This window comes from Lemur catta, chromosome 3 (assembly GCF_020740605.2).
Source record: "Lemur catta isolate mLemCat1 chromosome 3, mLemCat1.pri, whole genome shotgun sequence".
Lineage (NCBI taxonomy): Eukaryota > Metazoa > Chordata > Mammalia > Primates > Lemuridae > Lemur > Lemur catta.
In genome coordinates this window covers 113,514,083-113,797,854 of record NC_059130.1, presented here as the reverse complement: position 1 = coordinate 113,797,854, position 283,772 = coordinate 113,514,083, and the positions used below count along the sequence as shown (strand labels likewise).

The window sequence follows — 283,772 nt, the reverse complement described above, 5'->3', positions numbered from 1 at the left end:
GGGCGCAGGAGAGTAGGATCAGAGAGCCCTGTTCCCATGCCGTCCCTGTCCCTCCAGCTGTGAGACATTGGCAGATTCCTAGGCCTCTCTGAGCAGCAGCTTCTCCACCTCTGAAAGGGGTGGGTCATAGTCTGACCTCCCCGGGTGTTTGGGAGCAGCACCAGGGTGCGTGGAAGTGGCCGGGGCCTCCACAGTCTCGGGGCTGGGAACCAAACTCAGCCCAGGACTGTCTGGGGGGCTGCTGGGCCAGGGCAGGCAGTACAGGGCACGGATTCGCATGAGCTGCTCGCAGGCTTTGGGGTTGCTTGGAAGAAGAGGAAGGAAAATGGGATTGGGCAGTGGGTACCGGTGCGTGTGCCCTGGGAGGAGGTGGCTCCTGGAAGACCCGGGCAGGGGACAGGCAGTGCTGCCCAGAGAGGAACCTTTGCCCAAATCTGCAGAGAGCACAGCTCCACGGGCCCAGGGAGGCACCGGAGCTGCGGAAAACAGCCTCTTGGTATGAATCTCCGATTTCCTACAGAGGACTCTGGCCACTGCAGCCAGGCCCCCTCGGTGACTTCAAGGGCAAACGATGTAGAAGGCGAGCGGATGGCACAAAGAAAGGACGCAAAGGCAGGGGCGGGTGGGGTGTGTAGCTGGGGTTGTGAGCACCGGGGACTCAGGAGACACACTCAACTCCTAGACCTAACCGGGTAAGGTTTTGCAGGGGCCACACGTCCGGAGGAGCAACTGGCAGCCAGACCCACTGAAACCTGGGTGGGTGCTAGTCCACAGGCACAGGCTGGGTGGCTGGGGACACAGGGGCTGTGCAGCAGAGGAAACACACTCAAGGAGGCGGGGTGGGCGGGGGGGGGGGCGCTCCCGGATGCAGGACGGCTGGCAGAGCTTCCTGCAGGGCTGCGAGCCCCACAGCCTGTGTTCACCCACTCACCCTCTCCCAGACCCGACACGGGGCAACAGCCACGCCCAGGGAACCCCCAGTAACGTCCTTATAAAGTGAAAACTTCTCGGTGAGTCAGCCCGAGCCAGGCCTGCCCAGCTCATTCATTGCGAAGGTATTTTCTTTTCAGCTCTTTTCTGCGAAGCCTTTCACTGCCGGGGAGGTGAAGTCATCATCCCCTGGTCAACACCAGGCCTTGCGGTAAACTTCCTTTGAACTACAGCTTCTGTTTAACCCGCCAAACCCCGTGGGGTGCTGGCAGCCCGGAGTGGGGCAAAGGTCACTGGGCTGGAGGCCTCGGTTCTAGCTGTGGGGCCTCGACTGATGCAAGGCACATCTCCGGGCCTCGGCTTCCCCGTTTGATACACAAAGTCAATACTACCAAAAGGATTCTAAAGAAATGCACAGCGCCACACACTCATTCAATCAGCAAATGGTTGTTGAGTGTTTAGTGTGCACCATGCGCAGAAATTGTGGGGAGGAAACACACAAACACACACACGCATACACACATACATGTGCATATACACATACATAACATACACGCATGCACATGATTCCCACTCCTTGCCCTTGGCACACTCACGTTCTAGTGGGGAAGGCGGACGTGAATCAAATGATCTCGTAAGTGCATATTAAAACACAGCCTCGATTAGTGTTGACGCTCTGGTGCCATGAGAGCCTGCAGTGGGGGTTTGGGCAGGTCTGGGTGTGCAGAGCTGGGACAGGAAGACTTCTGGGAGGAGTGGCCACTGAGTGGGAGATGGGAAAGACGGCCAGGCACAGAGACGCAGTGAGCACAGTCCCTGCGGAACCGTGGCTTGTCCTAGGCCCCGGAGAAGGTCAGCCTGCCCCGTGGGGCACAGCAGTAAGGGGTGCAGGGGAGGGTGGTCGCAACAAGACTGCCCAGGCCGGAGGGTGGGAATGGGCACTGAGCTAGCAGCCCCGAGGGCAGTCTCTGGCTCCGACAGTCCAGGCCAGCAGTTCCCCAGTGTGATCAAGTGGCTTTGCAGGGCATATTATGAAATATCAATGGATTAAACTTAATTTGGGGCCAACTCAGACACTGTCATATACTCAGTTACGGTGTGGACGAAAGGCAGTAGGTACCGGAAAACTGTTAACTGAAAACATTCTGTCCGTTAGTTTTATTTTGCTGTGATTTGGAAAACACTGTCACAGTTTGGTGACGGAAAACTTCAGCCCAACGCACAGAGCCGCAGATTTCCGTGGGCGGCCAGGCTGAGTCCAGCTACACTCAGCATGTGCCCTCCCAGGACACGGCATCCGTGGGGCCACCAGGTACAGGGGGGAGGAGGAAGCTGCCAAAGACTGAATCACACAGTGGTAGTGGCTCCCACTCTTTATTCTGGAAGCAGAAGAAAATGCAGTTCCAGGATCTTAGAAAGAACATGCTGAATAATAACCTATTGGGCAGTCCCTAACTAGTGGTCCTCTGTCATCCTGACCAAGTGGTGGGCACCAAGAAAGCCACGGCTGTCTCCCAAGCCCGTTGTATGCCCAGCCTGGTGTTTGGCACAGGGAGGCCACTTGGAAGATACGTAAGGAAAGAAAAAAGAAGGGAGGGCAGGGAATGCTGCTTGCTACATGGAAGACGTGGTGTATCATGTTGCAGCTTAAATTGCTACATCAACTTTTATGAACATTAAATATTGAGCTACCTAGAATTTTTATTGTTTTTTTGTTTTTTTTTTTTTTGAGACAGAGTCTCGCTCTGTTGCCTGGGCTAGAGTGAGTGCCGTGGTGTCAGCAACCTCAAACTCCTGGGCTTAAGCGATCCTCCTGCCTCAGCCTCCCGAGTAGCTGGGACTACAGGCATGCGCCACCATGCCCAGCTAATTTTTTCTATATATATTTTTAGTTGGCCAGATCATTTCTTTCTATTTTTAGTAGAGACGGGGTCTCACTCTTGCTCAGGCTGGTCTCGAACTCCTGACCTCGAGCTATCCTCCCGCCTCAGCCTCCCAGAGTGCTAGGGTTACAGGCGTGAGCCACCGCGCCCGGCCTTATTGCTTTTTTAAAAGATCGTAGTGAGTTTAGGGGATGGGTGATTTAGATAATTCAGGTCTCTCTCTAGAAAAGATTGAGCTACGAGGGTGCAAATGAAGATGCTTCCCTTCCTCAGTAGATTTTCTTGCAAATTGTAGTCGTTCAAGATTATTCCTTCTGGGGACAGAGGGATGGAGAAAGAAAGGAAAAGGAAAGAAAAGGAAAAGCAAAAGGGAAGTCCTCAAGCATCTCTGGCACCTGCTCTGTGCCACCTCTGTGCCTGGGCTACTCAGAGAGCCGCGAGTGGGGCCTGCAAGGTATTAGGAAACAATTAAACAAGACAAGCACTGGGGCACGTCCAAGGGCTCCAAATGAGAAAAGATTCGGGCCCAAACACATGAGCCACAGATGAGCCCTGGGGACTGACACAGGACAGTCAATCAGCCTGTGTAGACAGGTGACCTGACTTCCAACCCCGGCTCTGTTTCGTTCTCATTTGGGCAAATTCCCTCTCTGCTCAGAGCCTCAGTCTTCTTGGCTGTGAAATGGGGCGACCAGATATTGGCAGGGCCATGCAGGTATTGAGTAAGATGAGGTATATAAAGAACACAGTGCTGAGTGTGGCTCTCAGCCACGGGGACATTAATTTGGGCTGGGGGCATCCAGGAGGGTTTCTCGGGTGGGACTGTGCAAAGCAAGGACAGGACTGAACAGGTGGAGGCGCGGGGCAGGGGACACTCGCCAAACGCCCACAGGGCGTGCTCTACACACAGGTAAGGCTGGTTTGCCTGGGCGATGGTGGTGGAGGTGGCTACTCCCTTCACCCGAAAAGTAGTTTGTTTTTACATGAGGACTGACCACAGACGAGCCACGCCACGCTCGGTTACAGCCCGCCTCAGTTTATTCAAACCGTCAGCCAAGCTTCGGGTTCAATAAAGGCCACCAGGAAATGACTGCCTCACACTTCAATGGAAACCCATAAAACAATTCACGCACCATTAGGGACAGGTGAGAGGAAGCCCAGGAAATCTGGCCTTCACTGAACAGTAACCACTGCCCCGGGACTGCCCTCTGACCGGGGAAGAAAGGGAGCTTGGGTCTCCATGCTAATGTGCTCGCAGCAGGATGCAGCGAAGCAAAGACCAGCAGCCAACACACTCTCAGCCTCTCGCGCGGAGACCCCGTGCTCTGTGCCTGGGGCTTAGATTCTGTGAGATCTACTGAAAGGAGCACAGATGTTGCCATCTGGAAGCTTTCACCAGCAACCTTTCTGTTCCAAGATGGAAAGAAATTTGATGACAGCTCTCCAGAGACTTACGAGTTCGTGCCCTTTGGCCCAGTCATCTCCCCATCTTAGGCCTCTTTCCTAAAGAAGTCATCTGTGGGTCTCACAAATTAGTTTAGATGCAAGGATCTTCAGAGGAGAGTTATTTATAACAATTTACAACAAGTGGAAGAAATGAATTGTCCAACAACAGAATGGGCAAATGAAATTCCGCGTAGACCTGCCCAGTGTTTCTGGCTTGGGAGGTCTTCTAATAATGACATGGTGAAACGGTGGTGATTAAAATACTCAGTAGGGCGAATATACAAAAATTACATATTTATAATATGACTCCAAATGTGTGCCTTTGACCACATCTGTGCAAGGAGCTTATTTCATTTTGCCTTGGGGTGTAATTAATGGGTTGCCGGTCTCGTCTCACTCCAAACTGGAAGTTCTCAAAGGACCACAAGAATGAACTTGAAGAAAGACTAGATGGGTGAGTGGATTATTGAAGAATCTGAGGAGTGCACTTAAAAATAATAGCAACAGCTTACATTAGCAAGTACTTAGTATATGCCAAGTTCTATGCTGAGTTCTTCACACACCTGTCACTTACTCCTTACAAATCTATGCTGTTAAGGTGATGAGGGTTCGTTAGGGTGGTATTCCCAAAGTGTGTTCCCTGGAACCAGCAGCATCAGCATCACCTGGGAATTTGCCAGAAATGCAACTTCTAAGGTTCCACCGCAGACCGACTGAATGAGAAACCCAGGGAAGTAGAGCCCAGCAATCTGTGCTTGCCCAGGCTCTCCAGGGGCTTCTGATGCAAACTCAAGTTTGAGAAGCCCTGGACTAGGGGTGACATGCCGCTCAGGTTGGTTGAGGGCAGCCCTGAATTTGAGGCTTAAAAGTCCTGTTGGCCCAACAAACCTAAGACCCCCAAGAACAAGCCTGGAGCCCGACAGAGTCAGATTTGTGGACTTGCTGCAGTGAGGGAGACAACACACCAGAGAACCACACCAAGGAAAAGGTAGTGTTATCCTAGAATTTTGGAAAAGGATGGAATTCAGGTTAAATTTCAAAGAAGTTTTAATAAGCTCAGAGCAAAGCCGAGCTACGTGTAAGGGGATCAATGTCAAGTCTGTCCTGCAAAGTGGGCCCAGAGCCCCATTTCCATGGGAACTACCGAGGTAAGATAGGTGTGGGGTGCTGTGTACAGAAAGCCTTATCTAACCCTCTGCACTTGGGTCGGAAGTCAGGCCTGTCTCTCCTTCAAAGCCACTGAGATCCTCAGCTCAAGGGCAGGATGTTTCATCCTCACATTCCATCTCTCTCCGAAATTCCCCCTGACAGCATTTCAAGCTGCAACGTTTCTGGTCATCTGATTTTAGAGAACGAAGTTTCTTAGTGAGAAAGAAAGCAGTCGTCACTCAAAGAAGTGAGTTATGACATTTTATAGCTGCAGCACGTCCGCGGGAGAAATAGCATTTCCTGGTGACGTTGCCTCTGGCCTTATCCCCGCCGCTCATTCCAGCCTGACCAGTGGCTGGCCAGACTTGGACCTGCTCAGTCCAAGCTAATTTCTCACTTTCTCAGCTAGAAGGTGTCAAGTGGGCTAACATTCGTAAAGTGCTTAGGACAGGGCATGGCAAATAATTAATAGAAATTATAATTTTACGTTATAGAAAATATAAATTAATACAATATATAGTATGATGTAATTCATAGAGATATTAATTAAAGGGGATTTTGTTTCTTTCCCTTTAAGCAAGACTGTGGAATTAGAAAGTGTCTCATGCTTCCGTTTGCAGTAATAGAAACGCTAGATTAAGAAAGACCCTGGGTTCTAGTTTTAGGCATGCTAAGGAGGAGAGGGAGAGGTATTTGCTGAGTGCCTATTTTGTGCTGAGCTCTGAGCTACCTCAATAGCTGCATAAGTTGAGTATTGTGACCCCCATTACTTCATGAAGGTAGGTTAAGGCAGTTGTCTAAATTAATCTAGCTGATTAGTGGCAGAGCCCGAATTCAAACCCAGCCACAGCTAGAGGCATAAGCTGCAACTATGACATTCTTAGAAGAAAACACAGGACAAAAGCTTTATGACATTGGATTTGGCAATGGGTTTTTGGATGTGACACCAAAAGCATAGGCAACAAAAGAAAAAATAGGTAAACTGGACTTTACCAAAATAAGAAAACTTGTGCATCAAAGGACACTAGGAACAGGGTGAAAAGGCAGTGCATGGAATGGGAGAAAATATTTGCAAATCATATATGTGAAAAGGGATTAATATCCAGAATATACAAAGAACTAGAACTCAGCAATGAAAAACAAAGTAATTGATTAAGTAATGGGCAAAGGGCTCAAATAGACATTTCTCCAAAGAAGATATTCAAATGGCCAATAAACACATGGAAAGATGCTCAATATCACTAATCACACAAATCAAAACCACAGTGAGATACTTCTTCACACCTATCCGGATGACTATCATCAAAAATAAAAAATCACAAATGTTGGTGAGGATGCTGAGAAATTGGAATCCTTGTGCCTTGCTGGTGCAGCTGCTGCGGAAAACGATACGATGATTCTTTAAAACATCAAACACAGAATTACCATGTAATCCAGCAGTCCCACTGCTGGGTGTATGCTCAGAGGAATTGAAACAGATATTTGTTCGTTCATGCTCATAGCAGCATTATTCATAATCGCAAAAAGGTGGAAACAATCCAAGTGTGAAACAGCCCGAGATGAATGAATAAACAAAACGTGGCACGATCTGTACAATGGAATATTATTCAGGCTTAAAAGGGAGAGAAATTCTGAAACATGTTGCAACATGGATGAACCTTGAGGACATTATGCTAAGTGAAACAAGTCAGCCACAAAATACTTCGTGATTTCACGTACATGAAATACCCAGGGTAGTCAGATTGATAGAGGCAAAAAGTGGAATGGTGGCTGCCAGGGCCTGGGGGAGGGCAACGGGGTCTTGGCGTTTAGCGGGTACAGAGTTTCAGTTGAAAAAGTGCTGAAAATGGTGGTGGTGGTTGGACAACAACAAGAATGTACTTAACGCCACAGAACTGTAAACTTAGAATGGCTAAAATGGTAAATTTTATGTTCTCTATATTTTGCCTCAATTTAAAAAAAGTGTATACCAAATGGTTTCATTTTTGTATTTCTTAAATGTATACATTTAAGAAGATGTGAAAGGATATATTTACAATGCTCACGGTAATTATCTCCAGGCATTAGATTACAAGTGATTTGAGAAAACTGTCTTATTTTCTAAATGTTTATGATGAACATGTTTTCATTATATAATGAAATAAAATCCTAACAAAAGTACAAAGGGCAGGATTTCCTTTCATGTCAGTGTTAGGCGATTCTCCTCCACAGAGAAAAAGTTTCACCCTTTTGTCCGAGTATAAAACTGGACAAAATTGTTTTGAAAATGACTATTTCAGAGCACTGGAAAATGACCAAAGACAGGGAACAATGCGATCAGCCTTTACTCGGGAAAAACGGCTACCAGGTGGGAACAGGAAACTTTTGGCCTTTAAACCTGGAGGTGCTCCTATTTCTCCCAGTAAGGACAGTAAAAACCGACAGCTCCCTGGCACAGGGACTCTGTTCAAAGGTGGCATATTTAACAGGGAGATGCTGAAGGTGAGAGCCACAGAAGGGCTTAGACAATACACTCCTCACACATCTTCAGCTGACTGCTAAATGAAGCATAAATGTGGGAGACCCCAGAGAAAATTGAAAGACAAGAGACACTTGAAAACTTCCTCCCTCTCCTTCTTATCTTGCCTGAAACTAAAGCTTTGAATGAGTTCCTCAACCCACCTGGAGTTCAGGGGGCAAAGGGTCTAATCCTTTATTGGCTTGAGTTGTCTGAGCATACCCTCTGCCCAATTGCTGGCTGGCCCCGAGTGATTCAGACACAGGGGAGACCCCCAGAGAGCTAAGCTAAAATAGAAAAAATAAAAATGACCAGAGACATCAGCAGCTTCCCACTGTAGAAGACACGGAGTTGGCCGTCTGAATTCAGGCAACTTAATTGCCTACTACACCAAAACACCAAAACCTCAGAAAAACGAAACAATCCAGCATTGAGACAATGTGCAATGTCCAGTTTTCAAGCAAAAACTGCTATACATACAAAGAGACAGGAAAGTGTGACCCACACCAGGAAAAAAAAAAAAAGCAGTCAATAAAAACTGACTCCCATCAAAGGATAGAGATACTTCAGACTGGATTAGAAAGCAAGACTCACCTTTATTCTGTCTATAAAAAAGTAAAAGGATATACCATGAGAATAGAAGCATGAGACAGCTAGATTGGCCATAGTAACAACAAACAAAATATTAATAGAGTTTACGACAAGGAATATATCTATAGACAAAGAGGAACATTTCATAATGATAAAAGGGTCAACGTGGCATAAAGATATAGCAATTATAAATGTGCATGTGTGTGTGTGTATATATGATAACAATGCCCCCAAATACATGAAGATTTCAGTAACATCTCTTAGTAATTGATAGAAAAAGTAGTCAGAAAATCAGGAAGGATCCAAAACACTTGAACAATACTCTCAAGAAATTTGATCTAATTGACATTTATAAAAATCAGATAAAGGGGAGAAATCGTATAATCCTCTCAGTAGATGCAGAAAAGGCATTCAACAAAATTCAACATCCATTCACAATAAAAACTCTCAGCAAGCTAGGGATAGAAGGGAACTTCCCCAACCTGAAAAAGAACATCTGTGAAGAGCCTACAGCTACCATCTTATTTAATGGTGAAAGAATAAATGCTTCCTACCTAACACCAGGAACGAGGCAAGGACGTCTGCAGTCCCTGTTCCTGTCCCACATTGCGCCACTACACACCCCTTAGAATGGCTAAGATGAGCGAACGAGACAAAACTCCTGACTCTACCAAGTGTTGCTGAGGAGGTAGGCACACTAGCACCCTCTACGTTGCTGCTGGCGGGCTGCAGCATGGCCCAGCCACGCGGAAAAACACCTTGACAGGTTTCTAAAAAGCACTTTATCTCGTGATCGAGTAATTCTAGTCCTAAACATCTTCCTAAGTGAATTGAAAACATATGTCCACACAAAGATCTGTATACCAATAATCATAGCAGCGTGACCCCTAATATCCAAAAAAATTGATACAACCCAGCAGTCCTTCCGCAGGAGAATGTTGAACGAAGTGTGATACACGCGGACAGCGAAGCGCTACTCAGTAACGAAAAGGAACAAACTACTGATACGTGCTGCAGTGTGGATGAACCTCAGGAACATTATTAATACTAAGTGAAAGAAACCAGATAGCAAAACCACATATGCTCTGACTTCGTTTATATGAAAGTCTAGGAAAAGCAAAGCCATAGGACAGAAATCGGGTCAGTATTTCTCCAGGGCTAGAGATAGACTGCAAAGGGATAGGAGAGAACTTTTGAGGTGCCGGAAGTATGCTAAAACCTCATCGCGAGTGTGGCTGCATAACTGCACACATTTACTAAAATTCATGGAACGGTGTGCTTAAAATGGGTGACTTTTATGGAATATGAATAATACCACACACAGTAAAGTGGGCAAAAAAGAAAAAAAAAGGACAAAAAGGTTGCTGTGGAGAAAGAACTGTGGGAACAAGGGTGGATGCTCTGACCTGTATTCACGTGTAGTTTGACATCTGTGTGCTACAAACCGCCAACCTTCTGGGCAAGGTTGGCCAGGAAGATGCGCTGCCATGGAGACGGAGCCCGGTCCGATGGGGCAGAAAGGCATGTGACCGACCCAGTCATTGCAAAGCAATGTGACGAGGCTTCACTCGAGTTCCAAGTTTGTAGGCACACCACGGTCGGGGGGAGCTATCAGCCCCTTCTGGGAGAGGGGAGGCCTCCCAAGAAATGAGGTGCCCGCGAGGGCGAGTCTCCTGGGAGCCCGGGCGGTGGGGACACTGGACCGCTGGCTTCGCCCCCTAGCATCCTCTCCCTCCTCTTCTACCCATCACAGTGCCAGGTGGCTGCCATTTCTTTTTCAATTAAAGTGAATCAAATTCAACCTTGCCTAGGGAGTTTCCTGATAACTGTTGGAATAGAGTCTCTCTGGGGTGTTGCAAAAACTGGGTTGGGTCTCTCTACCCAAAACTCAGAGAGCAGCTGCAGGGCCCCCACTCCCAGGCGCTGATTTGATCTCAGTGGGGTGGGGGTGGGGGTTGGTAGCAAGGACAGTGCTCCAGGTGGACAGAACCACCCGTGCGAAGGCCCTGCAGTGGGACCCGGCATGTTCAGGGAACTGTCCAGAAGGCCTGTGTGGTTACCTCGGGGAGCCACAGATGTTTGGGGTGTGAACTGCTGTTTCCAAGGGCAGGGCGAAGTCTTGCAGTGTTATTCAGCTCATGAGCGTGTCCAATGGTCTCAAGGGTGTTGCTTTGTCCCAGCTCCATCGGCAACCCCTGGCGGGCAGAGCCTGGCTTCGCATGGCTTCCTCATGTGCTGGAAAGGAGGGAACGAGTGTTCATTGCAACCCTGCTGTGTACTTTGTGAGCACCGTGTATGCCTTCAGTCCTTATGCATATATGGAGACTAACTCCATGATCCCTGCTTTAGGAGAAGGAAACTGAGGTTCAGAGAGATGTGACTCGCCCCAGGTCTGACCACGGTCTGCTTTGCCAAAGCCCCAGCCTGGAAATCCCGGGAGAGTAACCCCACTGCTGAGACTGGCCTGCTTCCCTGAAATCCCGGCACCCAGGACAGGGCAGCGGGCGGGCAGCCTGGGGTCAGTGGCTTCCTGCCTGGTTGGCTGCCTGCCTCAGTTGTCCGGGGTGCTAGCAAAGTCACGACAGTCTCAGGCATGACTAAGCCTTGAAAGATGTGCTGAAAGTTAGATCCAGTGACTAAGAGGAAGAAAGGGGTGTCCCTCGGCTTCCCACCCCTGCCCCACAGTCGTTTCCCAATTCCCCCTACTGGTTTGACTGAGGGAACCAGTCCAGTTGATGGGAGGGAGGTGTGGGCCTGCGGGACACGGCTGCAGGAGGCTGGCCGGGCAGGAGCCGGGCACGATTGCAACAGCCTCCCTGCCTCCTGCCTGGCCCCATCCCACTGGCCCACGTGAGGCTGCCTGTGCATCTGTCATCGCTACTCAGACCCCTAGGGCCCCCCATCGGCCTGGCACTCCAGGATCACCCCCACAAATCCCCACTACACACACCATTTGTTCCCTGAAATGTCTTTCCCAGCCGCGTCTCATTTGGCCTTTGGCCACACTGGTCTCCCGCCAGCCTGACAGTCCACTCCTGTTTTCCACGTGTTGCCATTTGACTCAAAGTCCTCAAACAACCACCTATGTGGTCACCAAACCATCCCCCGGTCACCTGAGTTGGGGGCACTGCAAGCACTGTTCACTGGGGCCCAGCCTAGGTAGCCTGATGTTTTGAATCACCTTTCCAAAGGCCTGAGCTGGCTCCCGGGTAACTGTGGGAGACCTCAAGCTAAGTCCTCCCTGGAGCACCCTTCACCAACTCCCAAAACCAGTGCTCCCACCCCAGTGACCCATCCCCCTTGAACAGGTACACTGTGGCACTTTGGACGATGGGTCACAGTGACTTGTTCCTGGTCTGTCTCCCCACCAGACTGTAAGCCCTCCGGCACATAGAAGGTGCTCAGGAAAAATTTGGAGACAGAAAGGAAGGAAGGAGGGAAGGGGGGAAGCGATGGAGGAAGGGAGGGAGGAAGGAAAGGAGGGAGGGAGGAAGATGTGAGTCTAGCATAGTGCCCAACCCCTAGGGGTGTTGATGGGTAGAAAGAAAGGATTCTGGGTACCTCTGCTTGCTAATTTATTACCTTCCAAAAAGGAAAAGTCCTGCTGTTTTTTATTATTGTAGCCAATGCTAATACATGCCAATGCTAATTAGTTTTTCCTAGACCAAGTGTTGGCAAATTTTTTCTGTAAAGGGCTTAAATAATTTAGGTTTTGTGGGTTCCGTGCTCACTATAAGCATGTTCTTCTGGTTTTTGTTTGTTTGTTTTTATAATGCTTTAAAAATGTAAAAACCATCCTTGGCTCATGGGCTATACAAAAACAGGCCACAGGCTGCATTTGGCCCATGGGCCATAGTTTGCCAACCCCTATTCTAGACAGTCCGGAAAGATGTAAATGAGAAAGTAAAGGGCCGGGTGAGGCAGCTCACCCCTGTAATCCTAGTACTCTGGGAGGCCGAGAAGGGAGGATTGCTTGAGGCCAGGAGTTTGAGACCAGCCTGGGTAACACAGCAAGGTTCTGTCTCTACAAAAAAATTTAAAAATTAGCCAGGTGTGGTGGCATACCTGTAGTCCCAGCTACACAGGAGGCTGAAGCAGGAGGATTGCTTGAGCCCAGGAGTTTAAGGTTACAGTGAGCTGTGATCGCACCACTGCACACCAGCCTGGGCAGCAGATTGAGAACCTGTCTCAAAAGAAAGAAAAAGAAAAGAAAGAAGGAAAGAAAGAAAGAAAAAGAAAGAAAGGAAGGAAGGAAGGAAGGAAGGAAGGAAGGAAGGAAGGAAGGAAGGAAGGAAAGAAAGAAAGAAAGAAAGAAAGAAAGAAAGAAAGAAAGAAAGAAAGAAAGAAAGAAAGAAAGAAAGAGAAAAACTAGAAAGTAAAGATCACCTGTAAACCCTCCATCCAGAAATAACTACTCTCACCATGTTGGTGGGTTTCTCTGTAGACTCCCTCTGGGCATGTATATTTATGTATATTTTACGTAGAGTTATACTCTCATACTGTTTAGCAACTGGCTTTTTCTATTCAACAGTATAATGTGGACCCAGCTCCATGCTACTGAATATGTATCTGGGACATCGCTCTTACAGACGGGTAGCACTGCATTTTAAGAGCCTAACGATTTCCTAGGCATCTCTCTCGAGGGTGGAAGAGTGACAGATTCCAAGTCCTTGCTCAGCCTATTTGGAGACCAAAAAGACAAATGAATGGTGGGGCTTAGTGACCTGGGTACACAGCAGTGCTCCTACGGTAGACACAGAAATGCTTCTTGTTGATGATTTTATTACGTATTTATTGCACATCGTCACCCACTGCTTTCCAGCGCGGGCAGGAAGTAGCAGATGCGGTGGAGAAGCAGAGGCACAGCCCCCACCTGCTGTGACCCCCGCAGGCCGGGCAGGGGAGCAGGGCGGTCAGATTCAATAGGTGCCCCGTGGTGGGGGTGCTGCAGCGACGTGGGAGAGCCCCGGGCCGGGCGGGTGGGGCCTGCTCTAGAGCCCACCCCGCCCTCCAGAGGCAGGAGAGCCTGGGGACTCACTCGGCCCCTGTGAGCTGAGCCCCCATCCAGGCAGTGGGCGCATCACGCCTCCCTGCTCAACCCCAGGGGGGCAGGTGGAGACGCACACCAGAGGGTAGACAGGAACGTGCTTTGGGGTGTGTGCTGTAATAAGCAGTGACTGCTGGGTCAGCCAACCTACAGGGGGACATCACGGAGAAGTGGCATTGAGGCCAGAGACAGGACAAGGGCACCGTCAGCTGAGGAAGCACCTTTCCTCTTGCAGCCAGGGGCCTGAGCTCGCTAAACCCTCCTCTCTGCCCCTGCCCTGTCCCGGTCCAGAGCCTCTCCCTGCCTCCCCTGGACTGTTGTGACATCTTCCACTGGGCTTCCTGCCACCTGTCTCCACCCTCCATCCGCCCTCCCCGCCCTGCAGCCAGCATCACTGCCCTAAAAACTGAACCTGACCATGTCACTCGACAGCTTCAAACCCATCTGTGGCCTCCAGTGTCCGGCCTGAGCTCTGTGCTGTGGCACGGAGTCCTCCACTGGCCAGCCAGGCCCCCCTCCACTCATCTCTTCCTGCTCTTGCTCCCTGAATGTGTCTCTGGGCCTTTGCACATGCTGTTCCCTCTGATCGACGTACCCCTTCCCCTTTCCTGGTGGCTTTTAGTACATCCTTCAATACTCATTGCAAGCATCACCTTCCCAGGAAGCCCCCCCAGACCCCCGGGCAGCCAGGCACTCCCTCCTTGGAGACCCACACGGCTTCGCACCAGTAGTCCAGGGATCGTAAATCTCTGTGTGTGCCTTTCCCCTGGCCCAGCAGGGACGGGGAAGACCCTCATCTTTGTACCCACACTGGAGCCTGGCCCAGAGTCAGCCTTCAGCCCGCAGAGGTCGAGTTAAGCACCAGATGAAAGCCAAGGGCAGCCAGATGGGCCTGGGGCCGGCTGCACTCACCAACCACCTGTCCAGGGTCCCAGCCCACGTGCCAGCCCGGGTGGAGCTGGGGTGCTAGTGGGAACCCAGCAGGACAAGCAAGAAGGTGCTTGTCTGAGGACCAAGCCAAGGGTGACTTCAGCGCTGAGTCAGCCTCCCAAGCACGAAGGGTGGGGGGTGGGGGTCCGCCCGCCGAGGAGGGGTGGTGCCTGGGACAGTTTTAACAGGCAAGGTGCATGCTTGGGGGCCAAAAAGCGAGGCGGGTGAGTCAGGGAAGGGGAGACGCCTTGCCCTTAAAAGGGGAACAGCCTCCCAACACCTGTCCCCGCCGAGCACATCACTCTCGTAAAAAGAAGAGAAGCAAAGCACTGGGAGGGAAAAGGCCCAAATCCCGTAGTTGGCACTTTTTCTTGGAGGTAATTAATGCTCACCCGGAAAGAATGGATGACACCATTCCCGGTTTGGGCCCAAACACGAGAGCCCCAGGAGAACGCCAGGAGGGCCCCGCCCTCGCGTCCCACCCCACCCCCACCAGTCGCCCCCAGACAGCCCTGGGAGGGGCGTTTGAGAGGCTCGACACCCCCAAGGCCGATTCGGATCACGATTTGGATCACGTTGCCACCTCTTCCCGAGCCTCGCAGAGTCCCAGGCTCTGCTGGGTGTTTATGAAACACGTGGCTTCGTGGTCCCAGCAGAACCCCGAGGTGGCTCTAGTAACCCGGTGCTACAGAGGCAGAGACGGGGGCTGGGAGGACGGGAAGGGGATGTTTGAGCTGCCCCACTTGTGGGTGGAAGAGCCAGGAGACAAAGGACTTGTGACACGGCCCCCTCGGTATTGTCCTTTCAGAGAAAGGGACACCATCAGTTGTCATCCCCAGGCAGTGGCTGCACCCCAGGGCCCACGACAGGGACCACCTGAGGATGTGGAGGGCAGCACTGTCGGCCAGCGGATGACGGCGGGGTTACGTACGACCTAGCGGGGAGGTCAGCAGGTCTGTACCCTCCCAGAGTCACAGTGGGGACCACAGTCCTCTAAGGCAGGGCAGAGGCTGCCAGCCCACCCCCCCAGTCCTGAGAGTCCACCCTTCTCCTGCTGGAGGGTCCGGTGGAGCAGGAGGTTCCCCCAGGGCAGGTTCACCTGGCTCAGGAGGGAGCCGGGCACAGAACAGGCGTCTGTTACTGTCCACCGAGCTGAACAGAACCAAAGGGGGCCTTTTTGTCGGGCCACTGTCATAGGTTGAATTGTGTCTCCCCCCATTTCAAAAAAATGAAGTCCTAACCCCCAGAACCTCGGAATGTGATTTGATTAGGAAACAGTCTTTACAGAGGTAATCAAGTTAAAATGAGGTCATCAGAGTGGCCCCTGATCCAGTATGACAAGTGTCTTTTTAAAAGGGGAGCTCTGGACACAGAGACGAACAAGCTCAGAGCGAAGACCGTGTGAGGACACCCGGGAGAAGCCAGAGGTGGGTGCGATGTCTCTGCAAGCCCAGGAATGCCAGGAAGTGCCAGCAAACCTCCAGGGGCTGCAACGGGGTCTCCCTCGGAGCCCTCCGAAGGACCCAGCCCTGCTGACACCTTGATCCCAGACCTCTGGCCTGCAGAACAGTGAGACAGTGATTTCTGCTGCTTGAGGCCACCCAATTTGTGGCACTTGGTTACTGCGGCCCCGGCAAACTAACACAGCTGGCTTCGTGGGCGTGTGAGCCGTGCAGTCCCACGGGGCTCGGAAGGGCCCACATTGGTGTAATGCTCTGCATTCACCACCCCGAAGCTCTTAGTAACTTTTGCACAAAGGGCTGACATTTTCATTTTGCACTAAGGCAATGGAGCCAGTCAGGTTGTCGGGCCTCCTCGGAAGCGCCCCCCCCACCCCCACCCCGCCCGCAGCCGGGGCCTGGCTCAGCTCTGGGCTGTGAACAAAGCATGGTGGGGATCCCAGGGGAGGGTCTGACTTGGCCTTTGCCACCTCGGTTCCCCAGGGACCTGCTCAGGATGGGATACCCCCAACATGGCCCTTAACTCAGGACTCCTGGGTGGCCTCACCAACCCCAAATCCTCCCACCTGTGAGCCCCAACCAAGCTAAAGGTGCGATTTTTGCAAAGTGGACACCAGGAGCAGAGACGTGGCCATGTGTCCCCCGCACCCTCCCTAAAGTGCCACAATCTTTTCTCCACTTTGTGCTAATCCAGGTCACATCAGCCAGGGTTTCTAGACTCCTCCCCAGAGCTCAGAATCACAACTGTGCTCAGAATACTCAGCCTTCTAGGAGCTCGCTGTAGGGTGTGAGAATCAGTTTCTATTTGTTTCTTCTCTAGAAAACAAACAAACGGTCCTGGGAGGCGGGTCAGCTTACTGGGAAGGAGTTCTGTCGGCAGCCTCTGGAGAGCTGCCCCTGTGGGCTGAGCTGGGTCCGCTGCCCTCCCCTGGTGCCCTGGGGAACCCGGCAGGGAGAAGGGGCGGGAGAAGGGAGAGGGGCCTGTGTCTCTGGGCTGCCAGCTCCTGCCAAAAGCTATGTGTGGATAATCACGGTAACTCCCTGCAACAAAGCCAGGGCGAGATAGAGAGATAAAATAAAGCCAGGATAATTGAGGCCCAGAGATAATCCCAAATCCGACTTTAGCTCTGAGCTTCATGGAGCGGCAACCTTTCACTCACGGTGGCCGGTGGCTGGGGAGAAGTCCCCTTCTCACCCTGCCCCCACCTGGTGACCCGGTTTAATGGTTAAGGGAGAAGGAAAAGGGCAGGGTGGAGGGGAAGATGACCCTGCTGGTGGTAGCCCACGAACCAGCCCCCCAGCCCTGAGCATGGTGGCTGTACCTCCTCGGACAGCGACAATTATGACGTCCCCCAGCCCAGCCGATCTCTTCCCTCCCTCCACCCAGCTGACCCCTCCTGGCACCCTGGAAGACTCCAACAGGCGTTGCCTCCTCTGACATCATGAGTCGCCCACCCCCAGCCTGTCTGCTCTCCTGCTCTGTTCCTTTAAGATGCTTTAAACATTTCACCCGGATTTTCTGCTTACCCGTCTTTCTTTTCAACCAGATGATACATTCCTTCAAGTCGGAGCCTTTTCAATTTAATGTTTGGCTTCTGTTCCTTGCATGGGACCTGGTGCAGACGAGGTGTGCACCAAATCTTTCTGGGAGTGGAGCACTTTAAGGAGGCAATAGAGGAAACTGGAAAACCAGGTGGATCTAGTGAGCATGGTTAAACATTAGATAAATGGATAAATAAAGGATTGAATGGATTAATAAAGTAGAGGAGGATCTTGGGGCCCATTGGAGACACAAGCCCAAACCCACTTTGGTGGTGGTGAGAAAATTACAAAGGTAGAGGGCAGTGACTCTTGCCCTCTTCTGACCCAGGATCTCAGCAACCTGGAACACATGTTTCCACCTTGGGAGCAAAGTCAGATAGTGACATTTATCGGGTAACCCCTGTGGCTCTTTTGAGCCAATTCCTAGCATGGACCCCGCACCAACAACCAGGGGAAAGAGCAGACACTCCCCTGCTCACACCTGTAGCCCTTCAGAAGCGCTCGGGCCAACCAGGAAACAAGGCAGCCGTGGGCAGCCCACGGGCAGTGTCTGGAGAATGTTCCAGTGAATCTAAGAAACTAAACTAACCAAGGGGATGGGCTGAGATGTGGGCACAGCCAGGGGAGGTTTTGCACAATGGAAGTGTTCAGGTGTGCTTCGTTATCAAGGTCGAGCCTGGGAATTTTGGAAACAACAGGGAAGTAGTAACATATCACCTCTCCCCCCTTTCCCAAGACAATGGCTGTTTTGTGTGGGTGCGTTTCCTTCTAGCTCTTTTTAGGTGTGGTTTTCTGCACATGGAAGAGAAGAGGGCAGGGGCCCCCGATGGAGGCAGAGGCTGCCCCACCACCCCATTCTTGGGCCGCACACGACCCGCTGAGCAGTGCACAGCATCCCTGTTGGCGGGGTTGGACCCTTCCCTTGTGGTCTCAGGGCTCCACCTGGTCTCTGTTTTACAAGACCAGTGGAACAGTCCACACCTGCACAGGTGTGTGTGATCTTCATGGGGTTCTCAGGGACTCTGAGGAGAAGGGCAAGAAGGCTTCAGGGTTTTCCAGGGCAAATGGGCAGGGAGTGCTGCCTCTGCATGCAACCCCTCACTTCCCCATTCATTCATGTATTTACTTAGTAGGTCCATCAGTCAGTCAGCAAACCTGGGGATCCAGGGAAGAGTAAGACAGAGTCCTGCCCTGTAGGAGTTCTTGTGTTAGAGAAGGAGACAAACAACCAAAGACACAATTGCAACTGAGCATGCTAAAAGCACGGTGGAGCTGCCAACTCCTGCAGTAGTCCAGGGGGTTCCCAGGGAACAGGGACCTCACCTCCCTGTCCCCTGCCCAGACACTGGAAGGAGGGAACCGTGGAAGGCGTCAGACCAAGGGCTCCCTAAGGACACTCAGTCACTGTGTCTCTTCCATCTGCCCTGAAGTATCGGGAAGAGGAATTCCACAAAAAGTCCCCCAAGGGTGGGAAGATCAACTGTCCAGGTTAGTTCCCTTAGAGCTGGGACCATGTCCCCAGCTCGTTAGATAAACCACTTAATGAGGATTATGGATACAAAAACACTTTGTAAACTAGAAAGCAATGGATGAAGTTGGGAGCTTGTGAGCAGAGACGGTCGTGCTAGACTGGAGCCTCCCGAAGGCAAGGGCTGTGCTTCCCCCATCTGACCGGGAACCCCATGAGTCAGGGGCTGTGCCTCCCCCCATAACACTGGAGGCTCCTATTTTAATTCTGTAGTCGCAGGAGGTTTTACATCCAGTGTGTGCTTAGTGAACCCTCTTACTCACTTACGCAGTTGCCAGTGGACCCTTCTCCTTCGGTATTATGGCTGGACTGACTCAACTAAACCCTTCCTGCCTCTTACAAAGAAAATCCTAGTGTCCTCTGACATCTGAGATCACATTTTTTAACCATTGATTAAACCCCTTACTATATATATCATATAGTATATGAAGTAACCTTGACCTAAATTTATACTAAAGTGTAAAGGACTTTACAAGATCTTCAAAAACTTCTTAAATTGATAAATAAAAATTGTATATATTTGTGGTATATAACATGATGTTTTGACATATGCATACATTGAGGAATGGCTAAATCAAGCTAATTTCCATATGCATTACCCCGCATACTTGTTATTTTTGTGTGTGTGGTGAGAACATATAAAATCTACTCTCTTAGCAATTCTCAAGGATACACTACATTGTTATTTACTGTAGTCCCGTGTTGTACTGTAACAAGATCTGATAATCTTGGCGTTGAAAGGAAACTTGGTGCTCTGGTTCTCAAACTTGGCAGCACAGGCATCACCTGGAAAGCTTTTAAAAATACCAGTGCCCAACTACGCTGGGCACAGTGGCTCATGCCTAGCACCCTGGGAGGCCGAGGAGGGAGGATCATTGCAGGTCAGGAGTTTGAGACCAGCCTGAAAAAGAGCGAGACCCCATCTCTATAAAAAAATAGAAGAATTAGCCGGGTGTGGTCGTGTGCGCCTGTAGTCCCAGCTACTTGGGAGGCTGAGGCAGGAGGATCGCTTGAGCCCAGAAGCTGGAGGTTGCAGTGAGCTACGATGATGCCACTGCACTCCAGCCTGGGCAACACAGTGAGACCCTGTCTGGGCATTATTGTTCTAAGCCTTTTATGTGTGTTAACTTCTTGTTCAGGAGTCTATCATTCAGTGTCTCAATTTATAGGAGGGAGAATTGAGGCACAGAGAGGTTAAATAACTTGCCCAAAGTCCCACAGTTAGTGTGTGGCAGAGCTGGGATTCAAACCCAGGCTGCCTGGCTCCAGAGTCCTTGCGCTTAACTCCAAGGCCACACTGCTGGCCTGGGGTGTCTGTGAGGATTCGGTGAAGGACTGCCCTGCAAGCGTTTGGGACAGTGTCTGGCATGGAAGAAATTGTTGCTGCTGCCATCAACTAGGGAAAGAGAGGGCGTGGGAAGAGCCCCTGGGTGACCTCCAAACACCTGGGGCACAGCTGGGTCATGACCGGCTGGGATGCAGCCCCTCCTGAGCTCTCCTTGTGCCACCAGAGGCCGGGAGGGGAATTTGGCTGAGAAGGCGTCTTCCTCATAGCTCAGGTGCGGAGGCCTCTGGAGGTGGATGATTCAGGCTCTGAAGCGCCGACGGCTTGTGGCTCTGCGGATGGTGGGTGGTTCTGAGAGGGGCGGCCCTGGGGAGAAAGGCTGCCCCACCAGTTCCAAGGGCCCAGCCGGGCCAGGAGCCGGGTGCCGGCTCATCATCTGGGTCCCACCACCAGCATCTTTAGAGGGCAGGGGATGGGGTTAAAGGACCATGAGACTGGAAGCATCTGGTGGTGGTGGCAGTAGCCCAGGCCGGGCAGCAGTGACCTGTGTTAGCAGGAGGATGAGTCCAGCCACAATGACCTAAAAATCTGATTCAGACTGGCCAGAGGCGTGTGGCACCCACTGACTGGCTGAGTTTGGAGCATGTGCTCCACCTAGATTTCCACCTTCACGCGGGCACCTGGGCGGGCAGTGAGCAGGTGTCTGCCCCGTGAGCTCTGGTTCCATGTCTGCCACTGCCTGGCCGTGTGGCCTGGGCAATCCTGTCCCCATCGTCGAGGCTCAGTGGACTACAGCAAACGTTTTCAAACCCTATGTTCGTTAAAGAACCCTCATGGGGAACGCCAGTGTAGAAATCCGATCCAAGGGGAGATGCCGTGGCTGAAGGGGGGTGTGGATCTGGACCCCCTTCCCGCCCTGCGGGGGACCAGGAGTCTCTGCCGTTCCCCCCATCTCCGGCACGGATGAGTCCCTGAGGCGACATGGACCCAGCGCAGTTGCCGGCACCTAATCACGGCTGGCTGAACCGACTAGGCCATGTCCAGGGAAACCCGACATTAAGGTGGTAGCTGAGGGTCTTGTCACCAAGGGGTGAGAGGGGATCTGTGAACCTTACTCCCACCATCACCCCAGCCCCTCAGCACCCTCGGCCCTTTCCGAAAGCCCCTGCTGCTGACCACAGCCTCCCACCTGACGGGGAAGAGCTGGCAGTGGGGTGGTACCGTCCGAGCCATCACCCCTGTGGGCAACTCGGCCAGCAGCCAGGCTGGGGCAGAGAGGGTGACAGCTGTGAACACGGCTGCCTTTGACTCCAGGGGACAGTGCCCTCCCAGTGTCCCCTGAAGGCTGGCCCTCACCCCCTTAGTCACCGCCTGGTCCCTGGAGCAGGTTAGGCCAATGCTGAGTTATTTCAAAACAAAAATAGACTAGGGACAGCAATGCGCACTCTGGCAAGTCACGGTTTGTTAAGCGTTCCTGCCCGTATTTCATTTGATTATCACAGCAACCGTGAGAGGCAGCCGCCCAGGGGCTACGGCTCCGCTGTATGGACTAATATTTATTGAGCTCTGCCTGTGTTAAAGGTGTGCATGTATTAACTCATTTCACCCTCACCACAGCGAGATGAGGTGGGTGCTGTTGTTCTCCCTGTCCTCCCATGAGGACACTGAGGCTCAGAAAGGCAAAAGCACCTGCCCAAGCCACTTAGCTAAAAGTGGCAGAATGTGGACTTGAACCCAGGTCAGCCCATCTGAGGAGCAGTTGACACAACTGGAGCTGTTATTTTTATTTATTTATTTATTTATTTATTTATTTATTTATTTATTTATTTATTTATTTTGAGACAGAGTCTCGCTCTGTTGCCCTGGCTAGAGTGCAGTGGTGTCATCATAGCTCACAGCAACCTCAAACTTCTGGGCTCAAGTGACCCTCCTGCCTCAGCCTCCCGAGTATCTGGGACTATAGGTGTGTGCCACCACACCTGGCTAATTTTTTCTATTTAAATTTTTCAATTTTTTGTAGAGACAGAGTTTCACTATGTTGCTAAGGATGGTCTCAAACTCCTGGCCTCAAGCGATCCTCCTGCCTCAGACTCCCAAAGTGCTGGGATTACAGGTGTGAGCCACTGGGCCCAGCCTGGAGCCATTAATTTTGCAGAAGAGTACACTATTTGGTCACCATCATTAAATCCTCAGTGGGTGAAACAGGAGAGGAAAAGTCCATGGGAACTCAGAGGACAGAACGATGTCTAACACGGGTATGCGTCTGGGAAGCAGATTTCAGCTGGACCCAAGGAGGAACTCTGTGACACTCAGAGCCGTGGGACAGAAGCCAGGGCAGCCTAGTGGTGTGGGATGAGCATCCTGTCACTGGAAGTGTCCAGGCAGGGGCTGAAGGTCATTTGGCACAGTGTGGCGGGGATTCCCACACTGCTGGTAGGTGGACAAATGCCCTTGCAGCTCTCTTCCGGTTCTGAGGTGCTGGGATTTCAAAGTTGGTTTATCTGATGGCCCCCCATGTGCAGTCTCAGCCCCTCCAATCCACTCTCCACACTGCAGACCGTAGTCGTCCAAAACACCCCTCCGGCCACGTTGCTCCCTGCTGACGTCCTCGGGCAGCTCACCGGTTCCGGTTACTATTGCTCGCTGGCAAACCACTCGAAACTTAGCGGCTTGAAACAACCCCTTTATGCTCAGTCTATGGGTCCGGAATTCAGACAGGTCACGCTGGGGTGGCTTGACTTTGCTCCCTGATGTCCAGAGCCTCAGCTGGGAAGACTCGATGGGCAGGAGCTGGAATCATCTGGAAGTGTCCTCGTCACGTGTCTGGCTGTTGATGCTGGCTGCCGGCGGTACGTGAGCACGGCTACCGGCTGGAGCACCTAGATGTGGTCTCACTACGTGGTCTCCCTGCGTGGACCAGACTGGCTTCCTCACAGCGTGGAGGCCAGGTTCAAAGAGTGACTGTCCCAAGAGAACGAGACATCGAGGCATTTTTATGACCTAAGGTTTGAGGTCACAGAGCATCACGCACAAAGCATCCACCATACACAAGGTTCCACCCAGGCTCAAGACAAGGGAACGCAGACCCCAGTACTGGTTGGAGGAGTGTCAAGGCCACGTTGCAAGAACAGCAAGTGGAGTGGGAGACAGTGTGGCAGCCACCTCTGGAAAATACAATCAGCTCACTCTTCAGATGGGGATCAAGCCCCCCACATGGCTGAGGAGGCCCTGGTCACACTGCAGCCTCGCTGGTCTCCCCACGTGCTGCTCCTTCCAACCAGAAACGGCTCCACACATCCCACCTCCACCCCTTCACCTGGCCCACTGCTACTCACCCTCCGGGGCTCAGTAGGGATATTGTCTCCTCCTAGGGAGCCTGCCCCGACTCCCACCCCATCCAGATGACTGGGGCCCCTCTGGTCCACTAGCATACTGGTTTCTATGGGTGCAGTGGCTTCTGTACTTATTGGTCACCCACAGTCTGCAAGCCCCATGAGGGCATGCATGGTGTCCACCCTGTCTACCATAATATCCCCCGCACCCGGCCAAATTGCAGCCCCTTTCTGGGTCCTGCCAGCAGCCCCCTCCCCCAGGAAGTCTTCTGGATTGCACCAGACAGCATTAGGTGTCTCCTGCTCCCGCAGTGCCCCACCCCCACCACAAGCAGGTGTTGGGAATGCCGGAGGAAAGGAACGAGCTCCTCTCCCTGTTCCCAAACCAGAGCTTGTTACTGCAGGGAAAGAAGCAACAAATTACCAGCCAGGCTTGGAGGGCCGTGGTTAAAACAAGGGCATTGTTCTTGGGGCTGCTAATTACATATTTAAGGCGTGAGGTCTGCTCAGCCTACAGCGCCTTAAGCAGGAACCTCTGCACAAAGAGCCAAGCCCAGCCTGGGAGGGAGCTCAGGGGGGCAGCAGGGATGACTGCATCCGCTTCACCTGGAGACCTACTGAAAATACAGATTCCCAGGCCCCACCCCGGACCCACTAAATCTGTGTGTGCGGGGCTGAGTGCCAAGGCACATGCATTCTCGAGACGCTCCCAAGGTGATTCCGAAGCCCAGCCCAGGCCTGGGTTTCTAGCCCCTGCCCCCACCCCAAAGCCAGACATAGCCCCCCCACACCGGGCCCAGGACACCTCGAGAGTATGGCAGGATCAGAAAGTGGACCCGACTTAGGGGAGAGGGAAGCTTCACCCAGGAAACGGGGTCAGATCTTCCTCGTGAGCTGAGGGCCCCAGGTCCGGTGATTACACCTCTGAACTCGGTGGATTCACCAGGGAGCTGCCGGAGCTTAAACTTCAAGACCTCTCCAAGGCCCTGGGTGGGACCTAGCAGTGGGCTCACTGGCTCGGGAGTTTTGTGCAATTCGTGACAGTGAGACATCTCTGTATTCTTTTCCTTAAAGACCCCCCTACCACCACCAAATGGTGTAAGTTTCAGGCCCCCCTAAAAAGTAAGAATAACGTGGACCTCACAGTTACTGTGAGCGCAACTGAGCCAACGGAAATGAGGCTGCCGCCGGCACAGCACCCGAACACTCGCCACAGAGGAAGCACCGCGGGCCAGGGGCTCGGGCTTTCTGTGCCCCTGTTTGCTCCTCTGCAAAATGTAGGTGCAGCCGGAGCTGCCTCAATGCGGTGAGAGCATGAATGAGCGAACACGGGAAAGCACCTAGCAGAGCCCGGCCCAGGAGCAGGGTGGGCAGCTCTGGTCAGCGAATAACTGCACGAGTGAGGAAGTGCGCAAGTGCAAGGGCGTGAGCGAGGGACAGTGCAGACTGATGCCCAGGCAGCCCAGCCGGTGAGGACCGCGTGGTAATGCGTCGTGTGCTTTTGAAATCATGTTTCCTGGAAATGCAGGAAAAAGGCAAGACCCTCTTTTGCTGAGCCAGGGTAAGAACAGCCCTGCCAAGAGGCAGGGGAATGGACCCAATGAACCAGATTCTCTGCATTATCTGGGACGGGAGTGATGGGAATGGACTTGATCTTGGGCGGTGATTTCTGAGAAGGCACCTGCTCCCAGGAAGGAAGTAGACACCCAGATGAGAGGATGCTGGAAGGTTAGGGCAGGAGGAGAGCTTGGGGACGGGGACGGGAGTGTCATCTGGTCCAACCCCCTCCTTTGCTTCCCATGCTACGAGCAACTGTGAATGCAAACGAAGCTGGAAGTCAGGACCCAGAAGATGCTGGGTGACCAGAGTCACCAATACACATGACATTTTCACAGGGAACTTCCTGGAGGAGGTCACTTTTGAGCAGGGAGGGAAGTGACAGGGATCAGCAGAAAGAGAAAACGAGGCCAGCAGACGCAGGAAGCTTGACAGTCATCAGCATAATTATGGACATTAGGTGAGCACATACCACGTCAGGACTTGCCTAAGTGCTGTGCTCAGATGCTCTCGTTTTTAGAATTCTTTTGTTGTTATTTGTTTTTATTAATATACTAATACTTTTTTAAGCTTGGAAACAGTTGCAAACTTACAGAAAATTTGCATATATGATACTAATAATTTTTTTTTCTGGAACCATTAAAGAATAAGTTGCTGACCTATTTTCAACCAACAAGGACATTTTCCTACGCAACCGCAGTAAAACCATCAAATCTGGAAATCGGTGCTGATACGGTTACAATCTTCCACTCCACAGGCCTCATGCCAGTTTTGCCAACTGTCCCGACAATGCCCTTGGTAGCAGAAGGCTTCAGGTCAGTCTCCCGACTTGCATGAAGTTGTCAGGCCTCCTGCAGTCTGGACGGGTTACGCAGGACTTCCTTTCCTGGCCTTGACGCTTCAGGAGATCACGGACCACTTACTGTGTAGAATGTGGGTTTAGGCTACGTTTCCGCGTGGCTGGATTCAGGTTATGCGTTTGTGGCAGGACCATCCCAGGGGCACCTACTGGGTGCTTTGGATCCGTTTCATTACTGATGATGTTAAATTTGGTCCCTTGATTAAAGTGGCGTCTGCCAAGTTTCTCCACTGTACAGTTACTTTTCTCCTTCTGTAATAAATATTTCGTGAGGAGATACTTTAGACTATGTAAATATGCCATTCCCCACCCAACTTTCGATTTATTCACATTCACTTATAGCAGCATAGACTTGTGGTTTCGTCTGGTATTCAACTGGTTATGATCCATGTCTATCACTATTTATTTTAATGCTCAAATTGCCCCAGATTTGGCCAGTGGTTGCACTTTCACATAGCTCCTGGGGCATTTTAACATATCTCTTTTTTTTTTTTCTTTTTTTTACCATTTCCTGACTTTTTGGTATGAAAAGATATTCCAGGCTCATTCTGTCCTTTCCCTGCCCCGACCCTAGAATCAGCCGTGGCTCCAAGGAGCCTGGTTCCTTTGGTGGAGAGTGGTCCACAGATGCCAACATCTGGATGACAGGTGTGCCCACCACCACTGGGTAGGTGCTGCCCCCAAGTCCGCTCAGCAGACGGGGGTGTGGGGAATGGGAGATGCAGGGCAGGAAGTGTATGCAGTTGGCCCTTGAATGGGGGGGATTAGGAAGTGTATGCAGTTGGCCCTTGAACAACTCAGGTTTGAACTGCGTGGGTCCACTTATCCATGGATTTTCTTCTGCCTCTGCAAGACCATCCCCTCCTCTTCCTGCTCCCCCTCAGCCTGCTCAGTGTGCAGACAGGAGAAGACCTGTGTGATGATCCACTTCCACTCAACGAATTGTAGAAATATTTTCCCTTCCTTAAGATTTTCTTAATAACATTTCTTTTCTCTAACTTACTTTATTGTAAGAACACAGTGTATAATACCTATAACGTACAAAATATGTGTTAATTGACTATGTTATCAGTAAGGCTTCTGGGTAGTGGTAGGCTACGAGGAGTTATGTTTTGGGGGAGTCAAAAGTTATGTGCAAATTTGGGGCCACTCAAGGGATTGGCACCCTTAACCCCTGCGTTGTTCAAGGGCCAACTATACACACACAAACACACACACATGTGTATATAGTAAGTATATAATATACATGTTTACATCTATATTTCTCTCTTATATTGAAAACCATGAGTTCACATTGGTACCTTAAATTCCAATCTAACACCACAAGGTTCATTTTCATTTTCTCCCTCTTCATATCTGTAACTCCCTTCTTTGATGTGAAATTCTGGGCTTCCTTTATCCTTAACATATTTACCAATCTGATCAATATCCACCCGCTCCACACACACAGGGACACCCTCCTGCCCCACCCGGGCCCAGGCCCCCACACCAGGCCGCCCCTCCACCTGCTCCCCTGCATCCGGTGCTGGGGCTCTGACACCCTCTATAGGCCACTCCGCCACCCGCGTGGACACCCTTCTCACCCCTCCATGGGTGGCCTGCTCCCCTAGCTCAGGCTCTGACCCCCTCTGGGACACTTCCCTCCCCACCCCGTGGACACCCTCCCCACCAGAGCTAGCAGTGGCACAGCCGAGATGCAAATTCAGTGTGTCTGAGCCAGACCCTAAGCCTGATCGCTGCTTTCCCTGGAAGAACAAAGAACAAGCACATTTTGTCTGCCGAGTGATTTTTCCCTGCAAGGGAGTTGAGGGAGCTCTCAGCCGGGACTGGTCCTCCTGGGGTGAAGGCGGGCACCCCTACCTCTAGCCCTTCTTCAGGGCTGCAGCTTGGCCCCTCTGCTCCTGCTGGCTGTGACTTCAGCAGGGCCCGTGCACCTCCCCGGGGGAGAACTCAGGAACTGGCAGCGGTAAAACAGCTTGCCATTTCACGGCACTTTCCATTTTGCAAAGCCCTTGGCAAACCTGCTGCATCCTTACCCTGTCACTCTGTAGTCAGTGAAACAGGCTCTGGCTGGGGAAGAGACCTGGTCCAAGTGCGCATCCTCCAGCCAGTGGGCGTCAGGGCCATGGATCACACTCGGGACTGGAGACCCAGGCCCGATCCTTTGCACACCCCCTCCCACCTCCTCCCACCCCCCCACCACTCTGCTTCCCTCTTGGGCGCTGGCTTGGCTCAGAAGGGCTCACATCAGCCCATCCTGAGGGCCCCCAGGTGTGTGGCTCCAGATCATACCTGGTGGGACCATCCTTGCCCTTCAGAGCTGATAGTCCGGGGCAGACACCCCGGGTGGCAGTTTGGACCCCACACCCTCTCCTCCTGGAAGCCTCCCACCCCACCTTAACTGGGACCAGCAAACTAAGGGGTGAGTTGTGCGCTGTACGGGGTTAACCCTCACTTGCCCCACTGTCCCTCAGCAAATCCCATCAGCACCAGGACAGGTGTCCTCTCTCACACAGGTGGAGGAACAAAGCCAGGGCACAGGACACAGCCCCCGAAGTCAGCAGGAGCCAGCACCAGGCCTGCCGCGAGTGAGGGCTGCTCCCCTAGCCCAGAGCTTGTGGCTCCGCTCAGGCTGCTTGCAGGGGCTGGCCAGGCAGGCGGCACACTTGTCAGCCCTGCATGTGTACAGGGCCCTGAGCCACCAGCGCTGCCTCGCGGGAGCCCCAGGGAAGCTGGGCTCCCGAAGCTGGGGCGACTCCACGGGGCCCTGGGAGGGGCACCTGCGGTGAGTCAGCCCAGGCCGAGGCCAGCACAGAACGCCTTACCTGGCCCCGCCAGGAGATGCCACTCCCTGCAGTGGGAACCGCGTTCGTTCCCCCCAAATTGCACAGAAGGGGAACTGCGTCTCGGCACTCAGGGAGCCCAGGTATGGGCTGCCCCCCGAGGCAAGGAGATGAACCCCACGGGGTGGGACCACTGGGTGTTTCCAAGGCCTCTGCCCACCCCAGAAAATCGCAGTGGCCCCTCACCCTCCGCAGAGCATTCTGAGTGCCCAGCCCCTCCCCCTGGGATGGAGGACAAGGTCATGGCCAGCGAGGGGCCACTAGGGGCAGGACCTTGGCCCTAGTAAAGGACGGGCCACACACTAAATGCCTTCGCTGGAGAGTGGGACACATATTAGCCAAGGGATGGTGAGGCCACCCAGAGGTGAAAGGGGCTTGTGGAGTGTCCCTGGGGTCTCTGGCCAGCTCGCCCCCAGCTCACAGAGCTGCCCTCATCTGTCCTGTGTCAGGGCCTCAGTGTTCCCATCTGCAAAATGAGATTGTCGTCTCTGATCTGTGGTTTCTACACTGTTCTCCAGGGAGCCCTGGGATTCTGCAAAGGCATCTCTGTGACCCCCGTGAGGGAAGGGGTGCGACAGCGACTCCCCCCAGCACTGGACCTCGGGCAGGGGTGGGGTTGGGAAGGGCTTCTGTTTAAAGTTGGGCTGGAAAATAACAAGATATGAAAGCTCAGAGGAGCCCGGGAGCCCCTCGGTACTGCCGTTCCCGGCTTCCTTCCCTCTCTCTTTCCTTTAATCTCTTCCAGCACCCGGACAGCCCCAGTCAGACCTGACAAACATGCGGTCCCTGCCCCTAGGACGGTCAGGAAGGTACCTGTGAGCAGGTAGGGATAAGCTCGAGTCCAGCAGATGGGCTGGAGACAGAAATGAGTTGAGAGCTGCCTCAGTTTCCCTAAGGTGCTTGTCCTTGAAAAGCCAAAGATAAAACTAACTGAAGCTGCAGATAGAAATGTCCACAAGGTTCCCTGCTTCAACGCCAGGGGTATAATGAGAACAGGGTTGCATTCCTGCCCTGGGGGGTTGCGGGGTACCAGAGGGATCTGCTGCGTAAAGACATAATTACTCCTCAAAAGATGAAAGCTAGAACTGCCGTATAATCCCGCAATCCCACTGTAGATTGTGGGTGGGTGTAGACCCAGAGGCTACAAATCAGTACGGGGAAGAGATACCTGCACCCCGTGTTCACCGCAGCGCTGTGCACAACACCCAAGAGTGGAATCAACCTGCGTGTGCACAGATGGGAGGGTGGACAAAGAAAATGTGGTTTATGTACACAATGGAACACCATCCGGCCACAAAAAAGGAAATCCTGTCATTTGCAACATGACTGAACCTGGAGGACATTATGTGAAGCAAAATAAGCCAGGCATGGAAAGACAAATACTGCCGGACCTCGCTTATACATGGAACCGGAAATAGTCGCGCTCGTGGAAGCAGAGAGCGGAGCGGTGGTTGCCAGGGTTTGGGGAGATGCTGGTCTAAGGGTAGGAAATTTCAGTTAGACGGGAGGAATAGGTTCAGGAGAGCTATTGTACCCCCTGGTGACTATAGTTAATAACAGTGTGTTGCGAAGAGTAGATTAAGTGTTCTTGCCAAGAAAAAATGGTGGCTGTGGGGTAATGCACATGGCGATTAGCTTGCTGTAGCCATTCCACGACGTACACATACATCAAAACATCGTGTTATACACCATAAATATATACAGTTTTTGTTTGTCAGTTGAAGAGGGAGAGAGATCGTCACCACGAAGCCAGACAGGGCTGTGGCCACTCGCTGACAGCAGGGAGGCCAGGTGTTGACATGTGAACAAGCAGATAAACACGGTCACTGCAGAGTGTGACGCGGGCACTGGGACACAGCGAAGAGGGACGATATTGGGGGGATGCCTGGGAAAGGCCCCTTGGATGAGGTGACATGAACTGAGACCCGAGCGGCCTGAGGAGGCTGTGACAAGCCGCAGGAGGCGGCATCCCAGGCAGAGGGGACCCCAGAGCAAAGGCCTGAGGTGGGAGTGGGCTTGGCTGGTGCGGGTGGGGTTGTCTCGTTTCCCTTTGGGGGCACCTGCCCAGTCCCCCAGCCCCACCCGGCACTTAGGAACACACATGGTGAGTTCCCTGCTTCCTCCACCTCCTAAAACTCAGGTGACCTTGACTCTAAACTTTGAGATGAGAAGAATTCCTGCCTCCTGGAGGACCATGACCCACCCCAGGGCAGGCCGGGAGAGTCCCCAAGAGACAGGAACTCGCGCCCTGGCTGTGCAGCTGCCTCCCTGTCCCCCCATGCCAGTCTGCTGGGCTCAGGTGCCCAGACACGTGCCAGGCTCTACCCCAGGGGCCCCACCCTGGCAGAGGGAGCTTGCCCAAGAGGAGATGATGCCATGGCCTCCTGGCCTGAGGACCCGCTCTGCCACGGGTGATGCAGCAGCGTGTCACAGTGGCAGGGCAGGGAGAACAGGCTGTCCCCAACTCCAGAAGACGGTGACAGGGGATGTGTCAGATGCTCATGGCACGGACCTCAGCTCACCCGCCCTCCCCAGGCCTGTCTGGGGACCTGAGGGGCCATTTCAGTGCCTAAGTCAGTGTCTGCCACCGGCCAGAGAGGCTTTCCTGAGGACAGGGCTGGGGAGGGGCTGCGCTGGCGGAGGAGGGGCGGGAGGAGGGGGAGAGGTGACCAGGAGCACCTCTCCGAGCAGGCTTTGCTCCTCCGCCCGCTTGGCAGGGGCTGCGGATGCAGATGGTGGTGGGCGGGCGGAGGGAGGCAGCAGGGGGCCCAGCCACGGTGGGCAGCCCGGCTCAGCAGGCCTCACGGCCACCGCGGGAAGGGACGGCTGTCGTGTCTGGTGGACCCTCGGCAGACACCAAGGTCTCGGGTCCCTGCCCCTGCCTTTGGGCCACACTTGCCTCCACAGGGGCAAATCCCACGCTCCATCTCACACTTGCCACCCCCCCAGTGACCCCGTGCTGCTCTGGCCTCACACCATCCCTGGGGCTGTCCTCCCGGGATGTCCCCCCACCCCAGCCCCAACACCCACCTCCGCCGGCCTGAGTCTTGTCCAGCTACTACTGGCTGTTCAGGACTCAGCCCCAGGCCCGCCTGACCCCTGCCTCTCTCTGCGGCTCAGCCCTGTCCCGTCCATCCTCCAACACAGGCGACAGCTCCTGTCCGCCCCTCATGGGGGCTGTGTTCCTTCGGGGCAGGCACTGCCAGGGACACCCTAACTCACATCCATGCCTGGCACACAGAAGGTGCTCGGAAGGCGTCAGACACACGAAGGAACGAAGAATTCAAGGAGCCACCCGTCAACCGGGTGGTCCCTTCCTCAACCAAGTGATCAAACTCAGCGTCACCTATAGCAGGCAGCCGGATGGGACTGTGCCAAACACGCCGCACAGTGTCACCTGTGTGTGCCGACGTCTTAATGCAACCCTGATGAAGCCTCAGGACCTCAGGACCTGGCTTCCAGCTTACAGAAAACTCTCCAGTTCACGGCTCTGGGGAAAAGGTGGGAGCGGGGTGGAGAGCTTCTAGAATAAAAGAGAATAAAAAGACTACTAAATGCCAGATGTGAAGGAAAAAGGGACCCCAGGCTTTGGAAACCACTCACTGAGCCCTGCCCTGCAAACTCCGTCCATCACCTCCACCCGGCCTCAGTTTGCCCGTCTGTAATACGGGGGAACAGGCCACATGAGGCCATGGAAGAGCAGGCAGAGTGGGTGGGGAGATGGAGGGTTCTGGAAGGAGGGAGCTGGAGCCCAGTGTGGGGTGGGGGCGAGGAGGAGGAAGGTGGGCCTTCTAGGTGGAGAGACAGGGATGGGGACAGGGACAGGGCTCACTCGGATGGAGCAGAATGCCCTCCGGGTGGGGCCGGGATGAGTTCGGGCCAGGCCTTGACGGCGCTGCGGTGTGCAGGGGGCAGGCACCCTGCGGGGTGGCAGTCACAGCGCCAACCAGGAAGGACTCTGACACTCATCAGGGTCTTGGCAGCAGCTCCCCTGATGCACTAAGGAGCTGGGGACAGCGGGCGGGGGAGGGGCATGCCTTGCCTCCCCGCGGAACCGCTGGAGCCAGGACTTCGCCCCAAAGCTGCAGCCCACGCACCTCCATGTCACAGCAACTTGCACCTCCCAAGGAGGAGCTTCGCCCGGGCTGTGGGGTCAGCCCTGCTGAAGGTGGGTGGCCTGTCACGGCTCACCCGAGTGGCCTGCGTGTACTTACTGAGCAGATCACTAGGGTTGGGGGTGGAAGGTTTTAACATCTGGGTTCTGTCTCTTCCATCACACTGGGGCTCCCTCCACCGTCTGGGAGGACAGGACGGGGCCTCCTGCCCGCTTGCTCCTAACGAGATCCGAATGGGGCTCATTTTGGGGCTGATGACATCTGACCAGAGTGTGGCCATGTTTCTGTGCCACTGACATTTGTCGAAGCCTTTGGCTCCATGGCTGGCCTTCAACACTAACCCCAAACAAAGTCCTACCTGCACAGCCTCATGGCTGAGCTGGGCGGGGCGGGGCGCTCAGCCCCTTTGGGGGATGATGGGGCCGGCAGAGGCTGGGGGGCTTTGGCTCAGCACAGGGCAGGGGTCCAGGCTTAGAGCCGGGCTTCTGGGCTCCGTCCATGTTCTGGAATGAGCCATTCAAAAAGGGGCCCAAGACCTTAGGCTCTGAAGTCAGACAGACCTGGCTTTGTATTCCTGCCCTACCACTTCCCTGCCAGGACCTGGGGAAATACCTTCCCTGAGTCTCGGCTCCCTCCTCGGCGAATCGGGATGATGCTAACGTCCACTTTGAGGAGTTACATGACACAATGCAGGTAATGCCGGTGAGTGGGCCCGGCACAGAGAAAGTGCTCCATAAACGATAAACACCTCTCGTCATCATCATCGTCATCAGAAAAGCAGGACAGAGCTCCCTGAGGAGAGAAACTGGTCTCACTCAGAACAGGGATCAGGTGACCGGGGCCCCCTCAGCCTTGTCACGGGGAGAGGTGGTCCCTTGTCCATCTCTGGGCCTCAGGGCTTGACACCAGAGGGTGCTCAGTGTGTGTTGAGTTGGTTCCAGCCACAGTGTGAACAGAAGGGGCTGAGGACCACCAGGGCTGTGGGGCAGTTCTCGGGGCACAGGGCTGGGGCAGGCCAGCACTCTGCATCACTGTCTGGCCCCCCAAGTGGCTCTCTGGGGCGCTCTTGGAGAAGGAGGGGGAGGTCTCCAGGGGCATCTGGGGGCACCAGGAGAAGGGCTGGCCTCTTCCATTCTTGTGTTAGACACTGACAGGCGGCTTGCCCTGGGTCACACAGGGAGGCAGGACAGCTGTCCACTGCAGCGAGGCCATCTCCTCAGCCCACCTCATTCTGCCATCCCCCTCCTCACGCCCGTACCCCCTGCCTGCCTTCCAGCCTCCCCCAGCTGCTCCCTGCGCCTGCAGACCCTCCCAGCTCCCACCACCCCAACACCTGGCACCAGGCCTCCCTCAAGCAATTCCCCGGGCAGTGCCTACACTAGCTGCAAGGCACACCTAGGCCCTCAGGTGCTGGCCTCCCCTCCATCACGGCTGTCCCCAACCCCTCTGAGATTCTGCCCTCTCCTCCTGGGAACCCCTGTCTTGAATACCACCTCCTACAGGAAGTCCTCCCCAATGCCTGCATACCACCCTCCAACCAGGTGTTGTTTCTCCCTCCTCTAACATCCCAGGCTGTCCTCACTTTGGTCCATTGGTATCAGTCGTACAGCCTCTCTCTGTGGGTTTCCCTCTTGTCTCCTCCGGACACCTGACCCTGAGTCTTGTGAGCCCCGTGTTGCAGGACTGGGAACAGGCCAGTGGATGTCTGCTGGGCCCACCCTGTGCCAGGTGCTGCAGGCAGCTCATGGTAGCAGTCACGTGGTGGTTAATGATGGGTCATGCTGGCTTGTCCAGTCACTGTGCTAAGTTCTCTGATAGGTATTGTTATCCCCTCTTGATGGATGAGGTAACAGAGGCCCAGAGAGGCTAAGTAATTTGCCCGGGGTGCACAGCATAGTGGTGGCAGAGCCACCAAAGCTTACCTGTGAAATACCATCTCTGTCCTTCACACTTGCCCCTGGGTAAGCCAGGCGTCTGTCTGGTGGACGGTGTCCTTATTTTTGGCCTGACTACCCAGCATCCGAGCCCACCCATCTGGGACCGTCTCACTGTGTCTTGGTGGAGGCCACGCCCACACTCTCCTCGCAAGTCTTTCCCAGCCTCCCTTGCAGCCGGGACGCGGCTATGTGACCTGTGCTCAGCCAATCGGATGCACCGTCCTGATTCGAACCCAGAGCTAGTGATGCAAAGAAACGGGATCCACGGAGGACCTAGGTGGGGGCAGGTGGGGTGGCAGTGGCCGTGGGGCACAACTGTGTCCAGTGTCTGGAGTGCGGTGGCCTGTGGTGACCAGCTCTGTTAGCAAGGAGGAAGGGAGGGAGGGGTGCTGGGTGGCCCAAGGGATGCACGGTGGCTGCCCGTCTACAGACATCCCCACCCCCGCCCTGCCCGGCAAGCCCCAGGGGGGACGCGGTGGGAGGGAAGCCAACGGGGGTCCCGGGGAGAGGTTTCCTGAGAAGCAGAGGTGAGAATCAGCAAGGCCTGTGTCCCCCCAGACACACTCCGCCGGGGGCCGCAGCCATGCGGGACTTTGAGGGAAGCAGCCTGGGGACAGAGCCAACAGACGCCCAACGAAGACGCCCGTCCCTGCTGGCCTGGCTGGGCCGCTGGGTCAGACTCCTGGGGCCTCCCTGCCTCGGGACCTGCTGTGGCCATGACCGTAAGTCCCTTAACTGCCAGGGCCGCTTCTTAGAACCCACAACTCTTTGGCACCTGCTCAGAGCCGGGCGCTGGTCACATTTATCCAGTGAGGCAGGGCTGCCGACAGCATTGTACAGGGGGCAAACCTGGGGGTCCCAGGGAGGAAGCAGCTTGTCCAGGTCTACACAGCTAGAATTAGAACCCAGGACTGTCTGACACCAAAGCCCTTGAACTTTCCACCTGCTTACCTGCTTAGAGTTGGAAATGACCTTTGACATCATCACCTCCCATGTGGCATGTCTGGGGCACGGCCTATAGACTGGTCTTTGCTTGGATACCTCCAATGACTGGGGACTCACTACCTCCAAACAGCTCTTGTTCCTGGGGGGCCCTGCTGTCGGCTGAGTTTTCTTTAGAGGGGAGCCCAGCCATAGGGGTAGGTCATTCATAACCCAAATGACACATTTCCAGAGCCACCTCCGTACCAGGCACGGTGCAGGGGCTCTCTCAAATGGACATAATGATACCGGTATGTCCATTTTACACATGAAGAAACTGAGGCCCGGAGAGGTGAAGGGCTTGGTCCCAGGCTACACAGCCAGCCCTGAGCCCAAATCTGACCCCAACCACTTTGCCACCCGGCCCTGGCCTCAGGGCCCCACGCAGAGCTGAGCGGCTGTGAGGTGGGACGCCAGAGAGAGGGGGTGGGGAGCGGCTGGGGAGCCTCCTGGAGCCGCCCCCGGGGTCTTGGCGCCGTCCTGGGAAGGGGAGGCCACCACAGAAGCGCCAGGGCTAAGGCTTCCGGAACCTGCCTCCCCCGCTCACAGCCCCTCAGCGCCCCCGTGGCCCTCCCCTGAGCCTCCTCACCAGCCCTCGACGCTCCAGGGCTCCAGGCTGGGGCACCTGCCGCTCCCTCGGCCTCCGAGAGCTGTCCGGGGCTTTCTCTCACCAAGGCGGGGGCGGGCTTCCTCTAGGTCAGGAGCTGGCTCAGACCGGTGTGTTCAATGCGCGTCTGCGCTAGGGTGCCACATCCAGCAGACACACATACGTGCCGCCCAGCTAAATTGGAATTTCAGAGACATGACAAGTACTTTTTAAAGTATAAGTCTGTCCCAAATATTGCATAGGACATATTTACACTGAAAATAGTCCCATGTACTATTTGGGAGATGCTTACACTAAAAAACTTATTTGACAACCCTGACCCGAGCCTGTCCCTGGGGGAGGCGTCCCCGTCCTCGCACACGACTCCCTCATTTCGGCAGAACCAGCAGCCGCCTCAGAGGCGGGAGCGCAGGCACTGAACGTGGCCCTGCGCCCGCAGGCCCCGTGTGGGGCCACCGAGGCAGACACCAGAGGAGGGAGGCGCGGAGGGCAGCAGACCCACCCCCCGTGGCCTGGGACAGCCTGTGAATTCACTTTGAGGTGGCCGAAGCCCTTGTGGCCGACCAGAGAGGAGGGAGGTAGGACCGGCCCCAGCCACGCTGTGCCGTGGGAAGACTCAGTCCTCCAGCCACCACTTCGGAGATGGGAGAGGAAACAGAGTGGCATTGTCTCGCTGGCTGCTGTCACACTCCGTGTGTGACCCCGTCCCCATGAATGGGCAGATTCCCACCACATGACAGGGTTGGGCAGAAGCGGCTTGCAGCTCCAAGCCCGGCACTTGGGCCCCACCAAACAAAGGCCACCTCTTAATTGCCCTGTGTGCCCTGCCATTAGGGCCGATGGGGCCCACGTAGCTGCCCTGTCGTCGCAGCCCGTACCAGGTTCCCAGGGCCTTGCACCTCGACTGCCCCAGCCCCAAGCATGGCTCCCCATGTGCGGCCGGTTAACCTTGGGCTGTGGCCACCCTGCCCGCCTGCCAGGCCCCTGGCCCTCCCGCCGGGAGCCGGGATGACCTGACTGAGTCCGAGCCCAGGGCGGATGGGGAGCAGGACCAGGAGAACGAGCAGGGCTCGGGCCGGCCGGGCAGGCAGGGGCTGCATCCCACTCGCGGCTGTGCAGCCTTGGGCAAGTGACTTTGCGTCTCTGAGCCTCCAGTTCCTCATCCGTCCCCTCCCAGGCTGGGGTCCGTGCTTCGGAGGGTGACAGCTCTGCCTCTGCACACGCCTTGCGCAGGATCCCCAGGCGCCAAGGAGGCCAGAAGGGTGAGCTGGCAACACCGGGAGACGGGGCCGGCCTCCGAGACCGGGTGACAGACAAGCGCGGTGGGAAAGGGAGTAGCCCCCCAGGCGACAGCACAAAGCAGAGACAGAAATAGACCACGGAAGGCAGAGACATCATCCAGGCAACTGGACTTGTGTGTGACGGTGGAAGGCGTGTGCGTATGCACACGTGTGTCTGCGTGTCAGGTGGGACATCTGTCCTGACACCACGAGGAGACACGGGTGTGATTCCTGAGTGCCCTTTTCCCCAGACATTCTGTGACTCCTTCACACCTGGCTACATTGACACCAACGGTCATTGCCAAGGCCGCCGTGCCTGGCCGTGCCAGGTTCTAGGACCTCGTCCTGCCTTCGTTCCTGGAGTTCTCTCACACACAGACAGGCGGGGACACTTGCCCAGGTCCCACGGCAGAGCTGGGCCCCCTCCAGAGCCACCGCTCCTGCCACTACACCAAGTGGTGCAGGGCCCCATGGCCGCCTCCCCTGGCCTCGGGGACAGGAGGGAGCAAGCTGGTCGCACTCCCAAAGTCACCTCATCCCTCTCCCTCCTCCAGCCCCCGGCTGACCCTGGCTCCACCCTCCTCGGCCTCTCTGCTCTGCACCTGAGCTTACTTGTGTGGAAAGGGGGTGCCACCTGCCACTCGGGACGGGGGCAAGGCTGGAATGAGGTGCTGCGGGTGGAGGTCCTCATCCCCTTTCCTGCTCCTCGGCCTCCGGGGCAGGCAGAAAGAAGGCCAGGTGGCCAAGAGGAGGCAGGGGATTCAGCCCTGGCCGTGCCCGGGGCAACCATCGCCAGCTCCGCGGAGCTCAGCAGGGGGCCTTGCCTTGTCCCCATCTGCTGTCCTATTGGTGCTGCCGGAACAGCCCCGGCTTGAGAAAGACTTGCGGTGGCCTGAGAGAGCCAGCTCTGGACAAAGAAATGGCCCTGCCCTTGGGGTGATTTGTGACCGAAGGAAAAGGGATGCAGCCCGGAGCAGGAGCCCCAGCCGGACCTCTCACGTGGACACTCCAACTGGGTCTGAGCCCGCGGTGCCTCCAGCACCTTCTGGGGCCTCAGCCCGGCCTTGCCGCAGGATCAGTGAAGGGGAGGGATGGGGTGGAAGGGCCTCATGGGCCCACCTGCCCCAGCCTGTCACCACCATCAGGTTTGGATGCGCTGCCCACCAGCCCAGGATTTTCATAAGGTTGTGGAGGTAGCTGCGCCAGACTGTTCCCTGAGGAGGTCTTGGCACAGATCCATCATTCAGTCAACAAACGTTGCCTGAGTATCCACCATGGACCAAGCACTGTTCTAGGCACTGCAGACGCAGCAGGAAGTAAGAGAAAGTCACCAGCAGTACGGAGCTGGGGGCTGAAGCGGGGTAACCGAGCACATGAACGAGTGAAAGGGAAGGACTCGAACAGGACAGGCAGGCTCGGAGGGGGCTGGCTCAGTGGGTGCTGCTCTCCCAGGTGGGGCTCAGGGGGTCTCTGAGACCTGGGTGGAAGGAGGGAATGAGCCGCGCAAACATCTGCGCATGACAGGACAGAAAGCGCAGATCCTGTGGGTGGATCTGCCCAGCGAGAAGGGACGCAGGAGGGCAGGAGAGGAGGCAGGAGGCCGGGAGGGCCTGGGAGCCTGGGAAGGAGTTTGACCCCCTTCTAAATGCGAAGGAGAGAACTCAGAGTTTGAGTAGGGGCAGCAGCCTGCACTGTGTTTAAATGCCTGCCCTGGCATGAGAATCTGGCAGTGGGCAGGTTAGCGCTAGGGACGGACTGACCCGGCCACTGCATCACAAACCAGAGTGCCAGACACAGCCCGTCCCCACGCTGACCTGTCTGCAGCCCACGCTGCCATCTTGTAGCCCAGACTGCCTCGGTTCCCTGTCCTCACGGGACGCTAAGCTCCACGAGGACAGAGACTGATGCCCAGCTGTGCCCTCAGCATCTGGTACAGCGGCTGGTACCAGGCAGACACTGAATCCTGGAACAAATGAAGTTGCATGATGCAGAGTAGCCTTTGGTGTCCTGACACCTCAGCAGAGGAGTCACCCCCGCATCTGTGGGGGGCACACAACCACCTAAGCTGTAACGCTGATGCAAGAAGGAAATGCAAAGAACCTAGCACGGCCTGAGTCTCCAAGAATACGCCTGGGGAGGGGAGGAGCAGGCAGCGGGTTTCGCTTTTAACCTCCAACAGAGTATATGAACTTGGAAAGCTGGCGCCAGGGCAGACGCGGACTGAGTGAGGAACAGCAGCAGCTTTAGCAGTTCTAGAAGGTGCTGACATCACCTTTCCAGCTCTACTGCTGAACGCAGACTTTAGGTGCTTAAAAATTGCAGCCATCTCTAGGTGTAGCTGGTCCAGAATCTACTTAATTCCCCATCTGGGGCTGCCAGTTGAGAAAGACAAGGACCCAAGAAGCAACAGGTCCTGACAGTGGCTCAGAACAAGAGAAGGCTGAGTGGCTTTCTGCTCAGCGCCCTTCGATGCTCTGTCGTGAGACCCAGGCCTGGGGAGGTGCAGCTCTCTCCCCAGAGCAGTCTCTACTCCTGCCCGAGCACGCCTGGAGCCCGCTGCACACCTGCACGGCGCTGCGTCAGCAGCTTGTCTGGGACGGTGGCAGAGCCACCGGGAAGCACCCTGTGTGCACACCAGGAAAAGCTCTGGAGTGAAAACAAGGTATGTTTGGGCTGGGGCCAAAATTCTCTATGGCCTTTGCAAGAAATAAAAAAACAAAGGGCAGAGAAAAGTAAGTGAACACCTTGTAATGAGCTTTGGCGACTCCAGTTCTGCAGGCCAAAGAGAAGCAGGCCTTGGCTAAGCTCCTGAAGGTGCCAAGTCAACACGGAGTGCCCCGAGGTGTGACAACGAGCACGGCTGAGCCTACCGTGGAGCCACATGAAGCAGCAGGCCCAGCCTCTGGTGGACACCTGCCCACATGCCCCCTTGCTCTGCTGTCCCAGATGAAGCTGCTCCAATTTACTCTCACCGGATGTTACATAACCACGATGCCATCTGCGATGACACACCTGCAACAGTCTCTCAGAAAGTGGGAGGTGGCAGACACGCGGGGGGACAAACTCTCCGCAGTCCCAGGGTGAGACCTAAGTGTGCCAAGACCAAGGTCTTTGTCCTCACTGATCACACCTGGACCTCACCTGAGATGTGGAGCTTCGTTAAAGAAAAGGCAAAATTGAATAGACTGAAATGAATTCACTAATAGCAAGAGAAGCTCCGGGTTACTTACTCCCTGCCAGGCAGATTATCTCGGGTAAAACTCACCACTCTCCTACCGTGCAGGTGCCAACATTCCCTTTGCAGGTGAGGAGACTGCAGACACGGCAGGCGGAGGAGCGGGGACTGGAACAAAGGAGTACGCGCATGACCATGTTTCCACCATGCTGTCCCCCTCCCTGGAGCCACGCCAGTCCCTCAGAAACCCTGAGTCCTCCAACACGAGCATCCAGTGCACTCATGCACGCAAGCACACGCACGCTGTGGTCTGCCAGGGCCTCCGGCTGGGGTCCTGCCACCAACGCCTTTGTCTCCAAGTCCAAGCACCACACTCATGCCGGCCTGGCTGCCTGGTCAGGGGCTCTGGGGAAGGGACGTGAAGTCCTGGCTTCCATAAAGTCTTCTGCAGGAGCCCAGAGGCACCCCACTCCCAGATGATCTGGCTTGAGGAGTAAGCCACATACACTGGACATCCAGACAGGGCAGCTGATGTCACACAGGGCCTGTGGCTGAGCGGCCCACAGGGAGCGAAACGAGACAGGTATTATTAGCAAGCTCTCCCTCCCGAGACCTTGGCCGGGTCAGCCTTTTCCTAAAGTCTGTCAGAGGCTCTCAGGAGTCTGGCCACCTCACTACAGAGGGCTGCTGCCCCGCAAATGTCGGGGAGCAGGTCTCAGAGGCCCCCGAAGGCAGCAGCAGCAGTGGCAGTGGTTCAGAGCATTGCTTCAGAGGCACACAGCTCCTGGCCAGGTGACCCTGGGCAAGTGGCGTTAGTTCATGGGCCTCTCTCACAGGCTCGTTAGATTAGAAATAAGACTATATTGGGTGCCTAGCAGTATAAAGGGCAGCCACTGTCACCCCTCTGACCCTAAGTCTGCCTCAGGCCCTCTCAACACCACAACCCCGAAGAGAAGTCACCAAAGGATGCCCCATGCACAGCTAGTATGAGTGTCAAACGCTCCCAAGGCCTTTGTTGCCAGAACGCTAGCGCCCTGCTCCCCTGAGCTGAGGACTAGAAAATCATCAGTTCCACATGTCTTTGGGTTCCAGCTCTTAAGGCCACAGGCTTTGTTTTGGGAAAAATCCTTGCCATCAAATGCAGCGCCCCAACTTGCTGGCCGAGAACAGACAGGCTCCATTCAGTGCTGACGCGAGGCCCAGAGACAGTGACTCTGATACATTGTCTTCCGTGCTGACACTGAAAGGCTGTGCACCATTCGGCCAGTGTCACCAGAGATGGGCTTAAGCAGCAGTCAACACCTTCTTTTTCAATGTGTATTAAGTCATTCGTTTATTTCTCAAGATGTGCACACTCAAGTATTAAGTTGGCCAGGACAATTCATGGCTCCTAGGTATGTACAGGTCCTTCGATGGCTTGGGTTACAGACAACTTCATAGCTAGTGCATCACACACACAAGATAAAACAGGAAGCCTAAAAACCCCAAGCCACGCCAAGAAAAGATGGGGGGTGATGATGCAGCATCCCGTGGGGGAGTCAATGCACAGGGAGGGAAGAACAGAGGGAGGAAGGCGAGCTAGCTTCAGTCTTCGTCAACTGCGGTGTCCCAGTGGGTGGTCAGGGGATTGAGTTCAACAGGTCCTTTAGGAAGCTCTCTGGATCGGTGATTTCTGATAAAAGACCTGCAAAACACGACAGGCAGAGGCTGGTTAGGAGTGGGTGTGCACAGCCCCCAGCCCCCTGAGTCACGGCTGCTGCATCCAGCAGAGCACACGCTGTGCCCTGACAAGCTCCGGCCCGGCTGCTCCCTGCGTATCGGCATGACTGGGGGGACAGTCACTGAGCAAACACCCTGCTTCCGGAGGCAGGTGCTGCTGCTGAGGGTGAAGTGGTGCAGGCCAACCTCAGAGCTCCCTGGAGCAGAGGCTGAAAACCTGGCACAGGGAACACGGCAGGGGTGTGCAAACCCACTGAACCCAAGTGCAGAACGGAAGCGGGTGTCCTGAAGGAGAGTGCCCACAGCTGTCATCGTCTGCTCAAAGGGACATGGGACCAAAGGAAAGTTAATGCCTCGCCCTCAATGGCTGGGAGGGGCAGAGCAGGGTAGAAGGCCCTGGGTTCTTCTGAGCTTTGCTCCAACCACTGAGCGAGTTGAGCTCCATTTCCTCAACTGTTGAACACAGACAGACGCCCTCACCGTGCTGCCTCACTGTGGGGACTAAGCGGGGGCCCTGCTTGTGCAAGTGCCCCGTGCACAGCTGATGCTTGATCTGTACCAAGTCCCCCGTGACCACCCCTCCCTCACGTGGCAGGCACAGGAGACACTGGTGTCTGTTAACAGGCGTGGAACTGTCAACCCTGAAGGCCTGGCAACATCCAAACTGAAGTCATCACCCAGGCGCCTGCACTAATGGATGGGAGAGCAGCACAGAACATCTCTTGTTGGCTTTGGAAGGTGTTTTTGTTCTCACATTTGAATAGGGTGTGTCCGATGTGATGAAACTATCTAGCAGCTTAAACAAAGTAATAAAGTCGTGCTCTGAAAGCCTGACCTAGAAGTGGAGGCCATGGAGGCTCCAGGCCTGATAGGGGCTCTGGCTCTCCCTGCTAGGGCCAGGGGCACTGCCACCAGTTCAGGGTTGCAGCAAAGCCTGAACCACGATGAGCCCTTCCTTCCCCAGCCCACCTCTTCCTCCTCTCACGAACTCTGACCTGCAGTCACACTGACACAGTCTCGCACAGCAGGCGCAAGGCTCAGCACTGAGAACACAATCTTTGACACAAGCTACCTGCTCTCAGTCAGGACTAACTTTCTGGGAAGAAAGCAAGTCATGTGCTAAGGTATGATGGTGGTTAAATGTCTATGCTAAAAAATCGCTGGTGGCCAGAGAACCTATAAGAGGCCACCCTAACAGGGATAGGACCGTCGCCCCTACTCAGCAGGAAGCAGCCACATGAATCGATGCCCCTACCCAATGACTTGGGCCTCTAGAATAGAGAGTGAGGAAATGTTAGGTAGAGAGCGAGGGATTCTGGGTCTCCTAGGGACGAAAGTGGCACTTTGCCTTAGTGCAACTGACCCACCTGTGAAGAAGGACAAGGGTGGGCCCCAGGCCCCCTCTTCATCCTGCTCCACTTTGATCCTGCCCTGAGCTACTGCCCTACCTGGGGGAGGGGAGGGATTACCCTACGAATCTGTCAACCAGAACTTAGTGCGCCGGCTGCAAAAGCATGCAGAGGACTCTGTAGCCCACGGGCCAAACGGCATAAGTACCATAGAGTCCGGAAGTTGATCTAGAACAACCCATGTGTAGTTAAGACTCAGGTCATGCAACTCCCAACTGTCCAATCAAAATGGTTCCACGGTGCTGTCCAAGCCACAGGGAGGTCCCAGTCCGAGCACTATAGAACAAGACGCAGACCACAGCCAGGCCCTTTTCTGCCCTTCCTTTTGCTCTCCCTGTGCTGCAGCAATGGATGCAGTCATCACCTGTGGTGCGTGTATCGCACGCTCCTGCCCCACAAGCCTATCTTTCTCTCCTTCATAAACCTCATTTTTGTGCTTGCCTTAAAAAAAAATGCTGGTGGGAGCAGTAAAGGGTTGGTGGAGTTACACACACAGGGGGAGAAGTGTTGGCACCTGACTGTGCAGACGAGGGAGGTAAGCACCAGCTGACAAAGGCCCATCCCAGCACAGCCGCTACCGAGGCCAAAGAACAGCCACGTGGAAACCCCAGGGCTTTTTGGAAAAAGCACTCAGTTGGCGCTGAACTGGGAAGAAAGAATAATTCACACTGAATGTCACTCCAGATCTTTAGCAGGTCTCATTCCCACAGGATAAAAAGACAGAAGAAACGTTAACGGAGGTGTTCTCTTGATAGTGGGATATGGGGGGAATTTTTTCCCTGCTTCTTTACACTGTACAAAATTCCCACAATGAACATTGTAAAAAAGTGACACAGTGAAACAAACTAATGAAAAGAGCTTGGCGGGTCTGGTTACCTGTTGGCTCTGGGTGGCTCCCTTTGTGAGGACGGTGCTGGGGGGGGCCGTGACGCCACAGCATCCCAGCCTGAGAGGGCTCTGCATTTTAACCCTGAGTCCATTCTCCCAGACGTGGACCCGACTCACCTCCCCCTGCTGTCACCTGATGCTTGGTTATGAAATCCAAGCAAATTCCAATGTGTGTGTTTGCAATTAGGATGACAAATTTGTTACACAGAGAATGTCAGTTTTACTAGCTGTGGATGGTCATAATAAGCACAGTTCAAAATGTGGCCCACCCTACTGTGCTCTGTCGTGATACCTACCATCTACTTAAGAATCAGAGTAGGAAGCTTCCATGTCTCCCTGGGGGCAGCTGTGACATAAGGGTCTCAGTTCCCCAAAGGCAGGAGGAAGACATGTGCACTCTCATTTGCACCTTAATTTTCTGAACTGTCATAAAAACCCAGAATCAAAAAGGGACTCTACCACTTTCTAGTTATGTTCTCTTGGCCACTTATTTAATCTTCAAAGCCTCAGTTACCCCATCTATAAAGTGGGGATAGGTTGGGCATGGTGGCTCCTGCCTATAATCTCAGCACTTTGGGAGGCCCTAGAGCAAGAATCACTTGAGCCCAGAAGTTCAAGACCAGCCTGGACAACATAGTGAGACTCAATCTCTATTGAAAAAAAAAAAAAAAAATCAGCTAGGCGTGGTGGCACGTGCCTGTAGTCCCAGCTACTTGGGAGGCTGAGGCAGGAGAATGGCTTGAGACCAGGAGTTTGAGGCTGCAGTGAGCTATGATCTCACCACTGCACTCCAGCCTGGGCAACAGAGTAAGACCCTGTATGAAGTAATACAAAATTAAATTAAAATAAAAAAATAAAATGAAATGCGGACAACCATAGCTCCTGCCTCATACAGGGCTGCCTTGAAGACTGAGATCGTGTACAACAGGCAGCAAGAGGGCCTGGCAGGTGGTGAGTGCTCCGTACAGATTAGAGCTGCTGTTCTTGTTACTAATGACTTGGTCTTTATGCATCTTTCCAGGCTTTCAGTAGGAGCTGACAGGCTGGTTCCAACCTGTGTTTCTTCCGACAGGTGAAGATAAAGCTATGGCCAACCCCACTAAGGCAGACACGGGGCCTTGCTGCAGAGATCTTGAAAAGATAAAACCTTGACACTGACCAGCCACGTCGAGGAACTCTGAGAAGGTCTCCACTGGCATGAACTCCTCCTGGAAGGTTTTTAGGGCTTTGTCGGCAGCTTCGTAGATGGGCATGTCGTTGTGGCGGATATATTCAGCCAGAGAGCAGGACCAGCCTCCCTCCGTGTTACTGGTAGGCACCTTCTACAAGAAACAGCGGGAGACAGGGCCGGGGAGTGGGTTACTTAATGCCTCAAGTCAGTCAGGCCACTGCAATCCTGTGAAAAGAGAGCCCTCCCCAGGTACACCACAGCTTTCCCCGGAGGGTGTGCTTTATCTCCTGGGACAACAAAACCTTATTCCTCACAGAGCACCCTTATTAGGCACTGTGTCACTTGAACCCACAAGCTCCAACAAGCGACTGCATTCTTTCCTCCCTACGCTTCCCATCTGCATTCCTCAAAGCAAACGGAATTGCCAACACATTTCGACCGAGCTGTTTCACTAAGATAACAAGAGGAACCACTCCAAAACACTCTTGGGTCTCTCAAGGCAGAGAGGGTCCTATCACAAGCTGGGCTACAGGAAGTCAGCCTCACACAGGGCAGCAGAGTTTATGCAAATGCAGGTGCCAGAGCAACACAGGGTGACCCAGGAGGGAAGGTCTTCCTGTAGCAGTGGGCTTGGATCAGGCTTGAGAGCGGGTAACAGGAGTGGTCTCTGCTACAAATGTACCTCAGAGACGCATCGATCCCGTCCCACAGGAGGGACATTTGTTTCTCAGGAGCAAAGCACCCCCAGGCCAGTGGAGGAGCAGCCACCTGGATACTGAGGCAGGGTCAGAGCCTGGAGCACGGACATTTTACACCCCTGCCAAAACACGCTGGGCCTCTGACAGCTTCCTTACCTTAAACATGTTGTAAATAAGATCGACGAGGGCCCAAAAGAGAAGGGATGAACGATAAGCAGAATAGTCCTTCACTGCCTTGTCTGTCAGCCTGGAAAAGAAAGTCAGATTCCATCCCATGAAACCCCCAGGACACTCACAAGGACAGAGCAAGGCATTTTGAGCACAAGGGAAGGGCCATAGCAATCTGTGCATCACACAGTTCCAGCTACTTGAGAATCTGCTTGGAAAAATGCAGCTGTGGGCAAGAAATTCTGGAGCCCTGGGACCCAGAAGTTTATTGATTACACCAATGCCCCGGAAATTCACCTGACTCTCTTAGTACTCATCTTCCAGATCAAGGTAAAATGGAAGAGGGGGACAAAGTTGCAACATGGCAATTAAAAGGCTACCGACTTAAAGAAAGGCCAAGGATTCCTATGTTTCCCTTGTGTTCAGCCACCACACAAGCTCTTGGACTTGGCAGTACCTAACAGATGAAGCAGGAAACAAGGTTCTACTTCAGTCTTTACGTTCCACCGGGAGAAATTTTATAAACAGTCAGCAGACCTAAAGCAGCCAAACACAGCAACCTGTCAGACATGCTGTGCTGAACAACAGCAAGCTGGTGGAAAATTGGTGTTGAGTAATATAGTAATGTCTAGGATGGAGCACGCAACCACCTCGACACCTCCTAAATCCTGGGATAATCTGAGCTGTTCACCACACCCCTTTGTTTCTAACCAGTATCATCTCTACTTAATCCAATGATTCAGTTCAGGATTAAAGACTGGCCAGTCCCTTGGGATACTGGGAGCTATCGCTGACACGTCCACTGCCTGCTCAGCACACTCTTGGTTTAAGGAATGATTTCACCAGGTAAAGCCACTGTGAAATACAGAAAGACCAGACTTCCCTCAGCACAGGCAGTGAAATATCAGCGTCAGGGTTCACTTTCTACCACCGGGCTCTACAGAGGTTGTGTCTGTGCACAGCCATCACATCTGTAACAACCGAGTAAAGGCGAGATGAACCCTTGTCATGGAGTATTCTACACCTTGGAGCACACTGGAACAAACACCATGACTAAAGGGACAGGTACTAGACATTTAGTTTAGTATTAAAATGCAAGGGTATATGTAAGACTCACAAAAATAAGAGAAGACAAGCACAGATGTTATTTACTACAGAAGCTAAAACTATATTTATGGGCCTCAAGTGAAGGGACTGCCAACCGTGAGACAGACCATCCACACCTACATTCAGTAAATGCTTAACTAACTCACAAAAAGCAAAGCAAAATAATAATAAAATGAGACAATACCCTGTTTGCTAAAACATGCTTCCTATAGCCTCCTTCCACCCCAATATCTTCCCCAACCCCCACTTTCTCTCCTGCACACCACGCATGGGGAGGCTGCAGCCTAGAACACTGTGAGGTGGGCCCATGGACGAGAACAACATCCAATCCTCCGCAACTCTGCATCCTGGCAGATAACAGAGAAAGTTCTGATGGATGCCCGAGAACGTCGCAGGCTTCCATACTTGCAAGTTCCTGGCAGAGAAACCTCTTCTTAAATGTAAACCGCGCAGAAGCAGCCAGCTTCTCTTGAGCTACATTTCTGTGTATCTGCTACTGCCCTCATCCCATGATGTACAAGACTTAGGACAAAGGCTGCTACCAGTGACACTGTTCCCAACACCAAGACGACAACTCTGAATGCCCTCCCAGCCATGAGCTCTCCTCCACAGGGCCTGACACCCAGCAAACCCTCAGCACTTCTAGTCTGTTTTGTGAGCACCAGGCTCACAGCCCCAGACCATGGCCAGGTTTGGTTCTTCTCTGTGGCTGTTCTGCTTTGCTAAGCAGAAATCTTGAGTGACCCTGCCCAAGTTAATTATTTAAGGTCAATTAGTAAAGGTGACTAAATTGCTACAGAGAAAATGGCAACTCATGAATGTAGCTCACACTGGATTTCCTAATTAAGCTATGGCCAAATCAGCTTTTCCTTAACTGCCCAGGACAGTAATGAATTCTAGTCTCCTAATTGAAAGCAAAACAGCTCCTGTGAGCTCAGATTTCACACCTGCCATGGAGAGCCTTGTACCCAATAAATGGTCACTCTATTTGTTATGGACATGGGCTAAGCTTGATTTAGCAACAGCTTAAGCAGCCTCAAGGAATCTAACTTTTGATTTCTAGCACTTAGTTAGCTGTAGGCTCTTGGGAAACACTGGGAAGTGATATGTTTGGGATGGGGCAGGGGTTACATAGCAATCCAACAAGACTCACCCCCTCCCACTCCACACAAACAAGCTGGTACAGCCTGATCAACATTATAGCTCCAACCTGGTCTCTCTGGGGGTATGAGGTGCCTACAGACCAGCCACTGGATAAATCAGAGCTGATGGAGGTAAAGACACCAGGAGTGCCAATTCAGGCACATGTGGTTTCCCTTGGCTTGTCATTACCATGGCCCTGAAAGTTTCCCCTCTGCTCCTGTGCTGGCCCACAGATGTGGAAGTGATCCCTTGGATCCTGGGCTAAAGTGGAATCACAGGGACAGATCTTCTAGAAATGAAGCAGGGGCGCATTCACTCAGGGGGCAGAATCAAGCTGCTAAACCCAGAGCCTACTGTGCAGCTCCCAGGACAGGCAGACTGTTCGGGGCCACTGTCAGCCTGAGTGGTGCCCATGGAGTCCCCTCTGTGCACAGCAATTGATGTGGGCATCCCGGAGATCTGGGGTGGTGGTTTGCAGTTGTTTCTCTCACAATACCTCCCATCTCACCCACACTGCAGCATGAGGTCAGAAAACAAAGACCACTCCTTCCTGACATGCTGCTCAGAGGTGTCCACATGAACAGAGGAGTCTAGGAGGAGAGAGGCTCATGGAACATGGGGCAGACCGGATAGGAATATAACCAAAAAGCAAGAATGACGAGCTTTTAATTATTAGAAAATACCCAGTGACAGCCATGCCGAAACTTTCCCAGTTTATGCCCAAACCAGTAAGATTTGGAAAAGCTGGTTATGGGTCTCACCCCCGCTGGCCCTCATCTTCTCACTGGTTGTGCCACCCTGTGCCTGGCTGCCTTCCTCTCTGAATTTTCTATAGCAGGTAAGCCTGGCTCCACCCTTCTAATGGCTGAACACAAGACCCAGAGGTGATCGGGCAAGTGCCAGCCTTCGGCCTAGACTTTTGGTCTGACACACTGAGAAGGGCTGGTGTCCACTGCAGAGTCCACCGAGCACACTGGGAATACATAACACAATGGGAATACACAAACCGGGCCACAGCTTCCTGAAGCAGGTACTGACCTGGTGGCTCCCCCTGGAGCCACTGCCCGGGCCTGCGAGGTCACCAGCAGCCTGCGCAAGATTTCCACACGTGTGGCTCTCCACTGCTCAGGGGGCAGGATGTGGAGGGCCAGGACTGTGAAATAGTGGGGCCCGTCCACTTCAAAGGCACTCTCCACCCACTTCTCCTTGGGCTGCTCCAGAAAGCCTTGGAGGTTCTTCTCTTCTCGGGAAGTTGCTCGGGTTCTGGAAGGAAGGGGCACGATGAGAGCAGGCAAAAGCAGGGCACAGCAGCTGGGGGAGAGGGTTTGCTCAACCTGCCATCCTCTACTGCGCTTGTTGAACCCCTGGATTACTAACACTCCCCCACCTCATCCTTGACTGCTCCTCTCACCCCCTCTTTGGCAGCCCAAGCCTGTCTTCCCCTTCCAGGTCCTTCTTTGTGGCATCTTCCTTGACCCCCTGCCCCCTGCCCTCCGCCCCAGCTCTGACACAATTCCAAACAACTACTGGCCCCTGAGCACCCTGCTGTCAGTGACATTCACAAACATCCCAATATGGAATTGTCCTACAACTCTGGAAGCCCAGAGAAGTGAAGTGACTTGTCCAAAGTCACCAAGCTAGTAAGAGACGGTGTCAAAACATGAATCTAGAGTCCTGACTTGGGTCCATGGCCTGAATTCTCCCTTGCTCTACTAGTCTTATCATATTTAAGTGATTTGCCCTAAATCTGCATCTGGTTCCTTTCCCAGGCTCCCTAGTTTGTTTTCTTATGATCTGTGTCCTCCCTCCTTCATCTGAACACAGGTTCTTCCAGACAAGTGCTTCTTGTTCTCATTCTTGCCTAAGGTGCAACAGTAGTGATGGTCACAGCACATACGAGTGCCAGGCACCATTTTAAGTCCTTTACGTGGATTATCTTAATCCTCATGAGAACTTTACAGGACATAGACTACCTCTATCCCCATTCTATAGAAAAGGAAAACTACGGTACAGAGGAGGTGAGTGTTTTTTGCCCAAAGTCACACAGGGCCAAGAACTGGGCTTCGAGCCCAGGAAGTGTGGTTCCAGAGCCTGTCCATCAACTCCATCCTCCTCGAAGAGATCACTGAAGTAGCACTGAGAAACCACTCAAGTCCTCCCTGACGATACACTTCCGGCTACACACTCTCCTTGTAACCTGGATGGTGCTCTTGTGCCATGAATGCTTGATGCCCTATCCTAATTCTGTTGGGGGACAATGAACACAACACACCACCCGCCACCACTGGAATCCAAGTTACCAGGTCTGTAGGTGGCACCACCATAGACGCTGACTCTGGGAACATAGCAGGGAGTGTGCAAGGATACCCTGCGTCCTTCCACTCCCTGGAAAGTGCGCATGATAAACTGGGTGGAGACACTCGGCTTGATCTTCCAGCCCCCACTCAGGCTCCACTTGGGCTCATGGTGGCCCTAGTGTGACACACTTGCCTTTACACACAAATGTTCCACCAAAGGCACCCAGCCTCCCTGTGACCAAGCTCCCACCAATGTCAAGTGGCCAAGCAGGGAAATAGTCTGCAGCTGAGAAACCAACTCTCCATGGGGCTCTGGGTCAGCCTGGGACTGGCCAAAGAAACCGTGACAAAGCCAACTCCTTCTCCAACTAAGGGGCTTGAGCATGAGTTACAAATATCTGGCATTTGAGAAACATGGGTCACCTAAAGTCACCAGCTCTATTCCAGCTGGGTAAATCATGGAATGTTTTTCCCCCACTGGATCTATTTTCTCCCGGGAGACGGGAGCAGTCCACGCCACCTCACGGCTGCCAAAAGACATGTCTCTGCAAACACCAAGGCTCTGTCAAGGGCCCCAAGAACACTGGAAGTCAGCAGCACGCGGGCCTGAAGCAGAGTGTGGATAGAGGGAAGGTCCGTGCCATCAGTGTGCCAGGCACTGCTTCTGCCCGTCTAAGTGGTTTAGCAGATGATGTAATGCGCTCTGACAGACCTGCCCCTGCATTTTTTAACAATGAAGCCTGTGGCCTCAAGGTCAGCCTTTTATCTCACAAGGAAATGGGAGGGAAGGAAAAAAGAACCTTGCTGAAGAGAGAGGACCAGAGAAGAGAAGAGACAGATTGTCCTGGTGCCTCAACTGCACGCAGCTGCCTCAGGTGAACTATACACAGCCTTTCAACAGGCTGCCGGGTCCTGCCAGCAGCACTGCAAGGCTCGCTGGGAGGTGAGGCCTACGAGAATGAAAACACCGAACTAAACTGAAGAGCAAAGGGAGAGTAAACCTCTTAATTTGCCTTTAAAATCTGGAGTGGAATGAAAAAGGAATATTCTCTACCTCCTCTAAGTGCTTCTTTAAAATTACATTTTTAAGTATCAACCTAACTGTTCCATAATGTGCATATGGATAAAAATACAAACCTCCTTTTTTCCTGGGTGCCTTTTTTCTCAGTTTACTTTGCCAAATAATCCTCAACCCTCCCTCCCTTTCACCTCACAATTGCCAGAAGCATTGTTCACTGGAGAGAAAACAGGGATAACAAGTCCAGTTTTCCATCTATGAAATGGGTCCTCAGCTCTGCTGCATCCCCTTCGTGGGAAGCCTTCTCCCGTACCGACCCGTGTGCCCTTGACTAATGACTGTCGTGCGGCTCTGCCCTATGCCCTCTTCCCCTTAGAGAATAGCCTGCAAGGTAGAAGTAGTGGCTACATCGAAATAGAGGCTTCGATGGCCTGGCTTCTCCCATTTCCTGCTCCCCCACGAGCTGAAAGTCAGTCCCAGGATGCGGCCCTTGGCTACCCATGGCGGGAGATAGGGCAGTTTTGGAAAGGAAGTAACCCTGATAGCTTCATTTTATGTGACACCAAAAAGCCAAAGATGAACATCCCCACCTCAGTAAAAAGGCTGCCTTGGCTCAGATGTTTGCTTTGGAAGTAACCAGGGAGCATATGGAAAAGCTGGGGGATCTTATTGGGCAGAGGGACACAGCGTGGGTCAGCCCAGACGCCGTCCTGATACTGACGTGTTCAGGACGTAAAGCACAGTGTGAATGATGTACGGGATCAGGTGGATGTTGCTCTCCCGGCCGCCCCCGCCGGTGTCCGCGCTGAATGACTGCTCCATGGCGAAGCGCAGGAAGAGCAGCTTGATGTCGTGGATGTTGAGCTGGTACGTGGGCTCCCGCTGGCCCGTGCATTCCTGGAGGTAAGTGTTGTGCCTAGGGGGACGCAGAACAAACACTGAATTAGAAGTGCGTTTCCTACAAAAACGCAGTTTGGAAGAGAGAAGCCCACCCCACCTTTATTCTACGGTGGCTGCAAAGGTTAACAAACGGAGAGAATGAAAGGGAAAAGTGAGGACAAAAGCTGGGGCCAGCAGGAAGATCAGACCATGGGACATTTTCATTTATGCTGTAACAGTGTGACGCTCTCCAAGTTTTGATGAGAACCCACCACTTTTGGGGCCCCATTTCTTGACAGACAAATGTCATAGGACATATCATGGCCACATCTGGAAGCAATTTTATCCATGCTGACTGACAAGGTGATCTAGCCATAATAATGAGCTCTTCAACCTCTAAATAAAAGGTGTTTTTCCTATATCAGTATACATTCCCATCTATCTGGGCTCTGCCTCTTAACTGGGTGACCTTGAGTAAGTTGCTTAACCTCCTGTATCTCAATTTCTTCACCCGTACAATGTGCACAAGACACGGGAAGCACTTCGATATGCTGCCCATTATTGCTGCCAGGTGCCTGTTTTGTGGCAGGTGCCTTTTTATCCCTGAGCTTCAAAGTAGGACTTGGCTGGGGCCCACTCCACAAGGATAAGACACAAGGACCTCAAAGAAGCTTTTGCTATTCTAGTCTGGATTTTTAGGACCGTGGAGGTCTTAAAAGGAGCCTGATATCCCCTCTGCCACTAAGCCACTTTCCTTATTTAAATCTCACAGTGACACACCATAGAAGCGAACTCTGGGAAATTCTGGCCTCAAGGGCCAAGTCAGGGGTCCTGCATCTGTCATAAGATCAACAATGGAAGAAAGGCAGCAAATAATTAGAAATTTTCCAGGGTGCCCCAGAAGCTGAGGGTGTTGGCTTCTCTCACTCTGTGGGTGCACGTGTCAGGCCATCCCTTTGGTAAACCCCCTTCCCCGTACCCCTGTTTGCCTGGACAGCTCCCTAGTCAACAAGCAGAGACATGTGGATTCCCAATGAAGGTGACGGGAAATGGTGTCACCAGGGGCTGGGCTGATAGCTGATCTTCCCTCATCTCCTAGGAATCCCTGTTTTCTACCACGGAAAATGCTCAACACTCACCTGGCCAAGCAAGTGGCAAAAGCTGATTCAGGGACATGCGGCCCCCAGACGGGAAGGAGCCCGTTACACTTGGTGTTGGCATTCTGAAGGGCGGCACTTTCCCACTCTTCCCGGCCTCGAGCCAACCTGGATGGGGAGGACAGCATGGACAAGTGGCTGCTGGAATTAATTTGGCAACCAGGCATCTGGGCAAGTCGGGTAGGGGAGGGTATGCTAACCTGAAGAAATAAGTTAGCCCATGCTCCTGACCCTGTGGAGAGAATTAGCCATGTGTGACCTTGACACACTAAGTGCTAGCTTCACTAATTCAGGTAAGCAAGATTGCTTTCACCAGCCTTGGGCCAAAGCCAAAGCATATTTTCCTAATATGCCAGGAATGGCTGTGAATCTATATGGTTTAAGATATAACACCCTATTCCCCAGAGACTAAGGAGCAAGGCTGGCAGTCCCACCCCCTCCAAGCCCAGAGCCCTGGGGAAGTGGCGCGCTCCCCTGCAGAAACGCAGGCCCAGAGCTGAAGCACACATGGGGAGAGGGAAGGCCCCTGAGCAGACCTCCTGAAGGACCCACTCTGCAAGAGCCAGGGCTCACCTGACAGCAGCCAGGTGGCAGTCGTAGTGCACAATGTTGAAGTGGGACACGGTGCTATAGCCCTGCTGTTTCCGGGGCTTATTCTCCATCTCCTCCAAGGCCACCCTCTTAGTGAACGTATAAATGCCCAGGACCTTCGTGGGCTGCAAAGAAAACAACATAAAAAGGAGAGGTGAGGAGAGATCCCAAGTTAGGCTTTGGAAGGAGGTGAAGCAGAACAGAGGGGAATTGTCTCCCTTCCTGGGCAATGCCTTGAGATTCAGGTGCTCCAACATGCCGAGAAGTATTCTGGAGACAGGGCAATGGTCAGTGCCTTGGTCTACTGGTTAAGCAACTGGCTGGATGCAGCCCTTGTGAAATTATCCAATGTACATAAAGCTCTGAGCATGAGGCCTAACATACAGAGAGAATGCTACCAGTGGTATCTGTTGATGATGATGATGAAGAAGATAACAAAAACTAATGTTCAGATAAGTTTGCCTTCCTGCGTTTAAAGAGCATGGCTGGTCCTTTTGTTAGTTTCCTAAATGCAAGCCTTGACCCCGGCCTACTAGAACAAAATGGACTGCAGGAGAGGGACGCCCCTTAGACCAGTGGCCAGGCTGTGCACAGAAGCCCACACCCTCAGGAGCGACTGCAGGCCCTGCAGCGGTACCTGGAACTTGTACCCCTCCCTGCAGATGCAGCACGTGAGGCCCGGCTCCTCGATCAGCTCTTCCATCTGCTTCAGGAGCGCTGTCTTGGTCACAACCTGGCCCTTTTCGTTTGTCTGTAGGGGAACCCAAGTGGCATGTCAGGGAGGGATTTCCACACCCCCCCCAACCTAATTGGGGATGCTCAGGGACAGGGCTAACCTCCATGTACACTAAAAGGACTGATGCATAGACAGAAAAGCCCTTTAGTTATCTTCTAATGAGGGTAAAGACCAGACTCTTCTGCTATTCTCCTCTTCCTACAGGAACCACTGAGGCAGAGGAAATCACCCAGCTGGAACCCTGGCAAGTTGCCACCTGCCATCAGAAAAGCCCCCTTTCTTTGTGTCAGCAACGCCAAGTCTCAGCTGCCAAGGGCTGTTGCATTATGATTCATTCACTGTTCCCATGTGAGTTTTAAAACTGCTGACACTCAAGTTTGTTGGTTTGGAGAAGGATTGTGTAGAACTACTGCTTCCTCCATGGTGGGACAGCGAAAAGAGCACAGAGCCCCTTGTGTCAAACAGACCTGGGTTCAAAATCCTGTCAAGCACTTATTAGATATGTGCCTTGGCCTATTTACTTTACCTCTCAAGTTTTAGTTACTTCATCTGGAAAATGAGTATAATAATATCAACCCCATAGAGCCACTTGAGGGCTTAAATAAAATCTTGTAAGGTACTTAGTGCCTGGCATACAGTAAATCCTTGATAAACAATAGCTATTATCACCATTTTTACTGTTTTTGTGAACTTGCTACTAAGTCACTTATGCCCAGAGTCTCATCTGTATAGCAGAACAATAACAGTCCCACCTCCCAGGGTGCCCAGCACACCTAATTCCTTCCTCCTCCTCTGCCCAAACTTCACCTTCACAATCTCAACCCCTGGTCTGCCCTGAAGCATAAGGCTGTTCCACGGCCAACTCCTCAACAGTCAGGGCAGTGGCTTTACCGTCATGCCCAGGGTGCCCAGAGCCTTCTGCCTCATGGCCATGGCCATGCGCTTCTTCTCAGCCCGGGTCTCCCTGCGGGCTGCATCAATCTTCTTGTTTACATCCGGGTGCTCCCGCAGTGCCTCCAGCAGGTTCTCTGCCAGGGTCCCAATGCCCTCATCGCTGGACACCTGCTCCAGCTTGTGCAAGTTTGTGATGGAGTCAGTTCCAATCAGAACCTGCCAACAAGAGATGAGAGATGCATGCTTCCAGTTATGTAGACAGGCCTTCTTCTCAGGAGCTTGTTTAGAAAATCAATAAATGTGCACCATCTCACGGCATCTGCTCAGCTGCAATCACATTCTTTGACTCTATACTTTGAGAGAGACACACAAATGGAAGAGGGTTTGGCTTTGCCACTGACCTTTGACCAGTTACTATGCTCTTCAGCTTCAGTATTCCCACCTATAAAATGGGAATAATGCCAGGGCTGCCATGATGATTAAAAACTAGGTAACATGTAAAGCATCCAACACAGTGGAAGTGAAAAGAAGCCAGAAGATTCCCCTATCCTAAGCAGCAGCACCTGACGAGGCCTGAGTGGTAAACTCACCAGCCAGAGCAGGCCCTGCACATATACAAGGGATTGCCCTAAGCTCTCCATCTGGGGCCCTCTGGGACCACCAAACTGGGGAACACAGTTTTCTCAACCTAGGGAACTTAAAGGTGCAACTACTACAAGTGGGTGTGGAGATAAGAAAAACTTTTTAAAAACCAGATATTAGTAAGAAACACCCGTGCTGAAAAAGGTTGGCAGTCCCTGCACATCCCCTGCTATGAACGGGATGGGAGAGCAGCAGAACGCTGAAGGCAGGAGTAGCTGGAGAAGGCGCTCCAGGCGAGCTCACTAAGAAATACCACCGATCACTAAAATCCTCACAAGCGACTTGATGGCAATTACCATGTATTTAATAATAAATTGAAAACAACAAAGCTAACTTGCAAAACGAAAGCTCAGTGTGCAACTTATATCACTCACTAGCTCATAAATCTATTCTCATAGCAAGTACGCTTCCAATTTGTACTTCAGCACAATTACATGTTATCCCACGTCTCATGCTCCTAAATGCTGAGACCAAACTTCCACTCCCACTGAACTTTTCCACAGGTACCCAAACTCAATACTCTAAAACATATGTTTCAGGTGCTGGGGGAACAAAAACTCTTCCCTTATTAAGCTTACATTCTGGTTAGGAGGACCGACCCCATACTCACAGTACAATCTGTTGAACCCTCCTCCACCTAACTCTCTTTTCTCTTTCTTTATTTTTTTTTAAATTTTTTAATTTTTTTATACTTGTCCAGGTAATTTCTTTCTATTTTTTTAGTAGAGACAGGGTCTTGCTCTTGCTCAGGCTGGCCTCAAACTCCTGAGCTCAAACGATCCGCCCGCCTCGGCCTCCCAGACTGCTAGGATTATAGGCGTGAGCCACCACGCCCGGCCCCCACCTAACTCTCAGGCCTCCTCACTCCTCCATCTCCTTCCATGGCCATCTCCTTCCATGGCACAGCCACCCACCTCGTCACTCAACCCAGAAACTGAGCAAAGTTCTTGATCTGTCCACTTTCTTCCCCCCGTCACATGCAGTCAATCTCCAAATCCCATTTAGTCCACCCCCCAGCTCTCTGTTCAATCTCTCCACCAGCTAGTTCAGGCTGCCCCTCCTCTCACCTAGATTATGACAAAAGCCTACAACTGTTCTTCCTATCTCCAATCTCCTCTTTCTCCAGTTAATGCTCTAGAATACTTTAAGCTGTCTTTTGCCTCTGAGCTTCTGCAGGTGCCATGCTCTCTTCTTGAAAGTCCTCTTTCCTTTGACTCCATCCACATTGCACCTATCCCACTGTTATTACTGTGTATTTGGCTTTATCTTCACCAAACAGTAGCTCCCAGCAGGCACAGACTCCCCAGCCTACCACAGGACCAGGTACACAATAGGTGCTCAATAAATGTGTTGACAAAGGAATGGGCAGAAGTGTGGATGCCAAGTAGCTAACTAGATAAAGCCTCATTCTAAAGAAAGTAATTTGATTTAGTAACTAAGAACAAGCCCGGAAATCAGCTGACTTGAGTTCTAAGCTCATCATGTTGCCACTGGCCAAATCACAGTCTGCCCCTTGGTTTATCCATATATAAAATACAGATGTTACAAGAACATGGAAAACAATATATGTGAAGACTCTTGTGTAGAAAGAATTATCAAAAGATACACCAATTATAACTATGCCCCATGAGTTGAACAAAAGTTTAGAACAATAGAGATTTCAGTGACACATACGAAAAAATCTTTACTATAATCAAGTCACCACATTCTTGGAATAAGTCATCAGGACAGATGACCAAATGAGAAGGCAGAACTATAATCAATGTAGAACATTATGAACAGGAAAAAATCCAACCTGAAGATTCTGAAAACTCAACATTAGAAAAGCAAACAATCCAATTAGAAAACGGGCAAAAGACATGAACAGACATTTCACTGAAGATACACAGATGAAGCACGTGAAAAGATGTTCAACACTGCTAACCCTTAGGAAAACACAAATTAAAACCACAATGAGAAATCACTTGAGACAAGTCATGTCTCAAGGTGAAGTAAGGTGGTTACATTCATTCAGCCGGTAGAGTACACGGTTCCCTCCCACTACGTGTCCTGTCTGCAGAATAAGGTCCACATGCACGCTGGCTACCCACCTGGGTGGCAGGGTGCTGCATGGCCAGCCCCCGAAGAAGCCTCAGGATAAATGGCAGGGCTGGGCGAGACAAAAACTTTTTCCAGATGTCGGCATCCAAACTGCAAAGCAAAGGAAGGCTTATTAGCAGGCCAGGGAAGCAAGGGCTGCCTAGAAAACCAGTTGTTGATTCTGTCTTGTTCAAAGTCCCAGCGCTGGTTTAAAGGTGTCCCTGGCAAGAGTGTCATAAAGGATCACAAACTACCACCCAGCTCAGTGAAGACACCAGATAGAAGTGAGTACTCGAAACAGAAACCAAAGAGCTGCCATCCTTTTCCCGTAGCCCCAAAGGACTCTGCGGTGGTTGAGTGGTCAGTGATAGTTTCCAGAAGGGGAGGGAGGCCCTAGGGAGGGCAAAGGGCACACATGAAGCTTTATACCAAGACGATGGAACAGGAACAGGGAAGGGGAAGAGGGCAGTCTCTCTAAAGAGGGGCTCCTTACTTCTTGGCGCTGGGGATGTGCTTCTTCATGTAGTCAAGCGCACTCTGGGTGATCCCCTTCTGGAGAATCAGATCCTTCAACTGATGCCCGTTGCTGTTGTTCTTGATACCGGCTGCTATTTTACAGAAGCAGTCCAGGAAGACTTTATCATCGCCACTGTGATCCTCATCATATCTAGGACAGAGCAAAGAGTCTGAGGGTGTGAAAGGTAGAACAGAAGCCAGTCATGCTATCCTCTTGGTCACCAATCTTTAACAGTCTATGGGACATCAGGTCTAAACTCCCTAAGGTGACAGAAAGACCCTGTCTTGGCTCCTGCCATTCTCCTCTTACCTGCCACGTCCCCAAACTCTCAGCCTTCCCTTGCAGTCTCAAATGTTTGCACACGTGACTCCCTCCATCTCATTACACCCCCAGCCCATCTTGCCAACCACTTGACCTTCTCTGCCTGGCCAACCGCTACTTTAATATATTTGTAATACAATATATTTAAACTGTTGACTCTGGAACTAGACTGAGCACCTTAAAACCCAGACTAGGTAAACAAAAATCTAGTATTAATAGAAATTCAGGTGATTCTTTCTTATCTCACAGTACTAGTTTACTTAGCTATACGAAACACAAGCAACGTACTTGTCAAAGCTGCAGTAGGGTTTGAATCGCTCTACCAAGATCTGCATTTTCTCCACCTCTCCGAAGGAAAGGTAAGGGATGATGCGAAGCAGGCCCTGGAGCACACTAGGGTTGGAGCGAACGAAGGTGCTATTGATCTGGTCCAAAAGCATCACAAGCTGATCCTTGTCACCTGTCAGGAGGAGGTTGCCCTGCACAGAAAAGGGGGTCGAAAGCCGATCAATGCGCTAAGGACTGTGGCTGCAGCCAACATCTGACGCCCAAAGGTCGGCCACTTCCATCAGATCCGTCAGGAGTAGCCCTAGGAGAACGGTCTCAGCACTTCCTGGGAAATAATGAACTGTATGAGTTTCACTTGAGAAATTCATTTCTAAGTTTCTGTGATGGTTCTATTAATAGTCTCAGATGGTCAAAATATACCAAAACAATCTCCCCCTCCCCCAAGAGAATGTAGGCTGTTGGATAGTCATTTGGTCATAGCCCTAGCCAAATCATTAGATTAGCACCAATAAGAATGCAAGTAGTTACAGGTATATTTAGTGAAGGAAAACTGAACTGGGAGCTGGAGGCCTGAGGTCTAGGCCTGATTCTGCTAGTAACCAACCACATAACAATGAACAGCTCGCTTCATTTCTCCAGACTTGGCGTTTTCTCAACTGTGAAATGAAAGGTGGACTAAGGCCCCTGCCTATCAGCTGGGACATGCAAGGATTCCATCAATGAGCAGCTTTTGAATGAAAAGAATATCCTTAGCAGCTTTGCCTCCTCAGGATCTAAAGACTTCAGGTTTCAACACAATGATGTCACTGTTAGCTGAGTCTTGACATTGCAATGACTGGAGCAGGTTCAGCTGCTATCAGATGAGCTCAGCTAGACACAAGCCTGTTGCTGGCAATGAGACAGTGTAAGCTCCCAATGTCTGCAGATGGAGGGGCGGGGCCCCACTCACCTTGTCCTCACTCAGGGGTTCGGCGTTGGACTCATCTAGAATGATCTCCATGATGCTAAGCACCTGCTCAGCCACAGCTGCACCTCCACTGTCCTTGCTTTCTTGCTCAGCTACCAGGGCCTGCAGCACAAGGAGACCCAGTCTCAAAATAAAACCACAGCCACTCACTGCTGATGGCATGCTCATGGCCTTAACTCCCAGAGACTGTGTATGTATGTGCATGTTCTGAGAGGGAGACAAGTGTGTGGACTTTTGAGGATGGTGAAAACATGATGTTCCAGATGTCTTTCTTGGCTACCCCGAGAAGAGGGGCACTATTTCCCCACTGTGTGCAGTCTGGACTATTTAAGGAACTGCCTCCCTCTGTCTCTGATCTGAACTCAGGAAACGAACAAGGATGCTCTTGTGTCCCATGGCAGCAGCACAGTGGGTGAGCCGGCTAAATGACCCAAGCCTCTACCAGTCAGCCGGACTGATGAAGGGCTTGAAGAGGCCATAAGTCCATTTCATCTAAGCCCAGAACTGAGATGTCTTCCCCCCATCCCAGACTTCCCAGGCTCACACTTCATCATTTGCAGACCACACTTTACCAAGTTCAGAGTCCCCAGCATGACGTTCAGAGTGTTCATTTCCAGTTTGACCAGCTGCTGCCGGTTGACTTTCACCTTCACGCAGTAACTGAACAATTTCAGCAGCACCTGACAAAAAAAGCCAGTCAAAAGCCATGAGACCACCTGAGAGTGTAAGATGTGGGGACCAGCAGGATAGAAATGTCTAAGAGGAGGCCAAGTGAGGTGGCTCACGCCTGTAATCCTAGCACTTTGGGAGGCCGAGGCAGGTGGATTGTTTGAGCTCAGGAGTTCGAGACCAGCCTGAGCAAGAGCGAGACCCCGTCTCTACTAAAAATAGAAAGAAATGATCTAGACAACTAAAAATATATATAGAAAAAATTAGCCGGGCATGGTGGCGCATGCCTGTAGTCCCAGCTACTTGGGAGGCTGAGGCAGGAGGATCACTTGAGCCCCGGAGTTTGAGGATGCTGTGAGCTAGGCTGATGCCATGGCACTCACTCTAGCCCGGGCAACAGAGGGAGACTCTGTCTCAAAAAAAAAAAAAAAGAAAGAAAGAAAGAAATGTCTAAGAGCAGTCATGTACAATCAGCAGGTACTCTTCTTGAAATGCAGAGGACAGGAGGGAGAAGTAGATCCTTAAAGGGACATGGTAAGATGGCTGGGCTCTCATATCAGGTTTTGAGACAGGGTCTTGTTCTGTCACCCAGGCTGGAGTTCAGTGGTATGACCATAGCTCACTGCAACCCTGAACTCCTGAGCTCAAGTGACCTTCCTGCCTCAGCCTCCCTGGTAGCTGGGACTGTAGGTATGTACCACCATGCCAGCTAAATTTTTTAATAGAGATGGGTTTCACTATGTTCCCCAGACTGGTCTTGAACTCCTGGCCTAAAGCAATCCTCCCATCTCAGCCATCAAAGTGCTAGGTTGGTATTTTAAATAGCAATGGTCTCCAGAGGAAGCTTCCATGGGCTGGGTATATCTCTACCATCAATTCTGAACAGAACAGGTGATGCTCTGTTGCCTCAGGGCAATCCCAGCACTAACTCAGACTGTGAACTAATAGTAAACAGAATGATCCCAAAGCTCATGGGCCTGTGGAAACAGAGAACCAGGCAGGTCACTGAAAACAAAGACAGTAATATTTGTTCTCATAGACCCTGGAGGTGAAAATAATAGTGTAATATTTGTGATCCCTCTAGAATCCTCTAATCCTTACCAATGAGATTAGTTGGATGAATACCCAAACAAAATCCTATAATAGAGAAATGACTTATAAAATCCATTTAAAAAGCAATAATGAAATAATAATGATGAACACAAGTACAGTTATTTGGGGAAAGACAGGCATTGACTCCACAGATGACTAAAGAGTTAACAGAAAAGGCTGCCCCCACCTTGGGTTTTTGGGGGGGAGTAGGGCTACCTAAGATGCAGAGGGCTTAGGGAAGCTGCCAGGTCCTTCATTGGCTTACACTGGTCCATGGCACCATGCTGCCCTCTAGGGTTAAATGGCACAATAGCTATAGCCCTCTTTCCATAGGGGCCTCTCCCAATGCAAAAAAGCTAATCTCCACTTCTTGCTGCCCCCAACTCACAGTTAGAAGGTGGCGTCCCTGCTTGAAATCTTTGATTCCTGCCAGTCTATTCAGCATGCATTCCAGACCCCCACACTGGGCCATCACACCAGCCATCTTATACACTTCTTCTTCATCCTCTTCTTCATCTAGGAGAGAGGGGAAGCCAAGCAGAAACACAGGGGAAGGTGAAAATGGGAATAAAACAGGCCCCTTCCAGGCTGATAGCCCTTTTCCATACCTCCAATAAATAAAGACACAGCCAAGAAAAGGGGTGAACACTGGACACCAAACTGTACCATCTCACCCCTAGTAGGAGCTTTTTTTTAAAGACTCAAGTCAATTAGAATTATTTACACAAATGTGAAAATACAAGCACCATTACTATCAATGTGGGCGGGAGGGGGGTTAAGTTAAAACTGAATCTGAACTCAAGTTTGTTGTTTTTGTTTGCTTTTTACTTTTTTCTTTTTTTTATTTCGGAATATTATGGCATTATACATGTTTTGGTTACACAATTTGCTTTTGTACAGTTTGACGTAAAGTTATAAGTGTGCCCTTCACCCAGTTAGTGTGCACTGCGGCCATTAGGTGTGACTTTACCCATCCCCTCCTCCTCACTCCCAAATTTATTAATTATACTTTTTCCCTAATAGTCTGATTTTTTCCTGACCACCAGAAGTGTCTGAATCAGGCCACAGATGCCTATTTTTTCTCAGTTGGAGAAGTCCTCTCTCCACAATTCTGAGGCAGAAGTACAAGAGAGTATTTGCTGAGAATACCGCTAAGTCCTGGGACATGACCTGCCCATGAGTCCCCAACCTCAAACCTAACGTGCAGTACTATCTGTGATCTACCTGTGGTGGAGTCCAGGGACTCGATGAACTCCTCAGTGGCATCACCCAGCAGCCCCCGCATACGATAAACAATCCTCATGGGCTCTCCCTGAAGCAGATAAAGTTGAGAAAGGTACTTATAAATAGGACTAAGAAAAAAATGCAAAGAACCTGACACTTGGTCTTGCTCGATGCCTCAGCAAAGTGGACAATCTCTATTTTTCTACAAGGTCTTAACCACACACAACATCTCCTAGAATCCAGGTGCATGGCAATTCACTTAGGGGAAAGGAAGCTAATCTCATTTAGTGTCTACTACAGGCTAGGCATTGTGTCAAGCATTTTACAGACAGTATCTCATTTAATTTCATTAAAATACTACGTAATAACATAACAACTCTTTATTGAGTGTTTTATTCTGTGCTAGGTACTATGCTAATTAAGCACTTTATATTATCTTTTTATACAAGATTAAAAAGCTTGTTCAGCTGCCCAGGTCTAATTCCAAGCCTGTCCTTCCTCAAGAGTAGAAACTCTCTAACCAATAGGGACTACTCCCCAGGACAAACAAGGTTGTTCAGATCAAAGAGCTTTGACTCAAATCTCAGGAATCAAAAGCAAGAGAGAGTGCATCAATCTTTGCCTATAGAGATTCTGAGGTCTTTATATAACCATATATGGAGAGGGTTCATCCAGATTTCGTCAAGCTAAAACCCACAACCTGATTGGAATGATAAAAAACAAGTCTTTTGTAAATTAGAAAATTATAGCAACTTTACTAAATTGGAGGAGCAAGAGAGTTCACTATATGCCAGCTACTAAGCTAGGCACTCTAGCATATATATTATTACTCTCATTTTGCAGATGAGAAACAGGAGCTCAAAGTCACACTGTATGAAATTCGGGGGGAGGGGGTGTAGCTCACTAATTCAAGCCATCTGCCTCCAAGTCCACGATCACCTTTAGGAGAGGAAACCCTAGGGGGAGAGAACCTGCCAGACGGGCCAGTTCCAAAAGTGCTTCCAGCTATGGAAGCCCAATGAGAACTCCCCAGAGAGAGAATAACCCCAGTCAATGCATAGATTCTGTCTCTACAACAGAACAGGTTCCAGTCAGTGGCTAAAGAGATAGGCTGTTTATTAGGGAAATGGAGGACAAAGGAGAGAAAGGAAGTTGAAGGTGCAGACGAATAGCTGCCACAAACTCTAGACTTTGCCAGAACTCCTCACTGGATTAAGCACACCAATGTGAGGGGCTGATGACTCTCAACTTCTACCTTGCCTCATGGTCCAAGGGAGATGCCCTTATGTGTTCTCTGGGTTCACTACCACCATTTATAAGAGTGCCCACAGAGCTTGGCCTTTGTTTTTTATGTGCATCAGGGATTAAATCTATATAGTCTGTTTAGATGCTAAAATGTCAGTGACGAGATATATTGGCTGGGACAGTCTTCTGTCTGTCCGTCTGCCAACAGTGCTACATCTACCCAACTGGCAGTAGACCAAACGTAAACAGTGACCAGGATTCTCAGCCCAGTGGGACAACAGAAAGGAGAGAGGCAAAAATGTATAACAAATTAAAGGCCAAAATGTATGATAGTATACTAGCAATTTAGTTCCTTAAACTCTACAGAAATATTTGAATAGGAAAGTTTGCTGTGCTTCACTGGTATGCCAGTTTACTGTAATTAAGTTACTTATTTGATTCATTTACTAAAGGCCCCCCCACTCCCCCCAACAGAGACAAGAGAAGGCAAAGACTTGCAGGGAGAGAGAGAAATGGAGAAGAAAAGGAAACAGGAAGAGAGGAAAGGAAGGAACAGAGACAGACAAAGAAAAGAGAAAGGAAAGGTGAAATGGAGAGTCTAAGACAACCAAAAGTGAACAAATAGTACTGAGGTGGCCAAAAGGACCAGTGCACCTACTTCCTCATTTCCTTTTCCCCTCCTCAAGAACAACTGCCTGCTTGAGTCTCAATTCCCCAACTAGTAAAACACAAACAATGAGCCTTGACACAGCTACTGGGAAATGTTCTGGTAAGTGTGGAGGCCCATAAAAGCCGAGAATTAATCTCCACTGAGAGGTCCCCGTGTAAAAAGAGTACAAGACAGCAAGCATTTCCCACCGCAGTGTGTCCTCTGACACTGCCTGGCCTCGAATCTCTGGGGTCCGAGAACTTGCAGGGCCCAGACTGTGCTGTGTACAGATGGAAAATGCTCAACCTTCATTATTAGTCAGATGCCTCCAGAGGAGGGCAAGATGATTGGTTTTCTCCACACAACCACAAACAGGGGAAGTAAAGCTCCTAAGTGCTCCTACAAGCTGGGTATGTGATGATTAACAATGGCTCCTGCTGGTACAAGTCTGCCTAAGTCAGAAAAGTAAAACCACACCGGTGAGCAAGAAAACAAGCACATACCTCATTCGTGGTACACCAGACCTTCTTGTAAACCTCAGCCACAGGAAGGTCCAAACTAATGATTTTATTGTTCACCAGAAGCTGAACAGAAAGTAGATGAGGCTGTTATTCCAAATAATTATAAGGCAAGTAAATTTCAAGATCAAAGGGCACTTTATGGCAGTGGTTCATAATTCATAATTTTTGCGTGTCATGGACCTATTAACTCTCTCACTCTAAAAAAACACACGTGCACAACACACAGAATGTTGTACACAATTTCAGGGGTTACAAACACCCTTAAGCCAACCATAGATTCCAGCATAGAAACGCCTGTTGAGGACCTTCTGTCCTGAGTCCATTTCAGGTTCAGCACCAGAAAAAGCAGTTTTCTCTATTTCACCCAGCATGCTTTTCACCATATGTGATAACGCCAGACCCTAGAGGTCGTCTGCCATAAGGTATCAGATATGTGGCCATAAACGGCACTGGGGCTACGATGCCAACATTTAGGGAGCTCAATTAACTGGAAATCACTGGGAAGCCTCTGTCAGAAACAATGACAATAAAAACCTCCTACCACTATAACCAATAGCCACTAACCCGGCACTGGGCAGAGCCCTTTACAGGGAATTAACCATAGTACCAGGTAAGAAGGGTAGAAAGGTGGGAATTGCTAACCCCAATTGATAGATGAGGAAGCTGAAGCAAGCTACCTGCCCAAGGTTAATCAGCTACTGAGGGGAAGCACGTGGATCTGCCCTCGGCCCATGCTCCTAATTACAGGTAGCACTGTCCTGTGCGCTTTACCTCCATCCCACTGTCATCCTCCAGGAGAGCCACCAAGTCACAGTCCTGGCAAATCTTGTTCTTTATATCCCTCATAAGTGGCCCGATGCCTGGCTCATTGCTGCTATATGGGTTCCCAGGCATCCTGCCCTGTAAGAAGTCTTCTTGTTGGGGATCCTTCTCCAGGGTCACAAAGAATTCAGTGACTTCATTCTCCTCCTAAGGACAGAGAGGAGGACACATCAGAAAGAATGGCAGAGGCAGAGTTTACATCATACTCCCTTGTTCTATGGACACTCTGAAGGAAACATTCCAAACCATCAAGTTCCTTACATACTTAAAGATATAAAAGATACGAAGCTCAGAGGTAATTAAAAAAAATTCAAATATAACTAAGTATCCTTAAATACCAAGTATCTCCTCTGAAACACAAGGGTGGATTAGGAGGCAGAGCCTAACAAAACAAGCAGGAGAGGAGTGACATATGAAGCTCTATTAATAAAATGGGGAGGGGAGTAGAGAGGGACTTTCCTTCCTCTTCCTGTTAGTCTCATGCGATGCTAACCAATCTGGGGCCAGATGACTTTGTCACTGATGGCCCTGAAGTCAACAAGAGGGCTTCTCTATATAACATTCAGGTATACCCACCCCCCAATGGTCTCTCACTGTTAACTGAAGATACGGGTGTTTTTCATTCTTCCTCAATAGCAGGAAGGGGTCTTTGGATCATACCGCACTTCTGTACGGTTCAGGCTAAGGAAAAAAACACACATGCTGCATGTGTGCAAAAAACAAGGGATGGAAAAAGGAAGAAAATGAAAATATCTTTATATTCTAGCTTCATACTGCTTCTTCCACAATATGTTGGATTGATAAGCAATGGGATTTTGAAAATGAAGGTTTTAAAAAAACCAACTAATCTTGACCTTGAATCTAGGAAATAAGACCAAGGAAAGTCATTAGATTTCCCATCATTAGGAATAGGAAAATTATCAGGCTGCTTCTGTTTTATGTCAGTGGGTCTTCCTGAAGTGTTGACTAAGTGGCCCACAGCTGGTAAGACTCCCCATGACTATAATGAATCGCCAAGCGGTTTCATGGCAAAGTGGCTCATGCTGACACTTGAGAGCCACAGGAAGCGCCACACTGCTTACAGGATAAATGATGCTGCAGAGCCTCTCAAAGATGAAGACAGGAGTCCGGTAGTCATCCAGATTGTAGCGCTTGGCTGTCTCAATGCACACAGCCATAAAGGCCTTGGTTTCTGATTCTGTACCTGCCAGAAATCAAAGTAGCCAAGACAGTTAGGAAGGAGCCTCACCCACAGAAACTAAGATGAGACTTTAAATGAAGTACCATCACTGCCAGATTCTTTCTGTCCGGTAAATGTTTAAATGCCCTACAGGGCAATATCAATAGTTCAACTGGAAATTTGATGCTGACTGATTTTATACTCAGGCCACATTTAAATCAAAACCCTTGACACTCAAATCAACATTTTGCGTCATGGTTAGCTGTGTACAAGGTCTTGTTCTCATTTAGAATATAATCTCCTTAAGGAGCAGGACTGTGCCTTGTTCAACTTTGTATCCCCTTGTCCAAAATAGGCACTCAAAAAATGTGAAATAATCCTAACTGTATTCCATTCAAATCAAAAGGAAGTTATAGATTTAAGCTTCATTCTAAAAGATTAGGTAGATTATCCTCTGTGAGCCAAAAAGACAACTTCAAGTCACACGAAGGGAAGAAAACATGGTCTTTAATAAGGATCCCACTGAAAAGGTCACAAACCAGCTCAGCATGGCATGATGAAAATGGCACCAAAAGGACTTCCATTTTGGGCAATACGTCAAACGAGGTCCCCTGACCTACTCTCTACTTCCCACCACTTAAAAACAATGTAATCATGACCAGCCTGGGCAACATAGCAAGACCTCATCTCTATAAAATATAAAAATATTAGCAAGGTGTGGTGGTGTACACCAATAATCCCACCTACTCAGGAGGCTGAGGCAGGAGGATGGCTTGAGCCCAGGAGTTCAAGGTTGCAGTGAGCTGTGATTATGCCACACTGCACTCCAGCCTGGACAACAGAGCAAGACCCTGTCTCTTAAAAAAAATTTTTTTTTTCATTTCCCTGCCTCTTGTACCAGATTCTGCTTGCCTACAAGAGAAAGATTTGCATTTATTGTAAAATGCTCATGAGGTGCTAGTCTAATCATTTAACTTGCACCACCTCTAATTCTCACCTCAAAAGAGAAAAATATAGCAATTTAAGATATTGAATCAAAATGTATCAGTGAACTGCCACACTAGCAAAGAAGAATCAAAAGCCTAAAAGTTGGTAACCCAATGAGATAAGCAAATCACTGGTCAGTTTCTGCCTTAAGCTTTGGTGTCCATGACCTATCCAGACTTGCAAGCTGGATAAAGCCCTGAATCCACCCAGGTGGAGAGTCTAACAAGAACCATCTCCACCCGCAACACACACAAACCTGGTACCCCAAAAGAGCTATACCCTTGGTATTGGGATAAATAGAAATAACTCTCCCTTTCCCCCAACCAAATAACCAAATCGTTTTTCCTTAAACTTCAGCACTGAGGGGTAAGAGTGGGGGAATCTCCTCTGAGAACTCATAACAAGCTGTCCCCTCATAAGGGTTTGTGGCGCAAACCTCTCACTATGTAGGAGGTCTGAAATCCAGAAGCTCAGAACTGCCCTGAGATGCCTCACAGAAGCAGCTATAAACCTTCTGGAGAAACCCATCTGTGACCCAGTCCTAAAGAATCTCCACAGATAATGCTCAAAAATATGAGGTCACAGTCAAAAAATCACAAAATACAACAAGACTTAAGGCACCATGAGCAAAAGCAAGAATAACAAACAGAAGAATGAGACCCATAAATATTTCAAACTTTTGAATTATCAGACATAAATATGTTTAACATTCTTAAAGATGATAAAAGGGGTGGAAAATGTGAATAAAAAACAAGAGACTATAAAATCTAGAACTATAAGAACTCAATGGGTAAACATTATAAACAGTGAAAAAAATTAATGAATTAAGAAATTATCCAAAATGCAGCATAAATATACAGTGAGATGAACATATGAAAGAGAGATGGAGAGACATGGATGACAGAGTGAGAATGGAGTTTCACAAGGGAAGAAGAGAGAATGGAGCAGAGGCAACTAAAGAGATAATGGCTGAGAATTTTCCAGACTGATCAAAAACACCAGTCTGAGAACATCTGACCTCTTCCTGCTCTATGAGCTCAACATGAAAAGTCCAAATTGACTGAGCCCAGCTCTAGAATTTAAACTCCAAGAGCAACACTAGAGAGATGGGTCTCTCTCCTTGAATGTAGGGAGATGTGTGCCATCCTCCCATGGCTCTGAGGAACTGGGGGAAATCAGACCAACGCGCCTGGCCAGTCCCAGAAGGAACAGGTGAGTGTTGGCTCCAGGCCGCTAGGCAGTGCTACCTGTGGTCATGTCCTCCAGCATCTCCAGCAGCATGTCCTGCGTCTCATCGATCAGCTTGGTCCTCTGCACCACCAGCTTCCGCAAGCACAGATACCCATTCAGCACAGTACCGACCAAGCGACTTTTAAAATGTCTTTTGATGGATTCCACCTCAACAAAGGAGGAGAGAAGGCCTGTGGGGACAGGAAAAGTTGCTGCAAGAGTTCTGCATGAGAATATAAGCAAGGAAGGGCTGTCTGTGCCTTCAAACAATTATGAGCAACTCAAAAAGCAGGGAAAATCTATGTGCAGGGCACAGGGGAGATGCTTAATGAGCTGAACAGTTCAAAACATAAACCCATCAATGAGGAAAAAAATGCAGAGCTTAACTCTGTGCCATGGGCAATGAGAGGGAAGAGAATCAACCACAGCACTCAAGGAACAAAGGGTGAGTCCTTAAAACATACCCAGGATGCCGTAAAGGAAGGGCCAGGTGGCTCTCTCTACCTGTGAGACTTTTAAGGGCGTAGCCCTGCTGCAGATCCGTGCTCAGGGTGGCCTCCTCCAGGGCCAGCAAACGGGCTATTTCCTAAACAGGATGACAAGTAGTCAGTGTGACAGCGTTGCCACTGATACCAGTTACCTCCACCGCTGTCCCAGGAGCTTGCAGCACCAACTAGACATTCATGACTCACATTCTCTTAGTCTAAGCCCTGCAGAACTCCTGTCCAGGAAGCCACGGACAGTTGCAGTGCTGTTTGGGGATTACTTAAAAATTGGAAACAGCCTACATACCCCAAACAGATTGCTATAGCCATATGATAGATACAATAAAGTCACAAGGCTGGGCGTGGTGGCTCACGCCTGTAATCCTAGCACTCTGGAAGGCCGAGGCGGGTGGATCGCTTGAGGTCAGGAGTTCAAGACCAGCCTTTGCAAGAGCGAGACCCCATTTCTGCTAAAAATAGAAAGAAATTATCTGGCCAACTAAAATATATATAGAAAAAATTAGCTGGGCATCGTGGCGCATGCCTGTAGTCCCAGCTACTGGGGAGGCTGAGGCAGTAGGATCGCTTAAGCCCAGGATTTTGAGGTTGCTGTGAGCTAGGCTCACGCTATGGCACTCACTCTAGCCAGGGCAACAAAGTGACACTCTGTCTCAAAAAAATAAATAAATAAAGTCACAAAAATAATGTTTTCAACAAATATTGCTTCTCAGCTTCATGGCAAAGTTTATATCAGAGTACAATGAAAGGAGAATTGGGGGAAGGGGGCTCTCCTGGACAGTGGGGAAGGATACCTTGGTGATGAGGTTGCCCACGTAGGGCAGGACTCCCCGAGCCGCCAGGTAGACTTTCCAGTGCGCGGAAGTGATGAGCTTCTGGTAGAGAGCCAAGTACTCAGCTGCACACTCCCCAGCTACGCTCAGCTCATCCAGGTAACTGCCAGCAAGAGGGACAGGGCACTCACTCACTGTTCGAGAACGCTAACAGTCCTGACGGCTCCAAGAGCTCCCCTTTCTCCTTCCATCTTTCCTATCTTCTGCTGTCTGCCTCTCCCTCTTTCTTCTAGAGGGCAGAGGGGAGGGCATCGAAGAAAACCCCAAACTTTCCACTTGAGAATTTCCCATACCTGGGAAGAATTCAGAGCACACTACAGGAAATGAATGCCACAGACTCTAAGCATTCATATTTTGGTGCTTATTGTTATGAGGATTAAAAAAATACATGCTCAGTACTTATGTGCCCCTAAGATCTCAATAAATATTAATTGCCACCGCTGTTACTACTATCACCAAAACTCAGCTTTTTAACACTTTGTTGTTTCTATGGTCTTCTACATGGAATGAGATGGTTATGGACCACACAGGTGTGCTTCTCATCACCCTGATACGGATTCCCCCAGGAAAGAGAGGAAGGTTCCAGATGAAGTCTAACCACACTCCCCAGCCCACCACCAAATGGTACCTGGTGAGGAGGTCGAGGACCTGCTGCTTGCGGCTAGGAATGGTGGCAAGAGCTTCCACGATGGTGCAGGCTGCCTGCCGTGCAGCCTGCGTTGCTGGAGTAAAGAGTACCTGCAGCACAGGGGAGAGGAGAGGCCCTGGGCTCAGATGACACACTGTCTCTCCAGGGCCCCCAGCAGGGCAGTCAGCTGCCACCCATCCAGGAGAAGTCCTCTGGGAACCTCTCTAGGAAAAGGTTAAAGGTAAAAATTACCAGCTAACACAAGATCCAACTGTTGTAGACTGGGCAAGAGGCTGCTAAGGAGGCTTTCTTCTTCATGGAGATTTCTCCATCAAGTAATTTAGGGAAAAAAACAAGCAAGGATTTTCCTTGATAATTAGCAAAGACTGATAGTTCTTTCGGATAGACACATACTGAATACTTTCATTTAATGTAAACCATGTATTTCATATTTTATGTATCAATAGACAAATAGATTCTCTAACATATAATTACTTCAGTCCTTTAAAACATTAGCTAGAAAGACGGAGGGAGGGAAGGACAGCAGAACATACAAAAGATGGGAGGAGAAAAGGGAACGGACGTGGGCAGGGAGGAGAGCAGAAAGCACAATGAGCTTGACAAGTCAGGCGAAGGAAGTTCTGTTTTGGCCAGTCTACCATGCCAGCTGCTGGAACCAAGAACTTCTACCCATTTCCCATTTGAAAGGAACCAAGAGTAGCAAAGAGAAAGAAGAGAAGGCAGAGCAGACATGAGGCCAGAGGCCCAGGAGATGGCCACTCACTTGCCGCAGCCAATTGTTATGTCCCAGTTTGAGATCCAAGGGGGAGGTCCTCTTCCCTCGACGACTCAGGAACTGTTTCCACCTCCACACGTACTTCTCAGTCAAATAGAGATGGCGGAGCTCCGATTTGCTGGGAGATTTTCCATTGCCATCTAGCCCTACAAGGCCAAGGATTGCAGGGATAGGTAAGTAAAAGAGAATTACAGAAAGTGCGGCTGTCAGGACAGAGGCAGGAGTGACTGGTTCCCCACATCTTCAAGAGTCAGACACACCTCTGATAGGCAAACACTTCTTCCAGGCTTCATAGGATGCCTTGGGATCTCTCTTGAGCCACAGCTGAGCCTGGGCGTGGATCTCATTGCAGTACGGCTTCACTGTGGTGAGGGCTTCAACAGGGACATCCTGGGGGAGGCGAGCAGAAAGACAGTCCAAGAGCACACCTGAGCCACAGCTCCATAGAATGGCACTGGCCACCCCAGGGGCAATGTGCAAAGGCAAGATCAGGAAGACGGACGTCCATATCTCTTATGCACAAAAATGTGTTCCTATTAAACCATTTTGATGCGATTTAGTAGTAAGCATCTCCACACTGAACTTAAGATGACTGATTGTTATTAACCAGGAGAAGCTGTAGCTGGCTTCCTACAGACAAACCCTGCAGCCACATACACTAATTCCTAAGGCTGATCTGCAGTTTTCCAAAGCATAAATCTTCAAGGGGTCACTGAGCAGTCTTCAGAATGTAAGCAGCCTAAAGTAGAACAGGCCTACACAGCAAAGAGCCCCAGACAGCACCCCAAGCCAGCAGTTCTCAAAATTTTTGGCCTCAGAACCCTGTTATACTCATCAAAAAATTATTGAGGACTTCAAAGAACTTTGTTTGTGTGGTTATATCTATCAATATCTACGTTAAAAATTAAAACTTGAGAAATTATTAAGATATTTATTATTAATTCATTTAAAAATAAGGAAAAAATACATTACTTGTCAACCTAAATAACATATTTTATATTTTCCAAAACAAAAATAATCTAGAGAAAGGAGTAGCCTTGTTTTATATTTTGGACAATCGTTTCATGACTGCCTGAAGAAGACAGCTGGATTCTTACACCTGCTCCCAAGTTCAAACTGCTGTGACACATTGCTGTGGCTGAAGTAGAGAAAAAACATCGGGCTTCACACCGATATACAATTGGAAAAGGGAAGAATATTTTAGTAGCTTTTTCAACTAATTGTGAGGTTTTTCTTTGATACTATATCAAAATTCAATAAATTATAGGTTCTTAAAGATTAGCTGTAATGTGGACTCTGAAATCACATCAGTAAACTTTTCACAGACTGTTACACTAAACCTCACTTTTACCAGTGTGATGCTGTAACATGTATTGGTTATTTAGAAAATACTGGTTCCTAGAGCATGTCAATTCTTTTTGAAGTGACAGGCTCACTGCATTCATTTTTGAGGAAAATGTCTGCCAAATACCCAAGCTGAATAACCACAATTTGCCCGTCAGCCGTTCTTTCAAGCACTAACTGGGTCCACGAGAAAAGCAGCTGGCTCAGCTTGCATCGCTCATAAGCACACGAGCGCTTTTCCTCGGGACAACCGTTGTACCTGGGGTACAGCAGAGGCACTTCTTGTGTACTTCTCATTTTGTCACACTCACCATTAAAAAGATTACACCCAAGAGTGGAGATTTAATAAAATTAATTTGTACTGCTTCATCAAGGATGTCCTTCAGTGAAACCACAGGGCAGTGTAGAACCACCTCATCACACTAGGGCACCGGTAGCCTCACCAGCACTAAAGGGTTTGCACCATCAGCACAAACATCAATAAAGTAAAAAGTGCAAATAGTATCTTAGGATAATTATGAAAACAGCTTTGTCTTCACAGATTCCCTGAAAGTCTTGGGAACACCCAGGGGTCTGGGAGGCAAATTTCAAGAACAGCTGCTCTCTCTAGGTTAAACCCGAGCAAAATGTGAACATCAACAGTGGGCCTCAGTGCTTATAGGGCAAGTAATTCTGTGAAAATCTCCTTTTGCCTCACACTGTGGAAAAAATGACAGTTACATAGGGGTGAGTCCCCTCTTTTCAATCAAGGGCCAATTGCATTTGCTAGGAATCAGCTCTGAGGTAAAATAATCCTTCATCAAAAGGAAAGAAGGAGGATGCCTTTCTGAGGACTGTCTGGCAGACCAGCACAAGGGGACAGTGAATTGTTCAACACTCAGCTTCCTCTCTGACCACAACCCCTAGCACTTGGTGCTCAGAGCGCAATTCTCCTGCCATGAGGACGCTGCTCCCCACTAAGGCACAGCCCATCAGATGGAGCAGGAATCAGAATGGCCCCTGGCCCAGCCCAGGTCAGCTTGGAGGCAGACAGCCTCAGGCACGGCCGAGAGGAAGAACTATGGCCAGCATATTCCACAAGCTAGGATGAGCGAGTCAATCTATAGTTCTGCTACAGTTATTTTAGGATAAAAACTTGGCTTTATTTATTCACTTAATAATTTACCAAGCAGTGATTATATGTTAGATAACATGCTATACACTGGACTTACAAAATATGACCACAGAGGTCTATAGGTAAAAAAGTATATATGTGTATATGTATGTATATATACACACACACACACACACATATATATATACACACATTAGTATGACAGTCCCTGGATTCAAGGAGCTCACAGCTAGTCTAGTAGAGGAGTGGATATTCTAAGGAGGAGCTGACAAAGTGAAAGGGAACATTCTAGGCAGAGAAAACAGCCCACAGCCACAGCTAATATTTAGAGAACTAACTTATGCAGACACTGTCCTGAGCACTTGATCTGCATTAAGTCATTTATTTTTCACAACGCTACAATTGGAGACTGCACTCACATTGTATAGATAGGAAAAGTGGGAACACAGGTCACTTGCCCACGGTCACAATGCTAGCAAATGGAAGAACTGGGATTTGAACTCAGTCTGCTTTAGAGCCTAGGATTTCCACCACTGCACCACACTGCATGTGCAAAGGCACAAGGGTAAGAAAGAACACAACACTTTCTGGAAGCTGCAAGTCATCTGATGTGACCGGAGAAAGAGGTAGTAGTCCTTCACAGTTAACCACTTTGCTCTACGCTTTGTATTTTCACGTTTATATCACTCTAAACTTCCTTCTCAAAAATCCCAACCCATCTCTGCTGAACTAAGGCAAAGGCCGCACTGGTGCCCATCCTGGTCAGGTGAGTTCAAGGTAGGGCAGAGGCCTTGAGGAGGCAGGGCACAGTGCTGGCCAGGGAATGAGGAGGGCCCTGCCCTTCTGTCTTAGACTTCCCTGCTCGGCCCAGTACCTTGTTCTTCTTGCTGGTCGGAGCAGGTGGTTTAATCAGCTTCTGCAGGATCCGCAGGCACATGAGGGTAATGTTCTCAACAACCACGGGAGTCTTAATGTTCACAGCCATGAGGAAAAGGCTGAGGGCTAGGGACGGTCAGGAAAGGCAGAGTCACAAACATAAACATACCACACCTGCTCTGGCAGAGGCTGCCCAAGAGTGGGTTTCCCTCCACCTCTCCCCCTCTGGTACCAGGACTGCACCTTGGGACCCCTTTCCTTTCTCTGAAATGCCCCTAACTTACCACAGCGTAACCGGAGCTCCCAGCAGCTGTCCTCCTTGGAGATAGAATCTGTCAGCAACAGCATTTCATACTGAAGGCTGCTTGCCTAGAAGGCCAACAGGAAGAGCCATGAGTACAGAAGTGTCCGAAGGGTCAGTCCAAGGACTGGGGTTAGGCCCAAGCTCTGATTCAAGGACTCGTAACTAAAATGTATGGTCCCAGGTGGCTCCACCAGAGAGACAAGGGAGAGACAGGGAGCCCCTTGTGCCCCAGTCTCTCTCCTGGGAAAGCCACCCTGGGACGTAAGCTCTGCCGTGTGCTGTACCTTCTCTCCCCAGTCACCACCACACGAGGCCAGGCGGAAAGCAGGCGCGGGGGACACCAAGGGACACACAAGGAACATGAGGGAGGAGTCAGAGAGGACGGCTGGGCCAGCTCACCAGATCGGGATTGGCCCAGTGGCCCTTCAGGGCTGTGGAGACTTTGCCAATAATCAGGTCGTTCATTTGCTGGGTGGCTTCTGGATTGTCTCTAGGGAGGCAAAGAAATGGAGTCCTGTTATTCATAATTGGTATTACCCTCCTTCTGCCTGAAGGAGCCCAGAGAAAATGAAACCAATGCCTAGGGTTACCTGGCCCCAAATATTCTATTCCCTTCCCCAGGGCAAGACTATAGCTTTAGCCTCACAAAATCCTGGTCTGTAATAAAAAGGGGCATGTCACAGCCACCTTGCCTGGGAAGAGACACTAACTGAGGGAAGAGCAACACCAACTTACAGGGTCCACGTCCCAGCCTGCAGAGCCACCAGGTGCTCCATGGTGTGTCACAGTCTCCCAAACCTGGGAGGTCACTCTCAGTCTTGGTCACAACTCTTTCCTCATCTTCTCCTGCTTTCACATCATTTCCTACAAGTCCCCCACTTTTCAGTCTATGCCCCTAACATTATTATTAACAAAAAACCAAGCTGTATCATGTCACTCTTTTGCTTCCCAACACATTTTGAATAGGACTCAAAGTCCTTACAATGGCCTAGACCCTACGGGACCTGGCCGCTAGCAACTTCTGACCTAACCTTCCTCCCCTTTGCTCCCCCACTGTATGCTCGTCTCCAGCTGCGTGGGCCCCCTCCTTGCTCCCAGCATTCCTGGCATGTGCCTGCCTCTCAGCTCTCCCCCTGCTGCTTCCGGGGCATGCAGCCCACTGCCAGAGATATTGGCGTGGCTTGTTTCCTTCTTTCAAGCAGGTCTTTGCTCAAGTGTCACCCCCTCATAAGTCCTCTTTGACCACCTTATCCAAAACAGCAAGTCCTCCTGCAATCAGGGTTGCCACTCCTGCTTTATTTTTCATCACAATCTTATTTCCTGACATTATAGTGTGTAATTATGTGTTTATTGCAGTTATCCCCAGCTAGAATGTAAGCCACGTGAGGGTAGGAACTTTATTTCATTTACCACTGAGTCAGAGTCTAGAACAGTGCCTGGCATTCAGCAGATACTAAATATCTGTTAAATGAATGAATAAATAATATAGCAAGTAACATTTATCAAGCACCTAACATGCTCTGGAATTTATGCCACATACTCAGTAAAAATACACATAAAGCTCTGGGTGCAGGATCTGGTACATACTAAGTACTCAAAAAAATGAGTTATTATTTACTGAATTATTTCATCCATCCTCACCACAAACCTTTAAGGTATTTACTATTATCAGTATTTTTCAGATGAGGAAAATATAAGCTCAGAGAAATTAAGTAATTTGTCCAAGGCATGTAGTACAAGGTATCAGAGACTAAACCCGGCCCTTTCTTATCCAGAGTCTAAGCTCTCTCTCCCTAGGTCCCACTGCTCCACCGCACTGGCTTCTTTTATGTGAGTCTTTTTCTTTCTTTTTTTCGGGGGGCGGGGGGGGGGGACAGAGTCTTGCTCTGTCACCCTGGGTACAATGCAGTGGCGTCATTATGGCTCACTGTAACCTCAAACTCCTGGGCTCAAGTGATCCTCCTGCTTCAGCCTCCCAGAGTGCTAGGGTTACAGGCGTGAGCCACTGCACCCGGCCCATGTGAGTCTCTCTTAAGTCCAAGTGCCCAGGCCCTCCTTTCTCCTCCCTCACCAGGACTCAGAGGTAGTTTCTTTGGGACACCACACTGGCACCAACAAAGTACAGGCCAAATATACCATTTACAAAGAAACCTAGGTTCCAACGCTCTTCCCAACTTTGCTAACCAAACCCTGGATATCTTGCCATTTCTCCTGTTATAAGCTACCTAACCTGTTGGGTAGTCAGAAGCACAATTTGGTGCACCCTCTAGCGCTCCCAGCATCACTGCTGCCACCAACCCCAGCGTCAGTAGGAATTACTAGGCCCGTAACTACAGTGCAGGCTCTGACCGAGTTAAGAGGCACATGAGCTGGCGGACCTCCTCCCGCATGGCTGCAGCCCCTCGGCGAAGATTGTAATCAAAGAGCTCCCGGATAAGGCCCTGGGAGACAAGGATGTGCCTCAGGGCTGGGTTGGTGGCCAGGGCCCGGAGTAGAGTGATACAATGCTCTGTGACAGCCGAGGCGCAGCCATAGCACTTGGTGGAGGAGGTGTGGCCACAGCCTAGGACAGAGAGGGCGCGGTACTGGCTGGCAGTGAATGTGGGCTGCACAGAGGTCCGGGATGATTTGGTGGCCGCCTCCCTTTGCTGCAGGTCATATTCCAACAACTCTTTGCGTGAAGCAAAAACTTTCTAAGAAGAAAAGACAAAAATAAAAGAAATTAGCTATTAAAAAGAGGAGAAAGAGGATGTTAATTGGAAAATTAGCAGCTTTGCTTTGAAAAAACTGTACATACATTATATAATTTAATCTTCTCAGTAACTTAACCCCCATTTTAAAGTGAAGGAAGCTGAACCTTAGAGGGGTTGGCTTGATGAAGGGAAGTGGCAGAGTCGAAACTCAGTCTCAGATGGCAGGCTCATGCTCTTAACTCCCACGTAACAAAGACAAAGGTCAGAAACTTATACATGTGTAGCAAAGATGGCATAATTTCAGGGAGCTGGCAAGGTAAACTGGTGGATCCCCTTGTAGGAGGCTCCCCTGTCTGTGGCCAGCCTCCCATCCATGGAGATTAGGTCTCTGTGACATTCCAACTGACATATGGCCCAGCCTGGTTGACTGCACTGGGTGTGTCCTTACCCCTTGCAGCCTGTAAAGAGGTCATATCAGAAAAGAGGGAACAGAATCTTGGCAACCAATTGTGTGGTTTTTTTTTTTTTTTTTTAAGACAGAGTTTTGCTCTGTCACACAGGCTAGAGTGCAGAGGCATCACCATAGCTCACTGTAACTTCAAACTCTTGGGCTCAGGCGACCCTCCTGCCTCAGCCCCCCAGAGTGCTAGGATTATAGGCGTGAGCCACTGCAGCTGGCCTTGGCACCCAATTTTTTAAAACCAGTAACCCATCTACTAAAAGATGGGTTGTTAATGGTCAAGAAAAACAGATCTACGCAGTCTTCCACCTCCATTATTCTCAGTTTTCTAGCATGAACTCAGCTCTCTGACCAGTGCCCAAAACCACAGTGGGAGAGATGCTGTTGGTGCAGCCACCTGCCTGCCTTTCCAGCTGGAGTGGGCAAGCGCTACACCAACAATTGAACTGCTGGCTGATGAAACAGCACTGCTTTGAAGACGACGTTGATAACCTGGACAAGACACATTCAAAAGCTGCTCCCAAGTCTCTACCTGGATGATTTTGGAGAGCTCATCAAAAGAGTTCTTGCAGTCTCCACAGTACTCCTGAGCCAACTGCAGGATGTAGCGATTCACACTGGCCGAGGTGGAGCTGATCCCCCCTGCTGTTCCGGAGTCATCCTGCAACCCCAAGAGGTAAGTTGTCAGACTTCCGCCCGAAGATGATCTCGCCCAGGGGCAGACTTCCAATCACGACCCAAGGCCCGCTCTCAATCTAAATGCCCTCCTGGCTTGGGATTGATTACCTGTGGCTTTTCTGGAGCTGCCTCATTAACTTTGCAGAGCAGGTTCTCCAGCTGTGGCCGGTGTCCCATCAGCTGATGATACACTCGATCAGCTTTGTCCAGAAGAGTGTTGATGTTGGATACAGCCTAGACAGGAAAAGAGTCCTGAGTGAAGGCTTTTCAGCATAATGACTTCCCCTGGGTAGTCCTAATTGCCAACCATTTACTGAAACATTTCCTATACGTCAGGCACTGTGTTTCACACATCTCTGTTCTTCACAATAATCCCAGGAGGTGGGTATGTTATATATATGATATATAATGATATACAATGCTGAGAGAAGTAGTTTATGCCAGGTCACACAAGTATTAAAAAGCACAGCTGGAATTAGGACTTTTGTCCTTCTGACTTCACAGCTAAATGTCCTTCCATTATCCCAGTAGTCCCCTCCGTTTGCAATGCCTTTTAATATCCAGACCCCCCAGGTAATGCCAGCTGGTGGGGAACTAGCCCCTGGACAAGCTATACTGAGGGAAGACCAACAGCCTCAATATGTAGCAGTCTGTGGAACAACACAGGGCAAGTCATCCACCTTCTTTCTGCCTTTCCAAATCCAAAGTTATTTGCCCCTTGAGATACTCTAGTTTCATTACCAACTAACACCTCTCTGAAATCCTGAAACCACGTGTTCCAGTATATTTTATGCCATTCTTTGCTCCTACCCAAAAGCTAGGCCCTGAAACTGCTGCTGAGTTGAGGAAGGCTTGAGCTAGAAGGAAAAGTGCACTGCACCATACAGCTTTGTCCAAAGTTCAGATCAAGGCCACTGCCCTAAGTCTAAGCCAGACCCAGCCTCACCTTCTTCCGGTCTTCCTCATTCTCAATGGGATCCACTGCACAGCAAGGCTTGGCATAGAGCATGAAGTCAAAGCGAGCATATTTACAGAAGCCACAGGCGTTGCAGAGAAAAGGATCCTTTTCGTCATAGTTGATGGATCTGAAGAACCAAAATGTTGGGGTCAGTGTAGCAGCAGAGGGTGGGTGGGGTGGAGATGACTCTGAGGAGATGGATTGTACCACATCTATGTTCTGGAAACTTTGCAGGGACTACTGAAGGGACATTAACTAATCAGTGACTTAAGTAACCAAATAAAAAGAAAGGAAGACCCAGAACTAAACATGAGGACCTCCCTCCCAGCCCTATACCCACCCCTGCCACAAGATGGGAAAACACACACACACACACACACACACACACACACACACACACACACACACACTCTTCCTCCTCCCTCTCTACCCTTGAACCCACTCTACATACCCATAATTCTCTAAATACCATAAGGGCACCAGTCACTAAAATTATCCACACTGAGACTGTCAGAAAAATACAAGGAACATGCACAGCCCTGGTCTGGGGAACGACCATTGGCTTACCTGCATTTGTGACATTGATACACATTCTCCCCACAGTTGCCACAGACCCCTGGGTTGGCAGGAACTGAGGCACTACAGCGTGGGCACTGCAAGGTCTCTGTGGAGGCTTGGTAGTTTTCATAGAAGTCTGCGAACTCAATCATCAGGTTGGAGGCTACGATGGGCAATGGCAGGTCAATCTTCACCTCTGTCTGCCCAGGGGTCAGCTGAACCTTCTTGGCTTTGTGCCAGCGAGCCGGCCTAGGAGAGACAGTGTCAGAGGGAGAGACAGAGGGCCTGAGATCCTCTCATTTAACCCTCAGTGATGACAGTCTGATGAGACGAAGAGAAAGACTGTCCTATGTATTTTTCTAAGGCAATTAAGGGGGAAAAAAATCTATCAAATAATAGCAAGCTAATTAAAAAAAAATTTCCCCTGTCTCTATAAAAAAGAAAGAACATACAAGTGCTTTAAGTTGTTACAGATGATACCTTTTGACATTCCAAAAAAACAACAGAAATGCATATCAAGGGAAAACATTACTCTAAAAGCATGCCACAATGAAGCCTATAATCCCAACAGATACAGCGATGACTGCCACTGAGGTCCCATCGTGACCCAACCTTGGATAAAGCTAGGCTGGCTTTAGAGAGGCAGAGGGACATAACCAGAGTCTGGACAAAGTGTTAAGTAAAGGTCTAAGGTTAAAGTCATATAATAATTTAGAGGTGATTTTATTAATACAATTAGAGCCAATATTTACTGAGTACTTAGTATGTGCTAAGCTCTGTTCTTAGCACTTTACATATACTAACTCATTTAATCCCTAAAATAACACCCTGAGTGTTATTTTACAGTTACAGAAATTGAGGTTAAGTAACCTTTCCAAGATCACAGAGCTCAGAAGTAGAGCTGGGATCTGAACCCACATGGTCTACCAGCAACCGTGCTGACTCAACACAATAGAAAATCACATCACCTCCTCTAGAGGGGAATGGGTTATCCTAATGGGCAGCTTCTACTTTCAGGTCACCAATGTTAAACTCTGTTTTTCAAAGGAAGAAGAGGAAACATCCTTTAGGCAGACTCCTGGCCATCTGTTGATGTGGAACACTAGCCTTACTCTGTCTCTTGGAATAATAGCAATACTTCTGTGTGCAGAATAGCACTGCAAGTTTTAATACTCAAGTAGTATCTACCTATATTCTCTGTCCAACAGCAATGTCTGAAACTTCAATAAAAAGAGATTTGTCTCTGTGAAGGCCAACATGACAACCCATGCTAGTGCCTCTTTTGGCCCATATAAGACACGCCCTGATTCGGACACTGGGTACACAGGCTAGGAAGATCCAACATCAGCAGACAGAGGGAAGGCACCATGCAGAAATGGAAGGAATGTGTACTAGAGAAGTTTCCTGAGTAACACTTCCTGCTCTATGAGCAAGAGCATAGCTGTCTTAATCCAAGTAATGACAACTATTTCCCAATATAGAAGGTTTTGTATAAGAATAGAACTGCTCTAGTTAAAATGGGAATGAGAAGCCTGGCAGTTTCCTCGCTCTGCTTCCCCTCCCTAGGTGGGCTATTATGGAGCTTCCATAGACCCCTGGGGCTCCACTGGACTAATTTAAAACTAATCTTTGTCAACATCCTTAGGAACTGGGGTTTCACTTTCATCCCTCAGCCCACAAACGAAGTAGCTAAAAGGACATACTAGGCCTCTAGGGATATGCTGCTTTACCCTGTTCCCAGAACCAAAATCAACGGCTGGTGTTGAGCTTTACAAACCTGCTGCCCCTCACCCCCTGAGCCTAAAAAAGCCCATACTTGTTTTTCAACTCCACGATGGCCTGCACAGTTCGGTTGTTGTAATATAGGTTGATGGTCCGCACCATCTTGGTCCGTTTCAGATCTCCAATTTTCACTGTCACTTTGCTGATGGTATGACTGCCAATGAGCTTCACAACCTGCTGGGTGGTGGTGTATCGCGTGTCCACTTTAATAGAAGACAGCTTGATATACTAAATACAAGAGTACCCAAAACACAGTATTAGTTCAAGATTCATCCTGCCTTCTTAGAAATTCATCAGTGTAGCCCACTGTTTATTCACAGATAAAGTTTCTATTTAAGGTAATAAATGTGGCAGATAAGGATTCCTACTATTGGTGACCAACCATTAGGAGAGGAACATCTATGTGAATAACAACCCACCTCTAGAAACAAGAAACTCACTGGACTATAAATCTCAGAACTGCTCGTGTTAAAGATGTTACTCACACAAAACGGCACTTCTGGATTATTACACACCAGGCAGGGATCGCTCTCCAGGTAATAGCCATCAAATTCCACTAAGCCAGACAAAGTGCTAAGGAAGAAACCAGTTTTAGCATAAGGAAATTGTTGTCTTAGGAAGCACTAAGCTTCATAAAGGAGCCATGACAAAGGAATGGCTCAACATCCCCCAAAACGAGCCCCACTTTGTGAGAACACAAGGAAATAGGAGAAATCCCAATAGGGTTTAGAAGTCACAGGAAGGAAATTTCAACCAATTGACCTTAGATGTTTCCTATCTTAAAGCTATCCTTCACGAAAATCCTAAAATGCATTAAAATTTGAATCAAACGTACAATTAAATTTACTCAAAATCATTGAACTACACATTTAAAATAGGCAAATTTTGTAGTATATAAATTATACCTCAATAAGGTTTTTTTTTTTAAGAATAGTCACTACTAAACTAGGGAAATAATAAACTCAATTTAACCAATGCTCTCTTTAAAAAAAAAATTTTTTTTAAGGAAGACATTTGTTGTAAACTTGTTTTATCTTATTTCAACTTAAACCCTTGAAACTAGAGACTTTTTTTTTTTTGAGACAAGTCTCACTTTGTTGCCCGGGCTAGAGTGAGTGCTGTGGCGTCAGCCTAGCTCACAGCAACCTCAAACTCCTGGGCTTAAGCGATCCTACTGCCTCAGCCTCCCGAGTAGCTGGGACTACAGACATGCACCACCATGCCCAGCTAATTTTTTCTATATATTTTTAGTTGTCCAGATAATTTCTTTCTATTTTTTAGTAGAGACGGGGTCTCGCTCAGGCTGGTCTCGAACTCCTGTCCTTGAGCGATCCACCCGCCTCAGCCTCCCAGAGGGCTAGGATTACAGGTGTGAGCCACTGTGCCCAGCCGAGACATTTTTAATATTAGGTTATTAAGTATGAAATGTCCAATTTCCTTAAGTACTAAGTTTGACAGCTGGTATCTCTGACATTTCACTTTGACACTTCTTGCTTTATTTATATTGAGAAGGCACATCCTCAGTCTTACAAACACAGGTTTTGGCTTGTGATTATCTTTCACATTTTTTTAAAGCAATTTTTGTGAAACCATGGGTAAGTCAAAAATATGTGTTATTTTCGAGTATGAGTTCCATCATGGAACCAATGCAGCACGGACAGCTAGAAATGTGAATGAAGTATTTGTGAAGGATGTGGCTAATGAATGCATAGTATGTCAATGGTTTGACAAGTTCTGGTCTGGCTATTTCAGTCTTGAAAATGAGCCACGTGGGCGACCTGAGACCATGGTGGATAATAATGAATGGAAAGCAGTAGTGGAAGCGAATCTATCTCAGCGTTTTACAAATTCATCAAACACCTTTCACAATTTCATCGCCTCTCACTCTCCAGGTTTCTTCACTGCTGGCATAAATAGCCACCCTTAAGACGGCAAAACTGTGTCAATAGTTTAGACGCATACTTTGATTAATTGTACTGCTTCTTATTTGAGATATAATAAACTACACTTTTGATTTGAAATTGGATATTTCATATTTAATGACCTAATATTACTGCTACCAAACTTTGAATTCAGCAATTATATGTTTTGAGTACCTTCTATACACAAGGCCCTGGGCTACACGGGAGGGATTCAAAGATCAACTAGACAAGTTCACTGTTCTCCCAGGAGCTTATCAATTCATATGTAAAAGCCTATCAATGTGCAAATAGCTACTCAGAATGTGGACTAAGCTTCCAATAAGTAGAAAGCAAAATAAAGCTCACTTATAAATGTTAGAGTTGGGGTGGTTGGTAAGAATGTGGTTTTGAGTCCGCAGAATCTCCACAGCCTTCTGTGAATACTCCTTCAACTGAAACAGAATTCAGTAAAGAAATATAGTTAAAGCCATGGGAAAGTCTTATGGAAAAGACTTTTGTCTTCTGCTTTCTAGCTGAAGATTGCCCTAGAAGTACCAGACTTTCTCAGTCCCCATGCAGAATTACACAAAGCTGGGCCTAATTGCTAATCATTTAACAGATTCTATCTCCTTTAGAATTTTTCACAATCTTAGTGATAGGTACCCTTTTCAGACCTTATGGAGGAAAACCATTTTTATTTTTATGGAGAAGCCATGAAATGGTTATCTAATTGCAAAATATTTTCTTCTTTTTGTCAGAGACAGGGTCTCACTCTGTTGCCCAAGCCGGAGTACAGTGGCACAATCATAGCTCACTGTAGCCTTGAACTCCTGTGCTCAAACAATCCTCCCACCTCAGCCTTCCAAGTAGGTAGGACTATAGGTGTGTGCCATCAAACCTGGCTAAATTTTTGATCCATTTTTTCAAGATGGGGTCTTGCTATATTGCCCGGGCTGGTCTTCAACTCCTAGCCTCAAGTGATTCTCCCGCCTCAGCCTCCCAAGTAGTTGGGATTATAGGTGTGAACCATCAATAATTGCCGAAACATTTTCTGGTATATAATCAGGGCTACAAGTAAAACCAGAAGCACTTTCTTTTCCAAGGGACCTCAATGAGTTGCATCTTCTTTCCCTGTTTTGACCTACATTTGTTATCTACATATATCTAGATAATAAATACTAGCAAAGATGTACAATTCAGATTGTACCTGTGCTTACCAAGAAATGCAAAACTAGATATATTTAAAAGAGATTTCATATATGGACCAGTATCTAGGTTGGTCATAATGCTCTTAACTCATGAGAAAAAAGGTTAAATATGACAAGTCAGCTTCTCTGACCATAAATCAATTGTTACCTTCTTCTCCGTTTGTGGAGTTTTCAAGGAGAAATATCCTAGTAGATCCACAAACTGGGCAGCCTTACGACCATAGGCCGGGAGTTCTGGCCATATGGACCACATCAGATCTAGTAGGAGCTCCTGTTGAGATTTGCTGGAGTTTCTATAGATAAACGACAGCTCAAATTACCAAGCAGCAGAGATCCCTGAAGCTCCTTTATTTATCAAGACCTAGATATTGCTTCTGTAGATGTATCTATTTCCCTACAACTATGGGTTAAGTTTGAATGGTTTTGTTGCTCTTTTGACAATCAATCCCAATAGGCGTAGTATACTCATTTGCTATCTTTAGGAGGTAGTCTGTTCCCATCACATGTTATCCCAGAGCAGAAACTGAGCTTTTTGAGCCTAAAGAGTCAAGCCTGGTCATTTTCAAAACTCCTAAACATAGCCTTCTGAGTGGAAGACATATCATCTCTTGCCTATGACATCAGTTTAATGGCTAAACAGCAGGTAGAGCAATGAAGAAACCTCTAATACTCAAGAGGATTCAGGCTGGTGTAAACATCGACACTGTGACCATGAGTATGTAACATAAAACCAAAAGAGAACTACGCCGTGCACCCTGGTCCCAGACCCATGCAGATCGGCCAAACCAAGCCCTGGCCCTACCTGTAGATGTGCAGCGTCAGGCAGTGAGCCTGCCAGCGCACTGAGGATGAATTGGACTCTAACAGGAAGCACCGCAGAAATTGGATCAGGGTTTCCTTATCAGCAAATTTGTTGAGCTGGTTCACCAGAGCTGTGCACAGCTGGTCCTCCTGGCTGCCTGAGCTCTCACCTGCAAGATCAGGGTAGGTCTGAGGGCTGAGGAGTAGGAAGAAGTCCTCCAGTGTCCTAAGGCCTAGGCTACCAGATGGAGAGGGAGGGAATTCTATCCATTTCTGAAAGTTTCTCCTTAAATGGTTACATTTTGCAAAACAATTTTCAGTTGTTTACTGGGGGACAAATAGGTCAGCCCTAAACAAGACGTAGATGCAGCATTGATAGTACAGCGGTGAGCACAGCTGCCTTCCAAATGAGACATACAATAATGTCACCCAAAAAAGCACAGGATAAAGTGCTTACATAAGCCTGGCACTGAACAAACAGAGTTACACTGGAGGAGGAATTTCCTTTCAAAAGTTTCCTATCTCCAACTGTAAACACTACTACAGGCCTACACAGAGACATCAGAGCATTCACTGGAGGAATGTGAACTGCCACCATTGCTCTCACCCTGGTCACCCGTCTCAGGTCTCCAAGGGACATAGAAAGCAATGAAGCTGATGGTGGGGTCAGCTAAGAGAGCTAACATTTGTAGAGCATTTACCTGTTTACTTAACTCTGACAAGCACTCCACAGAGTAGGTGTTATTATTTCACAGAATAAGAAACATGGCCTACTAACAATGTTCAGTGCACTTTAACCTTTCCTATTACTGTCACTTGGCATGAGAAATCACATTGTTTAAGGTGTCATTTCAATATAACTGAAAATGAGACAAAAAGTAGACACTAGAGAGCATCTGGGTTTTAGGTCCCTTGTAAATCAAGATAAAAACCTTTCAGAAGAACAGAATAAACCATGTGCTCCAAGAGAACTTTAAACACATCACCATGGTTACCAAGACAAGAGAGTGACCCTCACCATCTTTCTCCTTTTCCTTTTCCTCTTTCTTGCTCTTTTTAGTGGAAGACTTGGACTGTGCTGTGGCTTGTCCGGAACTGGCAGCCACAGGGGCGGAGGAAGCAGCACTGGAGGACCCTGCAGAAGCCGCCAGCGCAGCGAGCACCTTGCTGCCGCACAGAGCGCAGGACAGCAGCTGCAGCAGTACCGGAGACACGCCCTCGTCCACGAGGAAACTGACTTGGAGGAGGAAGTACAGGACGGCTGTAAGCAGAGGAGACGCAGCTCAGCTCTGAGATGACACCAACGAGACTTACACACAAGACCAGGAGCAACTTCTCCATACAGCCGAGACCGCCCTATTCCCACCAGCTTTCTTATCCAAGTTCTCTCTGCTGGATGTTGCAGAGAAGTTATAGCCTCTGTGGAAATCTCTGAAAAGCACTGTAACAACTACAAACAGACTGGATCCAGCTCCCGCTCCTTTGAATAAGGGAGTCTCTAGATGCCACCTATTCCTCTTGAGCTTTACTGCTACAACCTAGAAGTCACATGTTCCTCTACTTTGTGCTCCTATGGCACCCCAAATTTTAACTATCAGCCCTCATCACTCTTCAAAATTTTTACTTATCTTCTTTGCTAGCTGGAGTAGGGAAACCTCTGGCCTTGGGGCCACATGTGGCCTTCTAGATCCTTGAATGTGGCCTTTTGACTGAATCCAAATCTTACAGAACAAATACTTTTAGTAAAGGATTGGATTTGATCAAGGGGCTGCACTTGGGGATCTGGAGGGCCACATGTAGCCTTGAGGCCACAGGTTCCCCAGCCCCAGGATCCAGTTCAGTGCTTAGCACATAATATGCCTCAGTAGATAGTTCCTGAAGGAATGAATGAATAGATGACAGCAACCAAAAGGAGCAGCATTGCTTACAGTCATCTTTGATGCAGAACTTCTGCCAGTTGATGGTTCGCTGGGCAGCAATCTCTGCGCAGGCTTTCAGATGCTCCATCTGAAATGGGAACAATCGTAGGAATGAGTAATTCCACCAGGGAGCCCAACAAGCACCACACCTGCTGCCAGGAATGGTCATGGTTTGCAAACTGAACATGACATTCTGTGCAAGGCAGGTGCTCACTGGGATGTCTGGTGAACCTGGGACCAAGGTACACACACTACTGCAGCTCTTACTGAGCCTGCCTTTGTTCTATGCTCCCAGTGCAAGGCCCTTTGTTTTCAGGGAACCTTCAGTCTACTCAATAAGGTGGCAGGCAAAGGTAGACCATGACTTGAGAAACTACAATCCAGTTTACTTTTCTTGCTACAAACACAATAGCAGGGACACTACATGAGCAAGCTAGGTGTCATTAATATTAAAGACATTCTTTCTAGATTGCTCACATGCGAAATATTCAATTTATTCCCCTAAGTCCAAACAATTTCTTTTTGGGCAGCAATACATTTTTATACTCCAACCTTCACCATTTAGTATTCAGGGGCAAAACCCCGAAGGTCCTCTCTGTGATATGAGCAAATGGCACTGGTAAGAAGCTCAAGCCACCCCACCTGCCAGGCGGGGTGGGAGTGCTGAGGGGAAATCCCACACTCTGAAGCCAACTACATCTGGTACAGCGCTCCGTCAGGGGTTATGGATCTACCCTGATCTCACCCCTACCACAACGTTCTCTAAATAGTTACAAGCCCCGTGCTGTTCTAGCCCATTAGCCACTTGGATGAGCCTCACCACATGCCCTCGCCCTGCCCTACCAGCTCCTAGCCCTCGTACCAGGCTGATGAGTGTGTCGTACTGCAAGGCGGAGCCTGAGCTGGCTGTAACCACGCTCGCCCGGAGGAATATCCCCTGCTCTTCTAGCAGCTTCTTGATCCCACGCACATGGGAGTCCAGTGTGTGCAAATCCCGGAGCTGGCGGTATTTCTCCTTTGACCCACAGATGAAGAGCAGAAGTTTACGGACTTGGCGGCGCACAAATGGAGTCTGCTGGATCATCAGGTACTTGAGGGACAAACAACACGAAGAGTAAACAACTCTGGGATTGTATCTGCATCAACAGTGGCTCTTATACCTTGGGTTTTAATCAGCCGTTATTAAAAAAATGGTGAGAAACACAAACCAAGCTATTTCCTCTTGGCCAAGCCAGCCTCTGCTGAACTTAAGTATTCTTTAAAGGAGCCAGGAGAAAGAAAGGTAGAAAAAGAAAGAAAGAGGAAAATAGCAATATTCACACTCCTCTTCCTTAAGTTCTTAGGGACCTACAGGGATCCACAGGGAAGCTGGCCACCCCAGTCCCCCAAAGGGAAGTTATAAAGAAAAAACTATTCCAAATCTCTTTGTCAAGTAAAAGAGCTAAGAAAGAGGTTGGGTTGCTACAACTATATAACTTCAAATAGTCATTGGAGGTTTGCTAACAGATTATTTGTCCCTGACTTAATCTACCTCTTGCTTGCTGTGCTGGTTATTAAGCTATTGTCTCTCAGCCTCCACCCCCCGCCCCCATACTCTGCTCCATGGTACCCAGTCCAGAATTATGTGAACTGCACTGCCTGACAGTTGGCTCCCTCTCGTGTTCTGCCAGCAGGGAGGGTAACTGGAGGCAGGAGGAGAAAGAAGGGGTTGCTCCTGTCCGTCTGCCTGCAGTCCCAGCAACAGCCTGCAACCTGGCAGCTGCAGTCGGCTCTAATCACCAGCTTCTTTCGGTACTCCCAGAATCAACCACATCACATCCCTCAGAGCATGGCCTCCTCAGAGAGCTATGTCTCAAGTCTGCTGACCTCTCCTCTTCACACGTGGGGCAGCTGATAGCTACTTCTTGTAGTTACTAACCCGTGTTACCTCAATGTTTCCTTTTTGTCTTTTTGGTTCCAAAAGCTGTTTAAACAATTTCCCATACTGAAATCCCTGTTAAGGTAACTAGTATACTTTCTGCTTCCTGATGGAACCTAAATTATTAAGCTTGCCCATTATCACACAAGTGGGGAAAGTTAAATATACAGAATCAGAAACTAAAGCAGATGGCTTGCTTTGATTCACATCTTCCACAGTTCCAGCATACAGTATATTCCAGAAGGGCAAGACCATGACCTAGAAGGGTGAGAGAGGAACTGTGCAGGCACAGATACCGAATGAGTAGGAAGAAAGGGCCCACAAAGGCAACTGCAGGTGTGTCCCCCCCTTGACTGGCACACCACCTGGGACCTTCACTTACCTCTGAGAGAAAGTAAAACCATGAATGATCAAAGACAGGAGGTGGGATTCGAGAATTGGTGTCAGCGATCTTTTTGATTTGGTATGGAAGCCGCAGGACCATCTCTGTTAGAAGTTGAGTATAGGCTTCAAACACATCAGCAGCGTGACCCTGAGAGAAGAATATTTGCTTGAGAACTTATGACTGCCAACTTCCCATGACAATTAAGAAAAAAGCACTCACTGCTCACTAGGCACACTACATGTTGGAGTTGGGAATGGGTGCCTTCAAAGCTGGAGCCACTACTGACGGACAGTTTAACTTATAAACCCACAAGGCCCCAGGCTCCTGGGGGCAACTTAATTACATGCAAAGGTTACAGTGAAGACGGATCTCCCTGCTCCTAAAAGTTCTAACATTCAATCTGTGGTTTTTGATGTTAACTTGATTGTACTCTGGTTACCAAAAAATCTGTGCTAGAATTGAAAAACTGGTAGTGGGTAAGGATTTCTGACTTCTATGAAATATATTCCATTCCCCACAACCAAAATTTCCCACGCTAACAGGAAATATTTAAATAAACCAAGGGGGCCAAGATCACAAAATTCAGTCAAGATTCCTGGGTTCACACCACACAAAGAGGCAGAGGTACTGAGAGGTTCAAGGATAGAGGAAACAACAGCTATCCTGCAAGCTATGTGTTCCCACAAGAAGAATCTATGAGTTTGAGGGTACAATGTATCTCCTATATTCTATCCCCAGTTATTCACCGGCTCTGTGCCAAGTACTGAAAGTGTCAGTATCGCTAACATATGGCTTTTGCGGATAGTTTGGAGGGGAAGACAGACAAGCAAACGTGTGCAGAGTGCTCTGGAAACCCAGGGAAAGGCTCTCTCGATCAGACTTGGTATCAGGGCAGTGTGTGTTAGGGAAGGTTTTCTTGAAGAAGGTCTAGGAATTACCTAGATAGGGGAAGAAAGGGATGCAGAGGGAGAGGAATGAATTCCAGGAGGGACAGCATGTACAAAGGCATCATGCCACATCTGGGGAAATGCACAGACTAATTCTGATTCGGTGTGGAAGCCTCAATATCATCTCTGGTAGAAGCTGAGTAGGGTGTTGCAGGTGAAAAAACTAGAGAGTCAAGTGGGTGGCTGCATCCTCAAAGAAGTTTTTGCCCTAAAAGTTATGGAAAACCACCAAAGATTTATCAAAAAAAAAAAAAAAAGGAGCAGGACATAATGAGAGTCACATTTTATGCCTATCGTATTGCTACCATATCCAAAGCCATTCTGAGTGGGCTGTAAGAAGCACAGCTGGTCCAACCCATCTGGCACTACATGGTCTCAAGATGAAAGGAGGGGTGATAATAACTAACATTTACTGAGCATTGGTACATGCTAGGCACCGTGCCATGTCCTTTACAAACAACCTCATTCAATGCTCCCAACAGCCCTATAAAGCAAACACCATTCGCATCCTCATTTTCTAGGTGTAGAAACGGAGGCTTACTGGGGTTAGACAGAACTTCTCCATGCTTCAAGGCTGCTAAGGAAGAACACTAGATGGGACTTGTTCCCAAACTCATCCAACCAAAAAGTGCATCTTCTTAACAGGCCTGTTCAAGGGCCTTTTCGTGGAGGGAGCATGGGGAAATACCTGACACACACGAGGGCATGACCCACCACCAATGACGTTACCTTATACATTCTCATCTGTTTCTACAAAGCTTAATGTGAAAATGAGATGACTGCCTGATTTCTGTCAATTCTTCGGGTTTACAAAGTGGCAGGAACCAGAATCCCACAGCGGGCTGGGAGATGTGATCATCTAACACATCATCCTGAGATTAAACCCCCAAGGCACGCTGGCTCCTTCCTGAGGCTCCTCACCCTTAGCTCCTTCAGCTTTATGCAGAGTCAAGAGAAGATGCTTTGGAGGAGGGACAGGAGTGTTTCTTTGACCAGGGAAAGACCTCACCTTCACATACTGACGGAGAAAGAATGGGCTCATGTCGGGTGGGGATGAAGTAGTGTGTGGTTTCAGCAACTGGCTAGTCACCACAGGCTCCTCATCATTCTGTTGGCTCTTCCAATATTCCAGCAGAGACTTGAGCACATGCAGGCAGTAGTCCACAGCCCCAGAACTCAGCAGGGCTGCTGCTGTGGCACTGGAGATGAGGGAAGATGACTAAGAGGGAGAAAAAAACACACAAATAATAAAAATGACTTGTAAAGACGGTGTGAAATTCACATTTACAATAGTCTTAGCCATTATGGGAATGAGTGAATCAGTCTCTTGCATTGAAAGTTTCCCAACTAATTCAAACATTTGTGAAGTTGTTCAAAAAGTTGTTCAAAACTTTTTTGAACAACCACATGGTAAAAGAAACAAATACTTTTTCTCAACTCTAACCTCGTTACGCACATGTGCCAGAAGCCAGACAGGCAAGGATTAGATAACATTTCCCCTAGGAAGGGATGGGCTTTCTTTTTCCTTGGGCAACTAGAAAAGCAGCCCATTTTAAGAAGGGAAGAGAGAACTTTCCACTATAGGCACTTCTTAACAACCCCACCCCCCGTAGGAGCTCTTCCATAAAACCAGCTTCCAAAGGACATGGGGGTGAATGATCACATGCATAAAAAAGTAGGAGAAAAGCTAGTGTAAATAAGACCATTAGGAGAGGCTTGCAAATTCCAGCAAACCCCACAGCTCCTAAGCTCATTAAGATTGGATGCAGTTCAGCCTCAATTTCTACCTTCTCTGCTTTGTGCTAATCTCCTTTCAGCACACACACATCGCTTTCTTTCTGCTTTATTACCATACCTTATAGCAACATACACTAGGGGAATCCTCTTAGCCACTCTGTGCCTTGCAGAACAGGCTACTGCTTTTCAATAACGGAACTTCCAAACCCTTTAACCCCTCCATTGGAGGGATTGTTAGCAAATACCAGGGCTTGGAAAGGATTCTGAAAAAGGTGGAAGTTCTTCTGCTCTTGAAGAGGTGACAGCTTAGAATCTTACTCCCCTCAGGCAACAATGGCTTTATTCTAACAGACAACTATCACCTCTGCCCCGACCCTAGCAACAACCAGACAATCCTCTTACCTTTCCCCAAACCCATAAGCTCAAAGCAAAAATACCTCACATATGGAAGACTTGGATCCAGATTTGGTGCGGGACATGAAGACACTCAGGAGTCTCATTACTACCAGATGGACTTCATTCAGGGCACTGCGCTCATTCTTCTTGGAGACATCCTGTGGCAAAAGCAGAAGCCCAGAAGCCTACACTTACTTTAAGTTTGAGGCATGCTCTGAACAAGATTCCCTCAAGCCCATCAGCCCTAAATGTTTCTCAGATTGAATCAGAGACAAAACAAGCTCCAATGTATCTATGGGACTATACCTGGGGTACCTAGAGTCCGATACGCTTAGGAGGCCATATTAAGATACAAACAACCGATTTAATGTTTTCACCTCATCGAGCTATAAAAGTCTATGAGGGTAGGAACTTCATCTTGTTCCTCATTTATGCCCAGAACCCAAAAATATACCTGGGCCAAAGCAGGCCCTGAATACATTTTTGTTGATCAGTAGAACTGGAACCCTCAATGGATGGTTACCCCTTGAAACTAGGTGAAGTTCCTCTGAGAGAGGAATGGAAACCTGAGACATGATCTTAGCCAATCCTGCTTCTCACACAGTTGATTCTCAAATGTTACCTTCTTATCCATGCCCAGCTCAGCAATAAGCTGGGAGAGTAGGTTGTCCAGGGCCCCCTTGTCTTTCTCGTCTTCTCCATCCAGATCTGTAGTGAGCATCAGAATGACCTAGAAGTCAAAGACAGAGAAAACAAAAAAGCCAATTTCCTAAAGAACAACAACTCTAAACACAACGTTTCAGAAGAAATCCCAATCTTCCCGACTTCCTGTCAGCCATAACTGTAATCCACTGGAGTGTTCTAAATTCCAGGTAGCTAAAGCTTAAGTGTCCAGAGTCAGAAGAGTCAAATTTTGATATATGCCATGCTTGATATCACAGAAAATTTTGTAAGAAGTTTGTAAAATTCATTGACTAACCTATATTACATCCAACCAAAATAGCTGAGATAGGGCAGTGTACTGAGCAAAGAACTGAAGAACAATTTTGTCCTCTGAGGAAGGCAGCTAGTAAGCGGAACAACAGCTATTGGAAGACACTCTAATACTCACCTATATTTAGACAGAGACACTAGAAACTAAGATTCACAGGAGCAGGCTTCTGCTCCTGGTTCATCAGTAACTAGCTGGATGAATTTAGGCATTTTTAAAAAAATTTCTGACCCTTAGACTTCTCATCTATAAAATGAAGGGCTGTGACTTACAGCTCAAAATCGTACTCCATAATTCTGTGACCCAAACAAAGCCTTCCAGGTCCTCTGGAAGAGAGATGTGAACGTGCTTAAGGATGGTCCAACTACAGTGTGACAGACCCAGGTGAACTAAAGGATACCTGCATGTATGGGATGGCCCGGACACCTCCAACATTTCGTAACTGAGGCAAGGTCTGCAGTAATCTCTCCAACAGCATCAGACGGACCATGTGCAGCCTAAAAGGCCAAGGAAAATATATGAAACATGAGCTGGTACACAAACAGGAGCCAGCTGAATAGTTCTTTCCCCATGCCACCACGGTAAACAAGGGGCTTAACGCTTACGGACAATCCTAGCATTTAAAAAATGTTAAGAAATGCCTATTTGGTATATCAGCAACATAAAAGGAAAGATCTCAATCTGTTAAAAGGCACCAACACTATTCTAAAATACAACTGATGGCACTGAAAGAAAACCTACTACAGGAAAGTTCAAAATATTTCCCAAGCAATCAGGACCTAGTCATTCTCAGTATCAAAACCAAACCTCCAATTACCAAGATTTATGGCTTTTTCCAGCACGTGGCCCTACTCTGCCTCCAGGCATTATTTTCTGGAATTTTTCTATATACACAGTGGCACAATGATCCAACCCTTTCTTTGTCAAGTTTCCCAGGTCCTTAGGAAGGCCAGTCACTTATTTCCTCTCTCCTCTCTTGTCTATCATTTTCCTTGTGTAAAAATTCAATCTCAATACCACCCTTTCCTACCGGAACCATGAGTTTTCTTGCATATTCAATTGGCCCCTACCTAGCCTTGTTCATCTGCAAACATACAGCAGACTTTCTATACTGAGTGCATGCCTCTGGATCTCTAGCTAACACAATGATTCAAGAGGACCAATAGGAAAATTAATTAAGGTCCCACTGATAAATTGGTTGGAAGTCTCACCTAACACACAATCTCAAGCAGATTAAGAGTACCGTTGGGGAATGAATTAATGGATTCACTTTCATAATTAGTAAGCTGTTCTCACCTCATTTTACCTTAGGGACTATTTGTAAGAAACCATATACCCATATATATTTTTTAAATATATATTCACATATTACATATCTTAGTATATTAAATATTATTATTTTAGTATTAATTAATAGTATATTAAATAATATTCACGTATTACATATCTTAGTAGGTATTCAAAATATTTTCAAAATAATAAAAGTGTGAAACAAGTGTGAAACAAAGTACAGTGTCTTACTTGAATAATAAATGATTATCATTCCAAAAAGAACTCAAAGGAATGAGTTCATTGTTCTTCAGAATACAGTAACACATAAAAGTCCAGGCATGCACCCATTAGTAATTAGGCAAGCTACATGGGGACTATAAATGAATAAGAATTGCTCAGGAGTGGATGAGGGAAGAATTTGCTTTGAGATGGATTGATGTCTTCAGATTTGGAGAACATACATGTGAATATATATAAAAAGAAAAAAAATAAAATGAGCTGAATCTGGACCCGGATCAAGATTATTTTCAAACTCTTAGATGGTACTCTTAAAACTTAACAAAAAAATAAACACTGTACCAAAAATCACAATTTCCTTTTCTTTAGTGACTTAAAGTAAAATTCAGTTTTATTATTTAAAATAATTCACTGACCAATTATTTAATTAACTTATTCAAGAATAAAATTTAACTTAAAATCACTACAGAGACTTCCACTGCCAATATGGCTAGGTTACCTAACTTGACCCTCCTCCCTACAACTGAGAATCCGAGAAAGATATATCATTTTAGAAGCAATGATGTATCTCAAGACATTTCAAAGCAATGAAATCACATCGTATGTCCCCCCACCACAGTAAAATTAAAACATAAATCAAAAACAAATAGATAAGTAGAAAATCTCCAAACATTTGGAAATTTAGTAACATACTTCTAAATATCCTATGCGCCAAAGACTAAATTACAACAAAATTTAGAAAACAGTTTAAATTGAACAGTAATGAAAATACAACATTATCAAAATATGTAGGCCGCAGCTAAAGCAAGGTTAAGAGGGAATTTTAGAGAAAAATATACACCTTCAAATATGCATTTTAATTTTTATTTTATTTTTATTCAAAAAGATGGGGTCTTGCTCTTGCTCAGACCGGTCTCAAACTTCTAACCTCAAGAAACCATTTTCTATTCTCTCTGTAATTGATCTGATATAATTCTAATAGGACAAACGCGGCAGAACCAGAATACTTTCTAAGATTTTTAAACTGTTTCATGAGTTTATTATCTTTATATTTCAAAACAAACATATTATTATCACCACTCCACCTCCTGCAACTGATCAATCCTCCTATTCCTGAACTATTCTCAGATAGGCAAACCTCTTAACTGTGAATGAGTAGTCCCGACCTGTTGCTAGTGTGGACATCTCCTTCAGCTTCCCCTTCTCCTTCTCCCTCCGAGCCGTCTCCTTCCTGGTGCCCAGTGGTGGTGCTGATGGCGCCAGTGCTTGAGCTGACACTTCCTGGTCCAACTGGATGCCCCTCAGCTGTGGCATCACCATAAGCACTGCTCCGGCCAGATACTAGAGGGAAATGGTTATAAAAGCACAAATCAACTCCCATAGCGTAATGGAATCCAGTGCATTCTGAAGTCAGCAACGATTAGAAGATAACTATTAGCATGAGAAAATTTTTTCTTCTACATGAAGCTAAAGCCCCACAACACTATGTTAAATCATTCTCGTGACAGCCATTCACCTTTCCCCATACATGAGACCCACCTACAGGAACAACCTTAATCTCAGATATTGATAAATTTCTATCTCATACTTCAGAGGAAATACACACTGACATAGGAATCTAGAAATTACCAGCTACTCTTAATCTCCTCCATAAAAATTGTCTATATCCAGTTGTTAACCACAGACTGATTTACAAGGTGACACCGAAATGTCATGCTCCTCCATACTAGACCCCCATCTTAATCTGGCTAGTATACTGTAGAGATGGCCTGTTATGTTAACAAATCAGATCATTAACAATAGCATTGCCCAAACAAATATCTTCCCCCATTAAATAAGGAACAAAAACCAGAGGATAATGCATTTCAAGGTCACACCATAATTGTTTTAGATTAAGCACAATTTGGAATTATGCATGTCACTGCTTTTCCCCCACTAACAGATAATTAAAAGCAACCTACAAACATTTCGATACTAACCTCACTGAGCATAAGCCATTATTACTGATCATTTGAAACTCCAGGGTTGAAGTCAAATGAATTCCATAAAACTTTCAATGATTCCCCACAACTTCTCTTTGCAAAAAGCAATCCCAGGACCTATGTTGTCCCCACCCTCTGCCCAAGGAGACAGGACCCCCAGGCACATTACCACTGTGCTCGCCAGCCACTGAGTCCACTGCACTTCCCCCGCTCTCCGAGCCCACACTACCACCATGGTCAGCAGGAGAGGTCCGAAGGGTAGAACCATCAGTCGCTGCTGTGCTGCCCTCGTCGTCTGAGGCTGGAGCTGAGAGAGTAACGAGAGCTGTTACAGGTAAAAACCCCTCCTTGGAGTGAAAGCATCAAACCACATAGTGCAGAGGACACAATGCAGTTTATATGTCCTGTCATCAAAGAAAAAAGGGAAAGATTTGTTTCTCTGGTTAATCACTAACAGGAACAAACACTATACACGGTGCGTTGCAAACAGTACTTAGACAGAAGTGAAGAAAACCCAGTTCACTGGGCATTTCCTTCGCTGTTACGTTACAATGCAAGTAGAACAGTGCAGAGATTCAATAAGAATCTGTGACATGGACGCTGAGTTTTCTAGCTAAAATTCTTCATGGTCACCATTGTTTAGGTGTTACTGACACCTGCTGAGAGATCTGAAACTAGCCATTACCATTCAAAGCTTAGAACTGAATTTTAATTGGATTTGTTTTATGATCAGTCAATTGGTGCTTATGTTAGGAAATCACTTAGCATGAGCTCTTGAATCAACCCCGTTTTGGTTTTTTTTAGCAAGTGGTCCAAAGGGGAGCTCACTGGGAAATTTCACACCTCCTAATCGATCTCATCAGATGCTAATAATGAAGCAAGGAAATTCCCCAGAGACAGCCACAGCATCCAGGATCAGGGCTGAGCTGAGACAGGAGGAAAATGCTGGATGAGATACATGGGGGAGGAAAGCCAAGACAGCCACAGAGCACAGGAACACAACTGGCACAACATGACAGCAACCTCAAAGCCTGAAATGACAGCAACTGAAGAGACCTAAGAAAAGCAACAATCCATGGCAGCAGGTAGGGACAGCCAATTTCTCTCTTTCTTATCTATCCAGGGTAAAATTCCCAAAAGAAAAAAAAAACAAATACAGGGAAGCATCAGTCTGAAACACTATAAATCAACCTTTAAATTACTCGGGGATTGATTAGGTATTTCCATTTAGTTCAACTCTCTATTCAGGAAAGAACTGTTTAAATCAGAGTAGGGAAAAGATTGAAAACAAAGGCAAAATAAGTTCTGAAGACTTCCTATGGATTTTAATTGTCCATAAAAAACCCTATCTCTCAAGCTCATAGATCCCTGATGGTTGTCCATACTGATCAAGAATTTTGAAGCACAATCCAACTTGTAGCTTCACTTTTGTTTGCTAGTGAAAAGATAAGTTTAAAAAGTATGAGCTCTATTTCTTGTCTCCCTTTTAATATTATCTAAGATGTTAGAACTCTGACAAAGAACACTGAAAGCCATAATTTAAGCCCTGTCGCCGATCTGCTGGGACACTGGTCTCTCAGCCTTTCCTTGGGAAATTAGCTAAAGCCAGGCAGCATGCAAGGTGTAAGGAAGCGGAGCCATGAGCGCCGTTGCCAAGCTGTATCCACTATGCCTTCCACACCCGTATTTCTAAAGCCAAGGCAGAAGCAGGAAGTCCAGAATGGCCTGTCAAAGCAGCTGCCCATTACACTCTCACAGCAGTGGAAACAAGGCCTGAGGGTCCTGGGGCCCTGAGCCGTGCTCCTTGCTGTGGACAGTTACCTGATGCTGTGGTGTCAGAGAGGGTTCCTGCGTCCAGAGAGGAAGAGCTGGGTGCCTGGCCGGACAGTCCCAGGCTCTGCAGGCCCAGGGCACTGCTGCTGCTGCCTGGGAAACAAGTGGAGAGTGAGCACAACATCCCCTCCAGACCCCATCCACAGCACTGCTTTGGCCACCTGCTGCCCTCAGTAGTCTCTAAACACCAGCATGTGACCCCTCTGGCCTAGAGGAAGGTAACCAACAGCCACTGCTGTCCACCCACCAAGTTCAGTTATAGAGATGGTGGAATGCTTCCTTCAGCTCAGGCAGGACACAGGCTGGAGGAATCTAGCTGATTCGGGAAGAAATAATCCAAAAGACCAAACTAGCAGAAACCATGAGATTGGCTCCCAGACTGAAATTCCCACCACAACCCCTCTCACTCTCCACCTGTATCTCTGAACAGCTCTCACCCAGATCAACCTCTCCCCAAATGTGGGGACAAGCTAAGTCAGCTGGATATCAGTAACTGCCGAACCCTCTTTCCTGTGCAAGGCCAATGGGCCACTTTGTTCCTGGCATTGCCTTCTACCTTGTTGGTCCTGCTGCAGGCTCAGGGCAATGGCTAGTTCAACCATGGTCTCGTCATCTGCATCAGGCGGGATGTCCAGCATGGGGGGGAAGCCCTCTGCGCCTGCCAGCAGGGCCTCCAGGGGAGAGGGGTTGCCATTGTTGACATTTTCAGCTGTCTCCAGGACCATCGACTCAGACTGCAGAGAGAAAGCTCTGTCAGTGTCCCACGGTAAATGGTAACTTTTGGAAGTCCACTGAATAAGAGCTAGAGGAGAGTTTTGAAGCTCCTCCTCCCCTTCTCCTGCTGCCAGAGACTCACCACCATCTCAAAATCTCCATGGTCCACCTCACTCTGTTCCTGGCTTTCCTGACGGATGTGACCACCATTCGGGATCCCTGATGACTGCATTTTCTCATCTGCATCATCATCGTCATCATCATCCTTGTCTCCTGAGTCAAAGAAACCCCAGTCACCTGAAGGTGCTTGCTTTCCTCCCTTGGCATATGGTATGATAAGTCACGTAGCAACAAAAACCCAAGACAAGCTACCAGCTAGTACCCTGGGCTTTAAAGGTAAAACTCCAGGGTGCTACGCCTGGCCTTGTTCTCTTGCTTCTTGGACCTAGCAGGATCTGGGAAGATACGGCTGGCAGTGACAACTGGTCCCCCAGAGGAATAGACTTTTCCAGCTGGTAAAGTGGGGGGGAGGGGGGACAAAAAACCCTGGATTCCACAAAGGGATTTCCATAAAGCAGAGAAATCTAAAACCAGTAGGCCACACAAGCTCCCACCAACTCTCAGGAGACCTTGGAAGACAGGAAAAACAATACAATTGAGATGTTTATCTTTTACCTGCCATGGCAGCTTAGAGTTTATTTCACTACTTTTTTCAAAAACAACTTGGTCAGTGAGATTTTTCACACTACATAGTCATAATGAGAAGAACCAGAATTGAAGTATAAAACCATCGAATGGAAATCAAGTACACCACAAAGGTACTGCCTGGGCCCACTTCTGTGTGAAGGTGGGGAGGCTTTCTAATAAGGAAGAGTCTAGGTGAGATTCCTAATTGTCAGAAGAGAACCGAGACCTTGTCTTCCACTCGATGGACTGTTAAAGCATGTAAATATGTCCTTCATTAGAAACATAAACTATCTCCACTCTAGGTTCATGCCAGAGAAAAGAGCCACAAACCATTGCCTAACTTATCAAAAGCTTAGGTAAGATAAGTGACTGTCTGAAAGTCACAGTTGTATATATTCCTCTATCCCTGCACTGTCCCATACTGTAGCCACTAGCCACCTGTGGTTATTGAACACTTAAGATGTAGCTAGTACAAAAGGAGATGTGTCATGAGTGTAAAATACACACTGGATTTTAAAGGTAGTACCAAAAACGCAAAATATTTCACTAATAACTTTTTATATTGACTATATGTTGAAATAATATTTTTTATACACTGGATTAAATAAATTATTAGTAAATTAACTTCACTTGTTTCTTTTTACTTTTTGTAATGTGACTATTAGAAAGTTTAAAATTACATATGTGACTTTCATTTGAAATTTACTCCTGAATCAAATGAAGTAACTAGAGTTATATAATGCCACTATTTAGACACCTTATAGAATTGCTTTTACTAAAATGTAAAATGTTATGCCCTTGACTGTGTCCAGGTATATCATGAGGGAAATTCCTGTGAAATTTGCTATCACACTTATCGCACATAAGTCCACTAAGGATTCTGAACCTTCAGCAACAAAAAGGACCCTTAATCAAGAGCTTTCTGTGCCTGAAAAATGGGTATGTTTTGTCTTTGGTCATTGTGATTTTTATAACTGTTCTCATTTTATTTTTGCTATGGTTCCTACGAAGCTTTCAGCCAAATATAAAATCTTCACTTACAAACCTTGGAAAATCTTGTGATGTAGTAGATTGTCTGTATCCTTGGCTTGATTTTACTATGGCAATTTTATTTTCCCAAGGCCTTGATTTTCTTTATTTTTATTCTATTTACTATATGCATTTTGATGTGCCACCTTAAATTCTTTATGGAATAAGGTAGGGTGAAAACATAGATATATAAACAAAGTCTCTAGGACGTTGGTCAACATGAGCAGCATATCCTAATGCTGTACCTCCCTTCCCTACCCACCGCCTCCGCCCCTGCCCCCCTAGAGACTCAAGCCTAAACCCAGACCTCACATTACCCATTGGAGTGTTGCTTCGAGGGGAAGAGGGCAAAGTCACATGTCTCCGTTTGTTCCTGGGCCTTAGGACACGAATTAAAGCTTGTTTACAAGAGAAGCTCACAGCAGGATCCTGTGGTTTAAAAGGAAACTGTCATGCTTAGGTCTTATATTATTCATGAAACTATCTATATAAAACACTTTCCTTTCTCAATCACTCACGTGCATGGGGAAATCTGTCTACTCTCACCTGCACCCCCAGCAGATTAAGTTAATACCCACTTCCTGACCTGGCACACGTAAGACCCATTTACTTCTTTCTTGTCTCTCAGTTCCTGGTGATAGACTCTCAGGTCATTTGCTCCTGAAGCCACTCTGGCTCTCTACAAATGGTTTTTGGCTTTGCATCCGATGATCAGGCCCCCAGTGCACATCTTAGCTCTGTGCTAAAATTAGTACTTCTAACATATAGCTTCTGTGACAGCGTCATTGGAAATAGAAACCTTGATGTACTACATTCATTCACATACTCATTTAAATAACACTTCAATGAGTTACTCAGCACTATGTAGCAAGCACCCTAGTTCCTAGGGATTCAGCACTGAACAAAAAAGACTAAGTCCATCCCCTTTCCAAATCTTTCTCTTCCACGGAGAAAGATCTTAAAGTTTTTATTGATATTTGAAACTCTTAATTCCCATCAGCTCCCTTTAAGTCTATTTTATTTCATTACTTTAGCAAACTCGCAGGCTAATTAGAGATATCTGGAGTTATAATGATACGTACAGGACACAAGAGCATCTGCATGTAGATTTTGGATGCTGTGTTAATACAATCCAGCTCGCAGGTACAGTAGCCATGGATAATGTCTACCAGAGCATTGACGGTAGCTTCAATATGAGTTAGGCCTAAAGGGGAGAAAAATATTATGTGAAAATCTGGTGGCAAAATCTCTAGCTACTTGAGAGCCTGAGACAAAAGTGCAAATTCTTATCACCACATAAAGGTCAAGCTAATAAAAAAGTGACCAGCGCGTGCACACACACACACACACACACACACACACACACACACACGCACACACGCACGCTTGTTACATACACACACAGAGAGAATGTAGCTTGTCTGCAATTTGTGATTTGTTTTAAGGGTCTCCTAATCTTCCAAACTGTCCTCAAAGGTCTTTCTGGATTTCCTGCATCTCACAAATAAGTCGCTGTTCACCCTCTATGGATATCAAAAGACAAGGCAGGGAAATATGATGAGGCAGGCGGATACCAGCTATCTCCTACTATCCCCAACCTTAGGCAATGACAAAACATGACCTTAACACATCTTTTAGGCTTATTGCCCAAGTAACCTCCACATGCGAATGAATACTGGGATCATTCTACTTTTCTACATTGTTATTCAGATTCTTACCCTTCCACCTGAACTTTCAATAGTGTGAAAAGTGAGAAGTGAGATACCATAGGCAGCAGTAGTTTGGAAATCAAATAATTCTCAAGGCTGATGCTTAACTCTTACCTTTTATCTTTCTTTCTTTTTGAGATGGGGTCCTGTTCTGTCACCCAGGCTGGAATACAGTGGCCTAATCATAGCTCACTGCAACCTCGAACTCCTGGGCTCAGTCAGTCCTCCTGCCTCAGCTTCCCAAATAGCTGGGATTACAGGTGCCTGCCACCATGCCCAGCTAATTTTTTTCATTTTTTTGTAGAGACAGGGTCTTGCTCTGTTGCTCGGGCTAGTCTCAAACTCCTGACCTCAAGCAATTCTCCTGCCTTGGCCTCCCAAAATGCTGGGATTCAGGTGTGAGACACTGCACCCAGCTAACCTTTACCTTTTGAGCTGGCTTTTAAAGATTTTTTAAAACAATTATAAATACCACTAAGGACACACACGCATTCATAAAATGTAAAATAGTCAACCCCACATCAAGAGATACAGTACAAGAAAATCCCACTCTCTGCCACTCTGCTAAATTCCTATATCAAGAACAACGCACTCATCTCACAGATTTCTATTTCCCAATTATAAATTCTAGAAGAAATAGATGATAAAGGATGAAAACTAAATGCTCAGGGTCACAGGTGTTCAAAGACATAACTTATATAAGGTTTCACTATGTATCAAGACTCAAGCATCCCTTTTAACGTGATACCTGGCAGGCAGGCAGGTGCCAGGAAGGCATTCTTGGGTTTGGATGCATGCAGTTTCCAGAAGTGGTTCATGAGCTGGGTGATGAAACTACAGCAATCTCCTTCCAACTGCTTCTGTGGTTCTTTCCCCTCATCCACTCCTTCTAAGCAGGAGAAAGAAAATTATTAACGATGGTAAATCTGAGATGGAATTTAATTTGTTTTAAGGTTAACTCAGGTCAAGGAAGCTTGCCTGGGGAGGGAGTTTCAAGTGGGGCCCCAATCAATATGCCAACTATCCCTAGACTCCAGCAGGCACATCTAGGAAAAAAACAGTCTGGGAAAGGAATATCACAGAAAACACTGTATGTTAGAATTAAGTAGAAGGGGGAACATTCAGGATGTTTACAGCAGATTCAAAGACCTCAGTTCCAAATGTTCAACTTCTAAAACCTAGAGGAACATCTGAACATTCTAGAGATTTCTCTAGAATGATTTCTGGGATTATAGTATTAGAAAGAGGAATAGCATGATGATGGCATATGGAAGCATATACATAACAGAGAATTGTAAAGGCAGCAATAAACTCTATTTGACAATGGCAAAATAGGTTTGGTACCCAGCCAACATGAGGAAAGATGAGAAAACAGCATCGAGCACTGAGAAAGGCGACTGCACATAATAATAAAATACTGGCAAAAGAACAGCATGAAAGCGAAAGATATGACCCAATTGCTTTAAAGCAACCAGGGCTCAACTGAGCTTAGCTATACCCTGAAGATCATAAGAGTTGATAACTTCAGAGACAGATTATACCTGATGTCTAAAATACTAAATAAACTCAAGGATACTCAAAGGGATAAGCACTGGAAAGGGAATTTATTTAAAATGGTATAATCCTAATGTTAAAAGCCCTACAAGGTATAAAGACCAGGGAGTAAAATCCTATCTCCAAGCATGAAGTCAGTCAGAGGCCAGTGAGAACAGTGGGATGAGAGGGTAAAGGTGTATTAAGCAGATTTCAGGACCACGGCCACATAGGCCAAGTTCACCTGTTTCCATCTGGGGCAGCTTTGACTCCGTAAAGTGGACCAGGTTGTTAGGGCGCATGATGGCAATGGAGCGAGCTGTGATCACCAGCCTCTGGAACACCTCAGGGTCCAAATCCTTGCCTTCTTTGCTGGATGCGTTGAGACACTGCACAGCTTTGCTCAGCAAGGCCTGATCCTAATGAAACAACAAGATCACAGAGGATTGACCATAAACAAGGGCTGGTACAAAAGCAAAGAGCAGAGAAAATCTGACAGAGGGTCAGGATTGTTACCTCCTCTCAAGACAACAGGTTAATTACCACACCTTCAAAGCAGCCCGATATAGTTAAGTTTCATAATATATAAGATATTAAAGTCATTAAAAGAATTTAAAAACCATGCAATAACAAAGTATGACAGGAAAAGTAGAATCCACCCCAATTCTCCAGAACTGCAACATCCTAGATTTCTTTCCAATAGTATAAGTGTAATTTCTTAGCAAATTCATATTACCCAAGAATTATGTTTCCAAAATTGCCTTTCCTTAAGAGGCTCAGCAGGTTAAACTCACATTTCTCAATTCTCTGGGTTGTAGGCACAAAAGCTAACCATGGCTTCTGGGCTGGTAGCTTCTCTCAGAGCCCTTCTTCCTCATGGATCTGAACTGTCACCTTTTCCATCTATGGAAATTGGCCCAACCTATCAGCAGCTCCTTTCTTTCACAGGTGAGGCCTTTCTTTCCCTTCAGAGGCTCTCCAGCAACTGTCTAGCAACTCTCTCACCAACAAGCACAGGATACCCTCTGCAGTGCACCAGGTAGGGGAGTGAAGACACCCAGCAGCCCTTACCTCCTGAGGGATCCCTCACCTCACTCTTCCCCACTGAGAAGCCACCCACGCTCCATGTCCCTCCCTCTCTTTCTTAAGTCTTGCTGATCCTGTTAGAGTGACAGAAAAATAATTACAAACCAGTTGTCCACCAGCCAGCTTATCCTCAGTTTTGAGCGGCATCCACGAATTTATCAGAAGAAACTTTAGACGCTATGGATTTGATCTCAACGCCATTTTTGCTGTGTCCTTCCTTTACACATAAAAAGCCCACTTACTTGATTCCCTGTCAGGAGCACAACTTCCGTTTCTACACAGGCATCCCTGAGAGGGAACGGTTACCTTGTGGCTGTGGTAGGCCGAGCGGCTGGTGTGCAGGCTGGCCAGGAGGCTCTTGGACTGCTGCTGGACACTGGCAGGTGCTGGCAGGGACAGCAGCAGAGTGGCCAGCTCCTGAGCTGCATTCTTGTTTCTCTCCTGATGCAACAGACAGCAGGGTTATCACTAACCCACCAACTCAAGGCAGAATGAACTATCTACATTCTGCTTCCTCTTCCCTTCCTTCTAGCCACCAGGGCTAGGTTATACTCCACGGACTGCAAGGAGCCAAACAAAGGTTTCAAAAATTATAATCTTCCAACCACACGGGTGAAAAAATGGAATCCAAGCTCATGACTCCTCGAACAGTGCTCTTGTACCAGCACTCATCCTATCCTGCAATACACTCTCAGTATGGGCTCCCCAAATTAGGACACAGGCCTTAAGCTGAAGACTTCCCTGTAGTTTCTTTGCAAATCAAGATTATGCTATAAATGTTCTTTAGCTGTGAGGCCTCAGGGCCTCAGACAACTCCACTGACTTCCTGCCTCTTCAGAAAGCTTCCATGTGCTTTGAAAAAGTAACTTGCCTTCTCGATGATTGGCCCAACAGCAAAGCAGCTTTCCAAGGCTTCTAAAGAACTCACAACCAGCCTGGGGAGACAGAAAACCTGGCTTGAGTACAACCATCGTTCTCTCTGCCTTGTGCTTTAGCCTAAGCAAACTATAGTCATGAGGACCTTGGGGACGGCTAATGAATGCCAAATACAAAATCAAAGCACAATAAGACCTGCCACAGGCACCATGCATATCGTTTCCTGTATTACAGGCCAGGAGAAACCTGGCTTCTGCTCGGAGATCAACCTAAGGCCATGTTCATAATCCATAACTCAAAGACAGGGCTTTTCTTCCTCAAAGAGGATAAATGTGCTTCCTTCTGCTGCCTGTGGCAGGGATCACTGAGATGGGCTTAACAGACTTGATGCAGTGGGACCCAAAGCTCAGGTGCCCAGAGATCAGTGGGCAAAGGGATACACAAAGGGAAAGGTTAAAGCCATCTTCTTATACTAGGAAGGTTAAGGTTATATTTTATTTATATCTCCAAGAAAATGCACAAAGGCATTTCCTATGAGGCCCTAAGTATTAGGTAGAGAAAAAACTGTATTTTTAGGTGCATGCCAATTGCCAACATTCAAGGGGTAGTACAAAGCATCTTTAGAAAACTGAGCAATTCACCCTTAGGAAAGGAACAGGAAACCCAATTATTAAATGGTACCAGGTAACATGTTCCCCAGGGCTTACTCCTTTGAGTTTAATGTGGTACAGTAAAAAGAACAACATCCTGATAGCTGAAGCTCTGGACAAAGAAAGAAAAGCATTGAGAAGGCAGCTGGAGAGAAAAGGGTTAAGGGGTAGAGGAAGGCAATAAAGAACTAGGGGGAGGAAACTGAGGCATAAAACAAATTTGGGCAGAACAAGCGCTCCAGTGGCTTATCAGATGGTAGGACTTTGTTGTCAATCCCTCCACCCCCAACCCCCTTCCAATCCACTACAGAGAGGGAGCAGAGAGGACTGGGGTAAGGAAGAGAGATCTGAGAGAGCGCCTGATGCCGCCAACACCAAATGTGCACTTACAATCCTCCATATACTCCATTTTTGCACATGGACAGCTCTGTAGCCATGCAATGACCACAACAGAAAGAAGCAGGAGGACTCTTAAACAGAAGCAGAATCAACGCAAAGCCACACCATTGGTTACACTGCTCTCTGACACACACTCACTCGTGCAGAGAAAAAGAAAGAGGGCATACTAACCGGTCCAGCTTGGTTAGGGACTCAGTTTCAGAACTTGGGGAAGAAGCAAAGAAAAAAAAAGGAAAAAAATGTGAAGCTCAGAGATACCTGGAAATACATCCTAAGCAAACCATGTATAAACAGGGTAGGGGAAAAAAAGAAAGAGAAAGGAGGAAGGGGGAGGCTGCTGGTGGGAGGCAGTGATTCCAAGCAAGGCTATTCTTACAACTTACAATGTAAGAAACTCAAAATCTTACATCATGAATTATTTCATCTACCATGGCAAACCAGCAGCTACCTAGCACAAAGAAGCCAAGCACAATGCTAAAGAATGCCACTGTAGGGAGATTTGGGGAGATTCTGGACTCTGCTACAAGATGCAGCAGACAGCCTCTCTTGCTGGCATTGTTATTACCACAAAAGTAGCTACTGGAGAGAAAAATGAAAAGATGATGAGATCTGAATGGAAGGGAGGATGTTTCCCTATAATCTCCACAAGGATGGATCCTATCCAGAATACTGGGTTAAGTACCTTTTCGTCTGTGGCCTCCAATTACCTAAGCATTAAGAGAAGGGACAGAACTTCGGCCTAGACAGAGACCCTGGAGTCAAGTGACTTTGAGCACGTTTTTCAGGCTCTGTCCGCACGCTAAGGAGACACTGACTATGGGGGAACTTTAGAGAGCTTAAAAATCATAGGCTAGACTTGGAATGGTTATTAAAGGCTGGCTCTCTCAAGACACAGGAAGGTTCTACAGCGAGAGTGGAAAATTTAACAAGCCAAACCCTGCCAGCCAAACCCTGCCAACACTGGTACCTCTCCAGAACAGTTCCACTGGTCGTAGTGGGCGCAGCTGAGTCGCTCTCTCCAGTGCCGTTGCTCTGGTTCAGGTTTGAAGGGCAGATGTTGCTGACGGAGGCAGAAGGAAATTCTTCTGGGGGCTCATCAGGCCAGCCAAACTGCTCCTTAGTCTTGCCATAAATTTTTACAGCATCTATCATGGTGACACCTGCTGGATCCACTGAGGCCCCAACTACAATAAGCAAGAGAAGCCTTTAGGAAGCACATTTCCTAAAGCACTCCCACAACCTCTCCAAAGCCAAGACCAGACCAGTTGGGGCAAAGAAACAAATCACATCTATTTTATAAACCTAGAGGAACTTTACCTCCTGAAACATCAGCAGCACTTTACCCATGTGTAGATGTTGAATGTATGTGGAAACAGTTCTATGGACCAAAAACCTATTAAGTCTCCTACTCAAAAGAGGCCCTAACCTTCACTATAAGGACCCTCCTCTGTTATCAGGGCATTATATCCCCCAACCCTCACCCCCACGGGTCTCTAAGCACTTCCTTTGTTCAAAGTACAGATCATCACCGTTCACACCAACAGCAACTATTTCCAGAAGAAATAATATTAGACAATTGCCAGTAAATGATGGAAGAGATGCCAGTCTTAAAAAAGGCTCAAGGATTTGTATTCTGAGGGTTTAAAGTTTTCAATGGCACAGCAAGGTGTTGCTAACCACCTCTCAGCCATCTGTGACCTGAGGCCTTCCTCTGTGCTTTAAGAAAGCCTTGTGATTTCACATGCCAACCTGCTTCCTCTGGGCTTCAACAAAGCAGCAGCCTCATCAGTGAGGCTGATCCAACACTACAGAAGTGCATACTTAACAGAGTTTTACCCTATCTTTACCCCTTCCATTCTCAAGTGTACTCCTTTCCTCTTATATCTCAAATGAAGCTCAAAGTTTCCTAACGACAGAGACTACAGAGGAATCCCCGAGTACTGAAGAGTCACAGACCAGCACCCAATTTAGTCATACTGAGCCTGCCCCAGTGGCTGGTGACTCACTGAAGAGGTTCAGCTTCTTATCAGCCTGCAGGGCTTCTTCTCTGGTGAAGGGGAAGTCAAACCAGCGTGAGCGACTCAGGTTAAGCTGCATAGTTCTGCCAAAGATCTCAATATACGATGGGGCTCGTTCAATTGCCTGAGTCCCAATCTGGATCCGCATGCCTGTCATTACCATAGTGCTGTTGTTGTTACTAATCTCAATAGTGAAGCCACCAGGCTGCAGGGAGATAAAGCAAGCATCAGAAAACTAATAGAAGTTCTAAGTCCAAAGTTTGAATCCTTCCTCTGATATTATCTCAATGTGTGAACCTAGTTAAGATCTTCATCCTTTTAACCACCCCCATAATGACTCCCTTGCTTCCAAAGATGGGAAAACAGAGGAAGGGAGTAGATTCTCTTCAATGTCAGGCTTCTTTGCCCCAAGCATTAACAACCTCCTGTTGCCCTCTGCACAGTAATCCTGCCGGTAATGGTGGAAACTCAGCCTATAGAACAGGAGTCCTTTGGCAAGTGAGTGAAAGTATTCATTTACTTAAGGGACCATTTAACTAGAATTACAGATTAGTGGCTTTGAGCATATGCTTTATACTTGCATTCTAAAAGGAGATGTGTTCTCAAACCAGACTGTTTATAAGTTCTTCTATCCAAGGAATGAACCCTGCCCAGCACAGTCCTCACCTTGGTGTTGGCCACATACATGCCAGTGGAATTCAGCCGGTGTTTTATCTGTTGTGCATTGTAGACCTGCAGGAGGTCATTACCACCAAACTCCACATCTGTCAGCTGCTGGTTGTGCTCAAAGAAGTCAATGGGGAAAGTCACCTGGCTAGACGTGCGGGTTGCTGCAGAGAACAGTACCAGATTGCCAGAGAGCATCAGTATGTGTGGTCTCTACCACCTCTGCTCCTACACCACAGGCAAAGACTCCTCCCAGACTGAGCTCACATTCACACTCTAATCTTTCTAAGCAAATTCTGGATGATCATGTTTGCATCAGCATGATGCCTACGTGTGATTAACTCTCCAGTGGTTATTATCCCTAACCACAACATGTCCTAGCAATACAAAGAAATCTGGCGTTGGTGTTAGGTCTATCGTTAATAACAATAAGGCTCTCTTGTAGCTTGTTTATTCAAAATAAATAATAGAAACTATTTCTTTACAGGAGGATGAGCTACACCATTATCTCAAATCTACAAATTTAAGGTGATGCAATGATCCCTGCCATGGTCTTTGCTTAGTTGGATTCACTCACTGCTAAATTCAAGCTTTCACTTCCCTGAAGAGTCCTCTATTAGTCAGGTGCTAGACCACCAGTTCAGAGACCTGTGATGGGTTCTTCACTATTCTGTGTGAAATTAACCAACTCAAGGGATCTATACTTCATTCAGTTCCATTCTGCCAGCAAGCCATCTTCCCTAAACCCAGAGGGAAAAATCTCTCAAACAAGGCCCAAGACATAACTCCTTACTAGGCACCAAAGAACTGCAGACCTCAAGCAGACAGCCAATGGGTACTTGCCATTTGGAACCGTGACTCTGCTGTCGGGAAATAAGCTAGCACATACCTCTAACTTCATAAAATGTGCAAGCAGGATAGTCACTACTTCTTTAAAGATATTTGCAATAGTATATTCTGAGTCATTGTCTAGAAGACTGCCATTCCCATTCCCCCACGAGTCTTCTGAGAAGGGGCCTTACTGATTGTAGCTGTTTTGCGCTTTCGAACAGGTTTCATTATGCTAATGACACTGCTTGGCTGCAGGGATGGTTGCAGCCAGTAGGAGGTGTTCTCCACATTGGCCATGTAAATGCGGAGGCTGCCATCTTCACATAGCAAGATCATCGTTGTCCGCTGCTGCTCATTGCAGGCCGTGTGCCTAATGGCAACCATGTCTTGGATCTAGAAGGAGGGGACAAAGGTGTTAGTTCCCATACCTATAGATCAGAACCCACAGTGAGAAAGAGAGAGAGATGCAACTGGTTTCATAGTCAGGGGTGCTGAAGGGTGGCAAAGATAAGGCATCTAGAAGAAAAAGGACAGAAAATCTTTTATAAGCCTCCACTAAAGAGCTGGGAAAGTGACATATATAAAAGTATAAAAAAAGACTGGGTTCACAGCAAAATGATGGGAGAATATAGCACTGACCTTTGCTTTTGCGGGAAGAGTCTTAATCTCCTGGATAAGAAAAGTGTCTGGTTTCACCATGACTACCAGTGGCACACCTGTAGTTTGCTGAACACAGCACACCAAACCAGGGTGGTTCATCACCTCAGACCACTGGCAAAGGGCAGGAGAAGTCTTACTGCCACCATTGGAACTGCAGACAACAAAATTGGCCACAGTTAGGGTGCTAATCACCATCTAATAGTTCTTATCTTGACCTAAAGGCCATCTGCTAAATAGCTATGTGACTCCAGAGCAATATCTTTGGCCAGAGACTCAGATTATCCACAGGTCAGTTTTATTCCAAGCCAGGTACACTCCCTCATACACTCCAATGTGTGCCCCCAGGAGAAGTCCTCATGTAGAACCTTCACGGCTAGGCTCCACATCTGAAGAAGAGGTGGCCCTATGTTCCCAGAAGCTATCAACTGCATAAGGCCACAGAGCTGCCTAAAGCTAATGACCCATTGTCCTATAAGGACCTCCAAGCATATCAAGTTAGGTCCTTTTTATTTCATCCCAAAGCAGGTAATTCCCAAAGGAGAGAGGCATGAAAGAAAATGCTATAATGACTTCAAAGACAGATAAGAAAGACAACAAGAGACCTTAAGCCTCTTCTTCCTCCCTAAATAAAACTCTCACTACCTCCCCAAATTCCAACCATGCCTCCATTACTGATACTATGTTTTGTTTGCTGACAGAGTAAGTTTCCTCCAAGAGGGAAAATTAAAGGGCATTATGGCAGGCTGAGTGACTGGGAGAAATTCAGGCTCCCTTCTCACATTAAAATCACGTTGCCTGCCTTGATTATAGATTTTCCTTCTAAGCCAACAGTGGCCCCCCAAAACTACCTCTTACAGCTTGGGATCAACACAGTACAGGACAAACCATGCAGGCAACCCTACCTGCCAACCCTGGATGCTGCTTGATTTTAAGATACCTAGCAGGGAAGCGAAAGGATTGCTGGTGAGAAGTAAGTTTCCCTAGACTCAAAGCAGATACCAGGTACTTGGGAGAGGGAGTGGAGATCCCCTGCTGCACGTGGACATTGGGGAAGTTGAACATTAAATGCTCATTCCTACCTTTTGATGTTGATGGGGAAGAGTTGCAACACCTCCAGAGTTGTTCTGCTAATGGTGGCTGCAAATGACTTGCCTTGACAATAGCTGAAGAATAGCATCTGCAATACATGGGAGTAGTACACGGACACGCCACCACCTGCCACCTGGCTATTACTGTCCTGTTGGGACAAAGGCACACATTTATTTGCATTAATTCCTCCTGTTGCTTTGGCTACCAGCTTTGAGTTTATGCTGGTTATTAATTTTAAATCATGATTAGGTGCTCTCACACTCTAAGCATGAAATCCCTGTGGGTAAATCTTACAAATACCCTGAGAATAAAGGAACTTCAAGTTGCATTCAGTTTAGTCCCAAAGAACAAGAGCTTCTGCTATTAGGTAAAAAGTTAGAAGCAAAAAGAAAGAAATAAAAAGAAAAAAAAGAATGAGTTGCTAATTAAATTTGGAATAGAAAGAAATGGCAACATGTGCTCTAACCTTCAGGTCTTCATGATTGATTTCCAGGACATTGGTGACATAGAAGGGTCCCTGCTGGGCACTGCTGGCCTCTTCCATGAGCTGAGTGTAGATGTACCCAGCTGAAGACATTATAACAATGATGTTCTTTCCCTCCTCGTTGAAAAGGAAGGTAACATCTCTTATCTTTGAGCTCGGCAGGAGAAAGTAGAAGGTTGGACTCAAGGCATCAACTGACAGGTCATAAATCTGCAGGATGGAAGAAAGACTAAATAAGGGAAATCTGTTTCAGTCTCAGCCCCAATTATCCTGGTAAATCCAAACAGCTGGAACTGGCCAGTAATGGGCATTCATGCTTCATTCAACAAGCACCTACCAAGTGTTAGGCACTGGGCATAGAAAGACAAATAAAATATCCCTTTTTTCTCCCTCAAGGAACAATAGGGGAAAAATACACAGTGAGGGCAGAACCAGAATCAATTTGCTATGGCCTACAGACAGAAAACACCTGCTCAGCAACATAGCAAAAGGCAACAAAATGTGTGACTTTTTTTATTTTTAACTTTTGGGAGAAGCTCACGCATAATGGAGATCAGACATTCTGGATTTAAAAGTAGAACAATTCTAAGACCATAGCATCAAAGAGCTACCACTGTACCTTAACAAAGTCCGCAGTGACAATTGCTAACTCAGTCTGCGAACCAGGTAACCACACAGCTTTGATGATGAAGTTCCCCGTTGCCAGTTGAGGATGTAACACCAAGTGATCCGAAACAGAACCTGAGCTACTAAAGGTGAGCACATGGCAGTCCTGGATAATTTAAGGAACAAAACAGTTAAAAGATGATTTGGAAAGTAGGCTAATTCATTCCAGAGTTCTAACGTTTCCTATTCTTCCCTAATATTCCCTGCCTTAACACAGTATAATATTTAGGCTGTCTAATAACATTTCAGGTTTCAAGAACGCACAGATTGTTTCTAATACAGGAGGAATTTGGAAGACCTGAAAGAAATTCAAAGAAAGATTCCTTTTGCATTTCAATGGCTTTTAAGTTTTAATCTTAACAATGAGTAAGAAAAAGTGGTGCTGGGAACAGGGGAGAGAAGGTGACTCGGGTCCATCCTTCAAGGTAATCAAACCTGGATCAAGATTTTTACCTTCAGCCCACAAACCGCCAGGTAGTCCTCCTTGCAGGGGTTTCCAGTAAGGCTTAACACGGTAAAGGGAACTGGGGCAGAAGCCAAGCGTGTCAGAGTCAACTTCCTTTTGCTGGAATCTGCTTGCTTTAGGAGTGCAGAGAGCTGCAGAACAGTGATCTGCAAAGGAACAACTACCAATTTATTCTTACCCCTAGTCCTCTCAGAGAACCCAGAGGAGCAATAAAAATTCTTTTTTTTTGGAGACAGAGTCTCACTCCGTCGCCCTGGCTAGAGTGCAGTGGCATCATCATAGCTCACTGCAACCTCAAACTCCTGGGCTCATGCAATCCTCCTGCCTAAGCCTCCCAAGTAGCTAGGACTATAGGCATGTATCATCATGCCTGGCTATTTTTCTTTTTTTCTTTTTTTTTTGTAGAGACAGGGGTCTCACCCTTGCTCAGGCTGGTCTCGAACTCCTGAGCTCAAGCAATCCTCCTGCCTCAGCCTCCCAGAGTGCTAGGATTACAGGTGTGAACCACTGCACCCAGCCCAAAAACTCTTTTAATAGGGATATTAGTTTGTAGTCTTTCTTTTTGGAGGTAAGTCTCATAGGAAAATCCTAGACCTATATTAGCCTGTTTCTCCAGGCTAAAAGAATTAGCCTTAGTTTCTCCTGGCTAAAAGACATGGAATGTCTTTCTCTCCTTCTAGGGAGGACAAAACAGATGAGTAATGAAACCAACTTCTTTTTGTAGAATCAATGCGCAAAATAGTTAAACGGTTCCTATACCCCACTATTCTTTTCTAGTTTTCTGTAAAACGGTTTTTGAAATGACTTTAGAGTTATTTTACAGACTATCCATATTTTCGCTTAAGATAAAGTGAAAACAACATTAGTGGCAAAGGAGAGGCCAGAATACAGAAAAGCACGCTACCTAGCACTCTTCCAACTTCTACTCGTTCTACAGAACACCACCAACTGCCCTGTGTCCTTAGAAGGCTGGGTGCACGGTTAGGGAATGACTAAATAAGGAACAGAGTCTTCCTCCAGAGTAGCCAGACTGGGCAAGATTGGGAGCAACGCTGTCCTAAGTGCTGGTCATTACCACTTCTGGGGGCTTAAAGAATAAGTTTTGAGTAGAAATTTACCAATCAGAAATAGTCATACCAGCTCTAGGTCTAATCCAATAACTCGGGATTTAAGTATTTTAAAAAGCTCAATGAGATCTGTCCCTAAATCATTCTTGGAATCCAATGGACTTTTTCCCACAGAAGGCCAATCTGAGTGTGGTCATCCATTTGTTTTGCTTAGCACTGAAGACAAACATGACCAAACATGAGTGGGCAGGAATTGGAGGACCCACCTTGCCCTTCTCGTGGCTCACGGCCAAATGCTGGCGGCGCCCATGTGGGGAAGAGAGCACACACATAGCCACCCGCCTGAGCACATGGGCACTGATCAGCTGCCGAATAGTCTGGCCCTGGTCTCCGCTGTAATTCATCCGAACATTCTCAAAGGCACCTTCCTGGGAGCCTAGGGTGGGAACCTGGCAAGGAGGGAAGCAGAGAAAGTAGGCAGTAATAAGGCAAATAAGAGCAAGTGGATTCGTACACTATTAAAACACAATTTAGTCATTCAAATGCAATGGGTTTCAACCTCCAATCCATGGACAACGAGGTAAATTTGTTAAGTTATCAGTCCAATAAGAACAACATAGTGAATTTTTCACAAAGCTACACTTAATGCAAAATACTGGCCTTTTAAAAAAATGTCAAAATGTCCTTTATCTTATAAATAGTGATGACAGATGGAATTATTTTTCGTTGATCTAACTGGCAAAATTAAAAGTCAGCAACTTTATGGGTCACCAAGCCCACCCCAGTAATTTTTAGCTTCGTCTTTAATATCTAAAAATCAATGCTCTAAACAATAAAATATCAGAATATATGTGTGTATGCATGTATTTCCAAGTGATATATGTGTGTATGCATGTATTTCCAAGTGAATACTATTCCCTTAAAAACAGCCACCTATGAGATCTATCCATGTAACTTGTTCACAATCTTTGTTCACTTCCCTTTTGGAACTGCTGCCACTTTACTTTCCACTACTTAACTCTGCCACTAAAAAGGCCAGGAAAGCCATATCAAAAGTTCTACATTCAGTGCTGAGCAGCAGGTTTTAAAGTAGATAATGACTTATAACCCATGTGGTATGAAGAACTAAAGGAAATTTAGCTAAAGGGCTATAAGTAAAAGAGGACAAACATTATTTTGCAAGCTAGATGAACCTTAGCGAAGAAGATACAGTGAGGAGGTTGTCCATTTTTATATAAAGAAGAAATTTCTAACTATTATAATTACCCTAAAATGGAGTTCCCCACACCTTGGGAGTTCATATATTTACATGAACTAAAATTGGGATTTATTCCCTGGGTTGGTCCACACGACCCTGGATTCCCTTCTTTTGAAGACACACTTAATATGCTGATTTCTACATTGTTCATAGTATGGTCTTAGATTCTAAATCTACTGCTCTAAGTATATTCCTCAGAGAAACTAGGGATCTCAACAATGTTATTTTTATTCCCATACCCACTAAACATCATGGTCCCAATACACTCACCATAAGCTGGTCTGTCATCTCAACTGCCTTGTCAACTGTATGCAGCTCACTAAGGGCTTGCTGCGCCCGGCTGCTGCTCCCCACAGCTGAAGCCTGCTGAAAGTTGGTCTGAATGGCATCCATGAGGAAATTGAGCATGTCTAACACAAGAGGAGCGAAGGAGAAATTGGCCTAAGAAAAATTGAAATACACAAGTGGAAAAAAAAGACAGAAAAACAATGGGTTATACTCAATAATCTTCCTAGTAACCACCTTTCAGAATCTAGTTTCCTCACTTCTAGTTGGATATTCTAGCCATTACCCCATTCTCACCATAATCCTACATTTGATTCCGGTCAATATGCCATTGTGCTATTGACTCTTGAGCAATCTTTCTAAGCCAGGGGTTCCATGTAGATAGATACCCTAATGCTCAAAGGCATTCATCATATATAATTAGCTAATTTCTTGCCTACATATGTAAAATGGTTCTAGTTATGTAATATTATTAGAAAAAATGAGAAAATAATCACTCAAATCAGTTTCTGCATTCTGTGCTTCAGATGAGGAATCCTGGCCAAGAAAGGTGGTCCAGAGTATTACACAACTAAAATTTACTCTCCCACCAACTTACCCATAATACTCCTAATACTCCCCAGTCATAAATCCTTTCCTAGTGACTGAAAACACACACTATTTGTATTCATACTGTGAAAATGGGTAAACTTAAAGAAAAAAAGAAACCAAATTGCCCGGGGGTGGGGGGCCTTGTGCATTATTCATTCTCACACAAACTTGCCAGGCTCTGAACTCTGTCTACTTACTAGGGAACACCAGTAAGCCCCACCTGGTTCTGCAGCTCCTCCCGGCAGCCCTCTACTGTGCGGCACAAGCTGCTCTTCTTCGGCTTCTCTTCATCAGCACCCTTTCCGTCACTGATGGTGACCTTGGCCTTGTCAGCTGGAGAAGTGCTGGCATGGCGCACCAGACTCTCTGAAACCCTGGGTTCACTCTGAAATGCTGACTCCTTCATGGTGGAGCTCATGCCACTGCTAGGAGTTCTCTTCACCAGTGCCTAGGGACAGAAAGCATCAGAGTCCCTTAGTTCTTGCCACAAATACAGAGGAAATACTGCCTAACATCTTGGAGGAAAATCTGATCCAAAGGAGAAATTGGCTAAGCATATAAATGTTATCCAAAAGCCTAAATTCTTTTTTTTTTTTGAGACAGAGTCTCACTGTATTTGCCCAGGCCAGAGTGTCCTGGCGTCAGCCTAGCTCACAGCAACCTCAAACTCCTGGGCTCACGCGATCCTCCTGCCTCAGCCTCTCTAGTAGCTGGGACTATAGGCATGTGCCACCATGCCTGGATAATTTTATATTTTTAGCTGTCCATATAATTTCTTTCTATTATTTAGTAGAGACGGGGTCTCTCTCTTGCTAAGGCTGGTCTTGAACTCCTGAGCTCAAACAATCCACCCGCCTCAGCCTCCCAGAATGCTAGGATTACAGGCGTGAGCCACCGCGCCCGGCCAAAAAGCCTAAATTCTGACCTTCAAGGTATTTAACTAGTATCTAACTTCTTTACCCATGACAGCATCAAACCTTGATTTTTAACATATGAAATTATGGGGAGATCTTAGGAAAAACTGACTACAAGCTCTCTAAGGACTTTGCTCGTTCCAATGTTCTAAGTGAAGTGCTTAGACCATGATTATACATATCATTAGTGACAGAACCAGAACACATTCCTAGACCAAGGTATCATGGAGGTGCCATGGGAATTTTCTAGTTCAACTTAAGTATTCATGTGTCCCTAATATGCCATTCTTTATAGCTCAGTAAAGATTCTAAATCTCTCACCAAGCAGCTGCCATCTTCCTTGGCCCCACAGTCACAGAAGAAGGACCCATACTTGGCGTAGGAAATCTCGTGATCCTTGTGGCATACTTTAGCACACACTGTGCACACACCCACTCCATCCACCATTTTGCAGGTGTGACAGTGGTACCTGCAAAGAATAAGCAAATTAGCTCAGACGTCCCAACAATCAAGGCCCAGCAAACCCTCACCTGACAGGAAGAACTACTCTTACCAATGCTGGTTCATGAATTCTTTCTGTGTGATCGTAAAAGTGCAGAGTTTATTGCAAAGAGAATCTTCATCCTTCAAAGATAATAAGTCTTTTTAATCAGAAATATATCCCTCTACATAGATACTCACAAAAACATACCTGCCTTAACCCCTATGGAAAGTGAATAATCAATTCATAAATGACCAACAGAAACATACTGTAATTGGAAGTAGCTAGCTGGATGAAAATCTGCTACAATTTCAGGTGAGTAAGACCTTAGAGTTTCATGATTAAGGGGAAAAAAGTCATATGCTTTCTGTACAAGGGAGCTCCTTCCATCCCCATGAAGAACTCATCCCTAACATTCCATTTTGGATACAAAGACTGAGAAGCAGGACAAATGACTCTGGATTGAAGAAAGGCATATGCTTATTAAAAAGTCCTTTCTATAAGAGATTACAGCCCTTGCTTTTGGTGGCTCTGCAGGCCTAGAATATCGGAGTCCAGCATTAGTTTTGTAAGCTGAAAGAAAGCAACAAGGACTGGGAAGTTTTGAAGTTCACAGGGGGCTGGAAAAGAGAACCAAAAACTAGGTAGGGTGCTAGTCAGTCATTCCCTTGAGAGATTAACTGAGAGGTTACTTAGTACTTACTGAATCCTCAGCCTGGGAATCTTCCTCTTCCACTGCCAACTCCTCCACCCAGTCTGAGTCCACCTCGATGGCCCGCTCTTCCCCATCCACTGAGAGGTGACTTGGGCCTTGACCATTACTCTGGCTCAGGGCATTAGTGACATCAGCCAAGTAAGACATAATGTGGCATGTGCACTCCAAGATCATCACATGCTACAAGAGAAGACCACAGCCCCACAGAAACTTCAGTTCTCCATGTTTTATTATGTAAACCATGCTTTCTCAAGCTTTTTCCAATAAAGCTCAAGATCACAGGAATGGTATGAAAACAGAGGGAAAAAAACAGTATGTTTTAATTATCTATTTCTCCAGCTCTTACCACTATGTCTGCATGCAGCTGAGCAGTAAATTGTACTGAATTAGTGTGTATTCATTCTTTAACACAAAGATAGCTCTCTATAAAATCTTGTAAGATAAAGTAGAATTGAAATTAAGAGAATGGAGTAAAAATAAAGACTAAAATCATTCAAGAAAAGATCAGATTATAACTATCAAGAAGCTCTCATTAGAATTTTTCCCTTACCATTAGCATTTTTTTTTTAACCATAGTGAAGGTCATTTTCATTATCAGGTTTTAAACTAATGCAGAAAGAAAGAAATAGCTTCAGAGATCAAGAGAAAAAATTTCCAGCAAACCACTGCAGGTAGTTCACGCTTGCCTAAAAAACCCAGTAATCAGGCATCAAAGACTCCTATTTCTAAGTTCCTTGGCTCTATGCATTCTGACGTTTCAGTGTGAAAGGATAAAGATTAGCAAGAAAGGAGGGAGAAGTGAATGGTACCACGGTGGGTCTCAGAGGTCAGCTATCTGATCTTAGCCACCTCTTTCAGGTTCATGGATTGGGTAGGAGGGGAAATGCCTGAATGCAAGATTTCTGTCGGTTTCAAACCCCTTTTCTCAACATGGTGACCTAAACCTTTAAGCAAATTAAATAATTCTACAAGCCGAGGAGGCAGTATGTAACCCCATCTAACAATGACTCAGAGTGTACAGTGCCAAGGCCTGAACAGGGGGACAGTTTTCTATAGCATACTAATATCTTAGAATAGCAGGAATTCACTATGTTTTAAGAAGGATTCTGTTGTATATTGTTTGCCGGTGTATTTCCTTCCTCTTACTTCTTGCCAACTGGAAGACACCTAAGGGCATGCAGTTGGCAATTACACACTTCTAGTACTTTGAGATTATCAGCCTTAACCTCTGTAGAATAGCAAGGAACAGAAGTCAATAGGGAAGAGAGATATCCACCTGACCACAAAGATAAGAGTCATCTGTCCCTCACTTCCTATTGTCCAGGAACAGTGTTCCTCACTGTTCTTACCTTTCCATGCATTACATTGGCATTCAGTTTTTCAACCACATTCTTCTGTGACAGGTATTTCTTGCTGTCCCAAAGAAAAAGAGGGGGAAGGGGGAGACACAAAATCATCTAAGGAACCAAAGAAAGGAAGCATCTTCATGAACCTTGAGTCAATTTTAGGATATTGCAAAAGCATTGTCCTAAATGTTTTCTAAGCACGCAAAAGCATTCTTACACAACTATGTAAGCATTATATAGTCACACAGCTTGGGGTGCGGTGGTCTGGTTTTAGAATTATCATTGACAATTGGCATATTTTTCCCAAGTCTTCTCTTTTAAATAACGAACAGAGAACTCTACTGAGAAAATTATGAAGTCTAAAGTGATCAGAGTTATTGACTACCCACTGAAACTCTAATAAAAAGGTAGAGATTCAAATTTCTTTCATATACACTCTGAGTTACTAAGAAAATAACCTGCAAGAAGAAGTTACTCTCTTCTTCTCCAAGAACAATGTAACCAAGAGATAGGTTCCCTAGTGTCATCATCTTACCATCTGCTCAGCCAGTCCACAGCAGCATTATGAAGCTGAAGGTGACCAGCGCCTTGACCTGCACTGGCCAGGGTGGCCATCACGACCATGAGTTCAGGGAAGCCAGTCCCATCACCATTGGCCAGCATCTCTGTTGCCATGGGGGTCAGGGTGCCCAGAAGCACAGCACATACACCTTCCCCAACTTGGCTGTTAGAAAAGAAAGAGCAAATTGGTGAATAGCCAACAGAAATCTCATATTTCAAATTTGTAAGAGTAATTAACAGAGGTTTTAAATTAAACATTAACTACATGACTATATATACCAATCCCAGTTTTGAACTTGGGCTACCAGAGCACAAAACATTTACTCAGGTTGCAACTGACAGGCCAAGTCACTCCAAAAGTTTTTCCACAGAAAAAAAGCAAGGAACTACACTATAATCCTTGCATCTAGAGCGAGGGAGATAGGAAAATGTTGAAAATGCTAAGACTGATGCCCGAAGGAAAGATAGCTGCAAATATCAACATATTTCTGGACTGTCAGGGAAACATGACATAAATGCAGTTGTTCTACCTGTTTTCCCGAACAATGTATGTGGTCAGTAACTGCAACAATTGCCGATTCTCCTGAATTATATCCAGCTGATCAGAATCTTTTGGGGGTGATGTAGTCATGCGGGTGAGCCAGGCCTGCAGACGCACAGGTTCCACACATGCCAGCTGTGCCAGAGAGCCACAGAGATGTAGGAGGCTTGGGTTAGGGCTCTTCTCAGCTAGGAACAGACCAAGAGGCTAAGGTCAGTGAAGAAGCGCAAGGGGGAGGTAGGAAGGGGCAAATTATGAGCCAGGAAAGGGGAAAACTCTCCAAGCAAGTTTGTAACTTCCTTCCAAACTTTCTCTGAGGGATTCTCTCCACTTGTTAGCATTTGCATGCTATAGTTAAACTCGGGCAAAAGATATGCACAGTATTAGCCGGACATCAAAGTTCCCATAAGAAGATTACTAAAAGCTGTCACTCACTCAGCTGGAAGAGTTTGGTGAAGAATTTCAAAACTCGGTTACAGAATTTAGCAGAGAGGTTCTCATTGGCTGTCGCCATCATGATCTGCACAAGTTCTCCACTGGAAGGCAGGAGGGGGGAAAAATGGAAGAATCACATTAAGCCTCACATAAAAGGCATCCGTTTCTATTTCTTCACAATCTCATCTCCTCTAGAAAAAATGGTCATTTGTGAGTCAACACCACAAGGTGTTCATGAAATCAACCCCCTCATCAATTAACCTAAGTCCTCCCCAAGGTACTGACACCTAAACAGGCAGTGAGTATTCCCTGAGAAAAAACACTGAAGTCAACATATATAGCTCCTTGCTTTCAGGAGGCATTGAAAACATGTTCACTTAATAAAGCAAAACAGCTCACCTGTCAGAGAAAAACTCTTCCATAGCTTTACGTGCCTGGCTACTTTCCAGTTGCTTTTCCAAATATTGGAGACATTCTTCCAAGATGGATTCATCCAGTCCACTGAAGATCAAAATGAAAACTTAACTACCAATATTAATATCTGTTTCAATATCTTTCTCATACTGACATTTAAAAAATCCAAAGTTTATTTGTTTACGACTAGACCTTGAGGGCAATGTTCAATTTTGTTCTGTCAAAGCTTAGCATAAAACCTGACACACAGTACGTGTTCAATGTATGTTTAATGTTTAAAATAATGTTAATTTTATTCCCCTTTTTCCTAGGAAATTAAACAGGAAAGGCATCTAAAGCTCAGAGTCCTAATACAGATTCTGCCATTTGATTTTGTTGGGGGGAGACACTTCAGATGAATCATTTCTATATAGTTAAATTGTCTCAAATTCCTTATCTGTTTAAAAAAAAGAAGAAGAAAAAGAAAAGAAAGGCAGAGGGAAAAGGAGTCCTTGATGAAAATCTGGACCCCTCAACAACAAAGAGACAGGAAATCCCAACACTTGGACCCTTTATCTGTACAGTTCTGAATTGGGAAAAGTACAATGTGACTGTTCTTTATGGCTCACCTACATCAACACGGCCTAAACCACCAAGGTCTAACAATGCTGTGGGAGCTCCTAATTCCACAGACAACCTATTTCAGAAGTATGGTCACAAAAATATTAAAGACTAATTTTGGACAGGCACAGTGGTTCACGTCTATAATCCCAGCACTTTGGGAATGGAGGCAAAAGGATCACTTGAGGCCAGGAGTTCGAGACAAGCCTACGGAGCACAGTGAGACCCTCTCTTAAAAAACAATTTTTTTTTTTTTTAAATCAGCTGAGCATGGTGGCACATGCCTGCAGTCTTAGCTACTCAGGAGGCTGAGGTAGGAGCCTCCTGTGCCCAGAGTCCACGGATATAGTGACTATGACAGTGCTACTGCACTCCAGCCTGCCCAACAGAACAAGACCTAGAGAGATCTTGTATCAAAAAAAAAAAAAAAAAATTAAACAACTAATATTATCAAGCTCCTTTGCAAACCTCATCACATCTAGCATAGCACATGATAATCATTTGTTGAATTATTTAATTTTAAGAATCTAATCTGAACATTTAAGCCTTCCATTTTCTTAATGCTTATTCCTAAGAATTAATCACAAAAGAGAAAGATTCCAAATAACTGTACACATATTTCCACATGAATGAAAAATGCACATAAATAGAGAAGTTTCTGTTGATAAGCACCAACAGCAACAAGGTATTCATTAATGGCATAAAGGCAGCAGTGTTGGTACATTTCACGAACAGCAGCCATAGAACACCAGAACTTGACTGTTCTACTCCATCAGGCTCACCTATTGGGATCCGCATGATTGGCCAGAATGTTGTAACAACCAGTTATCAGCTTCTCATAAACACGAGCCAAGAACTCATCAGACTCCGCAGGGCCCAAGATGCGTTCCAGGGAGTTGCTACTGATCTCGGCAACACTCTCAGTGCTTGACTCCAAAAGAAGAGGTAACAGGGTCCGAATTACCTGTGGCGGATTCATCTCATCTGACCAACTTCAACAAAGAAAATGAAACCCAGTTAGTGTACACACTCCAAAAAGCTGCAAGGCATGGACAGAAAAATGCAATTATTTATCAGGGCAAGGGCTTTTACTCCAGTCTTTTTTTTCCCTTGATAGCTGTTTTATACATAGGTCTAGTCATACAATTTCATATTCTTCTTTTTTCATTATTGTATCAGAAACAAAAACCACTTCCATTTGAAAAATCCATTTATTAAAACATTAAATTAATTAATGTATTTTATAATACTCAAAAAAGAAAATTAACTGAAACCTAAGCAAGTAGTCTATCCCAGACAAGCTTTCTAGCATAACTGCCACTTTTAAGGCAATGTGATATATGACTTTACCTGTAACCTATGTACAGGAAGACAAAACAGTCCCTCCCTCAGTCTACCCTAGTCCCTACAATGGCAGGGTCTAATTCCCACAATGATTCTAGAAAACAAGTATCAAATAATCTGTCACTACCACTTTAAAATTTAAACTCAAAGCACCAAGTCACAATATAGTTTAAAGCCAGCATGCTTTTTCTGAAAAATACTACAGAGAGGAGGAGGTACTCTGATGCCCTCTGGATCAAAGTTAAAAATCATTCTAGGCTGGGTGCAGTGGTTCATGCCGGTAGCCTCAGCTACTCAGGAGGCCAAGGCAGGAGGATCACTTGAGGCCAGGAGTTAGAGACAAGCCTGGACAACATGGGAAGACCTCATCTCTATAAAAAATTTAAAAAATGAGCCAAGTGTGGCAGTGTGCGTCTGTAGTCCCAGCTACTTGGAAAGCTGAGGTGGGAGGACCACTTGAGCCCAGAATTTCAAAGTTACAGAGAGCTAAAATTGTGCCACTGCCCAGGCAACAGAGTAAGACTATGTTTAAAAAAAAAAAAAAAAAAAAATCATTCTAGGTTAAGTACTCATACTTTACTCTAAAACAACAGGTTCTATTGCTAATGAAGCATACAAGAAAAGCCTTATTATGTAGCTATAAAAATTCTCATTGTCCCATTAGCTACAATAGAATACAGACGTAGAGAGCCCTTGGGGGCTGTGTACCAGGTACTCACACGATAAGATCTCCAGTCAACCTGACCAGTGAGAGGAGGGTGTGCTTTAGGGAAGCAGCCAGGGGCAGACTTTGGCCACAAAGAGTCCCCAAGTGCGCAGCCTGCACAGCACTGATATAACTCTCTGAAGGGATGGTGTCATTGGCAAAGGCATTGCGCTACAAGGAAGCAAATCAGATGTGAATGGATAGACCATCTTCCCTGGATAAAATTCTCACATGGAAAAAAACAGTGACATAAACTGAGACCCCAGTGGCCTCTGCTCAGCATACACTGTTATTCATCCTGGGAAGGAAAGTGGAGTTGGGAGAAGGAAACAATCAACAAACTTTAGTTAGCACAAAGTTTACAGTTAAATACAACAAATATCCAATACTACTTGCAAATGATTAGACTATAATATACTATATTTAACAGTAAAACTATTGTTTATCTGTAATGATTCAGAAGGATCTGGATTTTATAATGCATCTGGTCTCCATTGCAAAGATCATAATTATCCTTGTACTCTAGCTCTGGGTGGTGTATATATAAGTCATGATTACAAAGCAGGATAACAAGATTATAATACTTAGTTTTTCCAAAGAAATTTTAGTAACAGATTAATCTGTTAATAAAGGTAATTTGAGTAGAACATATACAAAGATCAAATAAACTGACAGAAGACTCAGTAGTATCTAAAAGTCTAGAGAAACTAAAAGCTACCCCATAAAATTATAACAAAAGGAGCAAGTTCCGGACATATAATCTATAAAGGAAAGGAACCAGAGTTAACTGTACTGAGAATTCACATGCCAGATAATGTGCTAGGCACTTTACATTTAACACATTTAATCATCACACCCCAATATTTAACAGGTGAAGAAACTAAGGCTCAGAGAAATAAAGAAAGTGCTTTGTTCTCTGGTAACACAGACTTTTAAGCAAAAGGACCAATATGAGAACCACTTGGTATCAGCCATAGCCAATACTACTGTAGTATATGAAGATCTCTTGGTAGCAAGTTTAAGCCTACTTCTCTAGACTTAAGAACAGAACACAGAATGGCTAGCACTCAGCATTTCTAATCTTGGAACAGACAGGAGACTCACCCAGGATCCAATGTTGGGAAACTCATTGGTATTGATGTTGTTCCAGGACTCACACACAGCCTGTACCGATGATGGCAAATTCTGAACCAGTGTCGGACCTGGAGGCGACAGAAAGGACAAGGAATCATCACAAGAAAGAAGGAACAACAGAGCATTTTAAAAGCCAAGTGCAAACGCATAAAGAAACACTACAGCCGAGGCTGTCAAAATAATTACTAAGATAGCTTAGAACAATATTTCAATAGCAGTACTATGTCCAAGAAACAGCTAATTGCTTAACAGCTAACAATCTCAATTATAAGGTTTTCATTTCCCATCATATTCACTTTCTAATCTTGCAAGTAAAGAAGACAACTGAAAATAAGATGAAAAGTGAGGTTAAGCCACTTGCAAGTCAGGCTAAAATCACCATTAAGTATCTGCTCCTCTTCTATGGATAGGTATTGCTTTGATCTTTTTTTCTCATAAGACAAATCTTGAGGGCAGGGATCATAATGCACATTAACAGCACTCAATGAGGTAGTACTAAGTGAGACCATCTGAATATTAAATGAGTATTTAACACATTAACTGCCATGTGAGTTGTATTTAACTCATGCTAGTTTAGAGCCCAGGGCTTCATGAAACATATGTAACTCACACACCTCTTCACCTTGGGAGCCATGTGAACATTTTTTTCAAGTTGCATATAACTCATACACAGAAAACAATAAAAAACAACAAATTTTTCATTAAATTAGAAAGGATCATTTTGTTTTCAAAGTTTTTATTCTATTTTTGTAATAACACACCTTGGCCCCAAGGAAAAAAAATTTGGGGCAATCAATGTGTTAAAATGTAAAATTAAGGAAAATACAAATGGCTATAAATTTTAAAGGGTAACTACTGCACTTAATTCCAATCCTGCTCAAGGCCTTTGATTTTCTGTCCTAAATTTCCACCAGATCATTCCTAACCCAAGATATTTTTCCAAGCACAACATAGCAGCTTGCAAGTCTTCCTAATCTCTGTAAATGAAAAGAACAAAGATCTGTGCTCAAGGCAAAATAGCCTAATGCTTTAGAACCAACTGATCTTGGTTTAGATCCCAGCTCTATCACTTGCAGGATGTAGGATTTTGAACAAGCAACTTCTCTAAAACTCAGTTCCCTAATAAGTAAAAAGGAGATCATAATAACACTTACTTCATAGAGTTATTGTGAAGTTCAAAACAAATAAACCTATGTCAATGCTTGACATACAGAAAGGCTTCAATAAATGGTAAATGCCAATAGAGAGGCAGAGAGGGAGAGAAGTAGTACTAGCAGTAGTAATTAGTATTATTCAAATCACACCCATTCGCTTACCCAGAGTGTTTGCCTTGCACCTGCTAGAGCCAATAGCCAAAACAGCAGCAAAGCCCTGCAGTTTCTCCTTGGAAGGTTTATCAGTTGTTCCCTCTTCATTAAAGTTCTGTAGCAAATAGGCTCTGAGGGAAAAAAATAGGGGGGATAGGTGACACTATAGGAATATAATCCCATCAGTTAGGAGAAATGAAGCCTAGACCAGTTGAAAAAACTGTATCTCAGTTTCCTAATCTATTAAATATGATTGATAGTACCTGCCCTCTCCTGGTCTCATAAGAATTCCAAAGGGTAATTGTTTTCCAAAGAATATCTCATCCTCTGAAATTGCTCCCAAAACACAATTCCATGACAAGTTTGGGAAACAGTGAATACTACACATCTATCTCCCTTCCCCCACCTCAGAAGACTGGCAATGTATAAAGGCTCTGAGAAGTACTATTTTTTTTATATGCAACAACAAAAAAAACTAATTTACCCAGCATTTCCCAAACTTACTTGCCCAAGAACATAACAGTTCAGTTTAGAAAGCACTGGCTTAATAAGCCACATTGGAGCCTACAAACTCCCAGAGGGCAATGACTTGGTGTGCTTTGGCTACTGCTATAACCTGAGTCCCTAGAAAAGTACCTGGCACATAGCGGGCTTTCATATTAGTTATTTATCAGTCATATTTGTTCCAAGATTTGCCTCAAACAATAGCCCTGTCTCTACTGCCAGGCATTAGTTAAGTTTTACAAAGATCCAGGCCCCTTTCAGCATAAAAGCCCCACAGAACAGGAGCTAAACAGTGAGTTCCTACAGGGACCAGATAAATAAGCGTGAGAGGGCCAGGTGAGAACTGCCGCAAGGGGAAGCCACCTCTCAGCTCCAGCTTATTACTGTTATTTGGGAAATCAAGCCCAGTTTTGCCAGCTTTTCCAATTTAAGAAAAGCAAGAAATCTCCACTTACGAATAATCTCTCAATTAGTGACTTTTAAAATACTTAAGTATCATATAGACCAAAGTCCACAGGGCATGCAATTTGCAATGTCTGTTACAGAAAGAGCTAATTGCAAAATAATTTCGAACTCATTCAGAATTTTTTTTCTCTAACTACCTATCATGAAATTTAAAGAGCTTCAACTTAGTTAATAGCAAAAATGACAGTGTTTAAAAAGATTACATTATCTTTCTTTGTACCCTACAAGTAAAATGCTAAAAATATTTAAAGAATTATAGAAATGAAGCTTCCTAATTCCTCCTGCACTACTTGAAAATTCCTTCATGGGGGACCCCTTCATACTAGAGAAGAAAACTTTATACCAAGGGGGAAAAACCCTAAGCTGATAAAAAGGAAAAATGTAAAATTGTAAATCACTAGGGATCTGCACAAAGTGAACAATGCTCGGACATCTCTGGGCAAGTGGCCCATCATACCTAGTGCACGACGCGTAGGTGTCAATGAGTTGCAGCGTGGCTGGGAGCAGGTTCTTGGTGATCTCTGATGACTTATGAGGATCAGTCTCAGCAGCCATCTTAGAAAAGTGCTCATCCAAAGAGACCTGGACCTTCGAGATAGCAGCATCAAGGGTATAGATGGACTGCAGACTAGGAATTTCATGGAGTTGCAAGATGGTGGTGCAGTCAATACTACAGAAGGATGAGATCTTTAAAAATATCCAAGATATTAATTAGTTGTGGCAAAAGGCTGTGGTAGAAACCAAGTTCTGTCATCACAGTTCCAACACTAACATACCTGTCGAGCAAAGTATTCCTCTACAATTTCAACATCATATTTCACTGAGCTACACTTGGTGGATGCCAGTTCTATGAGAGAGCCAGCATGTTCAGCCTTCATTCCCTGTTTGATAAGGTGATCCTATTTGGACATCAAGAAAAATGTTTAGGAGACCAATACAGACAGAGTTCAAAGCTTTTATTATCTTTAAATTTCAAAGTTCCTGTAAGCACAGAGCACATTACACTGGCTTTGAATATCCTTAGCAGCAAGCTCTGTGTTCCACTGTGGTACCTTTATCCAGCTGACATACGAGCTGATCCGGAGGCGGGAAGACCATCGCAGAGTGTGTAAGATGTCACATTCACTCATCTCAGGCGAGTTCGTGGCCAGCTGGTTCATGTAAGTCTTTGATGGTGGCAAAATCCCCAGGATCCTCCACAGTATCAAGAAGTAATACTGAAGGGCACAGGCCTCCTGGGAGAAGCAAAAGCAACACAGAAGTAGCACTTGGTGTTGCCCCAAGATCTCCCCAACAAAAAGAACTGCCCCAAATACAACTTTTAAAGTAGAATTGTATAGAGTCTCAATTTTCAACTGAGCTTTTGGCCCTCAAGTCTGCTCTCTAGATCTTTCTGGAGAGTATACCTAATAATAAAGTAGAAAATGGTAAAACACAAATACAGATAATTTGTTCCATATTCTGCACATATCACAGGCCAGAAACGTGGTTCTAAGACAACTTTAGCTCCCCAATAATTTACCAATTAACCGAAAGAGAACAGTACATTCTGCTGGGCAGGCCCACAAATAGCCAGCCCTTTCTATGGCATGGAATAGCTGTTATGGCTTCTAGAAGTAAAGACACATTTACAGGACCACAGAAAAATCTCAAGTGTGAGGCTTTCAATATCATGCATGAACCAGCATTCACAGGAGATATAGTACTCAGAGGGCCATTAACTCTCAAAGTCACATTTCTCTCAATGGTAACCAAAAAAATGCCAAAATAATAAAATTACCTCAAAGGTAAACATAACCACTCAAAATACCTAGAAATACTGAAGTATCAATCAGTTTTACAAACAGATGTTCAGTACAATGATTAGATCCCAGAAGGGAATTTCTGGTAGAAATTATCAAACAATTATCAAACACAGCCCAAAGTTTTCTCAGGTTTCCATGATCTTACCAGGGCTGTTATGTTCTTGTTTTCTTTCCTCCTGACTGTATCGAGCTGGGATCCAGCTGCAAGCAGGGCTGTCAATGCAGTGTAAAGCTCATCATACTTGACAAGCTTGGAGAAAAGAACGTCACATGCCTACCATTAAGAAAGACAGACAATCATTAGTTTATTTTTTTTTTAATTTTTTTTTTTATTTCTTTTTTTTATTTTTTTTGAGACAGAGTCTCGTTTTGTTGCCCAGGCTAGAGTGAGTGCCGTGGCGTCAGCCTAGCTCACAGCAACCTCAAACTCCTGGGCTTAAGCGATCCTACTGCCTCAGCCTCCCGAGTAGCTGGGACTACAGGCATGCGCCACCATGCCCGGCTAATTTTTTCTATATAGATTTTCAGTTGGCCATATGATTTCTTTCTATTTTTAGTAGAGACGGGGGTCTCGCTCTTGCTCAGGCTGGTCTCGAACTCCTGACCTCGAGCAATCCACCCGCCTCGGCCTCCCAGAGTGCTAGGATTACAGGCGTGAGCCACCACACCCGGCCTAGTTTATATTTTAAAATATTTTTTCCTACTGCCCATGCACTATCACTTAACCTCATGACTGACAAAATATCCCACCAAATTACACTTATTAATTTTCCTTGCAGCAGACTGCCATTCTGAGACCTCACTCAGTTTGCAAGCTATTATGAACACACAACTGCAGGCTTTAGAATGAGAGAGCAAATTTTTTTTGTCCACTAAAATATTTGCATCTCACAAATGCCAACAAAGACAGTCCTTCAGAAATAACATGTCAGAGGTGTCCAGAAAGGACAACTTCTACAGCAAAAGTGCAGCCAGCAAATAAATCTCAAAATAATATCTTCCTTTTAAAATAAGCTCAAATCCTAATAGAGACCAAATTCCCTTATTACAAAAAGTAAATCATTCCCTTTCACCCTGACGGGCTGATTTTGGTGAAGACCATCTGACCAACATGTAAAATGGAGTTTTAAAATTCCTAGTACCACAGAATCAAGTCGGTTCAAATCATCCTCTGAGGCTTCTGGGGACAGGACACAGTAGAATCTGGGTTGTGGGACAGCATCTGAAAAGCAAAAGAATGGCTTCATTCTCAACTCAGTCTAATAGATTTAAAATGTAAAAACTAAGAAAATACATTAGAACAAGGTTTCTCAGCCTTAGTAATACTGACACTTGGGTCCAGATAATCCTTTTCTGTGAGATGTTACCCTGTGCACCACGGGAGATGTAGTAGCATCCCTGGCCTCTACCCACTAAATGCCAGTAGCACCCCCCAGTTGTGACAACCAAAAATGTCTCTAGAAATGTCCCTTGAGGCAAAATCACCGTACTTGAGAGCCACTGCTCTAGAAGTTAAATAAGATACTCTATGATCAAATTAATTAACAAATTATATCATTAGACTGAACACATTAAATCTAAATGCTGTTTCCCTAATATCAAAGGGACTAACAATAAGAGATGATAATAAACTCATACTAAGGCAACATGAAAGTTTCCACAAAATACACCTAAGATCTAGTAATTCTCAGGATTAGAGTGAGCACAAATTAAAAATGAACACAAGAAATACCTAGTCAAAAGAACAATTAATATATGAGAGAATTATCTCAGAACAGTATGCCACCAAGACCCAAAAGGAAATTTAGCTTATGGGTTAGAACCACATCCCTAAGGGAAAACGAGAAAAATTAATCATTCAGAGTGGCAAGAATCCATGTACTCTGCCCTATGGCCAGATATAAGGATTTCTAATTCTTTTTTTTTTTTTTTTTTTTCTCTTTTTGAGACAAAGTCTCACTCTGTCATCTGGACTAGAGTACTGTGGTGTCAGCCTAGCTCACAGCAACCTCAAACTCCTGAGCTCAAGTGATCCTCCTGCCTCAGCCTCCAGAGTAGCTGAGATTACAAGTGCATGCCACCGTGCCTGGCTAGTTTTTGTTAGCAGAGACGGGGGTGACACTCTTGCTCAGGCTGGTCTGGAACTCCTGACCTGAAGCAATTCTCCCCCCTTGGCCTACCAGAGTGCTGGGATTATAGGCTTGAACCACTGCACCCAGTCGGATTCCTAATTCTTGTGTCTTAATTTAAAAAAAAAATAAATGTGGGGTATGTGTGAGTCCATTCCTAAAAATGTTTTGAATTGTAGGTGATTTGCCACCAATAGAGAGTAGATTAAATGAAATGACCAAAGATCCTCTAAGAATCTCCAAGCTTCCAATTCAACCCTGCCAGTCAGAATCAGCAGGTCAGTTTCTTAGGAACAATCTTCTTTCTGACCTGATGAGAAATGCTTAGACCAGTTTTCTTCTACTTCTTTGAATCCATGATAGAGAGGGGTGGTTGCCCGGCGGTTACTGCTGTCCTGGGACCCACTTGCCCATCCAAAAGGAGGACTTAGTAGGTTATGTTGCACCTTTTAAAACAAAAATACTCAAATTAAGAAAGATACTGTCACCACTCTGCTTTTCCCTCAGGTATGATAATAGCTTGGTACACCAAAGCCTGGGAAACTCAAACCAAACTAAAAATTTTAAGGTTTTTCTGTGACTTCTTTTGGAAAGCATTTTTTGATGAGGCACAAAGGGAATAGCACCCAATGAAACACTTTAAGCAATGCTGAACATAATAACCTTTAACTGACCCTCCTATACTCATTTTGGATCCTTACAACAAAGGAATTTACCAATCCATACAATTTACTGCTGAACATCATTCAACCACTAACAAATACTCATTGACAGCCCAGGCTCCACCCCTCTTTTCTGTGGGCATTCCTGAGGGTTTAGCCTCAGCCTTTAGCTTCCTTGCTATCCTCCACCCATCTCAGTGTTTCTCAGACACAGGAAGAGCAAGGTAATTCAAGGAAAAACTCCTGTGAACAGAGGCTATAATCCAGTTTTAACAAATGCACCAAATCAAAGTTATCTACACTTTTCACTTCTGGCTAAACATAAAGTACAAGTGCACACACGCAAGTCCCAGTGGTTCTTCTAATTCCACCCATGAACCTACCACAAGGAACACCTGAAACCTAAAGTGAGCAGGTCATTTTAGCTTTGGATCATGGTAACTCTTGATTAGAATACAGTTCTCAATAACCATGAAGCAACAAGAATATGCTGGTCTGTACCTGCTCAAACAGATACATCGGGGCTTTGGAGTACTGATGAAGCAGATAGTCAAAGATCAGAAGGAGGCGAGCCAGGATGAGGGGCACAGAGCGCATCTGAGTGTCCATGTTGACACTCAACTCCTGTATGATCTGCACAAAAAGGGTCAATATGGCCCGCCGGCCTTTCTCAGTGAAGTTGTGGAAGATGAGGAGAAGCAGCTGCAGATGTTCTACATTCAAATCTTCTGTCTCACTGGGCACCAACCCTTGCAGGGCATTCTGCTTCATCGTAGACAAAAACCTGCCCCAGAGAAAAGCAGAATATGTCTCGTGGAAAAAGTCAGACATCCCCCAAGAGTTACAAAGTCAACCACTGGAAGAGTTAATCTTTCTTTTCTTTTTTTTTTTTTTGTGAGACAGAGTCTTGCTTTGTTGCCCAGGCTAGAGTGAGTGCCGTGGCGTCAGCCTAGCTCACAGCAACCTCAAACTCCTGGGCTTAAGGATCCTACTGTCTCAGCCTCCCGAGTAGCTGAGACTACAGGCATGCGCCACCATGCCCAGCTAATTTTTTCTATATATATATTTTAGTTGGCCAGATAATTTCTTTCTATTTTTAGTAGAGACGGGGTCTCACTCTTGCTCAGGCTGGTCTCGAACTCCTGAGCTCAAGCAATCCACCCGCCTTGGCCTCCCAGAGTGCTAGGATTACAGGCGTGAGCCATCGCGTGCGGCCATTTTTGTTTGTTTGTTTGTTTTTATATTTAAAAAAATTTTTTTTTGAGACAGAGTCTCGCTCTGTTGCCCAGGCTAGAGTGCTGTGTCGTCAGCCTAGCTAACAGCAACCTCAAACTCCTGGGCTCAAGCAATCCTTCTGCCTCAGCCTCCCAAGTAGCTGGGACTACAGGCATGTGCCAACGTGCCTGGCTCATTTTTCTATATATATTTTCAGCTGTCCATATGATTTATTTCTATTTTTAGTAGAGACAGGGTCTCGCTCTTGCTCAGGCTGGTCTCGAACTCCTGAGCTCAAACAATCCACCCACCTCGGCCTCCCAGAGTGCTAGGGAGTTAAACTTTTTAAACCCAGGCATTAAGAGAACAAATTAAGGAAGAAAAAAGTGATATAGGGAAGAGAAGACAAAAACTAAATTCTGGCTACAAAAAAATCAGATTCAGCCAACAAAAACATTTCTAAGGACCTTTCAGTTCTCTCAACTGTGACCACAGTAGCATTAATGCTTTCCTTGACAATCAATGGAAAGAACACCAAGCTCCTTCAAAAAGTGTTGTGGTTGTTGCTTTTTAATTAATAAACATGGACAGGTAGAACCAATTTAATTACTTTTCCCTATACTTGAATTCTATAATTTAATTCTAGTTTGGAAAGTTTACACTACAGGTTAAAAATCATTTCATGATAATAGTCAAAAAGAACTCAATAGATTGACTATAAAGTAATAAAAAAGAAATACTAGTCAGAGAACTTGTCAGAAGAGCTTTTATGCAAAAAAGGAATGAATGCAGCCAACTGTTTCCACTGCCTTTGGCTATTAGGGAAGAGATTTGTGTTTTAATAAGGGTTTCCCTCACTGCACCCCCACACGCATACCCTCCCAGCCTTTTTGCAAGATTCCACCAGGAAATATATAGTGGGTCTTTGACATTCAGGGAGGTTTATAATTTCTCAAATCCAGCATTAGAGTTATTTGATCCTAGAATGGGGAATAGAAAGCAAAGCCTTTTAGGAAAACAAACTGCTTTGAAGACTTCTAACCATGTAAACAAAAATGGCAAATACAGGTCCATCTAAAGAGGATTTAGATGATTAATCTGAGCTTCCCCCAAGGAAAAAAATTCTCTAAAATTTGTCCAAAAGAGACCACAAGTCATTCTAAGTGGTTTCATGTTGAAAGCAAAATAACCAAGGATAGAGTTGGCTTCTCTCTTCTGTCTTTCAAAAAACCAGGTCAAGATAAAATTGGTTATGTTCAGGATTCAGGTTCTATCTAATAATTATAATGAAATCCCCCATGTGCTACAGGAAGACTCTGTGGTTCCAGGCCATAGTTTGCATATTTTTTTAACAGCACATCTCCTCCAACTCCCCATCACTCCTCTACCCTCCCCACTCTAAACACTATCATCACAGTAATGTCTCAAACCCACAGATTAACTACAAAGAAGTCAAACCAATTAAAAAAGGAAGTAACCTCTCTGCGGGCCTTCTTTTGGAAGTATCTTACCTGTCCCAAACTTTAAGGCATTCAGGGACGTCAGGATCACCTTGAGCGCCGGCTTTATGCTGCCAGATGAGCAGGAGGCGTGAAAGCACAGAGAGGCTTTGAGGATGAATGTACAAGGGCCAGGGACCCTCAGCGAAAGGAGCGACTCCCAGCTGTTGCAACAGTGTGTTCTGACAGGAAAGACATACAAGAAACCGTTAGGATAAAAACATAGGATAAGGCCAAAAGGTTACTCATGATCTCTAATGTTCATTTTTTAATACTGGACAGAGTACTTTAAAGAAAGAACCCAGAAATCCAGATTTAGAAGTAGTTTTGAAAAAGATCATTTAGTTCAACAAATGAGAAAAATGTAAATTTACACATCTAACCCCATTAACATCTTTAGTTAATTAGTGTCAGAAATTGACTCCTTAAAAAAGGAGACAGGCATTGAAATAGCAGAATAAGGATAATTTTCTAAATGGACATGAAAAGTTTGGTGCCTTTGAAAGAAAACTTCTTGAACAACTGTAATAGCTAACAGTTTTGCTTTCATAACCAGTTATATAATTCAAATAACACCCAAAAAGGAAGATCCAACAATTTATAGATCCAACAACTGGTATTAACAGTATTAGCAGAGAATTTTTGCCTATAAGATGTCAAGGTAGGGCCGGGCACGGTGGCTCACGCCTATAATCCTGGCACTCTGGGAGGCCGAGGAAGGCAGATCGTTTGAGCTCGGGAGTTAAGGCCAGCCAGGGCAAGGGCGGGACCCCGTCTCTACTAAAAATAGAGGGAAATTATATGGACAGCTAGAATATATATATAGAAAAATTAGCTGGGCATGGTGGCACATGCCTGTAGTCCCAGATACTCGGGAGGCTGAGGCAGGAGGATTGCTTGAGCCCAGGAGTTTGAGGTTGCTGTGAGCTAGGCTGACGCCATGGCAATCTAGCCCGGGCAACAGAGTGAGACTCTGTCTCAAAAAAAAAAAAAAAAAAGATGTCAAGGTACCTAGAACTAATCAAGGCTGTTCTTTGCCTCCAGTTGTAGCATGTCTTTCAAATGAGCTTCATTTTCAGCTCAGTTATCTAAGCTGCAACTTATCTTCTCAAACATACACACACACACAAACTGAGCAGAATGCCAATGGAAATCCAGACAAATGCCTGCTTTCTCATTTGGCTTCAGAAAACACAACCATGGTTACTGCAGGATGTAGGACAAATTTCTAAAGTCTGCCAAATTAAATTATACTTTTATAATACATCCTTGAGGACCCCAATCCTTGGAAATGAGTATTATTCAAAATGCTGCCAACCTCAAAAGCAGTACACATGCATTGGGCAGTTACCATAGGCTGAGCTCTGAGCTAAGCACTTACGCATACACTGTCATCACACTGAATGTGCATGGCAGTGACAGGAGGTTAGTGGTATGTGCTCTATGTCACTGATGAGGCAGGGTAAACAACATGACCAAAGCCACAATAAGGTGAAGCCAGGTTTATCTCTAAAACCTACATTCTTAACTACTATGCCCAACACAGCCATATATAATTTCTCAGTTCCTGGCTCCAATGAAATAATTCAAAAGAGATAAACCTACCTGAGCTACATTAACTATAGCACAATTCTAATAAAAGAAAAATCAGGAAAAAAATCTAAGTGTTCAAATCAAGGGACATGTAGCCATAAACATGGATAACATATATTCCTTGATGTCATCTCTACAATTTTTTAAGTCAGGGTTTTTGTTTTCATCATTGTGTCACTTTTGTAAGCCTCAGAGTAATAAGAAATGAGCTAACATTCCACAGGAAGTTGGTTTTTCCCTCCCACTCGGACCCTTACCAGCTCTACGTAAGGTAACTAACCTTCTAAGAAGTGAAACTGCACACAGTACGTACAGGGGCACAGGAGGTACGTACAGCAGCAAAACCCTCACTCAGCCATTCCTCCCTCCACCTCTCCTAGATGCTGGCATTCCTGAGGGTTTAGCCTCAACTCCCTTGCTATCCTCCATCAATCTCATGGTTTCTCATTACTTCAATAATTGCCCCTTGGTGACTAATTCCCAAAGCAATATTATCAATCAATTTTTTAACTCCTGAATTTCAGACTCACATTTCCAACGATTTTCTACACACTGGTATTAATAGAAACATCATCATATTTAAAATGAAACCCAGTAGCTATCCTACCTCAAAACCAACTGTCCTTCCTTTCTATTAATGAAAATATCATCCTTCTACTGCCATGTGAGTTTGAAACCCCGGCAATATCTAAGACTCCTTCCTTTCTGTGCCCTCAGTCCCTTCAAATAACCTCCCATGATCTTTGCAATATGTCCTTTATCTACACCATAACTCCCTCCTTTTTCACAATCCCACGCTAATTCAAGTTATCTTTATTTTTTCAGTGTCTACAACAGTACGTGGCACATAGTTGGTGGCCAGTGAATATTTATTGAATGAATGAACCCAGAGACTACAATAATAACAATATTAAGTCATAAAAGTATAAGGATAGCAGCTAATATTTAGTAGGTACTAGTGCTATGTGTCAAGCACTATTTGTGTGGAGGGTAAAGTATCATAATACAAAATTTACCACTTTACATACACAGTTCTGTGGCATTAAGTATATACACATTATTGTGCAACATTTATCACCATCCACATCCAGAATTTTTTCATCTTTCCCAACTGAAACACTGTACCCATTAAACACTAAGTCCCTATTTTCCCCTCCGCCCAACTCCTGGCAACCACCATTCAACTTTCTGTCTCTATGAATTTGACTCCTCCAGGTACCTTGTAAGTAGAATCATATGATACTGTATTTATCCTATTCCAACTGACTTATTTCACTTAGCATGATGTTTTCAAAGTTCATCCATGTTGTAGCATGTGTCAGAATTTCCTTCCTTGCTAAAATAAAGTTCAGCAATATCCACTGTATGGATGTACCCTACTTTATTTATCCATTCAAGCATCAGTGGACACTTGGGTTGCTTCCACCTTTTTGGCTATTGTGAATAATACTATGAACATGGGCATACAAATATCTGTTCAAGTTCCAGCTTTCATTTTTTTTGGGTATAAAACTGCTGGATCATATGGTAATTCTTTTTTTTTCCCAGACGGGGTCTTGCTATGTTGCCCAAGCTGGAGTGCAGTGCCTATTCACAGGCACAATCATAGCACACTACAGCCTCAATTCCTGGGCTCTTCTTGCCTCAGTGTTCCAAGTAACTGGGACTACAGGTGTGCACCACCACATGGTACTATGTGTAATTTTTTGCGGAATTGCCATACCATTTTCCACAGCAACTGTACCATTTTACATTCCCACCAGCGATGCATAAGGATTCCACTTTCTCTACATCATCAGCAACATTTCCACTGTTTTGATAATAGCCATCCTAATAGGTGTGAACTGGTATCTCATTGTGGTTTAGAGCCAGGCACAACTTAAAACACCTGTCATGTCCTAATTCATTTAACAGCCGCTGACGCTCTGGACCTCCATTTTCTCCAAGGCCCATCTTACTACCATAAAAGCACAGCCCTGTGGCTCTCTACTATTTCAACTCTTTCATATGGATTTTAAGACTCCTTAACAATTTGTCCCAAACAATGTGGCATCCCCTTCTCAACCAAAGTGAAGCACTTTTTGCACCCTCTATATGCAGCACCTTAAGCACCCTACCTTCTTTGCTGTTACCCTTCGATTCCCTACCTGGTATTCTAACATTATACACAGGCCATAGCTTCTCTGGAGTCCTATCCTTCCCATTCCACATGCCCACCACCACCAATCAGACCAAAACCATTCTCCCTCTTACTGTAACCTCCACTCTACTTTCTCCATTTGGACACTCAACAAATTTACTATCTGTGTACCTACCAAACTCTATTCCCAGAAAACAGGGACTCTGTTTCAGCTTTGATTACCTCATAGTACTTAGCAGGGTACTTTGCTCCTAGTAGATGCTAATAATTATTTATTAAAGAAAGAGTCTAGATCCAGCCTGGGCAATAGTGAGGCCCTGCCTCTACCAAAAAATTAAAAACTTAGCTGGGCGTGGTGGTGCACACCTATAGTCCCAGCTACTCGGAAGGCTGAGGCAGGAGGACCATTTGAGCCCAGGAGTTTGAGGTTGCAGTGAGCTCTGATGTCACCACTGCACTCTAGCCCAGGCGACAGAGTGAGATCCTGTCTCACGAAAAAAAAAAATAAAAAATAAAAAGAATCAATTTTAACCTCCTAAAATAGCTCCCTGGATTTTATCCCTTTGGAGGAAACTGACAAGCCCTTGAATTATATCTTGCCTCAGAGAACCCACTGAAATAATCTTAAGTGTAACAAAACATTTTTCAAAATACTCTCAGGGCAAATTCTTGAGCAAAGAGGGTATAGGAGAAAACAAGGAACCGACATTTTTAACAAACTCCCCAGGAATCCTTATGTACACTAAAGATTGAAAACCATTAACTTTGACCATGTCAAGAAAGTGATTGTCAAAATATGACATCACCCAACATTGAGAGAGGATATAAATCCACACACTCACGGACACATTGCTAGTGGGAGCAAAAATTGGTGCCTCTACTTTAGAGAGCACTTTGGCATTATCTGTTTAAGGTCATATACTCTGTAACCTGGCAATCCAAGTCCTAGTTATATTGCCAAGAGAATCATTTGTCCATGCATAACATGAGACAAGGCCAAGGAAGATAATACCAACATCTAGAACAGCAATAAATCCCTGGACACAATTCAAATGTCCATCAGTAGAAGAGGAAAGAAGATGAATCAACTGGTATAGTCACAAATACAATGGAATATCATACAATCCAAACAAGAACTACAGAAATCTATAGGTGAATCTTGGCAATATAGTACTATATAATATTAAGTGAAAAAAGAGTATCTGAAAAGATTATATACAGCATGTCATCTGCTTTAAAGCTATAAACAAATAAACTTTGTTAATTTAAAAAATATAGATAATGTATACAATTGACCCTTGAACAACATGGGTTTGAACTGCCTGGGTCCACTCATACACAAATTTCCTTCCACCTCTGCCACCCGAGACAGCACATCCAACTCCTCCTCTCCCTCCTCTTCGGCCTACTCAATGTGAAGGCAATCAGAATGAAGATCTTTATGATGATCTACTTCCACTCAATAAACAGTAAGCATATTTTCTCTTCCTTATGATTTGCTCAGTAACATTTTCTTTTCTCTAGCTTGCTTTATTGTAAGAATACAGTATATAATAACTATAACACACAAAATATGTGTGAATTAACTATTTATATCACCCATAAGACTTCTGGTCAACAGGCCAGGCGTGGAGGCTCACACCTGTGCCCTTAGCATTCTGGGAGGCCAAGGCGGATGGATCGTTTGAGCTCAGGAGTTCGAGACCAGCCCAAGCAAAAGCGAGACCCCATCTCTACTAAAAATAGAAAGAAATTAGCTGGACAACTGAAAATATACACAGAAAAAATTAGCCGGGCATGGTGGCGCATGCCTGTAGTCCCAGCTACTCGGGAGGCTGAGGCACGAGGATCACTTGAGCCCAGGTGTTTGAGGTTGCTGTGAGCTAGGCTGACACCACAGCACTCTAACCTGGGCAACAGAGTAAGACTCTGCCTCAAAAAAAAAAAAAAAAAAAGACTTCTGGTCAACAGTAGGCTATTAGTAGTTAAGTTTTAGAGGCATGGGGGGTCAGTGCCCCAACCCTTGCATTGTTTAAGGGTCAACTGTGTACATATGGAACCTTGAGATTTAGGATTCAAGGTATCAGCTACTTCAGTGAGGAAAAAAAACAATAAGATTAGAAGTTGACAATCAAGGTCTTAGACTCTGTTCTGGTGGTGGGTTTACAAGTAGGAGTGTATATGAAAGCATCTATCTCCTATGATGTGATTCTTCTAAAACAAATTTTAATTTATATTTCTTTAATTACTAACGATGTAAATATTTTTCAATCTTTTTTCCATTTATATTCCTTTTTTATAAATTGCCCTCTTGAGTATTTTGTCTACCTTCTCTACTAGTATAATCGTTGGTAGTCTGTTTTTGTAGTTTTTTCTTTTCTTTAAACTTACTGACTTGGGGATAAAGAACACATTGTCTTTTTCTTGAAATTATCCTAATTTAGACACAGGGATATACTAGAATAATCTCTCAACTGTCTTTCCAGTGAGGGGCTTCAATGGCAAACTGCTCCTTAACAATAGGAGCAACTACAGCCTATGGGAGCTGATGTAAACAGCTCTTGACCTAGATGATCATTGTGCACACAAACCTGCAAATTAGGTGACTGAAGGTCAGAGGTTACCAGAGAGTGGTTGAAGTGATAGAGAGCAGCAGCAAACTCTTCATCTGATGAACCTTGAAGACAAGTGGAAAAATCAATCACTCGTACAGACATTTGATGCAGCACGCCACCCTGCCAACAGCCAAACTCCACTAGAAAAAATCCACCAGAAACATATCCTGTCTACTGACCCTTGAGTCCCTCTTTGTCCACTTCCTTGATGATACTAGCCAGGGTGGCCATATGGTGTTCTGAAAGAGACACACTCAGATAGTTTCGGATAAAATTGTTCCGAGAGTTCAGCATGGAAGAGGTGATGAAGTTCAAAATGTTGGAAGCCAGACCTAAAAACTAGAACAAACACAAAAAAGCTCATATCAGGATTATAAGCCCCAAACTCCTACAAACCCTGAATATGAATAGGAAATTAAATATGCCCATAGGTCTCATGCAAACACAACAAATTAAAGAATCAGATTTTAAGTCACTTACGTTGAAACTAAGTTTAATTATGTGAGTCTTTCCCATGTAATTCTACCAGTTACGTAAAATGGTATGCCAGTTTAATAAAATAGACTTCACCAAATAGTGTATTAAGACATAGGATCTCCAAATAGACTGAACCATTTCTTTCGTTCCTCTAAAGTGCTGTCTTTGTCCAGCTGCAGGATAGTATTAATATATTCAATTCTGAAATCTATATTAATGATTATTATACATATATAGAATTCCCAGATCTTCTCTATTAAAATTAAACTTAAGTACTGTGTATGTTTTACATCCATGTCCTTCACTAGACTGTAAGCTATATGAAGATAAGAATTGTACCTAGCTCATTCACTGCAAGCACTTGAGATGTATCAGACCTATGCTAAGTGCTTGAAACATACTCTCTTTAAGTCTTCACAACACCTTTAGAGGCATGTGTAATCATTTCCATATAATAGGAGACAAAACTGAGGCTTGGAGAAGTTCAGATTCTTGTCCAAGGTCACGAAGCCAGGACGTAATAGGATTCAAGCCTACTTCTGTCTAATTCTAAAGGCCACCAGAGAAGCAATGCCAGCAATACAAGTGATTTAATGAAACATAATCAATACACAGAAGTCCTAAGCAAAAATATCCTTAAGCATTACAGTTACTCAACCCATAAAATGTTTTAATTCAAACAATCTGCTTCTCATCCCCCAGCTCCCCATTTCCTCTTCCCCCAAACCTCAGAAATCCACTCTTACCAACTCAGGATCTTTGCGACTAGCCAAAATGTTGCCCTTCTCACCAGGAGTCTGCTTACTGGGGCTTTTAACCCGAGGAGAGCTCTCCAGTGGAGGGGGTGGGGGAGGGGGCGGAGGTGCCACTTTCTCTTTACTGGGGGAGATGGTCTCCTCAAACCATTGCCCCAAAATAGGCTCACTGTCATCATCTGAATAGAGAAAAAGAAGTAACAAAAATAAATTTAGAAAAAAAGTTTTTTGGAGTACCTGTTTTCTCCAAAAGTGACTAAGCCAAAAGGAATGCAAAGATTATCTGGATTGTGGTGGTGGTGGTTACAAGGTTGCATACATTTGTCAAAACTCATCTAAATGCTTACATAAAATGAGAGCATTTTATTGCATATAAATTACACCTCAATAAAACTGATTTTTTAAAGGAGCTCAACAAAAGAAGAAAAACCAACATCATTTTACTTTACTGGCAACAGCTAATTTTTTGGTTTCTTGTTTTGTTTTATTTTAGACAGAGTGTTATTCTATCACTTGGCTAGAATACAGTGTCATCATAGCTCACTGCAACCTCAAACTCAACTCAAGCGATCTTCCTGCCTCATCCTCCCAAGTAGTTGGGACTACAGGCACATACCACCATGCCTGGTTTCTTTTTTCGGTAGAGACAGGGTCTCACTATTTCTCTCAGGCTGGTCCCAAACTCCTGGCCTCAAGCCATCCTCCCGCCTTGGCCTCCCAAAGTGCTAGGATTACAGATGTGAGCCACTGCACCTGGCTCCAAACATTTTTAGGAGCAAATTTATACTTGTCTTATCAAGTATAAATGCCAGGAGGGTAACAGTCATACCTCTCTTAATATTTCACATTACTCCCACAAATCCGATTGTGAAGGAGAATCTGAGATATTTACCTTATTCACTCTCTCTCCAAACTAAGGCAGGAGGGAATGTTAGCTTGGCCCTATTGTTCACTACAATAGTCTTGAGTTTCTTTCCTCTATACTTCCCTAAAATATGACTCCATGACAACATCCAAACCAAACACCTCACAGGTAACCTTTTGAGTTTCACTAAGAAAGCTCAAAGCACAGGTCACAAAATGAGTCAACATATGAAGAAATATGAATAATTGAGATGTATTTTGATTTTTGGAGAGAAAGGAATGAAAAGCAATCTGGGCTTGGCTGAAAGTTGTGTCTGTCACTCAGTCGTCAACAGCTCAACTTGCTCTTAAATAACATGTCATCTTTGAGTGCACGTAAAATCAAGGTCCAGGCTAGGCACATGAAAACAAAATGGTAAAAAGGATACTAAAGGAACCCACTGGGAACCCTCCTCTTGCACTCTACAGCTTATCTCTGAGAGAGAGAAAAGAGCGGCCTCTACCTTGGCTGCTGTCCTCCTCCGTGCTACTGAAATCGTCCTCATAGTAGGTGTTTGAGTCAGTGGAGGCACTGGCATCACTGCTCATGGAGCCCTTCCTCTGCCGCTGCAGGACACATGCCTAGGAAAATGACAATTATAAAAACAAAGCCATCCAACTAAATCTCATTTGCCACATGAAAAGTTTCATTGATATCTCATCGTTTTCTTCTGAACCCAAGAAGTATTTGTCCTAATAGCTCCCTCCTGCACTTACATCACTTGATTCTAAAAAAACACTACTAACCAGAGATATGGACAAAAACTGAAAAAAGCAACATTGCCATAGTGTCCTGTTTCTGCTTCAGTATGCCAACCGTCACTAATCACCAAGCAGCCAAGCATATCACAATGCTGATAATCAAGAACTGATGTAAATGTTTGGATACATTAAAGCAGTTAAGAATTCCTCTCTTCTTCAAAATCATTACCACGAATTTGGGTTTATAGAAGTCACGGTATATGGTCAGATTTACTCATTTCAGAAAGGTTATGTATATAAGAAGTTCTTCCAAATTATCAGGGGCTTGACTCGCACCCACCTTTCTGTAGGAAGTTGAAAGTAACGTCAAGAGCAGGTTTGTCAGTGGGACAGAGTCAATCAGCCGTTGAATCCTCTGTATGGAGGTGCTCTGGGCCATAATGCTCAGGGCTGCAGGCGGACCATCTGTCTCCCAACCCTGACGGCAGCAATATCAAAGAGAAATTAATGATACAACTCAGCCAGAAAAAACCTAAGTTGATGGATCAAGCTAGCTTGCCCAAAAGGGATGCAGCAATCAATATGCTAATTCCCATGAGTGTAATCTCCTCACCTTGTGAAGGGCCTCCACTTGCAAGTCTTGAAAAAGAGACGTTAACAGCTTGATGGCATGGTTTGCCAGTATTACAGAGAGTACCCCGAATCCCTGATGCCTACACACACAAAAGAGGAATAAACAAACCTTAAAATAATTAACAATACTTGCACCCTCTGAAACAGTGGATTTTACCATTTTGGGCCCTTAGATCCCTTTGGAATCTATGTACCTTTCATCTGAAAAATTACTGTACATATATGTACACAAAATCTACATGTAATTTCTGAAGTTCAAAATCTCCCTGAAGCCCATACATGGACTGCCTACACATCTGCAGGCTTCAGGTTAAGAACTTCTAGACTAGAAGAAACCCATCCAAATCCATGGATTTTTGGAATTTAAACTATCACTTCAAAGCTAATGGGTCATGAGAGGATGCAGACATTTAAATGTTGGCTGAACTTTTAAAGAATCATTCTTTTGAGAAACAAAAAGTTAAAATTACCAACTTCTATAAGATATCTGGGAACAAAACCAAGAGAATAAAAACAAAAAGTTTTACAGTTTGAGTAAAATGTTTTCTTTCTGTCCAAAATGTCCACAGACAAAGAGTTAATATATATAATACACAATAAGTTCATATAAATCAATAAGAAAAAAAAGGACAAACACCAAAGAGAAAACTAAGACAAAGGATATAAGGCAGTTTACAAAAGAATAAACATAAATGACCAATAAATATGTGAAACAAAATACAATCACACTGGTAATCAAAGAAATACAAATAAATGCAATATAATAGCATTTTTCTCCTCTAAGAGTAGCAAACATAAGACTAATGATACCCAGTGTCAAAGAGAACATTAGGAATTAGGCATGCGCACACACACAGCTGGAGGAAACACAAATTAGTATAACTTTTATGAAAAGCAGTTTGGCAAACAAAACATTTTAAATTTTTGAATATGTGTGCCCTTTGTCCTAACAGTTGTACTTTTAGGAATTCACCCCCAAGAAGACAAACAAGTTCGCAAAAGTGTATGTTTCAGGAGGTTTATCAAAGGAAAATTTATCGAAATAAGAAAGTTGGAAGCTGGGCACAGTGGCTCATGCCTGTAATCCTAGCACTCTGGGATGCTGAGGTAGGAGGATTGCCTGAGCTCAGGAGTTCAAGACCAGCCTGAGCAAGAGCAAGACCTTCTCTACAAAAAATAGAAAAATTACCCAGGTGTGGTGGTGTGCACCTGTAGTCCCAGATACTTGGGAGGCTGAGGCAGGAAATCGATTGAGCCTGAGAGTTAGAGGTTGCAGTGAGCTATGATGACGCCACTGCACTCTACCTGGGGTGACAGAGTGAGACTCTGTCTCAAAAAAAAAAAAAGAAAAGAAAAAAAGAAATTTGGAAAAACCTAAATAAGTGCTCATCAACAGGGAAATTAGTCAACTCTGGTATATTTACATAGTAGGATAATGCCAGCCATTAAAAAATTATGTAGACTTTATAATAGTGTCAGTGAAAAGATGTCTACAATATTTCATACACAGTGATCTCATTTTTATAAACATATATTTTATATATATGCACAGAAAAATGTTTGAAGGAATGTTTACCAATCTGAGTGGTAGAATTTGGGATGATTTTTTTCTTTTCTTATTTATGCTCATTTGTATGGTCTGCAACTTATAAAAGTACACATATTGGTTTTTTTGTTTCTTTGTTTTGTTTTTATTTATTTATTTATTTATTTATTTTTTGAGACAGAGTCTCACTCTGTTGCCCAGGCTAGAGTGCCGTGGTGTCAGCTTAGCTCACAGCAACCTCAAACTCCTGGGCTCAAGCAATCCTTCTGCCTCAGCCTCCCAAGTAGCTGGGACTACAGGCATGCGCCACCATGCCCGGCTAATTTTTTTTCTATATATTTTTGGTTGTCCAGCTAATTTCTTTCTATTTTTAGTAGAGATGGGGTCTCACTCTTGCTCAGGCTGGTCTCGAACTCCTGAGCTCAAATGATCCACCCACCTCGTCCTCCCAGAGTGCTAGGATTACAGGCATGAGCCACAACACCCGGCCCACATATTGTTTTAAAATCAGAAGAAACAACAGCCATTTTAACAGTATAACTGCTACTTCTAAGGATATAATTTTTGGCACTCAACCATTTCCCTTTACAATGCCATGAATGAAGAAAGCCACTCATAAAATCACAACCTGCTGCTCTCTCTGGGAAACTCTGATCTCCTTACTTTGCCTAGTATCTACTGTCTACAACTCCATTTCTATTTCAGATTTAGCTCCTGTCTTCCCTCCTTCCTGTCTTATGCCCCTGCAGTCTACTCTCAGGTCACCAATAAAAAAGGTCACGTCTTTCCCCTGTTGAAAACCCTCTTACCAGTTACTGACTACACCTGGCCTCTGGCTGTCTCTCTAACCTGATTTTCTACCACTCTCCTGACTTGATTTCTCCATTCTAGCCACACTGACCTTGCTGATCCTCAAAAACGTCAATCATACTTCTACCTCAAACCTGAACAATTTTACCCCAAATACTTCCATGGTTTGTTCTGTCACCTCACACATGGTCTTCACATCCTGTACTCAAAGACCTTTCTGGACCATCCTTATGAAAATAACAGCCCCTGTAACTCTACAACACCTTGCTCTGGCTTCTTTTTCTCCTCTACCCTTATATGTGATAATCTATAATGTACTTGTTAGTATATTTATTCACTGTTTCTCCAGTGTTATTACTCCATAAAGGCAAGGATATTCCTTTGTTTAGTGCTATATCCTCAATGCCCAGAATGCAGCCTAGTACAAGATAGGGGCTGAATGAATAAATAAAATCCAGAAATGCCTGGGCTTGGAAAACAAAACCTTGAACAGAGTACTAGTCATATCTCTTGTTTTCCTAGCAAGCAGGTCTTATTGCCCAGACTTCATCAAAACAACAGCAAAAGTTTTAGGAAGCAAACAAGGAGGACATGACAATATCCTCACCCTTACAGGTTATACATGCAAGTGAGTACTCAAGTCCAAAACCAAAAGCCCACTTTAGAAGACAGAAGCATTTTTTTCAGACTTGAACTTCATAAAAATCCTAAAATACATATTACACAGACATTTTTTCCCTTGGATAGGTGAGGAAATAGGATCAGAGAGAATGAGTAACTTACACAAAATCACAATGCTATCTTGTGGAGATAGTAGATCATGATCATTATCTTAGTTGTAAATTCAAATCAGGTAGGAAGGCAAATTTTTCTATTGCTATAGAGAGGAGAGGAGTGACACTAGCTCCTCATCAATATAGAATGGCAGGGAAACAAAACAAAATAGGAGTGGCAATCAAGTAGACACCTACCCTTTTCCAGGCCCCAGTTTGGGAGAGCCCACTCCCTCTTTTGTGCGAGAAAGTATGTCTCTGACTCGGAGGGCAGCCAGTGGATCCTTCTCTTTCCCCTTATCAGCCAAGGCAGTAGGACTGAGGTTCAATATGAGGAAAAGGCTGTTTAACAAGCACCAGGCACCCAGCAATTGGAAATTCTGATAGTGCTGTTGTGAAAGGCATAAAATAAAGACATAAACATAGAGATATGCACATCTTAGAGATGACAAGACAGGAAGAACACACCAGAGACGTGCGTCTTACCTCACCACCAGCCCGGCGGGAATTGCTGATTGCTTGTCCAATCATGTCATAGATTTCCAGCTATTCAATGTCAAACAGACACAAGAATCTGAACAAGTTGACATATTTCATTATAAATGCTAAATTGCTAAATCCTACCCAAATTAATATAACTTAAAGAGTTAAATATCCTCAGGTCACTTTTCAATGATACAATCACATTACACTTTCCTTGATCTTCATATGGAGCTGACTCCCTTTTTTTTTTTTTTTGAGACAGGGTCTTGCTCTGTCACCCCGACTAGAGTACAGTGGCATCATCATTGCTCACTGCAACCTCAAACTCTTAGGCTCAAGTGATCCTCCTGCCTCAGACTCCCGAGTAGCTGGGGGACTACAGGTGAGAACCGCCACGCCCAGCCTCCTTCTTTTCATTCAGTTCAAATGTCTCCTTCTCAGAGGTGATCCCTCCACTCAATCACAAGCAGCACATCCAGCCCCACATCAGATCACATTCAATCACAATTTATAGTTTCTACGCGCTTATCACTATCCAAAATTATCTTGTTCATCGTATGTCTCTTCTAAAAGTACATCGACACCTAGTAACCCATCAAATGTATTTGCTACATGAATGACTAATCTTTCACAAGGTCCACTGCCACCACAAAGTTGTAGTGTTTTCTACAGAGCCAAAAGACAAAGGTAAGCACCTATGCAAACCAATAAGCCAAATAAACAAGCTGAATACCTACCTCTTAGACCTACTACCCAGGGAAAGGAGTGTGGAGAACACTCTAAGTCCTTTCCTCTATCAAGGAAGAAATTGAAACCGGCCATATTCCCTCATTTAAACAATCAAGGTTCCCATATCCCCAGATAATTGGCTTACACATTTCTGGACAATTGTAGCTGCATCACTTTCATAGTCTTCTTCTTTGGAGCTCGTGGACCCTGTCCGCACTTGCTGGGCACTACCCACATGCAGGATGGCCATGCAGGTTGCTACACTCACACCTGAAAAAGAAGATGCACAAGTCCCAATCATGGAGTACTCCCAAGTATCCACCAAAGCTGAAACACAAAACCATACCCCACTCACAAGCAATTCCATGATTTGATTACTGAAAATAAACTCTATAAAACCATACAATCCAGCAATCACACTCCTAGGAATTTATCCAAATGAGCTGAAAACTTAAGTCCACACCAAAAAAATGGCACATGAATATTTATTTCAGGTCTGTTCATAATTGCCAACAATTAGAAGCAAACAAGATATCCTCAATAGGTGAATAGATCAATTGTGGTATATCCATACAATGGAATATTACTCAACAATAAAAAGAGATGAGCTATCAGACCAGAAAAGACAAGGAGGAACCTTAAATACATGTTGCTAAGTGAAGAAAGTCAATCTGAAAAGCCAGCTTCCTATATGACTCCAACTACAAGACATTTCAGAAAAGGTAAAACTATAGTAAAAACATCAGTGGTTACCAAGGGTAAGGGATGAACAGGTGGAGCACAAGGGATTTTTAGGGCAGTGAAACTATGTTGTATGATATGGTTATGGTGGAAACATGACACTATACATTTGTCAAAACCCACAGAACTGCAAAAACACAAAAAGGGAACCCCAATGTAAACTATGAACTTTAGTTAATAATAATCTATTAATATTGGTTCATCAATGATAACAAATGTATTAATACTATGCTAATTCAAGATATTATTGATACTAATAGGGGAAACTGTATATGGAGGGAGAAGTATATACAGTTTTATATAACACAGGTCTATACAATCTGCTCTATTTTTCTATAAGCCTAAAACTGCTTTAAAAATAAAATCCAGTAATTTTTTAAAATTAAAAATAAAAAATTTTTTAAGATTATGAAAACATATCCCATACTTGGTACTTTTCAAAGACATCAAAATCAAATTGCTTTCCTTAAATCAAATCCCAATTTATTAAATTTCAACAACAAAGCAGACGGGATCTTTAGTCCAACTACAGATTTTTAAGGAATCTTTAATCCTTATTGACTTTAATCACTTATTGACTAAGTACACTGAGATCCATATGAGGGTCATAAAATTACCTGAAAATCAAAATTAATAAACCTCAAATTTAAAAATGCAAGACCAAAGGTAGAGCACTAAGAAACTAAGTCCTGGAAAGTGGCTTGGAGAGAGCACATTCTCACATGTGTCCTTAGCTTTCTAAATGCTGCTGCTCTAGCTCAGTCCCTACATGTGTCTTGCCTGAATTACTATAATTCCTCCTAACTAGTCTCCACACCTCCAGTGTTTCCCCACACCAAAATACCTGCACACTACTGCCTGAATGTCCTTCCTGAAATACAGCTCGGATCCTCTCACACTTCAGAATATTTATTGGTCTCTACTGTCTACAGGATATGGTCTAAATGACTCAGTCTGCATTTCTGAGTCCTATTTTCTGTCTAATTATACAGCATCCACGAATACCTATAAAACCTATACATATACTCTCTCTCTCTTTCTCTCACACAGTTCCCCCAAACTCTAGGACACTTTTGGTCCTGCTTTTTTCTCTCCCTAGGGATTAACAAGCTGAAATTCTACTAGTCTTTTTTTTTTTTTTTTAAAGAGATAGGTCTCACTCTGTTGCCTAGGCTGGACAGCAGTGGAGCAATCATAGCTCATTGCAGCCTCAAATTCCTGGGATCAAGTGATCCCCCTACCTCAGCCTCAAAAGTAGCTGGGACTATAGGAATGAGCCACCATGCCTAGCTAATTTTTTTTTTTTACTAATTAGTCATTTATTTATTTAAGAGATGGAGTCCTGCTATGTTGTTCAGGCCAATGTCTTGAACTCCTGGCCTCAAGTGATCCTCCCGCCTCAGCCTCTCAAGTAGCTAGGAGTACAGGCACAAGTCACCACCCTTCCTGTCTTACAAGACACATCAAAACTCTTTCGTGACTACTGCCTTTCCCACCGAAAGTGAGCTCCTGTACACTTCCATAGCACTTTCTCCTGACCTTTCATTCAGTTTCTCTTTACATATAAAAGTTATTTACTACTAATAACATCCTCTAAAAGACAATAAGGTCCCTAAGAGCACAGAGGCCTTTATCTTTTTATTCCTATTTACACACAGATGTTCAAAGTAAAGCTGTTCGAACAACGTAGGGAGATAAACCAACCTCAGCAATTTTTTGGTGTTCCCAAGGTCAGGTTTCCATGACCCCCTGTCCAAACCCTCACTTGGAGAACCAAGCAAACTTAGGAAGTGCCATAGTGCTACATAAGACATACCAGGGATATGGTATCTCTTGGAATTTAAAACCAAGGGTCAGTGACTTGGGTTAAAAAGTCACTTTAACAATAAGGTAAAAGAGAGTAACTCCAAGGCACTATGATCAACAGGAAAAAGGGAGATTTTATGGGATCCTGAAGGATAACATTCTTCACATTTATTAATATAAACAGATACCACCTGTTCCCAGGAAGCCTTTTTCAAACCTGCTCCCACAGCAAGCCTCAATCTCTCTCTCCTTTGTGTACCCAAAATGTTCTATTATTTCTCTTATTGCTTTTATCATCCTGTTTTATATTATACTGTTTAGCCCTGTTCTCCACTGCTCAGGTGCAGGCTCCTTGAGGGCAGGGACCACATGTTCATCTCAATATCCCAACAGTCCTTGGCATCTTGTTTTTCATACAGTAACTACTTAATATCTGCACATACTATGAAATAAATATGCATATGACACAATGCCAGCAGTTAAACTATAGGACCATTTATAAAGATTCTTACTGAAACCTTATTCACCTAGATGCAATATTAGATGATCCTTGGGGGAATGAAGTAAAGAGGGAAAGAGTAGAGTACTAAGAATTCTCATGGTTTCCTGAAAGTATAGTTGTGCTTGGCTGAGAAAATAAGACCAGACATAACAACTTCTCACCTGCATACAGACAACTTAGGCTGAGGACTGTCACATCTTGTAGACGAGAAGGATTCAAAGGTTCCAGCACAGGTAGAGAAAGGGTATCCAATGCCATAGTTACATCAATCACCAGTGAATGAAAACTAAAACATAACAGAGGAGAAGATCAACAAGTATATCTTAGAATCACTTGTTTCTATAATGTGATAGTTAAAGAAAATCAGTATGCCATAAAAACTAACCAGTTATCTCTTTTTTTTTTTTTTAAGACAGAGTCTCACTGTGTTGCATAGGCTAGAGTGCCGTGGCGTTAGCCTAGCTCACAGCAACCTCAAACTCCTGGGCTCAAGTAATCCTCCTGACTCAGCCTCCCAAGTAGCTGGGACTATAGGCATGCGCCACCATGCCTGGCTAATTTTTTTTTTTTTTTTGAGACAGAGTCTCACTCTGTTGCCCGGCCTAGAGTGAGTGCCGTGGCATCAGCCTTGCTCACAGCAACCTCAAACTCCTGGGCTCAAGCGATCCTCCTGCCTCAGCCTCCCTAGTAGCTGGGACTACAGGCATGAGCCACCATGCCCAGCTAATTTTTTTCTATATATATTTTTAACTGTCCGAATCATTTCTTTCTATTTTTAGTAGAGACAGGGTCTCGCTCTTGCTCAGGCTGGTCTCGAACTCCTGAGTTCAAACGATCTACCCGCCTCGGCCTCCCATAGTGCTAGGATTATAGGCGTGAGCCACCACGCCCGGCCTGCCTGGCTAATATTTTCTGCATATAATTTTAGTTGTCCATATAATTTCTTTCTATTTTTAGTACAGAGTCTCGCTCTTGCTCAGGATGGTCTCGAACTCCTGAGCTCAAACGATCCACCTGCCTCGGCTTCCCAGAGTGCTAGGATTACAGGTGTGAGCCACTGCACCCCGCCCGAGTTATCTCTTTTTTGATTAGAATATAAAGCATACGCACTGTGGAGCACCTTACCCATTTCGAACAGCAGTGGCATCTGCTACTGTTGCAGGCATGATGAAGAAGGAATTAGCTAACACCGCATCTTGGAACCGATTGATGTAGCGTAGGAAATATGGCAGGTTCAAACACACACGCAGTAGCTTTTCTGAGCCACCTACATTAATGAAAAGGCATAAGTTTACAAACAGGCCTCTCTGTCTGATGTTTGATTCTTCTCCATATGAAAGAAGCACACTTAATGAATTTTTATAAGCAGAGAAACCAGCTTTCTGACAACAGCTGGGAGTCTTACCAAGCTCTTGAAGACTAGCTACATTCTGAGCTATGAACACATTTTTGGTTTTGATAGCAGAGGCTTGATCTGTGGATGACTGCTCGTCAGTTTCTCCTTCCACCTGAAAAGAAACACAGAGCCTATCAAGACAGTATCATCTGAGCACACTGCCTGCTGCCCTGCAGTTCAGAATCAGACCATCTGTCAAAAGTAAGCAGTAGCTCTGTAGATATTCTTCAGATTCCTCAGTTAATAAAGGGGAAATTCCTCACTAATATTGGAGAAAGTGCAGGTTATATTTCCAAGAGGAGGGGAAAAAATATATAGCTTTAAAATATATATACTCTACAACTAGTATAGAATGATGCCTTTTATGGAAAATTGTACATGTTCTTTGTTCATCTGCACTGAGAGATGCTTAGAATGGTCACTAAAATAGCAATAACTGTGGACAGAAGGAGTTGGGTGAATTTTCCATTTTGTATTCTTCAACTTTTTTCTACCATAGGCATATATATCATTTCATATAGCAAACATAAAATACATTGCTTTTCTCCTCTAGTGTTATCATCTTAAATCCCATGGAGATGAGGATATTTGGCTGAAGGAACTCACCAGAGTCTGTGGACTGATAGGTTGGGACACTACAGTTCTAGGGTTGAACACTGAGGTGAGCTGGTTCAAAAAATTCATCTGTACCTCCTTCTGCCTCAGCTCAGGGCTTACTGGTGAGGCCAGCTCCTTCTGATCTTCCACTGTAAGATATAAAAGCAAGAAAAGGGCTGAGCAGAGTGCCACTGGAAGGCAAAAAAGGAAATGCTGGCCAAGAAGGCAGCCGTGTAATCAGGTCAAAAGAACACCCACCATCTGAAAGTGTCTTCACTGTTTGTGGCAGCTTGGCAGATTTCATCATCGCTGTAAATGTGATAATTTCAGTTCTATCAAGTCGGCTACAGCCAGTGCACAGGCCCTTGATTAGGAGAATCAGGTGTTTCTGAAAAGAAAGCAAACTCAAATATATCTTTCAAAAGACTCCACTTTTTTGGGAATTCTCACACAGGGCCAAATTTAGGTTCATATAAAGATCAGCAATTTGAAGAATACACTAAAGAAAAGATGGAAAGCTGATCTAAATCTAGCTTGTAGATTTGTCTCAGTGTCTCACAGTACTTTTTTAGTATTTGAAGTTATGGCTAACTTTTTAAAAATGGAAGGATTCACATACAAATCCATATGGTTTACATTTCTCAATAACTCACAAAATCCAGCAACTGTATGCCTCCACTTCTGCAGAGCAATAATCAACTAGAGCCAAAGAGTGATCGGCTCCTTTAATTGGGGCCTGGCAACCTTCTCATCTAGCACACTTTTCTCATTTTCTGTTACCTGCCTGGCCCCTGTATGTATGTAAATTTGCAATCCTTAAAAAATACTGTGTAGGCCTACATACCAGAGGGTGGCAAACTATAGTTCCATTTCAGCCCCACTATCTGTTTTGTAAATACAGTTTATTGCAACACAGACACATTCGTTCACTTACGTAGTGTCTAGGCTACTTTCACACTACAAAGGTAGAACTGACTAGTGCAGTAGATAACATTTGGCCTGGCAATTATTTCCTATCTGGTCCATTAAAAATAAGTTTACTGACCTCTGCTCTATGCCACCTGCTCTCCATCAATTCCTAGTCAGCACAATCCTCCTTTACAAAAAGGGCCACAAATGGGTCCATCACTCTCACCTGAGACACAGCGCAAGCCTCATCTGGATTCTCCAAACGCAGGAGGGAAAACTCAATGAGAACTTTACAGGCTGCTGCCACCGACTGAAGTTGGTTCCGGGGAACTGGGAAAGGAATGAACTTTACTTAATCTCAGACTGCTCAGCCCCGCAACCAATCGATCAAGCAAAACAAGTATTGAGCTCTATGTCCAACATTCCTAATGTCACTCTATGCTAATAATCATTCAGAACCAAAAACCCAAGGGGAAAACAAAGGTATTTTGGCACTGATAACTATCAATTGCATATAGATCAATTTACCTTAAATTTATTGGAAATTAAGGTATCTATCATAGGAGATATCTATGTCACACTTAGTGCCAAGCACTTCAAATGTATTAACTCCTTTACTTAAGGCAATTCTATAAGGTAGATATTGTTATCATCCTCTCCCCCCCATTTTTAACAGATGAGCAAACTAAAGCAAAGAGAGGTTAAAAGACTTGCCCAAAGTCACAAAGTCACATTCAAATCCAGGCAGTCTGCCTCTAGAGTTCATGCTGTTAGCCACTAGACTCTACTACTTCTCCTTTTCCGCAGATTCTAAAATGACATTTTGCACGGGGCTCCCTACACAAAGTTCCTTCAAGCTAAAAGTAATTCTTCCACCAGTAGCCAGTGCCTATAATAAACACTATTGGACACTGAAAGATTATTCAGCAACTCTATAGTTTCTTTTCAGTTTACTGGCTTAGCAAACTATTCAAATAAACAAATAATTAGAATTCTTGAGAACTGAGTTAGGATTTAAAACAACTGAAAATGTAAAAATTCAGAAATAATGTAAAATAGGGCTTACTCACTTTTCGGGCAGAAAAATGAAGAAAATGTGAACTGAAATTGAAATACCTTCATATGTGAGAGCACACAAAAGAAGAATTCACATTCTCACCAAATCCAAATAAGTAATAGAGCCTTAGTTAGTGGCTGCTAACCCCACAAGACAATATCTACCCATCACCACCCCCTAAGAAATTAACACACTAGTAATTACATGTATGAATTCAATAAAATGCTTTTAATCCAGAAGGGAAGAGAGGCTGACAATGGTTATGAAGCAGGTGTCTAAGCCCTGTTATTTTTAAATTCCACTTAGTTGGCCGAGGTAAGGGAATCTCTGGAGCCCCATCCTAGCTGACAGCTATCTCCACTCCTGGGTGAGCACCTTAGGAGTGCTAAAACACAGACTTCATTAACAACTTGTTCAGACACTCTAATAGGAGGATAAACAATCCCCCTATTCACAAGCCTTCAGAAGGGAGTGACAAGAATGGAATACTTACTGAGGCTGCAAACTGTTGTAATATAGTGTGTGGAAAGTGCAACAAAAGATGAGTAGAATGGTTCGTACTGCTTCTCATGGTGCAGGATTTCTGATTCACTACCAAAAAAAAAAACAAAATCAGTCAGATTTACTTAGTGCTTACTATGTGCCAGATACCCCTTTATGGCTATTACCTTAGTTAATACTTTTAGCAACCCTACTTGGTAAGTAGTATTATCATCCCTACCATTTAGTTTACCATTCAAGATTGGTAAACTAAAGTTTAGGGAATAAAAATTAAATATCTTGTTCAAGATTATCAGGCTTAATAAGAAGCAGAAGGTAATAAACAGAAAATATTTTCCAACTCACTTAGAACTAAAGAAATGCAAGTACAAACATAACAGGATACCAATTTGTTCTATATTACTGATTGGCAATGACTAAAACCTAATAATGCCTAAATTATTGATGGCCAACAGAGGGTAGACCAGAGCAATCAAAATTCTGTTAGTGGGAATACAGATTAAAATAACCCATTTTGAAGATCAAACAAGGCTAGCCCATAATACATCAACTTAAAAAGAATCAACAACTCAAGGTAGGAAATCATGTGATCAGTGCTAAAACCCCAAATTCACCAGGTTCCAGAGTCATCCCCCGACTCTACCTAAAGCTAGATCACAAGAGTCAGTGATTTTTTTTTAACCACATCCCTTACCTTTAGCTGAGGAAATGCCTTCTTACAAAAAACCTGGAACCCAACGAGGTCTAAAGGCTGGATACATTTAAGTAATTCTATCAAATCAGATGCTAATCCATAATTGATGAATCATGAAGGCAAAGCAAAGACTAAAATGTATCATATTAAATGAAAAGAGCAGAGATGTGGCTACATAGTTTCCTTAGTGAGTTAATTCCCCAGCAAGAAGTATCAGTCTAGGAAGGGAAATGTAAACAAAGTGAAGACTCCATTCACTCCCTGCAAGACTATCCACTTGCCAAATGAACACAGGAGCCAAAAAGACAAGTCAGTGTTTGGAAGGTGCCAATGTCAGTGATGAATCACCTCAAACAACTCTTAAGAGTCTGGCACTGCAAGCACTTTGCTATTTGGAGATTTATCAAGGATAAATGGGTATGTATGAAAGATTAATCCCTTATCTTAGAATATCTCCTTCACCAAAAAAAAAAAAATTTTATGTTGTACCTGTCATGTGCAAGTATCTTCCTGCTCACCAAAGATCACTTTCCCCTAATTGACAGGATGATAAAAAGGAGGAAACAAAACCTTTAAACACCAAGTGGCACTCAAAAGTTCCTGGTGACCAACATATTTGTAAGGCTCATATAGTCAGCAGAAAATTCCCCAAAGCCCCTTGTTTCTACCTCATATACTTAGTTTTTCCTTCACTTCCATCCTTATACCTTTTTATGCACTGTCCTAAGGTTCTCCTACTCTGTAATTTTTTTTTTTTTTTTTTTTGAGACACAGTCTCACTCTCTCACCCCAGCTAGAGTACAGTGGCCCACTCTGTAATTTTATATTATGTTTTACTGAGTTCATTTACCTTCCCTGATTTATTTCAAAAGTTCAGAGCTGCTTACCTCCACTTTTTTCAGCTAAACAGGTTTATCAGATCTAAGAGAAAAACTGCCCACCCAAAGAATGAACTTATTCTGTTGTTTTCATTCTCATTCTGATAATGAAATATATCTAAAATATAGAAATAGACTCATTTAATTGCCTGGTTCAGTGTTACTCTATTGTGACTTAATGAACCTAACTTCCTCCTCTAGAAATACACAATAGTCTCATTCCAACAAAGAAACACGAAGATTGAACTTTGGGGAAAGACAGATAATGGCAGGAGAAAAATGGAGCAGTCTTTGGCTCCACTTACAATTTGATTATGGCAACTAAGAATAAACCTGGGAAAAATTAGTTTTAAAAACACTTGAAGGAGGGAATAGAGAAGTCACGGACATTGTCATATCTCCTGATTTTAGAGAACAGCGTGCATGAGTCAGCTAAAAGGGATGTGTGGGGCCATTCTTCCCTACCCCACCCTCATTCTCCAAGAAACTGATAGACACCAAGACCCCAGAGGATGCTAAGAAATGAAAAAATGGAACAAAGGGCAAGAAGTTAGGTAGGAAGGGGAAGGACAAAGAAATTGAAGGCAAATATTATATAAAGAAAGAAAAATAAGGAGACTGAAAGGTGAAAGGTGTCTTTGTTCTAATTGGTCAAACTATTTTCCTGAAACACCTGCTGCTTCTAATAAACTTTTCAACAATAGCACTACTGAGCCTGAAACACTGCTGATAGACATAGAATCTGAAGCTTTTATACTGCATGCTAAATAAATGTGATGCAGAGTACAAAGGCAAACGGCAGCTAAGCAGCCAGGTCAGAGAATCCAATTTGATGTGTAAGTGAAAAAGGAACTGGCAGGGTCTGGAAATATCTAGGTCTTTCCAGGAAGAAATGGAAATCTGAGGAGGGGATATATTAATAATAAAAGACTAAGGATTCACCTCCCCTCTCCCTCCTAAACAACATACTGTTTACCGTTTTTGTAAACAGTGAAAATGCCCCGAGCCCCTTTCCCCACATCAGATTCATGAACTTCCTAGTATATACAGAATCCATTATGCTTATTCATATATGTACATGGTCGTCTGTGTGAACCAAAGAACTGAGAACTTTCTTTCAGATACTTCCCTCATACTCTTGACAAACCTGTGGTGAATGTTATACTAAGATATGGAAATATTAATCACAAGGACTAATCTCACATCATACTCTGTCTTTTGGTAGTGGGCTTTTTTCTTCTGTACGTCAATTATCAGTTCATGTCCTACAGCATATAAATTGAAATGAATATAGTATGCATGCATCCCTTTATCCTTTTCAAGATTTTTAGAAAATGATTGTGCATTTTCTAATGGGAATGTTTAACCGCACCCCCTCCCCCTTTCCGAAGCAGGTCTCTTTGCCCTAAATTCTATCAAATATTTGGGAGTAGAGACTTTAAAGAGGCCAGGTCTGCCCAGGAAGGACTGGCTCAGGGGAAGGGGTATATGTATTTTTTTAATCTACAAAGATTCAACCAACATGTTCAATGATAACCATGCTCACCAGTATATCTTTCACAGAGTTAAGAAAGGAATTCTCTGAGCAAGAGCGAGACCCCGTCTCTACTAAAAATAGAAAGAAATCAGCTGGACAACTAAAAATATATAGAAAAAATTAGCCAGGCATGGTGGCGCATGCCTGTCGTCCCAGCTACTCGGGAGGCTGAGGCAGAAGGATTGCTTGAGCCCAGGAGTTTGAGGTTGCTGTGAGCTAAGTTGACGCCATGGCACTCTAGTCCGGGCAACAGAGTGAGTCTGTCTCAAAAAAAAAAAAAAAGAAAAAGAAAGGAATTCTCAGTACCTTAACATGGAAGGCTACATTCCCCAACTATACTAATTCATCCCACACATGGTATGTGCTCCGTTGAACTAGTGCTAGTTCCATTTCTGGCCTGGGAAAGTAAGAGTGTTGAAAAGATTTTCTTTAAGCTATGTATTAAATAACAGCGTTACAAAGATTTTAGTGGTCTTTACTACTAAAAGACGTGCTAGTGCTACAGGCAATAGAAATGAAAATGAACTCCCTTTTAAATAAACACAGGTATCTTTTTCTTTTAAAAATCTAATGACTTTTGAGGGTCCACTTCCCAATTTATTCATGCTTATCTATTTCTCCTTTGTTTTACAGTTTGGTTACAAAGTCAAACAAACTTAACAAACAGGGTCTAGACCTAGGAATTTTTTGTACCTGCCTCTTCTTCAAAAAGTCAATTCCAACCATAAAAGTATGAAAAAATAGAGATAGAAAGTAGAGTGCTGGAGTACTAAGGACTCTCCTAGAGCATATGTCATCATTCCCAATAGTCAAAAGACAGGAATTCAACGGATGAACAGGCTGCCAGACAGGAAGTAAGGGCTGGCATGATGGAGCCAGGACATCAAAAAGGGGAGCAACAGAAAAATAGACAGTCCTTGCAGACAAGGAAGAAAAACATGGCAGGCAGAACAAGAGAAAGAAAACAAAGCCCACCTGAGCATCTATACAGCGTTGGCTTTGATGTGGTACTATATTCTGTGTCCATAACTCTCTATGCAAGAAAAAATTGCACAATTCTGAGACCTTTACTTCATGTTTTGGAACACCAAATACATAAAACTTTTGAGAAACAGAATACTGATACAAGGGTATAATTTGTGTGCTCTAAGCTAGGGGTTGGCAAACTATGGCCTGCAGGCCAAACCCAGCCAGTCACCTTTTATTGTAAGGCTCAAAGCTAAGAATGCTTTTCATGTTTTTTTAATGGTTGGAAAAACAATCAAAATAGGCTGGTGCGGTGGCTCACACCTGTAATCCTAGCACTCTGGGAGGCCGAGACAGGAGGATTGCTTGAGCTCAGGAGTTCTGAGACCAGCCTGAACAAGAGCGATACCCTGCCTCTACTAAAAACAGAAAAAATTAGCTGGGCAACTAAAAAAAAAAAAAATAGAAAAAAATTAGCTGGGCGTGGTGGTGCACACCTATAGTCCCAGCTACTCGGGAGGCTGAGGATCGCTGGAGGCCAGGAGTTTGAGGTTGCTGTGAGCTAGGCTGATGCTGCAGCACTCCAGACCGGGCAACAGAGTAAGACTGTCTCAAAAAAATAATAATAATAATCAAAATAATATTTTGTGACATGTAAATATCACATAAAATTCAAATGTCACTATCCATAGATAAGATTTTGAACACAGCCACACCTATTCATTTATCTATTGTGGCTGTTTTCACACTACAGTTGCAGAGTTGAGCAGTCCACATAGTGACCATGTGACCCACAACTATTTACTATCTAGCCCTTTATAGGAAATTTGCCCACCCTTGCTCTATACCAAACTGAACACGATATGTTTAGCTCTTCTCACTGTAAAGAACTTGTAAACCAGGCCAGGCGCGGTGGCTCACGCCTGTAATCCTAGCACTATGGGAGGCCGAGGCGGGTGGATCGCTCGAGGTCAAGAGTTTGAGACCAGCCTGAGCAATAGTGAGACCCCGTCTCTACTAAAAAATAGAAATTATCTGGCCAACTAAAAATATATATAGGAAAAAAATTAGCCGGGCATGGTGGCGCATGTCTGTAGTCCCAGCTACTCGGGAGACTGAGGCAGTAGGATCGCTTAAGCCCAGGAGTTTGAGGTTGCTGTGAGCTAGGCTGACGCCACGGCACTCACTGTAGCCCGGGCAACATAGCGAGACTCTGTCTCAAAATAAAAAAAAAAAAAAAAAAGAACTTGTAAACCAGATATTTCTCCTGGAAATTCTTAAGCTCATACTCCTCTCACAGAGCCTGCAGAAGACACATAACAGGCTTTCAAAGACAGGGTGTGGGAGAGGCTACTAACATTTACATGGGAAAATTTGAACATAGTTTGATGTATTTGGTTTTCGCTCCTTCCACAGGTTGGAGTGTGTTGTGTAAACTATTATATTTTAAAAGGCATGGTCCCAGAATACATGATGTATGGGAGGGTGTCAACAAATGACTTTATAACCTACTCAGCTCACATCTGTGAAAACACATAAAAGCATGTTCTAAAAAGAGTGGAACATGGTTGACCATAAGTAACATGACTACGAGTCAAGAAAAATACCACTAATTCAAATGTTAAAACACTGAAAAGAGGCTACACAATTTGAAAGTAATATCTGTGATATTCTCTTACATCTTCAGAACATTCTTGGCTTAATGATTAGTAGGAAAACCCTTCTGTAAAGTTAACTGTGAAGTCACCAGTTATTATTTTATTATAATTTGTTAAAAACTCTGCATCCAAAGCATCACAAGCCTAACAACAATAAAAAGCACTATAATAAAAAACTTGTCAAATCAGGGGCCTTCCCAGAGTAACAAGTAGTAATTTCTGACCTCCTGGATAACATTTAGATATTCCCTGGTTGACATGAAGCTAAAATGACCTATCTAGCCATTTCAGGAAGTTGCTGAAATAAGGTTTGGCTAGAAAAATGAAAGTGAGACTGGCTTTAAAAAAAGCATAAGTCTACTAGTAAACTAATGAAAGACTCCTCTGTACATAGTATGTCAGGAGAAAGCACTCTGAAATCACCACCTTCATATGAGTACAACTCTCACAAGGTAAGAATCACTATGCAAAAAGACAAAATCGTGTAACAGCAAACCAACAGTCTCCTTTGTAAAAGAGTGAAGATATCTCATTGGGGGAGGGGAGAAGGAGGGAAAGACGACACACTCCTTTGGGAAAATGATCTCTCAGACTCACACACTAAAATATTTTTAATCAAAGACCGTCAGGAAGGAAATGTACAAAGAGTGCAAGTAAAAAGAAAGTCATCAAGGGTAACTAGTGGCTTCAGTCACAGAAATAGCACGTGCCCCCAGTGATTACAGCACCACGGAGACGGTTATTAAATTATGTGGTAGGTCCCCAACTTAAAAGCAGGGCTCCGCTCCCGCCCAGGCTAGGGGGATGAGTGAGAGCGAGAAATGCAAACTCATCTGTGCCTTGACCTTAACACACGGGCAGCCCTGTGGACCTTCTCTTAAGAGCGCGATGCAAGTCAAAGTCACTCTCAAACGAATCTGGCAAGCCCTCCCTCAGGGCGGCCTCAAAAGTTTTGCTCGAGAGGGGGAAACTGAGGCACAGATTATTTATAAGGGCTGCCGGAAGGAACCCCGGATAAGCCCTCGTCAACCAGGGCCGGGGAGCCCCGAGACCGGGGCTGGGGCGGGGGTCCCCGAGCGGCAGGAGGAGGCCGGGGAAGCGGGTCCAGATGATCCGGATCGACCTCCCCTTCCCCCTCCCCCATACACCGCCCCGCCGGAGCCGCCGCCCGGTACCTCTCGATGACTGAGGCCACCAGCTGCGGCAACTCCTTCATCTCGAAGGCGGAGTAGGACGCGGACAGCAGGGGCCGCACCGCCACCTCCCAGCCAGGGGTCGTGTCCGCCCCTGTTGCCGGGGCCCCAGGCGCCGGCGCCGCTGCCGCCGCCTCTTCGCCGCCGCTCGTCGCCATCTTCCGTCGTACTACTGCGGCTCCCTCCGGGGGCTTGCCACCGGCCCAGCGCCGCCTCCCGGGAGGGGGCGGAAGTGACGCAACCCGCGCGTTAAACTATGCGACGCGGTCGCGGGCCAAAAAGACGCAACCCGCGGAGCGACTTCTCCGCTCCCACAGCGGGAGATTGGCGAGTTGTGGGGGCGGGTCGGAGTCCTGCGCCTGCGCAGAACGTAGCGCTTCGGAGTCGGTGGGGTGGGGAGCGTTAACCTCCGCGCCTGCGCGCTGGGAGGCGCTCATGCAGGTGGGATCAACGTAGCTTCTGGGCACCAAGGAAAGGTGAGTTTGGGACTTAGGTTCGGTGGGCAAGTTCAGGGCTGCAGAGTAGAATACACATCGGCGAATATGATGGCCCCAGCCCGGGACAGCTAAGGACGAGAAGAGGAGGCCAAAGCTTAATCACTCTCACCCGCTTCTTTCCCCTCCTAAGGCCCCCAATAGTAATACTATAGCGCTTCAGAGTTTACAAAGCTTTCTCACACCACCTCTCGCTATTATTTTGATCACTAATCTGATTCTCTTCGCGCTCAAATCTCTTATATGTTTGGATTACTTTCATTAATAATCTTGCCAGATCTCTTAGGCATCCCGCTTTGCAATTTGCCCCACAGGTTACGTTTTCCCCGTTTTTCGACTAGCAATGAAAGAGTGTAAGCTTTTATTCCCAGGAGATAATTCTGAGATGTTTGCCAGTAAAATGATCTGGCTACAAGAGCTAAGAGTGAAAAGCAGTTTGGGTCGAGGAAAGGTATGCAGGCATTCAGGACAGATTTTTTTTTTTTTTTTTTTTTTTTTTTTGAGACAGAGTCTCGCTCTGTTGCCCGGGCTAGAGTGAGTGCCGTGGCGTCAGCCTAGCTCACAGCAACCTCAGACTCCTGGGCTCAAGCAATCCTCCTGCCTCAGCCTCCCAAGTAGCTGGGATTACAGGCATGCGCCACCATGCCCGGCTAATTTTTTCTATATATATTTTTAGTTGGCCAGATCATTTCTTTCTATTTTTAGTAGAGACGGGGCCTCACTCTTGCTCAGGCTGGTCTCGAACTCCTGATCTCGAGCGATCCACCCACCTCGGCCTCCCACAGTGCTAGGATTACAGGTGTGAGCCACCGCGCCTGGCCTCAGGACAGATCTTGGTGGACGGCTCGGCCTGTGGCCTACAGTCAGCTTAAATAAAGACATCTTCGCAAGAACTGTGGAGACAGTTTGAAATTCCTAAAGCCCTAAATTCTCCCGCATGTTTTGGAAGTCTTTTTTATCTCGATTGTAACGCTGATAGATAAATTGGTACCTGATTAATCTTTTAGTAAAAAAAAAAAAATTTACATTAGAAATAAAATTCAGTCAAGGCCAGTCTTGGAGGAAAATGTGGCTTCAGTGATCACAGTAGGGATTTTCCTTTAGTGTGTATTTACCAGGGGATAATAATAGCAGCAAGCTTCTTAAACATAAAAACATGAAAAATGGAAGGAAAAAAACCTTTCCATAACACGGTAAATATTGCACTGCTTGGAGATGCTGAACCAGAGCCCTAAGGAAGGTCAGGAGACCAAGAATTTTATAGTGGCTTTGGGACATTAATTTTAACCAAAGGACAAAAATAATCTCCAGAGGTTCTCTTGGAGAGACTTTGGGAAATGAAATATCAAATGTTCCTGCTCCGCTTCCTTCCCCCTCCATCTGCTGCAGCCAAAAGAAAGAGAATAAAAGGCAAATGCAGATTATCACCGGGAGATCTGTACCTCTACCCAAATTCATATTTATTACATTCATTTTTATATTTCTGGCCCATAGATTGGGAGAAAACAATCCAAATAAAGATCTTCCTTTATTTACCACATTTATTTCAGTACTGGAGGTTTATTCTAGTGTTGCCACAAAGACTTGGAATGGCATCTTCATTCCAAATTTAGATGACAAAAGAGAGAGACTAAAAAAGACTTCTAGATGAAACACAAGCTTCTGATACTCTGATCAAGAAAATAAGACAGAGGCCAGGGGCGGTGGCTCATGCCTGTAATCCTAGCACTCTGGGAGCCCAAGGCGGGAGGATCACTTGAAGTCAGGAGTTTGAGACCAGCCTGAGCAAGAGCGAGACCCCATCTCAACTAAAATGTAGAAAGAAATTATCTGGACAACTAAAAATATGTACAGAAAAAATTAGCCGGGCATGGTGGCACATGCCTGTAGTCCCAGCTAGTTGGGAGGCTGAGGCAGGAGAATTGCTTGAGCCCAGGAGTCTGAGGTTGCTGTGAGCTAGGCTCTCACCATGGCACTCTAGCCCGGGCAACAGAGCAAGACTCTGTCTCTAAAAAAAAAGGAAAAGAAAAGAAGAAAAAGAAAATCAGATAGAAACTAAAGAATTGTAAATAATTTTTATGAATTAATTAAAGAACTTAAAATACTAGTTCCCTTCTCATTCCTGGTGCTTGGCAAATAACTGAAATTTAAAACTGATAAAAGATAAAGGATATGATATACTCATGTTACAGGAAAGCAATTAAAGAAAAAGAAGCAGCCATTGCTGCCTGCTATGGGTTAAAGATCAGTGTGAGGCACTGATGAAGAGAACTGTTGGGAGCTGTTAAAGATATTAAAGATAAAAAGATATTTAAAAATATCTTTTTTTGTAATTTAGTGATTTATTTAACTAGAAGATTATGGAATATATTGTAAATGTGCAATAAAGAATGGCTTTTAAATTTTTTTATTATTAAGTGATTTAACGTCTGGAATAAAGAATTGTTGGTAATAGGCTTATGAATCTATGGAAAGAAAACCTGACATTTATTTCCATTTGTAATTACAGTAATCCTTTAATATTTTTCTTATTAAAAGAAAAAAAAATCCGAATCATTACCGCATGAGAGGGAAAAGTTCTATATCTTGACACAAGTAGTGGTTACATGGATATACACACACAGTAGTCCTTGAGTCATATGCTTATGATTTGTACACTTTGTAAATTATATGTGAAACAGTCTAAAGACAAACAAGAGGTCAGTGTGCCTCAGTGTAAGAGACACAAAAGCAAGAGATAATGGCATCTTTATTTAAAAAAAAAAAAAAAGTCCATCTGATACAGAGTTGCTTGAAGTAAATCCTTATAGATACAGTGTTTTTAGAAACAATTAAATGAATAAACCTTAGTTGTTGGCTCCCAAGGGACAACAGAGGCCAATCTGTTCTCAAGGTTTTACAAAGTTACAAGAGCAAGTAATCAGTGCATATTTTGTGGAAACTCCTACTGCAATAATGAAAACTACAAATGGAGAGCAGCTCCTTTTTGGTAATTCAACAAGAATATAAGGAATTAGATTAGAAGCCTAACTCAATTTAGTAATATGGTACAATTATTTGTAATCCACAAGTATTGAGTCTTTTTCCCATAATATTGTATTTCATATGTGTGACTTTAAAAGAAAATGTGCCTGCAGCCTTCTTGCTTTAAGAAAGAGAAATAATTTTGGTAACTGTGCAGGGACTAGAATAGAATATCAGTTTTACAGAACAGCAGGAAGCAAGATTTGTAGGAAACCAGGGAAGGAAAGAGCAAGATTGAAATTGTTAAAATCAGTACAGTAAGGTGAACATCCAAATTTGCAGTGGTGTTCATTAATAGACAATGTGAATTAACAAGTCCCTGACTCACAAACTTCTACAAAAACGAAGCTTAGATACACTAATTCAGGTTAATCAAGTAACTTACATAAGATCAAAATTATATCAGAAAAGTTTTATGAAACGTTATTTTTTATTCCTCAGTTGGGCTATTACCGTCTTTTAGGATTTACATTCTCAGGAAAGTTTTGACATATCAGATTTTTTTTTTTTTTTTTTTTTTTGAGACAGAGTCTTACTCTGTTGCCTGAGCTAGAGTACTGTGGTGTCAGCCTAGCTCACAGCAACCTCAAACTCCTGGGCTTAAGCAATCCTTCTGCCTCAGCCTCTCGAGTAGCTGGGACTACAGGCATGCGCCACCATGCCCGGCTGATTTTTTCTATATATTTTTAGTTGTCCAGATAATTTCTTTCTATTTTTTAGTAGAGATGGGGTCTCACTCTTGCTCAGGCTGGTCTCAAACTCCTGACCTCGAACAATCCTCCTGCCTCAGCCTCCCAGAGTGACCTGTCAGATTGAGAGAAACACACCACAGGGAGAAGGATAGAGCAAGTGTGGTAAAGTGTTATACGTTGCGGCATCTGGGCAGAGCGTATCTGGAAATTCTTTGTACTGTTCTTGCAGCTTTTCTGTAAGTCTGGAATTGTGTCAAAACAGAAAGGAAAAAACAGTTTATAAATACTTTGCGTTATGATGCCTTTGCTTTGTCATTAGGAAACCATAATTAGAGTATGATAGAGAGCCTACTATAGGCCAGACACCTAACAGAAGGAAAGTAGTTTACATGTAAAGTCTAGGGAAAGTGGAGCCAGAAGATGATACTGTATCCTTTAGCGCTGTTGGTGGAGTGGGGGTGGGGGTGGGGGGCATGGGGACAGGAAGGTAGGGAGGGTCCGTCCTGGTCTCCATTGCAGATATATGCCTATAGTAAAAACCACAAGTAGGATATCACATCCCCTATTCTAACTCCATCACAGTCAAGCAAACTTATAATAGCATTTTAACTCAGTGTATCAGCTGTTTTATAGAAGAGAATGTATGTGACAGCTAGCAGACATAAGTATTCTAGTCCTCTTTGCAATTATAGTCTTCATTATCATCAATAAACTGGCATTCTGATTATCAGTGTTATGGTCTAGCTCTTATTACAGCACATAGGCTATATAATACCATCAAAGTCATGATGTGAACAGACCATAAAGAAGTATAATGAAGTTTGTATAAGAAAATGTGCCTTTGAAATGTATTTTTAGTTTGCTTTCTTGACTTTCATTCAGATTGCATGTTACAGCACAGGCAAATGTGCTTCAACACACCTTCCTAAATGGTCTTGGTCTCTATACTGGAAATGGCACCTTGTCAGTATCATGGATCAGAAGTTTCTATAAGCCTTATTGCTGGTGGGAAACAAGCTTCTTGGTCAAAGGTCAGTCTCAACTGACATCACATTCTTAACTCCTGAAAACACTGGGATGGCAGGTGTGTATACATCCTTTATAAATTCTTACTGGAAAGGTGGCCTAAATAGTAGATATTCCTGAAAGAGTGTTTAATTGATGTCATAAAAAAAATCTCTAACAAAAGAACACTTAAGAACTGCACCCTTGTAACCATTAAAAATGGTGTGGGAGATCGTGGTGCCAATATGGGAGCTCTCCATGACATATTAAGTGTTGAAATCAAGTTGCAGAATATTTTGTGGTCTGGAGAGATAACATACCAAATTCTTCAGTGGTGACCTCTGGGAAATAGAGAGTGAAGGGGGATTTTAAAAGGAAAACTCACTGTAATGTTTTGCCATTGTTTTAAAAAAAAACTTTACTTACATAGTCTTTTCAATTTTTTTTGAGACAGGGTCTCCACTTAATCACCCAGACTGGAGTCCAGTGGTCCTATCATAGCTCATTGCAGCCTCGAACTCCTGGGCTCAAGCATTCCTCCTGCCTCAGCTTCCCAAGTAGCTGGGACTACAGGTGAGTGCCACACCACCTGGCTAATTTATTTATTTATTTATTTTTACTTTTTGTAGAGATGGGGGCAGGTCTCACTGTGTTGCCCAAGCTGGTCTCAAACTCCTGGCCTCAAACAATCGTCCTGCCTCGGCCTCCCACCAAAGAGCTGGGATTGCAAGCATGAACCACTGTGCCTGGCCTACATAGTCTTTTTAAAATAAAAAATTTAGCAACAAAAGTCAAAGCAGCTGATTCATACAAAGTACCAGTATCGCCTTCATTGTTGAAAAGTAGCTTCAATGTAACTAAATAGCTTCAGTTTGTATTTTATAAAGAATAAAAGTACACAGGATGGCATGTCTACTTCTGTATTAATTACAGGTGGATAATTGTCAATTTTTGAATAGTAAGATATTTATTATAAAGAATGTTTTCCAAAGCCTATTTGGGGCCAGACACAGTGACTCACGCCTGTAATCATAGCACTTTGGGAGGCCGAGGTGGGAGGATCCCTTGAGCTCAGGAGTTCGAGGCGAGCTTAAGCAAGAGCAAGACTCCATCTCTACTAAAAACAGAAAAATTAGCTGACGTGGTGGCACACGCCTATAGTTCCAGCTGAGGCAGGAGGATTGCTTGAGCTCAGGAGTTAAGACCAGCATGGGCACCAAAGCAAGGCTCTAAAAGAAAAATAAAATAATTTTTTTAAAAATTACAGGCCGGGTGCAGTGGCTCACGCCTGTAATCCTAGCACTCTGGGAGGCTGAGGTGGGAAGTTTGCTTGAGCTCAGGAGTTCGAGACCAGCCTGAGCAAGAGCAAGACCCCATCTCAAAAAAATAAAATAAAAAATAAAAATTACAGAAAAAATGAGAGAGAGAATAGATTCATGACTTAAAAGCAAAATTTTAAATTAGCAGAAATTAGTAAGTGAGTCTTGGGATCATTCTTATAGCTTATGTAATAGGCTCTTACAAAGAAGAGCAATTCATAAAAGCAGTGAAATTACAAATCTGAAGTTTTCAAGCTGAAAGACACCTTACAAACCACATGACCTGTGCCCTCACACAAATAATGAAACTAATTCAGAGAGATTACATGACTTGCATTAAAATCTCTAACACTTAAATTAAATTAGGAGTTGAAGAATGTTTTCCTATCAGATTTTGTTCCAGAAAGGATTTTGGGCATCTTTAAGAATATGTGGCTGGGCGTGGGTGGCTCATGCCTGTAATCCTAGCACTTTGGAAGGCCCAGGCGGGAGGATCATTTGAGGTCAAGAGTTTGAGCAACATGGGGAGACCCCCGTTTCTACAAAAAAATAGAAAAATTAGCCAGGAGTGATGGTGTGTGCACCTGTGGTCCCAGCTACTCGGAAGGCTGAGGCAGGTGGATCACTTGAGCCCAGGAATTTGAGGTTGAAGTGAGCTAGGCTGATGCCACGGCAGCTGTGATCACCCCACTGCTCTCATGCCCAGGCAACAAAGCAAGACCATGTCTCAAAAAAAAAAAAAAAAATACATGATGTTCAGGATGCAATAGTTGAAAAGACAAGTAGCAGAATTAAATGGCGTGATCTCATTAAGAAAACTTTATATACAAGAACAAACACTGGCCTATCAGTGCCCACATAAGTAATTAATATTAGTACTAGTCCAAATTAATTTTTATATCTTAAACTTTTGTACAATAAGCATGTTCTATTTATAGTCGAGCAAATAAAAATAATTCTAAAAGTGACTTGAGACAACTGTTTCTGATACTGAGACCAGCGGGAACTTTCTCCCATTTGTCCTCTAAGTAATAAACAATGTCCTTAACAACATCTGTAGAATAAATATAGCACCGAGTTCTAAAACCCATTCCTGAGGGTGGGCTATGACAAAATACTGCCCCCAAAATTCAATCTAGGTGCACAGCTACCTCTCTGCTGGTCTGGCTTAATCTAGGGATCAATTTTAGAGGAGCTTGAAGATGGGTTATGTATATCCATCTTTTTTGGGGGGACAGGTGTCCACCACAGATGTGTTTGAACCACTGTGGGTGTGAACCACGTTTGTTATTCTTGTTGCTATTTCTTGACCCAGTTAGTTTTCATTTTTTTAATCTTGTAAGCTATCCTAAGTGCTTTCTGTAATGGGGTGAAATGTTGATATCTGTGGTGCTAGGTAAGCAGGAAGCTACACAGGTTAGCAGTCTTTAAAGCAGGCGAGAGGAGTAACATCCTCTCATTAAAATGAGAGGCTGACAAGGATTTATGGATGAGCAAAGGGCCAAAGGAATGCCTTCAAGAAGCTTCAGTCCAGGCACGATGGCTCACGCCTGTAATCCTAGCACTTTGGGAGGCCAGGATGGGAAAATGGCTTAAGGCCAGGAGTTTGACACCAGCCTGGGCAACACAGCAAGACCCCCATCTCTACAAAACAATATTAAAAAATTAGCCAGGCATGGCAGAGTGCACCCATAGTCCCATCTACTTGGAAGGCTGAAGCAGGAAGTCTGAGACTGGAATTCGATGTTATAGTGAGCTATGATGGCACCATGGCTTTACAGCCTGGGTGACAAAGTGAGACCCTCTTTCCTCTTTCTTTAAAAAAAAGGGTGGGGGGCCTGGGCACAATGGCTCATACGTATAATCCTAGCACTCTGGGAGGCCAAGGTGGGAGGATTACTTGAGGTCAGAAGTTCAAGACCAGCCTGAGCAAGAGCCAGACCCCCATCTCTACTAAAAATAGAAAACATTAGCTGGGCATGGTGGCGCATGCCTGTAGTCCCAGCTACTTGGGAGGCTGAGGCAGAAGGATTGCTTGAGCCCAGGAGTTTGAGGTTGCTGTGAGCTAGGCTGACACCACGGCACTCTAACCCAGGTGACAGAGTAAGAATCTGTCTCAAAAAAAAAAAAGAAGATGGATAGGGCACCATACATTATTATTTTACACACACAAAAATACTGATCTCATTATATTACTGACCCTGAATATTGTTATAACTGGAATTCTGTGTTTAATTTATGCATGTTCCCCCATAGTTGATTCTTATCTCAAGTCAAAGGCTAAGAAAAAAATCAACAAAAGCCAAAACCCATTTTACATTATACTCAACAGGGATGAGAATCCTTAAGTACTATTTAGGCTGCAAAATTTTGTGCCAAAATTCTTATATGTTAAACTAGTTTTAAAAAAGGCCTAGAGGCCGGGCTCGGTGGCTCACGCCTGTAATCCTAGCACTCTGGGAGGCCGTGGCAGGAGGATCGCTCGAGGTCAGGAGTTTGAGACCAGCCTGAGCAAAAGCGAGACCCCGTCTCTACTAAAAATAGAAAGAAATAATCTGGACAGATAAAAATATATATAGGAAAAAAATTAGCCGGTCATGGTCGTGCATGCCTGTAGTCCCAGCTACTCGGGAGGCTGAGGCAGAAGGATTGCTTAAGCCCAGGAGTTTGAGGTTGCTGTGAGCTAGACTGACACCACAGCACTCTAGCCCAGGGAACAGAGTAAGACTCTGTCTCAAAAAAAAGAAAGCCTAGGAAACACTCAGGAATTTCCCCTTTTAAGTGAAACATTGTAAGGGTCCCCAAAATTAACCTAATTGTGAAGACAGGGGGAGAGCTGGCTCAAGGGATATGCACAGAAAAAGAGGACGAAAAGAAAACAAATAGATCAGAGAATTAAAAGATGAAACATACAGTCTCAGAAGCCATAGGTGGAGGTTGAGCACAACTTCCCTGAACCAAATGCTACTTTAAAAGTAAGGAAGGTTGAAAATTAAGAAAAGACTTAGATTTGACTGTGGCATTAGCATTAGCTATTTTAAGCATCTGTTTTGAGGTAACTTTCAGTAAAATGGTAATGATTAAAGCCAAAATACAGGGAATTTTACAAAAGGGCAGGTAACTTCCCTCCTGTCAGCTTGTTCTTTGAGATTCTGGCACAGAGGTAAATGGAAACTGGAATCTTGCAGATTAATTGGGCTGGGCAAGCAGAACAGGCAGCATGACGATAGCTTACAATGTAGTTTGCAGATATTTATATCAGACAGTCAAAATTCCAACCAGGCTTTCTCAAAACTGGGGCAGAATTTTTTTTTAACTTGTACCTAATCCCTTCTCTCAGCTCACATTAAACAACACACACTTGGGTCAGGATGAAATAGATGCCTCTTATTTCCGCAGATGCTGAGATGTTCACTCATTAATATCATATTGACAATTTTATTACTAAAGTAAAATGATTATCATTTTTCTTCCCTCTCTGCCATGATCTACCATCAGCATATGACTACAAAAAGATGAAAAGTTTGTTTTAAAATAACCTAGACCCACTTGTATACGATTAAATTGGCACGGGTCCCTACTAAAATATACTTACTCCATTTCCACACTGCTTTTTTCCCCTCTAATGTGAAAGAAGCCTCAAAGTGATCTTCCTAAGACACAAAAAAGGACTTACATCAGTGTCATTCATCATTTTCTTTATTCCAGACACTCGAGCCGTACCTCTCTCACCACAGGGCTAGAGATGGTCTACTCGGTACATTTCATTCTTCACAGTAAAGAAAAATGCCATCATTCCCCAAATCCATAACTAAGAGAGTTTTTAAGATTTCTTTAACTGGGAGGAGAGACACAGCAGCCCACATGCCCACTCACTATCCCTTCCTGCCCTTGTTCTCTTCTCTTTTTTAACACTTCAAAGGTTAGATCAGTAAGATTAAATTCTCATTTAAAGAGAAATATAACAACCCACATGTTCATTTATATCTAAAACTAAAAATAAATAATGGGGCTCTTAAACAAGGATATCTTTCTTTAACTAGGTTATGACTAGACCAGCCTGTGGGTGAAATGAGATTCTCTCTCCTCCCTTGAAATCTCTTCAAGGTTTAGAGAATTCAGTAGTTTTTAAAAAGCCTCAGCTCTGACACATTTCAGGTGCAAAGTATAAGCAATGACCAACAAACCAAGATGCTCTTGTGGACTTGGGTTTTGATAAATCGAAACAAAGGTTGGGTGGCCCAACCTAATAAATGAGAGCATTTACAGGTTTAGTTAAAATTAGTTTTGACACCATGTACAGACTCCTCAACCCTAAGTTACTTTGGAGAGAAACCTCAACTAAGGATGGATCCTATTTCTCCCTAATATAAATCAGCAAGTGCACCTATAAGGTGAAGTTGGCAAGGAGAGTTCCCTTTTGATGTTGAAACAAAAGACAGGGAAAAAGTCAGAAAGATTTCTAGATAAACACAGAAGGCAAAGTAAAATCAACTGAAACAGGCCTCACAAAAGAGAAAAATCTGTTGGAGGCCTTATTAAGAAATAGAACATTCATGGATGGACAAAGGAAGGAAACCATGCCCGGCTAATTTTTTCTATATATTTTTAGTTGTCCAGCTAATTTCTTTCTATTTTTTTCGTAGAGACGGAGTCTCGCTCTTGCTCAGGCTGGTCTCGAACTCCTGAGCTCAAATGATCTGTCCGCCTCGGCCTTCCAGAGTGGTAGGATTACAGGCGTGAGCCACCTCACCCAGCCCTAGGTTAATTTTTGAAATAAGTAAAATTTTACAACACTTTCCACTAAAGGGAATACACACTCTAATAGAGCTGGGCCTTTTTCCTATTTTCTTTAATGTCCATTAAATAAAATTGGGTGGGCTTTTGATATGAATTGCTATAGACAACTGAGAGTAATTTTCTTTGATAGTAGCAGTGTTAATTTTTAAGTATTCAAAAACATTTTAGGACAAGTAGTTAGAAATCACCATCATTAATCAATACAAACCAGAAAGTTATCACAAAAATACAATGTATTATGCCTGTAATTTCATAAACTTCCAATTGCAGTATTGATTTAGATCACTGGTAGAAAACTTCATTGGCCCAACAATGTGGAGTGTAAAATGATGCAAAATGTGTTGTCTAACAACAAATATTTTCAACTCCTAGCTATATTTTTATGAGAATACTTGTTTATCTTTGCTCAATAGGGAGACATTTGTTATATTTAATCATAATTTTACATGACAAAATGTAAAAAAAAAAAAAACACCTTTTAACCTCCATCTGTCTAGTTCTTTCTGTCCCTGCAGGAATGAATAGTCGCTAATAATTATTACTCCCTTTTGCTTGCAAATGACATTCTTCCTTAAGAAAGAGTTTTTCCTTTCTGTGAATAAAGAATTTTTTACATTTTGAAGGTTTTAGCTTTATGTATTTATAGGCTGCTTTCTATTAGAAGTGTAAAATATTAAAGTTTTTAATGGAGGAACATTGTAATTTAATATTTGTTAGGTTTGGACACATAACCCACTTTGTTTTTTTTTTTTTTTTTTTTTTTTTTTTTTTTTTTTTGAGACAGAGTGTCATTTTGTTGCCCGGGCTAGAGTGAGTGCCGTGGCATCAGCCTAGCTCACAGCAACCTCAAACTCCTGGGCTTAAGCGATCCTACTGCCTCAGCCTCCCGAGTAGCTGGGACTACAGGCATGAGCCACCATGCCCGGCTAATTTTTTTTTTGTATATATATTTTTTAGTTGGCCAGATAATTTCTTTCTATTTTTAGTAGAGACGGGGGTCTCACTCTTGCTCAGGCTGGTCTCGAACTCCTGACCTCGAGCGATCCACCTGCCTCGGCCTCCCAGAGCTAGGATTACAGGCGTGAGCCACCGCGCCCGGCCTACCCACTTTGGATAAAACCAAAATCATTTAGGGCAAGTAGAGAAACTAACAGCCTAGGTTTCATAATGTAGTTCTAAAATTTTTAGATCAAGATGATATACTCATTTTGTTTATGTAGTAAATTATTGATAAGCTATTACAACTCAGATCTCTTCCATAATTTATGATTTTTTGCAGACTTCCATTTTTATGGAGAAATGTGTAGGCAGCAGAACTGTGCTTTAGGTCATTTTTGTATGTGCCTAGTGTTTTTGATATGTTCAAAATGAAAAAAATTGGCTCACAGCTGTAATCCTAGCACTCTGGGAGGCTGAGGCCAGGAGTACAAGACCATCCTGAGCAAGAGTGAGATCTTGTCTCTACAAAAAATAGAAAAATTAGCCAGGTGTAGTGGCACACGCCTGTAGTCCCAGCAACTCGGGAGGCTGAGGCAGGAAAATCGCTGGAGCCCAGTAGTTTGAGGTTGCTGTGAGCTAGGCTGACGCCACGGCACTGTAGCCTGGGCAACAGCAAGACTCTATCTCAAAAAAAAAAAAAAAAAAAAAAGAGCTTATATGCTATATGATTCCATTTATAAGACATTCTGGAAAGACAAAATTATAGGAATTGAAAGTAGACCAGGAGCAGCCAGGGGCTGGGGTTGGGGGAGGGACTCCCAATTGTGGAAACTGCATGCACTTGTCTAGAGCTGCACACCAAACACCATGAACCTCTGTACATAAATTAAAAGTAGCGTAAAATTTTAAAAAGACTAGAGATTGATACTGTAAAAGAAAAAAAAAAATTCTGCTTCTATTTCTATAACACCTACTACCACGCCCAGGGCAGAGGCAGGTCTGCCACGAGGCTAATGATGTTCAAGCTGTCTCCTTTTTCTTAAGGGCCCCCATTGTTTAAGCTGCAGGCCCTGAGAACCCTGGGGCCACCCCAGGCCTGGGCCTGACAGCTCTCCTCACAGCCCTCACGGCCTCACGAGAGCGCCTGGCCCTGCCTTTCTCTGTCCTCTGCCTCCCCACTTTGGCCACTCTGGGCTGGCCATATGCCTCAGGGCTTGGTCTCTGTGTTCCTCTGTCTAGAAAGCTTTGCCCCAGACATCTGGGTAGGCTGCTGCCTCCAGTGTCCAGGCCTCAGCTCTTCTGCTACGGCCTCAGAGAGGCCTTCCCTAAGCCCAGCCTAAGGCAGCTCCCGACTCTGTCCCACTGACCCACCCGGGTCCTTCTGGCACTGAGCACTCCAACATTTTATTGCCTGTTCCTACCACGACATAAGCTCCCTGAAACCTAGGGCCGCCTCTGTCCTTGGGCACCAAGTCCCCAGCAACCAGTGCAGTGGCTGGCATGCAGTACTCAATGAACACATGCGGGAGGGACCACGGAGGGGATGGTCAAGTGGGTGTTGTGTTAACCTCCATTTTATAGACAAGTGACCAGCTTCACAGAGGTCAAGTCACACAGAGAACAGGACAAGCTGGGTTCACACCTGGGCCCTTCTGCTGCCAAAGCCCAGACAAGTAGCCAGGGGGACTGTGCCCTCCCCCAGGTGTCCATGTCACCCTGGCAGGTGCCTGGCAAACAAGGAGGCGTGTGGGTTTGTCCGAGAGGATGCTGGTGTTCATGAGAGTGGGTATTGTGCACAGAAGGGACTGTTGGTAGTTTCTTTGGCTTTAAAAAAACAGTCTATATCTTGAAGTAAACTCAATAGCTTAAATTTTAAAGTTCAATTTACAAATCTCATGTTGTTTACACATTTGGTACATTTTAACTACCATTGTTCAATTCTAGCCTTCTCAGGGTTAAAGACACCAGCTAAGGCAAACGTTTTGTCATCCAAGTGATTTGGGGTGGTTTTCCCAGCAGACAGACTAAGGCTGTCCACTGACCAAATACTTTGGCGATGACTCCGGCTCCGCCATCTCGAGATCATGACAGGCCACACTGAGTCCACTTTGCTAATCCCTGGGCCCAATCAGGGCTCCAAATGGGGTGGTGTGACCGCCCATGTACCCTGGGTTTGAGTTACCTAATTTTTCCAATGAATTGAGATTTGCAGACATCCTCCACCCCACCCAGGTTTCCTCACCATTGGGTTGGATTTTGCTTATCTAAGTATTGCTTGATTTTATTCTAAATTTTCTATATTTGGAAATATATTTCCATATACTTCCTATCCAGCAGGGCCACAATTTAGATGAGATTGCATTATTATACATATCCCAGGGCATTTAGGCAAGTAATTTTCCCTCCGAGGGCTTCACTTTCAGTCCTACCACATAACATTCTGCCTTTCTCCAGGGTGGGCGTGGGCTTCACTTTCAGTCCTACCACATAACATTCTGCCTTTCTCCAGGGTGGGCGTGGGCTTCACTTTCAGTCCTACCACATAACATTCTGCCTTTCTCCAGGGTGGGCGTGGGCTTCACTTTCAGTCCTACCACATAACATTCTGCCTTTCTCCAGGGTGGGCGTGGGCTTCACTTTCAGTCTACCACATAACATTCTGCCTTTCTCCAGGGTGGGCGTGGAGATTGAGGGAGATAGTGGGTACAGGGTTACTGTGTTAACTGCAAATGTGGCTACAGAAGCACTTTGCTAAATGCCAGTGTGAATTCAGACTTAGACTCAACATTCCCAAGTCATGCTGAGGTGTGACATATGAGAACTGTAAGGTTTGGTACCTGCTCTGACTTAAGACTTGCTAACACACGGGAAACATTTAGCAGATCGTGGGCCTGCCTTGGGGAAGACAGCAGTCTTGGGGAGCTTCCTCAAGGCTGCCTGTCTTCAGTGAGGGACGTGATTGAGATAAGGCTCAGGTGGGCAGGAATCAGGAGGGGAGGTGGGCAGAAGAGTAGTGTAGGCTGCACTAAGGAAAGCTGCTGGCCAGAGAAGAGTGCAGATGGAATGAGGAAGAGTTCGGTGTGTCTGCTGGCCTGGGCAGCCTGAGTTCCGCCAGTGAACCCACCCTCTACTCTTGCCGGGCCACTGACGCTCACTCTTCTGCCTTTCCCCAGCAGGAAGTGCCCAGAATCACCTACACGGCCTGCAGTCCTCCGACCAGCTGAGCCTCCCCTCTTAGAGTTATAAGTCTGTGGCCACTGGCATCCGGCTGCCTGCCCTCCCTGCCTCCCCCAGGGTCCCTTCAGAGGGCCTCTGGGCTTTCTGACTGCCCAGAGGGGCCTCCAGCGCTCCCTCTAGCCATCTCTGTGAGCTTCACCCTCCTGGTTCAAGCAGTGTTCTTTTTCCATCAGGCCTGGTGGCTGTCATGTGGGGCTCCCCAAGGCTAGGGGTGGCCCTGGGCCAGTGGGTTGGAAGACAGGGTGACCAGAGAAGAGGGAAGCCCAAGGGGGTCTGAGCACATGTCTGGAACTATGGGTGCACTGCCTGAGTGATGTGTGAGAGGCCAGCGTGCATGGGGGTGGGAAAGCCACCGCACCCCTACCTGGACTAGCTATGAAACTCTGGCCACCTACCCACTGCCCCGTCTCAGTCTTCTTCCCTTCCTCCCTTCTCCTGTCTGGCCCCTCTGTCCCGGGAACCTCACCTTCCCCATCCCCTCCCCCGCCGGGCATGGCGTGGCGGCTGCACTGCCTCACCAGCTCTCTCCTTGCTGTGTCTCTCCTGTTTTCTCTCGTGGCTTCTCTCCAGCCGATCGGGTCAGGCAAGTCCATCCCGTCCTGAGAGCCCCCCACCCCCCTTCAAACTCTAACCAGATCCCTTCTCTTCCTCGGAGACCTCCTTTCCAAGCCTGCCTGGACAGCTGTTCTGTGACTACCATTGGCTCCCCAAGCCACAAAGCCACCCCCTTCATCTGTGACTTAGTCTGTTGTAGTGGTGAGCTGACACATCCGGGCGTGATGTTGGTGAAGACTTGTGCCCCTCTGTGGTATCACTCCTGCCGTGTTCTATAAATATCTCTAAATACTCATATATACACACACACACACACACACACACACACACACACACACACACACACACACACACACACACACACACACACACATATATGTATGGCCCACAGCCTCACCTCTAGTGCTGGGAATCAATCACTGTGCCGTCCTTGTGGAGTCTGGGGCCCAACTACAAGGGAACGCTGTCCCCTGACATCCCCGCTTCAAAGTGTGCCACATGCAGTGAGCTTTCCTGTCATGCCCCGCCCGTGGACAGCCAGCCCTCCTGTCCCTCCCCTCGAAGCATGGGGGTGCTGTACAGGCAGCTGTGTGGTCTGACGCTACCAGTCCTGCAGTCTCTCAGCTGAGAATAAACTCCATTTCTGGATGACAGGAACAGTGTGTCCTCTGCTGGCTCATGTTTTCTCTGGAGCTCAGGGGAAGGTGAAGGTTTAAACACTGGGGTGTTGGGGTGGGGGGAAGGGCCCAGCCATTGCTACCTGGTGCTGTCAGGAGCGGTGAAAAGGCCACATCCTTTCCAAGGCCTCCTTGGAAAGCACCTGGAGCTGAGCTCATCTTCCTCCTGTGAACCCCACTCCGACCACTAGGCAGCAAGGCCAGGAGCTCAGCCTGGTGGGAGGACCCAGGGCTGGGGCTGGTGCCCTAGAGGGAGGGAAACAGGAGGAACAGGCCACCGACCCACACAGGCGAGGGGGATGGAGGGATGGAATGGAAGATGCCTAGGCTGGAAGTCGGCACCAAGTCAGTGTTCCCTCCCGTTCTTAGATCAGGCTCCCCAGCTTCTTGGCCATCGGAGCAGGACTGCTCTCCATACCCGCTGTAGCAGTCCCCTGGAGTCCCCCAGGCTTCACCAAGCAGCGGTCAGGTGACAGGTCCCCAACAACCCCCTTGGGCATGCTCAGACACTCTGGGGCTCTGAACAGTTAGAAGCCTGCCCTCTGCTGCCTGCTCAGTGGCACAGACCCCAGGACCCAGTAACAGAAAAAGGAACACACAGGTCCAGCAGTATAACTGAAACCATTTATTCAGAAATAAAAAGCAAGATAAACAGGAGCCGCATCACCAGGGTGCCACAACCACTTCCCTGCACACTTCCCCTGTATTATGATATCAATAAATAAGTTTCCCAGCCCCAAATAATTATTTGAACCTCCTCCCCATATTTTTTAAAAGATTATCTTGGATTCAGACCTATTCCCCATTTGCCAGCTCCAAACTCTGGTATGATACAGGGGGTAGCCCTACCCCCGAATATATAAAATATTACACCTACAATCTATACAAGCAGCTGTCCTGGCCGGGCCAAGTTTGCCCCAGTTGATCAAAGCTGGAGGGTGCTACCCCCTGTCCTCTAAGAGACAAGATGGATGTCCCTGAGGAAAGGACTGCTTTGGGGCAGGGAATGGGCGCTAGGGGAGGGGGAGGTTGTCCCAAGAGGCAGCCTCCTTAAAAAAAAATGAATTTATGAGCCTCTGGCCCCATCTAAAAAGGAAAATAATAATTTTTTATCTCCCTAACAAGGGACATAATCTAGTTGTTTCAAATCCCACCAAGAAGGTATATAACACAAATTTTTTTGTCCAGGTAAAAATGGAAATTTTAAGAATGGAAATTTTTATCAACCTAAGAAGGGAAAGAATCCAACTTTTCATATCGGCTATGGAGGAAAATTATATGGTTTTATTCTTAAAGCCAGGTAAGAAGTGAAATAATTTACTTTCTATGTTTGTTTTTGGTTTCAAGTTTTCTCTAATTTTGTTCTCCTCCAGTCTCTAAAGTTGTTTTAATACCTCTAAGAAATGAAACAATCCAATTTTTGATATGTAACTATGAAGAGAAATATTTTTTCAAAACAGCTAAGAAAGGAAATAATTTTTTGTTTTTGTTTTTGTTCTTTTTCCTATTTTTATCTCTTTTTTTTTTGCTCCTCCCCCACCCGCCTATTTTTGTTTTTTCTAATTTTTGTCTGTCCTCCAGCTCAAAATTTGTGTTTTTCCTTCTAAGAAGGGATATATCTAAATTATTTCATCCATCTATGCAGGGAAATAATCTCTGTATAAATCCAGCTATGAAGGGAAATAACTTTTCTATTTTTGCTTTTTGCAATTTTTTCCCTCCTTCCAGCCCCCAAATTTATTTTTATCTTTCTAAGAAGGGAAATAATTTAAAATTTTTTAAATACTGCTAAGATGGTCACTTGAAAATAATCCAAAAATTAGGACTTAGTCCTGGCCCAGGTGGAAGGGGTCTTATCTTGGGAATCTAAGGAGCAAGGCTGACTGGGAGTAGCAGGGGTGGGATGGGGGCAGCACCACTTCTCCAAGCCTTGCTGACACTGTAAGAGTTTTAGGCGATACAGACCTTACATTGGTTCCTTTCCTTATTCCAGTAGGGCAGGCAGGGGGTGATGCCCAAGCCCGTCTCGTCGTCGGGGCGCTGCATTTCATGAAGTAGCTCCATGATCTGCTGAGCAGTGTGGTTCTCAGGACCAGACCCCCTCCTGGCCACTTCTTGTGTGGGCTCCTTGTTGGCGAGACTCACCTCTTAAGAACCTTTGGGGAGAGAGGGGCAGGGCGCTGAGCCACTTGCAGCCCTTCTCTCCTGCTCCTGTGCCACCCTGCCCACAGGCTCTACTTACCCCCCTGCTTGTGAGCTCCAAGCTCCTGTAGGGCTGAGGGCCCTGGAGTGGGCTCCTCCCCAGCACTGTGGGTGTCCGGGAGGTCTTTGCCGTGGTCCTTGTTGTGCTCCTTCAGCAGCTGCATCACCAGCCCCTGCAGCTCCAGCATCTTCGCCTGGAGGAAAAGGTGCTCAGCGCCCGCACCCCACCTCTGCCCGTGCCCACAGCAACATTCTGGGCCCTACCTTCGTTTCTTCCTTTTCCCTCGCCATCTGCCCAACGTATTCCTCGTTCTGATGCTGTTGCTGCTTTAGTGCCACTCTCTGATGTTGGTACAGTGTGACGTACTCCCCTGCAGAAGGACAGGGTTCAGACTCCGGGGCTCCCCTGATCCTACAGAGAGCTCGCCTGGCCATGCCCTGGCCTCCTGGCTCACCAATGGTGTCCGTCTCTCCGGCCAGCTGGTCACAGCGCTGTTCTAGCTCATCCACTTGTTCCGTCAGATCCACCTTCTCCTGCATGAGTGCTACAAACCGCTTCTGGTGCCAAAATAATGGGGCCAGCTCTGGGCAGCCTGCCCCCTCCCTTCTTGGCTCAAGTCAGGAGAGACTCACTCACCTGCAGCTTCTCCATGTTCACCTGTAAGGCCTGGTAGGTTTCCCCAGACACGACATCGCCCGCAATTCCAGGGTCCGGGGCTGCCTGGAGAGCCAAGCAGCGTACCTTCTGTACCCTCAGCTGCCTACCCAGCTGGGCCTGCTCCTCCTCAGCACTGGCCAGAGCTGAGCTGAAAACTGTCACCTGCAGGCAAAAGTGAGTGGGCTCGTGGGGGGACACAAAGGACTTACAGACAAAAGGAAGCAGAGGGGAACCCTCCCAACTCGGGGCCTCAGGGGATGCGCCTGTTGTTCACAAGTGGATGGTGTCTGATCACTGGCTTCCAAGGATGGGGGTGGGGGGGTCAAGAGAAATCAGAGGGCAGGAAAGGTGGCACAGAGAAGGGCCAAGAAGAGTTATGTTCACCATGGCTTCTCAGCTCTCTAGGTCCTGCAGGATGCTTGGCTTGGGCCTAGCAGCCTTCTCATCTATTCCCTCCTCCTCCTCTGCTCCCTCCTTGTCCAATCCATCTCCTGGGGGCGGCCAGAGGAGTCCTCAGACAACCCAACAAGGGAGGCAGAATGGACCACCTCCCTCACTGTGTGACCTGGGCCAGCCGCTCCCCCCAGGATCACCTGCTGCTCTAGAGGTCCCCCTCCCCCTCACTCACCCTTCCCAGGGTCAGCCATTAGGCTCAGCTGGGCCTGCAGCTGCTGGTTCTGTTGGCTGGCGGCTTCCAGGCGCTCCTAAGGGGCCAGGAAAGAGGGTGAGAAGGCACAGAGGCTGCCAGGTCCTCCCACTCGGGGGCCCAGCCCTCAGCAACTCCCTCACCTGGGTCTCCTGCAACTCCTGGCGGGCCCTCTCGGCCACCACTGCGCCCTGAACTTTCTCCTGCTGCAGCTGATCCACGGCCTGGGTCTGCTGCAGGAACTCCCTGTGCAGGGTCTCCCATTGGGAATCAGCTGCTGGTAGGCCACTGCGTACTGCTGCATGTAGAGCAGGTACTCATCCCGCTCCTGCTGCAGACTCTTCGCCTCGTCACTCTTCAGTTGTACCTGAGGGAAGACCCTGGATGTGGGGGCAGGTGGTGGCCTGCTTCCAGGCTCTGAGCCCATCAACGGGGTAGTGGGGACGGGCAGGGTGGGACTCTGCCGCCTGCGCAGGCCCCTGGCTCCAGGCCTGTCTCCCTTGCACAGAGCCCCAACGACTCCTCACCCAGCCTCACATCCCATAATCTTCTTCCCATCACTTAAACTTTAGGCCACAAATGGGAGGAAAAGCAAAGGGAGCCAACAAGCAGGCATCTGTTAAGTGCACACTAAATGCCTGACACTTTACGTGCATGATCTCATTTAATCCTCAACACCTCTCTGAGAAAAGTGCTAACTTCTTTTTCTTTTGTTTGCTTGGTTTTGTTTTTTTAATTTTTGTTTTTGAGACAGAGCCTCACTCTGTCACCCTGGGTAGAGTGCAGTGGTATCATCATAGCTCACTGCAACCTCAAACTCCTGGGCTCAAGTGATCCTCCTGCCTCGGCCTCCCAAAATGTTGGGATTACAGGGGTGAGCCACCACGCCCAGCTAGATGTAAAGTATTTGAATATCTGCCAGCAGAGCTGAGACTGGAATCCAGTCTGAATCCAAAGAGCCGCCCATCAGACCATCTCCCCCTAGGGTTAGGGGCGCCCAGTGCCTCTATCTGAGATGATTATGTCCAGACCTGGGAGAAGCCCAGGGCTGCCCACCTCTCAAAGTCAGAGGGCAGGAAGCAGTAGTCACAGGACTGCTCTGTAGGCTTCTGGGGTCCCCTGTCCCCCAGGCTGGCACTGCCTTTGTCCTGGCCAGGCACCTCCCCCCCTTCTCAGGTGGAAGGGCAGTTACCGTATCCTTCAGCTCTCCCAGCTTCTCCTGTAGCTGTCCCAGCTTCTTAGCCAGCTCCATCTTCACGTGCTGCTCTGACTCTAGTGCACTAATGATGTCCATTTTGTCATTGGACTGGACAGAGAGAAGTAATCTGCAGCTGGAGACCCCAGGACTTGATGTCCACCTCCCACAGCACAGGGATGGGTGGTGACAGGTTGAAAACCCATACCCCCACCACCATATATTGGAGTGGGGCTGTGGTACCATTTCACATAAGGTCTACCCTGCCCAATTTTACAGGTGGGGAAACAGAGTCCCAGAGGGCAAACGAGGAGGGCAGGCTAGCCAAGCGGGGCCATGCACCAGCTTGATAAAGCCGTCTTGCAGCTTGGCCAGCTGCTTCTTGAGCTCAAGCTTCTGGGAGACTGCACGACTGATGGTGGCACGGTCGTTCTGCATAGTCTCCAGGACCTTCTTGCGCTCGTCTGCCGGGTCCCCTCAGATTTCGGCCTGCTGCTCCAGCACCCGCAGCCGCTGCCACTGCTCCAGGTTCTGCTGACTCAGACTCTCATTTGCTTGTAACTGGGCATGCAGCTGTCCTTCCAGGCTTTCCAGCTGCTTTTGCAGCTGCTCAGCTTCTGCCTGTACCTGCTGCTCACTTTCCGAGGGCCCTGCCGGGGGCACTGGGGGTCAGGGTTCAGCTGAGAAAGGAAGCATATGATAAAGCCCTCTGGATTCTCAAAGAACCCTCTTTTTGGTCCACAGCTCCTCTCCCCAAACCTTGGCTTCCTGGCTAATAATTCTTCACACTCATATCATGGTCAATCTTTCAAGCCATTATTTGCTCAAGACAACTGTGGATGGGTGTCAATGGGTATTCCCTCCTCTGCAAATGTGCCACTGAGGCTCAGAGAGATTACAAGACTTGCTACCTCCTGGCACAGACCTCTTTTCCACTGCCACAAAGCTCTGGCATCTTCCCACCTCCCGGGGGCATTCTAAGCTACCCCCACAGGCCTGCGACACAATCCTCCTCCCAGGTGCCCCAGTCCCCGCTTACCTATCTGGTGCTTAAGTTCACCCAAACTGCTCTCTAGCTCCCTCACCTGAGTCACACTGTGCTCCTTTTCCTCCTTCAACATTCGAATCTGCCCAGAGACAGGCGGAAAGAGCCACAGGGAGAGATGCTGGTAGATGGACAGGCCACCATCTCCCTCTCTGTCCCCACCTCCACAAACCCTAAACACATGCCCACCTCTGCCTGCACACCCCAGCAAGCCATAGGATTCCCATTTTACAGGTGCCTAGAAAGATCAATTGACTGATCTCAGGTGGGGGTTGCAGGGTCAGACCTCACCTTTTCCACCATTTCCTGCATTTTTCTTCTGCCACATGGCAGTATCCCCTTTCAGAATCCCTAAATAATGGTCTCTGTCGATCTGTAGTCGTTTCATCTTCTCTGTAAGCTGCAAGAACGGGCTCAGAAGTCAGGAGGGGCTGTCCCTTGTTGCTACCTGTTTCTGGCCACCTGTGGTCATCCTCCTTCCACAACCCCGCCCCCCCCCGCCCCCGGCCCCGCAAAGCCTCACCTCTGCCACGCGAGTTTCTCCAGCTTCTCCCGATCCTCCAAGATCTGCTGTTATTGCAGGCTGCTATTATGGGCTTCGGTCGGGGTAGCGAACTGGATGGTGAAAAATGAGGAGGTTAGATCCAGGGAGCCCAGGCTGCTCCACAAAATGCTCCCCAGAGGGCTGGAGCTGGGCTCGACGTACAACTCAGGGTCAGTAAAGGTTTCTGCCCTCTATTATTATGACCGTGTAATAACAAAAGTGTTGGCTTAGCTCCCTGGAGGAAGTGAACAGACTCACAGACTAGCCATATAGATACAATCTATAGAACAATGGTTTTCAACCAGGACTCTTTAAAAAAAAATTTAAAAAGCCCTTGAGATTCTGATTCCAGAGGTCTAGAGCGGACCCCCATTTGTGGATTTTTAGCAATCTCTGGAGGATCCTATGGTAGGACCAGAACAAGGATCCAAATCCTCCCGCTCTTGACTGGAAGTCACCCCTGACCCCCGCAATGGTCCCTAGAGACTATGGACCCGGCTGGATGGCACTTGGACCACTCCCTGGGGCTGCAGCCTCCCACCTGCAGCAGCAGGAGCTCAGAAAAGTCCAGCTTCTTCTGCATTTCATCGAACTGACACTTCAGGGCCTCCTCAGACACTAAGAAGTGAAGCTTCTCTTCCAGCTCTGAGTTCGTCTGCTTTAGGTCATTGTTTTTGCTGTGGCCAGAGGCAGTGGAGAAAGGAATGAACGAAGAAGAGAAAGGATTGTTTTGGTGATCAACCCACCACCCTTGCCACATAACCACAGAACTGCAGCACTGGAAGGGACCCCAGGAATCAAGAGTCACAAGTGGAAGGCTACAGAGAGGACCTGAGGCCACATCATGAGCCAGTGGCACAGCTGGGACTAGAGCGTGGTCCTGCCCATGGCCAAACCTGTAGAACCACCTACCATGCTCACCTGTATCCCTCCCACCTCCCACCACATCACCCACACTATGGGCCCCCAGACCCCCCAGCTCCACCTTCCCCCATCCTACTTGTTCTTGTATAAATCCATCTTGAGAGCCTCTCGCTCTTTGGTTAACTTCTTGTTATCCTGCAAATACAGAAAGGTTAAATCAGGATTTGTCAGGTAGAAGATGCAGCTGGCACACTAATAGCAGCAGCTACAGTAACTATTTCACAGTAGTAACACTTCCTCACCCTGAATCACACCACATATTTTCAAGGCATTTCCAAGCCCGTGGTATCTATTCAGTTTGTTTCTAACAGACTGAAGAAGGGTGGAAGAGCAGGGAGAGACCAAGTTTGGGGCCGGCTATCAGAGGCCCAGAGGAATCAGATGATACCACTGCTGCTATTAGCATCATCATCACCAATGTCCCACCCTCTATCGAGCGCTTCTCCAGGCACATGCTAACCACCTCGTTTAGTCCTCACAACCACCATGTGAGACGGTTACCGCCATTATCTCCGTTTTGTAAAGGAAAAACAGTATTAGAAGTTAAGTGCTCACCTAAGATCACTTAGAGCTGAGATTTGAATGCCCAGGTCTATCTAATTCTCTAAGCTCATTTTTTTCCGCTGGAGTGGGGGTGCAGATATGAAGGGGGAAATTAATCTTTTTGTTCACTTTTTGAATGGATGATACATTCATATAGTCCAAAACTTAGAAGGTACAGAAATGAAACATCTCCCAGCCACCCTGTTCCTCTCCCAGTGTTTTATGAATCCTTTCAGATACGTTTTATATGTATTATACATAGTAAACACACACACACACACACACACACACACACACACACACCCTCTCTATATACAAATGGTAAAAACTAAAGATATTCTTCTGTGTCTTCATAGCCCCCATACCATATACCCTCTCCTAGCACGGCGGCCAAGGTCACTGCCAGTCAAGGGCAGGGCGGGCACTTGCTCTCTAGGCTCTACATTCAGTGCTCACTCCCACAGCACTCCCCCAACTCAGGCACGGCAGCCAACTCATCCCCAAGCAACTGCTTTTTTTTTTTTCCCCCTTTATTTTTTTTCCCCCTTTATTTTTTATTTATTTATTTTTTTAGAGACGAGGCCTTGCTATGTTGCCCAGGCTGCCCTCAAACTCCAGGCCTCACGCAATGCTCCCAGCTTGGCCTTCCAGTAGCTGCGACTACAGGTGTGCACTGCTGCACACCCCAGGCTGCTTCTGACAACCACACAACAAAAGCAGCAAGAAATGGCCCGTGCTGCATTCTGGGCAGCGGGACACTTCACCCTGCAGAAGGGACCTTCAGGCTTACTCCCCCGTCTGGGAAGCTGGCCTGCCAGCCAGTGGCCAAGCAGGTGGCTGGGCTCACCTTGTCCACCTGCTTCTGTTTCATGGAGACGGCAGACAGAGTCTGCTCCAAATCTCCTACACGCTGCCGGGAAGAGCGCAGGCAGCTGGCAAGATCCTCGGACTCCCCTGGAATGAGAGAGTCGAGATGGAGCCCAAAGGCCTCCCCTGAAGGCCTGCCAAGGCACCGGGCTGAAGGCTGAAGGGTGCCCAGATTCCCACCTTCTTTCTGCCTGATTGCCTGTTGAGCATGGACCAGTGCCGAACAGAGATCAGACTTCTCAGATGCTAGGATCCCTGCAGTCTGAATGTGAACCTTTGGGAGAAAAGCCAAACAAGTGCTGAAAGAGAGGGAAAGAAATGTTCTCTAGAGGACATGGGGGGATACCATCCCGTCCACTCGGAGTTGCTGCCGTAGGGCTTCCTGTTCCTTCGTCGACTTTTGCTGATATTCTCTTTTTTCCTATAGAAAGAAGGAAGAAAAATCTCTTACTTGGGGGAGGCAGAGATGGAATAGCAAAGGATGTGCCCCCAGAATGGCACCAATGCCCCAGGGCAGACCCACCCATGAGACCAGATTATCAGGAACCCTGCAGGGAATGCAGGTAGGGCCCCAGGGCTGAGCCTTCTCCAGGCCGGGAGTGGGCAAGGCAAACCTGGGGCCTCTACATCTGGGTCCTTCCCCAAACCCATCAGCCATGTCATCAGCAAAGAAATCACATTACTTTTTCCATCTGCTCCATAAGTTCTTGATTCTGCTGTTGCTGTAGAGAGAGTCAAAGGAAGGTGACTGAGGTGGTCCCCTCGACTCTATACCCCAGAACAAGGGGTGAGCAGGGGCCAGGAATGGATTTTAAAGGCAAAGTTTTCGACCCTATGGGGACACGAACTGACAAAACTCCCCTCAAGCTCCCAAGATCAGAGAATTTGTGTTTTTGCTGGTTTTTGCTCACAGCGATAAAACTGAAAGCCTGAATCTGGATTCTCTTTAAAGGACAATAACATAAAACTCTAGAAATGGACTTTGAGAAAAGAAAAACTTCCCCTCTGCCAGCTTGTGATTTAGAGGGGTGCATTCACTTAACAAATATTTACTGAGCACACACCACAGGCCAGGTGCTGCTGTTAATAACAGGGATATAGGAATGCAAAGGACACACGAGATCCTTTCGCCCTGTCGTTTACATTCTAGTGGGCCTTGAAATCTGATGCTCAGAGCTGCAAGAGACCTTCGATACCCTCTAACTCTACCTCCTCAGGAAAGTCAAGCGCAGAGAGGAGAGGTCGCTTGTTCAAAATCAAAGACAGAGCAAATCAGGGATGAGCCAGGGTGGGTATACGGGGCTGATGACAACCCGCCAAGCTCCCGCTTCCACAAGAGCCAACCACCCCAGCACAAGTGTGGTGAGGACGAGCAGGGCTGTCTGGAGAAGAGAGAGTAGGCAAAGAGGGCAGCGACAGAAACAGCCATGCGGCATGCTCTGTGCTCGGGGTCCCTCCAGCTGAAGCCTAGGCCCCCCAGCACGCACTCTCCCTTGGCACCAGGACCCACCCCCCCACTCCCCCCGGCCTCTTTCTTCAGAGCCCCGAGGGGAAATTGGAGCCCAGGATGGGCAGCATGGCATCAGGGAAGCCTACTGGACTCTTACAATTCCTCTGCTTTGCTACTGAGTTGTTTGTTGGTTACCTAGCTGGAGTCCAGGGCTAACGTTAGCTCGTGGTACTGGTGCTGAGGCACATGCAGAGAGGAGGCGTGGAGGAGGGTTGGGGGAGGGGTAGAGAGAGCAATCAGTAGAGTTGGGGGTCTGTGGGCTGTCTCAGCTGGCAGAGGGGCACCCAGCCCCTACTGTGGGAGGAGGTCAGGGGTGGCCTGCAGGGTCACTGGGCCACAGTTGAGGGCCACTTACCTCCATTTCCTTCAGGTTGATGGACGATGAAAGGCCCACTCCATTGATGTAGGATGTAGACTAAAAGAGATGAAGGTTCACTCAGAGACACTCTGTGCCCTCATGGCTAAGCCCTCTGACTTCCCTTCTTCCCCATCAACTGGCAATATTTTCTTTTCTGCCTAACTTGGACCCCTCCTCCCGTCATCCCTCTGTGCCAACTTCTCAGCATTCTTATCTCCCCACCGTCCCTCCCTCCTGAGCAGCTCTCAGCCTGTGCTCCCATAGCAGGATAGACGCGTAACTGGCCCTGTGGTCCAACTCCTTCTCCTGCACAGCTCCAAGGGGGAAGGCCCAGAGAAGAAGCGACTTGCTCAGCGTTCCTCAGCAGGTCGGCTGGTCCCACGATCATCTCTCTCTCACGAACCCCTGCCTGCATTTCCTTCTATCATATTTCCTTCCCCCTCACCCCCCTTCTGGGTGGGCCCTAATTTATGGGGTACCTCAGACACAAGAGGATTGATATGCTGAGAAAGTTGTCGCACGCTCTCAGTCGATGAGAAAATCCTAGGGATGGAGACAGGGGTCAGGCGTGCAGGTGGCTCAGTGGGAAAGAGGGTCATGGGCAGTAGCCTGCCCTGACTCCCTCGCCTAGGGACTGCTGCCCTGACAGGGGACACTTGCTCGATTTTGTCCACAAGATCAGAGCCAGCCACCATCAGCATCATGGTCCTGTTTAGGAAGAAACATTATGAGGTGGTCATTCAATTTCCATAAGACTCAGCCAGGGGTGGGGTAAGCCAAGCTCATTCCAACAATCTTCATCTCCCCAAACCTCCAGACAAAGCCCGGTCTTAGCTTCCCCCATCCCAGTCAGTCCCTAGGAAGGGCACTTGGCTCTAGAACCAAGTTCCCTGCGAAAGGAGAAGAGAAGCCATGGTGGGTCTAGTCCTTAGGGAAGGAGAGTGGGACAAGCACACAGGAAGGCAGCGGGCAAAGGGGGAAGAGGCAGAAACCTCAAGTAATTCCATGCTAGTGAGATTAGCATCAGGGGAAGAGACATGGCCAGGTGACAGGGTGTCATCACGGGAAGGGACACCGCTAGGTGACGTGGTGTCATCAGCAGATGGTGGCATAGGGGAAGCGCAGTCTTTGGGCGCCTGTCACAGAACAGAGCAGGGGTTAGGGAGCCATGCAGGAGAGGAGGCACCTTGGTGCCATGGACACAAGGGAGCAGAGCAGGCAGGACAGGTGTTGCTGCAGTCGGAGTGACAGTGACACACGCTGGGAGCCCCTCAGGGGTGTGGACACAGGCTGCCCAGGCCTCGACCACTTGGCAGCATTTCCAGCAGCCAAAGCACAAAGCAGGGGCTGCACGACCTCCTCCATTGACACACGAGGACCTTGTTGTCCCTGGAGCTCAGCAAAAGACAGCACCAGGCTCTGACCCGCAGCATCCACAGCAGCGAGAGGAAGGTGTGCCAAAGTCAGGAGGAAGAAAGGCACTGTTCTTCCAGAAAGCCGCTTGGTGCCGCAGCATGACCCTAACCTGGGCGCCTACCCTGCAGAGAAGTGTGGTGAGTGGTCATTGTGGTCAATGGAGCTGTCTGCCTGCCTCTCTCTCTCTCCCTCTCGTTCTCTTCCTGACCTCCCTTCCCCTTACCTTGCCCCAACCATGGGCTGTATTTCTGATTCAGGCCTTTTTAGGAAAAAAAGTCACCCAACTAGAAGCCTCTCCCTGCCCCCTGGAGGTAAAAAGAGAATAAACCACAGTCTCATGGCCACCACCCCCACCCCACCTCGTAGCTCCAGAAACACCTACCCAACCAAGAGAGCACCTGAGAAACCAGTGCTCAGATGTTTGCCCTACAACTCTCAGCAACCTGGAGGTCATGAGGCCTCTTTCCTGGGAATAGCAGTTAGGGGATAATCCTCATATTTAGGACTTGAGCCATGGAAAAGCCCACCCCCCCCCAGCTGGCCCCACCTGCTTGACTGCAGCCTCATCCACCCTCTCTCCAGGCTTGGGCCTAACTCTCAGCCGCAGCCCCTGGCTCTAGAGATCTTCTCTTGTCCAACAGGCCAGATGGGCAGAGAATGGAAGAGCAGCCTGACAGGAGAAGACTGCGGGACAGCCAAGGCCTGGTCAGGGGAGCCAGGTCTGGGGAGCAAGTGGCTGCACCTCTCTCCAGGGAAAGGGCTGCCTGCTCTCCCAACTCTTCAGCCTTGGCCTCTGAAAACCCAAAGCTACTTCCCTCCTTAGAGCAAGTGCTGCAGAGGCGGGGGGACCTGAGAATGAGCCAAGTTGTCTCTGCATCTTTGCAAGTAGACTGTGACCATGGCCCTGGAACCTAGCATTGCCTTGACAATGTCCACAGCTGAATCTAACAGGTAAGAGCGGGGACTGAGCAGCAGACCAGGCATGAGACTTCAGGGGACCCTGGCAGGCTCTGGGTCCCTCTTGGCATCTTGGGTTCCTACTAATCTCTAGGATTAGACACAGGAACACTCAAAGGTGGGAAAAAAGGATTTTTCTGAGGACTTTTCAATACATATACCATGATTATTTTGTGAGCAACCAACGTTGTTTCATAATTTTAAGTCTTGCAACTAAGAATGGAGGTTAAAAAAAATGCCTACTCTGCTCAAAATGTCCCATCCCATTAAAAATGTTTTTCTCTCTCCACTATTCCCTGTTTCTGGAAATGTTATCAGCTCTACTGAGGATACTGCAAGCACAGGCCTGCACTCCTGCAATACAAAAGTTACTTGAGAAATAGTTATTGATATAGAGTTTACACACACTAAGAAGGAAAGATAGGGATATGGGTCTTCATTTCCAGAGAAGAGGGACCTGGGCTGGGCACAGAGTTTTAGAGCTTCACAACAGACTAATAATTTTCTCATGAGGAAACTGAGGCCCCAGATCCCTTAACCGCTGAGACCACTGGCAGAGCAAAAGCCACATACACGGTCCCAGGACTCCTCCAGGCCTGTGCTTCCCTCTCCATGCCACTCAGTGTCTCTTCTGAGCCAACAAGGTGAGTCACAGCACCGGGGCAGACCTGACTGACTGGGAAACAGCTGTGACTACTGAAAAACTCTCTACCGGTGCCCTGTCCCATATCCTGCTGCAGAGACAGGGAGAGCGAGATGGCAACTGGCTGCTCTCACTGGCCTCACTTCTCCTTGAGGCTGGGGATGAGGAAAATCAAATAGCAACTACCATTTATTGAACGTCTACTCTACACCAGGCCCTGAACTAGGAATTAATATAAAAATAACCAAAAAACCTAATTTAAACTTCTATAAGTGCAAATAAAATATTACCCCTGTTTTACAGGGGTGAAAAGAGAGGCCCAAAGAGATCAAACAATTTGCCCTAAATCATACCCCTAGCAGAGGGAGAGGGAGGATTCAAACAGAATTCTCACCCAGTATCTGACACTTTTTCCACAATCTTAACCAGTACTCCTTACTTCCTTCCCTTAAGCCCCTGTCCCTGGGGGCCTGGCCAGCCAAGACTCACATGCTTAGGTGGGCAGCAACCATCATCAGTAGCAGTTGTTTCAGAGCTACCGCCATGTTTAACTTTTTTCTTTTTGTTCTTTATATAAGATGATGGGAGGCTGTGCTTCAGTTGATACTCTGCCAACTGTGGGAAGGAAAAGCAGTAATACTTGTGAGGACCATGAGCCCATACAGTCACATTCTACCTTACAGCTATTTATTTATTTTTTACTTTACAGTTTTTATAAAAGACTCTCATTGTGTACACCATCTGATTTAATGCCACCCACAACCGTACAAGGTGTTGTAATGATCACTTGATGACTGAAATGGACTGATAACATGGCTTTTAAAAAAAGGCAATAATGGAATTTAAATTCAGTCTTCTGACTCCAAGCTCCGGGGTTTTGCCATGAATCTGCAGCAGCCAGGAGGCAAAACCAAAGGCAGAGGTAGAAAGCAAGCATTCAGTAGGCAGGAACTGTGCATTGTGTGGTTTGGACTCAGACAGCGGGGCCCTTTCTTACACAGGTGTTAGGGCTGCACACCAGCACTTCCCCAACTTTGCAACGTATCCTAACGCAGAGGATAGTGAAGGCACACCCCTCGTGAACCTAGGACAAGCCAAGCAGCATTTCAGAGAGAGGACCATTATAATTTTACAAATCTATGCAAACACCATCCGTAAGTACATTAGTGTTTTTCCTCTCTCAGGAAAATCAGGCAAAACTGATGCTTCAGAAAGATACCCCGTGGCGCTCAGGGAACCCCAGGTTGAGAAGGGGATTCGGGGAAGATCAAGGCTGTGAAGTTCAGTTTCTCGGGATCTGTTCTACAGAAGGTAAGTAGATCTCATGCCAGAGAGCACTGAGTGAACGTGAGGTAGAGAATTCAGGAAAAAATTGTGAAGTCTCTCTGGAGAGCGGAAACCTGGGAGAAAACCAAACCAAACCCGCTCTCCCATTGCCACCCAGAGATACTGGCAACGTTTTTCACTTGTTGGTGAAGTGCAGGCTTTTCGTACTGCAAACGTCTAAGTTAACAGAGTCAGGGAGCCGGAAACCTCTCAGTCCTAAATTCCGTAGTCCTTAGTCCCCTTCCAGTTGGAAATTTGTGCTGCAGAGAAAACAGAAAGGGAGTGAAAACACTTAGAGGAGTACTGGGTTGTAAGATCAAAGGCCAGGCTCTCCGCAGTAATGACAGTTCCCAGGGGGACTGTGACGTAACTACATTCCACTCCTCCCTCCCTACGCCCCAGTCTCTGCTCCACGGTGGGGGAGGGGAGCGCAGGGCTGGGACCCAGGCCCTTGGAGACTGGAGCCCACAGAGCCCAGGGAGGGCGGGTCTGGGGCAGCAGGAGCCAGGGCTGAGTCCAGAGCGGGAACCCCGGGAGTCCCTAGCCCAAAGTCACCTTGGGGCAACTGGCGAGGGTGGGGGCTGAGCTGCTGAAGGGGCGGGGCTGTCTGAGAAGACTTTGATGAGGGGAGTCAAGGGCGCTGTGGGGATAGCCCTGCCTGTCTCAGGAGTGGCACAGACTGTGACCATAGTCCTGCCATGGGAGGGAGCCTCGGGCTGGGTCGGGAGCCGCGACCCGGCGCGTTTTACCTTTTTCCTGGCCCTGGCCAATTTTTGCTGTCGGGTGTCTACCGACATTCCGGGGGGTGGAGGGTAAATGTGGGATCTACAGGATCGCATTGTGAGATCCCCACAACCACTGTGAAATCGCTTCCACTAAGCACTGCGAACTCCCTCCTGCTCGCTACTGCGCAGAAGCGCAACTGAGCCAGAACAGGCGCTACCTGGGAAACACCTGCGTGGGCGTGGCCCAAATGCTCCCAGCCCATTGGTCAATGAGAAAGATGAAAGGAAAGGGGCGTGGCCAGGCAGCCGCCGGGGCACGGAGATGCCGTGGCGTCACAATATAAGCAGTGTGCGTGTGCAGTCGCTGTCCCCGCCCACTCCGGGGAGGGCCGGGGGAGGGTAGGGGCGGGGCGGGGCGGGGTTGGCTCTAGCTAGGTGCGCGCGCAGCTTTCGGTACAACAGTTCTTGGCCTCCTTCTAAGAATTCTAGTTTACCTGATGGACCTGAGAGGCCGCTCTCGGGGCCCCCCGCCTTGGACCCTCCCGCGCCACTGAACCCCCCTCCAGACCCGGGGGCCTCGGGCTCCAGGGCTCGGGCGGTGGGCGAGGAACGGACAGCAGGGGAAGTGCACCATTTCACAGCCCATTGCCTGACTCTTCACAGCCCCGCCCCGACTTTCATCCAGTCCTCCAGACGCTCCCTCTCTCAGAACCCCCTTCCTCCAGCGTCCCTTCCCTGATCCTGGGAGTGGATCTGCCCCACTCCCAGGCTGGTCCAGCCCCGGGCCCTCCTACTTCCCAGCTGCTCTTCCTCCGGCACCCGCAGTACCGCCTTCCTCTGAGAGCAGGCTCTCGGTCCGACCAGCCTTTCCCCTCCGATTCCTCTCCAGGACTGAACCCGGACTTAAGCGAAGTTACCGCGGGACTTTCCGATCCCCTGTGAGTACATCTGTGCCCCCTCCGTCACTTCTCCATCGTATAAATCTCTCCTGCTCCCAGCGCTCCTCTCCATCCCAACCGCAGCCCTACTCTGCTGAGAGCCTCCAGGGCATTTCTCAATCCCTCCTCTTCCTCTTCTCCTGCTCTCCAGTCTTCAAAGAACTGCTGTCCTGGCCAGGCCAGGGCCAACCCTCCTCCTCCCCGTCCCTCTCCCTCCTCCCGCCTCCTCAGGTGCCTTTCCCGTCTCCAGCGCCAGCCGTCTCTCCTGCTCACTGGTTTCTCCCCTCCCCCAGCCCTGCCTTTAAACCCACAGGTCTCCTCCCTTTCAGGAAAACTCTCGGCCTTTACACTGGCCACTCCTTTTAGCTGCCAGTAGTCTCTCCTCTGGCAAACCACCCCCAAAACTCAGCCTCCTTCTCTCATCCGCAGATGGGGTTTCCTCTACCACCACTCTCAAGTTAGATCCGGAAAGACTTCGTGTTTGTTCATTGATTAAGCAACTGCCGGGATCCAGGCGTGTGCCAGATAGCACCTGCCCTCCAGGAACTACAGGCTGGAAGATAAACAGGCAAAAAAAATTCCAGGACAGAATCAGCATGGTTTTGTGAGGGGGAGAGGGGAAGCTCAGACTTAGGCATGTGAGGAGGGCCCCCCAAGAGGTGGTGAGGTCAGAGGCAAGGCCTGATGGATAAGTTCCACTGAGCCCAGATGACAGGTGGCAAGCCACAGTCTGCCAAAAGCACTGGGCCTCTCTCTGAGAGCACATTGGTATCCAGTCTTTGACCTTCCTGTGGCGTCACTGCTAATTCATTCTTTCCCTTTTTCAAAGCAAGGCTTCATTGAGCACTTACTTTGTCCCAGTCAGCTTACTTTACATACATCATCTTGCCTAATCCTTCCAACAACCTTATAGGCAGACACTTTATCATCCCCATTTTACAGGTGAGGCCTCTGAGTTCCAGAGGAAAGAGTGAATGACCTAAAGGACACATTTCACACACAAGCTATGTGGGAGCAACCATGGCTGGTTTCTTTACCCGGGTGTGAGTGGGCTGAGTTCGAAAAGAAACTCCGCACAGAAGAGGGTTTCGTGGGGGTTTTTATAAACAGGGATAGCCGACCCTCTCCCACCTGCCCTCTTCAGTTCTTTGTTTCTGGGCCAAACTGGCAGGTGAAGAATTGCTTCCTGCTACGTGCAGTTCACCTATGGCAGAGGACAGTGGGCAGAACTGCTGTTTGTAGTAAATTCTTCAAACAGCCAACGCCTATGCCCCCTTTGCCCCAGTCACATCCATCCTTCTGCTCTGGCGTTGCCCTTATCAGGAGAGCTAGGGAGGGACAGCCTTCCTCTCTATCAGGGAGGAAGGGGAAGGAATGCTGGCTGCAGCTGTCTGTCAGATCCACAAAGTCCAGGGAGGTCCCAGGCAGTGGGGCCGGCCAAGGTAGAGACAGGAGCACATTCCAGTGTCCCCACAGCATGATGTCCAGCCACAGCAGGTGGCCAGACAGTGCCCCCACCACCAAGCAAGTCCAGCCCCCAGAACATCTGACAGTCAGTGCCGTCCCAGGACGGGCTCTGCCCATCAGCCCAACAGTGTGTGCTGGGCCAGCTCCTCAGGTCACCCCAGCCTGTTGGGACAAGCCCCTGAAGCAGCAGAAGCTCATGGGGGCTGGGGGCTGGGCTCATGCTGTCACACGTGCCCCCAAAAGACCTCAGGACCTTAACACTGGGCAGCTCCAGCCCCACTCCCCACAGGAGTGACTTCCTGCAGGTGGGGGCCATAGCTCCCCAGGAGAGGCCTCTGGCCCCTAAAAACTGCCAAGGGTGACAGGCTGACCATGGAGTGGGCAGGGGGGGCGTCCAGAGACCCTCCCAGAAGAGGGCAGGTGCAGGGGGTGGGGGGTGGAACCCCACTGTCACACCCACGGTATGCATATCCCATGCAAGTGTCCCCATCCCCCATCCACCTGGGGGGCAGCCAGCCTCTGGGCTTAGCCCCCACATGACGATTGGGAGGGGGTGTGGTTTCCAGGGAGGGTGACATCCTCCTCCCCCACCCCCCACCCCCCAGACAGTCAAAATTCCAGGCTTTCTCAAAACCGGGGCAGAATTTTTTTAACTTGTACTTACTCCCTTCTCTCAGCTCACGTTAAACAAAATACACTTGGGTCAGGATGAAATAGGTGCCTGTTGTTTCTGCAGATGCTGAGATGTTCACTCATTAATATCAAATTGACAATTTTATTACTAAAGTAAAATGATTATCCTTTTTCTTCCCTCTCTGCCATGATCTACCATCAGCATGACTACAGAAAGATGAAGTTTGTTTTAAAATAACCTAGACCCACTTATATATGATTAAATTGGCATGTGTCCCTACTAAAATATACTTACTCCATTTCCACACTGCTTTTTTTCCCCTCTAATGTGAAAGAAGCCTCAATGTGATCTTCCTAAGATACAAAAAAGGACTTTAAATCAGTGTCATTCATCATTTTCTTTATTCCAGACACTCGAGCCGTACTTCTCTCACCACAGGGCTAGAGATGGTCTACTCGGTACATTTCATTCTTCACAGTAAAGAAAAACGCCATCATTCCCCAAATCCATGACTAAGAGAGTTTTTAAGATTTCTTTAGCTGGGAGGAGAGACACAGCAGCCTATATGCCCACTTAGTATCCCTGCTTGCCCTTGTTCTCTTTTTTAACGCTTCAAAGGTTAGATCAATAAGATTAATATCTCATTTGAAGAGAAATACAACAACCCACATGTTCATTTATATCTAAAACTAAAAATAAATAATGGGGCTCTTAAACAAGGATATCTTTAACTAGGTTATGACTAGACCAGCCTGTGGGTGAAATGAGATTCTCTCTCCTCCCTTGAAATCTCTTCAAGGTTTAGAGAATTCAGTAGTTTTTAAAAAGCCTCAGCTCTGACACATATCAGGTGAAAAGTATAAGCAATGACCAACAAACCAAGATGCTCTTGTGGACTTGGGTTTTGATAAATTGAAACAAAGATTGAGTGGCCCAACCTAATAAATGAGAGCATTTACAGGTTTAGTTAAAATTAGTTTTGACACCACATACAGATTCCTCAACCCTAAGTTACTCTGGAGAGAAACCTCAGCTAAGGAAGGATCCTATTTCTCCCTAATGTAAATCAGCAAGTGCACCTATAAGGTGGAGCTGGCAAGGAGAGTTCCCTTCTGACTTTGAAGCAAGAGACGAGGAAAAAGTCAGAAATATTTCTGGATAAACACACAAGGCAAAGTAAAACCAACTGAAACAGGCCTCACAAAAGAGAAAAACCTGTTGGAGGCCTTATTAAGAAACAGAACATTCATGGATGGACAAAGGAAGGAAATAACCCAGCAGCCTCCAGACTTCAGGGTAAAGTCAATCAAGATGGTTTGAGATTCTCAGCTGAGAGTGAGTTATGTCTCGGTCCATGGTAGGATTCTGCACCATGTGTGTCCCAAAAGTTCTACAAGAAGGTCCACCTTCTTCCCCACATCTCTTAGCTGAGATGAGCACTCGACACACATACTCCACTGATCTGCCAAAGTGCAGCTGTAGCTTCTCATCTGACCCACACTCCGCCTCGGCTCTCCACTCTCCGGCAGAGTCTTTGGTCTTTACCGCCAGGCACGATTCAGGAGTTTCACCTGTGCCAGTCTCTTAGTGATCATGGTGGCAAAAACCAGGCCAAAGAGGACACTGCTGATTAACACGTAGTCATAGTCATCCTTCAGGACATCAAACTGTTTGGATGGATAGACTCGAGTTTGGTAAATGTCCAAACCATAGGCTACAACCTGGAAGACAGACAGAACAAGAATTATGGAAGAAGCAACCAATGATACACCATAGCCTTAAACTCAGGTAAGAAAGGAAATGGAATCCTCAGCTGTTTTCCCAAGGGTGAAACAAAAAGCAGCTGTCACACAGGGTGGCTGTGGAGAAGGTGGCACAGACTGGGCTGTGAGCTCTACTCACCAGACAAGTGGACTCTAGGCCTGAGGGAGCTGTGTAGATACCTCGCATTCGAGAAACTGTCTGGTTATAGTTGATGAATCGCTCCGCATGTATCTGTACATCTGGAGAATACGGGATTAGGTTCTCTTCTCTGCAAAACAGCCGGGACAGGCACTCTGAAACCTGCTGTAAAGGGATCTCTTGGCTGCCCTTCCCGAGTCCTGGGAGGTTTCCAGGCTACATATCTAGCTTCCAGTCTCCTTGGAGATCTGCTTGCATTAGGTAGTTAAAAATTTAGCAGCAGAATGTTAGGAAGGCCTGCAAGAAAGCTAGCTGTCTGGAGAGTAAGACGGAGATCTTGATTCCTACACCTTGTTCTAAATCTGAAAAGAAATTACAGATGACCAGCACTTCACACCAGAGGAGGAAAGTCAGGGCCATTTTAAAACCAACACACTGAACCACTGGGCCAATTCCTGCTCTTCACTCCAGAGCACCTCTCCCATTTCTCCTCTAAAACTTGATTATCATTCGTGTCTTTTCCCAGCTTGAGCTTCCTCTCTCTCAGGCAATTCTCCAAACCACACTCCTCTCCATTCTTCACATACCAAAGACAGTTCCTCACACCCGAGGTGAATTCAGGATGGAGGTGAGGAAATCTGCAGAGATGGTGGTTGGAAATACAAACACTGATACTAACCGTGAACCAGTTGTTGGCTTGCCCACATAATCTGGCCCGTTAGCCCCACGACCTCATTCCTAGTGTCTCCCGCCACTCACTGCTCCATCAGCATGGGCTTCCTGCCCTCCCCAAACTCACCAGGCATGATTTCAGGCCATGTTTGCTGTCTGTTCCTCTGCCTGGAAAGTTCTTCCTCAGACAGCCACACGGCCAGCTCCTTCACTTCCTTCAGGCCTTCACTCAAAAGTCACCTTTTCAGGGGGCTTTCCCAGGCCACCCTGTCCCAATTTCACCCACGCACATGCCCCCGTGCCCTTCACACCCTGTCTTTATTTTTTCTCATTAGCACTTACAAGTACCTAGCATAGTATATATTCTACTCATTTATCTTACTTATTGTCTATCTCCCACCAGAACGTAAGCTCGGCTCACGCAGGCTGACTTCTTTGTCAGGCTTGCTCCCAGCCGAGCACAGAGGCACGTGGCAGACTGCGGACCACACTCAGTCAATGCGGTTAAGCACCATAAGGCCAGAGCCTTTGGCACTGTCCCCAAGGGTCTCACCTGCTTTGCTCTGTTGGGATCTCAGGACGACGGGGATCCAGCAAGGCCTTAGGAAGGGAAAGAACTGCTCCGGACGGTAGCCCAACTGCACAGGAAGAAATAAATGTTCACACAGATCCAATCCCCAGTGAGGGGCAGTTACAAAAATGTCATTATCACAGAAATTTAAAATAGAGGTTAAAACAAAAAAAATAAGTAAATGAAGCTCCCTTAAAAACAGCCAAAAACAGTAATCCAATAATACATATTGGTCTGAATGAGGTTCCCACTTTTGAAGATACTATTTTCTTCACACATCATCCTGAGACATCAGAAAATAATGTTCTAGAATCAAGACACGGAAACGATGAAAGAGAAGAGTATGAAAGGCCACTTGGACCTCTTCATCCTTCTTTCCCCCCAGCACTAACTCCCAGACCAGGAAGTCTCCTTCCCACTGAGCAAACACAGGCCATGTGCGCCGCTGCAGTGCTGCGCCGGGGACGGCTGGACGACCAGGACCACTCGAGCACCAGTTTCAGTAATGGTGACGGAAGATGGCAGACTGCCCAGAGGGCTGTCTTCTTCACATTCGAGAATAAAATACTGGTACCGAGTGCCTGTCAGAGCTGAGAGTCCTGAACGTTTTGGTAACATCAAGTGGCACAAAAGCCTGTTAAGTAATCACCAAGTCCTGCACTTGGGCTACACAAGGATAAGATCCTAAACCCTGCCGGCTTCTGCAGCCTGTCAACACAGTCCAGCTGTGTTAAGGTTGCTGTTAGGGACTGACTTTCTGAGGTAGGGGCAAATGCCAATCCGAGAAAGGAAGTGGTTCATCACCAGAAATGAAGACTGAGAGAGAAGTGGTCGTGTTTATAGGTGGCAAAGCTGAACTAAGGAACTTTTTCCACTGAAATACAGCCTTCCTCACACCCTTCCCTTATGGGGGGCTCAAACGGGGCTCTGCCAGCGACGTGTCCCCTGCTCTGTCCTTCAGTGTGGCTGCCTAAGGGAACCCAGTCACCCCAGAGACCCCCAGGCACTCACTCAGCAGGTGTCGGCTGGTGATGCCCCGCTCCGTGATGGTGGCTTCCATGGCACTGATGGAGGACGGGAAGATGTAGGACTGCTGGAGGACCTGGGGCAGCTGGGGACGGTCCAGGGAGCTGAAGGCGGTGGCGTTGTATTGCTCCGTGCCCTCGTAGAGCTCCAGTGCAGTAAACTCGTTGCGCCGAGCCTTCGTATTCCAGTACTGGTACTGCAGAGAGAGGAGGCAGCTCAGGGCTTAGCTGCTGGTTCCAATGGAAAGGGAAATTACCCTGGAAGGCCCTTTTCCAGTTAGTGCAGATCCAGGAAGGAAAACGACCACTAGCACCCCAGTTTTCTTCCTTGCTACCAAGTTTACTGACTTTCAAGGTAGTTTTACCTAGGTTATCCAAAGTTCACCAAAAGACAAAGGAATTCTCAAGATTCTTAGACATAATCACAATAATAGCTAACCTCTGAGTCCTTACTAGGTACCAAGCACTGTTCTTAGCTAGACTGAAGGTGACTCTTACTATCCCTGTTTCACTAATGATACAACACAGCGAGGGTGCATAACTAGTTCAGGGTGCTACAGTCAAGAAACAGAAGAGGTAGGAGCAAACCTCTGATTCCTGAGCCTAGCCCCCTAACCAGCACACTTTGCTGCCATCCAGGGGGCTTGGGATCCCATGAAAACACAAAGCAGCAACTAGATTTCTGGAAAGGATTTAAGATGTAGGAAGACCTCCTGAGCTACCTTGTATCCCTGGTAGTGACTACTTACCACCACCCAGTTCTCTGAATGGACGATGTGGACAGGGCCCTTGGCCTTCTTCTGCACAGAGGAATGGATAATGCGCCCAGTGACACCATCGATGAGGAAGATGCCAATAAAGGTGCGCTCATGGTGTATGTCTGTGCTCTCTGTCACTACGGCCAGCAGGTTGGGATTCAGACTCTGGGGACAGAGAGAGAAAAGCTCCCTCAGAACCACGATGACACATCATGCGCTCCACTCCACTGCTAGCCCTGTGCCATGAGGCCACGCTGCGGCTCTCCAGAGTGGCAGAGGAACTAAGGTTCTGGTTAGAAGAGCTTCCATTTAGAGTTTCTCATCACTGCCCTTGTTTCTGTCTGTGGGTACTAGGTGCCATGCCAGGTGCCTTGCGCTTTGTTTACTCCCTTAAACAACCATGCAAGGTAGCTAGTATTGTCCACATTTTGCACATGAGGAAGTTCTAAAGTAGCTGAGCAATTTCTCCAGTCACAGATAGCAAATGGTAACCCCTGTCTGCCCACTCACTGACCTCAGGACACTGCTCCAGCAATGTCCTTTCTCTCCACCAAACCTGTTCTTCTCAAGGTCACCAGTGCCCTCCCCATCACTAAATCCAGTGGCTGAGTCTTGGCCTTCATCTTAGTTGGCCTACAAGTACCACATAACACAGGTGATCACTGCCTTCTTGAAACACTTTCTCATCTGGGTCCTAGCACACTCACTCCCTGGCTTTCCTTCTGCCTTGCTGGCAGCTCCTTCTCAGTCTCTCTTGTGAGTTGTTCTGCATCTCCCGAGTCTCTTCACAATGAAACACACTATGCAGTGCTCAAGCCTTCGGCATTTTTTTTTTAATTTTTAAAATTGTTAATAATTATTTATTTATTCATTTATTTATTTTTAGAGATAGGGTCTCGCTACATTGCCCAGGCCGGACTTGACCTCCTGGGCTCAAGTAATCCTTCCACCTCGCAAGTAGCTGGGAGTACAGGGGCACCACTGTGCCCAGCCTTGGCCATTTCTATCTACACTCTACCTTATAGTGATCTCAGCCAGTTTATGGCTTTAACACTATTTATGGGTACTGGCAATGCCCAAATTTATACCCAAGCCAGGCTCTCCCCTGCACTCTAGACTTCACCAACAAACTGCCATCTCAGTATCTCTTCTTAGGTGTCCCGTCTGAAACTTAACATGACCCAAACTGAACTACTCTAGCCTAAAACCTGCTCCTCCTTCAGTCCTCCCCAGTCAACAGCAACCCCATAGTTCAGTGTCCAAGACCTAAAGCCTCTGAGTCACCCTTGACTCCTTTCTAACACACACACACCCATTGACATATCCTATTGGCTCGGCCTCCACAAGTATCCAGAATCTGACCCCTCCTCCCCACCTCCACTGCTGCCAGCCCAGTTTCAGCTGCCATCAGCCTCTGGATTACCACAGCCCAGGTGGTCTCCTGCTGTCCTCCCTGCCCCTCTACAGCCTGGTCTGGGCCAAATGAGCCTGTGGAATCTCAGTCATTCATGTCACTACTCTGCTCAAAACTTTCCAGTGGCTCTTCACTTCGCTCTAAATGACAGCCGGAGTGATGGCCTGTGATCTGGCCCCATCGCCCTCTGACCTCAGCAGCCCCAATGCTCCTCACTCACCCACTTCTAGTCACCCAGTCCTCCTTGCTGATTCTCGAACATACCAGACATGCTCTGGCTTTTCCAGCTGGAAGGCTCTTCCCCTAGATATCCACATGACTCACTTCCCCACTCAAGTCTTCCCTCACTGCCACATTCTCAGGGAGACCCTCCTTAGCCACCCTATTTTAAATTGTATCCCCTTCTCAGTCTCGTGCTTCCTTTCCCTCCTCTTAGCTTTATTTCTCTCTGTAGAACTGGTCACTTTCTAATATACTATATAATTTACCTATTTGTTTTCTTGATTATTAGCCCCTCCTAGAACTACAGTGAAAGCTTCGTGAGGACAGGAGGTTTTGTCTATTTTGTCCACTGACATATCCCTATATCTAAAGAGGGCCTGCATCCAGCTAGCACTCAAAAAATTTTTTGCTACTTCACCGCTGTGGCATTCCTTCCAAAAACCCATAACCACAGTCTAACCATGAGAAAAACATCAGACAAACCAAAATTGAAAGATATTCTAACGCCTAATACTCTTCAAAACTATCACGGTTATGAAAAACACGGAAAGACTGAAAAACTGTCACAGACCAGAGGAGTCCAAGGAAACCTGATGACTGAATGCAACATGGGATCCTGGAACAGAAAAATGACATTAGTGAAAAAACTGCTGAAACCCAAATAAAATCTGGAGTTTAGTTAACAGTCACGTGCCAGTGCTGGTTTCTTAGTTTAGACAGATGTACCATGGTCGTGTAGGGGAAACTAAGTAAGGGGGCTATGAGAACTCTATGTTGCACTTCAGAATCTGTATCATTTTGGTCATTCTGAATAAGTTAAAACTGAATGTTGCCACATGGAAGGTGTTCATCCATTAAGAATTCAACTTGGCAGGGCACAGTGACTCACGCCTGTAATCCTAGCACTCTTGGGAGGCCAATGCGGGAGGACCGCTTGAGCTCAGGAGTTTGAGACCAGCCTGAGCAAGAGCGAGACCCCTTCTCTATGAAAGATAGAAAAATTAGCTTGGCCTTGTGTCATGCACCATAGTTCCAGCTACTCAGGAGGCTAAAGCAGGAGGATCGCTTGAACCCAGGAGTTTGAGGTTGCAGTGAGCTAAGATGACACCACTGCACTCTACCTGGGGCCACAAAGCGAGACTCTGTCTCAAAAATAAAAGAAAGAAAGAAAGAATTCAAGTCAATAGCACTAATAATAATGCTAACTACATGGCAAGCACTATTCTAATAACTTTACATGTTATTACTGATCTTCAAAACAATCCTCTGATGTTAGTACTATTATCCCCATTATATTGGTGAAAATCAACTTTTAGGTAGCCTAGGAGATGAACAGCTAGTCCATGGCCAAGTCTGAAACTGACAGTCCAATGTGGGGCTCACACTCTGCTGTGCTACCTCGTGCTTAGTAAGGAGCTCCACTGTTGAGTTCCGAGGTCTCACTAGTCTATTCCATTATACCTCCTCCAACTCAGGCTCTGCTGTGCCAGAGGGTGTAATTAATCTTCATTAACACTGTTACATTCTCATCTAGGACGGTTTTGCAGCCCGCTAGTCACCTCTGTCTCCCTCCTTTACCACTAACTAGAAGTGATGGAGTTTCTGATGGCTCAACTAAGGTTTAACCTCAGAACGATAAATCAGGACTACCACTAATAATAAGAGCTAACATGTCTTAAGTACTTATCACATGCCAGGCACTGGACTAAGCATGAGTATCTCATGTGATCATCACAACCACCCTAGGAGGAGGGTATATTAATATTATCGCCATTCTACAGACAATAAATTAAGGCTCAAAGGGATTAAATGACTTGCCCAAGGCCATATATCCACCAAGTCCTAGAGCCAGACTTCAAGCCCTTGTTGCCTGATTCTGAAGCCCTTGCTTTATGCCAGAGTGCTGGCTGTACCTTGTAGAGCACACTGCGGTCCCCCATCACACGGCCCTGGGAATGAACGTGTTCGCTGCTGCGTTTCCCCTTCACCTTGACGATCCGCTGTACTTCTGGAGGAATGGTCAGCTCCCAACTCAGCTCTGTGGTGAGATCCTAGAACAGGGACAAAAGAGCCTGTAATCAGGAGGGTACACTTAGAACTGAAACAGCTAGAGCTAGACATGTCCTGCAGTTCATTATTTGAGGGCTTTGTGCTGGAAGGAACAGAGATTAGAACTCCTAGAAAAATGGCAGTAAAGATGTAGTTTATGGGCCAGGTGCAGTGGCTCATGCCTGTAATCCCAGCAGTTTGGGAGGCTGAGATGGGAGGACTACTTGAGGCCAGGAGTTTGAGATAAGCCTAAGCAACATAGCAAGACCCTGTCTCTACAAAACAGAAAAATTAGCCAGGCATGGTGGCACATGCCTGTAGTCCCAGTTACTCAGGAGGCTGAGCCAGAAGGATCGCTTGAGCCCAGGAATTTAAGGTTCAGTGAGCTATGATGACTCCACTGCACTCAAGCCCAGGCAACACAGTGAGTGAGACCTTATCTCCAAAAAAAAAAAAAGAAAGAAAGATCTAGTTTATGAAGAAGTTTTAGATTTTGGTTAAGAAAGATACTAAAACCAGTAAGAAAGGAGAATAATACTGAGTAGTATCCCATTGTTTATCTGGGTAGGAAATATCCAAGAAAATTTACTATTACTAAAATCTAAGATCTCTGTGTACTGGGGACGGCACTGAATTGTTAAGCTAGAAGGGACCTCTAAACATTTCCTGTATGGTTCTTTACGATCACAGGAAACCTGTACATACACATTCATGGTTAAATACATTATTGTATGTCTGTCTTATAGAATTACGTGGAGCTGGTGCTATGTAATTCTGTAGGAACTGTGAATTTCATAGGGGGCTGGTGGCTGGGAAGGGGCACGAGGCCCTTCTGGGAAGCTGGTGCTTCCTGCCTCCTGACATGATTACCATGAGCCATAACCTCATGATTTTGCACTTTTCTCAATAATTTACTATAATGAAAAATAGGTTGACTAAATAATGAGGTAGAAAAGCCAGTAGGTGAAAAAAGCAAATTTCCTAACAAGAAATGTAGGTCAATTCCACATAAGAAAAAGAATGCATGAGACACACACCTGTGTCCATACAGCTGCTAATACGGTATCATAAACACACAGTAAGGATGGTAGGAAAAGGTGCTACCAACCGCTGACAGGCTTCCCAGCCAGGGAAGACAGCTGGGAATGGGCTGCAGGGGTCCGTTCACGTTTTGCTTGGACACCTCTTTATCAATGGAATCCCTTACAATGAAAATATATTTATGACGCAAAATTTTTTTTAAATAATAAAATGTTCACTAATAACAAATAAGCCTTCATTGCCCTGGCCTTCTTTGAAAACATGAGAATTCACTGAAACATCTCCAGAGGGGAAGGTCACCAAGCAAGGGCAAAGGCAATAAACACACTGGGAGGTCAAAGTCTGTACCCCACACTTGACTCACTTCCCCCAGAAAGCTCTGCCTCCTTTGTCTTCTTCCCTTGGTCACTGTTCACTTGGATGACACCCCTGGACTCCACTGATTCGTGACACCTACACTCTAGCTCACTCCCCTCTATCTACAAAGAACCATCTCTTTCAAGGTCCCTTGTTATCAACTTGGAAGAACAATTATTTTCACCCACAGAGTAAAGAATGTGTTTTCTGGGCAGACTATTGCCAATGCTGTGTACGCTAAAGGTTAGCTGTTACAAAATGCCTGGAAAGGGCACTGCATTTTCAGAACAAAAACTCCAACTTAGATGCCACTGCCCATGTGCCAGGCATTGTTTTATGTGATTTACATGTAGTAACTCACTGAATCCTCACAACAACCTTATGAGGTATGTGCTATTATTAATATGATCTTATTTTACAGAAAAAAAACCAGAAGGCTAGAGATGTAATATGCCTAAGGTCAACAAGTTAGTAAGTGATAAATCTCAGCTTCAAACCCAGGCAGCCAGGGCCAAGCTCTTAACCTCTATGTCTCTCAAAAGGCCTCACGGAACAGGATGGGAGGCCTTTCTGGTGAGTGCATGCCACAAAGTACTTCCCCCCTCCACACAGTCCTGCTAACAAGGCCAAGGCCAGCCCCTTGTAAGCTTCCGAGCTGGACTTCAAAGCCCATGTCTATCACTGTTTACAAGAGTTAGGCTAAAGGATGTCAGGATCAGAGCAAACTGATCCCATTTCCAGAAATAAAATTCAAAGCAACATTCTGCCAAGAGTCAGTCAATAACACCATCTTTGTATAAAAGTACAACTCATTACTCACCCCCATTCCTACCTCTCACCCTCCCAAGAATGGAGAAAAACGTCCCTTCTCTGCCGTAGAAAAAGAAAGTGAAATGAGAAGGTTCCATGAAGGCAGAGACGTGGTCTATTGTGCACCGATATGTCTGCAGCACCTGGAACCATGCCTGCCATGCAGCAGCTGCCCAAAAAATATGAACAAATGCCTGACTTTGAATCAATCAGGATTGTGCTAATCAAAGTTTACAATAGAATGAGTAGCACAGTTCACTTCTTAGCCAATGACCAGGAAACACCTACATCCCCTCTACAAAGGGTCCTGTCAAGATGCCCCTTCCTTACCTTTCGAAGCCGATATCCACACAGTCGTCCCTGCTCTGCATCCACCAAATAGAAGAAGATGGAAGGGGCAAGTTCATGTAGCTGTCGCAAGACATTCCGGGTGGCTGGGAAAGCTGTGACCTTAAAAGACCCAGACAGCCCAGGAAAGGGTTAAAGGATTAGAAATCTCTAACCCCAGTTTCCCCGGACTCATTACTCTTTCCCTATCAAAGAAAGTCTTAAAAATAAAACAACAAATCTAAAAAGAATTAGAGTCTAGTAAACTCAGTTAAGAACCTGAGTTTTTTTTTTTTTTTTTTACTAACGCAGCAATCAAAATTTTTCTACAGCAATCAAAAAAAAAAAAACACCTAAGTTTTCCTAAGTGCAGAAACAGCAACGTCTCTTAGAGACGGCCTTGGAGCCCGAACACGTGCTGGCTGCAGACGCACTCCACCTCTGGCCTGCGACTGTGTTTCACCACCCCACCCCACTCCCCACTCCCACTTGGATGTCCTCCATCCCCTCCGCAGATGCACTACCTTGTACTCATCGTCTATCAACAACAACACCTTGGCGTAGTCTTGATCCATGACCGGAAGAAGCAAGGACTGCAAGATGGGGCGCTTCAGCACTGGGGGAGCCACCTGACTCCACTTCCCAAATATGGGATTGAAGACATACAGAGAACTCATTCCCGTCTCCTAAAATGGGAAAACTGTCAGGCTCCAGCCACACGAAAGGAGTGCAAATCCTAAGGGTTAATCCGAGGAGCTGGGACTTCAACTGTGAGGGGTTCCCTAGTCTTTGCCCTCTGTGTTGACAGTAAATTCTTGACTAAAGGTGAATGGACCCCCTAGGCAAATGGTCCCCTTACATCAAAAGGAAAAAAGTCAAACTGCCTCTGGCTCCAAACCTGACCAAGAACTAGACAGGCTGAAGAATAAATAAAAAGGTCAGGTACCAATGCAGCAACCCCAGGGCGGCCACTTCAGAAGAGTGCCTCCCATGCCCCCTTTCTAACTCTGGAATGAATCCACAAAAGCCCATTCTAATGCTGGGAGGCAGGGATACAAACAGCAGAGTCCTGCTCTTCCTCACAGAAGAGAAGACAGCCACTCAGCTACCAACAGCAGCCTATGCTTGGAAAGGAAGAGAGCTGGCTTCCTAAGTGTGCGGTGAAGTCGCACCCCCTTCACAGTCAATTCCTCATCAGTGCCAGACGGTTCCTCCACCCAGGCATGAAACTGGAAGAAAGAGTTCTAACCCCTGAGTATTCCTCTTTAATAGAATTCCAAGGGCCTAGGAGAAATTTCAGTTGCAAAATAGCAAAAAAGCTCAAGGAAAAAAGTAAAATTGTCTCTGGCTCCAAACCTGACCAAGAACTAGACATGCTGGCTCAAGTCAGAGGTGGGCGGCCTCACCTTGTCCTTCACCAGGAGGGTGCACTGCGGGGGGTGGGGGAAGTGAGCAGTAGTTCTCTGCACCATCAGCTTGAAGGAGGAGTCTGGCTTGACACTGGGTAGATACTGTTTCCACAGGATGGTGCCAGAGCTGCTCTCAATGCCAAAAAGCTGCAAGATAAACAAATACTTGGCACACAACTAGAAAGAGAAACCAAACAACTGATTCTATCCTTGCAAATTAGAACCAGTGCTACCCCCTACCGAAGGCTTTTTGTTTCCCACCCCCTGAACTTCAAAAGCTTCAGGACATGGGGTACAAACCCCACTCACCTTGCCTGAGGCTGTTACCATCACCATCATCTTCTGAAGGTTGAACTCATCTCTGGCCAGGGTGTCGATGTTGATCTCATTCTTAATCTGACTTCGGGGCTTGCGAGCATCGTAAAACATTTTCCAGAGGTGGGAAGTCCACGCCTGCAGCAGGATAAGCTGAGACGAGAGGCGTTTCAGGAACATCCCCAGCAAGCCGTCTGGTGTCAGGAAAAAGGGAAAAAGGTACGTAGTCTGAGTCAGACCAGGGGTCCAACAAGGAGGTGCGCGTTTTTCCTAATGAGGGATCTCTCCCTCTCCTCTGGAGTGTTAAAGTCCACACTCCAGGCCACAAGCCCAAGGGACAGTCCTGTGTCTGAGGCCTACAGTCTCACACTCAGGTATAGCCATGCAGGAGCTTCCAAAAATTACTTACCTGGCTCTTATGACCTCACCTGCCTGGAATCGTTGAATAGGAGGCTAAGAATCAGGGATCAGCCATGCAGGATGCAGCCATGCTGTGAATGTCTCCACCACAGCCCCACATCCAGCATGGCCAGAAGAAAGCTTCTGGGTGCCACGACAAAGCCAGAAGAGGTGCAGGTGTGGAGGTTCAGGGGTGCGAGTGTATGTGTGTCATGAATGGGTACTTCCATTTCCTACTGTGCCAACTGTTTAACCTGCACCCAACAGACCTACTTATAAGCAATTCCCAGGGCTGGCACTCATTCTGTCCCTGAGTCCATCAATGAGGCCACTACCCTTCAAATCTCCTCCATGGGAGGCCACAGGTTTGGTGAGAGACACAAGGTAGCAAGATCTCTGGAGTCAGGCCTGGATTAAAATCCCAGCTCTACCACTTACTGCTATGCAGACTTGGAAACTGTACGTAACCTTTTGCCTCTGGTTCCTCATCTGTAAAATGGCCTGTGACCCATATTGCTGTTGCAAAGATTACATCACAGGATGCATACACAGGATTTGCATGGTGCCTGGTACTCCTAAAAAGGAGCAGCACCTTTGCTTATCTTATTTCCCCCCAACCTCAGCTCAAGGAAGAGAAGTGAAAGGCAAACAGGACAAGTCACAAGCATGGCAGTCCACACACATGGCAAGTACCTCATTGATGCAAGTCAGGGAGAACAAATAATTAACCAAAAGCTAGCCATGTGGGCAGGCAATGAGCAACAAGGCAGCAAGAAGCAGGTTTTACCTTGAATTGCTGGATCCAGGCAGCAGAAATAAATAGTAGAGTCAAATTAATCCTCAGCTTAAGAAAATTCACAGTGCCTAGTAGGGTACCCGGCCCAGAGTAGACGCCCCCAATAACTATCTGTTGGAGAGCTAGATGAATGCATGGCAGGAGAGAGCTGGGGGCAGGACTGAATCAGAGTAGAATAAATCAAGTTCGCTTTGGGGGAAGCAACTGTGGCTGGCTTCAGAGGGGACTGGGTTACTTCCACAATAATCAGATCAACCCAGCCATGTCTCTCTAGACAGACGTGGCTGTTACTTTAAGGATGACAATGAGTGTTCGGTGCCTGGCACGGTGCCTGACAGATTTTCAGTACTCAGACAATAGTAGCTGTTACTATAGTAAGATGTTTTTCCCTCAGGACCTTTCCCTAGAGGGATTCACAGTTCCCTCTTTCACAGAAAGAATGGCTATATACACCACATGGTCACAGAGCTCATTCAGAACACATTGGCAATCCGCTGAGCCCAGGAAGCCAGGGACGCCATGAGTCAGAGTCTCTTATGGTCCATCCAACAAACCCACTCCCAGAGCAGCCCCTCCAACAACTCTGCTGTCCCCACCTCTTAGGTTCCTACCTGCCTTTTTGCCAAATTCTCCTTCCAGCTCAGCCTGCGCCCCGGTCAAGGGGAGATCCACCATCTCCAGGCACACCACCTCTGCCAAGGACTCCTCGCGGCTCCACAGCACCACCTTCCCTGCTACAGAGACCATTCACAAAAGCTAAGCCTGCCTCCCGGATCTTCTGCAGAGGCTTCTAGGTGACTCAGGGATCACCACAGCTCTTGTGCAAAAATAGAAGCGGCAGAGCAAGGGGCCGGAATCAATAGGTTACATGAGAAAAGTTCTGTCTCCCACCCTAGAATGCTAAGGAAGTATTCAAAAGCAGGTGACATATGGCTCTGAAAAAACACTCAGGGCACATTCCACTTGAACCTTTCCCAGCAGCCTGTCCACAGCCCCCCAAAAGCTGTCTGATCGGAGCTCACAGACAGGCTTAGGAATAAAATGGGTTGAATGAGGTCTACTTACCCAGCTGCTGCAGGAAAAGTAGCAGATGATCCTCCGTCTGCACCAAGGCCCGGTAGCCCACTGAGTCATCCTTTTTCAAGAACACCTGGATGTACAGCTACAAGCCGAACAGTCAAGACCACTGAGGAGAGAATCCAAATGCCTCTGAGAGCACCAGATCCCAAGACACAAAGCTTTAGGAGCAGGCAGAGGTCCAGGTCGTGGCGTTATTCGATGTCTAAACAATACAGCTATTGCCTGGACACCGCTAAGATGATACATATCCCTAGGAGCCACCACGACAATGATGCTAGGCTCTCTCGGACCTTTCTGTGGAGGAACCTGAGTACTTCACAGGTACCGCGTCATTCATCCACGCTCTAATCCCATCCCACAAAGCAAGCAGGAGGCCAGAGTTAGACTTTCCGTGCTAGAGATGAAGAAGCCACAGGCCAGGAAGCTGAGGAACACAACTAAATGCACAGAGGCGGTACTGGGTAATGATTAAGATGGTAGGCTGTGGAGTTAGACAGACCTGAGTCCGAACCCCAGCAACACGTCTTACTAGCTCTGGGACTCTGGACTGGGTGATAAATCCTACTAGACCACAGTATCATTTGTAAAACAAGCGTAGTAATAACCACTTCACGAGACTCTTGAGATGGTTAAATCAATTAATGCATAAGTAAAAAGCTTGGCACAGTGCCTGGCACAAAGTGACAACTTGGCATAAATGTTACCTGCCTTTACCGTGACTTATGACAAGTCAGTGGCTCAGTAAGAAGGAGAACCCAGGTCCAGAGAGCCCTAATGCAGGATCCATGGCCATGACCTGGCCCTGAGGAAATGACGCCCCATGCCAGGGAGCCCACAAGACAGAGTCTGAAGACAAAGGCTGCGACTCACCCGCTCAGGCCGAGTGCCGCTCTGCTCCAGGCTAAACGTAATCGTGGTGTCCAGCAGCCGCCGACCTGTCTCCACTAGGTAGAGGTTAATGGCGTAGGTCTGATTGAAGCAAGCCAGCGAGTCCTAGGGGTACAGACAGTATGGGTCAACTACAGGTATCCCCCAAAGTCCCCCAAAGGAAGTCTAAGGATTGGGGGCAAATACCCGAGAGAAGGAGCCAGCCCGAAAGGGGAAACATTTGCAAAGGAAAATAGAGGAGAAAAGAAAGCTAAATCCTAAGGCAGAAATAAGGTGCCTGAGTAAATAGATCCAACTACAACTTCTGTGTCTGTTTTGGAAGGAAGCCAGTACAGTGTCGCAGAGACTCCCCAGGAGAGGCGAGACTGTGAGCAGGGACAGGGAGTAGGAAAAAGCTTAGGAGACGGAGGTCACAGCAGGAACCTGTGCCTGTAGCCAGGGTCTCACACTTCTGCTTCAGGGCAACAGCACAGATGACCACTCAACTCTACCAGCCAGGATCCCAAAAGAAATGGGGAAACTGAGGCCTGGAGGAAGAAGTACTTAGGGACAGATTCTAGGGATTCTACCTTCTAATCTCCCAAAGAAAAGGGATCCAGAGAAACAACACTGAATTTGCAGTACTTAGGAAACCCCATTGGAAGCTGGGAAGTCTGAGACCTGCTCCTAGCTGAAGCCGTTCCCCCAACTCTACTGGGTGGCCCGTGTCTCTAGGCCTAGCACACTGCCCAATGCCACACCTTACCTTTGGACTAGACTTCTCCGAAAAGCTCCCCAGTGACCCATCTTCAGAATTGCTAGGTTTCTGCTACAGGAAAGAGAAGGACAAGAGAAATTTCAGCCAAAGGGTCACTTCCCAATCATCAAAGTGAAGCTTTTATTTGTACGTCTTCTCAGCACTTAGGAGAAGGCAAATCTCACTTCTCACCCCCGCCCACAAAGCCTATGCAACCCTTAACAGTCCCAGATGCAAGTGAGGCCGTCAGTGTTAGGGTCTCATTCCTGGGGAGAAATGGGATGTGCAGAAAGCTCTGTAGATGAGGTGAGATCTCATTTCTCAATAGCCTCCTGCTCCCTGGGTTCAAACCGACCAGGCGAATGTGCCCAGACTTCTGATTCTCAGCACTCCAGGCATAGATAAGAAAGGAAAACCCCAAGTGCTCGCAGTTGTTCTCAGTACTCACCGCTTCATTCCGGCAGGTCATGACTGCAGCCACCGTCTTCTCTCCAGTGGTGGCAAAGCTCACTAGGACAGTCTGGGGGAAAAGCAAGGTGTCAGCTCCCATATGGGCCTGTACTAGCCCGCAGCCTTGCAGAGGTTTGCTTCTCCGGGAAGGCCCCTTGGCCTTGGAGTTGCAAGTGTTCCCCACTGTGGAGCGTAACAGCCAGGGCATTTGAGAGCAGAGGGAGGCCCCAGGTGCAGCGACAGCTGAAAACAGAACTCTCCTCTACCTCCCACACAGCCACAGGTCAATCCTAAATCCCATGCTGCTCTTAGTATCTATAGAGATGCTCTAATTTATGTCCCCACTTTCCTGTGGACTCAAAGGAAGACAACTAGTTTTACTCTGAAGATCCTCTGTAATGCTCAGGAGAAAAAGTACCGTTTCCACTATAAGGCTACCCCTCTCAAACCACTGATGGGAAGGTGTCATCAACCCTGGGCTTAAGAGCAAATGTCTCCAGATTCAAAGGCACTGGCTTCTAGCATCCGTGTCATGGCTACATCCTCCAGAATCCTAGGAAACCGTGCTGCCTGTAGTTACCTGCGGGAAGTTTTTGAGCAAACTCAGGGCCCCATGATGGTAATGCAGCAGAGCGTAGTGGTTTGGGGACAACTGCAAGAAGAACTGGGCCCGAGACGGATCCACTGGGTTGGGCTGTGTGGAGAGTACCCGGGGTTGGAATCCACTTCCAAATTCTAAGTCGAGAGACTAGGAGGCAAGAAGGAGGAGGGTTAGAGCTAAAAGCCAACAAGACACTGACCCACCCCAGGCTCGCATGCTCTGCCCCACTTTGCCAGGGAAGTAACTAGGCCATGGTAGGTGGCTCTAGAAGCTCCTGTTCAAGTTCCCCAAAGGGGAGAGTGGCCCATTTCCAGTTACACCAGTTCAGCCAGAGGACTGAAATTCACCCCATGGCTGCCAGGGTTCAGAAAAGAAGCAGTGACCCTGGAACACTCTCCAGGGGAACCGTGCTGACCTTTTTCAGCCTTGAAGATAATTCCTTAGGCCAGGGGAAGGAGCTGTAGCCTCTAACCTGCAGTGGGATCTGCCTCAACTCCCACTCCATCTCCAGGGCCAAAGTTTGGAGGGAACGTGAGCTTGGGTCAGGGCACACCAGGACAGCCTCGTCCACCACGCCACAGGCTCCAGTGAGATGTTGCAGCCATGGAGTCGAAACCCTGACCTACGGGAGAGTTATCGCAACAGGAGGCTCATGAAGGAGTTTACATTTCCCTCTCAGCTCATCAGCAGTATCACTGCCAGAATCCCACTGGGCATCCAAAGCTCGAAGGTTCTTCCTAGTTGGTTCCATAGGAGTTCTTCCTGTCCCCCACACCCCACACCCCCGGCCTCCCAAGGGCCCCCAGACCTGGAGAAAAAAAATCAGGATTTCCTTTCTGGTCACTGGAAAAATATACCAGATAATTCTAAATACCTGACACTTCAAATAAGCATTTCTCTACTATATTTGTCATACGTGGTTTCCTATCGTCATTTTATAGCGTCATCTAAGAAGATACTTACAGGCAGTGACTAGATCAATGTAACTTTTAGCTTAGGCAGCGCAGAAGAGCATCATATACAAATACTTTAAATAAATGTCTGATAAGAAGGCAGCTCGCAAGTGATCAGAATCAGGGATCATAAATGGCTTTTGCATCTGCCCAGCCAGGTTCCCTGGTCCCCAGTACAAAGCAGCTCTCAACTCACCTCCCTATTCACACGGTTCTTCAAGCTGGACGCGCCCTGCCTTACCTGCTGGACAATCTCTCCGTCCTCCACGTTAAACTTGACGATGTTCACGTGGCTGAAAGGAACGACTCCGAGGGCCCACACCACTCCAGAGCCGTAGGAATACACCATCTGGTAGTGGATGCTGTCACTAAGAGAGGGAAGAAAAAGCAGAGAGCAACAGCTGTAGCCCTCGCCAGGGAGCCTCAGGCCCTTCCGAAAGCAGGCTGCCACCCCTCAGCCAGATGTCAGGAACCCGCGATCCCAGATAGGTTGCGTTTGGCTCATACAGTTTCAATTTTGTTTGTTCATTTTAAATTTGCATTAGTTGTCAACATTTAGAACTCAGATTATACTTAAAAATCAGATTTCTAGCTTTTCTTAAAGTTAGAAGATGTGGCAACACCAGGCCACCCACAGGCCTGAAGGGCACCGATCAGCGGTACGGCTGCTCCCTCGCAGCAGGCCAGGCACACTGCAGCCCCCGACAGTCCCCGGCAGCCTGTGTGCTCTAGGATGTCCTACACCTGCCCCACAGGAATCTGAGGTTTGAGCCCTGCCCCAAACTTTGAAAATGGCCACAGGTGGTCTTAGCACCTCCCTCCTGCTCCTTCCCAGCTCCATGATTTCCACCACCAGGACTCCAGGAAACCATCTCAAACCTCACTTAGCCCTACCCTGGGCTCTTCTCAAGTTGTTTTTTTTTTTTTTTTTTTAGACAGAGTCTCACTCTGTTGCCCGGGCTAGAGTGAGTGCCATGGCATCAGCCTAGCTCACAGCAACCTCAAACTCCTGGGCTCAAGCGATCCTCCTGCCTCAGCCTTCCCGAGTAGCTGGGACTACAGGCATGCACCACCATGGCCGGCTAATTTTTCTATATATATTTTTAGTTGTCCATATAATTTCTTTCTATGTTTAGTAGAGACGGGGTCTCACTCTTGCTCAGGTTGGTCTCAAACTCCTGAGCTCAAACAATCCGCCTGCCTCGGCCTCCCAGAGTGCTAGGATTACAGGCGTGAGCCACCGCGCCCGGCCTGTTCTAATTCTTAATACAAACGAAAAGCTCGGTCTAACTTGAACTGGAAGTCAAAAAGCCCAAAGTCCCATGACCATGAGAAAGTGAGTGGCTCCCCTGCTTGCTGGCTCTAGTGCCCCAGAGTGAGTTTTCTCCTCACTGCAGAGAAATGGCAGACGTAGCCCCACCCTCTGAGTCCAGGCCTAGATCTAGCGGGTGTAACACACTCCACACAATATCAACACAAGGCAAACTTGGGTCAAAACAAATGCTTCAGGACTCTCAAGGAAAACGAGGGTCTAGTAGAGAGCAGCACGAGGCAGCTGTCGCTGTGAGAGGCAGCCTTACCTTTCTGGGAGATGTTCCACCCATTTGAGGTGCCCACTGGAGAGGTGATGAAGGGCAAGAGTCGTCTTCTTCAGGACCGCGACGTACCTCACTGACTCCTGCAGGCCGACTAGCCCAAGTGCCTGGAAACTGAGCACAGGCACAGGCTGAGCGATGCCCACACCTGCAGAGGCTGGGGCTGGAGCAGACAGTCCAGACCACCACCACTGTTGCTCGGTGCGCAAGGAAATAGGCTTTGAGGTCACACACACCTAGATCCTAATCCTGGCTCTGCCTCTCATTAGCCGATTGAAGAGTCTGTACTTGCAAACATTTGGCCACACTGTGTCCCTAAAACCCTCCAAATCTCCTAAGGGTTGTTCCCTCCCTCCCCTGGGACTTCACAGCAACTGGACCAGCCTTCTACCACACAGACAGTGCTGTCATTAGTGGGCTGTGTCCCTGCCTCCCCAGCTGACGGTGAACTCCTTGATGACAGAAACGGTCTCACATTCATGTGTGCTGCCATCACCTAGGGGCTCACCAAGTGTTTACTGAGTGAACTGCTATCAGAAGATGTATAACTAATGCAAATTACCCTATCATTTAAACAACCTTAGCAGAGATGTAATAGTAGTTCAAGCTCTTCTCTAAACATAAAACTGAAACATTGATAGTTTTATATTATGTTCTTATATCTAGAACAATTAAACTCACAAGTCATGTTAAGATTAGGAAAAGCATTCAAGTACAAAAACAACCACTGCACCTTGCACAGGGCTCTGCATCTAACAGGCGCTCAATAAATGTCGGCTAAGTAAACACATGTTCAATAACCTCAAGCACATCCAGAACTGGGCATTTGATATTCACGTTCAATATTTTTTGGCTTTTCAGTGGTCCCTGGGAAAAAACCACAAGGCCCGGAGTTGCTGTGTATGCATTTCTGTGTTCCAGCAAAGCCTTTAACTCGGTCAAGATAAAATCCAGTTTCTTCCCCTACCTGCCACTGTCCAGGGTTATCTCCCAGTTCAGGCCCCCAATGTTAGTCTCCCAGGAACGCATGATCCGGCCTCCATTGGACACAGTGATTGCATCTGGAAAAGACAAGACCATGGTGAAGTCGTTCCCCAAACCTGCTCTGTCACTGCCTAGGGTCTGTGAGCAGTGGCCTCACCTCTGATTTATGGGTGCAAATAAATGTTAAACACGTAGCTTCACTGCCAGGAGGACCCCTTCCCCTTTCCCTACCAAACCCTGTACAAGGGAAGGAACCAAGGAATGGGACAGGGAGTCATGATGGAGACACAGCAGGAACACGCTTACCCTGTCCGTGCAGCAGCATGGCGTCCACAGCCCCTTCTGCCGTGCCCTTGTCAACATGGCGCCACACTGAGAGACATGAAAGTCAGACGTTACTATGGACCAAAGAGAGGCATCCAAGAAGACTAAGAGATAACTAAAGAGCTCTTTGTTTGCACTGTGGTGTCCAGTTTTATTTCAAGGGAGGGAAGGAGTACAGCCAACTAGCAACGAGCCAGTCCTACTCACTGGGTCATCAGGGGAGGAGGGGTTGAGAGGAGCCACTACTATCCAGGCCCCGCTACTATCCCATCAAACATATAAACGAACAGTGACAAGATTAACAAAATCCATCCTGTTCACAAGAAAAGTAGTGACTGTGAATTCTATTTCCACAATTTTAGTGCCTAAAAACATCCAGCCAGTATAGGTAATTAAGCAAGGCTATCCGAGCCTTGACTGCAAAATAGAATAATATGTTTTTTGCAGCAATATCTTATTTAAGGACATTCGGGACTCAGGCTGAGGGAATAACTGCAAAAGCCAGTTATAAAAATATCTTAAATATTCAAAGATGGTAAGACTGAAAAAAAAGCATCAGAATCCACAAAGAGAGGCATCTTTTCCTCTAACTCGGAAAGCAGCCAGGCAGGCTTGGCAAGCCATGGGCCACTCAGTTTCCCTACGGTCAGCCTTCCCACCCTCAAGCCTACCGGTCCACACAGCTCACTCACAGATCTCCCCAGTGCGAGAATTTAATGCTGCAATCACATTCTTCTCTGTGGCCACAACCAATTTCTTGGATCCAGGGGAAAATTCCAAGGAGGCAAACTTGAGCTTCCCAACATACTGCTGTCTCCTGAGGAAAAGAGGGCAGGGGAACATAAGGGGCCAAAATCATCACTGCACAAAATGCTCTGGAAAAAGACAAACCACAGGGTTATCACCAGCACACCCATCTTAGGACATACAAGAAATACTTCTTAACGAGGAGATCTGAATTAAAGCAAGATTTCCATGTAATACTGTTAGAAGCAAAGGAAATAAGAGATGAGAATTACCTCCTAATAGATTAGAAATACTAACAGTCTTCCTTCTAAATGGAAGCACATCTTCACCTTAGGATAAGCAGCACTCAGAAGACTACCTGGTCTAAACCCCACAAGAACAAACATTACAGTCCTCTCTGTGTCCACTGATAGTGGGACTAGGTACTCAGCCTACAAACTAAAGAAGAGACACAAACCCTGCCCTCAACAAGCACACAGTCCAACTTTCCCTTCCATTTTCACTGACCACTGGAGAAAAAAAGTATGCAAAACTTCCAGCCAGGCCCTTGTTCTCTCCAGCCTTTCTAGCCCACACATATTCAGGATCCGTTTGAATCTGCACTCATACTTTCCCTGGGCCATACCCCATCACTTTCAACACCACGACCTAAGCATAAAGGGAATATAGTTAGCCTCACACAGTAGACTACTGAGTACAGAGGATGTGTCTGCTTGCACACTGCTGTTAACGAAGTACTGCAATCTCTAGCACGTTAAATACACATGACCATGACATTTACACTGAATTTCTCGCCATGATATTGTTTGGTCTAGTTAAAAAAAAAAAGCTGATAGTAGAGAGCCAGGTTTATATGACATCTGTCAGTTCTACCTGTATTTCCACATACTTTATTCTCACTGTATCCACTGAACAACTCTACAAAGTGAGTAGGGCAAATATTATTGCCCCATTTTACAGGTGAGGAAACCAAAGTCCAAACAGGTTCAGCTAATTACTGTCAGAACTAGAACCCAAATTAAGACCTTCTGACTAAATCCCATACTCTTTTAAAATATTGTTGTGTTTTATCTGAACTATAAAAATGCCTGCTTGTTCATTATGGAATATATGAAAAAACATAAACATATAAAAATAAAATGTTAAATACCTAAAATACCACCATTATAGATTGAATTGTGTTTTATGTTGTAACTCTAATCCCCCCAGTGCTACTGTATTTGAGGATAGGACCTTTAAAAAAGGTCCTCAAAACCTTAGTTAAAGGTTTAATGAGGTCAAAAGTATAGGATTCTAATCCAATAGGACTGGTATCCTTAAAAAAAGAAGAGACACCAGGGATGTTTAAGCACAGAGAAAAGGCCATGTGGGGACACAGCAAGAAGGCAGCCAAGGAGAAAGGCCTCAGGAGAAACAAAACCTGCCAATATCTTGGACTTCTAGCCTCCGGAATTGTGAGAAAATACATTTGTTGTTTAAGCCCCCCAGTTGGTGGTATTTCACTATAGCAGCCTAAGCAAACTAATAACAACTATAGATATACCTTTAACATTTTGGTGTACAGTCATGCAGCCCATAACAAAGTTTCAGTCAATGACAGACTGCATTTATAGTGGTGAGCCCATAAGATCACAATGGAGCTGAAAAATTCCTATTGTCTAGTGAAGTGGCACCACAATGTCGTAGCACAAAGCATTACTCACCTGTTTGTGGTGATGTTGGTGTAAACAAACCTATTGCACTACTAGTTGTATTAAAAACATACTAGTTAATGATAATAACAACTATGTTACTGGTTTATGCATTTACTATACTATATGTTTTAATCAAGATTTTAGAATGTACTCCTTCTACTTACAAAAAAAAAAGTTAACTGTAAAACAGCCTCAGGCAGGTCCTTCAGGAGGTATTCCAGAAAAAGACATGTTATCAATAACGAGCTGCATGCACGTTATTGGCCCTGAAGACTTTTCAATGGGAGGTGAAAGAAAGTGATATTGATGATCCTGACCCTGTGAGGGCATAGGCTAATGTGTGTTGGTGTGTTAGCTTTTAACTAAAAAGTACAAAAAGTAAAAAATAAAAAAATTTTTAAAATGCTGTAGGAAAAGAGCTTATAGAATAAGTCTATAAAGAAAGAAAATATTCTTGTATAGCTATACAATGTGCTTGTGTTTAAAGCTAAGTGTTATCAACAAGAGTCAAAAAGTTTTAAAAAATTAAGAAGGTTATAAAGTAAAATGTTACAGTAAGCTAAGGTTAATTTGTTATTGAACAAAAATATTTTTATAAATTTAGTGTAGCCTAAAGGTACAAGGTTTATAAAGTCTACAGTAGCATACAGTAATGTCATAGGCCTTCACATTCACTCAGTACTCACTGATTCACCCGGAACAACTTCCAGTCCTGCAAGCTCCATTCCTGGTAAGGAACCTACACAGGTGTACCTTATCTTTTATACAGTATTTTTACTGTACCTTTTCTATGTTTAGATAAGTTAGATATACAAATACTTAGCATTGTGTTACAATTGCTAAAGTAATATGCTGTACATGGAGCAATAGGCTATACCATATAGCCTAGGTGTGTAGCAGGCTATAGACCTAGGTTTGCGTAAGAATATGATGTTCACACAACGCATTTCTTAGAACATATCCCCGTCATCAAGCAACACATGACTGTATCTCAAGTATTTTTCAATTTGAAAGTTGTATATACCTAGTATTCTGCTAAATTAGATACACATATCCCTTGCTGTGTATGTGCAATATGCACGTATGACATGGTGAACATTTGTACGTATCATTAAAAATGTGACATGCTGTATTTGTCACACTGTCTGGCACAACAGGCATGCAACACATATATGAATCAGTTTTTCCAAGACAGAAAATATTTCACAGAGAAGGAGAAATCTGAGCTGGCCCCTGAAGGACAAAGTGTAAATAGTAATAACAGGTAACATTTAATGATTGCACTTACTGAGCCGGGCATTGTGCTAAGTAATTCAATGGGGTTATTTCATTCTCACAACCACTGTAGGAGATAATGGACTGTTAGAAAACCCATTCTGAAGACCAGGAAACCAAGCCACAGAGTGATTAAGGCACTTTCCCAAGATCACACAACCTGTAAATGGCAAAACGGACGTTCAAACAAAAGCAAGCGGACTTCAGGGCATTAAGGAAGGGTGAGTGAATGAATGAATGGATGATTGGCATCTCCTGGCTGATTAGAGTTTAGAGCAACCCTGCTCAGTCTAGGGCTGGACTAGGCTGAAGGGAGTGGGGAAAGGACTCAGTGTAGGACTTATAAGATGAAAGCCCTTATTTACATGCCTACAAGACACCAATTCGAGTAGGAATGAAAGTTCACTGAGGGCTGGCAACCTCTGACACCCGACGGACCAGAAACCTGACAATCATAGAAACGGGACCTGACAGGGAAGTTCGAAATCAGTGACCTCTGACCTGAACCCCAAGCATGCCTGGATGGCAGGGCTGGCTTTAGGGGTGTATAACCTGTAGTGTCACACAAGGATAGGCTTAGAATGACCCCGAACGTTTGATTTAAAGCTCTGCTGTCGACGTCTTAAAATTCTTGTTAATTTTTGAGCAGACAGCCCCACGTTTGCATTTTGCACTGGGTCCCGCAAATTATGTGACCGGTTCTGCTGCACGGTAAACCTCCTCCCTTTAGCAGGTAGGAGATAGGTACTGGGCAAACAGCCACATATTTCCCGAATAGGCCCCACACGTACGCACCAATCAAACTTGCCCACTTGGTCTTCATAGACCGCGGACGCAGGGAAGAGCAACGCAGCCCAGAGCCAGAAACTGGGAACCAACGCCGCCGCCATGATGAGAGCACAGGCACCGTACGCCGCCGGCCCGGCATGCACCGGGCTGCAGGCTCCGCCTCCGCAGAACCATAGAGTTGAGGCTGCGCGCGAGGTCCTCGGTGGGGCGCCCGGGACTCGGAGGCCGCCTGGACGCTTGGACAGTCGCCCAGCAGACGCGGGATAAAACGCAAGCGGCGGCCCGGCAGGGAGACGCGGGTTGCACCGCAGATTGGGTCAGGCACACGCGAGGGCAGCCTCCCAGGGCCGTCCCAGAGGCCCCCGCGCGGCAGGGTCCTAACGGGCCGCACGGCCTTCCGCCGCACGTGTGTTCAGCGCGATGCCCAAATCCAAGCGCGACAAGAAAGGTGGGAGAAGGGGGCGTCGGGACCCCACGGGGATCTCCGCGGGCTGGCTGCCGAACCCGCGATGGGGGCTTCGGGGAGCCCAGGACACAGAATGGCACTCCAGGACTTCCGCGACGTGTCCGCGGCCTTGCTGCGAGCTGGGGTGGGAGCTTTGGAGCGGCGGAATCGCCGGAGGGTGATGGAGCCTGCCTGGGACAAGGCAGCGGAGACTCCTTTGCCCATCCTCCAGTGCCCTTGCCAGGCCTACTGGGCCGGGAGACAGCACATACCTACTCAGGCCGTGCCTGTTGTCGCCTCGGCCTCTTTCCCACTTCCGCCGGTGCCCGTCTTGCTTCGCTCCCTGCGCTGCCGCCACTCCGGCCGCATTTCCCCTTTCTCTTCTTTCAGCATAGGCTTGTTCCCGCGTTTGGCGCTTTATATTTGCAGTCGCTTCTGTCTGGCATGCTTGTGCTCTGCTCTTCGTGTGGCTGTCCCCTTCTCAGTTGTCAGTTCATAGGGCATCTCCTCAGAGACTGTTTCTTAGTACCTTTGCTGTGTTGGCATCTCTCTCATCCTAGCATATTCAGTAAATACTGAGGGGACTGGCATTTTTTAGACGTTAGAGGATATAGCAACCCTAGTTTAATCAGAGAAATTCCTCAAAACACGAAAAGTCGAACAAATATAGTATGTCAGGTGGAGTAAAGAAGTTGAAAAAGATATTTTGTATATTGGTATCAGGAAAGGTCTCATTGATGTGACAAATGAGCAGAAACCTGAAGAAAGGAAGTGAGCATCCTGTGGAATTCTCTGGGCAGATGGTATTCCAATTAGAGAGAACGTGGAGTGCAAAGGCTCCAAAGTGGGAGCATATTTGACCGTGTTCTGGGACAAAGAGGTCAGTGTGGCTGGACCAGAGTGTGCCAGATACAGTTGGGGGAGGGGAGTTGGGCAGAGAGGGCAGGACTTCATAGGTAAGGAATTGGCTTTCACACCTGGGTGGAGTGCGTAGCCATCCTGGAGCTCAGACAGAGGGTTGATGTGATTAACTTTACCTTTAAAGGGTCACTCTAGTTGTCTTGTTGAGAACAGCCTGGAGAAGATAGGGGTGGAGGGCAAGGATGGAAGCAGTGAGGCCAGCAGTAGTCCAAAAGAGGGTGATGCTCCTGGACCAAAGGTATGGCAGTGGAGATGATGGGAAGTGGCCTGCTGTATTTCATTTGCCCTCCTTTCTGCACTTGCCACTGACTTGTGTGATTGCCTTTGTATGTGCTTTGTGAGGAGGGACTGTGAGTGCCAGGCAAGGTGAAGAAGAGGCCAGACCCCTTCCTGAGGGCACCCGGGGCTTTGCAGTTGATGCTCTGTTTTTTTTGTTTTTTGTTTGTTTGTTTGTTTGTTTAAAAGATCGTTCTCACTATGTTGCCCAGGCTGGTCTCAAACTCCTGGCCTCAAGCAGTCCTCCAGCCTCACAAGTAGCTGGAATTACAGGCAGGAGCCACTGCACCCAGCCTAGTTGGTGCTCTCTTGAGTGTCTATGGGATGATTTGATTCCGTGGAGGAGGTCCCAAGTCAGATCTGGCAAACTCTGCTGGGTGGGGCGCAAATTTGGCCCCAGAGAGGCATTGCTGCATCCTCAGGTCCAGATTGCAAAACAGAAGTGCAGACACATAACAGAGGAGATTCAGTCTCCAGACTCATCATTCCACAGCACAGACGAAGTCTGCCGCTGAGAGCTTTCCAACAGCAGGAACAAGACACTGCAGTAGAGATTTTTGGGTTAGTCTAAGGGGCCTAGGAACACCTGGTTTGTCTAAGTAGCAGGAGATGTGTCAAGGTATCTTTAGACCGAGGAATGCTAGAGAGTAGCTACTCTATGGACCTTGGGAATAGTTTGTATGCCAGAAATGATGGCAGCGAAGCCTTTGCTGACTTTCTTTCCTCATAATAGCTGGGTCCAGCTGAGCTATCAAAGGGGAAAAGAATTTAAGTCTCCAGTGCATCTAGGTTTATCTTTCATCATGGCTCTTCTTTTTCTTCTTTGTATTAGTTTCCTTAACCAAAACTGCCAAGAAAGGCTTGGAACTGAAACAGAACCTGATAGAAGAGGTAAGAGCTTGTTCTTTTTATTTTTCTAGAGCTTATGTTTGTTTTATAAAAGTGAGCGTAGGACTGTTTGCCAGGGGAGCATACTGTTAATAAAAAAATAAAAATAAAACCACCAAGCTGCTGATCCAGCCCTTTTCTCTCCGGTGGCAGCACAAGTAAGAACTCCCACAGTGGTGGTTTCCAGCCTTAACTGAGCTCTCACTCTGTGCCCTGCACTGTGCTCAGTGTTTCATGAGTATCGTTCCACTCTACCCTCATAATATCCCTGTGAGGCCAGAACTAGGTGATGTTATCAGTGTTTTGCAGTTAGGGTCGCCAAAGCTTACAGAGCTTTGTTAGCCTGCCCGATGTCAAAAGGCTAGGGAATTTACCAGGTGTGCACCGACCTGCCATCCGTACTGCCTCTGGCCTGCCAGCCTGGACCGCAGGCCGGGTGAGCACAGAGTCTCCTCCTGCACAAAGAGTCCATTCCTTGAGACCACCTCGTGATGGCTTTGGCCAGTGACCTGGGCAGAGCAGTGCCAATGAGCCACCTCATTATTTAGCTATCAGTAAATAATAAGGTTCCATGTGTTTGCATTTAGCAGGAACCTTCCTAGTATGGGTAAGATGTTTCTAGGTTAACAGTTAACGGTCAGTTCTACTTTGGGTCACAGATAGCAGATACATGAGAAAGCTGGCAAGTAGCATGGGGCCTAGATCCATGGCTCCACTGCCCTTGTACTTAGTGGTCCTGGTTTCAGTAATGGAGGTAGGGAGACAGCCAGATCAGAGGCCTCCCCAGCTCTTACACTTTCCACAGTCATTAGGGGCCTAGAGCAGATTCGTTCCACCTGAGGCCAGAGTAGTGTCCCATCCACGCTGCACCTTGAACTCCAGAGCCTCATGAATTGTCCCACAGCTTCGGAAATGTGTGGACACCTACAAGTACCTTTTCATCTTCTCTGTGGCCAACATGAGGAACAGCAAGCTGAAGGACATCCGGAATGCCTGGAAGCACAGCCGGTGAGCAGGCAGTGGGAAGAGGGCCCTTCTGAGTGGGGAAGGGGCCAGGCTGCTCACAGTCAAAGCACAGAAGCCATGCCTGACCCCTTGGGTACCTGTGTCATGCAGGTGGTACCTTAATAAGGACAAAGTGCCATCCCCCGCTGAAGAGCACTTCTTTTTAACTGTCAAAGCTGGTGTCAGCTCCTGGGGGCAGGACTTGGTAGTTACCCAGGGGATGTTTGAGGAAGGGTCCTTTCAGGGGAAGTGGCCCCACAATCCTGGAGTCTGGGCCTTTTATTAGGAGCATCACACAGTTCAGAATGTCAGTGTGTGCACTAGGACACAAGACAGTGACCCAAGAACAGGCTGCAGAGTCTATGTGGCTCTGGTGATCGGTCTCTTGCTGCACTGTTGTGATTCGGGCTGTTAAATGTGCCTCCTCCGTAGATCAGGGAGGATTGTTACAGAATGTTCACAATGGGCTGGTAGACAAAATGTGGACAATGTCAGGGATCTGTGAGTGGGAAAATAATGAAAGGGACTCTGGACTGGGGACAGACCATGGATGCACAGTGTAGATAAGTAGGAGCCTCTGGCCACGTGTCCTGCCACACAACAGCCTCGGCCTGGGCTCACTGTGGGCTCCTGGGGACTGGAGCTGGTTTACATTTAGCTCAGGGAAGGGGAGGGCAGGGCACTACCCTCATAGACTCCTCTTTCTTGGTAGGATGTTCTTTGGCAAAAACAAGGTGATGATGGTGGCCTTGGGTCGGAGCCCATCTGATGAGTACAAAGACAACCTGCACCAGGTGGGTCTCTGGCCCTCGCTGGGAGGGGCCCAGGCAAAGCGGCCTTGTCTCCTGCTGCTCCTGCGTGACACCCCTCCCAGCCAACTGGCCGGCCCAGGGTCAGGGAGAACAAGGCCTGGCTCAGAGCTCTGGCTTCTCCCTTGACCTCCAGACCCAGGGAATGGCACTCTTCCTGCCCCCACCCCTCCCACTGTGACAGCAAGAAATGTCAAATGCCCCCATTAGAAAACCACCGCTCTAATGTGACCAAACTGTCCTGACTTTTGATTTGTAGGTCAGCAAGAAGTTGAGGGGTGAAGTTGGTCTCCTTTTCACCAACCGCTCAAAGGAGGAAGTGAATGAGTAAGCGTTTCTGAGGAATGGAGGGAAGAGAAAGGGGATGCCGGGGAAGGAATGATGGAGGGGCTTTGTCCAGTATGGAGACATCAGCTTGAAACTGGTTCTTAGAAGCCGATTATGACCCTGGTAGCCCGTGACCAGAGCCATCTCTGTCCTCTCCAGCACAGTGCTCTGGGCTGGCTGCCAACCAGCGGCCGGGAGGGCCATGGGGCACCAGGTGGGCTGGGAGTCAGTCAAGAAGCTCCCCTCCTACCACTTCTCTTTTCCCTAAGGTGGTTCACGAAATACGCAGAAATGGACTTCGCCCGAGCTGGTAACAAAGCCACTTTCACCGTGAGCCTGGATCCAGGGCCCCTGGATCAGTTCCCCCACTCCATGGAGCCACAGCTGAGGCAGCTGGGCCTGCCCACTACCCTCAGGAGAGGTACGGGCAGTCCCTGGAGCCGAGAGGTCCCAGCCCAGGGCCCAAGAGCACAGGCTTCCAGGCGCTCCCATCTCTGGCTGAGCACATTGTTTCTACAAGCCTCCATTTTCTCACGTGAAAGTGGCGTTAAGAGTGCCCACCTCATGGCTGGGGTGAAAGTGGACAGTAGCTTACAGCCAGAGTACGGCACTCAGGGACAGCAGGGAGCACACTCCACTGCTGGTGTGTGCGGGGAGCAGGTGGCCGACTGGATTCTTCCAGCTCAGCAGGGGCAGAGAGGGCTCTGCAGGTTTCTGGGCCAGAAGTAACTTGGGGCCACCCCCACTCTGCAGGTGTGGTGACCCTGCTGTCCGACTACGAGGTGTGCAAGGAGGGCGACGTGCTCACCCCGGAGCAGGCCCGTGTCCTGGTGAGTTTTCAGCCCCGTGAGGGCTCTGGCGGGAGGGACGGCTGCTTTGCCTGCTGATAACCTTGCTCTGCCCTTCTGATTACACTCATTCCTCCTGACTCTGTTCCCTTCGTCTCTTGCAGAAGCTTTTTGGGTATGAGATGGCTGAATTCAAGGTGACCATCAAATACATGTGGGACGCACAGTCGGGAAGGTTCCACCAGGTGGGAGACGACCTGCCAGAGAGCGCGTCCGAGTCGGCAGAAGAATCAGAGTCAGACGAGGACGACTGATGGGATCTCAGGACTGAGGGCTCCCCGCGCTGTGCGGGTTGCGGGTTGTGCTGGATCAGGCAGGACTGCCACCGCCCCTCGGGAGGGAGAGCTCTTTATTTGGCTGTAGATGAAGATGGGAGGGTGATGGGCACTGACTGTGTTCCTGTAAAGAATGAAACTTTGCAGGGCGTCTCCCTGGAGACAACAAAAGGAACTTTTCATAAAAAAAAGGACTTTGGATTTGTGCTTCTATTTGGAGTCCCGGGATTCCCTTTGTTCACCTTGTCAGCCAGTTTCCCTGTGGCTCCGGCGGGACCATGTGACAGTGGGCTCTGCAGACGGGGTCTCTCCTCCAGCCCTGGCTGTCCTTCCTACTCCACACACAGGCCTCTCACATCCCCGCATACCGCCCCCCAGACCAGGGCTGAGAACCTGAGGGATGCCGGGAAGACAGGAGACTTTACCTAAGAGGAGAGTGAAGTCACTGCTGCAGCTGAGAGCCAGCGTTGAAAGTGTCCCACAGCATGTTGGGAGGTTTTATCCTTGGTGACTCCAATAGTAGGTTTTGGCCAAATTATTCTATTTGTGAGTATTTAGTGAAGGCAGTTCTGAACAAGAGAAAAACTGCAGGGACTAGGGCCATCTTTTGTTTTCCTTCGTGCATACTAGAGGGTCACCTCCAACCCCACTGTTGAAAGGTCGGGCTGCACCCTGGGGCCAGTGTGCCCCCAACACCCTCCCAGTGCCTCTGTCCTTTGAACTTGTCCGTACTCCTGCCCCCTTCACACCAAGCCCTGAGGAAGGACAGCAGGAAGCAGGCTGAGGGCACCAGGTCAGGTGCCAGCCTTATTCAACAGGAAATGCAAATCTGCGCACTGGGATGAGGGAAAGAACAGGCTAAGTCAGCCTGAGGCCAAAACTGGCAAGAGGGAGAGGATGACAGAGGTGACAAACAGTGCCTTCTGCACCTGGAGTCAGGCCTAAGCTTAGAGGAAGTAGTTGGGACGTTTGTGGGCAACCAGGTGCCAGGCTTGGTCAAAGGCATCTCAACAGCTGGCTCTAGCGGCCCTTCCACAGTGGCTAGAAAGACCATGTCCCTGGGGGCACCCTGCAAGGGGAAACAGCCGCGCTTTGACACACTTCTGCACAGCGACTGCTCACGCCCTCCAGCCATGCCCTCCCCAAGACCTGGGCTCTAGCAACAGTCAAGTGGCAGACAGACCCAAGTTCAGGGCCACCCACCTGCCGCTCAGCAGCTGGGTAAACCTGGCTTAGTGACATGTCCTTTCAGCTTCCAACTTCCTTTACTCTGCAGAGTGGTTGTGGGCGTCAGTGAAGTATGTTGCTTCAGGCCTGGCCCTTAGCAGGTGCTCACTGAAGGGCAACCGTTACTATATGATGCCCAGGTTGGAGAAGGGTTGGGGAAACGGGACAGTGTCCCCCAAAATTTAAAAGAAGAAGCCAAGCACCCCGGGTCGGCTGGTTACCTCCAGCTGCGAATGGTACATCCACAACAGGGCAGCTGAGGTAATGACGGGGGCGCTGGTGCCTTAAACAGCCTGCAGGGCCTTCACCAGGGCAGTGGCTTGGAAGTGCTTCCAGAGTCGGGCATGTGGGGAGGGTGGCACCAGGGTCAGCACACTGGGGTCACCCCAGGCAGCGACCTGCACCCCAGGTGGAGGAGGAGGCAGCCTGAAATACCGAGGACCAGTGTTGTCTCAAGTCTCAAGTGCAGGTTTTACATTGAGTGTCAGGATGCATGCAGATTCCTCGGCCCCTCATCAGGGCACTTTTTAGTATGGGGTGAGTGGAGGGGATGCAGTGGGCAAGAATCCCCCAAATCAGGACCCTTGAGCGACTGCAGCACCACACCTGTGTGCCCTGGGTGACTGAAGGAACCATGACAAGCCCTAGGCTCCAGTCCTGGCTCTGTGGCCTTGGCCCAGCCACCTCCCCGCCCTGCTCTCACTTATCTACTCAGTGATGAATGGAAACACCCCTGCCAGGCCCACACAGTGAGTGCCAAGTGTGAGGTAGGTAAGGGGTGTGGCCAGGCTTTGCAAGCTAAAGAGCAGAGGGGAACCCACAGGCCTTGATTCCCCAGGGGTGGGGCCTGCGCCCTGGCAGTGTGAAACCTTGAGAACCAGCACTTGGGACAATGGTTCCTAAACCTGGCCAGGATTATCAGAAACCCAGGGCGCGGTGCCAGATAAGGATTTAAGTCACAGCAGTGCACGCAAGATGGAGCTCGTATTAGTTAACAGACACCGCTGCTTGAGTTCTTGGCTGTTTGAAAAAACTAGTACTGGTGCCTTTTGCACAAAGCCTGCCTTGCTTTTGCCCTCCTCCCAAGGGGGAGAAAACAAAAAGCAAGCAAGTAAATCATATTGTACACAGAAATTAACCTTGGAGACTTGGCTTCCGTAAGTCTAGAAAGATTAGGAGCTCTCTAGCCGTCCACAGATGCTGTCTAAATGTGATGAGTTAAGTGTGTGCTTTAGAGATACCACAGTAACTGCCGGAGGGAAAGAAAGCTGTAAGAGTTTAGAAAGTTGCCTCTAGGAATGGTACTTGGAAAGCGGTGGCTTTTAACCATGGGCCAAAAAAGAGTCAGAAAAGGGACAGAAGAAGGTTGGCCCCAGCAGCCACTCAACTGCCTGCAGTCCCAGCTATCGGGAGGCTGAGGCAGTTGGGTTGCTTGAACCCGGGAGTTTGAGGTTGCTGTGAGCTAGGCTGATGCCATGGCACTCTAGCCCGGGCAACAGAGCAAGACTCTGACTCAAAAAAAAAAAGAAAGCAATTAGCTGGGTGTGCTCATGCATGCCTATAGTCCCAGCTTATTGGGATTCTGAGGCAAGAGGATCACTTGGGCCTAGGAATTCAAAGTTACAGTGAGCTATGATGGTGCAATGGCACGCAGGCCTGGAAAACACAGTGAGACCTTGTCTAATAAAACAAAGGAACAGAACCAGGGACCCAAGAGACCCTGGGGAGGGCCGTGTGCTCCTGAGACCCTCCCACTCCCTGCCCCCTTTGAAGACTCCAGCCCGTGGTTCAGCCCCTTTCTCGCAGTCCCCAGGCAGGCTGGGAAACACGTGAGCACCAGAGAAGACAAGTGTGTGGGGTTCACTGCAGGCCTGGGCCACAGCCAGGTCAAGTGCCTACTTTATTCAGGTAGGAGAGGCCCGGGCAGGACGCAGCCCCAGCCCTTCCATGGTGTGAAGGCAACGGGGAGCAAGACGGGAATCTAGAAAAACAGTGCACGGATCCAGACAATCACGAAAGACCCTGCTACATCGGCTTAAGGCAGAGATTGGCCAGAGTGAGAGAAAAAGGAGAAAGGCCTGTGGCAGCTTGAGCCACGACAGGACCTAGCGGAAGTAGTTGGGACACTCGTGGGCTACCAGGTGCCAGGCTTGCTCAAAGGCGTCCACGACAGCCGGCTCCAGGGGCCCTTCCTCAGTGGCTGCCAAGTTCTGCTCCAGCTGCTCCAGGCTGGACATGCCCAGGATGACCGCGTCCCCACGGGCACCCTGCAAGGGGAGACGGCCACAGGTCAACACCCTTCTGCACAACGAACGCCTCCACTCACACGGCCCTCCCAAGACCTGCGCTCCGTGTCTATGTGTATCCTGTGCATCCAGAAAGAACCGCAGGTGCTTTGACAGCTGTAATGATGTGACTTGAGACCTGCATTCTTTCCCCTGCCCCCACATGCCTCACCGAGATGGACCTACCTTCACAGCCCGGCTCTGAACCCCAAAGCTGTGACAATAGGGCTAAGTGTCTCTTGGAGACTCCATTTTCTTGACTTTCAGAGTGGTTATGGGTGTTAAAACTTATGTGACTCACTTAGCTCCCATTTACTGAGCACCTACTGTATACATATGTCCGACACTATGCCACCTCCAAAGCTGAAGCTGGAGAAAAGTTTGAACCAGGAAGACAGGGGACAGCAAGAGAGAGGAAGCCCCAGCTCCCACCAGAGGAGGGAGACTAGTAGGTCTTACGGTTAAACCTGTGTTAAAATTTCTGTCCCCTTAATAGCTGTGTGAACCCCAGTTCCCTCCGCAGTAACCCTGGGATAATCATACTGCATGAGGCCTAAGGGATAATGAAACCCATGTTTATAAAGCCCTTGTTACAAAGCCTGGCACATAGACAACATCAGCAAACAATGGGAAGAATGCCCAAGAAGACTGGAAGGCAGAGAAATTTCAGAGGAATAGAGAAAACAAACTCTTTTGCAGTCCCAAAGGTCATTCTAGCTCCCCTAGAAGGGCAGCAGCACCCGGGGGCGGCTGGTTACCTGCAGCTGGGAGTGGTGGTACATCCACCGCAGGGTGGCCGAGGTCATGCTGGGGGCGTTGGCACCGTAAGTGGCCTGCAGGGCCTTCTCCATCAGAGCAATGGCCTGAAAGTGGTCCTCCTTCCAGAAGCTGGGCAGATGGGGACGATGGCACAAGGGTCAGTACCTCACCCCAGGGCAGGCACCCAAACCCCAGTCCATGAAGCCCTGAGGGGCCAGCGTCCTCTCTAGCCAGGGGTCTCCTACTTCACGGGGTCTCAGAACCCCCCAGCAGACTGGCTCCCTCACCAGAGCCCTCACCGACTGTTGATTCCTGAGGACTCCTGAACCCCACTATGGCACCCAGTGACACAAACGAAGCTAAGATGGGGCGGGACTCGGCCCAGGCCTCCTGAGCTCCACCCTGGGTTCTTTCTCTCCTTCTCAGCAGGTGATGTTTCAGGAAGAGCTGCAGACTATAAGGCCCAGGGAGCCCCATTTCCTCAGGAGGCCCCAAGGAAACAAGAGGAAACCCCACAGAGAGTTTCATAATCCAGCAGGAATCAAGAGATGTAGGTACAGGCAGCAAGCGAAGGCCTTACCCTTACGCCCTAGGAAGGCAGCCTAGAACTTCATTTCGGATAAGGGGGATCCCTCCATACCCGGCATCCCAAGGCAGACATCCCCCGCTCACCGATTCCTGTAGATCTCAGCCACGTTACTCCCAAAGAAACGGCCCGCGGGTTGTTTCTTGTCCTTGTCCTCATACTTGTACTTGCCGGTCAGCAGGCCCCCTGCAGGAAGGCTGCATTCAGACCCCTGGCCCAGGTTGCTCCCAGGGGTGCCACACCCCAGGGGTGCTGGACTAGGAGATGGGGAGGGACCGAGGAGGGATGGAGGACGCAGCCCAGCATCTTGTCAACGCCTCCCTGCTTCCCAGCTCCTGGGCTCGGCATCTATGGGTCAGGAACAGGCAGAGACAGGGCCGGGAATGCCCTCCCACCCCAGGAGGAGCCTGGCCCATGGCAGCACATACCAGCCAAAGGGTTGAAGGCATAGAACCTCAATCCAAAGTGTCTGAGGCAGGGGAAGAGCTCCGTTTCCACCTTCCGGGTGGTGACATTGTACATGCCCTGCAGGGAGAGGGGACAGCTGGATAGGGTGGATGTGTCAGGGGAAATTTACCCTTGTAGAACCCTCAATTCAGACCTTAACAATTCCAGGACCTTAACAACCTGGGCATATACTTAGTGGTGAAGGGGGCTTGTGCCCAAGGAATATTCACTTATTTGGCCAAATTTTATGGCACCAACTATGGGCTGGTTGTCAGATTTGGATCCGTAAGCCAAAAGAACAGGTTCCTTCCCTCAAAGATTCCATAGTAAGGTAGAAGGTAAATGAGTATTTTGAGTAAAGAGGCAATTGTAATACACTAGTCAGTTCCGTGACCAGCACCTGGTGCCAAGTAGGTGCACAAACATTTGTAGAATGAATTATAAGGTGGTAAAGGATCTCAGGCTCCTCTGGGCTGTCTAGAAAGGACAGAAGGAGAGACATCCACGTGGGACCTGAGTGCTTCCCCAGGGAGAGGAGGGGAGAAGTGCTCCAGGCTGACGTGCACAGGGAGTCGGGGAAGGAAGGGACCAAGGTGCACACTCAGGCAAGAAGTGGGCAGGTGCCCAGTGGCCGGGCTGAGCAGCTCAGATGTCATCCTGAGGGCACCAGGGAGCCCTCTGCAGGCTTTGAGCAGGAGAGCGGCTGCTATGCAGAGGGCACAGGGACAGGCAGAGGGGCAAAGAGAACCCGGGATCAGCAAGAGCCCTGGAGACCGAGGCCCCTGCAGCCGTGGCCCTCACCTGGTACACAGTCGGCAGGATCCAGCCGTTGCTCTTGCAGAGGGTGCAGATCTCAGCCACCTCCCAGGCGGCATAATTCGAGAGGCCAAGCTCCACAAACTTGCCCTGCAGGGGTGAGGCTGTGGTCAGAACCTACTGCAGCCCAGGAGACCAGGAAGGGGAGGCCCGAGGGGGGATCCTGGGAGTGAGGCTGTTCCCAGTGCCTGGGGCCTGCCTTGGCACCTCCACCCTCCTGAGTAGTATCAGGATAAGGAGAAGAGCAGCGGGCCGCCCTCACCTCCTGGTGCAGCTGGTGGCAGGCGCGCAGCGTCTCTTCCACCGGGGTGCTGTGGTCTGGCATGTGCAGGTAGAAGAGGTCCACCCGGGGGCACTGCAGCCTCTTCAATGATGTCTCCAGCTGGGACCGGAGACTGTCAGGCTTCAGTGAGTTTCCAAACAATGGAATGGCCTTGGTAGCAATTTTCACTTTGTGGGGAGAGAAAGGTAAGTTCAGGACAGTATATCAAACACTGGAAGGGGGTCTAGTGTAATGCTTAAGGGAGCTGAGTTAAAATCCCAGCTCTGCCATTACTAGCTCTGTGACCTTCACCAAGTTACTTAACCTGTCTGAGTCTCAACCCTAATGAGAGTGAAAATGGTGCTGTCTTGTAGGGAGGTCCTGAGGATTGACCAGAACTTGGATAAAAGTGCTCATTTTGGGCCAGGCGCGGTGGCTTATACGTATAATCCTAGCACTTTGGGAGGCTGAGGCAGGACTGCTTGAGCCCAGGAGTTCAAGACCAGCCTGGGCAACATAGCGAGACCCTGACTCTACAAAGTCTGTTAGCCAGGCATCATGGTATGTGCCTGTAGTCCCAGCTGCTCCAGATGCTGAGGCAGGAGGATCGCTTAAGCCCAGGAGTTTCAGGTTACAGTGAGCTATGATGATGTCACTGCACTTCAGCCTAGGGTGAGAGAGTGAGACTCTTTCTCCAAAAAATAAAAAATAAAAAGTGCTCATTTTGAGCTGCTGATGTCATCACCATGGTGATTATTATGGGGTAACTGGATGTGCCAGGCCTGGTGCTAGAGGTGACTCCCACCCTCAAGGACTCACAGTCTCAGAGGCCACTTCAGAGTCAGGGAGGCAAGGAGATGCACAGGGTGCTTCCAAAGCCCCAGGTACATGGAGGCCCACACGGCAAAAGAATGGGCCACAGGTCAGATGGCATTCTCTGGCACAGCCCAGACTTCAGAATAGGCATGTGACCTGCTTCCTACTTGACTGGTGCCCGTGGAGTGTGGACTTTAGGAGGCTGTGGGGGGCCTCTGGAGGCTTTTACGTCGGGGAGCTAAGTGGTCAGCCTTGTAGTTTTGAAAGATGACTCTGAATGCAGCATGGACAGAGAGCACGTCTGGAAATGGGGAAACCACTAAAGAGACAGCAACAGGAATTCAGGAAAGAGATGCAAGAGGTGCCACCTTGGGCCCCTGGGCAGGAAAGGCAGGGATCAATTAGAGACACCCCACCCCCAGAAGAACAGCCCAAGGGTTGGCCTTTCAAGTGAGTCAGAAGCGAACTCAGTGCTGTCTCCCTGCCCCCTGTTAGTAATCCTAGCTGGCTGAACTGATGGGTGAGTGGAGAGTCCTCTTCCCATTTTTCATGCTTGGGAAGTCACTTGGGCTGGCAGGTGGGCAGTCACTGCAGCCCTTGAGACCTGGGAGACGGCAGGTTGGAGGGACTACTCGCTTAGAATCTTTCCATTCCACCACCATCCCTCCCCATCTTGATGTGAACTTAACCTCAGACCTGGGTTCTGCAGACTTGGCCCAGCTAGCCCTGGCCTCACAGATGGAAGAGAAGGAGGAATTCGAGAAGGGGGAAAAAATCGAGATCAGAGTTCTTGGTGAGATGCACCGGGTGGTCTAGAAAGACGGTGGCACTGAGCTGCAGGCATCTTTTCCTTTTGTTCCGCACCCACCATGCTGACTGTGAATCAGAAGAGAAACAGAACAAGACCCTCCACCAGACGAAGAATGGACGGAGGCAGAGTGATAACATGAAGAACAAAGTAGCCGCTGGCATTTCTGAACCCTCACTCTGTGCCTACCAGGCACCACCCCAGGAAACTGAAACGGCATCAGACTGAGGGCTGCTCCCCTGCCCCGCACACACAGCCTCCCCTTGAACCACATCTGCCTACTCCAACACCCTGGGGAGTGCCAAATCTCACTGCCTCTGCACACCAACACCCCTGGCAACCTCCTCTCGGTTCTTTCTTCACTGGCCCCCGCCCAGGAAGGGCTCCCTCAGGGTCCCCAGCCAGCTCTAGAATCGGAGCTTCCTGCAGGGGCTTAGTGTCCAGCTGTCTCACATAGCCTGGGGAAGAGCCTGGCACTGAGAGGGCAGTCAGATTCTGTCCCACCCCACTCCCCCATCCTGCCTGGGGGCGCTCCAAAGGCTCCCAGGCACTGCCACCCTGGTGAGGAGGGAAGCGCTGCCAACACAACAGGGCACCCAGAGCAAAGTCTAGGGACCAGAGCAAGGCTGGCATGACCAAGCAGAAAGCAGATCACCAGCCTGTTCCAAAGTCTGACCTGGGGGTGTGCCAGGGAGTGGCAGGGTGATAAGAGCAGGATATCTGCAGATTAGGCATCAGGGGCACCTGGGAGGGACTGGGTTGGGGTGTGGGGTGGGGGGCTGACAGTGCCAGACTCCAGCGTTTTCAGAGCCCCAGAGAGGGGTTGGCCAAGTCGTTCCAGGCCAGACTTGGGGTGGGAGTCGCTGCGGGAGGGTATGGGGCTACCTTTCAGGAAGGGAAGAGGGGAGGACAGGAGTCGGGGCAAAGCACAGCCCAGTTGTCCTGAGCCAGATGTGTTTGAGGAGCCCGGGGTTCACAGAACTTAGGGGTGTCAGGGGCAGGGTGTGGGGACGAAGCTGGGGCAGGGCGGTGCACGGCTGGGGACAGGATGAGCTCGGCAGGGTGCAGGGGGCGGTCCGGGGCGACCCTTACCTCTGCAGCGGCTGCCGCCCAGCCCGAGCCCCAGGCCGCCCAGGATGGTCTCGGACTGGCCGTCGGTGTACACGAAGGCCGTGTCGATCTCCGTGTGGCCGCGGTCCAGGAAGGCGCGCACGGCCGCGGCGCTGGCGGGGGCGTCCATGCGGCGCCCCATCTCCATGGCGCCCAGCACCGTGCCGGGCCGGGCCTGCGACAGCTGTCGGGACATGACGGCGGCGGCGGGGACTCCGAAAGCTCAGGTGTGACGTGCGTCGGTCAGCAGCATGAGCCTCCGCTGGGGCCGCGGTGGCGACTGAAAGGATTTGGGCGGGGCGAGCGGGGCGGGGTGACCCGGGGGCGGGGTGACCCGGGGGCGGGGCAAAACCGCCCACACCCCCAGCGCACGCCACTCCGCAGAGTTTGGAAACCGTCTACACCTTCGCGGCGTCAGCGGCGGGATGGCTGTGGCTTGGCCGCAGGTCCCCAGGGCCGAACTGGGTCCAGAATTTGCCCAGCGAACGCCTCAGGCTTCCCGGCCACGACGCCCCGCCTCCCTTGGCCCCGCCCCCTGCTGTCCCCGCGTGTGTCCGCTTCCTGAGGGCGCTTAGCGGGCGGGTGGCCCAAGGGCTGTCGCGCCTGCTGTGGGGTCCCAGACGGCATCCCTGGGGGGCGACACGCTTAAAGTGTTGAAAGAAGAGAACTGTCAGCTTTGAATTGTATCCCTACGTGAAAACGCCTTTGAAAAGTGAAGGCAAAATAAACAGTGTGTTCAGGTCAACAACGATGGGGTATGAAAAAATTAAATGAAACAAACAAATGAAACAAATGAAAAAAACAAATAGCAAGATAGTTTTAAGCCCAATCATATCACTATTTGCATTAAATATAAAGTATATAAACACCTCCAAGTAAAAGGCAGAGATTGTCATATTAGATAAAAATGTAAAACCCAAGTATATGAGAAGTACGAAGTACGAGAAACCTGCTGAAACATACAGAGATAGGTTAAAAGTGAAAGGATGGGAAAAGACATACCTTGACAAAACTAAGTAAAAAAAAGTTGGAGAGGTTACATGAATATCAGACAAAGTAGATTTCAGAACAAAGAATACTATCAAAGACAAAGAGGGCCATAGCATAATGACAAAGAGGTCAATTAATCAAGAGGACATAATCCTAAATGTGTATGCACCTGATAATAAAGCATCAAAATACATGAAACAATAATAGAATTAAAGAAGAAATAGACAAAGATGAACTTATAGTTAGAAATTTCAACACTCCTTTCTCAGTAATGGCATAACAAATATTAGTTATAATTTACAGAAACTCAGTAAAGGTATACAAGACTTGAACAACACTATTAACTAACTTGACTGAACATTAATAGAATATCTAACAGCACAATATGCATTCATTTCAAGTGTCAATTCACCAAGCTATACCATATTTGGGAGCATAAAACAAATCTTAATAAATTTAAAGTATTTAAGTGATACAAAATGTGTCTCTGGCCGGATGCGGTGGCTCCTGCCTGTAATTCTAGCACTCTGGGATGCCAAGGTGGGTGGATCGCTAGAGGTCAGGAGTTCGAGACCAGCAAGAGTGAGACCCCCGTCCTTACTAAAAATAGAAAGAAATTATCTGGCCAACTAAAATATATATAGAAAAAAAAATTAGCCAGGCATGGTGGCACATGCCTGTAGTCCCAGCTACTCGGGAGGCTGAGGCAGTAGGATTGCTTAAGCCCAGGAGTTTGAGGTTGCTGTGAGCTAGGCTGACGCCACGGGCAACAAAGCGAGACTCTGTCTCAAAATAAAACAAAAAACAAAACACAAAGTGTGTCTCTGAGCTCAGTGAAATTCCACTAGAAAAAAATAAAGAATGATATCTGGGAAATCCCCAAATGTTTGGAAATTAAATAACTACTTGTACATAGTCCATGGATCAAAGATGTAATCACAAGGGAAATTAGAAGCAATTTTCAGCTGAATGAAAGTGAAAACATGACATATCAAATTTTCTGAAATGCAGCTACAGTAGTGCTAAGAGGGGAATTTATAGCCCTATTTGAACATACTATAAAACAAGAAATATCTCAAATCAATAATTTAAGCTTCCACTTGAAGACACCAGAAATAGAAGAAACAAGTAAACCCAAAGTTAGCAGAAGGAAGGAAATAGTAAAGATAAAAGCCAAAATAAATAAAATAGAAAACAGAAAAACAATAGAAAAAATCAATAAACCCAGAAGTAGATTCTATAAACCGACCAATACAGTTGATAAACCTCTAGCTAGACCGATCAGGAATAAAAGAGAGAATACATGGATTAACTACATCAGAAAGAGAAGAAGAGACATCACTGGAAATCTTACAGAAATTAAAATGGCAATAAGGGAATATTACGAATACCTTTATGCCAATAAATTTGATTAATTAGATGAAATGTGAAATTTCCTTCAAAAACACAAACTACCAAGGCCCACCAAAGAAGAAAAAGATAACCTGGATCATCATCTGTTAAAGATATTGAATTCTTAGTAAAAAAAAATCCCCACGAAATTCTAGGTCTACATGGCTTCAATGATAAATTCTACAGATCACTTAGGGAAGAAACTATACCAATTCTACAGAAATCTTTCCAGTAAATAGAAGAGGAGGGATCACTTCTCAATTCATCTTCTCAGGCCAGTATTACCCAGATACCAAATGAGATAAAGATGTTACAAGAAAAGAAACTATAGACAAATATCCTTCATGAATCTAGACACAATACTTTTAAAATTTAGCAAATCAAATACTAGGATATAAAAATAACAACACATCATGATTAAATTAGTTTCATTCCAGGAATACAAGGTTGGCTTAGGATTTGAAAGCCAATCGATATAATTTACTACACTAACAGGCTATAAAATAAAACCCATATGATCATCTCAATAGATGGAGAGAAAGCATCTAACAAAATGTAATGCCTATTTATAAGAGGAAAAAAATAACTTTAAGCAAACTGGGATTAGAGGAGAAGTCTTCAAACTGATAAAGGACATATACAAAAAACCTACAGCTAACTTTATATTTAATGGTGAAATCAGAAAGCTTTCCCCCTAAGATTGGGAACCAGGCAATGATGCCTGCTCTCACCACTTTTATTTAACATTGTACTGGACAAACTAGTTATCCCAACATATTTCAGTGGGTAACAACAGACAATTTTTTACATAACTATAATGCCATTATCACATTAATAAAATTAACAATTTTTGGTATCACTTAATACTAGGTCCATTTTCAAATATTGCTGATTGTTTTTTAAAAAGTATGTTTCAGTTGGTTTCAATTAGGATCCAAACATGATTTATACATTGTATTTGGTTATTATACTGTATTTCTTGTGTCTATTTTCTTTTCTATTTATTTATTTATTTAGAGACAAGGTCTCACTCTGTTGCCCGAGAGTGCAGCTTTTGTAGAGACGGGGTCTCGAAATGTTGCTCAGGCTGGTTTCCAACTCATGCCTGGGAGTGATCCACCTACTTCAGCCTCCCCAAGTGCTGGGATTACAGGTGTGAGCCACCACGCCCATCCTCTAGTGTCTATTTTAAACCACAGCAGTCCTACTGAGCTCTCCCCCAGTCCGTGTATTTGCTTGTTGAAAAGACCCATCAGTTTGGCTATAGAATGTGCCATGATCCGTTTCCATAGACATGGTTTCATCTAACTTGTTCTTCTGTCCTCTGGTAATTTTTGACAGATTGAAGTTAGTGGTAAAGGCTAGATCACCTTCTAGTTCAGCTTATATTTTGTTTGTTTTGTTTTTGGTTTTTTGGTAAGCATACTTCTTCAGTGATGCCGTGTACTTCCCGACGCATCCCATCGGGGAAGCACAGACAGCGTGGTCCACCCACTCCCAGCAACGCTGAGATCAAGCAGTGCCTTCAGGTGGTGCCAGCCTGCTCCCTCCACTGTAGAGTTCCCCATCAGTCTTTCATCTTATGCTTTCATCTATTGATAATCTTTGCCAGAATCAATCAAAATAGAGTTTTAAAGCCTGGGATTATGTTTTGTACACCCTAAATACAGATCTTAGTTAGGACTATAGGATTAACAGGTACAACATCTCTACTTTTTTTTTTTTTGAGACAGAGTCTCACTCTGTTGCCCTGGCTGGAGTGCCGTGGCATCACCACAGCTCACTGCAACCTCAAATTCCTGGGCTCAAGCAATCCTCTTGCCTCCACCTCCCAAGTAGCTGGGGCTACAGGCCTGCACCACCATGCCTGGCTAATTTTTTCTATTTTTAATATCGATGGAGTCTCGCTCTTGCTCAGGCTGGTATGGAACTCTTGACCTAAAGCAGTCCTCCCACCTTTGCCTCCCAGAGTGCTAAGATTATAGGCATGACCCACCACACCCGGCCCCTCTTTGACTACTTTTAAATGGGAAGGACAGTTGTTCTTTTTTAAATTAAACTTTTACATTTTGAGATAATTTTAGACTCATACTCAGATGTAAGAAATAATACAGAGAGATCCCTTGTATGCTTCCCTCAGTTTTCTCCAATAGGAACCTCTTGCAAAGCTGTACCACAATATCACAACCTGGGTGCAGTCAACATAGTGCTGTTGGGTGAAGGGTCCTACAGATGCTGAATAGACTTGATGGTTGATGGCTTTTTTGAATTCTTCTATATTCTTGCTGATTTTCTGAGTAGTTGTTCTATCAATTGTTAAGAGAGGGGTGTTGACGTCTCCAACCCTAATGGTGGATTTGTCTATTTCTACCTGCAGGTCTGTCAGTTTTTGCTTTACCTGTTTTGGTAGCTCTGTTTGGTGCTTACACATTTAGGTTGCTGTGCCTTCTTGGTGAATTGACCTTTTTAAAACCATTATATAATGACCTCTGTCCCTGATAATTTTCTTTATTCTGAAGTCTACTTTATCTGACATTACTATGCCATTACTGCTTTCTTTTGGTTAGTTTTCATGATTTATCTTGTTCCTTCCTTTTACTTTCAATCTATCTGTATCATGGTATTTGAAGTGAGTCTCTATAGAAAGCATATACTTAGGTCACGTTGTTTAATCCACTGTGCCAAACTCTGTCTTTTCAGTGGTAGATTTAGACCATTTGCGTTTAAGTGTGCCATTTTACTTTTTGTTTTCTTTGTTCTCTGTTTTTTTGTTTCTCTCTTTTTCTTCTCCTCCTTTCCTGTCAGGTAATTGAAATGTTTTTTAAGAGTTTGATTTTACGACAGTGTTTTTGAGTATATCTCTTTGTACAGCTTTTTAAATGGTTACTCCAAGTGTTACATTATACCTACCTAACTTAGGACGGTCTACTGGTGGCATCATTTTACAAGTTGAAGCATAAAAATCCTACCTTCCTTTCCATCCCTTTAACTTTCCCTGTTTATACCGTAAGAGTCTTAAATATTTCCTCTATGCTTTTGGAAGGTCATTTTATCAAAGGTGAATCATCTGACACTATCCTGAATGATATTTTATTCAATGATAAAGTTCAACATTGAGGAAATTTGTTTCCACAGTGGTGATACACTTAAATTTCAGTGGGGCACAATGTGGTGGTAAAAATAGCCTTGCTAAACTGAAAACTTGTGGAGCAGAAATGTACTTGCTCATAAGCAGTTATGGAGCCTGACGCTCTTACCTTTCTATTGCTTCTGCAACGTGCTCAGAATTCCAGATGTGAGACGCTGGCGACCTCAATCGCTAGAACAGCAGCCAGAATCACGGGAAGCGAGAGGGTCAGCCCAGAAGCCCTCCCGCCAGCCCTAAGCTTCAGTAGCTCCTTCCTCATGGATTCCCATGTACAAAATCCCTACCACCTCTCTCCATTCTTTTATACACTACGGACCAGTTTCCTTAGTTAGAGGATGATTAAATATGTTTGATTCTTTCCAGATCCAACTCTGTTCCTTTAGGTCTTTTTTTCCTTCTCATTTATTTGTATTGATTGTACATAAATGTCCATAGCACTTGATTTGTACTAGCTACAAACTGAAAACCACCCAAATGTCTATCGATACATGCAAGGATTAACCAATCATGGTATTGTTAGAGCCGGTTTCCCTCGGCCCTGGGAACAGAAAGACAGAGTCACTGAGGCTGTAAAAAGCAAAGGAGTTTTTTTTATTGACTAGCTCGAGCTAGGGTCCAAGTCCCAGAGCACCAACGCAGTGGTCTCTGTACGAACCAGGACCCCGCCCTGGGGTAAAAACAAAGCTTTTATACTTTTTTTTTGCTGGAGTCTGTTGCTAGTTATTTCCCATAAGAGATTCCTTCCCAGGAGATTTTTTTTCCCCAAGGACATTCGCCCTGCACAGCTGGCCTCTTTATCGTAACCAAGCAATAAGCAAGCAAGCTTTGTGTACAGAAGCGGAATTTGGCTGTTAGCTAAGAGCAAAAACAAGTTACCATCAAACAAACTAAAGTATTGTTTTAGTCCTACTCTACAGTATATCCATATAATGGAGTGCTTGCTACTCAGCAAGGAAAAGGAACTACTGATAGACACAATGACATGGATGAATCTCAAAATTATGCTGAGTGAAGCAAGCCAGATGTAAAAATAAATAAATAAGCAACAAGCAACCAAACAAAAACACCACACATGGCATTATGGCACTTATATAAGATTCCAGAATTCTCGTTTATTTTTAAATTGATAAATAAAACACATATATATATATTTATGGTGTACAATATGGTGTTTTGAAACTGTCTTTGGAAGAAGCTCTTTAGGGATAAAATAGCCATCAAATATGACCATCAAATATGTTTGAGATACAGTATCCAGAAGATTCTAACAGATGGGGAGGTCCGGGAGCCCATCTTCTCGACTTGACCACTCGGGACCACTGCTCCCAGTGACTATTTATCTTTCAAAGATGACCACGTGTTCTCTCACGTTCTCTTTTTACAATGTGATTTTGACACTTCTCTCATGACACAAGAGTGATGCTGTGGAGTTCTGAAGCTGGGAAACAAAGGCAATATGAAAAGTAAAAACATACTTGCAGGGGGAGGCAATATGTTTTCTGCTTGGTTTTGTCAGGCAAGAAGCTGCTCAAGAAGCCAGCTGTCACACTGTGAGGACACCTTGGCCACATGGAGAGGTCACGTGTGTGCCAGTTGACTAGGACAGCTGGTGTTCCAGCTGACGCTCAGCACCAACTACCAGACCTGTGAGTGAATCGGTCTCCAGGTGATTCTAGACTCCAGCTTGTGATCACCGCTCAGACCTTGGGGAACAGGCGAGGCTTCCCCACTGAGCCCTGCCCAGGCAGATTGTGAGCAAAGTGATTGTTTGGTTCTTTTTTAAAAAACAGCCTTATTGAGACATAATTCAGATGCTACACAATTCACCAATTGAAAGTGTGTAATTCAACGGTTTTCAGTGTAGAGTTGTGCAACTATCACAATCAATTTTAGACCATTTTCATCACCCCAGAAAGAAAGCCCATACTCATTACCAGCCAATCTCCATTTCCTCCCCAAACCTCTCCCAGTTCTAGATATGAAAATATCTACTTTCTGTGTCTAATAGATTCGTCTATTCCAGACATTTCATGTAAATGGAATCATATACCTGAGGACTTTTGTGACTGGCTTGTTTCCCTTGTCTTCAAGGCTCAGCCATATTATAGTTGTTCAGTATTTAATTCCTTTTTAATGTTTGATAGTATTCCACTGTATGTATATGCATTCTACCGATTCTTCAGCTGATTGACACGGGCTGTTTCCACTTTTTAGCTTTAATGAACAGTGCTTCTATGAACATTCCTGTAACTTACTGTGTGGACATATGTTTCATTTCACTTAGGTATGTGCCTAAGGAGTGGAAGTGCTGGGTCATATGATAACTCTGTTTCCTCTTTTGAGAAACTGCCATACTGTTTTCTGAAATGTCTACACCATCCTGCATTCCCACCAGCAGTGCATGAAGGCTCACATTTCCCCTCTCTCCTCAACACTTACTTTCTGTCTTTCTGTGACTCTGGCTTTCTGAGTAGGAAGTGGTTTTGATCTGCTTTTCTTTGAGAAGTAGTGATGCTGAGCAGCTTTGCATGTGGTCACTGGCTATCTGGATATTCTCTTTGGAAAAAAGTCTATTCAGGCCGGGCACGGTGGCTCACGCCTGTAATCCTAGCACTCTGGGAGGCCGAGGCAGGTGGATTGCTCGAGGTCAGGAGTTTGAGGCCAGCCTGAGCAAGAGCAAGACCTCGTCTCTACTAAAAAATAGAAAGAAATTATCTGGCCAACTAAAATATATATACAGAAAAAAATTAGCCGGACATGGTGGCGCATGCCTGTAGTCCCAGCTACTGGGGAGGCTGAGGCAGTAGGATCACTTAAGCCCAGGAGTTTGAGGTTGCTGTGAGCTGGGCTGACGCCACGGCACTCACTCTAGCCTGGGCAACACAGCGAGACTCTGTCTCAAAAAAAAAAAAAAAAAAAGTCTATTCAGATCCTTTGTCCACTGTTTAATTGGTTTTTTTCTCTTAATATTAAGTTGTAAGAGTGCTTTGTATATTACAGCTATAAGTTACTTAACAGATGTGTGATTTGCAAATATATTCTTCCATTCTGTAGGTTGTCTTTTCACTTTCTTGATGGTGTCTTTGAAGCACAAAAGTGCAAAATTATGATGATGCCCAATTTACCTATTTTTCCCTTTGTTGCTTGTGTTTTTGGTGGCATATCTAAGAAACCATCGCCTAACCCAAGGTCATGAAGATTTATTACAATATTTTCTTCCAAGGGTTTTACAGCTGTAGCTTATATAGGTATTTGATCCATTTTAAGTTTATTTCTTGTGTATGGCGTGAGGAAGGGATCCAGCTTCATTCTTTGGCATGAGGACATTCAGATGTTGTTGAAGACTGCTCTTTCCCCCATTGAATTGTTTTAGCACTCTTCTCTATTAATAACATCGATTGACAGTGTAAGTAAGGTTTTTGTGGACTCTCAATTCTATTCCCTATGCCACAACCACAGTCTTTATTACTACAGCTCTGTAGTAAGTTTGAAATCAGGAAGTGTGTCCTCCAACTTTGTTCTTTTTGAAGTTTGTTTTGGTTATTCTGTGTCCCTTGAATTTCCATATGAATTTTAGGATCAGCTTGTCAATTTCTGTATTGTGCAAAAAAAAAAAAAAAAAAAAAATCCAGCTGGCATTTTGATAGGGATTTCATCGAATCTTTTGATTAGTTTGAGGGATTTATTAATTTTAAGTAACTCAATTCTAGTGTGTTTTTTTGTAGAAAGATAATTAACAGAGCACCTAGTATGGGGAAGCAACTATGTTGTTATGGATAAAGACAGAGGAAGGTGACTTCTTTGGATAAAGAATAAAAATTTGTCTGCAGGGTATCTCCCTCTACAGGGCAAATAGAACTTTTCTTAGAACAAAGAGTCACTTGGATTAGTGTGGGGTTGTCTAAATTCCCAGGTTGGGCCCCGTTCGTCTTAACAGACTGTTTCCCATGCTGCTGCTGCTGCTGCCTTGTTCCCTACCCCCTGCCTCATGAGTCCCCAACGTGCTGCTCAAGGCTGGGGGGATCTTGCTGCATCGGAAATGGTCAAACAGCAATCACTGGACCTGGGATTTTTCCTTTCTTCTCCAGCCTTGGGTGCCTCCAGTTTGGAGTAGAAGTTTGCTGAGGGAAATGGGGACCCTGGCAGCCAGTGCCTCCACTCCCAACAGGAGGCCCAGAAACAAGGCCAAGAATTTTACAGATGAGCAGACACCAGGCTTTAGCTAAGACAAGAGTAAAGCCACTGCTGAGATTCAGAGTGTCAGAAATGTTCCCAGTGTTATTCTTCTTCTTGGCAGGGACTCTACTGGCAGACTTCTGCTCAAATTCTTCCATTCCTAAGTATTCAGGAGACAGTTCTAAAGTGGCAAAAGTCTTGTGCAGGTGTACAGCTCTCATTTTTTCTATCATGTGTAGAAGAGTGAGAGCCACCTCCTGCCCCACAGTTGAGAAGTCAGCCTGCCATTCAGAACTAGGGACCCAGGAGACCCTGGGGAGGGCCGTGTGCTCCTGAGACCCTCCCACTCCCTGCACCCTTTGAAGACTCCAGCCCATGGTTCAGCCCCTTTCTCGCAGTCCCCAGGCAGGCTGGGAAACACGTGAGCACCAGAGGAGACAAGTGTGTGGGGTTCCCTGCAGGCCTGGGCCACAGCCAGGTCAAGTGCCTACTTTATTCAGGTAGGAGAGGCCCGGGCAGGACGCAGCCCCAGCCCTTCCATGGTGTGAAGGCAACGGGGAGCAAGACGGGAATCTAGAAAAACAGTGCACAGATCCAGACAATCACGAAAGACCCTGCTACATCGGCTTAAGGCAGAGATTGGCCAGAGTGAGAGAAAAAGGAGAAAGGCCTGTGGCAGCTTGAGCCACGACAGGACCTAGCGGAAGTAGTTGGGACACTCGTGGGCTACCAGGTGCCAGGCTTGCTCAAAGGCGTCCACGACAGCCGGCTCCAGGGGCCCTTCCTCAGTCGCTGCCAAGTTCTGCTCCAGCTGCTCCAGGCTGGACATGCCCAGGATGACCGCGTCCCCACGGGCACCCTGCAAGGGGAGACGGCCACAGGTCAACACCCTTCTGCACAACGAACGCCTCCACTCACACGGCCCTCCCAGCCGTGGCCCTGCCAAGACCTGTGCTCCGTGTCTATGTGTATCCTGTGCATCCAGAAAGAACCGCAGGTGCTTTGACAGCTGTAATGATGTGACTTGAGACCTGCATTCTTTCCCCTGCCCCCATACGGCTCACCCAGATGGACCTACCTTCATAGCCCAGTTCCGAACACCAAAATCCGTGACATTGTGGCTAAGTCATTCACCTCTCGGGGACTCTATTGTCTTGACTTTCAAGGTGATTATGGGTGTGAAAACTTATGCGACTCACTTAGCTCCCATTTATTGAGCACCTACTGTATATATATGTCAGATACTGTGCCACCTCCAAAGCTGAAGCTGGAGAAAAGTTTGAACCAGGAAGACAGGGGACAGCAAGAGACAGGAAACCCCAGCTCCCAACAGAGGAGGGAAACTAGTAGGTCTTACGGTTAAACCTGTGTTAAAATTTCTGTGCCCTTGGCCGGGCGTGGTGGCTCACGCCTGTAATCCTAGCACTCTGGGAGGCCGAGGCAGGTGGATCGTTTGAGCTCAGGAGTTCGACACCAGCCTGAGCAAGAGCAAGACCCTGTCTCTACTAAAATAAAAATAGAAAGCAATTAACTGGACAACTAAAAATATATAGAAAAAATTAGCCAGGCATGGTGGCGCATGCCTGTAGTCCCAGCTACTTGGGAGGCTGAGGCAGGAGGATCGCTTGAGCCTAGGAGTTTGAGGTTGCTGTGAGCTAGGCTGATGCCACAGCACTCTAGCCCGGGCAACAGAGTGAGACTCTGTCTCAAAAAAAAAAAAAAAAAAAATTCTGTCCCCTTAATAGCTGTGTGAACCCAAGTTCCCTCCTCAATACAACTGGGATAATCATACTTCATAAGGCCTAAGGGATGATGAAACCCATGTTTGTAAAGCCCTTGTTACAAAGCCTGGCACATAGATAACATCAACAAACGACAGGAAGAATGCCCACGAGAACTCGAAGGAAGAGAAATTTCACAGGAACAGAGAAAAGAAACTCTTTAGAAGTTCCCTAATGCTGCAGTTCCCAGCCCTCGAGCTGAGGAACTCTCAGGAGGTGAGCAGCAGGCGAGGGAGTGAAGCTTCATCTGCATTTATAGCCGCTCCCCATCACTGGCATCACGGCATAAGCTCCACCTCCGGTCAGATCAGCGATGGCATTAGATTCTCATAGGAGCACAAACCCTACTGTAAACTGCGCATGCGATGGATCTAGGTTGTGGCTCCTTATGAGACCCTAATGCCTGATGATCTGAGCTGGAGCTGAGGTGGTAATGCCAGTGCTGGGGAGCAACTGCAAATACGGATTATCATTAGCAGAGAGGTTTGACTACACAGAGACCATAATAAATCAATCGTTTGCAGACTCATCAAAACCCTACCAGTGAGTGGCAAATGACAATTAAGCTGCATCTGGTGGCAGGCTTTAAGTCAGAATCCGACACTTATCTTAGTCTGTGCATGGCCTGCCCATTATTTCACTTACCACTTCCATAGGTGCCTCTTTCCTGTACTGTGCGCTTGTCTCGGTCACAGTGTCGGTAAGCCCACAAGCTAACCCTAGCAAAAATGAGTGAAAAACAAAGCGCTGGAGAGCTTCTTTGTAAAGGCAGACAGACCCAGTGATGAGACAGCAGAGGACTCAAAGACTACCAACAAAATGAAAGCTGCATTTAAAGGAAAATGCCAAGAGTCCTACTTAAATTATAGTTCACTGCAACTGGTGATTCACATTCTCCAAGCCCACTTTGTATAAAATGTGGTGACCGGCCAACGAAGCCATGAAACCTTCAAAACTGCTTCACCATATGGAGACCAAGCACCCTGCATTAAAAGACAAACCTTTGGAGTTTTTCAAAAGAAAAAAGTGTGACCACAAAGAACAGAAGCCACCACTTCATCAAATGTGTCTGCACTGAGAGCATCACTCTTAGTAGCTGACCGCATTGCTAAAGCTAAGAAGCCCTTTACTACTGGGGAAGAGTAGATCTTGCCTGCTGCTAAGGACATTTGCCGTGAACTTTTAGGAGAGGGTGCAGTTCAAATGGTGGCACATGTTCCTCTTTCGGCTAGCACCATAACTAGATGAAATGATGAAACAGCAGAGGATACTGAGGCACAATTGTTAGAGAGGATTTATAAGGCACCTTGGTAGCAATCCAGGTTGATGAGTCTACTGATGTTGACAACGAGGCAACAACGCTTGATTTTGTGTGACATATTTTTCAGGAAGATGTGCATGAGGATATGTTATGTGCACTTTTGCTGCCAAGGAACACCACAGCTTCAGAACTATTCAAGTCACTGAATGATTACATATCAGGAAAACTCAATCGGTCATTTTGTGTTGGTATATGCACGGCTGGAGCGGCTGCCATGACTGGACGGCTTTCTGGTTTCACTACTCAGGTCAAGGAGGTTGCTACTGAATGTCAGTCTACGCACTGTGTCATCTATAGAGAAATGTGGACTAGCTGGAAAATGTCACCTGAACTAAACGTTTTGTAGGATGTGATTAAAATTATCAATTGCATTAAAGTACATGCCCTTGACTCACATCTGTTTGTGCAACTCTGCGAAGAGATGGATGCAGAGCACACATGTTTTCCCTTATACACGGAAGTGAGGTGGCTTTCTAAAGATGGATCACTGGCCAGAGTTTTTGAGTTACGAGAGCTGCTCCAGAGATTTCTTTTCGAAAAAGTCATCACTGGCAGCACATTTCAGTGACACAGAATGGGTGGCAAAACTTGCTTACTTGTGTGATATATTCAACCTGCTCAATGAATACAATGTGTCATTTCAGGGGAGAATGACAACTGTGATCAAGTTTGCAGATAAAGTCTCTGCATTCAAACATGGAGGCGATGAATGAACATTGGGATCTTTGACATGTTTCAAACACTAGCAGAGATTTTGAAAGAGACTGAGCCAGGGCCTTCTTTCTCCCAGCTGGTACATGATCACCTATCTCAGCTTTCAAAAGAGTTTGAGGATTACTTCCCAACCACCAAAGACCCCCAAAATGGGAAGGAATGGATCTGTGACCCATTTGTGAATAAGCCAGGTGAATTGACTTTGTCCGTGCTAGAAGAGCATCAACTGCTTGAGATCGCAAATGATGGTGGCCTTTAAAGTATGTTTGCTACAACTTCAAATCTCTATATGTTCTGGATTAAAGTCAAGGTGGAATATCCTGAGATTGCCACAAAGCACTGGAAAACCTGCTTCCATTTCAACATTTTATCTTTGTGAAGCAGAGTTTTCTCCAGTGACAGCGACCAAAACAACACTACAGAGTAGACTGGACATAAGCAACACATTTGAGGTGTCACTAGCTCCCATCACGCCCAGATGGGACTGTCTAGTTACAGGAAAACAAGCTCAGGGCTCCCACTGATTCTCCATTATGGTGAGTTGTATAATTATTTCATTATATATTATAATGTAATAATAATACAAATTAAGTGCAAAATAAATGTAATGTGTTTGAATCATCATGCAACTATCCCTGCCCCAAGTCCCTGGAAAAACTGTCTTCCATGAAACTGGTCCCTGGTGCCAAAAAGTTTGGGGACCGCTGCCCTAAAGGGCATTCTAGCTTCCCTGGAAGGGCAGCAGCACCCAGGGGCGGCTGGTTACCTGCAGCTGGGAGTGGTGGTACATCCACCGCAGGGCGGCCGAGGTCATGCTGGGGGCGCTGGCACCGTAAGTGGCCTGCAGGGCCTTCTCCACCAGGGCAATGGCCTGAAAGTGGTGCTCCTTCCAGAAGCTGGGCAGATGGGGACGAAGGCACAAGGGTCAGTACCTTGGGGTCACCCCAGGGCAGGCACCCACACCCCATTCCATGAAGCCGAGGGGCCAGCGTCCTCTCTAGCCAGGGGTCTCCTACTTCACGGGGTCTCAGAACCCCCCAGCAGACTGGCTCCCTCACCAGAGCCCTCACCGACTGTTGATTCCTGAGGACTCCTGAACCCCCACTATGGCACCCAGTGACACAAACAAAGCTAAGATGGGGCGGGACTCGGCCCAGGCCTCCTGAGCTCCACCCTGGGTTCTTTCTCTCCTTCTCAGCAGGTGATGTCTCAGGGAAGAGCTGCAGACTATAAGGCCCAGGGAGCCCCATTTCCTCAGGAGGCCCCAAGGAAACAAGAGGAAACCCCACAGAGAGTTTCATAATCCTGCAGGAATCAAGAGATGTAGGTACAGGCAGCAAGCGAAGGCCTTACCCTTACGCCCTAGGAAGGCAGCCTAGAACTTCATTTCGGATAAGGGGGATCCCTCCATACCCGGCGTCCCGAGGCAGACATCCCCCGCTCACCGATTCCTGTAGGTCTCAGCCCAGTTATTCCCAAAGAAACGGCCCGCGGGTTGTTTCCCATCCTTGTCGTCATACTTGTACTTGCCGGTCAGCAGGCCCCCTGCAGGAAGGCTGCATTCAGACCCCTGGCCCAGGTTGCTCCCAGGGGTGCCACACCCCAGGGGTGCTGGACTAGGAGATGGGGAGGGACCGAGGAGGGATGGAAGACGCAGCCCAGCATATTGTCAACGCCTCCCTGCTTCCCAGCTCCTGGGCTCGGCATCTATGGGTCAGGAACAGGCAGAGACAGGGCCGGGAATGCCCTCCCACCCCAGGAGGAGCCTGGCCCATGGCAGCACATACCAGCCAAAGGGTTGTAGGCATAGAACCTCAATCCAAAGTGTCTGAGGCAGGGGAAGAGCTCCGTTTCCACCTGCCGGGTGGTGGCGTTGTACATGCCCTGCAGGGAGAGGGGACAGCTGGATAGGGTGGATGTGTCAGGGGAAGGGACCTCAGCCTTCCTCTCTTAAAACTCTAAATCAACACAAGCTCAGGACTTCTGCAATATTTCTAAAATCACTAGTGTTGATAGGCGATGGGAAAAGGGTATTGGGCCCAAAGACAGGAAACTGAACTGGATGTATCATTCTATAATATCTGTGTGCACCGACTATGGGCTGGACGCTGGATTTACAACCATGAGCAATTCTCACAGAGTCTCTGCCTCCAAGAGATGTTACAGTCAAGTTAAAGAACCAGACAAGAAGAGAGATAATTACAATCAAGTCAGGTTCTATGATCATATGAGGAACTCAAAAGTACCCACTGAATGTATGAAAGTGAGGTTTGGAGACTGGAGACTCCTTTGAGCTGTCAGGAAAGGATGCCAGAGGAAGAGTCACCAAGGTGAAGCCTGAGCACTTCTCCCAGGGCGAAGGTGTGTTTAAGGCTGACGTGCAGAGGGAGTCGGGGAAGGAAGGGACCAAGGTGCGCACTCAGGCAAGAAGTGGGCAGGTACCCAGTGGCCCAGCTGAGCATCTTGGACATCGTCCTGAGGGCACCAGGGAGCCCTCTGCAGGCTTTGAGCAGGACAGTGGCTGCTATGCAGAGGGCACAGGGGCAGGCAGAGGGGCAAAGAGAACCCGGGATCAGCAAGAGCCCTGGAGACCGAGGCCCCTGCAGCCGGGGCCCTCACCTGGTACACAGTTGGCAGGATCCAGCCGTTGCTCTTGCAGAGGGTACAGATCTCGGCCACCTCCCAGGCGGCATAATTGGAGAGGCCGAGCTCCACAAACTTGCCCTGCAGGGGTGAGGCTGTGGTCAGAACCTACGGCAGCCCAGGAGACCAGGAAGGGGAGGCCAGAGGGAGGATCCTGGGAGTGAGGCTGTATCCTCTATCAGGAAAAGGAGAACAGCAGCAGGCCGCCTGGTGGAGCTCAGTGGGCCGCCCTCACCTCCTGGTGCAGCTGGTGGCAGGCGCGCAGCGTCTCTTCCACCGGGGTGCCATGGTCAGGAGCATGCAGGTAGAAGAGGTCCACCTGGGGGCACTGCAGCCTCTTCAATGACGTCTCCAGCTGGGACCGGAGACTGTCAGGCTTCAGCGACTTTCCATCCCAAGGGTTGGCCTTTGTAGCAATTTTCACTTGGTGGAAAAATGTAATGGTTAAGGACTTATAAGAGCCACATGCTAACCAGCAACCCTTCCTAAATTACTCTCTCATCCCCAATTTCCTATTCTGTAAAATGGGGATGATAATAATGGAACTGTCCTCATCAGCAGGTCATGGGGAGTAAATCATGTCTTACATGTAAGTTCTTAATGTTCGGCTCTGTTACAATCACTATCATTAATCACCAAACTGCTGGCTGTGCCAGGCCTTGTAGGAGAGACTGAGTATGCAGAGATGAACTGAATGCCCTGGATCTCTGCCCTTCTGGAGCTGACAGTCTGGAGGCTGATGTTACAATATGTTAAGTGCATTCGAGAGAGGCAAACAGGCTACAGGAGCCCAGAGGCAAGGCATGAGGCCAACCTGGGAATTCCACGGAAGGGTGGAAAGTGCAGAGCATGGGAACACATGCAAAGTCACAGAGGCAAGCAAACACAGTATGTGAGGCTCCATATCTCCAATTCTGAGTTATAAGAGCATGAATTCCAGGGAAGGGCATAAACACAGTGGGACGTGAGACAAGAAAAGAGGGTACAGATTTGATCCCACCGGTTCTCAAATACCACCCCGCTGAATCTGGACTGATCACTGAATGATCAATTCACAGGCTTTGTTATGTTGTGAATGGGTCACCTATGTCCACTCTGGCTGCAGTATGGAGAAAGAACGCAAGGGGGAGGCCTGGAAGCAGGAAGACAAGTAAAGAGGCTGTTACCTGAATGTGGGCCACTGGCAGAGAGCAGTTTGAGAGACTGTTAGAGGCAATCTGAACAGGTGATTATAGTTCCCCTCCCCTTCCGGACTCACAGAAGCATGCACAAACATACATGCAGTGTAGAGAGCAGATCCCCAGAACAACAGTGTTCTGCCACCTAAGCAGCTTGGAAGTTAGTTAATTTAGCACTGCTCCTTGCCCTATAGAGAACCCCAGCTGTGTGGACTCTGAATGGTCTCTACACTTTTCCTACTGGGCAAGCGAACTCAGCAGGTCAGAGGGGTGTGATGAGATCCCTTGAGATACGGGAAACAAGTTCAAGTTCTACAGCTTCTTGTCCAGATTTTCTCCCTTTCCCCACATGCGCCCCCCCCACCCCCAGGCATTCTTGATGTGAACTTTGGCTCAGGTCTGATCTGAGGACTTTGGCCCAGTGAGCCCCTGGTCTCCAAGAAGGAAGCAGGGAAGGGCTGGAGAAGAAAAACCAATTCAGAAACAAAATCTTCCTTATCAACAGGAGGCAGCCAACTGACCAAGAAAAAGTATGGGCCTGAGATGCACATTCTGCTTCTGTTCCTCCAGATCCACCAAGCTATGAACCTAAGGGGGACCCAGAGAGGGCCTCTCGGTGGGGATGGAGAGCGAGAGCCTCAGGATGGCAAACGGTAATGACAACAGCCAGTATTTACTGGGCCCTCACTATGTGCCAGGCACTACCAATGGCACCAGGCTAATGAAGGACAGTCCCACTCATGCCACACCTGCCTTCCTTGTACATACCACACACTCTGCATTTCCAAGCTAAGTCTTTGCACAGCTGTGCTCTCAGACTCTAAGCTCCTTTCTCCCATTTCCCGCCCCCAGCTTTTAAGGCCCAGCTCCAGTGTTCCCTAAGCCTTTCGTAGGGCCTCTCTTTGGCCCCCAGCCCCCTAAAATGCTCTCTCTTCTGGGCTCTCCAGCAATCACTGCTTCAATCTTCCCCACTAGACTGAGCTCTCTGGGGTGAGTTAGAGTCACATTTCCTCCTGTAGCCCCATGTCAAAGCCTGGCACAAGATGGACAGAAAGGTCTTATCCGCTCTCTCACATCTTCCCACCACCCCTACTCCCCTAGCGCGGCCTATGGTGCACCTACAGTTCTCCCTGAGAGAGCCAGAGGAACTGTTAACTGAACAGGGCAAAGTCTAGGGACTGAGCAAAGACCAAGATGAGAAAAGGGTGCTCACGGGAGGTGAGGGCAATGGGGTAGTGGGTAGGGGACAGGCGGAGAGCCCAGGTGGGGACTGGTTATCAGCACCTGGCAGGGCTGGAGGCGGTGGAGGCAATGGAGGTAGGAAGCGAGAAGAACGGCCAGTCAAGGCTCGGGAGAGACTTCCGAGTTGCAACCCAGGGGAAGGAGAGGGACAGGAAAGCAGTCAGGCAGGGCAAAGCACCGTCCTGCTGTCCGGAGCTAGATGTGCCTGAGGAGCCTGGAGGTCCCAGAGCTGCGGGGTGGGCAGCGGGAGGTCGGTGCTGCCCGAGGTCAGGCAGGGCCGGGCGGTGCACGGCCGGGGACAGGATCAGCTCCGCACGGTGCAGGGGGCGGTCTGGGGCGACTGTTACCTGTGCAGTCGCCGCCGCCCAGCCTGAGCCCCAGGCCGCCCAGGATGGTCTCGGACTGGCCGTCGCAGTACATGAAGGCCGTGTCCAGCTCGGTGTGGCCGCGCTCCAGGAAGGCGCGCACGGCCGCGGCGCTGGCGGGGGCGTCCATGCGGCGCCCCATCTCCATGGTGCCCAGCACTGTGACGGGCCGAACCGGGGCGCCCGAGGCGGCCCGCGACGGCGGCGGCCGGGCCATGGCGAGCGAGTGAGCCTCCGCCAGCGGACACCGACGCTCGCAGCGGACGGCGGCGCGTGCCAAAGCTCGAGACACTGCGCGCAGCATGACGCTGGCGCATGCGCGCTGGAGCGCCCTGGCCCCGCCCACGCCGCGGGAGGAGCGCCGAGGAGGGGGCGGGGCGGCGGAGCGCGCCGCTTGGGGGGCGGAGCCCACGGCTCCTGGGGCGGGGCTGCGGCGCGCGGTCAGCTGACCCAGGCTGGGACTGAACCCAGAAGCCGGGCCTTGGCGGCGGACCTGGACGCGGTGAGCCGGCTCGGGGGCTGGTGGCAAACCCCAGGGCTGGGGTCGGGACTCCCGGGGCTTCCCTGGCTCGGCTTTACCAGCACCCTCCTCCAGCCCCTGGACCGCCCCGGGCTCCCGCGCCCTCCTTATGGCGGGAGGTCCTGGGGCGAGCCTCCTGGCGGAGCTTAGGTGGCCTTTGGGGGTCCATGTCCCCGTCGCCCCCCACCTCGAGGGCGACCTGTCCGGGAGTTGGGGCTTGGGTCTCTTTTCACCTTCTGGTCCTGCCGACTGGCTTCCCACAGCTTTGTTTTCCCGGGGCGGGCTGGGCAAGGGGCCTCGCGGTGCTGGCCCCAGCGGCTGCCCTGTCATTATCCGTGTAAACAGGCGGTCCGCGCTGGGCTGACTCACCTGGAGAGAGTTGTGGCTGAGCACCTGGAGGCCTGGCCTGGATGGTGTCCCCAGGCTAGGACCGTGCTTCCTCCACGTTCTCCCCAGGTGTGCGAGGAGGGGAGCCCAGCCCGTGCTTATGGCAGGTGTCTAGATGTGTGAGTGGGAGCCTGGATTTGGAAGTGTGAGGGCTGGCCGGGGTGGCAGGTCGTGTCCATTCACACTTACTGAAGGGTCCTGTGTGCTTAGACCCAGCGGGGGCTACAGCGAGAACAGAATAATAGCCATCTTTGCCAGGCGCGGTGGCTCACGGCTGTAATCCTAGCACTTTGGGAGGCCCAGGCGGGAGGATGGCTGGAGGCCAGGAGTTCGAGACCAGCCTAGGTGACATAGTGAGACCTGTTGCTACAAAAAATTAAATCAGCTGGACTTGGTGCATGTGCTCTGGTCCCAGCTACTCTGGAGGCTGATGAAGGAGGATCACTGGAGCCCAGGAATTGAGGTTGCTGTGAGCTATGATGATGCTACTGCACTTCAGCCTGGGGGACAGAGTGAGACCCTGTCCAAAAAAAAAAAAGAAAGCTATCCTTGGCTGTTGCTGTCGAATGTTTACACTGTGCCAGGCACCCTTCTAATTGGTTAGCCTGGACTGTCTCATTTAACTCTGCAGTCAGCCGAGGAGGTGGGTACTTGCATTATTCACCCACTTTACAGATTAGAACATTGAGGCTCAGTCCCCTGCCTAGGAGTTCCAGACTAGTAGGCATCAGGGAGGTCAGCTCCAGAGTGCTTTTCTCCTCAGCCCTTGGCTATTTGAGTTCACAACTTTTCCCTCCTTCTCTCCTTCCTTCCTCTTTTCCTCTTTCTTTCTCTCCCCTCACCCTGTCTCTCTTTCTCTCTTCCTCCCTCCTGTTTCCTCTCTCTCCTTTACTCCCTCCTTCTCCCTACCTGCCCCCCAACATTTTATGAACCTTCATATGCAGATGGTATGTGTAGACTCCTAGAATAAGAAGTGCACGACTGAGGTAAGGGAGGGGAGTGTGTTTAAAGGGCCCTGGTTGCTGAGGACTGCGGTGTCATTTTTAAGGTGTGTGGACAGGTGAGGCGGGGAGGTGGCACGTCTTGTCCAGCTGGCTCTTGCAAGGCCACTTTGAGAGGGCCCTTTAGAAGTGAGTCTTCCTGTTTCCCTACCAGGCCCTGGAGGGGAGGACACTCCTAGAGGAAGCATGTGCAGAAAGAAGCCTGGGGGCCTGAAATGACCCTCTGAAGGGTCAGGCAGGAGAGGAGGTTGGGAGGTAGTTCTTGGAGTAACCTGAGGCCTTGCCTCTGGGAATTTGGACTTGATCCTGTAGACAAAGGCGGACATATCATCTGCTTTGGGGGAAGCACCTTCCTGACTCAGCTTGGGATGTGCGAGAGGAAGCTGGGTGTGGCAGGAGGTGCTGTTTTCAGCACAGCCTTTCTCAAAGTGCACCAAAAGGAGAGCTTCTTAAATCCAAAATCTCTGAGCCCCAGCCCAGATACACTGACCCCAAAATTTGAATGTATGCCCTCCAAGGGTGACTCCGGGGGCACCCCTGCGGGGTCCTTCCATCCAAAGGGATGAGGTCAAGCTTTATTTCAGCCTTGGGCATCCCTTCCCTCAGTGCTGTTTCAACAGGAGGTGGGCCCATGCTTGGATTCTAGGTGACAGGCCCTATGCATGGTGGCCCTCAGAGGAAGGCACTCCTATTCAGGGTTCAGGTGTGTCTCAGAGTGTGCCGAGCTCCAAGCTGCACGTGGGCCCTGTGCAAGGTCAGGGGCCGCCCACCCAGTGCCCAGGACCCATAAACCAAGGTAGCTTTCTCAAGACACCCCCACCCCACCCTCACACACACACTGGGATTTGCCTACCTCATTTCCTTCCTAACCTGGGGAAGAGGGAGTGAGAGCGAGGCCTCGGGGTGGCTGAGATGCTAGACTCTCATCCTCAGAACAATCTCTGCCATATGTGACATCAGGCACTGGGCTGGGAGATTTATGTGCATTTAGTCAGAACAGCTGCCCCAAGGAGTGAGTGTCATTAGCCCCATTTTATAGACAGGCAGAGACAAGTCAACTCACTTGCCCAGCGTCACTCAACCTCATCTGTAAAATGGGGACAATATTCCCTACCTTGCCAGGGAGTTATGAGGATGACAGGTAGGAATGTGTGATCAACTGCAGTGGCATGTTCAGAATCTGTGAGAGGAGGTTGGGGGTGCAGTCCAATTGAGGGGTGGCTGGGAGCCTAAGGACTTGATCTGAAATATCTCTGGCATCGCAAAGGTACAGTTACCGGGACTATATATTAATTTGGGGTGGCCTTCCAGGTGCGGTGACAGGGCATCAGGTGAATCCTCCCAACATCAGTTGTGCTTATGGTCATTAAGGTGGGTCACCAAGACACAGGAAGAGGCTTTCAGCTACCCTGTGCCAGGCCCTGGAGATAGTGCAGTGAGCTGGGTAGACAGTGACCTGGGGCGCCCTTGCCCCCAGCTCCAGGGCCTCTGCCCACGGCCGATCACATTAGGACCAAGAGGCTGCAGCTTCCTGAGAAAAGGCGCTGACTCGCTTCCTTTCCCTCCCCATGCTCCCTGGCTGCTGCGACCTCAGCAGTTCCTTGGGTCCAGCCAGAGAATTGCTTTTTGAGGAGCCCAGGCCTCCTGACCCAAGCGGGAACTAAGGTGGCTGGAGGGAGCCCCTGCCCGAGGGAGGAAACCCCCTCTGAGCACAGTGGCAAAAAGGGGAAGCCCACTGTTTGGCTCCAGTAGATGCAGGGCATCCACGCCAGGCCATGGGAGCTTTCTGCAGCACCCAGGGACAGAAGCAGTTGCAGGGTGACGGCCACCAGCAGAGGTTCAGGTCTCGGTTCTGGGTCTGACTCCTTGGCTCCCTGGCTGGGCGCCTTGGCAAATCACTTCCTCTCTCTGCTGAGGTTCCTCATGGAGATATCAGCAGTCCCCGCGTCACAAGCTGATGTGAAGATAAAATGCATTAGTGCATGCAAGGTGCATGGCACGGAGCTGGCAGACAGCTCGGTAGTCGGGGCTGTGGTGACTATCAGTGACAGGGATGGCTCTAGCCAGGCCCCACTCTCTCTCTCCTCTAGTGTTGTCACACAAGCAGGGTACCCGGCCACTGGGAGGGGCCTTCCCTGCCTGCCCCTGCAGTTAGCCATATTCTGGCTTTGTGGGTGGTGACAGTTGGGAGGTGGCCATGGACTCCTTGCCGGTAGACATCCCCACACTCCAGCTCCAGAAGATGAGCTGGAGCACCCCGAACTTGAGTGGTAGCCGCCAGTGCACCCCAGGGTCCCCTCCTCTTCTCCACTTGCCTCATCTGACCGGGATGCAGGCCAGCCCTACTTTCAATGAGGTAATAATGTCCTGAATGCCCCCGGCCTCAGCAGACCCTCCCAGAGTATTTTACAGTCATAACAGATACATTGGAAACAACCTAAATGGCCAAGAATCATAACGAAAGATGACATCGAGGGCTCAGTTTTATGCACTCTATGAACGCTGAACCCACAGGACAACCGTGCGCGGGAGGCGGCACTGTTATCACCCCTATTTTACAGATGCGAGGGCTGAGGTACAGGCAGGCTGAGTCACGGGCCCAAAGTCATAGCATTGGCAAGTTGGGATTTGAATGCACCTGTCTCCGGCCGCAGATCCAGCGCTCTTGCCCGCACGTGTGTGGTTGGCAGTGTTTGTTTGGATCTGTGCACTTGGGGGCTGACGTGTCCTGGTGGGCGACAACTGTGTCTTTGCCCTTCTCTGGTTCAGGGGCTCGGTCAGTGCCGGGTGACAAGGCCAGGGTGAGCTTACGTCAGGGTGACCATGAATGGGACCTGTACTTTCCAAAGCTGAAGGCCTTCTGTCTTTCTCCCCGTAGGACGCTTGCCGGCCTCAGTGCACCAGCGCCTTCCCTGCAGGGCCAGGGGCCCTCCCTGCACAGCCATGGTCTGGAAGAAACTGAGCTACGGCAACTTCTCCAGCTGCCCCAATGGCTCCCGAGAGTGGATATGGGACATGTTTGGTGAATGTGCCCAAGACAGCTGGGACGAGGCCAGTGTGGGCCTGGGCTTGGTCTCCATTCTCTGCTTCGCTGCATCTACCTTCCCGTGAGTAGGGTCTGGGTGGCAGGATCAGGGTGGGGCTGTGGGGAGGGGCCGTGGCTCTGGATACTGCACGGAGGAGGGGGCTGCCTGCTGGCCAGGGGCCTCTGCAGACTCAAGGCCGGGCATGCTCCGTCCTCTTCCATACTCACTGACTTCCAGCCTGCTGGAAGGGAACTGCCTTGAGGTCCCCATAGGCCAGGCCTTGGGCTGGGAAATACTGATACAGAGGTAATGACATTTGCTCCAGTTCATTGAGTGCCTACTATGCACCTGGCTCAGTTCTAAGTGCTTGACATATTTCTACCCCATTTAATCCTCAACAACCCTGTAAATAGATCCAGTTACTGAAACCCAGAGAGGTTAAGCAACTTGCTCTAGGTTGCACAGCAGGTAAGAGATGGGGCAAGGGAGTGGAAGGGCTGGGATGCGGCAAACATGGCCTCAAGGCTTTGACATTCCAGGGGTGGAGACAATAGCAGGGAGTACAACGTAGTGTGGCCGCTGCTGTGTTGGCGAAGGAGAGCACACACTCAGCCATGCTGCCCGCTGCTGCGTGCCTCAGCTTCCTCATTTGTAAAATTTGAGTGTTGTTCCCTAACTCAGAGGGTTGCTGCAAGGACGGCATGGGGAAGAGAATGGAAAGCCCCTGGCTCGGGAACTTGTGAACCCAAAAGCTATCAGCGGTGGTATTGCTGCTGTTCCATTACATGACACACAAGAGGGACACCTGCCCCCCTGCAGTGGCAGGAGAGGGTTGCAGTTGGAAAGGACCTGGAGGTGTCAGCCTCTAAGCCAAGAGCTCAGGATGGGGTCAGAATCAGAGGTGAAAGCCAGTGTGGAAGAGAACGTCCCAGGCAGAGGCAACAGCAGGTGTACAGGGATGGGGGCAGCTGTGTTGGGACGGCTGGACAGAGCGTGTTGGGGTCAGGGCAGGGGAGGAGAGGTCAGAGGGGTCCTCCAGGGCCCTGTAACCTAAGGGCTATTCTCCATTCTTAAGGAATTTGCTCTTTATCCTGAGGGATAAAGATAAGCACTTTTTGTTGTTTTTCTTAGGCTAGAGTGCAGTGGTGTGATCATAGCTCACTGCAGCCTCAAACTCCTGGGCTCAAGCAGTCCTCCCACCTCAGCCTCCTGAGTAGCTATAGGCTCGTGCCACTATACCCAGCTAATTTTTAAACATTTTTTTGTAGAGGTAGGGTCTCGCTGCATTGCCCAGGCTGGTCTCGAACTCCTAGCCTCAAGCAATTCTCCCACCACACCCAAAATAAGGGCTTAATCAGGGGCTTGACATTGTTTTAACAGCCCCTGATTAAGAGAATTCATATACTGTACAATAGACCCATGTCAATGTGCAAGTCATTGGTTTTAGTATATCCACAGAGTTGCGTAACTATCACCACAATTAATTTTAGAGCATTTTCATCACCCCAGAAAGAAGCCTACACCCATTAGCAGTCATTCCTTGTTTCCCCCAAGCCTCTCTGTCCCTGGCAGCTTCTAATCTGCTTTCTGTCCTATTCTGAATACTTCAGGATTCATAATGCGTGGCCTTTTGTGACTGGCTTCTTTTACTTAGCATGATGTCTTTAAGATTTGCTCATGTTGTAGCATGTGTCAGTACTTCAGTCCTTTTCAGGGCTGAATTACATTCCATTCTGGACATTAACCACGTTTTGTTTATCCATTCATCCATCGGTGGACATTTGGGTTGTTTCTCATTTTTGGCTGTTAGGATTAACGTTGCTACGTACGCTCCTGTGCAAGTTTTTATGGGGAGATACGTTTTGACTTCTCTTGAGTATGTGCGTAAGGAGTAGAGTTGCTGGGTCATATGGCAAGTCTGGGTTTAACCTTTTGAGGAACTACCAGACTGTTTCTCCAGGTGGCCGTGCCATTTCACGTCCCATCAGGAGCATATGAAGGTTTCAGTTTCTCTAAATCCTCCTTAATACATGTTATTTCCTGTCTTTTTTTCCTCTGGCCATCCTCGTGGGTGTGAATGGTATCTCACTGTGGTTTTGATTTGTTTTTCCTTGATAACTAATGAAGTTGAGCAGCGTTTCATACGCTTGCTGTCATCTGTGCGTTTTCTTTAGAGAAAGGTCTGTTCAGATCCTTTGTCCACTTTTCAGTTGGATCATTTGTCTTCTTTATATATCCTAGATACAACATCCTCATCTGATGTGTGATTTACAGATATTTTCCCTGATTCCATGGGTTGTTTTTTCACTTTCTTGATGGTGTCCTTTGAAGCACAAAAGCCTTTAATTTCGATGATGTACGGTTTATCTATTTTTTTCTTTTGTTGCTTGTGCTTTTGGTGTCATATCTAAGAAACCATAGCCTAATTCAGGAAACAAAGATTGACCGTATGTCTTATTAGTCTAAGAGTTTTATAGATGTGACTCTTCCATTTAGGTGTTTGGTCCATTTTGTGTTGTATTTTGTGTGTGGTGTGAGGTAGGGGCCCATCCTCACTCTTTTGTGTGTAGATATCCATTTGTCCCAGCACCATGTGTTGGCTAGACTCTCCTTGTCCTGTTGAACCATCCAGGCACCCTGTTAGTGGCTTGACATTTTTACTGAATTACCTTGTTCCAGGTGCCATATTGGGTGTGGTGTGAATGAGCCAAACAGATGCTGTCCTTGTCTTTGCAGAGCTTCCATTCTGGCTCCCTTGAAAAGACAATCTGGGAGTGATGGGGAAGAAGGACCGGGGGACACAGAGAGACCGGAGACAGGGAGGCCGCCTTGGGGGCTGTGGAAGCTGTCCAGCAAGTGGCGACGGAAGGGGGACTGGAGAGGCCCCCTGGGTGGCTGAGACTGATGGTGGCTGAGGGCGAGACTCCCTGTCCAGGACGGGAGCTTCCCCAGAGCTCTCTGAGGAGCTGGCGGGGCTTCTCCTTCCTGCCTAGGCCTGGCTGATTGCCCAGTGAGGGGTCGGAGGCCTGTGAGGGCGTCCCCAGTGACGGTGGGAAGGGTGGCCGCCTTCCCGCCCCTCCCTGGGAATCAGCCTCTCCTGGGTGGGCTTGAATCACTTTCCTACACCTTATGGAGACAAGTCGAGTCACAGCCTTAGAGGAGCTTCACTGCGGGCTGTGGGTCGACCTGACTTCAGGCCTTCTTGCTGCCTGCCTGCGCTGGTCACGGGCCCCGCCCCCAGAGTGCTGGAGACCAGGTGGGACAGGGTGTCGCGTTACAGAGGAGGAAGGAGAAGGTGCCAGCGGCGCTCGTGTCAAGGAAGGCCGCAAGGAGGAACTGATATTTTCATGTCCTGAGATGTGACAAGATGAACAGGGGGTGTCTGGGCGCGAGGAGGGGGCGGTGGGCCATCTGCAGGGGAAGAGCCCGAGGGAGGGAAAGTGATCCTGGGGGCAGTGGCCAAACCGGGAGCCTTGCCAGGGCGCACTCTGGAGAATGCGGGTCCTTATTGAAGAGAGTTTTTGGCAAGATTGGGGTTTTAGAAAGATCCCTGAGGGGGAGGATAGATTTGAGAGGAGCAAGGCTTGGTCAGGAGACTGAGATGGGTTGGGGGGCCTTCGGGGAGGTGGAGGGAGAGGAACCAGCCGGCACCCACGCTCAGTTTCTGGCTGGAGTGGTGGGTGGGGGGAGAGACGTTTGGTTTTTTCTGTCTGCCTACCTTCCTACCTGCCTGCTTATTTTCATTCGTGTCCGCGGGTGGTTAAAGAGGAATTTGAGCAGTAAATGGCAGCATGTGTGTGAGCAAAAGCAAGACTGGAGGCTGGGGCCTCGGTGTGAATCTGAGCTGTGTGACACAACTTCCTCAGTCCCCAAAGAGGACGGTCGTCATAACAGACCTGACCTCACTGGGGGCTGTGAGGATGGAGCAAGTGAACGCACGCAGGGCTCAGAACTGTGCCCAGGCCTCGCTGCCACCGCCAGCCCTGGGCTCACGCCACAGGTCCAAAGAGAGGGTCCCAGCACCAAGGACCTCTGGGGGAGTAGCCAAGGGACCCGAGGCCCACGACTTGTGTAATGGAGAGTTACAGGCGCCTCGGGCCTGCCTGTCTCTGCTGCCCTCCGAGCACAGCTGGTCTGTGGTTCTGCCATCACGTCCCCAGCTGTTCCTGGAGATCAGGCTCCCCCAGCCCCCATCCACAGAAGAAAGGGTCGGAGTATATGAAGGAAGTGGTTCTCAGGGCCTGACACAAAACTTCAGGACCCTTTATAAACCCCAAGTCCCCACTAGAGGCCCCAGGGTGCAGGAAAATCCTCAAGGGGCAGAGACCGGCTCCTGAGGATCCTGGCTTCGGGAAGGATGGGCTCCCAGGCCACCTCCTGTCCAGCCACTGCCCCTGCCTCACCCGTCTGTGGTCGTCTCATCTGGGGGTGCTCCCTTGGTGGCCCTCTAAGGTGGCCTTCTCAGCCCTCGGCCCCTGAGCGTGCGCCCCCCTCCTCTTCCACAGCCAGTTCATCAAGGCCTGCAAGACGGGCAACATGGACCAGGCCCTGTCCCTGTGGTTCCTCCTGGGCTGGATCGCTGGAGACTCCTGTAACCTCATCGGGTCCTTCCTTGCTAACCAGCTGCCCCTGCAGGTGGGTTGGTGCCCGGGCAGGGTGGGGCTGTCAGGGACAGCCGTGGCAGAGGCTTTGGGAGCAGCTGGCTGGGGGAGAGGCCCAGGGTCTTTGGCCAGCCCAGTCTGCAGAGTCCTGACCTGCCATTGCATCCTGTGAAAGCCCCACACTATAGAGAGAGCCTCTGCCTGCCACGCTGTGTGACCACGGGCAAGTCACTGCCCTTCTCTGGGCCTCCCTTTCCCCATCTGCCATATGAGCACATCAAACCACAAGGTCGCTGGGGTCTTTTGCCTTTGAAGTGCTAGGGTGCCGACTAAACGTTGCAGGGCGTGGGGCCCTCAAAGAAAGGAGTTTTTCCTTGGGAGGTCCAGGTGTCGTCATTCTGTGGCCAGGCAGAGCTGGGAACCACGGCCAGGCAGAGCTGGGAACCACGGCCAGGCAGGCATTGTCTTTCTAAGTGGGACCAGAAAGTCGGCTGCTCCTGTATCAGGCCAAACCAGGGCCATCACTTGACTGTGGAGTCCCGTCCTACCCAATAGTACTGGCCACCCATTCCTTGGCACCTGCCACACCGGGCACTTTGCCAGGCCCTTTGCCCACCTGGTCTGTAATTCTGCCAGGTAGGAACTGGGATCCCCTCCTTTCCAAATGAGGGAAAGAGGCTCAGAGAGGTGATGTGACTTGGCCAGGGGTCACCAGCTGAGATGTCGCAGAGTGCTGCCGGGCTGTAGTCCCGGATCCTGGGGCTGCAGCCAACGCCCGGGCCCTGCGTCTCTTGCAGACCTACACAGCTGTGTATTACGTCTTGGCGGACCTGCTCATGCTGACGCTGTACTTTCACTACAAGTTCAAGAAGCGCCCATCTCTGTGTGAGTACGGTGGCCGCTCTGTGTCGGGCACTCTACTGGTAGCCGGGAGGGCCTGGAGCTCGGGAGGAAGCGGGCTGTCCATAGCTGGGTGATAAAGCAAACCTCGGAAGGGCATCCTCTGCCCTATCTAAAGGCCCCAGCGTTAATCAGCCAAGATAGAGCGGCCTGAGGGCAGTGAGTACTTCCTGGGCCGGACCAGGGAGGTCACTCAAGTTCTCATTCTGCAAACAAGGCTTTGGCTCCTCCTCTGTGTCCAGCCCCCGGCTTGGAGCTGGGGAAACAAGGACAAGTCACACAGGTGATCTCTGCCCTCCAGGATTCAGAAGGGGCGATAGACAAGGCCAGGTTGAGGGCTGTGCTAGACGCGGTAGAGGCTCTTGGGAAGGGAATTGGGTTTCACTGGCATTTCTGCTTTGGGTAACCCCCTGCTCACCCCACCGCCCTCATTCTTTCACCTTTACAACCCTGGGAGAAGGGAACTGTTGTTGTACCTGTTCTGCAGATGAGGAATGAAAGCTCAGAGAGGTTAGGTCATTTGTCCAAGGTCACACAGCCACTGAGGGGCAAGGCCCAGATGCAGGTCCCAGGCCTTCTGCTGTCACTCAGATACCTAACCTTGGCTTCCCTCCCGCCTCATGTCCAGTGTCTGCCCCCATCAATTCTGTGCTCCTGTTCGTCGTGGGGACGGTGTGTGCCACGCCTCTGCTGAGCAGCGCCGGCCCTGTGGCTGCCCCGAGGGAGGGCTTCCGGGGCCGGGCGCTCCTGTCTGTGGAGCCGGGCAGCAAGGTGAGGTTGGGTACTGGTGGTGGGTGGGAGTGGGGGGCTGGCTCGTCCCCTGCGTGGCCACGTGGGTGTTAAATGGGGTCAGGGATCACCCTCCAGGAGGGATCTCTACATCGCCCCCCCCATGAGGCCCTGAACACCCCCTTCTGCCCCAGCCCTTCACTCAGCAGGAGATCGTTGGCTTTGTCATTGGCTCTGTCTCCAGCGTGCTGTACCTGCTGTCCCGGCTGCCTCAGATCCGCACCAACGTGAGCCTCGTGTCGGCGGGTGGGGCCCTCCCTGTTGGCTTGGGCAAGTTAACCCGATTCTCCGAGCCTCAGTTTCTGCCTCTGGAAAATGGGCATGATGCTGCCTGCCAGCCAGGGGCACGTGAGACCCTGTGTGTCTCAGGGGCGTGGGAGGTCGGGGGAGAGCTGGGGCTGGGAGGAGAGGAGAGGGTGGGGTGGAAGGGATGGGGGAGGCTTGCTGGGCAGGCGCAGGGCACGGGACGGCCAGCCACATGGTGCAGCCACTGCCTCCCACTTCCCTGTCAGAGTGGAGAGGACGAGGGGTCCTGGGAGGGGCTGGTCTGTGTACCAGGCCCTGCAGGACGCTCAGGGTACCTGCACCGCAGCGGTGAGAGCCCTGCTGGGGCCTCTGACCCCGCCCCTCCCCTCCAGTTCCTGCGGAAGTCGACGCAGGGCGTCTCCTACTCGCTGTTCGCGCTGGTCATGCTGGGGAACACGCTGTACGGGCTGAGCGTGCTGCTCAAAAACCCCGAGGTGGGCCAGAGCGAGGGCAGCTACCTGCTGCACCACCTGCCCTGGCTCGTGGGCAGCCTGGGCGTGCTGCTGCTCGACACCGTGGTATCCTTCCGAGTGTGAGGGCCGGGGGTGGGGAGGCCTCTGCCTGCAGGCAGCTCCAGCATCCCCCTCCCCCCATCCATCCCTCCCTCCCTCCCTCCATCCCAGCGTGCACACCTGTGTGCTGGGCCCAGCCAGGCACTGGATCCGCTGGGGAGCAGGAACAGAATGGCCATTGTCTCAGAAGCTTACAGCCCAGTGGGGGGCAGGCAGGACACACTAATTACTTCACTGCAGTAGTGTCAGGCCGAGGAGCCCGGCTAGGGTATATAACCAGGGCCTTCCTGGTTTAGAGGGTTAGTGAAGGCCTTACAGGTGTCATTTAAGCTGTGGCCTGAAGAAGTTAGTCAGACAAAGGCAAGGGAGGTGTGTTCCAGGCACAGCTTGTGCAAAGGCCCTGAGGAATAGAAACATATCAGCCCATCGAGGCCGTGGGAATGAAAGCTGTAATGTGGAGACACATGATTTGGAACCAGAAAAATCTGATTCAAATCCTGGCTCCTCTGCTTCTTCCTAGCTGTGTGACACAGGGCAAACCATCAACCTCTCTGTGCTTCCGTACCTTTATTTGACAGTCAGCTGCCTTGTCAGGAGGTTGGGGCGATTGTGTAAGATAAGGGGAAACACTCCCGCATGACCTGATGCAGACGCAGCACTCCGAGGGCTCAGTGAGTGTTTGCTGAGTGGCTGAACGGGACACTACCTGGGTCTCATTTGGGAGAAAGTGTATGTGGCCCTTGTCTCACTACTTGCTGAGTCCCTGCTGGGCGATGAGAGATAAGAGTTCAAGCTCTGATGCCCCCACATGGCCCGGCCACTGGTGAGGCCTCAGGGTGTCGTAGGGTGGCAGGAAGGCAAGGCCCTGGGCTGGGGTCTGGGGAGGCCGCCCGAGGCAGGAAGCCCCCAGCGCTGGACTTGGAAGGTGAATGGCGTTCGGCTGGGGCTTGAGAAGGGGGGAGGGCATCCAGAGTGGAGGGGACAGCACAGGCAAAGGCTGGGAGGCGGCTCCGCTTGGAGCCATAGGGCCCCCCCGGGGACAGGTCCAGTCTCTGCTCAGCTTGGCCTTAACGTCGGCCCTTCCAGATCTCCATCCAGTTCCTGCTGTACAGGAATCGCACGGCCTCCTCAGAGCTCGAGCCCCTCCTCCCCAGCTGACCGGTGCCAGGCTGAGCCCAGGATGACAGGGACCTCCAGATCCACCCCCAGGAAGGGACAAGCGTGAGCAGTGACAGTGCTGCTGCCCCTGGGTTAGCCTGGGGAGGCTCACAACTCCTGGCCCTGCTGCCTCCCCCGTCCCTGGAGCCTTCGCGGGCTGGCCTGCCCCCCTCGGAACACACCCAGGGTCTAGGGCAGCTGTCGCCAGAGCCTCAGGGGAGGGGCTGCAGCCGAGGCCTCGGGGCCTCAGAAGACAGCGTGGCCGCCCCTGCTGCCCACCTACCTCACTCTGCCTGCTCAGTCCTGGGGGGGCCACAGCTGCAGCCCAGTGGACCCAGGACTGTCGTGTTGACTCGAGACAACCTAGTAAACGGTACCTCCCGGCAAGGCCTGTTTCCGCTGCTCCTTCCCAGGGCACTGGGTGGGGGCTGCTCTGGGGACAGCAGTGGGTGGGGACCCGAGGCGAGCTGAGTAGAGGGGACCGTGTCTGCCTGCAGCCCTGACCCAGCGCCCCCAGGCCTTCTGGTTTCTTAAGCCTGCTTCAACATGACAGGCCCCACACCTGGTGGTGGGGACACGGCAGCCAGGGTCCCTGGGGTCCTTGTCCCTTGGTGCTCAGGAAAAAGCAGAATGGTTAGGTCAGATCTGGGTTCTGCATCTTCGATCCTCGGTTCCTTGGTTACCTCATCAGTGAAATGGGATGACAGTACCACCACTTCATGTGTCCTTTTAAGGATTAAATAAGATGGTGTCATTACAGAGTGTGGCCCCGAAGTCTGGCATGGAGTAGGGCTCAGTAGGGTTAGCGCCGAGGACTTTCAGTTGGAGAAGAGGGACAGCTGGGACTCAGGGAGAGCTTTCCAGAGGCAGCAGGCCAGAAGGATGAGTGGGAGGTAATGAGGGTGGAGGTGCGGGTGGGGTTTGCGGGCGGGAGGTAGAGGAGGCAGGTGCAGGTGTTGGGGGTGGGGGGCAGGTGAGGCTAAGCCCTGAGCTCCACTTCCCGGGCCCCAGCCTCAGTGTCTCCAGGCCCGTTCCAATTCCACTTTCCTGATGGTCGTGACTCTGTGGGTGCCTGGGGGACGGGCCAGCTCCCCTCCTTGCTGGCCTGATCTCCCCCCCACAGCCCACCCTAGTCCAGAAAACCAGAACCTGGGACCTTGGGGCCGTCTGGGAGAGAAGCTGCGCCTCAGTGAGCCTTTTAGAATCTTCCCATCCGGCCCCAGAGAGAAAGCGGCTCCGTGGTCCATTCTGGTGCCACAGGTACTTGGTGAGCACAGCCCTCGCTCGGCCCACACTGTGTTGGGCATCTGGGCAGCGGGTGAACCAGCTCTGGGCCCTGCCCTCCAGGAGAGGAGAGCAGAAGGTGGAAAGGGCCAGGGAATGAGGAGAGACCAGCCCTGGGACAGTCAATCAGGGAAGACTTCTTGGAGGAGTGGTCTTTGAGCTGGATCTCGAAGGTGGAGGGGAGGGTGATTCAGGAAGAGCGAAGGGCACGTGCAGAGGCCTGGAGGGGGAGGTCTGGGCTGCTCCCAAGGCGGGGGGCTCCTTACGAAGAGCCTTGAAAGCCCGGCTAGTGCTGAAGACAAGGACAAGGTCCTGGGGCAGCTCATCAGCAGGTGACTGGGTTGGTTGGAGGAAGAACCTCTGTTGCTGGAGAGGAGGAGGGAATTGGGGCCTGGGGAAACCGGGAGGGGACCCTCTGAGACTCAGGTAGGGCCAATCTCCCCCAGCCCGTCCTCCTGGGGGATGTCTGTGGAGCCCGGGGTGCCATCAGGGGTGCAGCTAGGCCAGGCCACCTGCCTGCGGTGACCTATCTCATCCTGTCCCCACAACCCCCTCTGAGATAGGGGACTTATGACAGCCATTTTATAGATGGGAAAACAGGCTTAGAGGAATTAAGTGACCTGCACAACGCTGCCCAGCTAGGAGTGGCAGCTGTTTGATGCACATTAGGTCTTCCAGCTGTGGGGGCATCCCACCGGCAGCCCAAGTTGGGGTCCTGGAGTCCCCTCCCTGCCTCCCTGGCTGGGGCGGGGTCCAGGACTTGTGTCTGGGTGCAGTGCAGCTTCACCCTTCACAGCGGCCCAGACCCTGCTGGCCTCAGGCTCTGTTCTCCTCCTCAGCGGCAACCTCTGCAAGTCTCTGTCCAGGCCCGGATGGCAGGGGAAGGGACCCGCAGGCCACAACAGCTGGCTCTGGCCCGTACCTGCTTCATGTGCCCTGTGCCAGCCAGATGTCTGGCTCCCCCAGGGGCTGGGACCTGGCCTGATGTCAGTTACCTGGGGCCTGTTGGCACCATTCCAGCCTGAAGACGGGGGGCTCAGTGTGGCAGCATGAACCCCACGTGCAGGCTTGAGTCGGAGCTGGGTGGGAGGAGTTGAGATAACACAGCCCCTTTCTCAGGAAGCCCTTCTTGGACAGGGTGACACAAGCCCTTCCTCTTGGGAAACACCCAGTCTGGTGGGGTGCTAACGCTCGCTTTCAGGCATGAGCTACGGTTCTTTCCTTCTCGGGAGGCCCCAATCCGATGGGGGAGATGTGGCCCCTGCCCTGAAGGAGGTCCCAAACCTCAGGGAGCATCTAGTCTACAGCTCATCCAAACCTCCATTCCTTCTCTCCCTTGGAGCCTTCATTCCCCTGCCCCAAGTAGGATTCTTACCGGTTGGGCTGGAAGAACCTGATGGGTCCCCAGGCCCTTGTTGAAGGGGAGCTGGTGACATATCCAGAAGACAGGGACGGGGGTGTGTGGAGCATTCAAGCTGTGGGCTCCTACACACCAGGTGCCAGGCCTGCCCCAGCCACTGGTGAGCCCGGGGCCTCGGGCACACACCCTAAGCTCAGTTCCTCCATCCCAGGGGACCAGCAGTGCTGTCTGCCTCAGCGTGGCTGGGGGGTTTAGAGAGGAGTGTGGGCTCACTCCCAGCACCGGGAGCTGAGGCAGGGGATCCCCAGCTCACCCCTCCACCCCTTCTCCTGTCTGACTTGGCTTTCATCCGAGCTGAATAGTGGCAGTTTGGAGGTGCCAGGTGACAACCAGGTGCGGAGCCCTAACCGCCCCAGATGAAAAGGCGTTGAACTGATCCTGCCTGTGGTGGGGGGTGGGACCACCTTTCACTGTGGAGTCAGTTCAGCGGACGAGTACTACTCAGTCCCCCAGCCCTGTGACAGCCCTGGGGACACAGTCACCCAGCAGTAGCAGTGTGTCCAGCACGTGTAAGTGCTCAATAGCAATGATTGTTATGAAGAAGCGCTTCCCCACCCCCCTCCAGACAGTATGGGCAGAGATTGTGTCCTGTTCACCATGGTAGCGCCAGTACTCGGTGCTCAATCGGTGTTTGGTGAATGAGTAAGTGAAGGACTGCCCGAGACTCAAGGAGCACTCAGGCCGGTGGCTGTAACCAACAATCACAGAGCTACTGAATTGTACGCCTTAAATGGGTGGACTGAATGGTATGTGAATTATGTCTCAATAAAGTCATTGGAAAAAATATCAAATTAGCTATTGTGTATTAAAATTTGGGTGGGAAGTGGTGGGTAAGAATGTAATTACATTCTGCAACATTTCTATTCATATAGTCTAGTCCAAAGTCATCTGAACATCAGCTATGCAGGAGGATCTGTGGGATTATTAGGTGCTAGAGAGAAGTAAAGGGTTTCGTTCACTAGACAGGTCAGAGGTAAATCTAAATACATACGATGGGGTCTGTTCATTCTGCAGAGCACTGAGCACTTACTCCAGATTGGAGAGGTTTCACAAGGTGTCACTCTCACTCAGTGATACAAGAGTCTGTATCTAGGAAGAACTATTTTATTTTATTTTATTTTATTTTATTTTATTTTATTTTATTTTGGAGACAGAGTCACATTCTGTTGCCCGGGCTAGAGTGCCGTGGCGTCAGCCTAGCTCACAGCAACCTCAAACTCCTGGGCTCAAGCGATCCTCCTGCCTCAGCCTCCCGAGTAGCTGGGACTACAGGCATGTACCAGCATGCCCGGCTAATTTTTTCTCTCTATATATGTTTTTAGCTGTCTGTATAATTTCTTTTCTATTTTTAGTAGAGACGGGGTCTCGCTCTTGCTCAGGCTGGTCTCGAACTCCTGAGCTCAAACAATCTGCCCGCCTCGGCCTCCCAGAGTGCTGGGATTACAGGCGTGAGCCACCGCGCCCGGCCAGAAGAACTATTTTAAAAAACAAAATAAGAAAATTCAAATAAAACAAAATATTTCAGACACTTTATTATGAGTTTATATAAAATGTTTATATTCTGACTTCATCTTTTAAAAAAGATAATTGAATAATCATAGGAGTCATACAAGCGGTAACCAAACTATAAAACCAAAAAATAGCATCAACTAGATTGTTCAAAGAACTATTTAATCATCTCCTTCCTAAAGAGCTGCCAAGTGAATTGCAAAATATGTAACAAAGCTCTCATTCAAAATATTTGTAGCCAAGAGGACATGTTTTGACTGAAGTAACAACGTGACAATGTGAGTAAGTAATGTGGTTTTCCCAGGGCAGGTCTTAGAAATTTTAGTTATATTGAGAAAAGATATAAAGGGAGATATTTTATCTTACCTTTGACATATCATATTTCATTTGTGGTATTTATACTGTTGTTTGCAATGAGGCATACTTTGTTATTAAATTTTAAAGGACTGCTGTAGAGGCTTAAAAAATAAACAATATCCCATATGCTCAAAAAAGAAAATAACAACAAAAAAATAATCACAGACTAGGAGGGGAAAAAAACAGCTTCTCTTGGAATTGAGTGGAACAGGAAACCTGCTGGGCACAGAGTGAGGAGCTGGCCAGGTGTGGGTGCGGGTGGGGGTGGGGGGCGACTCCAGGCTGGGGGTGGAGCAGGTGAGGCTCACGTCGCCCTGCCCGCTGCCCTGCTAAGTCAGAGGCGTGGTGGCTGCCTGTTTGGCTGTGAGGGTTTCATGCCAGCCCCCTGGCCCCACTGCTGGCCTGGGGTAGGTGCTCAGCATGGGCACACTCTTTCTTCCAGTCTCTTTAGGGTTCACTGGTTACCAGGTGGGTACCCAGGTTAGTGACTAAGCCAGCAACACAGGAAGCGCTCGGCAGGCTGTGAGCGGCTCTCGGAAGGGAAGGAGAAGGCGAGCCTTCGGGTGTCTGGAAGGACGGGGGCCAAGGCTGCTCCCGGGTCGGTGGGAACGGAACAACCCCGACTTTTTAAGCATCAGTCTCTCAGTAGAGACCGTCTTCATTGGCTGAGCGCGAGTCTCGCGTCGGGGAGAGGGGAACGCCATGAGCGCACTGCACCCACCGAGGCTGCTTGGAGGTGGGGTGGTATCAGAATGAGAAGAGTTGCCCTGCCTGGTAAAACCCACAATGCCTGCTCCACCCCAGCAGCGGCAGAGGGTGCCACCCTCGAGGAGGTGACTAGCTCAGGGCCTGCTACAAAACAGCTGCCCAGTAACAAAATCTTGGAGACATGAGTCTTGGAATCTGGACCCAGGAGAACCTCAGCAAGGGCTCCAGGAGCTGATGTGTCAAGGCCTCAAGTGGCGAGTGGAAAGGCCTCGGAGAGACAGGGCACCTGAGCCTCAGCCCTGGAGCCACGCTGTCACCAGTCCCAGGAGCACTGGCAGGTTTGTGCAGAGCTGGGACCAAAGGCAGGCACCTGGTTCCGGGCCCTGACCAGGGCTGCCTCCCGCTCTGTTAACCGGCACCAAGGGGCACCTCCAGGAAGCATCTAGTGAACTCGTGGAGTTGGGGGACATGGTCTGTTGCTGCCAAACCCCAGGAGTGTCACCTGCAGCCCATGGACCAGCGGGCTACTGGACCCCTCCAAGCCCCGCCACCCCTAGAATTCCCATGTGCCTCTTCCTCAGCCTCCTTTCCTTCGCAGAGGTGCTTGTGGGGTCCTGCCAGCCCCCAGGGCTCTTCCACCGAGGCAGCCAAGGAGGGAGCAAGGAAAGGCGTGGCCAGGAGGTGGCAGAGGGCCCCAAGGTGGCTCTGTGCCAGGGTACAAGCACCCTCTCTAGCCACTTGCTTCCCTGCTGTCTGCATCTCAGAAACCCATCAGGGCCCACAGTCCCCAATCTCATCAGCTCCACATAGCATTAAAAAACTAGTGGTGAGGGCTCCCGTGGAAGATTCCAGAAATCAGAGCAAGATCAGGCCTGGCATACATCACAGTCACGATCTCTGGGTTTCCAGCATTACTTTTGGTTGCGTGATTGTGCACCCTACAAAGGAAATCTTGAGAACCTGGTGGGTGTCCTGAAGGGAAAGCCCACGACAGTGAGACTGCAGCTCGGGTGTCATCTCACGGTGGTCCCGGCAGTCACGCGCGGCCTTCAGCAGGTCATCAAGATTACGTTTACGTGCGTCCACCAGTGCCCAGTCCCAGCAGCTTTTGCTCTGAGTTAGTAGACAGACCTCTCCTGGTTCTGGATGTCTCTGTCTCGCTAGATTTCAGGGCAGCTGTTTTCCCTGCAACCTGTTCTCTAATGTGTCCAATGAAAGTCATTTATTTTCAATTTGTCCAGTTGTTCTTGTTGTAAGGATGAAGTGACAACTGACAGATGCTTCTGAACCTTCCCCTAGGCCCGTCTGTGCATTTCCTTGTAAAATCCAGTCCTAGCAACCCCTGGCCTAGTCTGTTTAGCAAGAACCCCTGTCCTTGATATCTGATCACCCTCAATATCTAATCACGTCCCTCCTCCTCTGCCGCCTCCACATGGTGTC

General features: G+C 47.6%; 7 protein-coding genes and 2 long non-coding RNA genes across 20 annotated transcripts; 3 read left to right on the top strand and 6 right to left on the bottom strand.

Annotated features, from left to right (window-relative positions):
* Positions 1-42,280: 42,280 nt before the first annotated feature.
* Positions 42,281-168,699, bottom strand: UBR4 (ubiquitin protein ligase E3 component n-recognin 4). 7 transcript variants are annotated; one of them, XM_045548561.1, is made up of 107 exons: positions 168,454-168,699; positions 161,538-161,635; positions 160,214-160,317; positions 159,337-159,466; positions 159,088-159,227; positions 158,491-158,593; positions 158,211-158,352; positions 157,247-157,371; positions 154,182-154,306; positions 153,311-153,370; positions 153,023-153,213; positions 149,676-149,775; positions 149,403-149,540; positions 148,825-148,942; positions 147,449-147,636; positions 146,405-146,564; positions 146,202-146,287; positions 139,890-140,059; positions 137,665-137,947; positions 136,812-136,947; positions 135,515-135,594; positions 134,518-134,646; positions 133,620-133,802; positions 133,344-133,466; positions 133,025-133,254; positions 131,608-131,729; positions 130,262-130,359; positions 129,171-129,328; positions 127,890-128,099; positions 126,493-126,594; positions 126,094-126,194; positions 125,648-125,846; positions 125,092-125,280; positions 124,560-124,623; positions 123,199-123,390; positions 122,568-122,638; positions 122,336-122,483; positions 121,321-121,548; positions 120,495-120,665; positions 119,233-119,415; positions 117,887-118,045; positions 117,387-117,539; positions 116,750-116,977; positions 116,274-116,431; positions 115,174-115,345; positions 114,726-114,927; positions 113,704-113,867; positions 113,026-113,242; positions 111,987-112,203; positions 111,191-111,223; positions 109,966-110,029; positions 109,401-109,535; positions 108,253-108,427; positions 107,224-107,364; positions 105,849-105,970; positions 105,084-105,195; positions 103,193-103,323; positions 102,893-103,070; positions 102,325-102,429; positions 100,673-100,810; positions 99,688-99,862; positions 97,413-97,509; positions 96,644-96,751; positions 96,063-96,179; positions 94,898-95,107; positions 92,939-93,088; positions 91,501-91,728; positions 90,648-90,726; positions 89,738-89,980; positions 88,721-88,889; positions 88,067-88,211; positions 87,077-87,162; positions 85,295-85,382; positions 84,844-85,037; positions 83,037-83,276; positions 82,458-82,596; positions 81,620-81,745; positions 81,366-81,494; positions 80,030-80,373; positions 78,080-78,170; positions 77,661-77,745; positions 77,375-77,502; positions 74,303-74,432; positions 74,031-74,188; positions 73,247-73,356; positions 72,580-72,721; positions 71,787-71,868; positions 71,300-71,473; positions 68,968-69,089; positions 67,835-68,032; positions 67,046-67,126; positions 64,649-64,736; positions 63,813-63,940; positions 62,236-62,343; positions 61,646-61,765; positions 60,697-60,887; positions 60,064-60,237; positions 59,582-59,681; positions 56,847-57,065; positions 55,857-55,970; positions 55,202-55,344; positions 54,611-54,736; positions 53,314-53,508; positions 50,316-50,540; positions 47,016-47,106; positions 46,150-46,312; positions 42,281-42,658 (listed from the first exon to the last, which is right to left on the bottom strand). In XM_045548561.1, the coding sequence occupies exons 1-107, from the start codon at positions 168,627-168,629 to the stop codon at positions 42,594-42,596; spliced, it is 15,576 nt and encodes a 5,191-aa protein (XP_045404517.1). In that variant the 5' UTR covers positions 168,630-168,699; the 3' UTR covers positions 42,281-42,593. The 7 variants fall into 7 exon arrangements, with proteins under 7 accessions (XP_045404517.1, XP_045404522.1, XP_045404520.1 ...); XM_045548566.1 differs by having other exon boundaries at positions 84,844-84,983; positions 168,454-168,651; XM_045548564.1 differs by having other exon boundaries at positions 96,063-96,164; positions 168,454-168,651.
* A 166-nt stretch (positions 168,700-168,865) lies between these two features.
* On the top strand, positions 168,866-186,495 carry LOC123635912. 2 transcript variants are annotated; one of them, XR_006734250.1, is made up of 4 exons: positions 168,866-168,947; positions 173,564-173,712; positions 174,141-174,259; positions 186,402-186,495. It is a non-coding gene; the product is annotated as an uncharacterized LOC123635912 (long non-coding RNA). The 2 variants fall into 2 exon arrangements; XR_006734249.1 differs by having other exon boundaries at positions 173,564-173,765.
* Positions 186,496-187,233: 738 nt separating this feature from the next.
* Positions 187,234-195,527, bottom strand: LOC123634884 (golgin subfamily A member 2-like; the record flags this gene model as incomplete). The annotated part of the gene is given in 20 exon segments (XM_045546560.1): positions 187,234-187,369; positions 187,456-187,609; positions 187,680-187,973; positions 188,053-188,336; positions 188,469-188,564; positions 188,702-188,777; positions 188,863-189,017; positions 189,087-189,186; positions 189,912-190,025; positions 190,257-190,326; positions 190,396-190,583; positions 190,907-191,154; positions 191,251-191,372; positions 191,483-191,529; positions 192,045-192,180; positions 192,504-192,562; positions 193,818-193,924; positions 194,018-194,162; positions 194,612-194,669; positions 195,445-195,527. Coding segments are annotated over 20 exon segments (2,544 nt in total), but the record flags the coding sequence as incomplete, so codon positions are not given.
* Positions 195,528-195,559: 32 nt separating this feature from the next.
* Positions 195,560-201,011, bottom strand: LOC123635911. Its single transcript, XR_006734248.1, has 5 exons — positions 200,797-201,011; positions 199,719-200,307; positions 199,211-199,336; positions 196,185-196,248; positions 195,560-195,762 (listed from the first exon to the last, which is right to left on the bottom strand). It is a non-coding gene; the product is annotated as an uncharacterized LOC123635911 (long non-coding RNA).
* Positions 201,012-204,193: 3,182 nt separating this feature from the next.
* On the bottom strand, positions 204,194-230,163 carry EMC1 (ER membrane protein complex subunit 1). 3 transcript variants are annotated; one of them, XM_045548557.1, is made up of 23 exons: positions 230,001-230,159; positions 226,182-226,306; positions 225,472-225,537; positions 225,149-225,242; positions 224,167-224,295; positions 222,828-222,954; positions 222,106-222,255; positions 221,613-221,780; positions 221,031-221,102; positions 220,592-220,654; positions 219,829-219,951; positions 218,944-219,040; positions 218,490-218,612; positions 216,678-216,877; positions 216,366-216,515; positions 215,484-215,645; positions 214,963-215,082; positions 212,289-212,426; positions 208,731-208,904; positions 207,968-208,178; positions 206,939-207,023; positions 205,714-205,843; positions 204,194-205,532 (listed from the first exon to the last, which is right to left on the bottom strand). In XM_045548557.1, exons 1-23 carry the CDS (start codon positions 230,093-230,095, stop codon positions 205,353-205,355), a joined length of 2,982 nt encoding a protein of 993 aa, XP_045404513.1. In that variant the 5' UTR covers positions 230,096-230,159; the 3' UTR covers positions 204,194-205,352. The 3 variants fall into 3 exon arrangements, 2 of the variants coding, with proteins under 2 accessions (XP_045404513.1, XP_045404514.1); XM_045548558.1 differs by having other exon boundaries at positions 220,592-220,651; XR_006734247.1 differs by having other exon boundaries at positions 205,440-205,532; positions 205,714-205,814; positions 230,001-230,163.
* On the top strand, positions 230,094-236,001 carry MRTO4 (MRT4 homolog, ribosome maturation factor). Of its 2 annotated transcripts, none has more exons than XM_045548559.1 (8): positions 230,094-230,442; positions 232,469-232,527; positions 233,429-233,532; positions 234,242-234,323; positions 234,598-234,665; positions 234,935-235,086; positions 235,419-235,495; positions 235,618-236,001. In XM_045548559.1, the coding sequence occupies exons 1-8, from the start codon at positions 230,415-230,417 to the stop codon at positions 235,765-235,767; spliced, it is 720 nt and encodes a 239-aa protein (XP_045404515.1). In that variant the 5' UTR covers positions 230,094-230,414; the 3' UTR covers positions 235,768-236,001. The 2 variants fall into 2 exon arrangements, with proteins under 2 accessions (XP_045404515.1, XP_045404516.1); XM_045548560.1 differs by lacking the exon at positions 230,094-230,442 and adding an exon at positions 231,858-232,197.
* A 2,868-nt stretch (positions 236,002-238,869) lies between these two features.
* On the bottom strand, positions 238,870-245,181 carry LOC123635908 (aflatoxin B1 aldehyde reductase member 3). The gene is made up of 7 exons (XM_045548555.1): positions 244,887-245,181; positions 242,171-242,358; positions 241,894-241,998; positions 241,074-241,170; positions 240,732-240,831; positions 240,059-240,188; positions 238,870-239,282 (listed from the first exon to the last, which is right to left on the bottom strand). The coding sequence occupies exons 1-7, from the start codon at positions 245,098-245,100 to the stop codon at positions 239,121-239,123; spliced, it is 996 nt and encodes a 331-aa protein (XP_045404511.1). The 5' UTR covers positions 245,101-245,181; the 3' UTR covers positions 238,870-239,120.
* A 9,875-nt stretch (positions 245,182-255,056) lies between these two features.
* Positions 255,057-264,176, bottom strand: AKR7A2 (aldo-keto reductase family 7 member A2). Of its 2 annotated transcripts, XR_006734246.1 has the most exons (8): positions 263,837-264,174; positions 261,305-261,492; positions 261,046-261,150; positions 260,214-260,310; positions 259,872-259,971; positions 259,193-259,322; positions 257,037-257,110; positions 255,381-255,469 (listed from the first exon to the last, which is right to left on the bottom strand). XR_006734246.1 is itself a non-coding variant. In XM_045548554.1 (7 exons), exons 1-7 carry the CDS (start codon positions 264,156-264,158, stop codon positions 255,308-255,310), a joined length of 1,104 nt encoding a protein of 367 aa, XP_045404510.1. In that variant the 5' UTR covers positions 264,159-264,176; the 3' UTR covers positions 255,057-255,307. The 2 variants fall into 2 exon arrangements, 1 of the variants encoding a protein (XP_045404510.1); XM_045548554.1 differs by lacking the exon at positions 257,037-257,110 and having other exon boundaries at positions 255,057-255,469; positions 263,837-264,176.
* Positions 264,177-264,297: 121 nt separating this feature from the next.
* On the top strand, positions 264,298-277,441 carry SLC66A1 (solute carrier family 66 member 1). The gene is made up of 8 exons (XM_045548553.1): positions 264,298-264,356; positions 268,641-268,869; positions 273,294-273,423; positions 274,187-274,274; positions 274,918-275,060; positions 275,213-275,305; positions 275,717-275,902; positions 276,983-277,441. The coding sequence occupies exons 2-8, from the start codon at positions 268,706-268,708 to the stop codon at positions 277,052-277,054; spliced, it is 876 nt and encodes a 291-aa protein (XP_045404509.1). The 5' UTR covers positions 264,298-264,356; positions 268,641-268,705; the 3' UTR covers positions 277,055-277,441.
* Positions 277,442-283,772: the final 6,331 nt, after the last annotated feature.

Coding starts and splice junctions, on each gene's coding strand:
- UBR4 (XM_045548561.1), bottom strand. CDS start 168,629: ATGGCGACGAGCGGCGGCGAAGAGGCGGCGGCAGCGGCGCCGGCGCCT. Junction 114,928..115,173: donor CTCTTCCCGCAAAAGCAAAG/GTCAGTGCTATA, acceptor CCCTCCTTCTAG/ATCCAAGACATGGTTGCCAT. Junction 55,345..55,856: donor GGGAGGGGTACAAGTTCCAG/GTACCGCTGCAG, acceptor TTTTCTTTGCAG/CCCACGAAGGTCCTGGGCAT.
- EMC1 (XM_045548557.1), bottom strand. CDS start 230,095: ATGGCGGCGGCGTTGGTTCCCAGTTTCTGGCTCTGGGCTGCGTTGCTC. Junction 225,538..226,181: donor TTCTCGCACTGGGGAGATCT/GTGAGTGAGCTG, acceptor CATGTCTCTCAG/TGTGGCGCCATGTTGACAAG. Junction 225,243..225,471: donor CATGCTGCTGCACGGACAGG/GTAAGCGTGTTC, acceptor TGTCTTTTCCAG/ATGCAATCACTGTGTCCAAT.
- MRTO4 (XM_045548559.1), top strand. CDS start 230,415: ATGCCCAAATCCAAGCGCGACAAGAAAG. Junction 230,443..232,468: donor ATCCAAGCGCGACAAGAAAG/GTGGGAGAAGGG, acceptor TCTTTGTATTAG/TTTCCTTAACCAAAACTGCC. Junction 234,324..234,597: donor ACAAAGACAACCTGCACCAG/GTGGGTCTCTGG, acceptor TTTGATTTGTAG/GTCAGCAAGAAGTTGAGGGG.
- LOC123635908 (XM_045548555.1), bottom strand. CDS start 245,100: ATGTCCCGACAGCTGTCGCAGGCCCGGCCCGGCACGGTGCTGGGCGCC. Junction 241,171..241,893: donor TCCTGCCGACTGTGTACCAG/GTGAGGGCCACG, acceptor CTCTCCCTGCAG/GGCATGTACAATGTCACCAC. Junction 240,189..240,731: donor GCTGAGATCTACAGGAATCG/GTGAGCGGGGGA, acceptor CCATCTGCCCAG/CTTCTGGAAGGAGGACCACT.
- AKR7A2 (XM_045548554.1), bottom strand. CDS start 264,158: ATGCTGCGCGCAGTGTCTCGAGCTTTGGCACGCGCCGCCGTCCGCTGC. Junction 261,493..263,836: donor GGGCGGCGGCGACTGCACAG/GTAACAGTCGCC, acceptor TTTTCCACCAAG/TGAAAATTGCTACAAAGGCC. Junction 259,972..260,213: donor TGCCTACAACCCTTTGGCTG/GTATGTGCTGCC, acceptor GCCTTCCTGCAG/GGGGCCTGCTGACCGGCAAG.
- SLC66A1 (XM_045548553.1), top strand. CDS start 268,706: ATGGTCTGGAAGAAACTGAGCTACGGCAACTTCTCCAGCTGCCCCAAT. Junction 275,061..275,212: donor CTGTGGAGCCGGGCAGCAAG/GTGAGGTTGGGT, acceptor CTTCTGCCCCAG/CCCTTCACTCAGCAGGAGAT. Junction 275,306..275,716: donor TGCCTCAGATCCGCACCAAC/GTGAGCCTCGTG, acceptor CCTCCCCTCCAG/TTCCTGCGGAAGTCGACGCA.